The 288,358-nt window shown below is 39.9% G+C and overlaps 3 protein-coding genes across 4 annotated transcripts; 1 reads left to right on the top strand and 2 right to left on the bottom strand.

The window, feature by feature from the left end:
- Positions 1-73,733: 73,733 nt before the first annotated feature.
- Positions 73,734-106,362, bottom strand: MOSPD2 (motile sperm domain containing 2). Its single transcript, XM_058824400.1, has 15 exons — positions 106,314-106,362; positions 106,039-106,105; positions 96,954-97,109; positions 96,117-96,203; positions 94,734-94,888; positions 92,264-92,324; positions 91,043-91,081; positions 89,940-90,064; positions 84,852-85,022; positions 82,576-82,688; positions 79,210-79,306; positions 78,347-78,443; positions 77,556-77,685; positions 76,326-76,428; positions 73,734-75,774 (listed from the first exon to the last, which is right to left on the bottom strand). Exons 1-15 carry the CDS (start codon positions 106,320-106,322, stop codon positions 75,628-75,630), a joined length of 1,557 nt encoding a protein of 518 aa, XP_058680383.1. The 5' UTR covers positions 106,323-106,362; the 3' UTR covers positions 73,734-75,627.
- Positions 106,363-106,620: 258 nt separating this feature from the next.
- FANCB (FA complementation group B) lies at positions 106,621-120,282 on the top strand. 2 transcript variants are annotated; one of them, XM_058800132.1, is made up of 9 exons: positions 106,621-106,819; positions 107,373-108,409; positions 109,387-109,539; positions 110,061-110,153; positions 113,897-114,025; positions 114,886-115,052; positions 117,149-117,603; positions 118,418-118,655; positions 119,784-120,282. In XM_058800132.1, the coding sequence occupies exons 2-9, from the start codon at positions 107,477-107,479 to the stop codon at positions 120,202-120,204; spliced, it is 2,589 nt and encodes an 862-aa protein (XP_058656115.1). In that variant the 5' UTR covers positions 106,621-106,819; positions 107,373-107,476; the 3' UTR covers positions 120,205-120,282. The 2 variants fall into 2 exon arrangements, with proteins under 2 accessions (XP_058656115.1, XP_058656116.1); XM_058800133.1 differs by having other exon boundaries at positions 118,418-118,594; positions 119,784-119,931.
- Positions 120,283-157,107: 36,825 nt separating this feature from the next.
- GLRA2 (glycine receptor alpha 2) lies at positions 157,108-274,699 on the bottom strand. The gene is made up of 9 exons (XM_058825448.1): positions 274,573-274,699; positions 272,287-272,420; positions 251,994-252,061; positions 244,965-245,188; positions 231,350-231,432; positions 230,251-230,388; positions 227,828-228,042; positions 183,980-184,129; positions 157,108-157,386 (listed from the first exon to the last, which is right to left on the bottom strand). Exons 1-9 carry the CDS (start codon positions 274,638-274,640, stop codon positions 157,108-157,110), a joined length of 1,359 nt encoding a protein of 452 aa, XP_058681431.1. The 5' UTR covers positions 274,641-274,699.
- Between the last annotated feature and the right edge of the window lie 13,659 nt (positions 274,700-288,358).

Raw genomic sequence — 288,358 nt, 5'->3', positions numbered from 1 at the left:
AGTGCAAGCCTGACTTCTGTCCTCTTCCACAGATTGGTATTTCCTGAAATTCTGGAGTAGATTTTCTTTATATTACTGAATTTTTCACTATTTAATGCCTGTTGAGTACAGGCCTTGGAAACTCATGCTTTTCTAATTCTATATGCAGTGGAGGTCTGTATTTCTGTACAGCTTGTGTGTACATTAATATTAATCCATGATGCAAAGACATGTGGCTCAGGCTCATTCAGATCCTATCTGTCTTTGTTCTGCAACCCTCTCCTCCTTGCACCTATATTTTCCAGGAAAAAGTAGCCCTGGCAAACAGGGCAGAAGAATGTTAAAATGACTTCTACCAGTTCCTTGACCTGGAAAATCAGAGGACTATGGTCCTATAGGACTTCCTAAAAGATGAATCTAGATGCAATCTCTGGGTACATACCATGGGTTAAACCCTATTGTGCCAATTCTGCACAAACACAGGATAGAAACAGAATCTCTTCCACAACTTTGTCAAAAGTCTTCCATTACTGTATTTTGTAACCTACTAATAGAGAGAAGTATTTATGTCTATAGTCTGCTTTTCTTGCTGCAATTAATTCACACCTTTTCCTTCTATAGTTGGGGGGTTTTTTTGTGTGCTATTGGATTTTTTTTCAGCTCAGAACTTGTAACTTGAGTCCTAGTGCAAAATAATTTTTCTTTCCAAAAGCGCATTGTCTATAAGACAACTGACAGACATCCCTCAGGATGAAAACTGCCACAAGTGGTCTGATCTGTTCCAAGCCTTTTCCTTCAAGTCATTTATTTCAGATAATTCCCTTTTCATCTCTTCTAAAGTAGAGGCAGTCTGCTTTTAAGGGTCAGCCAAAATAATGTTGGGTTTTTCAGCATTTATTGATGTGTAATGCAGCAGACAGTGACTCCACTAGTCTCTGCTGGAGGTGAATGCTCTTGAAATACTTATGCAGATACACATAAGGACCCTAAAAACAAGAGAACAGTGATGCTGCGAAGACATCCTAGGCCAGCCATGGAAAGGAGTGCACTGAATAGATAAAAACAAGTATGAAAAGGGAATTAAACCTCAGCTGAGCAATGAGAGTTTCTTTACTAATAAGAACAAATACTGAGCTAGCTGACAGAGATCTGTTGGGTTTGGGTTTTGCTCTTTTTGCTGTTGCTTGTTTGTTTGAGGTTTTTTCCTGAAATATTTGTGAGCTGAAACTTATTTACTGTATGGAAAGAGATTAGGTGCCTCTTCTATGAGGAAGGTCCCAGCACATAGAGCAATGGTCTAGAATTCCAGTTTCCAGCAAGGAAAGGTGTTCCTGCCCTTTCAGACAAAGCTCTGATGGGACTGAAAACCAAGTGGAGCTGGATCTTACAAAGACATTTCACAACCAGCCTTCATAACTTAACCAAGGGCTGTTTTAGCACCTCGATTGGGAAAACAAATCTAGGGAAGGTTTTTGTCTGGGAGCCGCCACAGGTAGAGATAGACACCAGGGAACAAGCAGGCAAAGACAGGAAGAAGAGGAAGGAGGACACAAATAGCACTAAGCTGGTGGCACTCTGAAAACCAAAATGGAACTTACTGAATAGGAATTGGACAGAAATAAAGAACTCTGAAACTTTGATTTACTATGCAAATACAATTTTGTTCCTTGATTGCAAACCTCCTCCTGACAAGAACAGTCATCCAGCATGATTTTCAGAAAGTACTTGGTTCTGGATTGACGTGATAGGCTGCAGACATAAAGAAGGATGGAATGGGCTTTCTCCTCCTTCTGGTTCCTTTGACATCCTCAGCAGAGGCAGCACCAGGTAGAAAAGGGCAGCTTGTGTTCAGCCTCCAATAGGATATGGAGGGACAAAAAGGTCTTGTAATCTCTGTAGCTGTTCCCACAAGGATGTGAAGGCTGATGCCAGACCCCCAAGGGTCACATTAAGGGGTGCCTTCATGCAGTGTTTGCTTGGTATTGAGGGGCAGAGTCACAGTTTTATTCAGTGAGCTTTGTAATGCAGGCCAGGTGAGTAGGCTGTGACCTCCTGGACACAAAGATTCTGTGATCTTTCTTTTTTGGGGAAGAAAGCCAGGCTCTTTGCTAGTCAAAGCCCAGTGCTCACAGGTGGCATTAACAAGGTAATTTATTGCAAGAAATGACGTTCAGAGCTGTTCATGTAATTCTTTGCAGTTGTTGCTTATTTTGCAAACAACACCCCTCAGTAACATCCAGGGAAGGGGAAACCTTTTGTTGTATGAAAACCAACAAAACCTCTGACTCTGAGTCTGTTTGGCACTGGGTCAAAATCAAACAATATATATATCCCTCACCCTTGAAGCAGTTAATATTCTGCTTTCCTGATGACAAAGCTTGAATCAGCCCCTTTTCAGTCGTCTTAATCCATGTTGCTCCTCCCCTAGAGGAACTGCCAAACTCAGGTTGCTCTTATATTATCCTCCCCCCATCTGGTTACCACTTAGAATTGCAGTGTAATTCTTCTCACAGGGAATATGAAATATGAGGAATAGTGAGCTACTGCCCAGGCCTCCCTGCTGCCACTTCTCAAAGGGCTAACTTACTTTGCAAACAGTGGTGGTGTTACTGAGAATCCAGCTCAAGGACTAACTGAGTGAGAAAAACGTTTCCTTTAATGCTGTGGAATTTCAGAAACATTAAAATCTGTTGCCATATACATGTAAAGTGTACTCTAAACTGAAATGACTTACACATTTCACATAGTAGAAGGGAAAAGACAGTTATGACATGTTTCATATACACACAAAAATGTGGAGATTAAAGTAACCCTAGGGCAGCAATTATGCTCTCTGAAGCATATCTAACTGATAAACTAAAATTCTTATCTGTAGCAAACACTGGTGCCAATCTGGATGTGTTGTTACAATTATATATAATAGTGGTGTCACAGTAATGAAGGGCAGTTAAGTTAGACACATCAGCCAAGTTGCTGGAGTCTATGACTCATTATGTTGTGACTAGAGAACCCTGTGAATATCTTGTATTAATTTTAGTAATTTAGAATTTCTCCACATTAAAAAAAAAAAGAATTTTTTGAGCCCTGATAAAGTCTAATGACCCTTTCAGTAATTTCTGGATTTGCTTAAAAGGCTTATTCAGCTCCTCTGTGTTTCAAAGTCTACATGTGTTCAATTGAATGTGAACTCAAGAGCAAGACCTTCAGAAAAAATTGTGACTTTGATGTGTAAGTGAAACAAAATTCAACTCAGTGAAATTATTCTCATTCACACCTCCTTTAATGTACTCAGAATTAAGTCCTCTGTCCTTAAAAGTTAATGTAAGAAAGTGAAAGAAGTCAGCCTCTGAAAAAAAGTATTATTATTGAAAGAAATAAGGCTGTACTTTAAATTTAACCTTCTCATCAGTAACAGCTTCCTGACTGCATTTCTGGGTGCTCACCTGGATATGTGATGTATGTATAACCAGGCATGATTAGCCCTTAAATGAATGAAACAGCCTAAAATTCACAGTGCTCAATAAGAGCATGTCTCACCTTCTACTCCTGGGGGATTTTTTTGAGTCAGGTTTTACCTTGCTTTTATATACACATCAGAAGACTGTGAAGCACTGATGATTCTGGTTTTGTACCCTCTTGCCCCATGGAACTCCCAGCTCTGGTGACACTTACTGAAACTGGTGCCCAGGTTTGGGACAAGAGTGGTTCCTTCCTCATGCCAATGAAGAACATGTGTCCTTCTAATCTCAAAGGATGAGAAGATAGTCTTAAATTATTTCAGCACCATTTTATACGTCCATTGATATTTGTGACATCCACATGGGAACAAATTTGATAAATAATCTCTAGGAGACTTGGACATTTCTGGAATACCACCTGGAAAATAATGTAAAATAACCCTGGCCATTTGATATAGCACCAGAAACTTATTTGGAGGCAACCGTATCTCATACACAGAATAACAGAGTTACATTGCCTCTAGTATTTGTTTCACAATGCAGCAGAAATTTTATACAGTGTTTCTGAGTAACATAGGTAGAATTTCTCTTCTGATAGAGGAGTTTTAAACTAATTTCTCATATGCCTTAAACACTGGTATTAAAAAAAAAAAAAAAAAAAAAAAAAGGAAACTAGGCTGAAATTATCCTTGGCTAGGGCCAATCAAACTACAGGGAGATTTAAGATCTCTGACCTCTTCTGTTTTCTTCCTTTTTGTGGATGGTTAACGTGAACACATAAATTTTAAATTTTCTTCAGTTGTTTTTTAATGAAACCCATCGCTATCACAGCATGGAGAGGCAGCCATTGTAGTGAGTTTGGTTGATGGTGTATGGAAAAACAGAAGAATTGTCAAATATTTAGAGTGTTGTCTACCAACATTGTTCCAAGGTCTGAGGACAGAACTGAAACAAGATAGACTGAAACAAGATCCTTTTACAGACAGACAGAAACAAGATGCTTTTGGTGCTTGGGCAAAATAAAATGTGACAGAGTAAAGAATTCAGTTGTCAGTAGGGTCCTTTAGTGGGATATGTTCTTGGCCTTTGATTTCAGTTCAGTGAGGGCTTTTTGTTCTGTAGATACAGTGTTCATCAGTCAAAACCTGTATCTTTACAGGAACTCTGAGGTACTACCATAGCAGAAATAAGTATGAATTATAGAGTAGCCTTTGGAAACCTAAAAGAGCAATATGTATCTGAACATACAAAAAGTCTTCTAGAAATGCTTTGTGGGTCCAGGGTCAAGAGACAACCCCAAATCCATTTGAGTCAGTAGGACTCTTTCCAACAACCTTATTAAAGCATTTTAACTCTAACTTAGTGGAGAAATAAAAGTGTACTCTGGTCCTGAGTAAAAGAACTGCTGATTTACAGGAGCAGGAAAAAATTAGTTGCAGATCTCCCTTGCTTAAGCACTTACTGGCAGACTGTCTTGGACAGGGCCATTGCCATGTTATTTTGCAATTAATTACTTATAGTCAGGGTTCATGTCACTGTGGTTTCAGCTCTATTAGAAGACTTTTTTATAGACATCCAATTAGTTGTTATATTTTATCTTAGAAAAAGCAGCTGCATTTGCAAAGGATTTCTGAAGAGATCTTAACAAAATGTACCTGATAGATGTGAAAATAAATCACCAGCTCCTCTTTAAGCAGAAGTCCTTGTGCAGATCAGTATACTAAAAACATGTTTGAACATCCAATATAAGCCACCTGTTTTTAAATTTCATATTGAAAGGGAAGGTTACATTGTTTGTGTATATACATCACACCACACATGAATTATAAATCTATTCAAAGTAGTGTGATTTAGACATATGTGAGGAGTAAAATGTGCTCATGGGTGTGGAAAGAAGAGCATGTAATGAGAGGTCAGGATGATCATCTCACATTTCAGTCATGTAAAACATTCTGAAATTGTCACAAATGAATATTTCTTTTCAGACACTGTGCCATATATACCCCAGAAGAGATCTCAAAACCTAAATGTGGTATGTTTATGTCAGCTCTTGTGCGTATTCCTGTCATCTGTGCTAACACAGCACTTACAAACCTCCCTCCACTCTTGCACAGGACTTAAATAAGTTGTTAGGCACTGCTCAAATACACAACAGACTGGCCTCTTTCCCAAACCATCTGTCTAATGTGTGGCCTATATTCATCCATTTTACTTAGGCTTCTCTATCTAGTTTGGAAAGACTGACACATTAGAAGACAAAGGATGGTAGTCATACATAAAGACCAGAATTCCAGACACTTTCTAGGAAATCAGCAACTCTGTTATTATGGGATGAGCATCAAGCTTTTCCTGAGAAGGTGGGTATGCTGCAACAGGGCTCTTGCCTGCCTGGCCTGCCATTTCTATGGTTTTTTCCAGCTGTACATATCTTATTTATTCAAATGGGGAATGAAATGAATGCAGAGGGGTTTTTTTCCCATTAAATTAAGCTATTCATTTTTATCCAGGTCTAGAGGAAGGAAAGAGAAGGCTGATTTGAAAATCTAGTGCCCTTGAGAAAGGAGATGAATAAGTATGTTACAGGTTTGGACAGATAGGGAGAGGATGGATTTCAGGGGTTGGAAAGGAGACGAGAGATGACAAATGACAGGGGAGTAAAAAACCTTTGCAGCATTTTTTTATGCCAACAAAGAACAAAAGTAGTCTGTGGGGTTTTGCACAGCACAAATCTGTGAGAGATAAGGTCAGCAATAACATTGAGTGGCTCCAGAAGTTAAATATCAATACATTTTCTTCCTCAGTTCTACCATAACTTGAGCACAGTCCCTAGAGAAAAATTTCTTCATTTGACTTGGGAAGAAGTTTTTTGTCCTGAGCATTTGAGTACAGCTTAAATGAAAGGTTTGAAATAATACAAACCATGATCTGAATTTCAAAAAAAGAAGAAACAAACAAAATCTTATTCTTCTTATGCAAAAGAGCAAGCCCTGTGTCTGCCACTGATTTCCCAAGCAGTGGAAATGCACACTGTGAATGCACAGTTCTGCCCTGTGAGGAATCTTATGGGTATCAGGAACTCTTGCACAGGCAAGAAGACTGCACAGCAAATGTAAAGCCCTGAAGTATTTTCTGTAAACCAAGTTTCTGATACAAAGAATCTGTAAAAGCATCCAAAGTAAATTATAGTTGTAGTACTGAAACTGCTGCTCATCTTCCACTTTGAAATGTCAATGGAAAATGAATCTGAATTCAAATCAAGATTTTGTCAAAAAAAATCAAAGAATAAGGATACGTGTTTAATGGCATTTTGCGTTTGGTGATGCAAAGCACAGAGCAAGTTTCCACAGATGGCAATTTTCTAGATAAAAATATCATTATAGCATTTTTGACTCAATATAGGATGTTTTTCTTTAAATGTAGCTTTAGATACTATGTAAGGAAATCAAAAGGCATCTGGTATTCTTATTTCCTTAGGTTAGGACAAAAGAACCTTAAAATTGAAAAGAACAGGTAGAAAATCATATATTTCAGATGAAGTAAAGTTGGCTAGAAGGGAAGAAGTAAGACATGAGGTCAATGATTTCAGTCATAGTTTGAACGTTGAAATGTTATTTTCTGGGACCTTTTGCCAACTTCACAAAACAGCACCTCACTTGCCTGTGTCTTCTCCAAATATGTGAAACTGACAAAAAAAGAGAAACAATAAATCCCTAACACTTAGAGGAGAATGGCTTGATTGAACTAAAGTGTGTCAGGGGAGGCTAAGGAGCACTCTGCCTGTCAGAGAAAAGTTCTGCTTCTGTGTGCCCCCCAAATTGCCTTTTATGGGGGAAAACCTTTATAATTATTTTTCAAATTCCTTTCTTTCCATGCCAAGTCCCCGTTGCCATTTGGGTGGCTGGCAGCTCAGTGCCTCTCATTGTCCACGTGCTCTGTCATGAGGCACTTGTGAGTGAACAGCAGGCCTTTCTGCAGTTACAAAGTGTTGTTTCATCCAGCAATTCATAGCAATTTATACCATAAACACACAACTTTGCTCTGCCCTGTTCCCTCTTCTCTCTCCCAAAAGGTCCCCAGAAAGCTGGTGGGGAATAGAACAAGCTACCAGTTAGGGACAGGAGAGCCAAAGCAAAGGTTTTTTCAGATACCCTGGAAGATGACACATGCTCATGCAAATATTACCTGTACAGACATCACTAGATGAAGATGTATTACAGTAGAGAAAAAAGAAAGATAAATTTCATTTTGCAACCAGCTGTATGATTGCCAGTAGCACTCTCTGTGTCTGAAAAAAATACTGGGACTAGAATCCAGCTGTCCATGTATGTGTTTGAGAAACCCTAGAGAACCCCAGGTGAGCTACTCCTGCCCTTCTAGGGAACAATGGGCCTTCCTAGGTCCTGTGACAAACCTGCCAGCCCATGCAGGTGTGTCACACATCTCACATGGCGCCAGGTCTTGTTTGTCTCTTGACTCCTCTCATGGTCCACATCCAGCAAGGAACACAGCGCCTGATCTAGATATCCAAAGGCACCAAAGGTGTTCCAGGGTATCACAGGAAGGTAGATATGAGTCTAATGGAGACTCACACAAAAAGAATTGATCCTCATATCTCCATTAGTCTCATACATAGAGAGACTAATGTCCCTTTGCCTTGCTCTACCAAGGAACTATTGGATCTGTTCCCTTGTGGGTGCAGTTAGCCATAAGGATCACTAATTTAGCCCATGGTATCTTGTGTTTTGTTCCTAAGCTCAATTCAGAGAAAAACAAAGGACTGTGGGCAGATAAAGTGTCCTGATGGCAGCTCATAGCTGTTTCCAGTCTTCCTTCAGGCTTACCCTTCCTCAGTCCACCACCCTGTATGAACTGACACAGTGGTCTTGCATAATCTGCAGAAACAAAGCAATTCACAGCTCTGCCTCCAGGACTGTGCTCCCCCACTGTCAGCACTGATTTAGCTCAGGTCTGCCTTGGTGCAGATGTGAATTGGATGTGAGGCTTCTTACACTCATCCATATAAGCAGGACTCAGCAACCTGTTGAGGTTGCTGGGAGAGTGTCTTCCTAAATTTATTACACTTCTGTAAGAGCACACTAAGCAGCAGATTTTTTTTAAATGAAATTACACAGGAAGATTATTCCTAATTTACCATAGAAAAGTTAGTGGAGGAGAAGGAAGAGAAATTTGGGAACTGAAAAATTTTAAGATATAGTCTATATATGTCTTGAAGTATCTCATATAAAAAGGATTGTTTGGGAAGAAACTTAGGATTTTGCCTTATTCACAAAAGAATAGTTTTTCCAAAATATTTCAAAGAAGAAATATTAGCAGTGAAGGAAGAAAGTCCCTTGACAAAGCTGCATTTGTTGTTGTGCATTTGTTTTTGTTGTTTTTAGAAATCTCTTTTTATTAAACAGTAATACAGTCTTCTCTACAACAGTCTTACTAGAGAACACTTCAAGCAAATGATCAACCATGAGCATAAGAAATATTTCATGGGACATGGCATGTTTAAAATAGTGGACTACCTCTCTTCTGGCAAATTAGGCAGAGACCAGGAAGATTCCTGTAAAGAGTTGTGTAACTCTTTACAGTAAAATTATTGTACATGTACATTGATGGCTCATGATCAACCTACCCTTCACCAGTTCCCCAGATCCATTCTCTGGAAAGTTGCACTGCAGTTGATCAGCCCCCAGCATGTGCTGGTGCCCGGGGTAGTTTTTGCCATTTGTCTTTGTTGAACTTCAGGAGATTCCTCACTGGCCAGCATTCCAGCCTGTCAAGGCTGAATCTGCTGCAGTGCAAACTCCTCCCAGTTTTGCAACATTTGCAAACTTTTTGAGATGCACTCTGTCCCTTCAGGTCATTAATGAAGTTACTAAACTGTATTTTTCCCAATGTTGACCCCTGAGAGGCACCAATAGTGACTGGGCACTGCTTGGACTTAGTGCTGCTGATCAGAAACCTCTGAGTCTAGTCTCTACTTCATTAATTTCCACCATAAGAATGGTATGGGGAACAGTGTTAAAAGCGTCTAAAATCAAGATAAACATCCACTGTTCTCGTCCATCAAGCTAGTCAGGTTGTCAGAGAAGTCTACCAGCTTGGTCAGGAGGGATTTTGTGTTCACAAAGGCCAGCTAGCTAAAGGCCTTCTGGACCTTCCCCCTTTTGGGAATAGTTTCAGAGTTTACCCACCATTGCAATTGTCACAGAATGAAGCGGTTCTGTATTTAGCAACGCTGCCTGAAAGAAGGGGATCAGTGAAATAAGGGTCAGAAACCCATTTTGCTCTGTAGCATCACAACTACTATGGAGTTTTGGGGGTTCAAGAATAGGCTGTCTACAGACCCCTTGATTCAGCAAAGCCAATCCTCAGTCTCAGGATTTCTGCTGATCAGAATGACCCCTAGATATGTACAAGTCTCTTTTTCCCAGCCTGGCAGTCGAAGAAGGAGTCAGGATTCTTCTGTTCTCATTCTCAAGGTTATTTATTATTTCTTATCTATAACATTCTTTCTCTGTCCTGCTGAGGTTTGTTCAGCAGGTCAGACAGAGGCACACTGACTGCCCTTGGAGGTGGTGTTGTCTTTTATACTAAAAACTATGTGTACATTATTTACCATAACTTCTCAATACCTATCACCTATGTTAGACAGTGAGTTTCTACCTTAAACCAATCCAAAAATGCCACCGTCACAGCAGAAGATGGAGGCCAAGAAGAAGAAGGAGAAAGACTGGACACTCCCAGATTCCTCCATCTTGGGACCCCGAGCCCCCATTCTAAAACCTCCAAAATTCTGCTTTTCATCCTGTGATAAACTAACTGTTATTCTATTTAAGCTCTCTTGACTTGTAATTCTTCATATAAAAATGGTAATTTGCTCCATGGGTTAAAATCAAAGTCACAGGTGCCTTGGGCTCGGTGCCAAGGTCTCTGAGCAGGGGCTCGAGCCATCCAGGACAGCCAGAGAGATGTCCTGAGTTTTGACACCTCAGCACTTGTGACAGCATTAGATGTTTTCTGCTGTAAAACAGTCAAGTGGAACCTGAAAGGTAGCTATAAAACCTTGCAGGAGTGGTACTTCTGAGCTTCTTTGTGCATGATGGGGTATACCAGCAGTTAGAGTGCCTTTAATGTGACAGCTTGTGGAAGCCAAGGCAAGCAGGGAGGTGGTGGTTGGTGCTCCCACAGCCAAGGAGCAACACAAGGAATGCAGCAGTGCTTGCTAGGCAGGCTTCTTGCTATGCACAGGAAGAGTGGACACCAGAGTGCCCTCATGTTTTCTGTAGCTGACTCTGAATAACTTTTAATGATATGGATGCTCAGTTTCCTCATCTGAGGTATGGTGCAGACTGCAGGGAGGCAGACATGCCTTCAGCTGAGCAGGGTGTGATTTTCAATGTTGAAATGGGCAGGAGTAAACAGTGTGAGCTGGGCCTCGTGTGGGTAACACAGGAACAAGGATACACAGCTTCCTGCTGTTGAGTTTGTTTTTAAACAGAGAAAGAGCTCTGATGATTTAATCCATCATGTCAAAAGTCTTCAGAGTCAATACAGAAAGAATAGTAATTTAAATCTGTCACTGACAACTGCCCATTTTCAGCTTTAGCCAACAGTGCAGCTTAGAAAAGAAAAGGAAACTATACTGACATGAAAGGAGATTTCTTCTGTAAATGCAAGTGGTTGTATTTTCCATGCCATAATAATGTTATTAGAGTTTATTCAATAACAGAAAAACAAAATTGACCAGCTTGGAAGAGTTTCTAGGTCTAATTGGCTTGAATTTGCTGACAGAAGAGTCTTTAGTAACCTGCCACTTTCAGTGGGTAAAAGCTGAGCTGTTGACTGAGGTATGTCTGTTCAGCAGTCAGCTCCTGACCACAAGGATTGCAGCCAGAGCTAATAATTAGCTGGATACAGTCAGCAAAAGCCATCAGTGCTGCTGTGTAGGCACCAGCAGGGTCTAACTGCCCAAGTGTGTGCTCAGGACGTGCTCAGTATTTCCCACATCAGCTTCCTGGCCACCACCCCTCCAGGACACTGGAGCTGGCTCAGATGTGATCATCTGCAGCCACAGCAGGGCTGAGAGCACAACCTGGCACAGCATTTGCCAGCCAGCTCAGCAAGGGTTGAGCACTAGCACTCCATAAAAACATTTGAATACAGTGGTAAATGTTTGTGAAGACAGTAAAGACCTTTGTTTCAAAACTTTCTTAGAGATATCAATCAAGAAATATTGCCAGCAGTGCTGGGAGCCACAGAACCTTCCTTCTGCTCTGGGTGCTCTGATGGTCTCTCCAAGACCTCTGTTTCCACATGTGTGAAGGAGGAATGGAATTTACTGCCACAAAGCAGTTTTTGTGTAACTTGATTCCCTTGAGAGCTGTGAGCTCTGGACGTGCCTTGTGAAATCACTGCAGAAATACAGATTTGTTTCTGTAGAATATCTGAATGGTCAAGCAGGAAGGTATTATCTGTTTCTAGTCTGAATGTGAAGAAAAAGAGAGTGTTACCCAACAGCCAATACTGATTTAGCAGCAGGCAGCAGTGTCAAAAATTTGGCAGATGAGTGTAATGAAACCAGTAGTATATTACCCAAATGTATAGAGAACTAGATCATGGTAGAAAATAAATCCCTCACTGGCAATTTGATTCTTCAAGACCACATTTTTGCATATGTACTCTTCTAGTTATATGACCCAAAATTATTTTCCTGCAGAGAAGATTTGTAGGGAGCAGGGCTTACTTTCATGCTTTTTCTACTTCTGCAATTCATTACACAGTTTAAGCAGTTTTTTCTTACTGAGTTTCCTCTGTCCCAAACAACAAAGGCAGACATGCAGGACATGTTCAGGACTGGTAGTACTGGGTGCCAAAGTGAAGTGGTGCAACATTTACAAGGTATACATTTATATTTGGCAAAATATTTCAGACAACTTACATTAGGCATCCTTGTTACCTTACTGTCCTTCAAAGCAAGGAAAAGCTTTTACAGAGTAAGGTATAAACCCTAGATGCAAGCTCAGGAATATTTTATCTCTCTTGCTATTTTTAGATGACTCAGGGATGTCCCTGTCAAGTCAAAATCTTGATTGTGGAATCCTCTTGAGGGGGAAAACACAAACTGAAGACATATTAACCAGACAAATTTCATGTTACAGAAATAGAAACAAAGACATTTCTCAGTATGAGGTTGTGTGAGTTCTCATCACATTCTGGGTTCTCAGTCTTGTCCACATTAGCCTTTTCTATTTTCAGATTGATTGTTTCTGAAAACAGAGCTTTTACAGGGCTTTAAGTTATGTCCTCAGTCTGCAGATGGTATCCTTAATACAGCTCTAAAGGTACTGAGTGTAAGCTGGACTAGACAAGTCTGAAAGAACTGAAAACAGAAAAAGGAGCACAGTTTTATGTAAAGATCTAGAAACATCTTCTGGCCTTCATGGATATGCAGTTCTGTGCTCTTGGAGTAAATTGTTCCAGCTGTGCTGAAATCTGGAACAAGTTTCATACAGTGTTTCACAAATAATTTATGCATCAAACTTACCTTATAATGACAACAGAATTATATAGTTTCAACTTTCATTGTAAAAATATAACAGAATTCTGCAGAGATGCATATGCTACCATGTGAAAATATCCCTAATGCTGTCCTGGAGGTGCAGTGAAGCATGCACATATCCATACTGTGTGCACATAAAGATTATTGGCTATAAGAAGTATTTTAGTTCCTCTAGGACTGACATATGTCTGATTTTTTTTTTTTTTTTTTTTTTTTTTTTTTTAATGCAAGATGTAATACGCTGCTCCAGCAGGATGTGCACTAGAACTTGCAAACCTCCCTAGGTCCTGGCAGGTAATACAGGAGTAACGTGAGCTCACACACACAAGGTGGTGCTGCTGGGCTGGCACAGTGAAGGTCCTGCTGCTCCACTCACAGACCATTCTGTGGCAGAAAATCCCACCCTGGGAAATCCTTCTTTGATTTCCCACTTTCTGAATACTCCACCCTTCACATGTCAGCTGGCCAGGAAATAGTGGTCTTGTTTCACAGAGATAGTGCAAGTCTGGCTTTTGTCTTCAGTTTTTCAGTATTTTTGGCATTATTTTAATCATGTCCTAGACACCTGTTTCGGTGGACTACAAATACCACACAGATCTTTCAACAAAACCTGGGTCAGAATGACATAAGGTAAAATTTCAAAGTGCCTATGTGAATGTTACAAGGTGTAGGATGTATACCAAAGGTCCAAACATCTTTTTCTTAAATAATTGAGATGTAAATTCCTAAGCCATCTAGATACCTTTGCAAATGTTATAAAGTCTCTAATTTAACTTCATGGGATCAAAACAGAAGACACCTTAAACCACTTTATCTCTTGAGGATGGAATTCACACCTGTGTTTTTATTATTCAGTTACATAATACACACTGAGATTTACATAAAATAAAAGACTGAACAAGCACATTTATTTGATACAAAGTATTAATACAAGCAAATATGGAAATGTAGCATCTCACAATGCAAACATTTGTGGAAATCTTTTATATATGGGTATGCTGAATTCTTTAAATAGTATCGTTTCATGCCAAATGAATTACTTGCATAAATTTTCAGATGCTGAGAGGTGAGTTCTGTAGGATTTTGCTGATGTGAGCTGAAATAATTCGGGAGTTTCTTAAGGCTTACAGTAATACAAATAAGATAGCCAAATTGTTTTGTTTGCCATTGAAATTAAATGAAATCTTGAATTAGAATAGCAATGAACATGTGAAGAATGGCTCCTTACCTGAAGGAGAATTCTCTGCAAAATTTGAAGTACAGAGGGAATCTTGAAATATGAATTGTGTGTTCTAAAGTGTAGGTTTTCTGACATGATTTTCTCTAGACTGTCTGTACTGGCTCCATTGCTGAGCAGCCAGTCTGCCCAGAGCACCCTTTAGGTAACCTAAGGATAGCTAATGTTGCGATAATCACAAAGTAATTAAAGTTTTCCTAACCATCAAATGGAGGCAGGTTACTTATTGTTCTTTGACGACACAAAAGTTGCTGTAGTCACAGGATGGTTGCATACACTGGCAAACATAAATTGGCATTGCTTTGCTAGAGAGAAAGCTCTGTGCTGCCTGTCATCAGCTCAACACAACTTGTTTGAACATTTTATCACAAGAGCTCTCTTCTTTAATTAGCACAGTGTGGCAGGGCAGGACATTTGCTGTGATTGTGAAGAGAGCCTCCCCTCTTTCTAAAGGTTTTAGCATGAGTGGTCAATTTGTGATCACCGTAATGGTGGCATAAAAATCTGCAATAATTCTTTGGTGTCGCCAGGATTCTTTAGGTAAACCACTGTTCCTATTCCTAACTCACATTCCTGAGTTAGGATTAGATCAAAATCTGGATCCTAGCAACTGCATCTCAAATTTTGGTTGGCTGCTCACTCAAAATATATTTCCCTCCTTCACTGTTTCTCTCCAAAACCAGATTCTCCCTGTGACAATTGTCACTTTATTGTATAATTAGAAAGACAAAAATTCCTGCTTCTTTATTTAAGCAGCACTCTCTTGCTTTTTGAACTACATTTATATCTTACAGAGATATTCCCTGGTAACTTACTTGCTTCTCTGAATAGTGTCTGCCTTTTAATTTGTTGTGTTTCAACACTGTGTGGGTTTTTGTGTTGAGTGCTAAGTTCCCTGTTGATTCTCACTTTGAAATATTAGCACGTCCTTTTTGTTTTCGAAGCAAAGAAATAGCAACAATTAAATATTTCTCTTTATTTCCCCCAGCCTGTGCATTTTTCCACTGTCATTGGGCTTTTTACTACAACTCCCACTGTAAATTTCCGTTGTAAATCCAAACATGTACTGTAGATGGAGCTTTAAGGTTTTTTCAAGAAGAAATCCATTCACTCAGCCACAGAGATGCCCCAGTGATACAAGGAGGGGGAGACTCACAAAAGAGGAGTGAGGGAGTCGGATGATGCCAGGTATGTTTTTGATTTGGATTTGTACTCTGAATTTTCCTCTAACAGGGTAGCACAGAAAACACAGACTCAAAAAATCTTGTCTTTATCCTCTCTGTAATCCTCAGAAAATAATGAAGGATTGATTGGAGGTCCCCTTAGAGCAGGGAACCAAAGTATATCCCACAGAAAGGTGAGAGAACTTTTCAGCTGGTGTGTTGAAAGGAACAACGCAGCCATCACAAAGCAGAATTATAATGTAATAAGTGAAAAAGATTCCTTCAAGCCACAGTCTATGTGAAAGTGAAAGGTCAATGGCAAATTCTAATTAACATAATATTTTAAATGGGATTAGTCCTAACCATATGTACCAGCAGCAGATGCAGTCTTGCAAAAGGAAAACTGAAATGGGCAAGAGGTTAATTATGTAGGTAGACATCACAGAACCACTTTTAGCAATAGCCAGAAAAAAAAAAACAGCTGTGAAAGAGTAAAATTCCCATATTCATTTAAAAGTAGATTTTTCTTCCAATTTCTCCCTGTTCAGTTGGAAAATCCAGAGAATCAGGAGCTGCTGTGTTCTGGGTGAGTGACAGTGATCCAGGCTACCATAGCTGGTTTTCCTCTGTCTGCATTTCCCTTCCCTCTCTACCCCACACACACCCACCCCACTTACCCTGTAGCTAACACTCTTGCCCTGTGATGTGTAGGAAATAAGTACACCTACAAACCAAGAAAATTTGATTTAATCTAGGAGGTGATTTTATGCTGAGCACTACTGCTGAACTGGTACTCTAGGACAGACAGAGACGCCCAGTGCTAAGGGAGGGCTGTATCTTGCTCATCTTTAAGATGTGACTGAACATACTTTGAAAGCCCAGTCTTGGAGGCACAGAGATGAGGACATTAAGCCCTGAACTGAAATGTCATCCAAAGCAAATGAAAGCTGAGTAAGACTTTGCTCTTCTTGCCTTTTACAAGTGTCTTTGCATACACTAGAAAAACTGGATTCAAGCTCATCCTCACCCTTGGGCAGCTCACATCCATATCTCTTATCCTCAAAGGAGCAGATAGTCTGAGGCTGTTTGGTGGTTAGTGCATCCAGCCTCTCTCCTGTTGTATCACACTGCAGCTCACCTGGGTTAGAGAAAGGCAAAATATGTCTGTACTGTAGTGATGCAGGGTCTGACTGAGGTCCCTGCAGCCAGAGCTCCATGAACTGCCCATGGATTTTTATTAGCCGTCATGCTGCACCAGCCCAGACACCAGAAACCAGTGCTCCAGCAGAGCCTTGTCACAGATCAGAGCACAAGAGATGCTTGTGTTCATGGAGCTGGGCTCTTGCAGCCCATTTCTGCAGCAGAACACCTGGCCTTCTGCAGCAGAACACTTGGCCTTGCCCTCTGCTGTCGCAGACATTTTTTCATTAAAATTCCTTTCCTTAGGATTTTTCGTCCTGAGAAGCTGAGAAGCTTCTGGAACAAAATGTAAACAATGGTTATCTGCTGCTGTGGAATGCAACAGGTGCATCTGTGATTGGCCCATGTTGGATGTTTACAATTAATGGCCATCACAGCCCAGTTAGCTTGGACTCTCTGTCCAAGACAGAGACGTTTATTATTCATTCCATTCTATTCTTAGCTAAGCCAGCCTTCTGAGATGAAACTTTTCCTTCTATTGTTTTTAGTATAGCTTTAATGTAATATATATCATAAAATAATAAATCAAGCCTTCTGAACATGGAGTCAACAGTCTTGCCTCTTCCCTCACCTGAAAACCCCTGTGAACACTGTCACATTCTGCTTTTACAGCAGCATGCCTGGCACCCCTGTCAGATGACCTGACTTTTACTCCCAGCTCACATTGAAGTGATCCAAACCCCTGTAAGGAATGCTGCAGTCAGCTGGAGTATATAAATTTAGCTTCCATCTATCTACATTATTAATAGACATTTTAATAAATTGCTGGAGCCAACTGGAGCAAGACCATCAGGTGAACAGGCTGTCTAAAACAGTATCTCATTCCTACCTGTGCCTTCTGTTGGGGTGCATGTATCTATCTATTTATGTCTGTAACATGCTGGTACCACTAATTAACCCTCCATAAACTATTTATAGGTGTTCCTTTCATATAGAAGTGTCATCTGAAATGCAAACACAGGTTTATCACCCTCCACCACACTCCTGGCATGCAATAGCCCATGCCTTAAAGTTTAGATTGACAGCAGGTCTCTGTCAGCACACCAGGGCATGAACCCCCCCTTTCTTTCAAGATTATTCAAGTCACTCAGAGGGAAGTTTTCAAACCAACTCCATGGGGCTGAGAATCAAAGTGTTAATTTCTGTGTGCAGTAGGAACATTCATTAAATGTGTCAGTGCATAATGAAATTAAGATGTCAGTGAGAGCGCTGTGTTAGGGAAAGAATCTGTATAAGTCAGGCAATGCATTATTCTAAAGGCACTTTCATCTGGAAAACCCCTACTCTTCTCAGGTTTTGTAATATCATTAATGGTACCTACTGCAGCTTTATTTGCAGTTAACACAACTCTTTTAGCTCCTACTCTGCAGAAGCAGAAAAAATGATAAATTAGATGTCTCTCTTACTGTTAAATGTGGTCTCTATTTTATTGTTACCTGTAGAATCTATGATGAAAATATATATTTTCCTCAGTTTCCAAATGAGATGTGAGATCAACTTATTTCTTTCTGTTAGATGTAAACACTGTGTAGTATCTTACCAATTACCCCCTTTAAATCACCCTCATCTTCTGAAATCCTCTTTATTCAGATTACTGCACAAGCATGACAGAAAATACAATAAAGTAATTCTGAAATCCTTCTTTGATCTGCTTTCAAAGCCAGTTTGCTGTAAGTTAGCTCCAAATTGATTTCAGAAGTTAATCATCAAATAGGCAAACAACATCAGTCAATACCACGTATTAGAAAAACTTCCCAATCTGATGGTTAAAAAAGATTAAGAGTTCAGAAACACTCTCATTTCTTTAATATTTGACATTATGAATCACAAATCACAATTAAAAATAAACTATAAATCCTGCTTTTTCACTATAAATAGGAAACTTTATAACAAGAACTTTAGGTCAGGGTTTGCACAATGCTGAGTACACACCAGAAGGCTGCCAGTTCACTCTAAAAATGCTGCTTCTGGTTCTGATTTTTGTTTCTCTTCAGTAGTGCTAACTAGACAAATTCAACTTTTCATCTTCATGACACACACAACCAGACAGCTTTTTAGCATTACCTGGTTAGTTGTCCAAAAGGCAACTATTATCAGATAATTTTGTACCAGCTTTGAGAGGGCTTTTTAGATGTTTGGCTAATGCTTATTTGTATGAGTGGATATTGTGATCCTGTCGTTTTTTAGTATACCAGTAGCATCTGCAGCTGCATCATTATTTGAAAAAAAAAATGCAACTCAAACAATGAAGTCTTACCTTAGCAACAACAGATTGTGTAATGCAACATAATGTAAAGAAAATGAGATGTCAGAGACTCCATCCAGCCACCATTGTACCAATGAACTCAGAACTTTAGGCACTAGTCAAAATTTTGGCATGCATCTGTGAAACTATTTCTCTGGCTCAATTTTAAATAAGGGTTTTCCCTTCTACTTGTGGCCTGTGTTTTGTTATCTGCCTAGCTGATAGACCAAACCTGCTCTCTTTAAAGTATACAGAGTTCCTCCCTCCAAGGGCATGGTCTAACAAAATGACATTTGCATTACCATGATATCATGTGGAATGATGTACTTCAGATGACGCAGTAAGAGGAGAAATAGAAAGGAATTGTATGTGAGTATCACACCCCAAATGCAGACTGGACTCTGTGGTGCTTCACACATGTCTGGTTCTTCATAAGAAAACCAGGACGGAGCTCCATCATGACTCCACATATTTCAAAATGTTTTATGTCAATGCAGTGTGTTCACTGCAAGTTCTTACACGTGATCCAGCACATGGCAGAGCTCAGCACTGCAGTGCCTGGCACTGCCTATCCAGCACCACACAGGGTCCTCAGCCCTGCACTGTGTGCCCAAAGTTGACACAATCAAACACCCCAACCCATGGGTTTATCTGGTGTCTCACAAGAAGGATTTATCTTAGATAGAAGCAAATGGAATAAATGAGAAAACTGGTTGAAACAAGAAAAGTGGCAAGGAGTAATGTAGCTCCCAGGGCTCACAGCCCTACTACAGAGACTTGTGACTTTGCAACCCAAGACAATCTGTACATTATGCAGCCCTGGTCACAAAACACAGCTGAGAGATGGAAATTTTACAGCATTAACCAAAGATGTGGGGATACAGCTGGAGCTCTGCAAGATAACATACAGGATCAGAACCTCACTCTCATCCATAAGTGAGACCAGGGTTTCCTGGCTGCAATTTTACTAATGAATAAAATTATCTAAAGCTTGGCATAGCACAGCTCTAGATCTCACACCTACACTCTTCACCTTTCCAAAGAGAGGGTTGCTGCCAGAATCCAAAATGTGCATGGATAAGGTCCGTGGAAAGCCACCTCCCTTTCCCTGTCTAGTTTGTCAACATAGCTCTAGACCAAGTGAGCAGGCATTCAGAAAAATCCAGTCCAAGGTTGACCCTGCTAATGCTAATCTGCTGCTGTGGAAAAGGTGACCTCTAGTCTGAGTCAGAGAAAAGGACTGTACAGATCCCAGAGCCTGGCTGCTGGAAGCCTCACGTGGAAGATGAGGTTTATAGCCTCTCACTCCTTTACAGATTAAATTAGTAAGACGTGAATATTAAATGTGATTACTGCACACTAAATATTTATCTCTGCTGGGGCTGAGCCCCAGATCTCACCTTTCATAGGTGGGCACTCTGACTGCTCTTACTTAATGTCTTGTTAATAACAGAGAAGAGACAGGACACAGACAATTCCATGCATTAAATATGCAAGCTCTAAATAGGGCTGCTGAATATAAACACTAATTATTTTTGAGGTACCTGGAAATGAAAGTTTAAGTCACCTGAATAAGAGAGTGGGCATTAGTAGAATTTACTATTGCAGTTTGTGTAACGTATTGGTTAAGAACCACTCTTGGGCCACAATGAAGTCATTAAAATATTGGCATGACCTCTAAAATACAGCTTCAACATTTCAAGAGATTAATGCAGTATTTTTATGAGTTCTTTATGTATATGTCACACATTCCTTTCTCATCCTTGTCATTGCTAACATGTTAGCTAAATAAACTCACATTCCAGTAGGAATGTTCATTCTTGTCAATATATTTTTGCAGGCCCAAAAAAGCCCTGGTTTATGCCCAAATAACTTACTCCAGATGAAGGAAAAGCCACAAAACATCTAAAAAGCTAGAGTCATATCTCCAAGAGAAACTGTTTGTTTTATCTACATGCTAATGATTTAGCACAGCCAAACAGTGCTCAGATGGCTTCAGACCTAGAAAACATAAAGGTGCAGAACACAGAAAAACAAATGTTTCTTAGCACACACACATATGGCACATTTGCCAATCTCTAAATTTTATTGCAGTGATTTACAGAACAAGAAGTAACTGTATGTCTTCTTTATAGTTTCCTATCTTTAATATAGATCTCTACTAGAACAGCTTTTCCCAAAAGTAGCTTTCCAGTGGGATGTGCAGAGCTTGGATAATAATTCATCTGCTTTTTACTGCATATGCAGCTTGGTGTCAGAGCTTACAATGGGATTTGATTTGCAAGGTAATGCCTTGCTGATGAGCAGTAACACCTCCCTTGCAGCACAGACAGGTCACAGAGCTGTGGATGACTTGCTGCACAGATTTCTCCAACAACAAAGGTGAAATCCTTCCTCATTCTCAGTCACTCCCACAAACCCATTTTCTATGTCTGATCTTATTTGCTACCCTAGAGAGGGCTGTGCTGATTATTTAGGCTTTAGGAGGGGTCCTTTGACAGGAAATGTGGGTGCTGGCCCTTATCTTGATAGCTGTGACACTGAGGGCTGTCAGTGACCTGTCAATGATAACAACACTGATGGATTTGAGCTTGTTCTCAAACAGTTCCTTGGGTAGACCTGACCTTGCAAAGCAATGCTATGGATCTTCCCTGATTAGCTGATGCCAACCAAAAGGTTCTGGGATAGTTGATATTGGGACATTGATACAATGAGTAAATGTGAAGTTCTGAGCATGAAAAAGATTTCAGATGTAATTTTTGAGTGACATTCACCTTCTGTGGTCTCCATGAGCAGTCAGCTGGGGGTCATGCAGCACTCTTCTGTGTATATCTAAGCAGACTCTTTAGTGTGCTTAGTCAGTCTGAATAATTAGAGACATCAAGCTTTGTCCAGTCTTTGCCAGGTGAACTCAAAATAGCCCTTAAAAGCACATTTCCTTAATTAAAATATTTCCTAGTTAAACACTAAATATTTGCAGGTCTTATCAGACTCCAGTATAAATATTAATGAGGTCTAAATTTTGAACACACAGAATTTCAGAAAGCAGTTGTGACTTTCAAATTGCCCAGTACACTGTCTGGTGCACAATACTGATGTATTCATCTGCAGACACTCCTCCTGGGTTTGCAAAGTTATTTCTGCATCTAATAAACCTTTAGAGGCTTAGACCATATGAGCTCATGTTATATGCATCCTTCATGTTCTTACTCAGCCACACCTTAAGCCCATTACTGCAGTGCCAGGTTAGTGTGCTGTCTCAAGATTACTTTACATGATGTGTTCAAAATAAAGTGAACAAAATCCTGAATCCAAATGTTTCCTAAGAAGATTGACTTAAAATTAAAAAGACCCAAACACAGAAAATCATGGAGTTCTCTGAATTCATTAATTCTCCAAGTTCCTAAAGCATACTATATCTGTCACCTGTTTTCCTACTGTTGCAAAGATGTCTGGAGTATAAAATCTATAACATGGAAAGCACACTATAGGAGAAATTACTTTGGTTGACCCTTCTGCCTGATTTTCTGTTTTGTTTTGTTGTGTTTATTTTTTCCCAAGACTTGTGAAGAGAAGAGAGCAGACTACAGTCACAATCTGGTGGACGTTGTCACCTCATCTGATATTTTTTCCCCTCACTGACAGAAATAAAAGCAGTTAAAACATGCAAACCTAATTTGTGTAACAGTGATGCTGTTTGCAGAAGTGTTTTATTCCAGAGTGCTGTAGGATTCCCACTGGTGCCTCATGGTGTGGTGAAGCTCACGGGTTTGGTCATGAGGCATTTGTGTTCCCATGAAATTCCACAGCACCATTAAGCATCCTGTGCTGCTGAAATTCTGCTTTGCAGTTTTTTCAGGTGCTGGATAAGTCCAACAGAGATTTGCAGGTTCAACAATGTCCATCCTGCACAAATGGAGCTGCAGGGTGACGTTTGGCACACCCTGGAAGACCCCCTGCTCTCCCTTCCAAATCCACCATTCCAGATGTGCCCTCTCTGTGCTGCTTTCTGGGATTGCCTACACACATTGCTGCCCTAACCTTCCACCTCCTGGGAGGGAAGTCATACTGAGCCTCCCTACCCTCCCAGAGAAATGATTAAATAAACTTTTCAAGTGGTCAGTTTGTTTTTATCTTTAGCCTGAAGAAATTAAAAATCATAATTTTTAGTTAAGCTGGCCTAGCAGTGCATTGACTGGGGATTTCTTTGAGATGTCAGATCCCAGCAAGTCACCTACAGTCTCATGTTCAGACATTTTGTCAAAAAAAGGAAGCAAATGGACAGAAGCAAATGGAAATTGTTGAGATGAACATTATAATTAGGTATGGAAATGTCCAGAACTCTGCTTAATTTCACTTTTTAAGTATCCTTCCAATATAAGATTTATATCTTTTTTCAAGAACAAGATTAAACCAGTAGATATGGCAGGTTAAGTAGCTTGAAAAGTCTTTTTTTGTGAGAGCAAGAATGACTTTTCAAGCTACTTAACCTGCCATATCTACAACCACAGTCCTAACCTGTAGATGCTTGACAGTGTTATGTATATTATTTTTATAATTAAACCACCTAAAATGTCTAGCTTAAAAATCTGTGGCTGTAAAATTCTCACCATGTGGTAAAATATAAAGCATAACTGTTTTTTTTTTTTTATTAACTTTCCACTGAATCTAGGCACAGACACTGAGCATCTCTGAACAGGAGGATGTAAGAAGGTATGAATGTTGTCCCCAGACTCAGAGCTGGATCACTGGGAATTACTAGCCTTTATTTCATGCCTGGCTTTCAAAGAGATGCTTTGGTAACATTTGCAATAAAGCATGTTACACACAGATTTGAGGTGCAATAATCCTTGTGTACTTCCCATGCCCAAATGAAACTTGTTGTAGTTTACCTTCCAATGAGAGGTTTTGCCCCCAATTACTTTATGCTTTCCCTGAGATGGGAGGTGTGGGGTGGTTCAAGGCATGTTTAGTAACTTCAGACCTGGAAGCTGGAAAAGATAGAGATTCTTTTCTGTGCACTGATGCATCCCCAGGTAAATGCCTCCCAGCTCCCAGCAGCACCTGATGGCAAAAGGCTTTTGTAAATCAGGAGTGATGGTGACAAATATGTCAGAGTGGGCATCTTGAGAAACTATCTGCTAAGTTATGAAAGCATTTGCCTACATAAAAATTCCCTCAATGCTATCTGGGATGCTCACCCAGGTGTATCTGTGCCTGTGCAGCTTTATTGGAAAGTGATCTTCTTATCTTTTGTATCTAGAATTCTAAGGAGAGATTCACAGGGTTGTTCATGCTGGGAGGGATTTGAAGGCTGGGTAGTCCAACCCTCAGTTCATAATGGTAAAACCTAGATCAGATCTCTGACAGGCTTGTCCTGTCATGTTTTGACAGTGTCTGTGGGGAAGATCAATGCAAACTGTCTGGGTAGTGTCTGGCAGCCCTTGTGGTGCAAAATGCTTCTTCCTGCCCAGTCAGAATTTCTCTTGCTGCTGCCTGTGCTCCCTGCTTCTCATCCCACCACCAAGCAGAGCCTGGCTCAGTCCTGTCTGTAATCTCCCATTAGAGGGTTATAGGCAGCAGCAAGACCTTCCCACACCCCTTCCCTTCTCTTGGGAAGACACAATGAACCCAGATCTCCCAGGTGTCTGATAATCACAGATTTCTACTGCCCTAAAAACAATAACCTCTACTAAAATACCTTGGCTTTACTCATCAGCTGGGCACAGCAACACAGTGTGTCCCCACAGCAGCAGTAATTTCTGCTCAACACCATCTTCCTTTAAGCAAGATCTTACTGCAGTCAATGAATGTTTCTCCAGAGGATGAAAAGTGGGAATAATTCAGCTGTGCAAAAACCAAGTAACAAACAAGATAAAAAGCAGGTATAAAAAAAAAAGAAATATTATCCAGCTGTCATTGGGCATAGTACAGCTCCAGCTGAGGTCTCTATCAGGTCAATGCTTCAGGCTCAGTTCTGCTCATGTGTTTACACCTTATTATATTTCCTCTAGTGAAGCAGAAATGTAATTGAAACATGGCTTGGATTTGCCAGAGTGGGAGGAAGCCTTCCATTCCAGGTACCTCGACAGCCCAGCTGTGAGTGGTTCATCAGTGTTATTTGCTGCTGTGCAGGGAAAAGTGATAAATTAGAGCCCTGGCAACCACAGGGATACCTTTAGCTTTGCTGTTCACACACATAGACACACGCAGACACACACAGACACACGCACACACACAGACACACACACTCTCTCACACACACACAGACACAGACAGAGACACACAGACACAGACACACACACACACACACACACACTCTCTCTCACACGCACACACAGACACAGACAGAGACACACAGACACAGACACACACACACACACACTTGTCAGACCTTCTGGAGACAAAAGGGCAAGGAGCCAAGGCAGTTCAGAATGCAGTAATGACATCTTGGTGCTTAGGCTGGGTTTATGTTTGTACCTGTGGACACAGATTTTGGCTGTTCTGTGCCTTAGCTCTGTGCCTCAGAATCTGAGGCTGCTGGAAAAGGAAAAGGAGGGGTTGGCATGGCTGCCAGTTAAAACAATTCCTTCTCATCTCAGAGAGGCCAGGCAGAGGAAATGTAGTCATGTTCCTTCTCTCCTGATCACCAGGAGTTGCTGCCTTTACTGAAGAGAAAGCTGTGTCCATCAGGGTATGGTTACCATTCTCCATGGGCTGGCAAAGTAGGGCTTTGCCTTCTGACATGTCTGGAAGTAGGAGCCTGCAACATGGATTTGACAGTCAGAACTGAGAAACAGCTTTTTTAACAGTGATAGCAGTGAGAACCCCTTAATGCTAAAAATCAGACAAGTTAACTCAGTGCTCAGAGTTCTTGAGTGTGGAGGGAGAGCCACAAAAATCCACCAGGCTCCTGGATGCCCTTCCATGGTCCATGTCTGGCAGCAGCCATTGCTCCAGCCTGTCCCCAGACCCAGCAGAGCTGCTTCCCTCTGCCCCATGGCCAGGAGGAGCCTGGGGGACCTGCTGCTCACCCAGGGGCTCTGCAGGCTTGGGAGCCCCAAGCCTCCACTGTCCATGGGACACCAGGCTGGGAGCCAGGATGCTTCCTCTTGGGGTTTTAGAAATTTTTTTCACAATTTTTTTCACAATTTTTTTCTCTTGAAGATGTGTCTAGAGAGTCCTAATCTGAAAAAGGAGGCATCATTGAATTTAGGTGCTTTCTTGTTTTGTTTTTTGGGTTTTTTTTTCAGTTTTTAGCTAGCTTTTATTCAGGACTGAATTTCTATCAAGTAATGAATAATAGAGTGAGACAATGTGTTTTGCTGTCATTTTTATGAGTGAATTCCATCCAGCCAGCAACAGAGTATCTGAATGCTAATGCATCCTTAAAATCTTCAAATCTGATTTTCTACCTCTAATCTGTATCACCTCCTTAATCAAACATGTAACATTTTAGTGTCTTATTTTAAACTATAGTATAAAATGAGCAGAGAGCACCAAGACCGTAATTGCATGGGAGAACATCAAACTACCTTTGATAGCAAATATCTCTCATTTCTGCACTCCTGGGTTGTAATGTGCATCTACATTTCATGCCCCAAGGAACTGTGAGGTGAACTGAGTGTACAGTCATCAAATTAATAGAATGTGTTGACATGGCCAGAAGGAGACCTGTGTCCCATCCAAGAGCAACAACACCAGTATCTGTTTTCCAGACTAATATTTCATGCTGAACAAACATGCAGTCCTGGTCAGTGCTGGTGTTGAATTCACTCTTTGGCAGTTCTTGGCTATATCTTTTTGTCACCAGTGACACTTCTCTCTAAATGGATGGGAAAAATAATCCTGGCAGTCATCCTCTGTGTTGGGTTTTCCTCTCTCTTTCAGGCTATAAAGCAATTTAGTGAGGGCTTTTCCAAAGTAATAGTGTAATAGTGATTTTCAAAGAGAGCTGTCTAGAAAAGGGCCAAGTTTTTACAAAGGGACCAAAAAAGATTTTCAAGAGTGCCTATGCTTCAAACTCTCCAAGGTGCCCATGGAAATGCATGGGTATTAGCCATCCAAGGCCCTTTGCACTTGGAAAATGAGATTTTGGTTTCAGTCAACTTTGCAAAGCTTTAAAACATATTCATTTAAAACTATTTTCGTCCATCATCCCAACTCAAATCTCTAATCTCCAAATAAAACCTGTACGCTCCTTGGCACAAGAGATTTGTAAGTTTATTTTTTTCTAAGTTAGAAAAGGGGTAGCTGATATAATCTTTTCTCAGTCACACCTTTTACCAATTCATCCATTCTCTGCTGCAATGTTTCATGACTGCTGGCTTGAATTTCACTCTGTGAAGTCTTGCCTTTGCTGCACTCAAAGACAATTTTTTTGACTTGCAGATATCAAGATTTCAGTCAGTGTATCTATTTGACACTTGACCCATCTCAGCTGGGCTTCCCAGGTGCTATCAGTGTTTTCAGCTATTGCTCCATGATCATCAGATTGGAAGAGAAGCAGGACTAAGAAGTGTACAAATCTCCACAGTCAGGCTGCTTTGAAGAATCACAAGCCTACAACCCACACCTGAGCATTGCCTTTTTGAAATGGGAAAAGTTCACATTCAGAGCTGGATCACTGGGAATGACTTGCCCGTATTTCATGCACAGCTTTCATTCAAAGAGATGCTTTGCTAACATTTGCAATAAAGCATTATTATTTATATGGCCCAAGTGTTTAAAAACACTGCTCAGGGAGGAGGACTCTACTGTGATAAATGCTATACAAAGAAAGATAGGAAAGAGCTTAGATCTAGCCCAAGGACATTGTAACATGGGAGAAGTGATAATATAGAAATGTAGACAGTCTGGAGAATACTAAGATAAAATAAGTCAATATTGGTCAGCATATCAGACAATAATCCTAGCACACTGGTGGTCTAAAATACATCAAGCATTTCTGTGTAGTTCCAGATGCAAGAAAGAATTAAGCAGGGATTTCTGGGAGAATACTATGTGGCTTGGCACAAAGAGAGCATCCCACAGCTGGAAAGTTGAGTAGGTAAAAGAAAAAGTATTGCTAAAAAAAAAAATAATAATAACAATAATAAATGAGTTAGAGAAGCTCAGGTATGGAAACCATCTTTTTAATCCACAGTGAGAGATGACAGAGAAGTGAGGTAGGCCAGAAGGGACCTTTAATTTTGGGTAAAATTTTCTCTGTGTCTGAGAAAAAGCTGCAGAAAATAGGGCATGGTGCCCTCTGCAGAAGCTGTGATTTGGTTCTGAGTCTTGCCCAGGTCCTGCCTAAGCCTGGCAACCTTGACAACGTGCCTTATCTCGTGTCCTGTTCCTTCCCAGCCCTCTGCACCATGGCAAGTCATGCAACAAGGTCAAAATATGGGGTAAAGTTATTTTTGCAACTGCATTTCTGTGTGCACAGACAGAGCAAGGATGGATGTGAGAGCCAGGGGAGCATCCTGCAGGTGTGGGGAGAGGAGAGCAGCATTGCCAGTGGGTGGGCACCAGCAGCCAGGTTCAGGTGTTTTGCAATGGTGCTGAAATGAAGGTGGGAGTAAGAACCTCGGGTGAGACTTGGCTTGCAGAAGTGGGCAGGTAACAGGAGTATCTGCTGTAATGCAATAACTGAGAAAGAAATTTTGGAGGGGGACATAGGAGAAAGGAGACAGAGGTTATATTTAGGCACATTGAGCAAGAGCTAATAATTGAACATCCAAAGGATGAGAGGGACAAACTTGGAGATATTCTTCAGGCATGTGAAGGCAAGACTAAAGCTGAGGTTTGGTGATCAGACTATCAGTAAGCTACAAAACATGATTTATATCCAGGAAAAGTTCTTGAAAAATTAATTATATCTCTTCACTAGAAATCAAATAATTCCATTATTCCCTGGAAGTAAATTATCTTGCTGGAATTAATTTTCTGTATTGACTGTTCTTTCTTCTGAGAATAGAAATACATGTGTTTAAGCAGCTTTTATTTCACTGAAAATGTATTACCTACATCAAAGTGAGGTTCTATACTCATGTCTTGCTGTTACTAATTTCTTTCTCAACAGTTGCTCATCTGATCCTCATCTTTTTATTTTCCTAAATCCAGTGAGCAGAGAGGATCAAACATGCTTGATTGATAGAGTTTTGCTCGCTAGGAGAAAGTCACATTATGCCTTATTAGACTTTGTTTCAAATGAAAAATGTATTTTAGCATCCTTAGCCTCAGCAGGCACACTGCTGTGGCTTGCTTTCCTCTGAGTTAGCAGAACTATAAAATCATAGAAAAGGTCAGGCTAGGAGGAATCTGGGCTATCAGCTGATCCAGCCTTCCATGGGAAGGAAGCCTTGAGGGCATTTATCTATTGCCCTGTCCAAATGCTTCCTGAAAACCTCCAGCGACAGGGTCTCCACCACACACCTGGGGTGGTTGCTCCAGTCAATGATTGTTCACACAGTAAAAAAATTCATTCTCATATTGAGATGGAACCTTCCCCTGGGCAACTTCTGCTGTTGCCCCTTCTCTTCTGTATGTGCTGCCTTGTATATGGAGATCTTCCATCCCCTTTGTGGTCACCTAAGTACCAGAATTCTGTAGCTGTACTTCATAGTACAGAAAAGGAGCAAGGAAAGCAAAGAAAATTAAACCCTTCTTCTTACATTAATCCATTTTGCAAAGGAGCAAGTTGCTTTCCTTGCTAGGAATTTTGCTATGCTTCACCTAGGTATTTTATACTTTACAATTTTTCCAGGGAAAAAAAAAGATTTGTAAAATCACTATATGACTCTTGAAAATATTTTGCTTTACATTCTTAAGTGGATGAATTATGGTTGGTTCCTATTGAGAAAACATTTTACCTGGATTCATGCAGTTGCTTCAGAAGTAGGCAAAGGTATTTTTTTTGAAAGATTACCTTCATATTTTTTAATAGTGTCTTAGTCCAGATTTTTAATTGTTAGTGTCTGTCAGCAGTCAAGTATTCGCAGACATTTAATTATAATCTGAATTTCTTACCTCCTCAAGGGAGTGTAAAGTGAATTCAATCATATTTTTATATGGGCCAGTTGTTCATGACACAGGATGATTTCTGGTCCAGATATTTATTTAGGATTTGTAGTTTTCTGAGGAGGGGAAGGGGAAAATATTAACTGCTGATAGAAGATATCCAGATAAAATTATATTCAGATAAGATGAAATTCTTGATGTTTCATTATTAGCATACAAAGGATGTGTGAAATTGTCATCCTATCCTGCTCCCTCTACCTCTCAAAGCACAAAGATATTTTGCAAGTAAGTATTCAGACAGAGAGATGCCAAAATCCATCATCTTAGCTAGCAGGCAAGGCTGAAGGGTAAGTGCTCTGCAGTTATTTCACCATTTAAGCATTGCAGGGCTGGCAGGCACAGCTGAAGGTGCATGCCAGCTCTCAGGAATCACATTTCCATCCAGCCAGCCCCAGTACAAACCCCAGCAGCACGTTCCCCTTGTGCCTGCTGACCACAGAGCAAAGTGTGGTGAGTAACAGGAGGGCATCTGCTGCCCCTGCTCACCTGGGCTGATTGCATGGAGCAGGGCTGGGGCCAACAGGCTGAGACAGACAAGATCCTCACTCAGATGAATCAAGCCTGCTCTGCAGTCAGCTGTATGTATTTTTCCCAGTTATCTAAAAGATCAGGGATGATTTTCAAACTGGTACAGGTCTGGGAATGGCAAACACATGATGAGGATATGGGCATTTATACAGGTAAGTGGGTGTTTAAGGCATCGCTATGCATTAATCATCAAACACTCAGTGAAATAATTTAGAATACACAAAACCATTACACTGAGGGTATGTGTGGGTGTGCATAAATAAATCATAAAATTACAGAAAGATTAATTTTGGAAGGAACCTCCTGGGGTGAACAAGTCCATCTGCCTGCTTAAAGCGGGGCCAACTTCAAAGTTATGTCAGGCTGCTTAGAGCCTTCTCCAAGTGAGGTATGCAAATCTTCAGGGATGGAGATGACACAACTACACTGCATAAGCTGCTTCAGTTTTAAGCTGTTGTAAACACTTCTTATATCCAGATGGAATTTTCTCTTGTTGCAACCTGTGAGTTTAATATCTTCACCATCCACCATCATCGCCTGTTCAAGAGGTAGAAGACTACAACCATTCCTCTTCCTCAGCCTGCTCTTTTTCTTAAGCTACACAAACCCATTTCCCTCAGCCTCTTCTCACACATCATGTGCTCCTGTTCCCAGCTAGTCTGCCCTGGGACCCTGCCCAGTGTGGTGACACACAGATATTGCCCAGGAAGGCACTGTGGTGAGTGTGATGGTGTTCCTCACTCGGGGTCACCAAATCTTGAATTTGCAGGCAACCCCGACAAGGGAAGAGATGAGAATCTTGACTGCACGTTTCAGAAGGCTGATTTATTATTTTATGATATATATTATATTAAAATAAAATTATATATGAGAATTATACTAAAGAATAGAAGAAAGGACTTCATCAGAAGGCTTGAAAGGAATAGAAAGGAATGGAATGATAAAATCTTGTGACTGACTGCAGCCTTGACACAGGTGGCTGTCATTGGTCATCAAGTAAAAACAGTTTCACGTGCTGGGTAAACAATTCTCCAAATCACATTCCAAAGCAGCAAAACATGGAGAAGCTGAAGCTTCTCAGGAGAAAAGATCCTAACGAAAGGATTTTTCATAAAATATGTCTGTGACATGGTGAGGGCACCTGCAGTACCTGCTGCTGGAGGCTGAAGCCCCACTTGTTGTTTGTGGCCAACAGTGTGGTTGTGCTGACACCTTTTTTTGCCCAGGTATGTGTATGAAGGGAACCTGAGCAGGAGGTGAGGAGCTGTGCTGAGCTGTGAGGCCCTGACCTGGCAGGTGGCACCCGTGGTGTTCACATTCACTCTGCAGCCACAAGAGACTGCACAGCACATCCCATCTCTGAAGGGTGCCCTAATCAGAGTGTGCTGAGCCAGCATCCACAATTTCAGTCTGTCATTTACTCAGCACTACAGGTGGCTGATTTGAGACAGCCTAAATTCCATCTGATGAGACACAACATCCTATTTTAGCTAAAGCTAAATCTGGGGATGTTAATACCAAACAGATTAATTCAGCTTAATTATATTCTGAATTTCTTACCTCCTCAAGGGACTGTAAAGTGAATCCAATTATGTTTCCTACATGGGCCAGTTGTCATGACAGAGGGTGACTTCTGGTCCAGGTATTTATTTAGGATTTGTAGTTTTTTGAGGAGGGGAATTAAAGGAAAAAATAGAAACTGCTGATTGAAGAACACATCAAGAGCTGTACTATTATGAACATATTTCAGGTCTTTTTACAAACCAGAGAGGGATTTTTTTTTTTTGTCCTCTGAATTTAAGAATTAAAACAGACTGATGACAATATTCATCCATTTGCCAGACCTATTCTCAAAATAAACTCCCTTCCCACAAAGTTAACACAGGAATTAACCTGCAGCAAGATCTATGTCTGACCTTTGGTATATAATGAATATAGAAAAGCTTAAAAATTTCCAGACATCTCAACTCTGGCTATTTTTTAAGGTTTGCTGGGCTTCTCTGCAATTCCTGCCGTATGTGCCCCCTTTGAGTGTTCTGAGACTGACAATAACTGCTCTCCATCTGGAGAAGGTGATCTGGTGTGGGTCACTCCAGTCTTTGTATATGGCCCCCAGCTCACAGACACCTCCCATCCATCCTGACTTCAGCTTGGGTCTGCATGTCTGCTGCTGCAGGGCACAGAGGGAGAGTGCCAGGGCGGCTGCCATAGGTAGAGGGGGATGGATCATCTGTCTAAACACAGACATCTAACACAGGCAGCTCCAGGGTATCTGAGGCATCTCTGCTAAGCCAGCAGGTATGGCACAGGGCATTCATGCTCCCTTTGATAATCTGGAGCAGCAGGCAGAGACCTCTCTGGACATGCGGTCTAAGATGTCATGTGGTCTCATACAGCATCTCAAGGGGCATTGGACACCGTGGTGGAGGCAGCTGAATCTCATTCTGTGTCACATAAAACTCACAAACCACAGCATTTGCACAGATGTCAGGTGCTGCTCTGCTTGCATGTCAAGCAGTGTTGGTCTGCTGGAGGGTAGGAAAGATTTGCACAGGGATCTGGACAGGCTGGATCAACAGGCTGGGGCCAGTTGTGTGAGGTTTAATAAAGCCAAATGCCATCTCCTGCACTTCCGTCACAACAACCCCATACAGTGCCACAGGCTGGGTCAGAGTAGCTGGGGACTACCCTGTGGAAAAAGGCCTGTAGGTCAACAGCCACTGAGCCAGTGTGTGCCCAGGTGGCCAAAAAGGCCAGTGACATCCTGGCTTGGAACAGAAATCGTGTGACCAACAGTGTCAGGGCAGTGATTTTTTCTGTGTACTTGGCAGTGACGGGGAGGCCACACCTCAAATCTTGTGCCCAGTTCTGGGTCCTTCAGTACAAGGGAGACATTGAGGTGCTGGAAAATCAGCTTGTCCAGAGAAGGGCAGTGGAGCTGGTGAAGGGTCTGGAGCACAAATCTGATGTGGAGCAGCTGAGAGAGCTGGGGATGTTTAGCCTGGAGATAAGGCAGCTCAGGGGTAACCTTATCAGTCTCTACAACAACATGAAAGGAGGTTGTAGCAAGGTGTAGGGTCTGTCTCTCCTCCCAAGTAACAAGTGACAAGAGAAAAAATGTCCTCAGGTTGTTCAATGGGAGGTTTTGAGTGCATATTAAGAAAAATTTCTTCACCAAAAGGGTAAAAATGTTAAATGTTGTAGTGTAATGTTCAGAGAAATGGCTGAGTCATTGCCCCTGGAGATGTTCAAAAGACATGTAGATGTGGCACTTAGGGACAAGGTGGACTTGGCAGTGCTGGGTTAACTTGGGTTAACTGGATGCAGTCACTGTGCCAGTGGACATTTGTCAGAGATGTGTCTGTGTCTCTGTGCCAGTGGCCGTTTGTCAGAAATGCCAATCAAGCTCTGACTTGTGCAGAGTGAATATCAGTTGAAAGACAGAGAGAAGAAAAACAGTTATTGCCCCTGGTGTGGATTTTCTGTGCCTCCTGATCCTCATAGATAGCTTCAGAACCTGATGCTGCCTGAACACGTCTGCTCCATTGCCAATATTGAATTGACAGTTCTTGACCTTCTTTAATCCTTTAGGTTTAACTTTATTTACAGTTCATTTAAATTTAATGGCTTCAGGCAACCATGGGCAGTCATGCCTTACTCTCTTCAGAGCTTTTGTTATGTGTGAGGACTCTCTGTCTCCCACTGTTACCAGCCTTCCAATCCCAAAGGCTCCTCAGAAGGATCACGAGTTTTGACTTCATCAGAGCCGCTCATCGTAGCCACAGTCTGGAAAAACACAAAGTAGCTCCAACCAATTTAGCTTGCAAAGATCTGTATTTGTTTTTTTAATGGACTCTCAAGCTTGACTACTCATCCTTGTCATTGACTATACATGAATAATACATGTTGCTTGAACTAGGTGAGATGAATTCCCAGCTGCATTCAGTCATCATCTACTTGCTTCATGCCTTGGAATATAAAACATGCCCATCTATTTTCAACTCTTCAAGACCAAGAACAATACAATTATATATGTAGAGACTGGTAATTCATTTGCCCTGGTTGCCTATATTCATAGAAATGGGGGTTGTCACTACTAAATAGAGTATTGTTGGCTGAGAGGGAAGTCAATGCCAAAGCCATCTTGTATCAATAGAACTTGAAATATTGCTATTAGGCCTTCAATTCTAGGGCTGATTCCTAAGCTTTTTGTATTTTTTTTTCATGTATTTGTAGCTTTGTAGACTGCTGATGTCTGGCTGTAGTTCCAGTGGTTTTCCTACAATTTCCCCCTAGATTTTAGAACAATAAGCTAACTTTGTAATACATTCCTGAAATACTGGTTGGTCTTATTGTCAGGAGGAGAACCTACAAGAAGAACATTTTGTTTTCCAACAAGAATCTGAGAAGTCATAACAAGAAGAGGGGCAAAGAAGCCCTTGGAGCAACTCCAAGGGGTCGACATAGGGGTGGGTTACTGGGGCAACTGAATCTCCTATTGGATGTACCTCTAGACGTCCTAAGTAATTAACCTTATAAAATTCTAGAAATCTGGTGCCAACTGTGCCCATCACCACTGGGACACCTGGAAGGTTCCAATAAAGGTCTGCTTTTTAATTTATTATTTTAACACTGTTGCAAGGGTTTTTCTCTTTTGATTTTAGGCAACAGGGCACATAAGGGCTATATGAAAAGCCTACAGCCTGAACCCTTCTGGGATGGCTCATCAGTGTAAGGGTCCATCTCCTCTGGGGTAATACCTTTTGCCACTCCCCAGGGGTGTCTGATTTGGGATATTCTGAGCATTGTATACTCCACCTTGTGTGAATATATGTGCTCCTTTGGGCTACATGGGGCTGGCTATACGGACATATTCAGTCTCTGTGTGTAGACCCACATATTTCCATGTCAGGGAGAGGTTACTGAAGGGAGAACAAGAGTAATACTAGAAGTCAATTCCCTGTGACAAAGAGAAAAGGATGATGTAATGCTTCTGTCCTTTCAGGAATACACTAGAAGGTGTGATGGAAATCCAGGAATCACCTATGCTTTCAGCTCCTCTGCAGGGTTCAGTTTGTCTTTCTTTGTTACAAATCAAAAAGGGTGTTTTCAGAATAAGAAGCTCCTTTCCTTTATAAGTTTTCTGCATTTTCTGTTACTTTTTTAGTTGGTAGTGATAGGTTCTTGTGCATATTTCATTTGCTGGTAGATGGGCTGGAGACAGTAAAAGTATTTTAAAGTCCTCTAATTTATTACAAAGGACGCTCTTACAAGCAGCAACTACAAAAGATATCAGTGAAGCTGCTGTCACAGGACCTCCTCTCAAACCCTGGCATAAACTGGGGTTGGAGACTTTGGTGTGTTAGAGAAAAGGTGCAGCAGCTCCCGGGACCCAGGGGGCCAAAATTACATCAAAAGAAAGGCTACAGTCCTCACAGGATGGGGCTCAAATCTGGCTACAAGTGCTCTCTTTTTACCTGTATTCATGACCTGCAAGTTCCATGCTGGACATATCGGAGGAAAATAAACCATCATAAACTGGGAATTTCAGTGTTGAGGGAGGAATGAACAAGAGGGATGCATGAATTCTCAAGCAAAATGTGAGCAATATTGGGGTGGGATGAAAGGGCACAATGGACACAAACACCTGCATAGCACCCAGCTCTCCCTGGTCTGGAGAGAACTTTCTGCTCAAATAACAGCAAAGGCGAGAAAAACCTGATTGTTTCCTTAAATCAGGAGGACAATTTCACTGTTAACAGTTTCCAGTTCACAGCCCTGCTTTAAGCAGCAGGGGCAGCTCTGAGGGAGCACCCATGGAGCCCATGCTGGGCCGCACTGCCCTGGGAGTGCAGGGACACGGGGGTGACGGCGGAGGCAAGGCCACCTGTGGTGGTGGCAGGTAAAGCTGGAAATGGTCCCTCAGCTGTGATGTACCAGAGGGACTTGGCTTCTTCTGGGGAAATGGGGACATCTGAGGTGTGAGCCCAGCCTGTGGCTGGGGTGATTGGAGCCCATGGAACAGGGCAGCTCCACTGGGTAGGCCCAAGCCAGCAACACCCCATTTTCCAGCCATCCTACCTCACTGACAGGATCCCATCAACAAAGGGCAGTAACTGGGCAGACAGGGTGGCATGCAAGGAGGAAAGGCTTTCCAAGCAGAGCAGAAGAGAATGTTCCAGATGACTGTGCTGCTAGCAGACCTGCAAGCTGAAAGTCTGCCTGCCTTAGCATCACTGCAAGGCAAACACTCCCAGGCTGTCAGTGGGTGAGGAGGTGGAACCTGCAGGAATATTGACCCAATTCCCCTGTGGGCAGTGACTGCCCCATCCATGGCTGTGTCCTACAGACTCTGCAGTGCCTGCCAAGTCAGACAGTGAGCAGTCTGGGGTGGGGGAAGACCTTTCTACTCATCCTTTGCATCAACCTGTTGCCTTCTTTTCAAACAATACTTAATGTGGGAAATCATTAGAGGCAATTTTGTGAACTCTATGAATGATATCACCCACTCCAAGCTTGTGAATATCCTTATTCACTCCAAGCTTGGAGTCCCTTTTCAGTAGCTCAGTGCAAGTGCTCATTATTTTCACAGGCTCTGCCAGTTATCTAACAGCAGGGACCTCTTTCATCTTCAAGGATCTCAATTTGTTGTGAGATCAAAGGTATTTCAGCTTCAAATTAAGAACATTCATTACTAACACTTTCTAAGTAATATAGGTTCAGGAAAACTTTTCCAGTGAAAATAAATTGACTAGTTTATGTATTGAGTTGCCACACAAGAGGTTTCAACCAGTGCTAACAGACTTCTAAAAATTCTGAATCTATTAATCTGATCTAGCTGGGCCCAGTTGATTAATAGAATAATGTTTTTGTTTTGCTGTTGTGCTTGCAGGCCATTTTCTTAATAATGCTGGTGTTATTATATGCTTAGTTCTGGAAGGTTCTGCCTCTACAATAGAATGAATTTCAGCATAAATTAATGTGATTTCTGTAATAACAACTAATAAGATCTGACAAAGCAAAACCAAAATGCACAGATGACAGGAGGAAGTGTGTCTGAAATAAACTTCAGTGCGATGTAGCCATACTCCCTTAGACTTTCAGTGCAGTAAATTTGTGCAGCGTTGCTTTTTCCATGGCTAAATTGCTGTACTGGGCATAGCTGCCACAAAATGAGCTCTCTGGATGCTGCACTGCAGTGTGCAAGATGGATGCATTCAAAAGAAAAAAATTCACTTAGATAAAACTAAATTGAACTTATGCAGACCCCAGTTGAAAAAAATTAGTTATAGAAGAAAATATTTTTAAACATGTTAGAATTTGTCAAAAAGAGATAAGTGGTACAAAGCCCATTTTTCTGAGCCTATGGAAGACCATGTATGCAATCAATAAAAGTTAGTTTTTTGGGTTGAAAGGGGAAGTGTTTGACACTGGTGTGGAATTCCCCAACATGCAACACACAGCCACTGGGGAGGTGATCCCAGGTCCCTCCCCTGACCTCAAAAATCACCCCAAAGTATCACACTTGTCTTAAGCCATTGCCCAAAGATTGCTGATATTTCCTGACATGTGTTATTCACACAAAATGCTCCCTTTTGATGTTAATGCATCATGATGCTAACTCCACAATGTTAACAGGTTGGGTAACTTGCATTCTTAGGAGCTCAGTGAGTTAAGTCCTTACTGGAGTTGTTCCCCATCAAAGGCAGGATCTTGTTCTGGAGAAAATATGATGAACCATGGGGTTTAAAAACTCTCATAATTAAATTTTCCTTAATATCATTATTTAGGTGAGGCCTTGAGGAGAAAAACAAAAAATTCAGAGAAGAGAAATAACCTCCCAGTGTTGACCAGTAGTTTTCTGGGAACTCAGCAATAGAAGACATTTTACTCTAGTGTAATCAATACACCAGCCAGTGTCTATGCCCTCAAGTATGTGCATATACAGTAGTAAATATTAGCATAAAAATCTGCCCATGGACCATATATGATTTCTATCCTTTTTTGAGAGAAGAAATCATAAATTATTAAATGCACTTTTGATTATTGCTAGCACTTACTACACCTATAGGGAGAAAAAAAAAGAAAAAGTCTTTTAGAGTCTTTAAATTTGCAAATGTTGCCCTAACTTCCTCAGTTTTTCTTTCATAGTAGCAGTGTGTGAGTACCCAGCACTGACTGTCACAAGAACACAATATTAAAGAGTCATTTTTCACTTTAAAATAGCAGATAATTATTTTGGCAGTTTGGCAGATAATTAGTTTGGCACCTGGTTATGATGCCAGCAAGACTATTTATAAAGCTGTACAGTGGCAAAGCACTGGTGTCTGGTGCTTTGATGTCTCCTGTCTGGAGAGCCATGTGAAGCAAACTGAGTATTTGCCTGAGTGAATGGGGACAGGAGTTCATTTCACCTGAGTCCTGGCCCAGGCTCTGCCCCAGGATCACTCCTTACCTTGTCCTGACCTTTTACTTTTACAATCTCTCTTCCATTCAACTCCAGTGGGAATTTCCTGTGGGTAGGAACCAACTATAACACATCAATTCAATGTTCGGCAAAATAGACCTTTCAGTCCTGGGGACCCAGAGCTGTTTTTCATGTTGCAGAAGCACAACACCATGTCCCAATGCTGAGGTACATCTCCATGGCTGCAGGAACCTGGCAGGCCTCAGGACCAGGGAGCTGCAGAGGAAAGCCCAGCTCATTGACAGGCACACACTTGGGCTGGTGGATCTGTTTCCTTTTCTCTGTCTGTACAGAAACCAGTAAGCCTCTGTACCCAGGAAGACATTATCATAGCAGATTTTTATCTGCTTATCAGTGCTGGAGGATTCAGGTGCTCCTGTTCCCATAGAGCTTGGTGCTCTCTGATTTGGACACAGCAGAAACGTAGCATGCCTTCCACCATCTCAAAAAACCCATGTACACACAGAAACCTTTAGGCATCCTTTATCCCAGGCATGCCGGGAGCTCAGTACTAGACTTAGCTAAGTAGTCTCCAAAACCATCTGTCAGTGACAGGAATCTAGAGCAGCTGGATGCTCTAGGTAATTGAAGTTATCCAGGGAATCAGTACTCCTTTATGGGTGCATTTTTCTCCTTAAGAACTCAAGGAACCAAATATTGTTAGTGGATACATCAGCATTTTTTATAAACATCCTTTGAGAATAGTCAGCCTAATTTATGACATTTCCACAGTTGCCTTATGAGGAGGCTGTGAATCCATATCTGCATTCATCTTGGAGTAAAGATGCCTTTATCTCCATCCCTCACTAGCCTCAGGAGTAATGCCACTGGAATCAATTGAATTGCAACTGTGTAAAGCCAGCATAAGCAAGCCAAGCACAGAATGCAAAGCAGTATGATTCACCAGCTGGGGGAGCAGGCAGATGTGCCAGGTGTGAAACCAGTAAGGAATCAAGAGCCACGAGTTGATTCCCAAACCAGTTTGGGTGGTGGGAGCAGCTTGCTCTGGAGCAGAGAAAAGGGACCAGAAAGGAGCCCTGTCAAACAGCAGAAAATGGACAAGAAGGGAGCCCTGTCCTACAGCAGAAAATGGACAAGAAGGGAGCCCTGTTCCATGGCAGCTGGGGGGCTCCTGGTGCTCAGTGACCTTGCTGGGAGCAGGCTGGGGGTCTCTGCCTCAGCCCCTGCCATACATACATACAGACATACATACAGCAGGAATGTGTGAGAGGAAGTGAAGCAACCTTCTCTCCATGCTGGGATTCAGGCCTTGGCTATATTTTTTTCAGTTTTATCTGTGTATCCAGAATGAATGATAAGACAAAGCACATTCCAGTCTTTAGGGCATAATTTTTTAAGTATCTGCCAGAGTTTCTTCTGACCTAGAAAGTGAAAAAGAACAAAACAGAACTAACAATCCCCACTGCACAAGATCATCATTTAGTTGAAAGTATCTCTGTTCTCAGGCATTCAGCTGAGAATAATAATATATGAAGTAAGAGAAATAGGGAGAGAACACAGCTTCTCACATCTTTCACTATATGAAACTCTGACATTTTGCATTACATTTTTAATTAGCTGGTTTTCAAATATTTATGTTTAATACCAGATCCGGATTTTGGAACAGCTCATTTTAAAATGAGCCTCAAATTACCTCATAAAATAAATAGTGATGTAATATAAATTCTGCATCTCCCCAAAAATTCTTTGTAATTCTGGGAAAAAGAACCCAAACATGTTCTCTTGAAAAAATGTCAAATTTGTTTGCTTTTGGAAGGCAGAAGCCCTCTCTGCTTATTAAGGGACCTTGTAGAAACACTTAGACCATGCACATGCTCCATGATGGATTATGGCACTGCCCCAGAGCATTATCAGCTCCATGGCATTCTGATAATGGACTGGTACTGTAAGACACTGGCACTTAGGGGCGGATTTTCCTTTACAAAAATGAAGGTGTGATATATAGCTCCAAACCATACCAGGAGGGATATACTAGTTACATTTGAAAGTATGAGAGGAAGAAAGCCCTTCACATTGCACTAATATTTTCTGATATATCTTTAACTTCTATTCTAGGAAGCCTCTGTAAACTTCCAGCTTCCCTGAAGATATAATAAGCATACAGTAGAGCCAAGTCAGGGAAGAAAATATCTTATTGCTCTTAGCTGACATGGTTCATATATTTTACAGCAAAGTAAGGAGTTTGAAAAAAAGTACCATTTCATGACTGAATATGAAAAAAATTCCACTGATTTACGTATGATCTTTTCACAATCTGTACTGTGTGTTTAGCAGGAAACACTGTCTTTGTGGTTGCCTGCACTGAATGGCTGCCTCTCATGGATGAGATGGCTGCCTTTAACTTGTCTGAAATGCTGGGGTGAGGTGGCTTCAGCAGCATCACCTCATCCTGCCACCAGCCTCTTGCCCAGGCCAGCACACCTCCCCTCTGTGCTGCTCCCTTTCTGTAGTGGAGACTTTTCATTTCAGAGTCTTTTATCTCTAGACAGGCTTCAGCAACTCAGGTTTTTCTGGGCTAATTTGCATTAAAAGCTACAACCTAGAATGCCATTATATAGTAAAAAGGGATGTGGGACAGTGCAACTAACTTTGTTGAGCTATGTGTTTTCATAGCAGGCTTTCCCTGGAGAGTTAGCACAGTAAAACTATTGGGGAGACTGATGAGCTGCCCAAAGGGTTGTTTTAATATCTAAGACAAGATGAATAACTGGGAAAGTGTTATCCTGTAATAACCTGTACTGGGCTACATGCTGATCTCATGCTGCTGAGGAATAACCTGAGGAGTAGCAGGGGAACCTAACTCAGATCTGTTTCCTCAAAAAGATACAAGTGCAACAGTGCAAAATTCAAGTCTGGCCGTTTTCCTTCAAGCTGGAGATGATTCTGAAGGCACACCTTCCCTGAGGAAACAAGACATGTCTTTTAGGAAGAGCTAACAAAAGATGCTGGCACTCTGTGTGTGTGCAGCAGCATCCTGGGCAGTAATTGGCACATAGATTCTTTTACCAGAGGAAGGAGAAGGGAATAATTCCATCACTAGTCCTGTTTGGGCACTGTAGGGATAATATGAAAGAACTGTGAATTCGAAGTCCAGTTTAACCCATGCTTATGGTTTCAGACAAATTCCAAATTTGCAGCCAGATGAGGTTTCTGTGTTATTAGATAAAAGATGAGACACAGTGCATCTGGACAGATGGCAGAAGTGTAGGCAGAGAAATGGGCTCCACCATGGATGACAGCACTGTGGTGCTGAAAGCTTTAGGAGTAGACAGCAATGTGCCACGATTCCTGGGCTACAGCTGGCAGTAGATGTAACCTGATGGAAGAGCTTTCCTTCTGCCTGAATCAAGAAGAAATTAAGTACTTTTTTTCTGAAGTCTGGACTCGAGAACAGTGTTGCAACCACAATGGGTTGAGCACAAAGTGTCTTGGGGAGAAGGACAGGGATCTCTTCAAGCCCCGGCTGTGGAAGTTCAGGAGCTGCATGGATGGAGCCACGTGCAGGGAAGCAGTGTGGTCACCATGAGAGGATGGGCAAGGAACTTGGAGAGGACCCCGAGAGCATGGCCCAACAGAGCTGTTCCAGGCACAGGCTGCAGCTGCTGACTCAGACTTGAGGAGCAAGGAAACTGTCCTGGCTTCGTTCAGTCATGCTCAGGGGAAAGGGTAGGATTTTGTAAAATAAGATGCTTCCTCAAGAAATCCCTGACAGCTCCTAACTTCCCAAGAGAATCAGATGGGACACGCAACAAAAGTCAAAAAACCACAGCATCATAGCACTTGGTGCTATTTTAGCAACATTTATAATACTAGCTTTTGTGTTTTCTAGACGTGTCTTTGATGCCACAGCTTCTGAAACTGCTTAAGCACTGTCTGCCATCATAGCAGACCTTCTTACACTGTAGCTTGACAATGAATTTAGGTGTCAGATTTGAGTTTGTATTAACTGACAATGTTCTATGAAAATCAATGGGACTGCTCAGCTTTGCACAACTTGAAAGTGTTGCCCTTTAGTTTCAGTTTTTAAACAGAAGGAACAGTGCTCTGGTATGAAAACATCCCATACATGGGCTTTTTACTTATTTCTTTCTAGTATTGTAGAAATATGTGGTAAGGAAAAATGATTTCTAGAATAACCAAGGTTATTTATGTACTCTAGCATTAAAGATTTGACAGTACTGGGAAATGTTACATTGTTACATTTTTTTTCTATAGTAATCCAAATAGGTGTCTTAAGTCTTAATGAAGAATAAAACCCCATAAATGATGACATGCAAGTCCAATTATGCAATGAAGCCCCTCTGTTTGCCATAATAGAAATATAGAAGTTGTACACTTATCTGTGTGCACAGATCCCTTTTAACAGTGCAAGGAGCTAACCAGGGAAACCACAGGGACCCTTTCTCTTTCTCAGTGAGTTTCTTACTAAAAGTTTTATTTCTAGAACCAAGTTTTTTCCAAACACTGTTAGTATCTTCCTGTGGATGCTGATGCCTTGCCAAGAGAATTTGCTTTGGTGTTGCACCAAGGGGAAATATGGTCCACAAGGAGGAACACTATTTTCACAGTGTGCAGCTCAGCAATACCATACTTGTACATGCCTTACCTACTCTATAAAAAACCTTTTTTTTCAAAAACTTGCAATGTTCCTCACACGTTTTCGCTGTGCCAAGAATCAATGTGTTCTGAAACAGTTCTCTGGTAAGGCAAAAAAGGTGAACAAACCCTGAGTACTACTAATGGACCTAATGGAAAATATTGTGACATTCCGCAAAAACTGCATATATCTTATAGTTCATGGATTTATGTGTGGCAAATTTAGCTGACAAAGAAGTAAGCTAAAACACAAGGAAATTTATTCCTTCAAAGTATAAAAATATATTTTACATGGGTGCACATATGTCATAGCGATTTCTACCCTGCAAATTCAATATTATTTTCCTATATACATTTTAGGATAATGTATTAAAAAGTTGACATCTGTCTACCAAGTTTATACTCTATTTCAAAATAATCTGATATGATGCCACAGAAAAACACCCCATCATACCTGTACTTGTCACAAGATAACCTGGCAGGGTGGCATAAATTATAACCCAGAACTCTTTGAAATACCAGTGAGCTGTTCTTTTTATCCAGATCAGTGGAAGAGTCTAATTAATTTGGCAGGATTTCTGTGTCCTCGATTACAACATCTGCTCTGCTGTGGAATGATCCAACACAACCATCTGTCTTTCACCATGCAAAGCAAGTGGCTGAGGGAAGATTTAATATTTTTCGACAGCAAAGGTTAGAAATGAACACAATATCAAATTTAAAGCCGTGTTCTTCAGCCAGTCAAGGTTAACTACTGGAGTTCTGCATAGACCAGCAGACTGGATTGGGGAGAGGTGGTTTGTGCCAGCACGTCATTAGAGAAGGACGAGCAGCAAAGACACTCCATTGGAGCTCACAGGCTTCATTACTATTTTTGTCTCGACCAGCTAATCAGCATCAATCCCAATATTATGCCCGAGGCATCCTTTCTGAGGCTGTCTCAAGCAGAGTATAATTTTGCAATCCTAAATGTGGTCTTCACTTTGAAATTAGCCAACAGCTCAGTATCAATGAAAACAGCAGGGGGAAAAAACTTCCTTCTCCCCATCATGACAGGCATGCCAGCAAAACCCACGGTGGATATCGAATTATGCAGGCAGACAAGTACTTCTGTCAGCTTAAATATCTTTGTTTTGAGAGACAGCTTTACCTTGACCAGTTTAGGGGGAATCTCCTGCAGCTGCCAGGGCTGCATTACCCAGCAGAGCTGCATGTCCATGAAGAGAAGATGCCTGAGAGGTGAGCCTGTGCCCTTCATAGCTGTGTGCCTCCATCAGGCTTTGCTGAGCTCTCTCACAGACAGCTGTGGGTGGCCAGGTGTGCTATTTAATAGCCCCTGTCAGAATGAGTGTGTATGCTTAGTTTTTCTTTTAGAGGCACAAATCCTGGAGCTATCAAGCATTTCCAGTTGGAAAGTGTTGCTTGAACACTGTCTGGAACATTTTTATTGTAAAATTACTGGTGCAAAATACCTCCCTGACTGATGTGAAAAGTTCTGCAGTCTGTAGGGCTAACCTGGGATGGATCCATTGATTTCACTGGTAGGAAATTCTGACTGCTCAAAGGCAGCAGCATCACAGATGGGTGTTCTGCAATCATTCCTTGACTTGCAGCTCCAGTTTGGCACTGGTTATGTAAAATGCATTAGCTATATGAAACGGCATCTTGTTCTGCCTGTCCACTAAAGGCAAACCGAGGTGTTAGCAGTAGAGCCTATCATTAATAACAGTGTCTTCTTACCACATCAGACTGACAGCTGTGAAGACACTCTGCTGTGATGCCAAAAGAGGTAAATTTGGGTTTGAGATAAAGCAATCCAGCATTGTTCACTGGTGAATCCATACCTACTCTTAAGTACTGATATGGAAGGACAGCCTGTGGCCTGTTTTGTCCCTAGATTCAGTATTGCAACCTGTTCTGCAGGAATATAGAGCCTGTATCTGCCTCTGATTTTTTTTCTGTCACACTCAATTTGCAGCAGTGCAAAGTTTTATCCATGCAGTTCATTGGGCTTTTTCCATGCATCTCATTTTCTTCCCTCTTCTCGTTTCACATTTTTTCATCTGTATTTTGCTCTCTTATGTTGTGAGAGTTCTTTGGTTTTGCTGGGGTTGTTGGAGATTTGTTTATTTATTTGGCTTCTAAGGAGTGCCAGTAGCTTTCCTCAGTGGCTGCATTGGAAGTGCCATGAGCAGATTAAGGCAGCAGCCTGCCATGGAGTGATCACAGAAAGCCACTGGCTTTATTTACTATTCAGTCCCCCAGTTTCATATGTGTTGGCTCCAAAACAGCAGTTCTATCTGCCAATTACTGCTGCCCAGACTGAAGAGGGAGACTATCTGGCCTTTACTGTACCTTCCTCATCACATCAGAGACCTCACACAAAGCCCACTGAATTCAGCTCCTGCAAAATTCACTGGTCTTCAGGGAACATGGCAAGGGCTTCACACCCAGCAGGAGATGCACAGGTCACCCCCACATACTCAGCCTTGATTGTCTCCTCCTCTTCCCAGAATTGGGAGACTGTGCAGGCCTTGCTGCTTGTTAAAGCTCTGAGTTAACATTCTGTGGTAATTTGTTTGGCCTGAAAGGTAGCTACAGTAAATGTGTTAATGGGAACATGCTCCTTTTATTCCCTTCCTCTCAAATGTTTCTGTAAAGCTGTGGTTTGCACAGACTTTAATTAGAGAAGAGGAATTTTGCATGCTCTCCAGCTGAGCTTTCTTGGATTTAATTGTCATTTCAGATTTTATTTTTATTGAATTTGTAGCAAAACAAATTGGTGTAATCCTCCAATCCAAAATAGATATAATCCTCCAATCCAAAAGGGAATGTAGTAATAGAAAGAGGGCTATGATAAAAATAAACCATTTCACTCTGGAAAATATCTCCATCATTCAACAGAAGCTACCTGCTGTCATGAAGACCAAAATTCCTTATTTGAACAGCACTATTTTGATTTCTTGAGTTTCCAAGTTTACTAAAACAGTTTGAATGACACATTTTATCTATTTTTTTGTTTCTTTTTTAGAAAAAACAATAATATTGGTTTCAGTCCAGAGTTCAGCATCATTGCTGACAGCCACAGACTTCAGCAAGAATGGGGCTTAGCTGTTTCCTTCATTCTGAGGAAATGAAAATCCCCGTTCTCCCAGATGATTGTTCCTCTTGAACATCAAGCTGCCTCTGTGCAAGGGTCTCATGTCTGCATTGATGCCCCATCTGGCAAGAATGAATGGGCTCCATTAAGGAACATCCTCTGACAGGTGACATGCCAAAGCCATGACACAGAGATTACCTGTGGCCAATGTCAATTCTTTACACTGCCACTTCAAATACATGTCCTGCTGGGGATGTGGTTGATGCACATCGACACCTGGCATATGGCAGCAAAGCTTCTGCCTCTCCAAGGAAGGAAAGGTGAAAACATTTATGTCAGCAATGGTAGAGGCAATCAAAACTGTTGTGACAATGTGAATTAACTTGTTTTTTGATTGTGGATGACAGACAGATAGGTTTATGCACAGAGGTTAAGATGTTGCTTAACAAAATCTCCCCCTGTGATGTGGTTTAGGAAGAAATTTAGGCATCTGGGCCACAGGCAGGTTTTCAAACCACCCTAAATAACCCCCTTTAACCACTCTGTGCCATGGTGCACACACTCACTCACACACAGAGTCACCATCCATCTGCCTCACAGCCCTGGGTGCTTGATATCCCGAGTTCACATGAAGAGCATCCTCTGTCCCAACAGCCCAAAGCCTGTAGACTGAATGTCTTGGTTTGGAAAGACAGGTGTCTGCTAAGGAAGGCAGGAGCCTCCCCCGAAATGGAAAAATGTAAACCCCCTCCCTCTGAATTGTTATAAATTTGAAATTAAGGGGAGCTCTCAGGCAAAAATATGGGAGCAGGAATAACAGCTCTTTATTAGAGAAGAAAATAAAAGGATAAAATAAACAATGCAGTAAACTAAAATGACACTGACAGAGTCAGTACACAACCTGACACCCTTTGGGTCAGAGTGCTGGTAGCATTCCAGTTGGAATTGTGGCTGCAGTCCTCCTGCAGTGTCAGGTGTGGTTCTGTTGGAGCAGTGATCCTGTAGAAAGGTGTAGTCTTCCTCTGAAGATCCAGTGGAAGAGGCAGCTGCTGTTTTTCTGGGAAATCCAGTGGGGAAGCCGTGCTGGTGTTTCAGAATCTCAGGATTATATCTGGGTAGCAATGCTTGGCTCCTCCCTCTGGGCGGAGCATCTCCCAATGGGATGCCATTAGTCATGCAGTGACATTCAGTAGCCTGTTCTCAGCAGATGTCTCCCTGAAGGGAGGAGTGGTTGTGGAAGAGATAAGGAAAACTGCCCACTTAACAGAAGACAATGGCCACACAGATGGCAAATTGAATAAAATTTGCTTGGGAATCCAGGACACTAAACTTCTGGGCGAGGGATCTGAGCCTGTTTTGGTTAAGGATCACCTTGGTCATAGTATTGCATGCCTCACAAATCCTGCAGTATAATATGAGAGATCATTGCTAATACAGATTTGTTCTTAGGTACAGAAAATCCCCTTTTACCTGCTCTGGATCCTCAGAGTCTGGTGGCCACAGATGGTGACCTGTGCAAGTGTACATTCTCACATTAGGTATGAAGGGCTTTGGTGTCACCAGGGACACGTCAGATCCCCTAACTGATGCTAGGTGTCTGCATCACCTACAGTAAGACTACATCCTGAATCCTAGTTATTATACCACCTGCTGCTGCTGCCAAGTCAGGAGCCAATGACACCTGAATTTGCATTTAGAACACCCAAACACCCAGTGGGGTTTTTTACTGTCCCACAGAACTTCTAAGAGCCAAAAGCCTGTGTTATTAGTACTGGCACTGGCTGGGGCTCAGACAGAGGGAGGAGTCCAGCTCATTTTTGGGGTTGAACAGCTTCTGGCCTGTGAGAAGTCCGGGGATTCTGCACCATTGTTATGCCCAAAGTGGAGATTGGGGATAGAATGAGATAATGGCCAAAAAAAGGGGAAAAAAATCATTGGTGCTGGACCCCAAATGGTCTGCAGGCCTACTACAAGATCTGCTGCCAGCAGTGTAAATGATGTGTTCAGCCTTTAGAAGGGGCTGGGGATAAGGCAGTGACACCGTGACATGTGTCAAAATTAGAGTGTAAGCTACCATGAAATGATGACATAAATTTGTTACCAACCATCAACTGTTTACTGTGTTTGGAAGGAATTATTTCCAGGGATTATTTCCATTTAGATATCTGGCGAAGTCCTACCCCATGTTCAAGTCAGACAACATTTGAGTTTAGATTAGTTTAGCCTTATGGGAAACAGGCCCAGAGAACTTTTTGGTAGATTTTGGAAGGCCTGCAGAGACAAAATGATGTTGGATAATGACAAATACAAGTAACTTTTTGGTTGCCTCCAAGATGGGCTATGGCTAAGACTGGAGCTGGGGTTACATCACTATCCCCATCCTGCTTTCAGGCAGTCCCAGCCTGAAGGACCTTGTGGGCAGGCCATGCCAATGTGATTGATCAGCTTGGGATTTTGAGGATGCCTGTCACTTGTGTCTAATATTAAAGGTAGATTTTATTTGAGACTAGATTAGGCTCTGGGCTAGAGAAAATATAAAGCTAGGTTTGGAGCTGGATTCTCATGGAAAATGGAAGGTTGGTAAAGCTGGGATGAGGTGCGGTGTGGGTGAATTAAATGGTGTTAACAAGAGTCACTGGAGTGTTAAAGAAAGGTCAGAGAAGGCATTTAAGAGCACATGTAGTGATGAAAAGGCTGAGCCACCAGATTTGTCACTGGGTTTTCCAGTTTCCAGTGACAGATGAAAAGAGCTTTGTGTTAGGTTGGTTTAATGAAAGGTCAGCCTTATATCTTTACACCTAAAGCTAGGACTAGAGGGAGATCTTTTAATGGCAAAGACAGAAGACGCAGTGTTATATTTGGACTCTACATTGTCCATTAATGTGTCTGGACTTAATAAAATTTTATTGTATTAAGTTATTTTCTTTTTCCTTTTTTTTTTTTTTTTTTTTTTTTTTTTTTTTTTTTTTAAGAATACAGTTTGTAGCTTGCTCCCAAGGGAAGTGATCAAGTGCAGTGAGATTCTTTCTGGGTGAATGATTCACAGCCATTGCAGGATGCTGTTAGGATTTGAGAGAACAAAAGTAAAGGAGCCAGATTTGCTGCTGGGACCTGGTAAGGCAGATATTGACAGGCAAAAATGGCATCATCTTAGCACTGAAGATAGTCACTGGAGTGTGAAGGATAGGGTTGGTTTAGGCTGAAGACTTGCCAGAAAGGTGGCTATCAGCTGGGGAATTGTGAAATGCGAAGTTAGGCACTAAATGTGGATGATGGTGAAATGAACAAACATCCAGAATCTGCTACAGGCCACTGGGTTAGGATGAGAACCAGGTGCAGTAGAATCAACAGGTGTAGAAATACTTTTGAAACTGTTGGATTCATGATACATAAATTTTTAAAGCTTTAATATTTGAAAAATCGACAGGATTCAGTTTTATTGTTGTTAGGGGTTCCTGGAGCACTCACTGGGCTATATTATATATAGGCTTATTACAAATGAGGTTAAAAGCAAGGTCGTTTGTGTCTGCTGGGTCCCTCACACTGCACAAAGACTATAACCCCAAATAAAACCTACCCTTAAGACTAACCACCTGTTAACCAACCTGCTCAACCTCTCCCACCTCGGTCCTGACTGGAGCTGAAAGACTCATTAGATCTTTATCCAGGGTGTCCAGAGACCTATTGTAAGCCTTACAGTGTCAAGGATTTTGAAAAGATCTCAGAGTAACAAGTCTGCAAGACTGGTCTGTTTTCTTTTTTCTGGTGGAATTCTGAAAGGTTGGTTGGCCAATGAGATCAGCTTTTCTCATTTTTTTTAATAGTGTTCCATAGATACTGAGCCTGGGGCCTTCAATGATTTATGGCTCTGTTTCTCATTTCAGTCCATGGAGGTTATAGCACTGCTTTTTTATGAGAACATTTGAAACTAGTACTGCTATTACCAGGCATGGGAAAAATGTCTTGACTTTTGTGGGATTAAGGTCAGTATTCAGGATAAAAGGAATTGAAGAATAATTTCTTTCATGACTCCTCAAACTCTGGCAGCATAACAAATTGCATGGTGTTGGGCTTGAGGTTGCCAACCAAATAGTAAAATTGCAAGATTTCAGAATGGAGAAATAGAGTGCAGTACAAAGGGGATGAGCCAGATTAAGGTCTGTACCTGAAGGCTGTGATTAAGGACATCCTTTGAGAAAGCATTTCTGATTGTTCAACACTGTTCAGTCCATTAGGGCAGGCCAGGGGGTTAGTTTCCTGTAGCTCATAACAGAAACTTTATTTTAGGGTGAGACAGATTTCAGATTCATGTTTAGAATTGGTTTACACAGAATGCATACATTTTGTTTTGGTTTGGTTGTTGGAATTTTTTTTTTTTTTTTTTTTCTTTTTTTTTTTTTTGGTGAAAAGGATGAACCATGTTTTGGTGATCTGGCATTGACCATAATCTTGGCTTTGCAGTTAGGTTTTGTTAGAACTTGAGATATGCTACTAAGCCTTGGCAGCATCATGTCATGTACTGTCCTGGTGACCTTGGAGGAGGACAAGCTCCTGAACACTAACCTTAACTTGAGTCCAGTGGAACTGCAGCCCTGGGCTGATACAGCAATTCAATTTACTCTCCAGTTTTCTCTTGCCCTTTTAGCTTATTCCCTCCCCTCCTGCAAAGTCTAAAAATAAGGTTAAGCTTCTACCTCAATTTTCCTAATTTTAGTCCTAGTCTCAAAGGTGACTCAGTCAGAAGATCCACTTCTACTGCAGGGCTGCCCATCAGCCATTCTTCCCCTCCAGCTCCAAACTTCATTCTGGCTTTACAGGACTTCCTAAACCAAATACCTCCATGGTACAGTTGATATCAATACTACACCCAACCCTAAACATAAATTCAGTCCTGACCCATGTCTCATATGCAATAAATTCATGTCTGATGCAGTTACCATCGCCTGGCACATTAGGACTTCATATCAAGTCTAGATTATGACATGCACTCATTATTCCCCTTTATTCTCCTTCCCCATCAGTGGTAGCATGGGATAGGCAGTCTAAAACAGATATTGGCCAAACTCTGAATATAGATGAACAGGAGTCCAGTAGACAAGACCTACAACAAAACAAAACACCAAAAAAAATTCATAGATAACCATGGAGCTTTCCACCTTTCTTGTCAATTAATTCAGGAAAGTCCTGGTTCCTGTTTAATCTCCAGTGATTTTTTGGTGCCTAATTGTATTGGAAACAATCTTTTCTTTCTGCCATATAAAAGAAGATTGGATATTGGGCAGACATGGAGTCCAGTCTGTGAAGAACAACTCACCAGTGGCCACCTGGATGCAAATGTGACAGACAGTGTAGGAGTCCCAGCATCCCAGTGAAGGACAGGATGGGAGGAAAAAAGGTGAAGGAGAAACAGAAACCTTGCAAGGCCCACTGGTTCAATAACAGTGGGATGTTTGAGCTCAGTTCAGTGTTTTGCTCATATCCAAAAATGTGAGGTGAAGCTGCTGGGCAATTCCATGGTGCAGTGCTTAAACAAGGTTGGTCACATAATTTTGAAAATATTATTTCTTTCTCTCAAGATGGAAAGGGGAGAAGCTTTTAAAGAGAAGCTACATAAACCTTGTCTTGCTCAGATGTGTTATTCCAGGCAGTGTTAGATGGCTGCAATTGATAACACAGTCTTTGCTGAACATGAATTAATACATATTTTTGGAAGTGCAGAGGACATAAAGAGAAAAAACCACATTAGCTCACGTAAGGAGAAAACAACACATTAACTCATGTCAAACATGAGAGGATTTTGGGTGAGAATTCGTGCAAAACCTACATTAGGTTTCCAAAAAAAGACAGCTTTCCAAAAAGAATACATGAAAACTTTCTGTCCATCCTGTTCTGGTAGTAGTTGAGTCTTGAATGTGTTGGCTTCTTTGTGTTGCACCATCCTGAAAATCCCTACTCCCTTATGCAGGTATAACGAACACTAAAACTTCCATTTCCCCCAATATATAATTTGCATTGTAAAGATCTATCTATAACTAATCCCTTAAGACTGGGGCAGGAGTGGATTTGTGGATCCTGTTGTAAGCATCCTGTTAGGCAATGCTGAAGAAAGCCCTTTGTCTTTCAACAGAAGGGGAACCAGTTCGAGGATGCAAATGAAGAATGTGCTGCTGGTCTTTCCTAGCTAGGTGTAGAAATACTCTTTCCTAGTTGGGTGCTTGTTTCCCAGGTGAATTAGAGGTTCAATCATTGTTCACATTGCCTGATGTCAGCTGGGAAACAGGCCTAGGGCCTGTATATTTAGCAAATATTTCAATTTTCATCTTTTCATCCAATTTTGCTGGACAAATCTAATGTGGAGAATATTCAAGAAAAAGCTATTTAAGTGTTCTCCCTGATATGCAATTTTTGAATGCCCACAGGGAGTCCCTGTGAATTGGAGACCAGGTGCATGAATGGCTGGGGTTCATGGCAGCCTTGGGGTGTTTAAAGAATATGTATGACACGAAGGAGTCCTTTTCTGTGTCTTTCTAATGGAACTCTCACTGCACACTGCAAATATAATACACCAGAGACTCTTCTTAATCCAGTTCACATGCAGGTTTGGTGGATATTTTCTTTCCCTTGAGATGAAGGTGGATATTTTCTTTCCCTTGAGACGCTTTTCATTTTCTCTTCATTTTCTCTTGCTAACTTTATGACTTTGATACAAAGGCTGAGTTTTGTTCTGCAGATCTCAGAGAGCAAACAATGATTCTTGTGAGGAGTCAGAGGAAATGTCTCTGGAGGACAAGACATCCTCCTGTCCCACTGTGGCCTTTGCAGCAGGCTGAGGGGTGCTGAGGGCTGCTGCTGGTCTGGCTGCAGGGATGAGCTGTACTGCACAAAATTCACCTGTGTGTGCCTTCCTCAGGGGTACTGGGAGGCACCAGCAGAGCACCCTGCACACACCAGCACCTCTCTGCTGCCTCAGACTAAAGCACTTGATGAACAAACCATAGTGCCTTTTCCTGCTGTGGTTTTAAGCTGTTGCACCACCTCAGCTCCTGCATGGTGGGGAGCCAAATAATTCATGATACAATTAATGTAAGCCTGACTCTCATGGGAGAAATGCTGTAATTAATTGGGAGTAATGTAACTGTTATGCTACAGAGGAGAAATTAGGAATAATTTGTCACTTAGTGTAAAGAATTATCAGAGGGCAGCTTATTACCATATTAACTACTGTCCTTTAGTTATGAAGTCACAAACTGTCTGCAACATGATTTAGACATTTCCTGCTGTAATGCACCAATCCACTGTCCAGATGCCAAATACTGGTTTGAAATTTTTTATACTAAATTCTTCAAAAGTCCTCAGATGACATTATCATCAAGACTCTGTCAAACATAGTTTTCTCAAGATGAGAAATTATTTTAATGGCATGTTCTCTGACTAGGAGAAATTATCAGAATTCAATTTTATAAAAGGGATGCATTCAGATATTGAGGAAATTACTGTACACAAGCAGGCATTACTCACACCCCACCTTTTCTGGATTTGCTGTTCCATGGATAGTTAGGTGAAGACATGGATATTTCATCACATCCACAGAACCTTTCACTCCCATGTATTACTTTAGCTAGCTTTGAAATGAAGTTTATTGGTATGTGCACTAATGCTGACATGGCTGAGGGTGATGGTAACTGATGAGAAATGGTTCATCTCTGTAGTAAGAGATGAGTAAATGTGAGGTCAACTCACCAACTCTGCAAAATAGATAAGGGGAAGAAATAAAATAAAGAGGAAGGAAAACAAGGACTCACAAGGCACTGTGCCCAGCTGACAGTGAGAGCATCCCTGTGTGCTCCCCTGCTCTCCCCTGGGACATCCCAGCCTGCTTCAGCCACTGGAAAAGCTTCTATTGGTTGATAAGATTTATTTATTGCTCTCCTGGTTATGCTGTTTCTCTCAGTGAAGGCTGTAACAATATTCAAATGTCTTCTGATATAGGAGAATATTAGAGAAGGTAGGAGCCTGTAAATGAATAAAGCCTTGCAGACAAGAGCAGTGGTGCTCATGTTTCATGAGTTCATGGAAACATCAATGTTTCCACTTGATCACCATGGTGTCCTGCTGTGCCCAGTTATTGCAGTGTGTCAATAGAACCTGCCACGGTGAACTCCAGCTGCTGCAAGCCTGGGCATGCTACTGCACTTTTAAAAGGCCTTTGTTGCATATGTTTTCTTTGTATTTTTAAAAGACTATTTCTCATCTCTCCTCACAAAATCCTGTGCAGGTAGAGACCCAGAAGGTCAGCTGGCCTGTAACAAGATGTAATTTCTCATGTCTGTCTTCAGCTCCTTGTGCAAATGATCTACTCTGATTTCAGTGCTTGAAATTGATATCCAGATACACAAGGCACAACTTAGTTGCCAAAACATGAGTCTGAGGGGGTTCCTGCCTGACCCTTAATGCTCACCTATAGTAAATCAGGGCAATCCTGACGTAGGGGAGAAATGACTAGGAGGACTCCATGGATATCAGAAGGCTAATTAATTACTTTATTATACGATATTATTCTATACTGTATTACACTACACCTAAACTGAATCTGCACAAGTACTCAACTCCACTGCACAGAATCTCATGACTGTCAGCTGAGAGTCCCAATACACACATGGAATCAACTGGTCAATGAATCACAACCCTCACACCAGAATCCAATTACCAATTCCCTTCAGGTAAACAATCTTCCACAATGCATTCCACTTGTGAACAACAAGAGGAGCAGCAATTGAGATAAGAATTGTTTTTTCTTTCTCTGAGGTTCAGAGAATGTGAAACCCAGAAAATACCCTGGGCAAGTTGTGCCTTGCATTTCTCTGTGAAGAGAAATGTGGCTACACTCACCTCATGAGGACATGGGTGTCCCACATGTCTTAGGTCATGTGACCCCATTTTATGCCACAAAATCCTGGATATCTTGGCTCATCTCCAAGGGCAGCAGCCATCTCCATGTAGGCAATGGGCTCTTACCAAGGTTTGGTGTCCCTGGGCTGGTGATGCTTCAGCCCTGAGCAGCAGATGCTGTTGGGATCACAGCCCAGCCCCGCTGGGCAGCTTTGCCACTCCTTGGGTGGCCTGTGCTGCCCTGGCTCCACTACTTTGCCTCATGCTGCCTTCCAGATGCTGCTCCCATGCCAGGCAGCTGTGCCACAGCCCCAGCTCCCCAGGCCAGCTGTGCTTCCCCACCAGGGGCACAGGGACTGGGCACTGTATCAGCAGGACATCCTGCAATGCTGCTCCATGGCCTGGGCACTTTGTCATCAGGACATCCTGCAATGCTGCTCCATGGCCTGGGCACTGTATCAGCAGGACATCCTGCAATGCTGCTCCATGGTCTGGGCACTTTGTCATCAGGACATCCTGCAATGCTGCTCCATGGCCTGGGCACTTTGTCATCCCTGCCCCAATTACACAAGAGCACTTCAAACAGATTTCCTGCACACATCTGTGTTGTACCTCGTAGCACAATCAAAACCAAAGCCTCATCACAATGATACATGTTAACAAAAAAACCCAAACAAAACCAATTACCAATAGTGTAGTTAAGAGTTGTGATAGTCTAAGGGTAAATATTTTTAGACCAATTCCATTAAAAGGAATGACAATACAGATACATAGATACTAAAAAATAATCTATTACTTTATTTTTCAGAGTCTTAAATATGTCTTTACCTGTGAAATTCCCTGTGTAAGTTACCTGTCATTCTTCTCAAGCCCAGTAGTTCACTTGGCATGCATTTTCTATTGTCCTTTCCATGACTTGACGCCTGCACCTTGAGGAAAATATCCAAACTTTAAATTTTTATGCCCCTGGTTGTGCTTATCAGATACTATTCCTGCTAGTCATGGAATATGGGTCTACCATTGCATGCTACCAATGATCTGTCTGAACAGGATCAAAGGACTCACAATACTTTTTTAAGTTACTGCAACATCTAATGGATCTCTCAGGAATATTAAGGAGCTGGGAATGGGTGAAACATTTGTGTCTCCATTCTCAAATTAAGCTCATGTAAATATTGTCTGGATTTTTTAAAAGAGATCAGTATATAACAAATTATTTATGCTTAGCATTTAGATGCACAGACCTGTGATTAATGGTGCATAAGGTTTCCAATATTTGACATTAGAGAAGGCATTAAGTGTTTTGTTATTACATATGAGTAATTGGCAAGTTAATTAATCTAGCCCAAAGTGTCACAAAGTTTGTTTGTTGCTCGTTCTCTGTCTCCTTTTCTTTATCCTTAGCACTCAGCAAAGTTACTTGAAGGTGTTTTCACTGAAGTCATTAAGGATTTCCACAAGCATGGTTTTGTGATGACAAGGACCTGTAGTCAAAAAGCACCAACATTACAGTGAGAAGTCATTGTTATTTATCATCTTTGCCATAGACCTGGTGAAAGCAGCTCCTAAAAATTATAGCAGTGTTGCTACAGAAATCAGTGACATATCCCACAGGGAACAGCTTAGGAAAACTCTCCCTTTGATCCTGTTAATATAAATCAACCTGACAATCAATGTCAAGGATGACTGTCGGCCACAAACTGGCAAATAATGGGAAAAAAGGCTTCTTAGGAAAAAAAATTGAGATGGACAATTCAGCTAATGTTGACATTATACCTAAGGACAGTTACTTAAAAATCTAAGGTCAGGCATTTGGATATAAAATATTGGGAAATTCGACTTTTATTTTTAGTGTCAAATCATGTATTTTTCTTTAGGGAATAAACAAATTTTCACACATAGAGTTAAAACTGTGTGACAGCTAAACTGTGGGAAGTAGTGAAGTCTTTGTTTATATTACCCAGGGTTATTTGGTGTTCTTATTGCTAGTTATATAATAAAATAACGAAACGATATTGCTTTGTTTATGTTCAGTTGTCAAGGAGAAGAAACAATACTCTCTGAGTGATCCAACATGCCTCCCAGCCTTTTTGATTAAAAAAGACAATTGCTCAAGATTTGTGGAAGCACCTCACCACCTGTACAAGGAAATATCTCTCTCTAAAAAATTCCATTATGGAACAATTCCCATTAAGATACACATTCTCTGTGTTTCCCAGAGAGGCAGGGTGGCTGCAATGAGCACAGGTTCCACCTTGCTCTGCACCTTCTGCACTGGTTCTGGCCCCAAAGGTTTTGACTTCCAGTCATGATGCTGTTCATGGATCATGAGCCAGGTAACTCCATAGCAGCACAGAGCAGGCTGTTCCTTTGTTATCTCTCAATACTATAAAAATTAATATCCTTGGATGATAATAAAGTGTTCCTGGACTTGCAATACCATCACTGATTTATTGTGACTTTCAGTAGAGATTCATCCAAGTGTAGGACAGCAGATATCTCCAAGCAGCACATCACAAAAGCTAAAAAAATACAAAGAAGAAATTATTACATTTTTTTCACAAGGTAGCTGTAAACAGAGAGTAAATGTTTGAGCTTTGAAATTTGCATTTCTATGACATAATTGGAAATGTAGTGGCTGATGCTTGTACGTGCCTGCTTTTTCAGGTTGTGGGTCTGCCTTTTGGGCTGTCACTGCAGCAGACACTGAACCAATTTGTCTGTGTAAGCCATGAAAGGCAAAGGCAGCCTGGTGTTCAGAGCAGTGTGGGGAGCAGAACTCTGGTCTAGGGACAACCTGCATCTCCTCAAGACTGTTCCTGCCTCTCCCTTTGGTCTGACGCAGGGGGTGTCACTTCTTTATTGCTGAGAGGACAAAGCAGGTCCTGGGGCACACTGGGCAGATCATAAACAGTTAAAAGAGGTGTCACCCCTCTGTGGTCAGAGCTGGTGCAGCCTCACTTGTGTGCTGTGTAGAGTTCTGGGCCCCACAATTTAAGAAGGATGTGAAGGAATTCAAATGGGTTCAAAGCAGGGCAGCAAAGTTGTTTAAGAGTCTGGAAGGAGTGTCCTGTGTGTCGTGGGTGAAGATTTTGGGTTTGTCTGGTTTGGAGAGAAGAATACTGAGGGACAAACTGATTGCTCTCTACAGCTTCCCAAAAAGGGGAAACAGAGAGGGAGGTACTGATCTCTTATTCCTGGGCTCCTGTGACAAGATGCTTGAGACGAGTTGAAAACTGCACCAGGAGAGGTTCAGACTGAATATTAGAAATCATTTATTTACTGGCAGGGTGGTCAAACACTGGGACAGGCTTCCGAGAGAGATGGTTAATGCTCTACACCTGGAAGTGCTTAAGAGGCATTTAGACAATGCCCTTAAAAGCATGCTTGCTACTTTTGGCCCATCCTGAAGAGGTTTTGCAGTTGGACTAGACCATCCTTGTAGGTCCCTTCCAACTGAGCTATTCTATTCTATTCTATTCTATTCTATTCTATTCTATTCTATTCTATTCTATTCTATTCTATTCTATTCTATTCTAGTCTATTCTATTCCCCAAATTATCTGAGTTAAGCACTTGACCAAGCAGTTGGCAGCGCCTTTCACAACAGTTTTCCTCCTTCTTAATGAAAGAGAGCAGTGCTGATGTTACAAGTGTTCAGTATGCTTTTTTTTTGCAGTGCCATCAAGTCAGTAAGCCTAGATTTTACTCAGTGTTTGAAACTGTATTATTGTACACAATACATAAGTACAAAATTTTATATATAATACACAGAACATAATTTTGCAGAGTTCCTACATTTTAAAATTTTGGATTTATTTGCATCTTACATATTTTATTAAATCATAAAAATACTTTGCACAGCTGACATTCTCATTTGTTTTGAGGTTAGAAGGACCTAATGCTGCTTTATCCCCTACCAGAGTCATCCACACCTCCTCCATGCCAGCAGGACACTGAGAGGACAAGACTGACATCCTCATACAAGGTTGGGAGATTCACCTCAATTAGTCACTGAAAATGGAATTAAGATTTAAATTACTTCAGGCTTGTGAATTGAGAAATTACCAATGACTCTAATATGCCTAAGCAGTTTGTAGAGCAGAGTCCAAAGCCCAGTCCTTTTCCTCAAAAAATTAGAGGACTTGCAACAGTGCTTTTACCATCAAGCTGCTGGCAAAACCTTGGGAAATGTTTCTCCTCTTTTTTTGTAACACACAGCTGGGTATAGTTACTCTTGGTATGACCAGGGAACTTTCTTTGGCACCCCAGGAATTTGGGGACCCTCCTTTGTAGATCTTGGTAACTTGAAATAAATCTTCTGACTATATTGACTGACTAGACCTTACCACCTATATGTGTCCTAAAAGAGAGGAGCTCTTATCAAGTTTCAATCAGTTAAAGTTCTGCACTTTTCAGAATGTTTCAACACAATCTACTGGCAAAGGTGACATCCGGGAAAAGTGGGAGTCAGAACGCGGAGATGAAATAGACTCACTGAGGTCTCACAAGAAGTCACAGTAATGGATGCAGAGGTTTCTGATGTGCAGCCCTCTGTTCTGATCTCTTGATGACATTGCCTTCATCTTTCTTGACCCAATGTAATTCTCAAAGTGCCCTGTGAGCTCCTTCTCTTCCAAAATTGAAAACTACCGTGTCCTGCACAAATCAATAAAATTAAGACAGGAACACAGGACAAAGCCTTACTGACACTTGGTCTCTTTTATCACAAGGATGCTGTTATCTTATGCCCAATGAGTTTTCCCTCAGTTTTCCTGTTATTTTAAAAACAGTGTGTAAAACTGTCCTATCTATTTGTTTCAATAGTGCTGCCCCAGCCTACAATCCTGTCTTTGCTAGCAATGTTGATGGCATGGCCTTTTTGGCAGTCCAGACATTATGTCAATGGCAAAGGAAAACCCTGACTTTATTTCCTCATCTTTCTCTAATTATACACATAATGATGCATGCATGAAATACCCAGTTATTTTCAATATTTCCACACATGTTATTTTTAGGGTAGCCAGACTATTCTTTTCTCCCACATTTTGTGGCCAGATGGGTTTATACACATCCATGTAATACCAAAAATTTTTTCTAGAGTTCCATTTCCCTTGCTGGCATCCCTATTTCTCATACTATTCTTCTCTGATTTTCTTTCTGTTATCTGGTACCATGCATCAAAACCAGCACTTTTAAAAGGCTGTGAGATATGTGAGATATCTGAAGTAGGAGTTATATGCATCAAGATATGGAATTTTTCCAGTTTTATTAAAAAAAAAAAAAGAAAAAAAGGAATTGTGTGTTACATGTTTCATATCACTTTGTTCCTATTTTAGCTGTACTTTAGCCATATTTATTCTCTTGCTTTAGCTCTGTGATAGATTCTGATTTCTCTCTGAATAAAGTGTGGACACTGAAGAAAGGCAGTACACCATGAGATTTAGTTGTGTAATTACAAGCTACAGTTAGCCAGGCAATCCAAATGCTGAAAGATCATTGAAACAATGATAAAGAGTATAATTTCAAACAAGCTCAAGTATGCACTATAATCATGCCTTTACATTAAAATCCACATTTTGATAATCTTCTTATCCAAGAGAGATTTACCATGTCTTTTTTATGAATTTGATTCATCTGTCAGCGACAAATATTTCTGAACATGAAATCCAGTACACTTTGCTTTCACTCATTAACATCAAATTCTGCCACATTATGCGTATCACCAAGGGAAGGGCTGTCCTTGTGCCCACTGCATGTGACATTGTTGTCATTTTGCCTCTCTGCTTCCCCTCCACATACACATTCTCACACACCTTTTTATATTTCTTTTCTTCTTTTCCCATCAGCTCTGAGACCAGTGGCTGCTTTTAGCTCTGCCTTTAATGACTCCTTTGAAGTCTGACACTTCTATTATAAGAACCCAATCGGAAGAGGTTTAATGCCCCCAATTTCATTTTCACTATAAAAAAATAGAGTATTAAATGCAGGGAAGCACCAGAGGAAGTCATACTCAGACCCACAAGGGACTGATTTTATTGAGGGTGGCTCTGTGAGGTAAGTTTAGTGCTCCATCTCCCTCCCCATCTGGTGGGGGGATACAGGAGGCAGCTCTGACCTTACCCACTGCCTTCCTGTGGGTGCCCTGGCTGCTCTGCTGTGTTTTGTTAACATTAAACATGTTTTCCAGTTAGACTTGTTCCATCCCAGGAGGCCCAGCAGATCCCTGTGACTCCTTCCCTGTCTCACCCCTCTTCCCACAGCATCCCAGTCTGCAGTGGAGCATCCTTGGAGCACTCAGGCTCTGCACCTGGCTCACCCCTGGAGTCCAACCTGCAGAGGGGTGACTGCACCCCAGAACCCTGTGGAGAGCAGCTCCTCAACTGACAGATTTTCTGTGTTTTGTTTAAATATTTGATGCTCAAAGTTTCCCAGTAAATCCTCGCTTCAGGGGGTGAAATTAACAACTGTAGTTATAACCCTGCAGCTTCCCTATCCAGAGAACACTAATGGGATTGTAAATGGAAAACAAAGGCAATGCAAAAAATATATTGAATGGCCACTGGTTTCACAAAAAATGCTGTAAGACACAGCTTTTATTATTACAGCAAGCAAGAGGAAAACCCTTATTAAAAATTTTTTAAACACCAGTAATTTGCTTCTGAAGCCAACCTCAGAAGAAAAATCAAACTGTCCAGGAAATATTAAAGATTGCCAGGAAGCGGAAAATATCTGACAAGCATGGCAAAGGCTTTTCCCAAAGACAACAAACTTCATGTTCCTGAAGTTCCAAGTGATAAAGAACCCACTAGAACAGTAATGTGAAATAACTTCCAAGTATAAGTGCAAAGGTCTCTGCTGCAATTTTCCTATCACTTGCCAGACTGTGATAGAATCATTATGCTGTTATAAACACTCTTGTTTAAGAAACAGGTTTGAACACCACCTTTAAGGGAAATTGCACAAGGAGTCAGAGGAAATCACAACCTGTATTTGGTTTGTTTTTAGCTGGAGACACTCTTCTCAAAGTACCAATCAGAGACAGAACAGTCATGACCCTGTTTAGGCAAGAGAAGCAAGCTAGATCTGAGCTATAAATTATGGGAGACCCAGGCTGGCTCAGTTGATTATTTTTTATATATGTTTGCAGTTACTGCTTAGACTCTCTTGTGTCTGATTAGGATTGTCAAGTAACCAGAGTGTCCAAATATATTCAGCCATTAGGATGTGCATGACTTTGCAAATAATGATGTCAAGTTGTCAGAGGAGAGATCATAACCTCTAGAACTGTAATATTGCTTTTTCTCAATGTTTTGATTTTCATTTTTCTTCCACACTGTACATTAAATTCATATGAACTTGAATGATATTTCAATTTGGTGAAAACTTAAATTATAAATGAGTCTGTGCAGCTGGAAGAAAATTATCCCATATAAGTGTCATGTTTGAGGTATTGAAATAAGGAAATTTGAACCCACTCTCACATGAGACAAAATTATCAAGATATGTTCAGTAGTGTTTGTAGCACACACTAATGTGAAGCAACTCTGTGTGGCTCAGGCCTTTCCTCACACAGTTGGAATCTCCATCCTGGATCCCAGGTAAATGGTTTTGGGTCATCCTGTGGAAAGAAAACCTTGTGATTGTACTCACCCCTACACACCAGACTGATTCATTGACCTAAGCTCACTTTCTGATCTCCAGGTATCTCCTCTAACTTCTTGCCATCTCAGGAGTTGTCAAACCTTCATCCCTGTGTCCAAAGGCTCTCCCTGGCTGCTGCTGTCATTCCCTCTCCCCACTCTGCCCTCCATTCCACCCCTTGAAGAGAAAATATTTTCACCTCCATTTAATGCATCACCATCTCCCCCCAATGCCTTTGAACCTGCCTCATTGCTAAAGCTGTCCTGCTAAGGGTGTTCTCTCCCAGCAATCAGATTGTCCTTGGTGCCTCTGGAAACAGCAGAAGATGAAGTGAAGGCCTTCAGCTGCAGCCAGAATCACTTGTGGAGTGAGAATTGTGAGTGTCCCAGAGGCCCTGGCATTGTTTGATTCCCTGTCATCCCTGCAACCCTGTCAGACCTAAAATGCTGAAGGGACCTGTTCCCACCAGCCTTGCTGTGGGCTGCCAGGGGGAACAGCCCAGACACGGCACAAACCTGCTCAGGCTGGTGACACTCATTTCTGAGCTGGTCTACAAAGCTCTCCAGCTGCTTGGGGGAGGCTGGTTTGCATTTGACAACGGGAAGAAAAGGTCATGTTTTGTGTCTGGTGCACTCCACATATTTCTGCACCTCCTGAACAGCAGCAAGACACTGTGAGGCTCAGTTACGAGTCTCTTGGAAAGGGATTTAAATGCTTTTCTCACATAATAACAGCAGAACTAGAGTGGTGTCACGACAAAAGCACTTTCAGAGAGACAGCTATTTCCCAATTTTTCTTTTTCCGCTGATAGAAAATGTCAGAAATCACTGACATTTATGCTGCAGAGTCTGTTGAAATGGGCAAAAACAAAGTATTTATGCAAATAGAAGCGCACAGATAAATAGAGACAGACATACAGATGTATGCATGTGTACCTGCATAATAGTGAACAGAATGGGTGCAACAGGCCTGATGTTACTCTTGATTTCTGCAAAACTATGAGCTGATATGAGAGAAGCAAGGTTTGTTCAGGATATGGGGAAGGGGAGACTCCTTAGGTGTCAAATGCAAGAAAGGATAAGCAGGAATTCCTCAGAAGTGCTGAGCATCCCCAGATCCAGCAGCAATAAATGTGCTGAGATAGCTCAGCTCCATGCTGGGCCCAAGGACCTTCATGTACTGCTCTGTCCTGGCACAAGCTCAGCAGGGCTGGTCAGGTCATGCTGTTTAAAGGGAAAATGGGAGCTCCCTCTTGCCTCCTGTCTCCACGGGGAGCACAGGAGACATCTGACATGGGAAAGGCGTGGATCTCCTATGAGTTTGGGCTGAGAATTTCTATCCTTTTCTCCTGTTCTCTCAGTTCCTGTTTTACTGCCCCACTCCTGCCCTGCAGAACTTCAGCTCCTGCCAGCTCTGGAAGCAGCAGGACATGCAGTGAGCACTAAGCTCTCTGTGGCATGGCAGCAAACCTGCAGCAGTGTGAAGAAACTCCCTCCCTTTCTGTGTATGCACTGGGAGTCTCCCCTCCAAGAGGATGCACAGTGTCTGGAGGAACTGCAGTCCCTCTGAAAGGGAACACAGACTCTAATCTGGTTTCCACAGACTGAAGACCAGTGCCTTTACTGGGTGGGCCAGCTTTCCATGCAGTAGAACCTGCAGATACTCACTCCTGATGTTGTAGCCCAGTTTCTCCCAGCCATGCCAGGTCATCCATCCCAGCATTCTGCATTTGTGAGCACCCCTGTCTGAGGCAGTAAACAGAAACAGTTCTTTTCTGCCTCAGAATTCTCAGGCTTGGATCTGAATGAATTTAAGAGGAAGAAGTTCCATTTCTAAAAGTTTGTGGGGAAGAAAAAAAAGTGGTTTATTTTGCCATGTGGAAGTCTACATATTTTCATGAGAGAAGAAACTACCTTACACAGCATTGCAAAAGGCAATATTTCCCCTGGAGATTCATATTGAGCTCACAAAGAGAAAAAAACAAATATTTGTGAGCAAAGCCAGCTTGCTTATCTACTCTCCATCTTCAAGTAGCCTTCAGTCTTCAGCACATTCACTTCCCATCAGAAAATTTAGCACTGGTTCTCTTAGCTGCTAGACTTTTCAAGAGCTTTTCTCTTTGACAGCCAGCGAGGATTGCAAAGGAGCACTCATTTCCTCAGCTTGTCATTTTTGCAAATCTCTCTGAAATGAAATGCCTTCACACAGACTTTGTTGATACAACAGAGAGCAGTATTTAAAACATTCGTGAAACTCATTTGGCACAAATAGTCTCTGGTGGATGTGGCAAGAGTACTACCCAGCTTTGGGTTTAAACATTTCTGCTAAAGCAGCTGAGTAATTTTTGCCAATGACACTGGGTATTCCATCTGTGCAAATCCCATCTGTCTAATTTAGATCAATCCACTTAAAGAACATTACTGGCTGTCGTGCCTTTGAGAGATTTCCTCTGTTTTTCACACAGGTCAGAGCCTGCGGTCAGAGTGCTGAGCAATGGGAGACCCAGCAGCTCTTCATCATAGCAGAGTTTTCAGTCTCACACTGAAGAATAAACAGATCTGCATCCAGCAGCATCATGATTGATATAAATTATGAATAGTGCTTATCCACAGCCAAGAAATCTCTGATTTGTGCTGACAGACCTCTCAACATCAGTACATCACTAGCGTACGTGCAAGTGTAATCCCAGTTGTTTACCAGGCTTGTGGGAAAGGGAGCACTAAAACTGGGGGATTCCACTTCACTCCTTGAAAATTTACTCATCTGAAAAAATATTTTCTCCTTTGTGGCAGTAGAATGACTATTGTATGCAATATCTACATAGAATGTTTCCAGATATGGTATTAATAGAGTTCAGTCCTGTCTCCTCTGGGTTTTTATTAAGACTTAGACCTTTTAATGTTGCTTCTTCCTATACAATCAGATTGGAAAACAAACCTGATAGGAGAGTTCAGATCTATTTCAGCCTGGATTTTGGAAAACTGCTGCTTTTCACTACAGCCCTACTGCAGTGACGCAGCTCTCAGGAACTCCCTTTCTCCAGCTGGCTTTCCCAGGCAGGGTAAAACACTTCCCTGTAACATCAGCCTTGTATTTTTAAGCTGATGCACTTGATCATCTACCAATTATAGTACAATTTACATAAGTATAATGCAGAGTTATTAAGAAAAAAAGACTGCAAGCAACTCCCTGCCTGCTGGGCTCCTGCTGCACACACCTCCTGCCTCCGGAGCCAGGCATGGCAGCAAAGAGGCGCCAGGGCCAGTAGCCCCTGTCATACCTGGGGACCTGCCCTTTCCTTCAGCACCACCAAGTCCCCCTTGACTGAGACACATGGAACACAGGTGCTTATTATTTTCATTTCAGCTGCTAAAAAATTTGCCCTTTGTTGTTATCTTGTTGTATTTCATATTTCTAAAGTCTCGTACCTTCTCAGCGATAATTCTTGGGGGCAGTTCTTCACAGCACAACCATCTTCTTCAGCTTGTTGCTACCTCTCAGTCAGGGCTCCTTCCAGGCTCTCCTTGACTGGCCAAGCCCACCCCCTTTTATCACAGTTATCTTCACTAGCTACAGCTGCAGCCCAATTAAGGACATTGCAGCTACAGCCCATCAAAAACAACCAGGGCTTATCAGGGCAAGGCCTATATACAGATATTCAATATAGAATACAGATATTTTACTAGGACTCCTACTATAGTCCTTTACATTCAGTAACCTAAAATTGCTTTCCAACCCCCAGAATTCTTGGAGTACCTACCACCTTTACACAGGGCCCTCGAGTCTAAATCCTAGCAACATTCTGCCTTTAGCAATCAAATATTTTCTCTAACTCCATAATATTTTGATTCCCTTATCCTCCAGCACTATGTTGCAAACTATATTGGGAATTGTCTATCAGTTTCTCCCACAGCTTCTGGCAGAGCTGCTATGAGTTATCAGATGAAGGAAATCCAATTGCAAATAACAGCACAACATATCCCTAATTTCAAAGAAGACACAGATCCCTACTCCAGAAAAGTATGTCTCCAGATAGACAGTTGGCAACTCATTTTCCTGATGCAAAACTATGCAATTCCTAGAGAAGCCATACACCAATTTAGAAATGTTACTTTAAAAAAAATTAAGTAAAAATATTTAAAATATTTTAATATAGAATACAAAACCTATAAATATAATTTGCTTAAATTTTGGTTATCAATTCATATGAGGTTAAGACTACTTTCTGGTATCAATTTCTTTACTTAAGAAGAGCATCAGTTTCAGGCATCTCTCCAGCAATTGAGACATTTCTGTAGTATATTTTCCCTTACTGTAAAATTGAAAACTGACCATTCATATCATAGCTTGATGTGGATAACATCAGTACAGGCACTACCAGCTTTGCTAGTTACTACTAAATACTACTATTTTCTTTTTAGCTGAGCTAGATAGAAGTGTCATACAATCTGCAGTACTTACAGTTTTTATATTATTTAGTTTTTCTTGCAACTAAAATTGTAGTCCTCTACAGACAGGTTTTGTATCTAGTTATTGCCTGCACTGATACCAGGGAAATACTGAAAAAATGGAAATTTTGTCACTAAATAGTCCCCTATTTCTCCTTTTACTTCTCTTGAGGATAAACTCACTATTCAGCCTAAAAATTGTCCAGTATTACACCTGTTTGAAGGTCATTTTTGCTGGTGAGACAGAGCTGTATTTGAAGAATCATCCCACTTCTAGGTTCAAATTTGTCTGGGAGAAAATACAAGACTGGCCCTTCCCCTGGTAAAGCCAGGCTGTGTTTTGGGGCATTGTAACCCAGGTGTTCTGCCCACTGGCCCAGACAGGTTGGCAAGAAAGATCCTTGCATTGATGCATATGGTTAAAAACACTAATATGTATTTTCCTTTGAGAGACAACAAATTTACCTGCAAGGGCATTCACATGGACACCTGCCCATCATTACACAGAGACTGACTTTGCTGATCAAGACAACATTTTCACTGCATGGATCAAAACAATTTTCAGTTTGGCTACTGAAGCAATTTCCACTTTTTTTTTTTTTTTGTGACTACTTCTTCCTGCAAAGTGTTTGATTTGCTCCACAAGGACAGCACAGCTGCTTTATGCTTGCATGCAGCAAACATGAGGTGTCTCTCTTTCTTGTACACCCCATGGCAAGTTTGAAAGCCTCTGCCTCAGTCCTGCATGAGGCCAGCAAACACAGGGCAGGGACTTGCATATGCAGGGCCAGGCTAGGACACCTGGTGCTGGGTACATTCCCAATGGAAACTTCACACATGCTGGCAAGAGTGCTTGGAAAAGGTCCTGGAGGCTGTAAGGAAAGCAGGAGTCCCCTCTGCACTGTGATATTTCATGTCATGACTGAATTCCAAATTACTCAGAGTTTGATGTAAATCTGTGTATGTCTCCTCTGTATGGCCACTCTTCCAAGAACAGTGTTTTCACTATTTTCAGCCTCTATTGGTATATTATAAGAGAGGAAGAGGTTTTAGGTGAGACAGGTGGAAACAAAAGTTTCAGCAATAACTCCCTGCCCTGTGTTACTGGATTGCAGGTCAAGGCATTTCCTCCAGTCTTATCTCTAACTGGAGTAACTTTTTCATGGTTTTCTTTGGAAATTCAACTTCCTCTCCCCAGAGACTCCAGTTCCTGCTCTGTCCCTCCATGCCTGTCTCTTTCTGTAGCCCAGGAGCCCCTGTGGCCCACACAGGAACTCTCAGAGTGGTCCCAGCTCTCTGCAGGCTCCCCCCTGCCCCAGGGAGCAGCAGTCAAGCAAAACATTAAAGTACGTTTATACAACTTACCACATGAGTTTCTTTGTGATTTGATCATAATGTGATATGCTCTACTTACACTTTTTTTGTGAGATGGCATCTCTGTGAATAAGGAACTTCAGATATTTTTCCAAAGTGAAATGGTTAATGGAAGGTAAATCTCACTGAAAATGGGCAGAGTATAAAATCAACTTGTCTACTGTGTCTTTTCAATGTGCAGCTTAGAGAAGGCAATTCCTTGGCTATTTCACCTTTAAGTCTTCAAGTCTTCCACCAGATGCACTTAGGCAGAGAAGTGAAATGAAGTAGTTTCTTTCTCTGGTGCTTTTACAATTTCTCCTCAATTTGGGATCTTGTTGGAGTAAATGAATGCTCTCTCTGAAGACTCTGAGAAGAGAGTGGCTCTATCAGTTCCCCATATTCCTCATCCATACACCAGTATGGGACAGCCAGCACAGGCATACTGGAGTCTGCTTTCAGTACGGGCTAGGAACATGTGATTTAACACCTACTCTCAACCTCAACACACATCCAGTGTGAGTGTGGGACACATCATGTCAATCACAATGCCTGCTGGAACTGCCCAGCAGTATCTGGGATTATGTATACACCAACATGTATTTGTTCAGGATTGTAGTTAAAATGTGCAACAGATTAGCAGGAATGAGTACTGCTGTTCTGAGGTGTCCCACCTAATCCCAGACTGCACTCAGGATCCATCTTTATATGTCCTCTTTGCTGAAGAAAGTCTGTTAAACCATGAACTCAAGAAGAAAATGCTACTTAATTTAGAATCCACTAAAAAATCTTTTTGTGAACCATCACCATCAGCTGCAAGTTTAAATTCCAAACAAAATCCTAAGAAAAAAAGAAAATATGATAAATGCTACTTGGGTACAGGAAAATGTCCTGCAGGGCATGGAAATTACAGTAATTCAGATGCCAGGAGATCAAGCATCAATCTGTAAGTTTTAGTTGCACCAGATGAATGAAGCATCTGTGGTGTTTGCCCAGACTCACTTTTACATTTAGTAATTTATCACTTGTAGCATTCTAGACAAAAAAATAGTTAAAGATATTCTATTAATGCTTCTTTTTCACACTACTATTGTAATCTATGTTTATTTAAATGGTATTCCTTATTTTTGTTATTTTCCCTGCAGCTCGAAGAACAAGTACTCAAATATAGCTCCAAGCTGTCAAAAATAAAATTGGCAATGACTTTAATAGACACAGGTCAGAGGAAATATGAGAAAGTTGCAATTTTGAAAAATTAAATGCCACAGAGGCTTTGTCAGACTACATCATGGTTGCCCAGAGGATATTTTAATTTAGATTTCATCATAAAAACAAAATGGGATTGTGGTTACAGGGGAACTGATAGCAGAGACTTGGACTTTTGTGGAGGGATTAAAATGTAAGAAAATAGCGCAGAAAGTAGTCTCACCCCTGAGGAGCTGTAGCTGTACCAATCACCAAAGATTAGGAACAGGCCTGCCCTTAACAGGCCACAGCTGTGTCCAATAAGACAACTACAGAGTGCTACAAAAGAGTGGCTTAGCTGGGTGAGGAGAGTTGGGGTTTGTTGGTTGTGCTGTGAAAGAGGGGTCAGTGCTGCAAGGAGATGCCCATGAGAAATTGCTGAGAAGGTATGGGACTTTGTACTAAGATGACAACAGACTTTGGTCTCTTGTCTTGCATTTCTTTGCAAACTTAAGGAAAACACAGTGAATCAGAACCTGTCAAGATTGTTTTTGATCCCTTTCCTGAGGACTAATTAGGGGGGCACTTTCTCTAGAGAGGCCCCTTAAATAGCCTGTTGGGGAAAGACTATATCTTACATAGCATTTTTCCACTTTGTGCTCCTGACTGGGTAACATTGACCTATGGGGTCAATTTTCTCACTGAGCAGCAATGGAAGTTTGTTTGTTTTTATTATTATTGTGGCTCCTCCTCAGTATCCTATAGAAATGTACTGGAACAGTATGAGTAGATGAATGCTGTTATTTATAGCTGGGTCTGTAACAGAAAGTACATATCCAAATATCTGTTCCTTCTGGGAAGTTCCCACAGGCCAAGGTTTTTGCTCCTGTGTTGGGTAAACTTGTGTAGATTCAGAAGGAAATTCTGAGTTTTTGCAAAAATAAAAAAAAAAAAAAAAATCTTTGGATACTTTCAAAGAAATCACTGCTTCTTGCAAACTGAATCACCATCACATGCTGGCCTACCTTATGGAATAATCAGGAAGAATAAAATACATAATGTACCACCATTCTAGCAAGGTATTTTTAAGAGAAAGGAAAGCCTTCAAAAATACTTTATGAAAACCACCAAGTAACAGTAAAATCATGAGTATGTGCTATTGCTGCCTAAAAAAAATTTAAGATAAATAACCAGAAGTTACAGACTCTAGTTTCATATCCAGGCTTTCCAGCATTTCAAACAACTCCAATCCAGTATAGCACAACTAGTATTAAGAGAATTAGAACTGAATAAAAATTACTAACAGATCAAGAGACCCTGAACTGGCATGAGAAAGACTGGAGCAGTCCTTTGGGTGGGCTGCTGCTACTCTCAGGCTATGGTGAAGGCAACAACGGGCAACTGATAAACAGTTGGGCTTTTTCCCCCCTTAAAGGGCTCTGTATAAGGACTCATTATTAACATCAGAAGGAATTGCCTAATGCAATCTAAACCCAACAAGTGCTATCAGCTGCAATCATACAGCAATAAATGAGCACACTGTGCTTCCTTCAGTGTTTAGGAAAACAGAAGTGACTTAGAACATGACAAACAGAAAGGCTGGTGCACCACTCTAGGGAATAAAGAAAGCCAGGAGATGAGATACCTACCAGAAAAAAGGCTGTCCTGCTGCTTCCTTTTTGCTCATGTAGCTTGGGAATTTCAGTGCTTCTGCTCAGAAAGCAGTAATTGCTCAGATCTACCTGGAAGCTGCCTGTATCAGGCCCAGAAGAGGCCAGCTTGTGGAACTTCAGTCAGTTCCTCCACAAAAAAGGAAAACTCACCCCTGCCATGCTCCAGAGAGATGGATTTCCTGTGCTTTATGTTTTGAGTTATGTCTCTGCATTCTACGTATATTGTATTGCTGTGTGCAACCACTATAGAAGTGTCAAAAACAAGAATAGTGATGTTTCAATTGAAAAGTGGCACTGAAACTATTGAGAAAACTGAAAGAGGGAGGTTGTTTCTCATCAGCTGCAGGAGGCACAGAGCCAGAAGCTGCTGATGCTGAAATGTGCCAAGGAAACAGGGATACTGAAAAGCCTAATTGGAATCATCACTTACCATCACATACCTGTGCTAGCACAAACATAATGGAAATGTAGCAACTGCACAACACCAGGCTGGTAATTCCTCTGTGAGCCATCTTCCAGGGAAGACAAGATATGCACTGCAGAAGCTGACTGAAATGTCTTATTTAGCCTCAGAAATGAGGACACAACCTGCTCTTCCTGGCTGATTAGAAGTGATTAGCTCTTCCTAAACCAATACCCACACTGTCTATGTACAACCTGTGGCTCCTCATGTCTGGGCCACAACACCCCAGGGGGCTGTAGCAGACCCAGACTGGTGAATTTTCACAGCCACCTGTGATGGGCTTTGCAGAATGCTGTTATCCTGACTGAATGTTCACTTCCACAACAAAGCCAGAGAACATGAGTGAACTAACACTGAGCTTACCAACAAAACAGCACTTCCATCCTCATGCTGCCAGTGCAACACACAGGAACACCAAAGCACTGCACAGACTTAAAATGCTCTCCCATAAAACCCCATACAGTCAAAAAAACCCATATAAATTAACAGCCTCTGGAAATAGGGATGATCTGAGATTCTGAAGGCAAACAACAGATACAAACTATTCTCTCTCTCTCTCTCAAATTAGCAGGGAATCACTGATGAAATATAAAGGTAATTTAAAATCCCTGCTCCTTCTGCCCCTCATTCCCATGTTGTTATTTTTTTCTTTTACAAAATGTCTGATCTTTTACATAGAAAAGTAGAACAATGAAGCTTACAAGAGGGTAGAAAAATTCCTTGCTAGGAAAAAGAGTATGGGTTCTTTTGGAGCAAAAATTGCTAAGTTTTAGGATTACAATCTTTGTTGTCTCTTAATTGTCTGTAAAAGCCCAAATTAACTGCAAATCTACAATGAGGGAAAGGAAAACTAAATCTTATATCTTGATAGTTCATGTAATCAAATCTATTTTGTGAATTGTCTAAGTTCTAAAATGCCTCAGTTTTATAAACTGAGTTCCCATAGTGTGAAAAAAACCCATGTTTTTTTAGTTTCTTCTCTTGATTTTGGGTATCAAATCATGTGACTGCAACTTCAGGGTGTGTTAAGCACAAAACCTTCCACAGTGAGACCCCTTTCCAAGGACTGTCAAACAAAATCTGAAACTATTAACAATTGAAATCCTTGAAAATACTCTATGATAATAGATAGAATGATGTTCTCAAAGAAGAAAAATACAAATTGACTGTTGTCCATGTGAAGTTATGAACCCCTACAGTAACTTTGTGTGGACTTGCATCCCTTGTGCCATGGTACCACTGACACCATGTGATGGTCAGGCATTCTGTTTGAGAAGCCATTGTCACCTGTTCCACATTTGTCTGACAGGCACCACCACAACTTCTGTTCACAACAGACCATGGGTCAGCACCATATTCACCCCACCCATATGAAGCATCTGCAGACTAACAAGAAAGAAAAAACATCAAGAGATGCAGCTATTTTTAAAAGACTGAACATTCAAGACTATGCATTTCCTCATATTTATTTTTAACTGTATTTTTCTAAAATATATTAAAATAGAAAAGATGTTCATCTGATTCATACAAAGAAAATACCAATAATAAAATAAGTAATAAAATACTGAAAATATATGAAAGCACCAAAACATTAAAATATTCATATTGGCAAAGACTCTAAGAATATATTTCTGGCAATTTTACAGTAAAGTGCTATTCAATCCACCCAAATTAAGGAATTGGCATTTTAATAGCATGGTTATTGTTATCCTAAGGTTACAAATTACTTTGCTACTTTTCTCACTAAGACAACAACCCATTTCATTGTAAGCAAAGCATTTGAGTTGCATGCACATAAAAAAGAACCCAAGTAACGGCTTCATTGTAAGCAGTTAACAATATTAATTGTCAAGTCATTAGAAATACAAAATACTGAGAAACAAAATAGGCAGAAATGAGATTCGTGAAAAATTAAGAAAAAGCAGATGTGGTAAACCATTGTATAAATTAAGGACAGAAGACTGTGCAACAAACACTTATGCAGCCTTGCTTTGTACATGGCATTTTTTTAGTAATCATATTGCTGGCTTTATTAGTTAATCTGTTTGTTATTTTAAACTGCCCTTTTCTATTTTCTAGAAATAATTCTACATCACCAACACACTGTAAGCAAAAAGACAGAAGCAGAGTATGACCTTTATTTTTCCTTAACAATCACTTCTCATCTATTGAAGTCAGCAGACAAAACCAATAAATCTGTTACAAAGCCAATCTGTAGCAAAAATTAATTCAAGTAACATAATTCTATTAAATCTCCTAAGTGTGAAAATTTTAAAAGTATGAAAGATACCATCAGTGTCCTTTTAAGTTTTCATCATTTTAATATACATATTTACAGCAATGAGTACAAAGAATCCTTGTTAGCAAAGTTCTTTCTAGCTTCATGCACCATTTCCACAATAATTTCTGTGAAATGGCAGATATAATACTTCTATGTTGCCTTCAAGTGTATTCAATCTTCCTGATTTGACTCACTTTTTTCATAATTTCATATGTAATTTAACCATATTGCACAGCTCAGAGTAAGTTCTTACACTGACATTTTAATAGCCTTTTTATGAACCAATAATAGGCCATCACAGTAAAGAAGTCAGCTCCCACACTCCTTCTGTAATTTGAACAGAAGTTCTTTCCAAAAAAAAAAAAAAGAGAATAGGAATAGTGTCTTGTCTTGTGCGTATGTTACTTGGTAAGAAATGTTTACAGTAACTTTTCATTTAGAAGAAGCACAAAAATAAGGAATTTAACCAATAAGAGCAATGGGTCTGAATTATCAAAATAATTACTAACAACAAATATCTTCTTTTATGTGTACGTACATACACTGATTATATAAAAAATCCACCTGTACTGCATAATTGCTGTAAATTTTTCTGGATGAACAGATTAACCTTGGAATACACTAAGTTGACTGCTTGCATCTTCTATGTGAGTGATTCAGAATGTAAGAATGAATATGATGAAAAGAAATGAAATACTGTATTTAACGTAGTTGAATAGAAGGAAAAAAAAGCACAACAGTCTTAAATAATGTTGTATTTGGTTTCCTCCTTCCATTCAGTAGTTTTTATTGAATTGTACAGTGAAAATAGGTCCTAACTTTAACATCTTCCTCATGCCCTATTGTAAGAGTCAACTTAGACAATAATTTCAGTAATTTTGTTTGCTGGTCATTCATTTCTTCTATCTTTTTTTTTTTTTTCCCAGTAAACTGTTCCTTGTTCATTGCTGTAGGCTCACAAACCTCATTTTGGCAGTTCCAGAATCCAAGTGCAGCACTGCAATCTTTTTGACTCCAAAGAGCCATGACAGGCAGCAGCACATCCAGGGCACAGCAATTCTTTTTAGCTTCTCTGGGCATAGGCCAGGTAGAAACAGAAGGCAGCAACAGTAACTGATAGCAGTGATAAAACAACTGACAGCTGCTGGAACCAGAGGCAGCGATTCATCTGCTCCTCAAGTCTTTTATTAATCTGCAGTAAATGAGTTAGCTGAAAATAGAACAGTTTCATTAAGTCAGAATTACTGCACTTGAAAGCACTTGGCAATTTTGAGCTATTCTGGCAATAAGGAGAAAAAAAAAAAAAAGAAGAAGAAGAAGAGGAAGAGAAGAAAAGAAAAGCAAAAGAAGCCTTCTCTCAGTGGTCTCTGAGCAATACCTTTTCTATCACTATACACTTCAAGAATCTCTCCCACTAAAGGAGCTTCAAATCTTAAGTTATAGATAAACAATAAGGCCTGCATCAAGCAGGTGACATCTTTACACTCAGAAGCAAAAGATATTACTGATGCTCATTGATATGCCAGATCTGTATATACAAAAGAATAATGAGCAAACTGCATTGAAAGTTTAATGATTATTAAATCATTATCATTAAACAAAATAATTAAATCACTATAACTGATGTAGTTACCTTCAATTGATGAGACATTCAAATAGTATAATTCACAAAATACCAAAAAGGTTCAGTAAAAATTCTTTTAATCTCTACCATATTCTATAATTTTGCTGAATATTCAGCACAAAGGAATATGCTATTACCTGTATATGTAAATCTTCATTAGTTTTTGCTGGAATATTAAATGCATTGTCTTTTAATGTCAGAGAAGAGGGCTTACTACTTTCTATGACGTGACACCTGAGCCTGTAAAAAGGAAACAAGAACACACACCGAAAATCACAAATTTAATGCAACATTGTGTAATTAGGAGTAAACAATCCATCTTAAGAGAATAAAGTCCCTGCACTTTTAAATTTAAGAGACAACAATTATAATTACACTACATTTAGTCTAGGTTTACAAAAAAATAAAGGTCAGGTTTGTATTTGTGAGTAGCTAATGTACACAGCACACTTGTAATCAAATTACCTCTCTCTATTGTTTCAGGGTCTGTTTTTAAAAAACCCAAATAAATTGCACCACTTATGCAAGGAAGCTCAAGGTCACTCACATGATGTAGATTTTAATCAAAAGGGAAGTAAGGGATAAGCCCTTGAAGCAAACACAGAACAAGATTTAGGCATCAAGACTCATAAAATACCTTTTCCACGGTAGTTTTGGCCATGAAGGGGTAAAGACAGCTCCAATAAAACCAGCCCCACAAACCCACAGAAAAACCCCAGGAATAATCTATGGCAAAAAACCAGTCAAATCTGCAGGGAACTTTTCCTAGACATGTTCAGTGATACCACCCAATGTGACTGGATGAGAGAGAAGAGCAACAGGTGCATTTTAAAAAGTCTATGGGGAAATGTATTTTTCCAGCAATTTTTCTAGATTACTTTTTTCACCACCAAATATCAAAATACACATATGAACATGTGATAGGTTTTACAGAAATTTTCTACAAAATTCTAATTTTCCCTAGTAGAAAAGGAACATTTTTAATATTGTCCAGAAAATAGTTTTGCATTTATATGTCTGCTTTCCTTGACTGCTTCCTTTCAGAAAACTCAAACAACACATTCTTATTAAAAAGCCTATTGTTCATATGTATTGTCACATACATTCATATTTTTTCCACTTAACTCTTAATCAGCATGAGAATAGCAAGAAAAAAAGAAGGGCACATCCAGAATACCATTTTATACATGAAACCCACATCTAATCAGTTAGAGCAGAAGTCTCAGCAATGTATTTTGTTCAGTAACCACACAAGTGAATTTGGAGAATCCTTCATTGATTATGATTACACAAGTGCTATAAATCAGCTAAATAATAAAAGCTTAAAAACCCCCAAACCCCTGTTTACCAGAAAACCATGTGCTTACCTATGCTCCATCACTTTGGTCCTAGGGACTTCTTTCCAAAACTGAGTCAGTTCTGGCACACCTGCTCCAGAGGACTGGTCCATTTCTGCTGCCATTATAAGGAAACGATCTTGCAAAGAAGCTGCAAAACCTGCCCTCAAGGAACACAAAAACAAAACAAAAAGCAACAGTGTGCTTAGATAAACAACAATATTGTAAGAAGGATAGAAGTATTTTGCACAAAAGTGCCATATAGTAAGAACTTGCTTATTGCAGGACACCAGACACTGACTTGCTAGAAATAAAAATGAGGAAATCATTTTCTGAAGCCCAATAATTCTAATTACAGTTTTCCCAAAAATATATATGTTCATTTTAACAGAACTAGTTTAATCTTAATAGCTCAAAGACAACCCAAAATTTTGTAAAGAACATATTCTCCAGCAAATTCACCTGTCCTTGCAACAATTTAGGAAACTGATTTACTGTCGATAAACTCCCACTGTAATAATGAACCAGTGAGACAAGTGCCACTCAGACTTTTTGTTTTTTAAGACAAGAAACAAAATGGGTTGCAGACAACAGCTGCTTATGCCTGAGTGGAGAAGTAAATCAATACAGGCAGTTACTCAAATCCTTTCTGACATCCATGTTTTTCTAACAAATGGTACCATTCTCACACAAGAGTCAAGTAGACATGGGCATCAGTCAGTCCCACACACCAGCAATCACACACAACCATCAGTGCCTAGAGCATGTCTAATGCTACTTGCCCAGATTTCTTACAAGCTCTATTTTACAGTTTTACTTACCACCATGAAGAGAAACTATTATATCTAATGAGGTGCCAGGTTCACAGCTGCTGTTACTGGGTTTAACTCTGTATTTTTCTGGTGCAGTTGTTCTCACCTATAAACAAGAATAATGAAGGATACAGTAAGTGCATGCAGAAACCACAATTGCTTCATAACCTCTCTCATTCTGTAATAACTAAATCCCTGAAAGCTTGACTATTAGGATAAATCTCTAAAATACATTATTTTTTAGGCATAATAGGACTCTTGCATATTCCTTTTTCCTCCCTGTCAATTGCATTTATCATTTGTTTTCTTGCATTTCCTATTTTCCTTTGCATACATATTTTAAACCAGCCAAAAACATGTCATAATAAATATGAAAATATGAAAACTTTAAGTTATTTTAATGTGCAGAGAATGCAAAACGTGGGAAAAAAATCCACAAAGATCCAAGTAAACTCCATCATTCTGAAGCAAATATAACTACTAATTCCTTTGATGGTGACATTTGCAGATGGATCTACATAATTTTGGAGTATTACTAACTTGTTTCCAGTATTTTAAAAGAAAAATTCTAAAAAGACGAATTCTCAATGCTCAAGCCTTTCTTTTTCAAAAAGTATTACTCTCACTAAAAAACCAACCATTACTTTAGTTCTTTTTTAGTCAGTGCTCCAAAGATTTGTAATACTAATTACCCCCTTCGAGGTGGTACACTGTAGGCATAAATTCAGCCAGAAGATCTTTGATCTGCCTCAAACATCACTACACAATAAAAAAATTTGTCTGTAAAATGGATTTCATAGTATTCTTCCTCCTTACAGAAAACAAGAAAAAGTTACACATTTAGTAAACCAGACCACACATAAAACACTTACTTTAAAAGCCACTACATTTTTAGTGACGTTTGTGAGAACTATCAAACATTTTTTCTCTCCAGTTTCTTTGGATCCAAAATATAGCTCTTCTGCTGGGCTAATAGGAAATTTAAAAATAGTTAGCTTCTTCAGATTATCTTTACAATAGATCATACAAAAAACTTGACCACACCTCCAGGAAAATAAGATACTTTCTACCCTGCAGCTACAGTCAGCATTAACAGATTTTCATCAAAAAAAGCTATGAAAACAAAAAGCAGAAATTTTGTAGTGAAGCTCAGGGTTGACTCATGACAAGTGGAACTGGCTGCCTCAGCTGATAACTGCCCTTGACTTCTGCCATCTGTAACAGCAGCATCAGCCAACAGATACTGAGAGTCAGCTACTGCATCTTTGGGCAGTGTGGTAAGGGAAAGCATTGCTAACTTTAATTTATGCTCATGTTAAGGAGTATAAGGTGTCACAGACAGGGAGGAATTTCAACCTCAAATATGCATCCTTGTCATGGGTATAGTGCACACATAAGAGAAGGCAGATATCCACACCTGGCAATAATTTCAACCACGACAGCTGAAGCCACTTGCACTTATGAGTCAGTCTTCACATACTTGTGGTACCACATGCATAAATAAAGTTATTGCTTGTTTTTAATATTCTTGTGCAATTAAGAGAGTCATGCATGAGATAATTTAAACCACATCAAACTAACACAACTCAATTTGGATAAGCATTCAAATGAACACCAGTAGGTAAAATGTAGGGCATGCTCATATAATTGTTGAAAGGAAACTTGAGTAGCAAGTGAAGAACTTTACTTTCATTATGAGGAGCACACAAAGAACTGCCATTCTACTCCGTACTACTGAACTGTATATCCTTTTTCAAAACACATGATTTTTTTTTCCCACGTCCTCTTTTTGGAATGCCAATTTCACATTAGTTTGACCTCCTCCCTAAAAGACTTCATTTTATGGTACCAATCCTTCTTCTCCTACTTCACCCAGGGTATGAGCTGAGCAGAAAAGCCCTTGGAGCTGTAGGGCGAGTGTGAACGCCCATGCTGGGAGCGGGTTCTGGGGGTGACTCTGATGTTGGGGTACTGATGTCTTACAGGGCATTAGTCAGTCCACATGACGAGGCTACTTCTTTTGTGGTGGGGATAAGGAAGCGTGCCAAATAAGGTAGAAACCAGAAAAGGGATGGGTTTAAAACCACTTCATAGGGTAATTCCCTCCTCCTCTCAGTATTCTTGCATTTCCAAATTGTCAGCTTAAATAACCAGTGCTAGGGAAGGGTTGTAGCTACAACATAGTTTAGCTGTCTTAGTACTGTACTACTGCAGCTGTGTGTAACAGCGATTGCAAGATGGACCATAAATGAAACAAGATAATAATCAGCCTCAAAATAAGCCACAAACATGATTAAGGGAAGGAATATTCTGCCAGAGCCTGATCTTTCTTGCTCTACCAATTATGGTCATATGGGAAAAAAAAAAAAAAAAAGCTTGGGGACCACAGCTCTATGGCTCTTGTCAGTGAAATCAAGTTCCACAGCATTGAGGGTAGGTGGCATGTAGCTATTAGGAGGGTGGATTGCTTAAACAAACACCCAAGCTTTTTAACTTTCACAGATGCAGGAATTTCCTTAATCTGATGTGTGTGACATAACCAGCTTGTGCTAGAAATTCTTGTACCACAACACACCACGAGTTACTCCTCCACCAGACAGTACAAGGAAGCTGCTGCTTTTTGTCTGCCCAAACAAATTCATTTATTGAGAAGGAAAGTCAGAGGCAGCCTTTCATTGTAAGGTATACAAGGCAAACACAATTGTGGTCTAAATGAGGGAGACAGCTGACTCATAAGCATGACTAAAAATACAAGAAACAAAAGAGCACGAGGACCCAGCTCTGGCCCATGATTTTCTGGTGCCAGAGCTGCAGTGCCTCAGCTGTGTGCTCAGGCCCCAGGCTGCTCCCTGCACAGGGCAAGGCTGGGAGATGAGCAAGGGTGAAAGTCAATCAGGGTGGCAGAGCTTATGGTCTCTGTGGTAGGTGCCTACAACTGGTTATAGATGGCACTGTATATTATTGGTTCAATCACCTTCAGTAAAATGGGCAGAGCAACAGCTGCACTCAGGATTTTACTTTAAAAACAAAACAAACAGCAAGAACAATGGAGACACCAGTATTTTATTTTCCATGACAGCAAGACTACAAGTATTAACACCTCTATACTTGACTAACTTTACTCTTCCATGTGTTGCAGTCCATTTAAGTTACTTCTATTCAATGACAGGTTGAAGTATTTTAAGAGGAAAAAAAGGAAGTTTCTGGGGGTGTTTCTGCTTGTTTGGATTTTTTTTCTTGTCTGCTTATGATTTGTGCTCCTTTCTTTTTTAATTAAAAAGTGGTTGGAATAACACATCTAGCATTTGTGATTGTCACAGAAAATGTTCAACATTCTTTTATAATCACAATTCTGCAGTTTATGCCTTTGTCTTGCCATACAAGAAACTAAGGCTATACAGAGAAGGTTCTTAATTTCAAATTTCAATTTAAACATATAAAATATATTTATGCTAATGAGCATGTCATTATTAAAATTCATTCCAAAACTAATTCATTACAGTACAGCACTTAAAAAGTTAGCTAAGAAATTACCTAAAAATTAGATATTTTCTTCATTCATCTAATAGCAAACTGAAAGTGAAAATAAAAGTTAACATCTAAATCAAATTCTAAACAAGCATCTTAACCTACAAGGCAGTGAAAAGAAAAAGTGATATTGGCTAATTGATTTCTTTATTTTAGTTTAGTGATAAAAATAATTGCAAGATGGATGACAAAATCTTCTGGGTAGATATGTCATTATAGAGCCCTTTCCATACAAAATAAATTGGATCCATTAATCAAGTTTAACTGGTGGAAACTATTACTGTAGACCATTATACCATCAAAAGCCAAAAGAATTCCAGCAAGATTTGAGAGTAAAAACTGTCTTGAAAAAACATTGGTTTTTTGTGAGCCAATGAAATCAAAACATGTCAAACCAGTCCTCTCATTACAGATAAGGACTTAACTTAGTCAGATGGTTTCCCAATATAAACAAAACACTTGTACAATTCTATGGAATATACAACTATTTGTACAAAAGTACACCAATCTTTAGTGACACCAGAAGATTCACTGAAAACTTGTAAAACCAGAAAAACTCTTTGAGCTTTGTAAAAATCCATCTTAAAAAGTTATTTATAATTTGTTTTCTTCTAACAGTCTGAAAAAACTTTATTTTGAAAACCAACTAGTTCAGTACTCAAGTGTCCAAGGCACATTGTAAAAAGAAAATTTAAGAAAATTATTATTACCTGATATGTAATAAAGGTCCTTTAAAAGTGGTTAATGCTTTCTTTGCATTTTTTGGTTTGACCTCTGTTTTGTCAGTTTCCTCTGACTTGGAAATTTGTTCTATAGAATTCATCTGAGTAAAAATGATAGTTACAATGATTAACTAGAAACCTGGATTACACGTTACAGAATCATGCAGGCATTTCAAAGAATATGATGAGGCTTATTTCAACAGTTTACATATTATAGACCAAGCCTTATATATATTCATTCCCTGAAGGTTCTTGAAGTCCACTGAATAAAATTCTTTACTATAGAAATTACATAACACATTAAATGTGTATGAAACAAAAACTCTGCTTTGGTTTTTTTTTTTTTCCCCAGGTATTTTCCTGCTGGTCAAGTCTGGTTTTGAAAACTCCAGACACACTAAGTTATGGCACATCAAAGGTTATAAAGCACTGGTATTCATCCATTGCAAATTAAAATCAAAACAGATTAAAACAATACCATCACTGTACCACTGTAACAGAAAACACAGTGCCAATTCCACACTTCATTGCATTGCAGGGTAGCTAGACATATCTTCATTGCTCTTAGATGAAACTCTGAAGTATTGCAGAACATAAAAGAAATAATGCTGATTGAATTGGTGCCTTCAAAACTGCAGGTACATCTTAGGTTCTGAGGGTTTTCTTCTATAACATTAAGAAAACACATGCAAAACAGGGCAGGTGCTGGGGGGGTACAGAAGACTGAAAGAATTATTGACATCATGATTCCAGATCAGCTGACTGAAGAATTTGCTTAGTCTCCTTTTTTATTCCACTCTTAATACAGAGAAAAGACATGAAGAGAGCTCAGTTCATGCAAGTTTGAAGTATGGGAATGAAAGGAATACAAAACTTTATATGAAATAGTCTGTATAAAAAGATCCCACATGGGAACTTTTTAAATAATTATATAAAGTGTTAGAAAAAGGTTAGTGTGTAAATACACTGCACCAGTTATATGTTAGGCTTTGTTTGACATAAAACTACCAGAAAAAAATATTACTGTAGATTACAAAAGTGGAAGCACCTACAGGTCAGGCACTTACTAACCAAGTTTATCCCTCATGTTTCCCTGTACTGAAAAAGACTGAGTAGCACCTTGGTTACACTGAATAAAAGTAAAAACAATTATATGCTTTATGGTATTTCAAGAGTAAAAAAAGTAAAAAACCTAAAATACCTTAAGTAGAAAGCTAAATCACCCAAGCAAATTAAAAGCCAGCAAACACTGAGGCTTATTAAGCACCAAAGGCAACTCACACACAGAGCAGAAATTCTCCATGTTTCTGTATGTGAGAATCATAGCTTCTAAAATGTGCCCCAAGGAAAACAAGCTACTGAGTCTAACCATGGTTACGTAATGCTTCCTTTTGACCTTAAGGTCAGTGAAATTATCTTTTTTTATTTTTTTTAAAGCTGGCCAAGTTTCAAATAACACCTGGACTACTAAGTGATCTGCACATTTCAAATTATTCTGACAAACCCATAACAGTAAATGAAAATGTATTCTACTCCACTAAACAGAAGTTTTGCAAGTAACATTCCAAAATTAATTATGGTAACAAAGTAGTGAATTTCAATTTTTTTTCTACTATTTTCAAGAGCAATATCCCCAGTTAATATTACTGCATATTCCTAAATATCTCTTCATATGAGCTTGTGCAAAACAATGCCTTTATTTCTGGATAAACAACACTGCAGGAAGATTATGTTGCAAAACCTGATTGATGGAGTAGGAATACAGTTTCTCCTGAGAATAAATGAAAACATGATATGTTGAGATTTTATCAATAATTTAAGAAAACAAAGTAACATCCAATAGTGCATAAATATTTAACAACATTTTTTCATGTACATACTGATTTAAGTACCAGAGAAAACTAGATCTATTTCAAAATGATCACCACTAAATATCCCAAGATTAAAGAGAAACCTACCAGAAAGACAACATTTGAAAACAAAACACAGCAACCTTTTTCTTTTTGCTGTATAATTCACTATACTCCAAGAGACAGACTAAATACTTGCTGCACATTTTATGAATTCTGAAGCATGAAACTTGTCTTAACTGACCAAGAGTCAAGATTGAAACTGCAATTATAATTTTTCAGTTTTCGTGAGATCTTTTGCTAAATTAGAAGACAGAAAAACTGTTAAAAACATAGAACACAAAGACAATTATATGCCTCTTGTCCCACTTTGTAACCATCTAGCTAGTCTTGCCTAAATCTTCACTTAGATACCTTTTTCTGATTAAGGTTTTGTGCTTCATTCAGCTCCCCAGTCTCCTTGGTGTCTGCATCTATCTCTTCTTTACTTTCATGCTCATCTTCACTTGTAATGGGCCCATTTTCACATAAAGGAGTTTGAAAATCATCATCAACCAAAGGAGGATAACTGTACTTGAAAGAATCCTGAAAGATAAGGATTTATAAAAGATGAGTTATTCAAAAGGATTAGAAGTGCCTTCTCAAGGGTTTTTTTAAATGGAAATAGTGTCTTTGTTTCTTGTTTCTCATTACTTTTATGTTTCATTTATCCATTTCCAGTTGCACCCCTGCAGAAAGCTGACACCACAAATTTCTATTTTATCATCAACAGACAAATAAATACAGTCATCCAACAAAGCCAGTAAACTGTAACTTGGATTTATAGTCACAGCAGAACTAGAGAAGCTGGTCTATCAAGGATCAGCACTCAGTCTAATTGCTGAAGTTCTCACCTTAGTTCTCAAAAATGTGGTTTAAAACTTATGACAGCTATTTCTGAAAATATTTCAAAAGTGGTGAAAAACATCAGTAGTTCCTTGCATGTTAGTTTCACAATGGTCACTTTAAAAAAAGGAAATAAAGCCCAAAACCATAAAACAACCCCAAATAATCCCTTAAACTTAACATAATGTGTGTGTAAACCTTTAGCATATTCTGCAATTCAGACCTCTAGTCTTTGGAATGCCAAATCAATTTAAAGACCACATTTAAGACATCTGAGTAATACAGCAGCAGAACACTTAAGTTCTCAATGACTCTACAATAAAGGTACTTTTTCCATTGGAAGATCAGTAAAAAACAATTATTGCTAACTGGAAATTTTCTTAACATTCTCTAAATTGTTTTACTACATTTAATGTTAGAGGCAGTGTTTGAACAGAGATCTCTGTTCCTACTGTATTTTCAAGCAGTTTTAAGCAGCAAGTAAACTGATCTAGTCTGTCAGCTTTTCCAGTGGAGAAAAATGTCATAGCTTTGACTCCTGTGAGGCAGAATGGAGCAATGGCCCTGCTTCACAAATGAAGCCTCCCTCAGCAGGGAGTTACAAAAAAGGTGTTTCAAAAGTATACTTCCTGCTCATCTATAATCAAGGTCTAAATCTCATCTACTCTTCAGGCTGCAGCAACAGTCAAAGACCTCTAGGTGAATGAAACAGATATTCACCAGCACAAACAATATCCTATTAAGGGCCAGAAGGACAAGTTTTAGGTATCAGCTACAGACTAAATCACTATTAAAAGAAGACTCCAGTCCACAAGAAACATTACAGTAGTCTTACAGAATACTGACATCCCACATTTGACAGAAATATCCAGCTTTCCCTTACCCAAACCAACAAAGCCTTGTCATTTTCTCCCAGCATAGGATGAAGGGTATGTAACAAAGTGACCTTAAAGGAGGGAAATTAATTTTGCTTCACACTTTACTTGGCTTTGTTAATCCATGCAGCTTGATAGCTTCAAGAGCTGAGCTGTCCCACTGATGAGATTCTGTTCCAAGTCCCACACTTCCTAGTCACAGTGCCTAACTTTCAGTGGCATGGGTATATCTGCTAACAGGGTGAAAACCTCAGCCAGGTAAACAAGACATTTATTCAATGCCTGATCCATCCATTCTATAAACTTATGGCTCTTTTTTTATAGCAGATCTAGAGAACGCATGCTACAATTTTTGGCAGTTTTTGTAGAGATGTCTTAATCATAGTAGTGATATATCCTAAGATTACATGCACACAGTGGCCATGAAGTCATATGCAAGCTTAGGTATGTCTTAACTTCAGGCCACTGACCTATATAAGCTAATTCCAAGAAAACCTGTGGGCTATCAATTTAGAAACCCAGGTGAAGAGCACAGCAATTGCACACATTGTTCAATATTGGCACCAGTAGAGAAAATCTCAATCAATTCATCCTTGTTAAATCCATTTTCTGACAGAGAAAGACTGGGCAAAACAACAAATCAAAACCCTACTGTGTGTTCATGTCTTGTATCAAAGTGTACACAATATGTACTAGAGTCTTGCAGAAAATATTACTGAAGAGACAAATCTCTCTTCTCAGACAGAAATGTGTATGCCTTAAGAACTGGACTGTTCCCACAGCTGGAAATGGCAGAATGTGTGATACAACAGATAGGAAAGCCAGAAAATACTGAATTAGGGTACATTTATTGAAAATGAAAAATATTACCAAGTGGCTCTTGAGCACCTAACCCTAATTTTCCAGGCTGGCAGCAGCTTGCTCCTAGATCTGCCCTGGGCATTTTGACAAGCTCTACCAAAATAAACCTGCTATAAAGCAAATGACCTCTGTGCACTATGGACAAGAACAACTCAAAGCCACATATCTGATGTGCAGCATGTATGGATTAGCAATATGGTAACAGCCACAGCCAACAGACTGATGAGGACTTCAATGGAACTTAGACCAAATCCATATTCTGAAGTCTTTAAAAACCCAAGTTTCTATTTTCCATAATTAGTTTTAATGCTTTTGGTACTCTGGAGACACCTTTGCCCACTAGTTGTCTAAAATAAAGCATGTAATATTCCTCTTTCACAGTCAATCAAAGGATTTTAAAGCTATGGAAAGTTTCTGATCCATCTTTTGAGTGACCCTGAGACAGACTTGAAATATGCTTAAAGATAACTTAATTGAGACATTGAAGTTGGAGGCTTCCAGAGAAAAAGAACAGTTCACTTAGTTAAGCAAAGTAATCACTGACTCCAGGTTTAACACTATTAATTCTACAGATTTTTTTTTTTTTTGTTACTTGCAGAACTAGTCTAACAGTCTTTGAAATACAAAGAACATAAGTGCAGTGGAATCTAGTTATGTCCCCAAATTAACCAGCCAAATGATCTGCCCCACTGGCAGGACTTGACTCTTCAAGATTGCATCCTGGTAGGGGACACAGCAAAGGATGCAGATATGCTGTGCTCTTCACTGGCATTAGGCTCGTGGAGAATATGAAGATCTGTAACTAAAAGTGTTGAAATCAAATATGACAGAGAGGAAATCAGAAGGAGGCAAAAAAACCCCAAACTGCCTCACAAACAAAACCAAACACTTGAGAGAAAAATGGAAGGAATCAATTTGTGCAAGTCAGATACTGCATTTTAAAAAGCCAGGCTTGACAATACTAATAATGGTGAATTGTACTCCAGCTAGCTGCCTCAACAGAAGCCAAGGTTAATCACATCAAGAAAAGTTAAATTCTGAGAAAGGGCATTAAGTTGTCTGTTGTCTGGTCAGTGAAAAAAATTCCTGCTATAAGATGCAAAGATCCTGCTTTACTGTATACGCTGAAAAAATCTTGGGAAGAAGAGCACAATTTTGGAGTCTCAGTATTTGCTAACAATTCTTCCAAATTCTGACAGTTCTGAGGTTAACAGCTCAAAACACCCACCAAGTGAAACTCAGTAGTGAAACAAAGCATGTGCTGGTTCCAAATACAGGGCTCTTAATATGCAGAGATAAAACTGTTTTGCTGAAATTGTTAAAACCCCTGGAGTTCTTGTCAGACAAGTTTACTACTATTCTACTACTTTATTTCTGCCACTGCAACTTTTTACCCCAGGCAGATGATGTGGATAAGCTGCCTCCGTGGTTCTGAAACTTGTTCATGCTCTCAGATGGGCAATATGGAGCCAGCTTGATCAACAATCACTAATCAGCAATCAGACCTTTCAGGCCCAAGGCAGGATTACAAATAACTGTGTGTTCCATCAGATGCTTCAGGAGGGTATATAGCAAAACCACAAGTTTTTTTCTTTAAAGACATAATGAACTATTAGGTAAGATAGTCTAAAAAGCAGATGGGAGATACTCAGCTTTAATGAGGAAAATAACTTGTCCCTCTATTGCAACTACAGGACAATACCACAGGAGGCAGGCCCAGAACCAGTGCTAAACAACATTTAATTCCTTACTGAAACCACTTCAGACATCATCAGCCCTTCCCTCAATGCCCACTCCTGCTGTGCAGTAATTTCCACTTTTTCCATATGAGGAAGTCCCTATTGTGAGAGTGGGAGCTGGGGCAGCAATTTTCCACGGAGAAAAAGGGTATCTTTTCCTCAAGAGCCACATGCACTTTTTAAAGCCTTCCAATCTCAGTCAAATGAAAATCAAAGTAACATTATTTAATGTTCCCCAAACAAGCTTCTTATGTTCTGGCCACAATAGCACTGCCCTGAATTCATATACAAAGGAACATGGCTTCCCCTACTATTGCTGAAACACAACCCCCTCCTTTTCTCCATATTGTTGCTGCCATAATGCCAAAAGTACTTCAGAAGAGAAAAGGTGGAAAAAGAACCATGAAAAGTAACTCTCCTGCAGTGGGCTTATTCTTCTACCATAAATGGCCTATTAATATTTTAAAGCATAATTTTTCTGCTAATTTATCTTAAAGGTTATGCAACACTGATCTACTAGCCTTGTGAAAAGTGAAAGCTGTTGTGCAAGATGCTTGTGCTTGTCCACTAGAACTGGATTCTGGTTCTGTTAAACTGATACTGCTTGTACCACTTTGGAGCTCTACTGTACTCTTTGAAAAGAAACTTCTACAGCCATGTCTGAAAATGCAGCCCTAGAGACAGCAAAGGAAAAATAGCTCCAATATAACTGTCTTTAATGAATCACAGCTCTGGAGCAGGGCTAGAACAATCAGAGGACAATGAAACCTACTTTCTGCTCATAGAATTTGTTTCATAAACATACACCATCTCTAATTCACCAGGGAGCAAAAAAAAGTACAAGTGACAATGACACTTAGATAATTTTTCTTGAAAGCCTGAAAAACTAAGCGGTTTTCAGTGACTTATAAGGGGATGAATAATTCAGAAAAAATAGTAACAGTAGTTAAGAATATACTTAAGAATGTAGATATCAAATTCTCATGAAGTTCACCTATTTTACATTATTGTGATTTTGAAATTAATCACTGGCAAAACAATTTAAAGAAATCTCTCATCTGTGAAGAACCAACCCTCAATCCCACATATGGAATATAGGTGTCTCAATGTATCACAACAGAAACATGACATTTCATACTTACAGTTCCACCCATGTGAGGTGGCAGATACTCTGCACTGATGTATTCCTGCACATCATTCTTGTTTGTGAACTTTAACATGCTTATTGCATCTGGGCCAAGCCAACCCTTCACGATTTTAAAAGCAGCTTTGAAAAACAAAACACCAAACAAAACAAAAGATATACATGAGTTAACAGGAAAGCAGTTTTGTTATTTTGTTTTTGTAGGTCTTTTTCAGTGTATTGGTAGACTTTATATAACACAAGTGAGTTACATCACTCAAAATATTGCAGAACCTGCTCTTAAAGCAGGTTATTATCAATTATAATTGGAATGAGCAATGCAAGGGGAAAAAGGTATTATTTACACAGAAATGGAAGGAGTATCTTCGATTGAATAACTGCCAACTCTGCTGTTTTAGAATTTGGCCCTTGAAGTACTGAGCAGGTAAAACCAATTGTGTTTCCAAATCTGAGTGAGGGAGGTTGGGAAAGATGGATACACTCTCCCTTGCAGAAATGTTTGGCTCATTTAAAGGATATTTGTTTAAATTAATGAAGCATTTACAAAGACCATTGTTAATTCAGTGACAGTAAAACATGAATATGCAGGAAAATATAAAACCAATATGAAAATATGTATTCATATGGCAACGACAGAGAAATAGTATATTTATCCTGTACATTATAGCTACAACTAATTATTAAAGTATCCAAATCAGAACAAAGGTAACCACATCTGCACCCAGACTCAGGCATCTATCCTAAACTGTGTATTCTAGTTTTGAGCTGGTTATAAGTCACCATCACTGCTAATGACAGGACTGCTGCAAGGATTCTAGTTAGCAGCATTCAAGGAATAGATTATTTATCAAGATCTCCTAGCCTTTGAAAACAACAGGATGAATACAGGCTTCATGTAAAGTATGATCTAAAATACAATGATAGAAAGAAAAATAGAAAGAATGCAACCTTTAAACTGACAGATTTAAAGATGCATGTTTAACAAACTCCATTATTCATCTGTATCTACACAGAGTAGAACAATGTTTCTTATTTATGCTTCTAAATTTTAAAAGTTATCACAATCCAAACATAAAAAACCAACAAAAAAACCCAACTTACCATTCATTATCCATGGCATTTCAAATATTACTATCTTTGCTGAAAAGAAAAAAAAAATCTGAATACCAAGTGCTAGATATTTCTCTATTTAAGAGCAAGTTCAACAATAAAGTTCATGTAAAAAGTAAATATTCACTTTTACAAACCTCCATGTTCACCTCCTTGCAAAAGCAATTTTGTACAAATTAATTGCTATTTAGAAACATTAGCTGTTTGCTTGGAAGAAAGGTGATAAAATCCCAAGTAATACATTGGTTATGTACTCCCTGAGATATTACTTTCTGATATTTTGTTATCACATATAAGGCAAAGACAAGCTCTCAACCTGACCTAGAAAACCAGCTACGGAAAAGAAGAAAGTTTAACAAGTATATTCAGCCCCCCCTTACTTCATAAAGAAACAAATAAGTCTTTATATCTATTTTCTCCAAATATTCTTTATTTAACCATAGAGGTTAGAAAACACTTAAGCGTCCCAATTTTTTTTCCTCTTGACTGTCAAAAACAATGTTGCACTTGCCTTTCAGTTTGATATTTGATTAAAGCTTTGAACTTTAATCAGCAAGCCAAAATTTAATATTCAGAGATTAAGCAGTTGCTGTATGGAAGTTCAACATTCACAGCCATTTTCACCTAAAATTTACAACATATTTATGATGAACTAGCATAAACTATGCAGTGTTTGCCTATGCATCAAAAATCTAGCAGGTAAGTATGCAGAGTTTTCTAAGTATGCACACAAAATGCCTTTTCAGAATAAATAATTTTCAGAATACACCATTTTCATTTTCAGAATAAACCATTGCTCCCCATAAATTTCTAGAGCCATTCATTCTTTGACCACTCAAGGCTCCTAAAGGATACAAACTATCAAAGTCTGTAAAGCTTCTACACAAGTAACAAGCAAAGGAAAACAGGTCAATTCTATTATGAGCTTACAATAGTTCTTACTAAATATAAACATATTAAGAACTATTACTTAGTAATAAACATTATTACTCCACAAAAAGACTGTTGATTTTTGATGAAAGCAAAGTTTATGCACAAAAAGTTGTACTGATTTCAGGACGTGAATATCCCAACACTGTAACATTAACGTTTCATGAAGTTACCCCAGAAAGCACATGAAAAAAACCCTTATTTTCCCCATCTTCTATCATATTATGAAATGCTCTTGTTACACCACTCTACAATGCTTAATACTTATTATACAATACTTACTGAGGAAGTTTGGGTAATAATCTGTAAAACAGTTGACAATAAACCTGACAAAATCCAAGTCCTAAATAAAAAATAACATTAAATTTAAAAAATCACAGCATAAATGCAAAGTAAGCCGAAACATTAAAAAGTACAGGTTAAGTTAAGGCATTTAATAAAAAGCACAAGATAGATATTTTGTTGTCAACTATGATCAAATTTTTTATACACTACAAATATCCTCAAAACACAATGTAAGGCTTTTTCCTCCATTAAACTGCTGCAGGATTGTGGTCATATTTCCCCTTATAATCACAGAAAGAAGTCAATAAACCTCTGACCACTGCAATAATTAAGATATCTAAACTATGCTGAGTATCAACATGCTTAAGATGTGCAGGAAAGATACAGGAAAAAGAAACCTTTAGCACTAGAGAAGCTTGACAGATGGAAGAATACTCAATATACTGAAATTTCCCTTCAGTAATTATCCTACATACCGTTCAATATGCTACTGCACTCAGTATTATATTTTCAAAGGAAAAAAAATAGGTTTCCTTTGAAGAGAAATTTTAGGTTTAGTATTAGTTGGTGGCATGCAGAGAAACTGTGGGCAGAGACAGTGCTCAAAAGAGCTGCTTGTATACCATCCATTTTCAGGATGCTTCCATACAATGAGCACCTGTACAGAAATAGTACAGTCAGTCTCCTTTGCAAAATCCAGCTACAATGGAATTGCATTACACAGAAAAGAAGGGTTCTTATGAAACAGGTATAGAAATAAAGTAAGAGATACCTTGCCACAATAAGGTACTCAGGTGGGCAGCCTACCATGAGTACTCTTCCCAGTCCTTTAAACAGACATGACCACTACTACCACTTTCAGAAATAGTACAGAGCATTTCTGGCTGAGGATCCAAAGCCTCAGCCAGTAACAATGGGGAAGGAGCTCCTAGGGTGATGTAAACACACTACCAAAACATTTTTGGACAGAGTGAAAAAAGCCCCCAAAAAATAACACTGTGTAAAGGGATCACCCACAACCTGAAAGCTTTTTAAGTGGCTTCAGCAACTAGAAACTAACTTGACATCTTTACAGGCAGAAGGTGGCCTCTAATAGAAGCATTTATCTCAACTGTCTATTGCTTGTACCAAATGCAATATCTTTCATTTAACAGAACAAACACAATGATACATTAGAATTATTAGAATCTCCATTAATCAGGATGCTGCTCTCTATTCTGCTGCCTATTCAAAAGCAGCACTATCAGATAGCAGAGGGAGAGATCCATTATTTTGATGAAAGTCTGGAATTAGAAGTGCAAATTTCACAGACTATTCAATAACTGCATCTATTCTAGTTACCTGAACTGGTGCAAGAAGCCATGAGCTATCAGAATTATCTCCTGCATACTAGTGATAAAAGTGATATAGTAGATGTCCATAGCAACAGAACAAACAAATGTGGAAAACCCTGGAAGAGAACTCAGAGATTCAAGTTCTTTTTCTGTTAGGATAGATTCCTCAATTTCTCCACATGGCCACAAAATGCCATTAAAATAATCCTGCTCTGTGATGAACATACTAACTACAATGCAAGACTGTACAATGGGACAGTTACAGACAGCACTTGCTGAGATTTTGTCTCTGGGAGTCTCAAAGAAGTAAGCTGCTTCAGGATATAATCCATAAAGCCCAAATCAAATTAGCCTTTTGCATCAAGGAAATTATTACAATCCTTTACTCCTGCTATGTAAAACTGGGGTTCCAGTATTATCTTTAGGAGCATGAACAGACAGCTCTCCCCGTACAGGTAAGAGCACCAACCTTGCAAAACAGAATCACATCACATTTATTTGTCAAATTACCTCCCCATAAGCTGGTGGCCCTGTACTGCACAGCTGAAAGGCCCCAGTGCAACATGAATAATCTTGCCCATGCCAGATATAGACAACCTTCTGGAGCTGGGTTTGGGATAGGGTTTTTTTGCTTACATTAATTCTTGCTATACCACCTACCACCAGACAAAAAAAGCACAAAGACACAAATTTCAGCCATTCCTGTAATAACAGGACAGCATGGCACTCTGGTAAGAAAAATGTAATTATTGTATAGAAATACATTTTTTGTTTTTTAACCTACAGACAGCCTGTGAGGATTTTAGTTATTAAATTTAATAACTAAATTTACTAATTTTAGTTATTAAATTTAATAAATATGTACTGATAGGCAAGATCTCAACCTTGCAATCTAAATTAGCTCAGCCACTAAACTAAAAGCAAGTTTTCAGCATGTTGCAGCATACAAAATTTAATATGTAACAAAAGATTTTGGAAACTGCTTGTGTCATGGGAAAATGCTCTACCATATCACTTATCTCAATGACTTAAGCTATTTATGTGTCAAGGACTGCACAGTGACTTCCTTTTTTCTTGTAACACAGGTTAAATAATTCCAAAAGCAATCAAGAAAAGACAGTAACAATACTTACTATGTGACTGATTCCAGTTTCAGCCATATCAAATACCACTGTCAAGGGCTTTCCATGATCTCTCTTGGCATAATGTTCTAACCAAAAAGCCACCAGTTTCTTTTTGTCAAGTTGCTGTTTAGGATCTCTTGTATGATGCTTCACTTTGAACCAAACTTGGACAAAAACACACACAAAAGTTGAAGGAAAGATCCAAGCAAACAGAAAACATCATCCAAATAACTACAGAGGATGCACTGAAATGTATTAACACCTCTGAGTTTGTGTTTAATATTTTTCCTGATTTTGTGACCACTGAACAGCCAGAAAAACAACTGCACACCTCTTCACATACCCCACATTTCTCACTTTTTTACTATAATTTTTTAGAAATTGAAAATACAAAGAATTATACTTCAGAAGAAACAATAAAGTAGAAAAACACTTTTTGTGTATTTAAAGACTATTTACATAGATTAGTATTTCATAATTTAAAATTAAACCACATGGTCTTCACACAATATTGTGTATAGCACATATTCTAAGTATGGCTGCAAAATTAATGTTTCCTTTTCTTCTTAGGTTTCCTACAGCACTGCAGTTGATGTGTTTTGAAAAACTACTTATACATGCATTTAGAATTATATAAAAGCAACATGTCTTTCTAAAATAAAATGAAAAATTCCAGGAGGTGAGCAACATTATAGAAATGAAAGCCTAGTATATATTCTTCTAGAATTAAAAAATGAGTCATGCAGAGACTTGATTTTCCATGGAAAAAAAAAACCCAAAAAACCCATAGGCAAAATTCAAAGTAAAAGACTTTATAAATATGTCTGAAACCAAGTTACTGATTATACAATAAGTGAGAAAATAAATATTCAGGGCAGTAATGTGAAGAGTTGCTTTCATTTTTACTACCTTTATTATATCAAAGTTAGACAAGCCTGAAAATAACTTCAGATGTCCTCAAGTCTTCTCCCTGAAACTTGGAAAGCTGTATTAAAAACCAGATTTCTTCTCCATGTTTCACGTAAAGAAACAAATGTTTTTAAATACAGCATGTTAGCTAGACTGTATTTCAAGGTGAAGAGAAACCCCCATTCAAACACAGAACATACATTAAACTGTTATATTCCTGTGTGAGTCAGTGGTCACATCACCAAGCCTGTCAGAGTCAGGGCCATGGTGTGAATCTGAGGCTGCTCTGTGCAGGGTCAGGAGCTGGACTCCATCATCCTGCTGGGTCCCTTCCAAATCAGTGGTTTCTATGATAAATACAAACTTTATAACTCAATTACCTTTTTAAGTAAAAATAGTAGCCAATATATTTTTCAACATGATAAAATGCTGGAAACAAAGCAATAATCAAAGGCTGAAAATAGTCTATTTTGTATAACTTACATAACTTATAGCCCTCTTTATCATATCCATGCAGAAAGAGAGCACCAATTTCAAATAACCATTTTGGAAGGACAGATTCTGATAAGTCTGCAAAACCAAATGAAATATTATTTCAGTAATCAAGTAATCATTAATAATCACATTGTAACTTAACAGAAGTCACTAAAAATGGAAAAGTCTAGCAAAAACCCCAAAAACATCTTTATAAGCCACTTTCCAAGGCCTTTATTAAACTAATGCAAATAGTAAAGATTTCAAATTTTCTCAGTATCTTGTTCTCTTGCTACAGAGTAGAATCTATTTATAAAGTAAGAATAATTGAAAAAAAATCAACAGAAAAAAAAGCTTTAAATGTTTATTTTTTTTCTATCTGAAGCCTCCCCACCATGCTCTATCCTTCAGAGTGTGAAGTCCTGTATATAGAGATCACCTTCAAAATATTTTCACATCACAAAAATGCTATTTTTTAATTTAATGTATCAGACCAGTGCTATTACAATGAACAACACAGCTCTGTTTGTTGTGAGGCTTTTTGTTATTTGCTTTTTTTTTAGAGCTCTATGATGCAAAGAGACAAAGCAAGAGATAGCTGCCTTCCTTCCTTCCCCTTAAACTTTCAATGGGCACATGGAAACCACAACAAAACTGAGACACAGTTGTGGTCAACAGAAAAATAAATACTTTTCCTCCTTTTTTCCTTTTTTGAAAGTTCTTGCTCAGCTCTCCATAGTACTTGCAAACCTTTAAAAGGTTATTAATGAAACTACATATAGAGGTCAGTGGTAGTTCAAGAGAAAAGCAACACACACCTTCAAAACCATTGTATATCAAGCTTACCATTAACTGTGTATTCCTTCCTCCACTGAAAGCTTTCATCAATCATCTTTAACGTATCATCCACAACATCATGACGCCAAATCAAGTAGTTTTCAACCCATTTATCATCTTGCTGAAATCTCTCCACATCTCTAGAATCATATTTATCTGATTTATCTAGGAAATAAATAAGTTAGTGTCTATAGCATTTGCTTCAGAAACATGCAGAGATTTGTTAAGTCTACAAGCATCTACTTGGTACATAAGATTTCTCTTGCAGTTTCAAATTTTAGGAAACAAAACACAGCATGATAAATTAATGAAAACCATTTATCTGCTGCAACGACATTTAGGGACACTACAACATAACCCACTAGAAAAATATTCTCACTAATAACTCTCACTAGAAAAATATTTTCTGTGATCCGTATGCAACAAAAAAAACAAGGTGCATTTGGGACAGGTGTAATTTTTCTAAAGCCAATTTTGTGCAATTACTAGAATCTGTGTACTGATTAATGTATATACTAAACATCAGAAGTACATGCTTGAGTTCTCAAACTTACACGTATCAGCATGTTAGACCATAAAATGTCTGACAACAAACATAAAATTCTTGGTTTTGAGTATGCACTATACATTATTGCATTAAACAGAATTGTTTTCATTTAAAAAAATTACAGTTTACACTTGTAATAAATTGTTACCCTACCCAAGAAAAACTACATGCAATTCCAGAGTAGTATAAAAACCCCCAAGGCTTCAGGCTTCTTGTATCTTCTTGTATCACATCAGCAACATGATAAGAGGCTTACATGCTTTTGGAAGTACTTCAGATAAGACAAGACTTACTGCTGCTCTGAGTTTTTTTATTTTTAAACAGCAAAGTAAAACAAATGCTAAGAGGACCTATTTCTACTGTAGATACACTTAAACAAAAGCCTGGTTTTTAAATCAATGATCCTTTGTCTGAGAAATTGGTAAAAATAGAATTTAAATCAAGAGCCCATAATAGAAACAGGCTTCAAACTGATACACACCTCTGCTAAATAATAAAAAAAGCATAAGCTCTTAAACTATTCACTTAAATTCATGATTACCATGGAAAAAAATTAAGACTGTTAATAAAAGAGATTTAATTTTCACATTCTGGAAAGAACTGTTCCTCTGTCAATAACAAACTGCTTTCAGAGCCATTTACAACTATCTAGAACTGTGATGGAATGGCTCGGCAATGTGTATTTCAGTCAGACAACTCTGAGGAAGAGGTTAAGAAAAAGACACCACTAAATTCTGCTAATATTTGTTGTTTTACTGGCCTACACGCAAAAATATGATCTATTTTACTTGTCTTTCCATTTATACTGTTTCCTGTAATAAATTAGTCAATATAACTGCAAGAGTATATCAATTTAAATGTGTCCATTCACTAAATTGTAGTTGCACTCCCCAATGCATCTCTTCACATCTGACAGCTTCTCACATACAGAATGCTCCCTTCTTCATTAGGCTTCAAATTTCTCCCTCCCTTGATCCCACATTCCACTGCTTTACTTTGTTCCTTAGATAACCCTAGAATTTAATCCCACTTTCCTTAATCTTAGTCCCCTACTTTCTCCTCTGCCCAAAAGCCTCTAATCCACTAAAATCTCTTCAACTATTTAGTTTCCTTTTCTCATCACTTCCATACTTGCACTGGACAGCTGATTTCCTATATTCTGAGCCCAGTGAAGTGATCACTCAGCATCAAACTGAAGTGTTCAACTTCTCTGTGGCTCTAGAGGAACGACAGATGAACTGCAAAAATCCTGGGAGTGAAATTTTGTAGTCTCAACTGCTCATCTGAAATTTGTAATTCCCCCAATGTTTTAGGGAGTTTTGTCTGAAAAAAGCTAGCAGTACTTAGTTTTAAGTTAACTACTTCACTTTGGTTTGATTAATACACACTGGCTTCAAGCTATGACTGACTGCAGTTAATCAGCCAAGTACTTTGCTGAGATCAGTCCCATGTGTATCTTATATAAATAAGGGATTAGGGTGCTTTGTAATTAAAGAGAAAACCCACCATCAGGTAAAAACTGACAGGATAACATTTCACACCACTTTTTGAGGCTCTCTTTGCTTTCAGTATCTGAGAGCACAACTGTTGAAATGAGAGAATTGTGCACCTTGAATCAAACTGTAATTTAAACTCATTGACATACCATTACATGGAACAAAACTCAGAAAACATTTCTCAGCCACTAACAAGTTTTCCCAAACTCTGAACTTAGAGAATGTTTTTAAGAACATGGACTTTCAACTTTGTGAGTATTTTAAGAAAATGAAAGTGAAAGAGAAACAGAGAAAATGTTTAATCCAAGCTTTCAACATCAATGGAAAGCAAGCTGCATTCAGTGACTAGGATAGTTGAAAAAGTATCTTTCCCTCTCTTCTGTAACTAAGTTCTCAGCAAGACACATGTAATCTGAATTTACATATATGCCACAATATACCCTAAAACCAGTGGAAACAACTATTCAAGTTCTAAATCCACAAGCACTTGCAGAATGCCAGTATTTGAATCAGGTTATCTTAAGACTGACAGAACAACAGTACTGAGTACTAAATACTGTATGACTTTTACCTGCTTGATCCAATTCTTGCCACAAAATAAGTAAAATTTAGAATGACAATGTGAATACAAAGCAAAGGTAGTTTATGTCACACACAAAAAGCAGAGTGATATAAAACTGATGGAGCCCTTCCAAGAACCCAGTGATTGAAAATGTGTCAGTTCAGAGGATGAATTCCTCTTCAAATCTGTACATGCCACATAATTCTACAGACATTTGGGAACTTGTTTTCAAAATATACTGTGAAATAAATCAGAATGTTTCTAATTTTAAATCATTCATGGAACACTTGGGTGCAGTTACTGCATTATTAGAAACTTCTGGAGCTGAATGAGAATTAGTTGAAATAAAATAAGACCTTTGGGATTCTCAAAAAAAAAAATTAAATACATCCTGCACAACAACTAAGAGGCCAAAAAAGAAAATATTTGAGGGGCACCCAATATGGTAATTCAGGTAGAACTATAATCTTAAGTAACTTACCTCAGACAATCTCCAAGCCTACCCATTTAGATACCTGTAACCATATGCTGATGCTTTTCTCAAAGGAAAATTAGTTGCTTGCTTCTTCACACTTGCAGGAGTGCCACCAGGACACTGAGACAAAAGTTTAGTCACCCTCAGCTCAGGAAGAGACACCTCTGTAACTGAGTCCATAATGAACAGAATTTTGGGAGGTATTTGGAACACACAGCACTCACCCCAAAGGCAACACAAGGAACAGCACTATCAGATATTTCTGTTCAAAAAGGGCTACTGAAAGCCACCTGTGTAGCAGCAGTGCCAGACTTTTGCGTAATATTTCACAGTCCAGAGGCTTGGAAACCTGGTTGCTCCCTCAGCCCAAGACACTCCAACCTTTCTGTATCATAGAACAGTTCCACAGCCATGGAAGAGGCAAAACTGGGATGCTGCAATACTTTTCCATTGACCCAGGAAAGTGCAGAAACTAAGCAAGACTCAGATCTAAAAAAAGCAAGAAAAAACATAATCTGCAAAATTATAAATTCCACATAAGGGAGTGACAGTAGCAAGGAGATGTAGCCATTATTAACCCTCTTTATTCCTTTAGCTGAAAGCTCTTCAGGAAAATGTTAGTAAGCAAAACTCACCAGGTATTTAACCCTCTTTTGAAAATAGTTGTTTAAAGTCACTGTCATTTTCTCACTGGATATTTGAGGTCAAGAGAAAAGACTGGAAGAAGACAAAAGCTGTTTGAACAGCAACTTCTTATATTACTTGCCTTCCTTTTTTTTTTTTTTTTTGCTTTAGTGAGGCTTCTGTCCTTTCCATGAGCACATTCTGCCCTTCTAAAAGTTGTCTTCTTCAAGCTGAGAAGCTGCCAGTGAAACTCTACCACTTAATTACTACATTCCAACATAAAGAATCTCCCATAACACCAGAGAACAGCTCTGAAAACAACTGCAGAATTACACAAAACTAAATGCACACAGATATCACTGCAATAGTTTCACTAGAAGACTTCATTAAGTTTTCTGAGGCACAAATTGTAAAATCCCTTTCCTTTGTTACTCTTTTTTTCAATGCCATCAAATTTCCATGTCAGGAGCCCCTGGAGCAGGTCCAGTGGAGGGGTGCAAAGAAGATTAAGGGACTGGAGCACCTCTCTAACAAGAACAGGCTGAGAGAGCTGAGCCTCTTCAGCCTTGAGAGGAGATGGCTGAGAGGAGACCTCATCAATGTCTGTCAGCATCTGCAGGGAGGTGGCAGAGGATGGGCCCAGGCTCTTCTCAGTGGTGCCCAGCAACAGGGCAAGAGGCAATGGCAAAGACTGATGCTCAGGAAGTTCCTCCCGAGTTTAAGGGAGAACTTCTTTATGGTGTGGGACTGAGCCCTGCACCAGATTGCCCAGAGAGGGTGTGGAGCCATCCAAGGACTGTCTGCATGCAAACCTGTGCCCTGTGCTCCAGGATGGCCCTGCTGGAACAGGCTGGACCAGACAAGCCACTATGGCTCCTTCCAACTTGACCTGTTCTGTGATTACCAGGAGAACAGTGCTGCGCTGCTGTGTTTTCTTCTAGTGTTTATGCTTTAAGAAAAATAATACAAATTTGAGAATATTCAGCAGGAATATAGAAGAACTACAGGACTCAAAACCAGGCAGCACAGCTGAGTCACACCCTAAATTAATCTAGAGAAGTTCAGAATTAAAAACCTGCATGACCTCCCCCTTCAGAAAAAACTCTTATCTAGAAAAGCAGTGTTAACAGAACAAGCCATACATAAAGCTAAGTAGGAACAGCAACTGCATATCTTTTAATAGAGAGCAAACCCAAAACCTTTATTGTACAAAGCAGAGAAAAAAAGCAACTTAGAAAAGTATATCAAGTGATACATTACACAAAGAGACTCAATTTAACTACTGTCTTAAAGCTATTCCAGCCAAGAATTCTTAGTTTAAAATGGTCACAATCATTTCTCTGACTTTGGCTACAAAGAGGAAACCCATTTTAATTGGCTGTTGATGCCAACATTAAACTAAGTTCTGTAACAATTCAGGTATGTGCCTTCAGCTGCTACATGAGAAAATCAGCAAGACTAGAAACAATTTAAGAAGGTCAGCCATAAAGGGACAGGGACAAAGAACAAACTGAACACTATTTCTATCCAATAAGGAATCATTTCGATAATCTCAAGCACCAATAGACAAATAAAATATCTGCATTCACAAAGTGAAATAAAATTTTAGCAAAGCTGAACACTGTCAGTGACAATAAAGACTGCTTTCAATAAAATGCTCAATCATTAATGTTACAGAGCCTTTTATGAAAGTATGATTCCCATCTATCCTTCCACCAGTCTCAGCCTGAAAGCTAAGAACCAGGGGAAACAGACTTTTCAGAGCATAAAAAGACATGCAGTTATCCAAACCATTACTATAAGAGTCTTCTACAACAGTCTTATCACTGATTTTTAAGAGTGTCCCATATGTCTAAAAATTTATTTGCAATCAGCTCATATGATTAACAAAACACCTTTGCTACTGGCTTAAAGAAGATCATGGTGAAATTTAATCCTTGGCATTGGAAGGATGGGAAATCTCTCTTGCAAAATCTTTTTTGAAAATTAAGATTTGCCTCAAGGAGGAAGGAAAAGGATGTAAGTGGGGAGGGCCAGGAAATAATAGACAATTGGAAACAGTAATATACAAAACAAAATATGAACAAAACTAGTTTACTGAAAAAAATCAAACAAGACTTGATTGTAAATAATTTCCACTGTAACATTAAAATAAAAAGTAATAGCCCAGAAATAAAAGCTAATTTTAGAAATCCTCTAAGGAATGGAAATTCACTATAGAAAAAGACATGCTTGTTTGCTAGAAAACAATGTTAGTGCCAGTCAGTGCTAGAAAAAAAATCTTTTGTTTCCATTGTTCCTTCCACCAGTAAAATCATTTACATCACCAACCCTCACAAAGAATCTAAACAGGCAAAACAAAAATTAGGCCCAAAACCAGAGAAGACAAAGTGCAGTCTGCCTACCACATGAGACAGTGTTTGCCAGTCTATTGGGCTAACAGGGCACTACTGGAGATAAACCTTTTAAATACAAGGCTTCCATTATTGGGACATACATTCCTCACAAGAACTGAAGCTGTTTTCAGAATCCAGCTAGAAAGTTCATTGAAGAGGAAAAAACCACCCCAAGATTTCAGTTAATAATAAATACTGTTTTGCAGATAAGATCCAATAGTGGCCAAGCTTTCCTTCTAGAACACTTCAATGGCCAAATTAGCTGAATAACTTCAGCAAGAAAGTTCTACAAATTTTGGGAAAATAAGCCAGTAAGGTTCTCTGACACTTTCACACTGTATCTGGCCATCAAAAGCATCTTCTGATTTTGTCACATAAATGAAACAACTGTATAATTTAAAAAAAACAGACTGATGGTGCTTCCAGTTGCTGAACTGAACTTTTCCCACCTAACCTTGAAAATTACCAAGACCACAGCATATTATAATATTAATACATGTTGGAATATTAGACTTCTCTGAATCACCTATATATTTTTGCAGGTTCTACTTTAATCTAAAAATTGTATTCTGCCAATAAATAATTTCAATGAAAAAGTAAGATTTCAAGGACCCTCCAGGTTTTAATTTCATAACATAAGTAAACATTACTGTAAGGCCATCACAACATTGTGACCATTACCAAATCTTCCTGCATGAGGGGAGGGCAGGAGGGAAGCTAGTAACTATGAGTTACAGAATATGGAAGAATCACTTCATCTTTGATGATCAGAATTACTGTGTTTCTAGAATAACCAGTTACATTGTTTTCCCCAGAGGGAAAACAAAACAGCAGCAGCTGCAACCTCCAGAAAAAAAAAGCAAACCCAAAAAAAACAAACCCAAAACAAAAAATTGCCTAAAAACTTTTCTCCAACTTTAACAGCTGCAGTTCACCTGTAAACAGAATAAAGTTTGCTCTGTAGAGGCCCACAATTCTATGACCACACTAAACTTCACAGGAAGGATCAGCTTCTCAGTGCAGCCTGACAGTGCCCTTAGTTTTGAAAGCAGACTAAAATTCCTGGGTATGAAGCAATCATTTGCACCTTTACACCCCAAAGTCACACGTTTGAGGGTGTCTGCATACATGCAGCCCCACATCCCTTTGATTAAGAAGCATAGAAAAATGTTTTAGAACACACACAGTAAAGGCTGATAGACCAGTACAAAATCAAAATCCTGTGGTTTTCACTCTTGATTGTGGTCATGAGAACATTAATTTGCTTGTAGCATTCCTAAGTTTGTGGCAAAATCTTAACAACACAAACTCAAAAAAGTCTTAATCCTATTTTGTTGAAAGGGCCAAGAGCCTAAAACCATGACCCAAAAATGGGCTTACTGAGAAATAGTGCTCAAAATTCTGCAAATAGGATTATAGCTTACCTTGCAACAGTATTCAGTTATTTAATGGCTGAATCAACCAGCCCAACAGAGACATCATTACAACCAGAGAAACTTGTGGAATTCCAAGATTTTAAGCAGCAGATCAACTGAAAGAATAATACCCCTTTTCCACAATTACTGTCCCAGAGCAGTCCTAGGCTTTCTGAAATAATTATTTATGAGTGTGACTCTGGGATAATAGAACACAAAGCAAGTTGAATCACCTACCATATGAAAATGTACACTAATTGAAACCATTAAGAGACACAAAAATTTAGACTTTAAGATGAGCCTCCACTCATTCAAGCCTGAGTTTTACAAAGATATCTTTATTCACTTTGAAATATCAAACGGTAAAAGAAGCTCCCTCTACTTCAAGACTTTCTAACAAATTTTGTCATCAGAAATAAAGGTCATCTCCAACCAAGGCCAAAGTAGCCTCTTATATGTAAGTTAGCAGAGCAACCATATGAGACAAAGCTGAACCACCCTCAAGACCTCCAAAGTTTTCCAAAAGCATGTTCCAGCCCACTCCAATGAAGAAGCACATAACCCTTACATAAAAGTGATAGATAGCAAGGTAACCTCAATAGTTCTGATCAGAAACATCAAAGCAAGGCATTTGTTTGCAGAACTAAGGTTCATATTAAAGGAGATGCAGGCAACACAACTAGGAGACTTTTAGTGTATTTGCACTAAAGCTTGCATAGAAGCATGTTTTTAGTAAAAAGTCTCTAGATAGTCACAATGAAACAGCCTGTTTACTACAATTGTTTCCATGCTCTACATTCCTCCAACATAAGCAATGCAAATCAACCTTGAAATAAAAGCAAACCACTCTAGGCTTTCCCCAGTCCTCCCTCTCCCCTGGGCATCCCCAGCATCTCCTGGCCTTCATTTACAAATTCAAATGCACTTGCACTTAAGAACCGAGTTGGACATGCAGCATGACCTTAATTATGGCCTGCATGAAACTCAAGTGCAAGTTCCTCCAGAAAAACAACTCTTCCTTTGACAGACTCGGTGAGGTCAGAATGCCTCCACTTCCCTTCCCTGACACGTTTTATGTCCAGGGAACACCAAGCACAGCAATGTCCCAGTCCCTGCTCTCCAGCCAACCAAACGCCCTGCAAGAGAAAGGGACCAAGAGCTTTGCCCAACACAGTGACCCAGCAGACAGAGCACCGAGAGCCAGCACAGAAACCTGCTGAGCATCACACCCTTCCAAGCATTTAGACACCCTAACTGCACCAGGGCAAGTTCAGGTTGGATATTAGGAAGAAATTCTTAACACAAAGAGCGATTAGATATTCGCATGGGCTGCCCAGGGAGGTGGCAGAGTTACCGTCCCTGGAGGTGTTTAAGGACAGACTGGATGTGGCACTCAGGGCCGTGGGCTGGCTGACAGGTGCTCAGTCACAGGCTGGCCTCGAACACCCCGGAGGCCTTTTCGGACCCAGTGGATTCTGTGAACAGACACAGACGTTCCCAGACCTGGGAAAGCAGGACACCCGGAGCCCCGAGAGGAAAGTGACAGCGGACAGCCCCAGAGCCCGCACCCCCCGCTCACCTGGCAGGTACTCCGCCTCGAAACGCCGCCGGGTCTCGCTTATCAGCGCCCCCTTATCCTGCCGCTGCTGAAAGGAAACATGGAACAGGAGGGCCGTGAAAGGAAGGGCAAGGCCGGGGCCCCAGACAGCCCCAGACCCTCGCCTGTACGGCAGGGCCCGGCCACTCGCCCTGCCAGACTACCAACCCCAGCGGCTGCGGGCGGCAGCTAGGGAGAGAGCAGCCGTCAGGCGGGCAGGGAGGCAGCAGTGAGGGGGCAGGGGCGCAGGGACTCACCTCAGCCATGATCCAGCGGGTCCGCCCGCGCCGCCCGCACTGAGGCGGCTCCGGCAACGCGAGGAGCGGCGGGAAAAGGGGATGGAGCGGCTCCCGGGGGGCGGGGCCTGCCGGGCACGGCTCCCGCTGAGGCCCCGCCCCTAGCCATGGCTCCGCCCCCGCCCGCGCTCCCGTCATGCTCCCCGCGGCGGGAGCTTCGGAGCGGCCCCGCCGGCTGGGAACCGCGGCGCGGCTCCGCTGGGAACGGCACGGCCTCAAGGGGCCCGCTCAGAGCGGCCCCGCCGGCCGGGAACCGCGGCCCCGGTGGGAGCAGCACGGCTCCGCTGGGAACGGCACGGCCTCAAGGGGCCCCGTTCAGAGTGGCTCCGCTGGCCGGGAATTGCGGCACGGCCCCGCCGGCGCGGAGCCGCGGTCGCTGCCCCTGTCTGTACCCGTTCTCTGTGCGGGAGTGAGCGGTATTGGGGCCTGAGCGGTCGCTGCGGGTCCTGCAGGTTGAGTGGAGCTCGGTGAGACGGCTGCGGTTCCCTCGGGGTCCCCGGGGCCTTCTCGGGGCGAGGAGGGAGAGAGGGAGGGAGGCTGCTTGGCCGCAAAATGTCTGGATGGTTCTTCAGAGAACTTTCTCCTTCGAGGCCTTATAATTTTACCAAAAACTAAATTATAGCTATTAACAAGCACTACGCCTGAGAGAAGGTTCTTTAAGTTCAGAACTCAAAGCATAGTGGCTTTCCAGCCTGCTCAGTATATTTGTGGCTTCTTCAATACAATCACATGAATTGTGAGTGTGTGGCTTGGTTCTGTCCATTTATATTACACAGTGCAGCTGTTGATTACCACAGAATTCATACTTGGGTAAAGAAACATTTCTGAAATATTTTGGTTAGTTAAATCTCTCAGTACAAAATTATTTAACTTCATTATTAATCTGTGAGATTAAAGCACATATTGGCCTCATTCTCAAATTTTTCTGTATTATTTGTTTGCAACTCGTCGTTATTTTTGAGGCTCAGTTCAGCTTGTCCCAAAACAATTTAATTTTCTTTTCTTATTTGCTTTTTGTAGGTGGAAAATGTCCAGAAAGTTAAAATTTCCACACAGAAATAAGCCTGACGGAAATAGGGACATATGATTTTCTTGTAGAGGGACATACATCAAGATAAATCAAGATGCTGCTGGATGAGCAAGATCAATTCTTGTCCTACAACGGTGAAGTCCTTGTATTTCAGTTGTCAAAACCAAAGCATGCAGAGGAAGCAGATGATAAAACAATGAATTTAAGTGTCAGAAGGATGGTGTTCAACAGAGACACTAAGCTGTTTGTTCAGAAGTCTTCTGGAGCATTCAGCGTGGGAGCCAGTCACTCAAAAATTGAAATGATTTGCTGTAGCTGCACAACAGATTCCAGAACAGGGATTATTCTTCCCTGCATTTTGCTGAAGAAGAAAAAACGGAACAGTATCAAATACTTTTTATTGTTGCTTCACAGTTCTAACCAATTTGAGCCATCCTTTTATTTTAAATTGGACTATGAGCTGAAAGAAGACATCGGGTTGTTTGCTGGCCCATCACTGCTGTGGAGACATGACAACAAGCTGTTCTACATCTCTTCCAACACCTGTGTGGTTCAAAGTGCCCCCGTTCATGTTTCTTGTGTGGTGTGGACAGGTGAAATTGTGGGTGAAGGCACTGTTGTCTTAGGGATAAGAGCTGCTTGCCTGCCAGAGACTGAGGACCCAGATGGGTTTTCTGTTTCAGACAGAGCCATCTGGGGCAGTGAGTTCTTTGGGTATGCCATTCAATCTCAGAAGTTTCTGAGTGGCACGTGCTTCATGCCTCATGCCTACAGCACAGTGGTGTCTTCTGTCCACGTCTGCAGGAGTGAGAGACTGAGGAAACAGCTCAGAATATCACTTGTTGCCATAACCCACAAGAACCAGCTCGTTTGGTTCCAAAATGGTGTCCCTAAAGGTGTTTGTGACCTTCCTTATGAAAAGCCATGTTCAGTAACACCAGCTCTAACCAGCAGCAGAGATTTGCTGTTTGCTGTGTCTTTTGCCTCTGGAAATAGCTGTGTTGTACAGAGGAGAGACAGCTTACAGGTACTGTTGGCTTTAAACAGCTCCATTTTACTGCAGTCTTTTTTGTATATATTGTCTTATTGAAAGTCCTGCTACTAAAAGCCTGCATGTTCAAGTTCTTTAGATTTCTTGTTTGTTTATTAATTTTGCTGCTGGTAAAATAACCTGTCTAAAGTATGACATTGTTTTGCTTCCATTGCTTGCTTATATATCTGATAACGAAGCTTGTATTTTCTCATTTAGTAATACATTTATGAATCTGACCAAAGCTTCTGTTGCTAATGGAAAACTGCAGTAATGTGAAAACTTGAAGTTGTTAGGCAGTTATGAGTGTGCCTGGATGGTATGTGTTAGAAGTAACCTCATATCATTCCAAAATATAAACTACTTATTGGAACAGCAAAGCTTTTTGAGCCTTAATTCCTAATAACAAAATGTTGTTTCTAGAAAATGTTGTTTTATGAAAATGACAGGAAAAGGCTATTGTTTCTTAAGATGAGGAGAGACAAAGTTTCTGCTATTGTTTTGTAGTAGTCTGACAGCAAGACTTTTATAACTCAGGAAATAAAAATTTGTACCATTTATTTGCTGGCACTATTATAAAAATTTCTCTTTCACTTTCAAACATAGTCTGTTGTGAAACAAAGATATTTCTCAATATCAAAGGTACAATGCCTTTAACTGATCTTCAGGTATTACTGCTTCTAAGTAAATGTTACAACATTCAGCTGTTCAGCTGTTTGAATACACTGAAAAGTTGTCATCTTCTCTGCAGCCTGTAATCTGGAAAGTGATCTTTAAAGAGAAATGGCTAATTTTTCCCAGTTACATAGGCTGTAAATGATGGGGTGAGAGTGAGTGCTTGAAACTTCTAAATATTATTGTATTTCACACAACTGAATAGGCTCTATCTCAATGGAAAGCAAGCTTCACCAAAATGAGATCTCAAATACAAGATTTATTCTAATAAATGTGTTTTAAAACCTCTTCTACTGTAGGTGGCTTCCAAATGGCAAAAAGTGAAGTGTGTTCTGGTGGATGATTTTATTGGCTCTGGAAGTGAGCAGCTGTTACTGCTTTTTAAGGATGACTCCAATACTGACGTGTTAAGTACATTCAAAATAACAGATCTTGGGGAGGTCAACTATGCAGTAAGTTGAGCTTGCCTTTTCTCAGCTACTCAGTCTGTGCTTACTAAATTAAAAAAATCTCAACAAATCATTAAAGTATTGATGCAAAGTGAAATTGGATGTGTGCTGTGAAATGCCCTGAAGTTTGAATACAATATTCCCTGCTGTAATCTTAAATTATCTGAAGATGTTATTTTGTTTCTCTGATTGTATCAACATTCTGTTGGGAAATTAATGCAGCTGAAAATGCTTTACATACTTAATAGTTTTGCCAAAATGGTTACCTTTTGGCTAAGAACCCTTAATTTAATTAAAGCCATAGTGCTTGTTAATTATCTTCTCATAATTGGGTCCTTCCATTATGTACTATCAAATTCTAATTGCTTTCAGAAAATAGGATTTTGCTTTTAAAAGACATAGTGTGATTCTCCTGGCTTGCTGTATTTTCTCCCAGATTTTTATAATGCTGTGTAATGGCCTGTACCTTACTTTCAGTTTTTTAATTCTTTCAGGATTTTGATGTTGTTTTTTCCCTCTTTCAGAGTGGTATCACTTATAAACATGATGTTCCTGCTGCAGAAGGATTGCAAGAGAATGGTTTGCTTACTGTCCGAGCCCTTGAAACAAGATTACAGGTTTGTACTCAACAGTGCTGCCTCCATGTTTTCTGTAAATTACTGTTCTGTATCATTGCATTATCTAGAGGGTGAGGCTAATGATACTGTTATTATTGAAGAAGTGGTTCAGGGAAAAGGTCAACATTGTTAAGTATTTATTCTTGAATCAGTACTAATCTGTGTTTCTGGTCTCTCAGTTGTTATGAGTGCATTTAGGTAATTGTAGTGGTCGAACTTAATTTTAATGAAAAGTTTGAGATAGTGCTGAAGCTGTCTTATCAGAGCTCCTCATGTTTAAATACCAGCTTTAAAAAATTGGAAGGTTTACTTCTTTTGCTCCCCATTACATACAGAACTTTCAGGTCCCATAGTGTCACGTTCCCAGTGAGTGCATTTGCACAATTGGTGACAGTGGTTATTTCACCACCTCTGATGTTCATGGTCCTGTTACTAGGGTTTTATAAGGATAGTTTTGAGATGTACTATAGATAAGGCTAAAATGTATCCTTCTTTTAACTAGAATCATTTATAAAACAAACTGGGGGAAACTTGGGAGTTTCTCACCCAACATACTCATCAGTGTGAGTGCTTCTGCGGTGTGTATATTAGCCTCTGCCAAATGGGTAATAATTGACAAATAGGAAGATAATTTAAGAACAAAAAAGCTTTAGGGGAGAACATGAATCTCATACTGAGTCAAGGGTGTGAGGCTATTGTTAATTTGCTATGTGTACTTTAAAGACTAGATACAAGGTAATTATTCCTGTCACTTGAGAATTAGTGAAAACTAAGTAGGGTATTGTGGCAGTTTTATTTCCAGCCTTTAAAAATAAAGCAAATGAATTGGCAATAGTTTACCAGTCAATAAATAAATAAAAGGAGGACATATTAGGAAAAGACTGAAAAAGAAAAGACTTTTCTAGTTGTAATGACAAACAAGATATCTAAAGTGCATCATCCAAAAAATGGAAGCTATTTGGAGATCAGTAGACAAAACGGTTTTTTTACTCCTGGAAGACCAAGAAAAATAGAAGCTGGATTAATTTTGAACACCTCTTGAGGTCCCTTCCAATCCTGCTTTTTTACAGCTTTCCTGTTAGAGGCCTATTGGCTTTAACAGAAGTGCAGGGGTCCTTCCAAATGCATCTTTTTCTGTTTCTGCATTTTTTTTCTTTTTTGGCAGTCATATTTTAAAACTGACTTCAGTGCTGCATTCTTGCCCTACTCATTCATTACATTACTTTCCTCTTCTACAAAGCAGAAAGTAGTTTCTGTTTCTTATTGGCTGCTCCTTCCATGAATCTAATGACCTTGTCCACCCTGCCATTGACAGCTGTATATTCTATGTTCCATAACTTTGTTCTTTCAATACTCCAACTGGCTTCCAACTGTACAGCTCTGTGAATCTGTGTCAGGATGAAATGAATTATCTAGTTTGCACTTGCTACTGGTTCTGCTGGAAACAAGCCACTGGTTGGATATTTTATCTATTGTGTGCTGATATAGTTCTTACAGACACAGAATCCTTCCCAAGACCTAACATTTCTGTGCTTTTAGATCTTTTTAATCTCTAATTTTCAAAGCCATATGCTAGCACAAGCATTGTAAGCAGTTGGAAATTTACTGTGTTTTATTGCTGTAAATTTTAGAAGTTGTCAAGCTTATGAATTTGGAAATAGGTGCAGATATTTCTTTTTAACCTCACTGTTGCTAACTTGTTGAAATCCCTATTGTTGTGTATTATATTTGCTGAACAGTGAAGTACTCTTGCTGGTTTTTATTATCTGACATATAATTGAATTTCAAGGATGCTTGTTTTGAAGCAATACTGCATGGGTTCTGCTTAGCTTGGGAATTTTCAAAGGTTATTTAGTCTTGAAGTGGTGCCTCTTGATATTTATCATCAAAATTCAGGTGTTCTAGAAATTTGCAATCAAATCAAGTTTTCACAGTCTCCATGGAATGTTGTGTTTTAGAGCAAGATAAAATAGCAGATGCAGCCCTTTTGCATCCTTGTTGCTTAACCCTTGTTTTACATCTGCACAGCTGTTTTCTTAACCATGTGAGACTTTGGCAGGAATGGCATATAGTCCACTGGATAAGTAAGTTGTATTTAAGTTATACCTAGTAATATATATAACTGCATTTTGCAGGCAGTGAAGTTGAAAAATAGATCAGCTTGAGCAATTTTGAATTGTTCTATGTTTATTTTGTATACACTATTTTGGGCCTGAATCCAGCCTTTTCTCCTTTGAATTTTTTTTTACTTGTATTTTGGTATCTTCTGGAGAAGACATTCTTTGGCAGAGTACTGCAGTTCCATTACAACAGCTGAGGTTACAGGGTTTCCCATTGTTTTAGTTGATTGTTTTGGCAGAAATAAAGAAGGGTCTTTATGTCCACTGGTCTGTTCTTCCCCCCATTACTTGACAGTTTTGTAAGGACTATTAATTCTGGATTTACTCACAGCTCTATTGTCTTTGGCTCTGGACTGCCTTGTTTTTATGTTCTGGTTTATTTTCTCTTCTAAGGTGATCTACTTTTATTTTCTTGGTTTAACAGCACAAAACTTGTAACTCCTGCTGGTGCTTGTAGTGCAGTACATCTTGGCATGCAGCAGGAAGGATGTGCCTGTCACTTGTGACAGAGGGGGACACAACTCAGTCTTGGGTTTGCTATGTGGGGGAATTCAGGTCTTTTTCTTGTGCTCTAGGACGAAAAAGGGCTTGCAAAAGCCAGATTGGTTGGCAAGGATACAACAGTGAAGGTTTGGCCATTTTGACTGCTTCCACATCTATGCTTCTCCATTTGCTTTCTGGTTCTCAATTGTTTATTCAGGAATTGGCTCCAATGAAAGTGAATGATGGCTTAGTGTTCTGATGACCTAAATTAGGGAAGTATTGTAGACTCATCTTCATTTTCATCTCTTGAGTCAAGTCTGGCCCTGGATTATTGCTTGGAATCTGGTGCTTAGATGCACAGTTGGATAGGTGATAATTTTTTTGCAAAACTTTTCATGAGTGCTGTTGGTCTAAATGCCCTTTGCCAGTGCAGCTTGAGCAGAGGACATCACTTAAAAGATCTGCTTTTTTTATTTGGGCTTATAATGGATTTATGTGTGTTATGTGCTTGGGGGAGTGTTTCTGAGGGGATGAGTAAAGAGGGAAGTTTGGTTTTGCATTCCAGAGTTCAGTTCTCTCCTTGACAGCATTGGACTTCTCAGGATGTTACTTTGCAGATAATAGCTTTTGAGGAGCTTTCTTAAAACCTGAGAAGCTGGCATGATGTTCTTTCTTTATTGCTTGGTTTGTGGGTTTTTTTGGTTGGTTTGCCCTGGTTGGTTTTTTTGGGGGATTTTTTCATTGTGTTTTATTTAACAAAGACATAGCCAACATGTGTGTCTGCTTGTCAACTCTTCAGTATATTTACTTGACCAATAATCAACATAAATCTTGAGAAGAAGATGAAACTGCTCTCCATGAAAAAGTGAAGCAGGATTAATAATGAAAGATATCACTCAGAAATATATCTATGGAAATATATCTGAATATGTAATTTGATTAAGTTTACCTTAATATTTAGGTTTAATATTGAAAGACCAAGATTCTGAGATTCATATTTTAACAACAGAGTAGCATGACTTGAACATTTTTTAGAAATGCTATTTGTGATTCTTGCATAAAAATGGAAAGCTGAAAAGATATTTTGATAGCTTTAATATCTTTTCTTATATGCAGTAGTCTAATGATTATCTATTACAGGCTGGTTGGACTTCTGTTCGAGAGCTGCAGCAGCATTTAGGACTCCAAAAGAGGGTCATTCTTGAGTCTTGCAGAGCATTAATAGATCTTGTTGAAGAAAGACCCCATATTCTACCAAACTCAAAAGAGGTAAAATGCGGGAAATGGGCCAGATCACTTCTGAATTCTGCCAAGCCATTTGTAGAGGGTGCTACTATCAACCACTTGTCCCTTTTGCCTGTAGGGGTTACCACTATCAAAACTCATTAATCTGCTATTTAAGTCTGGTTCATTTTCTTAACTTGCCAATATATGTAGTTAGGAGTAAATTTAGTTGTTTCTACTTGAAATTGATGTGCACAATATCTCCTGACAACTGAGTGGTATGGAGGAGTAACCTCTTACAAAGTTAGTGACAAACACGAGGGGAGCGTACAGTTCTAATTGCCACAGTTGCCTAGATATTGAATATCTGTCTGAAATCTCACATGTTACAAAAAGGGAGTTGTCATAGAACTGTGTGAGCAAAATTGATTTTATAATGGGGGCAGAGTGAACTGTGGGCTGAGAAGGTGATGGAGGTTGGGAAAATCTTATTTTAATATGTTGCTCAAAAGAAACCTCATTTAATTGAAATGGAGTTGATCTCTTTCAGTTACTGTTGTGGCATCTTTCAGGTTTTCTGGGTTTGCAGAGTATTGTGCAATTAAATGCAATCATATAAATTCTAGCACCTTATATCTTTGGACAATTAATTGTATGACAGGTCAAGATTTTGACATATGATGTTTGCAAGGAGAGAATAAGTTGTATTTTACATGATGATATAATGTGTTTTAAGAAAATTCAATTATATTTATTGTAGAGAATAAACTAGTTTATATATTTCTTTCATTGTATGTATCTTAAAAACTGTTCCAGCAGTCACTTGTGGTAAAACACAAAGTAATGCAGTATAAAAATACCAAAATCTCTGCTTAATTTATCTAAAACTCACATTTTTCTGTAAGGAAGGCCTTGTCTCTCTCTGGGATGATGAAGAAAATCCTCCTGATTCTCTCAGTAAAGAGACACCATTGGCATCTGAAGTTCCAGAGCACTTCACAGAGGAATTGTGGCAGCGTGTTGTGGGTGACAGCCTGGTAGTTGGAGTAAAACTAACTGAATCATTTTATTTGTGAGTATATACACTTATCCCATCATTTCATTGGTAGTTTTATAGAAAATGAATATGTAGGTTAAGCTTTGCAGTAAATTTGAACTTTCTCATGTTGAACATGTTCATATAAAGTGTTTCAAATATGTCTTTGTCAGTATTTTTGCTACTGGTTGCTTGCTCTCTAGCACTATGCAGAAAAATACATTATACAGCCAGAAATCAGTTGTGTGAGTATAATTGCAACTTTACTGGAGACTTTTTACGAAAGAGTCTTCTTTGACAAAAATTATGGCTCTTTGTAGTCCATGTTGACATAGCAATGCTGACATCAGTATGTGCTGTAAATAAAGGTCTGTCTTAGCTTAACTTGGTTCCTGATGCTTTACTGTTAGCTACTTGCCATTCCTAATTGATTTGCTTCAAGAAGCACAAAAGAAAATATATTAAATTCTCTTACCAACTAATTAGTACTTAGCTTTTGAATTGAACTCTTCTAGTCAAGTACCTAATCAAAATGCTTGCACAGCTTGTATTTTGTGTAATTTATGTGGAACAATCAGCCATACAATACTTAAACCTTCAAAATAATTTGGTTGGGTTTTTTTATCATCTTTGAAATTATTTGTTTATTCTATTTATTTTAATTACTCTAGTTGTAAATACCACTTATGTCATTTTATCTTACAGAGAGGGAACTAAATTGAAACAGTGTGAAAAAAAAGGATTACGTAAAATATAAAATTACAACATGAATTGTGTAATGTAAACTTTGGTGGAGTCAGAACTTCTCTTTCGACCCATGTTCCCACAGGCAGTGTAGCTGAGGCTGTGTTAGGCTGAGCTCAAAGGCTGCTGATGCCACTGGAAATCATTCAGGTGGCTGTGAGGGAGCTGACCTGTTGGGCCCTCTGGCCATTCTGCTGGAGCTGTGGCTGGATTCTTCCTCAGCTGTCAGGTTGCTGTAACTTTACAAGAAAGTTAACCTCATCCTCTTGACAGCCTCTCTTAAGAGCCACTGAGGCAAAAGATTGTTTTTTGCCTTTTTAGAGTTTGTTCTTTTAGCTTCGATGATGATGCCTTTGCTTTTTTTTTTTTTTTTTTTTTAAGTGAAATGCTTTATTCCTTTATAACTTCAGAAATCTTCAGCAGATTTTAAAAACCAGCAGCAGTCTAGCCCTCTCCCACATTTTTAGAGTTGACAAAAGATCTGTGGAGAAGCCACTTGTCCAAGATTAACCTGACAGGCCAGCAGCAGAACCTGGGTCTTCTGAGCTCCAGTTCAGTACTGTGCACAACAACCTGTGTTTGTGGGGAAAAGGACTTGCTTTATCTTCAGCCCCAACACTGTAATTCTTTATTGACTATTTTTGTGATTCCTACTAATGCAAGATTGCAGCGATATCACAGGTTGATTTATGAGGTGGTGATACTTCTCTGTAAAGAAAATTAGACATTTATAAGATTTTCAAATGTCACTGACATCTTGAGATTGAATTGATTGACAGAATAATATATTCATTGAGAGAGGATCTGGAACAGTAATATTAGGATTTCATTGAAAGAGCCCTGTGTTGAATAAATAAAGTACTTCATACATTTCAGGAAATTGCTGCATGTTCAAGGTAATAGTATCTTAAACCTTTTATTTTACTCTACATTCAATTTTGTTTGAATATCTATAAAAATGTAGAGTGTCAGAAGAGCTTCTAGTCCTCAAAAGGGCAGAATTGATATTTTTTGCAGTTTTTTCTTAAAAAGAAAGTCAAATCTTTAAAAAAAAAATCCATAAATGTCAGAGTATCTTTATAGGTTATGTAGACTTTTCAGCTTTTTCTGACTGAATTAAACATTCAAATTCTTTTGGTTGAAATGGGGTGTCTGACTTCTAGAAGCTCTTCAAAAACTCAGTCCACATTTTGAAAAATCTTTATACTTGGTTGATATGAAACAGTCATGTGAAGGACTTGGCCTCTTTGCAAAGTCTATGACTTAACCTGGAATGGTATTGGAATTTATGTCTTAAATGTCTATATTAAGTCTACAGAGTTGTGGTTATTTGTCAGAAGGCAAAAATGTGAACTGGGAGTGCAGTCATATTGTATGGATTTTCACAGGTCACTGAGTGATGTCAGCTTATCTCTAGTGATGGATCAAGACTTCTCTTCGATTTCTCCAATTATCAAGTGTCAAAGTAAAATCATTAAGCTGAACAAAGCCTTCTCAGCATTGGCAGTCTCCCCAGGTCAAATTGAACCTCCTCCAAAAAAGATGAAATTGGACTTGCATAGCAAGAATGATCTGAGAAAAGAATTTCCCAAGAGATCTTCAAGGATTCAGCTGGATGGAGCAAAGACAGTCACTGCTGTCACCAGCCTTTCACCACTACTGGCATTTCATCGTGTGTGCTGTGTGGTTCTTCTGCATGCCAGGAAGCAAAACCATCAGAATGATGATTTACAGCAGAGCAAAAAGATTACTGTACTCTGTGGGAAAATTTTGTTAAGTCTGGAAGATATTTCAGATGGCAGATATTCAATAAAGATGCTAAGGGATAATAGTTACTGTACAGGTAAATGGATTTACATACTTTGGATTTATAAATATATATATTTAATGCTTCTGCTTACTCTAGGTGGTGCCCAGCTAAATTTCTTTCTCAACACAAGCTGTACAGACTTTTTGGGACTTAAAGCTGGGTGAACTAGGGGATGGAACATTTTTCAAATTGGAAAAAATGTTTAGTGAGTTGCTGTAAGGTTTTGCTAGCATTGGTGATGAAGGGTATCTGGAAAGGATAATTTTGAAGATAAGTTTGAGTACAGAATGCTGAAGCCTATGTTTTTTCTATAAATAAGATACTGTAATTAGATACAGAAGTTTTTTTCTGACATACTACTACCTCTTAAAATACCAAAGTAATTGAAGCTCTTCCTCATCTACACATCTATTAGGGTAATTTATTTTCATTTCTTTCAATATTCCTGATTGAATTGATTTTGAGCTGGGCTTTTGCTCAGGTAATGAAATATCTTTTTTATTGTTTGCAATGAATTTTAATTTTTCTTCCTTTAATGCTGTGTCACTGCTAAAGCCAACATGTCATCTTACTATCACAGGCTATTAATAGTCTTCTTTTGGCAAGGTGATATTTATCTTAAGAGCTTTCATTATACTGGTGGTGCTCCATTAATCAGCTGTTTTGCTTGACAGAAGTAGGGATAAGAATTTAGGTGAGAAGAAAACTGCCAAAGAATGCCTGAAGTCAGGTGCAAATCCTTCACAAAAAAACTGGGAATATGAGCCAAAAATCAAGTTCATTTAATGCATGCAGCATGACCAAAATATTTAGTTCAAATACCTTTTTCTACTGTATTTTCTTGCAGGTTCCATGGAAGATATACTTGCTGTCCTTGCAGTGTCTGTCAGATTCTCCTTTCAGATTGTGTCTTGTGACTGCACACTGACTCCAGTCAGTTCATGGTTACTGGGAGAAATGGAGTGCACACCCTTTAAGGAATGCCAGGACAACATATTCTGTCATAAAGCAGGAAATATCCATGGTACAATTTTTAATTGGGCCCTGAAAAATCCATTTGAAGGAGTTCTAACAATATTTTGCAGGTAAAATCACTTGAAGAGCATAGCTTATATTCATCTTCCAGACACCCTTTTTTATCTTTGTGCTGTTTCTTACTGGTACCATAAACAGCAGCCAGGATCATAACCAGTAGGCTGCCAATATGTTGATATGGTAACAGTCACCAATAACAGACCTGTTTTCAGATCAGAACTATGGCAGAACCTGAACTGACTTGTTTCATTTTGTCTAGTCTGGACCATTGAATTACAAATAAGTCTAGTCTCCATTAATACCTGCTTGGTACTATTCCTTCTCTTCATTTGGCTGCATCATAATTTTATATTTTTTTTTCTTACATTATTCGTACGATAATGTGTGATTTTTAATTTTTTTCCTCAAAACGTGTTAATTTTAAAAGAACCTTAAATATTAAATACTTACATATTAATATTAAAACAAAAAACAACCAAACCACAAAGCCCAAGTTAAATTAAATTTAAATTTATTGCTAGGTCATTTTTTAGTTTAGCATTGCAATACAAATGTAGTCTCATTTTGAACATGTTTCTGCTATAGTTATTTCCTATCTACCTTGATTATGAAAAGGAAATAATCTGAAGAGTCTGACTGGTGTCCTTTTTTATGCAGATTCTTGGACAAATATTTCCTAAGCCAGGTCAGACAAGTTAGTAATGCTGCCACAATTCATGACTTAGCTGGTTAAGGCTTATAACATAAAAAGTACTTCTGGGATATTTGTCAGTACTTCTGACAAATGTTGCTGTTTTGAAGAGTTGAAGCTCTAAAATAAAAAAGAAAAGGTGTAACTGGTAAGAGTGTATTTTGTAATGGGGTTCAGTCTTTTCCTCAAATTAGGAGTTGATTTCCTCTATGAAATGTTTAAGCAATCAGTAAAATTTTAACTCTTAAGACTTTTATTCCTATTGAAAGGTGATTTTACTTGCTATTCACTTTGACTATTCACTATTCACTTTTGATCTCATTTTGTTAATTGTTACTGAGCCCCATGTTTATGGGCTGTGATTGCATTTTCTGTATCTTTGATTCCTGTGTTTGGATTGATCTTTTACCTGGCTAGGATGTTTCTGTGATAGGTAGAAACTACAGAGTATCCTTTTTTTTGACACCATCATAATTTTGTTTTACAGAAATCTGACTGTCTTGTTCCAGTGCCTTCACAGCCTCACTAGAGTTCTCCCTCCAAGCTGCAGTGTAAAATTCCTGAGATCTGGAAGCAAAGCAGTACTTGCTGAACAGTTAGCACTGGCTCTGGAAAAGGAAATACTCACCTTGAAGAATTCTCTTTTCTTAAAAGAAACTAAAGCTGGAAACAGTTGGACGTGGGGGAATGAGTTTGGCAAGAAAATCAATAATGCTCCTCTGGCTTCTTTACTGGACACTGAGGAAGGAGTCCAGCAATTCAGAAAGAAGCTTCAGAAGGAGAGGGAAGAGAGTGTGCAAAGTATGAACCAAACACTGAATGGTGCCCTGTACCAGAAAACTGCTTTGAAAATAGCAGAAGCTCAGCTCAGTTCAGATATGATTGTGTGGAGACTGGCCAAGTCCTAGAAACTATTGACTAAATTTATTTTGAAAAAAAATTTATTAAAGTTATACCATTAAATAATATTTATATTTTCATGGGTACTTATACTGCTGTGTATTCTATAGCATTTCTGTGTTGTTTCTACAGATAAATACTGGTATTTTAATTGATGACTATTGGAAGAATTTAATATTGAGTCGTTATTTTGTTATAGATATTGAAAATATATTTTTAAGGTATTTTCTAATAATTCCTACTCCAAAATCATAATTCTTGGACTATAAAATAACTATTTTAGAAAGAAAAGAATGTGTGTGTTCTCTTTGAAATAGTTCTGTTGAACCTTGAAACATGACTGTTTATACATGTCAAATGTAAGCCCTTTTTAGAAATCTTAAAGCAGGTATAGAAAGGATTTAGGTTATACAACCAAATGTAATTCATAGTTTGAGTATGGAGTTTATGGACAAATTCAAAGAAGAGATTTTATCTTCATAGGTCAAACCTTTTAAATAACTTCTAGTGAGACCACTTGAGGAACAGAACTCTGTACCTTTGAGCCTTCTGTTCTGGAGTCCAGCCTCAGATTTATGGAGTATTTATTGGAGGTGGAGAACCAGATCAGACCTCTTAACCAAATTTCAAGAACTCATGAAGATTCATTACATGATAAAGCTGCTTCAGCTTTGAGAGGTCCATTCCCACACGCTTCAGTGGTAGGGCTAGTCTCACTGGTAAATCCTGGCCTTCCTTGGATGTTAACCCAGCTTCAGAGTCAGGAGATTGGCTTGCTCAACCCCAGAGTCAGATGATTGTCTGCTGATGCTAGCTGCTCAGTGGTTTTGGCTTATCTCAAGTACTTCAAATAATATTGGGCAACTTTGTTATTATTCCTCCTTTTGCTGGCTTGAGAAATATCCTGCTTATGCTTCTAGGAAGAGAATGGCCTGTAGTGCTTACTGAGATAGTAATTTCTAATCAAATTTTTCCCACTAGCTTCTTGAGGGGCAGAGAGATTAGAAAATCCCAAATCACAGTAATTTGCTTCCTTTTATCTCTGCTTTATGTAAGTAAAACATTCTTATTTCTTGTCACCATTTTTCTGAAGTTGTCAGTTTTGCTTTTCATTTTCTCTGCAAACAGAGTTAATAGTTGATATCTCCAGCATGATCTCTCTCTGACAATAAAAGTCTGGTAGGAAAAGTGGAAGATATTTATTAACTCAAAGGTATACTGATGTTTCAGAATAATTCTTTTTGTCTCATCAGAAAGTTCAGCTTCTGTATGCATGTCCTCTAGAAGCATTAAGTGGTGATGTTTTTCAGTCCAAGGCATCTTCTCATTCTGGCAACAGGAGTAAACTGGTGCACCTTAAATGCAAACATTGCCTAGAAAAACAGTAAATGAGAGAGCTGTACTTTGTAACCTTAACCCACTTTAGTGATATAGCTTCCTTTTTGAGACACTCAAAGTATTAAATTACTCCTTTTTAGCTACAGAAAAAGGAAAACTTCCAACAATGTATTAAGAAATTGTCATGGGTATTTGGATCTCAGTATTTACTGGATGACAAAGTTGAGGGTTTTTTACAATTCTTTCTTTGTTAAGCCACAGTCAGGCAATAGTCAAAGCTTAAGAACCCATTGTTGTTAGGCCTTGGCAGTCAGTTGTCACTGAAATTTCCAGAAGTTCCTGATTAAAAACACTTAAATGAAGCAAAAAATCTCAAGGGGCAATCCTGTACCTTGCAGCTAAGGGCAGGACCTTGCTAAGCCATGTGAGCAGAAACCTTCAGAGCAACAAAGCTCCTGTTCAGCCCAGGGCAATTGAAGGAGATTTTGCAAAGCAGAGTAAACAGTCCAGCAGTTGATTTTTGTCAGCACATAGCAGCCTGCTCTCATAACTAACTATTGTTGGTCTGTCTGTCTTTAAAGAGAAACTTCCATTTGTGTTCACATCTCTTTGTTGAATGAGGAAAAGCTGCTAAACACAAATGTTGGCTGTTTCTAATTCCATGGAGTTGTTACTTTAAAGAGCCAAACAGTGAAATCACAGCAGTGTAGAAGTGAAATTATTAGAGTAGAAGAGTAACAACATGTTCTTACTAAAGAGACTTTCCTGAGGCACGAATGCTTATTTTGTAAATCATCAGATGAGGTCATTAAACACTTTCCTAACAGCTCTAGGATTCCTGGGAGCAGTTCTTCAACTGTCTAGTAATGCATAATAGCATGGTACAACTTTCAGTGGTAGTGATGCAGTGTACTGCATATGTGCCTTACTTTTATGTGCCAAAATCTAAAGGTCTCCTGGAAACACTTGAAAGGTTTCTGCTGATATGTGTGGGTTTTGGCCAGGGATAAGGCAAAAATGGAGCAGACATTAACAAAGATTCAGGCTCTCTAGAATCTTATCTTCAAGTGGCAGCAGCAGACATTTTGTTTAGAGGTATTTGCTTTCCTAAACTTACCTTTCAGAGGTAAAAGCAACTAAAGGTGTTAACCTACTTATTTGATCTCTCGTGATGATTAATGTCTGTACATGCTGGTGTTCAAATGAGAAGTCTAAATTGCATGGACTAGAAAAATGGTTAAGTTGGCTAAGCATGTTTCTGTCATGAGCTGTTGGAGTCCCATTTTCTGGGCCTCCAAGAAAGTCTTGGAAGTGAGATCTTGCATGAAGTGGGTTTTGCAAGTATTTTTCTGAACAAGTCATTTGAGAAATTAAATCAGTGGCAGCAGCAGTCCTAGTTATGGAAGAATTAGTATTGCCAAGAAATAACTGATAAAATAGTTGGATGTTTGATTCTGTAAATAAATTCCCCTTTCCATGATAGTAGATCAAGTTTTGAAACATACACATCCCAAGGAACAGAAGGCTTTTTGCTACTAAAGCTGCTACTACTAGCAGATAACTATTCCCACCACATTCACTGTCTAACGCTGATGACTCCTCTGTAGGATAGTCACGAGTGTTACACTGGGAGGTCAGTCCCCACCCTGGGACCTCTGGCTCCTAGGCAGGTTACAAAGTCCTTTGAAGAGCTCTTTGCTTCATCAGGTGTGGATGTGTAATCCTGGAGGGTTTTTGTTTGCACGTAGCAACCACTACCTGTTTGTGCATGATCCAAGTTAATGCAGGCCATGGTTGATACTCATGTGTGCAGTGGCTTTGTACACAGCCAGCAGGCTCCTGGAGTTCTGAATTTATCTGTACTGGTGGATTTAACAAAACAACTGGTCTCCAGAGTTTACCAGTCCTGGGAGACTTTCACAGGCTGCTTCTCAGCATGTAATAATCTCCTCAGCCTGCTGCTTGCTGGTAAACATTCCTCCCTCCTGAGCTGGAGAACCCTGTCACATAAGCTCACACAAAGGGACCTTTGATAAACAGTAAAATTGTGCCCAGAATCAACTTGTCTTGACCCCAGTAGGCCTAATTTCTGGAAACCAGCAGATGTCAGTGGTGTCTGACAGGTATCTGTAGGAATGGTCCCAATCTTCTGGCCATGGCAGTGTTCTGTGTGCAGATATTTAATTAGCAATGACTCTCTTATCACATGTTTCAAAAGACAGATATGCAAAAAGGAAGTCTGATGTAGGAAGTATGAACTGTCATGCCTGGATGCACTCTTACAATGTTAGCACATTTAAAGTCAATATGATTTAAGACCCTAAGAGGAATTGTGTGTCAAATATCTCTGTTTTTTCTGGCCAAGTTGGTGTAATAAATAGATTCACTTACAGTAATTTTTCTTTGTCATTCTAAGGCTTCTTGGGAAAAAGAAACCTGTCTGCTCTAGAGAGGTTTCTGTTGGACAGTAATATTTCCTTTTTAACTTTGTGTGTGTATGTATTCCAAATCAGCCACAGGCTGCCCACTTCTTCATAGTAGTAGAAGTTAGGCCTTCTCTCTCAGCTGCTAATTTTTGTTTTCCCACATCTTTTCACAATTTGGGAACTGTGACAGTCATATGACTGCTTTCTTCTGAATCATACTGACTCTGCTGACAAAATAATAATGGTAGCATGTTTATCCCTGAGCGAGTTATTCATTACAGGCCATTAACAAAGATGATAGGCTCAGCAAAAGGAGTATTCAAACAGTGGTAGTTTCTTCTCCTCCCTTCTCTACTGCCCTGGGAGAAAGGAAGTTTTAAACAGTGGAAAGAAAAATCAATGCCAGGATTTAAAATCCCAAATAGTTGTAAATTTGAGTATTTACTTATTGCCAAGTCTCCTTTTTTTTGATGTTTGGTTGTGGTTTTTTTCAGTATTTTCTTTTCTGCACTCTAGGCATGCCATTGAGTAAGAACAAGGTGAATACCAGCATGTAGCAGGAGTTTCTAGCCAAGAAAATCCTCCCAGGGAAAAAGCAAAAGAGGAGGATGTTTTATGATACTGTTTAGTCATGGTAATTACTGCTTTAAGGAGGTGATACTACTTAGGTCTTTCCTGTGATCTCATACTTGTGGTATGTGACAAACTTATCCCATTAATATATTGAGAAATTCATAATTCATAGGTGCAAGACGGCAGCTGTATGTTTGTAAAGCACTTGGTTAGAGCCAAGGCTGCCGGGTTTGTATCAGTCCGGTTCCTGCCTCGAGTCCTGCATTCACAGAACCCTGGTGCTTAACTCTGGTATTTAGGTCAGAGGCACAGGTTGGTGAAGCAGTCTCAGGGTAAGTAATCCTCCTCCTTATTGTCTAAACGGGGAGGCGGTGCCTCATGAGCCGCTGTGATCCTTCCCTGGCAGAGAGGGAGAAAGGGAAAGCTTTGAAGTGAGTCCTTCAAAACAGCGTGCGCTGCCTCTGTACCTGCCCCTTCCCTCCCCCCAGAGCCCCAGTTACAGCTTCCAAGTGAACATGTCTTCTTTTGTAATCCTGCCTTTGAAATGTTCTCAAGCATGAGGGGAAATGCAGAAGCTGCCAAAAGCTTCCAAAATGTATGGTTGGTGGGAATCTGCTGTTTCTGTGAAGTCTGTACTATTCCCTCTGCTGACTGTATTTTCATGCTTCTCTCTTCCCCTTGCCTCAGTGATCAAATAATGAAAACCAAAACCACAGTCACTTTTAAAATGCATAAAAAAACCAAAGCAAAAAATTGCTTTGCCATGCTTTGTCCTGTAGGAAACAGATATATGTTCTTTCCCAAACTGCTGAATCACAGAATCTACACATAAAAGTCATGAACAAACTAGATGAAATTTTCAAGTGCTGCAGGTAATTATGCAACACAGAAAAAAGCATTTCCTCTCCACAGCCCTGACCTGAGCTTTCTACCTGCTCTTCATGGCTGCTTATGCTGATGAGCTGCACAGAGTTTTTTGTTCATTTTATAAGATCTGTGAAGTTAAAGCTCTTTCACGCTTCTACTTTACTTGTTGGTAATAAATTTTAATGCTGCCTACAACGTTTTAAGGTTTTGCTTTAATTTTGCCTTTTCTCAGCCTCACTTAGGCAAATTCAGCACTTGTTGGGAAGGTTAGTATACTACTAGAATTTTTAAACACTGTTTAGATATGAGTTTTTAACATACAAGCTTCCAGGAAGGAGTGAATTTCTGGGGGGTTTATCAGAATCCCCTTTCTTTCTTTTAAAGTAGTATGAAACCTTCTAATTATTAAATCATCCAGATGTGTCTGAATGCAGATAGTATACCAGCTGTTTTAATAATCCCAAATCAGCTGCATAAGATAGTTACATCAGAGAAAGCACAGAAAATTGTTTAATTGGAGTTACATATATTTTTCAACACAAATGTAAGGAGAAATAATACAAGACAGTCAGGCTGGTTCAACAATCTTCCCTGTTTAACAGCTTCTGTTTGTGGGTCAGTATAAGGTAGAATAGTTCAGGAGAGCAGCTGCTGGATTTGAAGATCCCATGACCTTCCTTAGAATATGCAGTGTCCATGAGAAATTATTCTCATTTGTGATCACATTCATTAGGTTGTGAATTCTTCCCCAAGCTGTAGAGTCAGTGTAGCTGTCATGTTGTACATAGGAGTGGCCTTTTCAACAACTGTCCCATCCAAAGGCTGTTTGTGGGTTAGTGACAGGAGGGTAAATACAATCACCACCCTGTGGAGAGCAGCAGTTGTGATCTCAACAGGAGCAGAGCTGAAATTACACATTCCTGTGGCGAATAATGGCTGATCACCTAATGCTCATGACTTCACTGGGATTGATTTCCCCAATGATATCCCTGTTTTCAAAGTACATGATTTCTATTTAGTTACTCAGAAAGGGTGTTTGTGTTGTAAAAGTTGTACTAAAACACTCAAGAATTTTATAATTTCAGTTTACTCCATAATTTACCAGCCATTGGACAGAGGAGTGCTTGTGTAAATGCAGAAATGAAAAAAAAATGTTCCTAAGGTACTACCTTTATATATCTTTATCTCACTTACTTTTGCAGTGTGCACTATTCCAATGCAAAGTACTTCCATAGTACACATCACCCTGCCAATAAATGTCATAATTTTTAAGCTACAGATCAGTTTTTAGTAATTTTCTGGAAAGAATATATCAGTGTTCATTTCAAAGCAGCTCAATTTTTAAACATGTGCTCTGAATATTTATAGACCATATATATAGATGACCCAGTGTATAAAATTCATCATCCTTTAGTACAGGGGTATTTTCCTTCAGAAAGAAATAGCTAAATTTAAAACTTCTCCCTATATTTTGTAGGACAGGGATAATGAAGTAGACTTGGCAGAAATAATCAAATAGGTTGAATAAATGATCCCTGCTGGTTGCATTTTCCTCAATGAAGAATATATTATCTTGTGAAGTTATAACTAAGTAATCAAGTAAAATAATATTAAGTGTTTAATCTTAAAAAAAATAGGAAAATACTTAGGTAAAGAATAAATCCCTACTCTACTTTCCCACCAGAGAGGTAGGAATTTGTGCAAACTGGTGTATTTTCTCCATAAATTGTCATGTTATAATCTAAAAGAGGATAAAGAAAAGAGGAACCCTGTCATGTTGAAATTGATTTTTTCTACAATAAGTATTCTTTCTTACTGGCTGTTGAAAACACTTGGAGTGAATTTAATTCTTCAACAATCCACATTAACCTTCAATAAATTAGTAGCATGTCTAAACCAGTAACACATTAACAGTAGGAATGATCCAGGATTTGAATGATTTATCTGACTGTGGATAGCCTGAGGTTGTAGTAATGATTCCCTTAACACCATCTGAAATGCTTTTTTCTTTTCTTGAAGTTATTAAGAATTTGTTGCATATCAACCACTCATACACATGTTGAGCCTACCCAGTGATACAGCTCAGTCATGGAGAATTCCCTTCTCACACTGCTGTGTGCCATTCTTGAGCCATCACCTTGCCCAGTACTAGCTCTCATGCCCTCCTAACATGGATTTTTCATCCCACTCCATGAACCCCCATGCCAGCATTGCAGCTGTACACTTAAAACAAATTAGAATATTCTCTTCTGAATATCACGGAATCTTTGATTTTCAGCATTTTGTTTTCATTTGGCTGGGAGGTGTTGGTTCATCTGTGTGCAAACCCTAACTACCCTTTCCCTCTGCATGTCAGTTTTTAAACTTGGAATCCAGTGCAATGCCTCCTGCCTCCACTGCCTCCCCTCCCCTCATCCTGAACTCATTTTTATACCTCTTACACTTTCTAGCTTAGACCTCATCCAAGACAGTGGGGAGGCTTCCTGAGAACTTCCAAGGTCTGCACATCCCTGTCATGATCCAGAACCTGCTTTTTTTGTCTTAGCAGGGGAGTTAGTGGGTTTCACAGATCTAGATTCACAAATATTCTACTCCTCTGCCCACCCTTTTATCAGCCATTACTGTAACTTTCTGGTAGGTACAACTTGGATGCCTTTCTGAAGTTGTAAAGGCAGAGAGCTAATACATTCTAAACAAAGCAATAAATTCAGGCTTGCATTTATTCTGCAGTTAGTCACTGTTTATTTCAGTCTCCATTCCTACTTATTTTATATTTACACTGGCAATAGATGTGATACTTCAATTTTATTTGAAATTGTTTGCAGTAAAGCTGGCCAATAATGTGCCCATATTCAACTAGGTAGCACTGTACAGCTTGTTGTAGTCATTGATAATGATATTTCAGGCTGCATATCTTCATGGCAAACTGCACATTTTGAGGATTGACTGAACAAATACTAAAACACCTGTGCTTTGAATGCCAAAGGTGTGCTAGAATTTAAAATCAGATTTCAGTTGTGAACTGTGAGAATCCATTAAAGTTAGATTTCATTTCAGAGCAATGAAACACCATTTCTTCTTCAGGTTGTAGCAGAAATACTGTATGGGGTCTTTTTCCAGTCTACGTTCAAGATCTTCTAACATCATAACAAAGAAATAAAGACACACTTAGGAGTTCATGTTTACAACTTCTATCACAAAGGTTTAGACACAAAGAGTAGCTTGAAAGCTACACAGTGCTTGCAGATATTCAAATAAACATCTCCAGAAGGAGTTACCAAATTATTTCAAGTATTCAAACCAAAACATGAGGAGTTCTTTTTCCATTACCCTTCCACTCAAAAATCACCATCATCCTTGTGGGAGGTGCTATCAAGAGAAAAAGTGAGACTGGAATAATGAATGTAGTTAAGCTACATAAGCTATCTTAAGAGTCTGAAAGGTGAAGGACAGAAACTTTAGGCCACCAGAAAGCTAGCTGTAGGGTACCTTGAGGTGATTTTGATGATTTGTGAGACTGCAATTCAGGAATCAGCTTCATTGCTTTGTGGCATTCTTTATATACTTTATCTGTGGTCTTGGGCAGATTGTAATGTTAGAACAGAATCTCTTATTTAGCTTAAGAAGTTTTACAAGACAGCTGATCCTGATCAAATGCTTCAAAGGCATCTGTTGGTTCTAAACAATGTTGTTACTTCAGATTACTTACAAAAAAAATCAGTAATTTCTTATACATTTGAACAGGGTTTACTTTTCATTTATCGCTGTAGAATTCGTATTTTTATTGCAGGTGATGTGTATTGATTTACCTCACCTTTGTGAAGGAATCCCTTCCCACTCTATTCTGAGTCAGAGCAAATCTTACCTCAGTAAACTGTGCTGAGCCTCTCATTTCCAACACCCTGCCATTACAAAAGTGTTTGCAAAATTGTGTTATATGGAAGGCAGAAAAGAGTTGAATTTGTATTGTCTTAAAAACAAGATTGTATCACTAAAGAAAGAATAATGATCTTCATTTGATACCTGAATGTCAGGACACAGGACATCCCTCTGGCTGTCCTGAGCAGCCAAGACCCCTGCCAGGGGGCTCAGAGACCCTGGCACAGAGCCCAAAACACCTGTGATTTTGATTATGACCCGTGGAACAAGATACCAACCTTAGATGAAGATCTGCAGGCCACGACAGTTAAGTAGAATAAGAGTGAATTTATCATGGGGTGAAAAAGTAGATTTTGGTTTTTTTTTTAGAATGGAGGTTCAGGGGGCAAGATGGAGGGAACTGGGCATGTCCAGCCTTTCTCCTTCTTCTTCTCAGCCTCCATCTTCTGCTGTGATGTTGGCACTTTTAGACTGGTTTAGAGTAGAGGCTCACTTTCTAACATAGGTGATAGGTACTGGAAAGTAATTGTAAACACTGTATATGTAGTTTTTAGTATAAAGACATAACACCCCCCGGGGGCAGGCAGAGCGACTGGACTGTCCTGCTGGATGGACCTCGTCAGGACAGGAGAAAGAATTTTATAGATAAGGAACAATAAACAACCTTGAGACTGAGAAATGAAGAGCCCTGACTCCTTGTTCAAGTGCCAGGCTGGGAAAAGAGACCCTGACACCTGAAAAATGAAATATTATTTCCAAAAGCAGAAGTGATTTCAATATATTACTTGAAATTGGCAAAAATTCAAATACTTCAAATACTAATTCAAATATCTTTCAAATACTCTTGGAGGGGAAAAAATTGTATTTAAACATTCCTTTGCCATTTACTTACTTTTAGCCTGCAGCATGTCTGCTGATTAATAATCATTGGTGCACTACGATGCCAATCAGTGGAAGCACATCTGTCTGCAGCTGGCCTCTGGGAATATGTAAAATAGGAGGTGATGCTGTGAAGTTGTTTGTGCCTATGCACAGTGGATGTCTCTCTTAAAGCTGCACAGAGAAGTTTTAGGACACCTTTTCAGAGAATCCTCTGCTCTCTGGGAGTGTCCCCGTGAGTCTGCCCTGCTGTCCCTGGGGATGCTCAGTGTCCCCAGCCCCGGAGGGGAGGTGGCTCTGGCTGCAGCTGCAGTCACAGCCAAAGGCAATGCCCCAGGGGCTGAGGTGGCAGAAATAGCGCTCCTGCATGTAAAAATAGCTCCACACACTGCTGAGTGACAGAGGCAGGCTACTACACTGCTGGTTTATTTATAGCTGGGGAAGTGCCTCGAGCTTCGTAACGCAGTATCAGGCCTGTGCTGTGAGTTGTTTTGATTGTTTTACCCCTGAACACAATCTGATTTATAAAAATCCTTGTTTTTCTGCATCAGTCTCAGTTTCTTGCCTACAGTGATAGCTACCAAAAAAAGTTTGCCAAATTTAGGAGCAGATCCCAGTTTGGGAGTACCTTTACTTTTACAGAGTAAAAACTGTGCATTGATTCATCTGCTTGCACACAGAGGACCAGGACACCTCCATCTTTCCAGCTCCTGCCAGGCTGGGGATGACCCAGAGACTTTGTGATTCAGATTTGAAGCAAAAAAAATATTTATGAGATGGGTGGTTAGATGTAGTTAGATGTAGCTTTGCAAAGCTGAAAAATAAACATCTCCATTTCCAGTTTGAACAGGGAGTGTCACTGACTGACTTTCTGCTCCCAGCAGAGGTTGATGGATCTGTTTCTGAAGCACTCAGCAGCCAGTGGGTGCAGGCAGGTTCAGACTGAAGAGCACACGTGTCAGGAAAGCAATATTTGCGACATCATGATTGGAGATTGGTGATGTTCATGTGCTGATTAGGAGGCAGCAGGAATTGTTTGTGGTGAGTAGGTTAATGCATTAGTCTCATGCAGATGTCTCACCTTTAGATGGACCTACTGTTTCAATTCTTGCTTTTTGCCAGACAAAGAGTCCTGCAAGGGACATAAAGCAGTGTGTAGCAAATAATCATAATTCTGCAACTTCACTAACTCAACAATTGGTGTTCATGGACCTGACTGCATATGTTGGAAAAGGGGTGATGATGATGGAGGCAAGGGAAATAAATGGCTCAATAAAAGACTTATTGCACTTTTTTTGAGAAACAGCCTCCTCCTTTGATATAAAACAGGTTTCTTTATAACATGTGCATTAGCAGTAGCATTTCTGCTGGAAACTGAGGGGCTGTTCTCTTAAAGCATATTGTTCAGGTCAATAAATATACAGTGACTTACATCCAGCAGTACACTTTTTTGCAAATATTAGGAAAAGGGGCATCTCAACAATCATAATATCTACAGATGACTGTATAGGGAAATACTGATGGGAACTATGTACTTCTAAGTCTTTGCTAGTACTTTGCTGCTCAGTACAAAATTCCCGGGTTTCTATATTAGAGATGAGGTAGGGTGGATTTCTGTGTAGAAAAGATGTTTAATTCCCTCATAGTATTTTATTTGCCCAATTTTTTCCTCTACAGTTTCACAATAATTCAAAGTTTGATTGTTTTTTCCTAGTAAGAACTGCCAGACCCGAAGTTAAAACAGAAAAAACTTCTCATCCCTCTTTCCTTCTGTCTAGAAGAAATTCTAGAAGCCAAGTGAAGGAGGCAGTTTGTGATTAGTTTTTCTTCTTTTCAAAGAGCAGACAAAGCATGCTTTTTGTTTCTAAAAATTTTTTTCTTCCTTGATTTTGTCCTTCAAATGACAAACAAAACTTGATCTCTTTCTTTTTAGTCCTTTGCTGGAACCAGGGAGCACCTCATTACACACAGAATCCATACTTTCACAGACCATGAGGGCTCAGCAGCACTCACATTTCTGTCTGGATGCAGCAATGGTTTGTACAACAGAAGGGAGGGAGGGAGGGAGGGAGAGAGGGAGAGAGGGAGAGAGGGAGAGAGGGAGGAAGGGAGGAAGTGTCAGAAGGAAGTGTCGGAAGGAAGGAAGTGTCGGAAGGAAGTGTCGGAAGGAAGTGTCGGAAGGAAGGAAGGAAGTGTCGGAAGGAAGTGTCGGAAGGAAGTGTCGGAAGGAAGGAAGGAAGGAAGGAAGGAAGGAAGGAAGGAAGGAAGGAAGGAAGTGTCAGAAGGAAGTGTCGGAAGGAAGTGTCGGAAGGAAGGAAGGAAGGAAGGAAGGAAGGAAGGAAGGAAGGAAGGAAGGAAGGAAGGAAGGAAGGAAGGAAGGAAGGAAGGAAGGAAGGAAGGAAGGAAGGAAGGAAGTGTCGGAAGGAAGGAAGGAAGGAAGGAAGGAAGGAAGGAAGGAAGGAAGGAAGGAAGGAAGGAAGGAAGGAAGGAAGGAAGGAAGGAAGTGTCGGAAGGAAGTAAGGAAGTGTCGGAAGGAAGTGTCGGAAGGAAGTGTCGGAAGGAAGTGTCGGAAGGAAGGAAGGAAGTGTCGGAAGGAAGTGTCGGAAGGAAGTGTCGGAAGGAAGTGTCGCAAGTGTCGGAAGGAAGGAAGTGTCGGAAGGAAGGAAGTGTCGGAAGGAAGGAAGTGTCAGAAGGAAGCGTCGGAAGGAAGTGTCGGAAGGAAGGAAGGAAGTGTCGGAAGGAAGTGTCGGAAGGAAGTGTCGGAAGGAAGGAAGGAAGGAAGGAAGGAAGGAAGTGTCGGAAGGAAGGAAGGAAGGAAGGAAGGAAGGAAGGAAGGAAGGAAGGAAGGAAGGAAGGAAGGAAGGAAGGAAGGAAGGAAGTGTCGGAAGGAAGTGTCGGAAGGAAGTGTCGGAAGGAAGTGTCGGAAGGAAGGAAGGAAGGAAGGAAGGAAGGAAGGAAGTGTCGGAAGGAAGTGTCGGAAGGAAGTGTCGGAAGGAAGTGTCGGAAGGAAGGAAGGAAGGAAGGAAGGAAGGAAGGAAGGAAGGAAGGAAGGAAGTGTCGGAAGGAAGTGTCGGAAGGAAGGAAGGAAGTGTCGGAAGGAAGGAAGGAAGGAAGGAAGGAAGGAAGGAAGGAAGGAAGGAAGGAAGTGTCGGAAGGAAGGAAGGAAGGAAGGAAGGAAGGAAGGAAGGAAGGAAGGAAGGAAGGAAGGAAGTGTCGGAAGGAAGTGTCGGAAGGAAGTGTCGGAAGGAAGTGTCGGAAGGAAGGAAGGAAGGAAGGAAGGAAGGAAGGAAGGAAGGAAGGAAGGAAGTGTCGGAAGGAAGGAAGGAAGGAAGGAAGGAAGGAAGGAAGGAAGGAAGGAAGGAAGGAAGGAAGTGTCGGAAGGAAGTGTCGGAAGGAAGGAAGGAAGGAAGGAAGTGTCGGAAGGAAGTGTCGGAAGTGTCGGATGGAAGTGTCGGAAGGAAGTGTCGGAAGGAAGTGTCGGAAGGAAGGAAGGAAGGAAGTGTCGGAAGGAAGTGTCGGAAGGAAGTGTCGGAAGGAAGTGTCGGAAGGAAGTGTCGGAAGGAAGGAAGGAAGGAAGGAAGGAAGGAAGGAAGGAAGGAAGGAAGGAAGTCGAAGTCCAACCTGTACAGGAGCAGCATCACAGGCTGGTGTGGCCTCTGCAGCTGTGTCTGTTTGGGGCCATCCAGGTGCACCCAGGGGATGGTTCAGCATGGGAGCCCAATGGTTTTTTGCTTTTCCACAGTTTGTGTGAGCCTAAGGGTGACATGAGCAATGTACCTGGATCCTACCTGCCCAGTGGGATGATGTCTGGTACATAGCCATAAGACTAATAGCCACTATTCTCACAATAGAAAGCTTATGCTAAGATTAGCCTTAATAACTCTACTTATCAACAAGCACCATCTTTAAGTATTTTAATGACATATGTATATTTATTGTAGAATTTTTATAAACCTATATCTAGCACTCACCTGAATTCTTATTTCTGTCACTGATCTGCTGCTTACATTTCATTACCCTGTATAAAATGCAATATCCCATTTCATTTACCATCCAAAATTGAACTCTTCCAACACATCCAAACGCCACCCAGTGATTACGGCAGGAATTGCACCTGATGGTTTACACTGCTGTATTGCATGCAACAAACTGGCTGCTGGAATAATTTTTGAAGATAGATAATTTATCTTTGTGCTTAGAGAACTCTGTTATAAAATCAACACTTACTGGGACTAAATCAATTTCTTAGCTTCTCATTAGAACACCATACAGTTATGAAACATCCTTTAATGTTCTTGGGATTCATTTTCCCAAGAGAAAGAGAATGCTTCTCAGTCCATTTTAACTATAGTTTTTATAGGTAGCATTTCCCAAGATTCCTCTTGATGTGTTGCAATAGACAGAATGGAGAACCAGCTGGATAACATGGGACATTTGTTTTACCTCCTACATTGGTGACATTTTACCATTTCTGAAAATCCATGCAGAATTCTGTTATGGAAGAGCACGGCATTTTTGTTTGTGTATTCCTTAACTATATTTGTATTTTGCAAAGGTGTCCTTTCTCCAGAGTTGTGTCATTCTGTTTGGAGATGTGATGTGAAGACAGAATCCATTTTGTTGAGAGAAAATGCTTTGTTTTGCCTGTTATGATTTCCTACCAGGAGTTCCTTCGCAAGCTACTGCCCTCTCAAACCTGCACATTTCAACCAAATTTTCCCCTATTGGAAACTAGGGGAAAACCAACTAGGGCCATTTCCTCGAGGGATCAGCCCTGTGGGCTGCCCTGCATTCCTGGGGAGTGGTGTTTGTGCAGTGCTGGTGGGAGCTGCTGCAGGGAGCCACACCTGCCATGGGGACAGGGATGTATGGGTGCCTTGTGTGACTCAGCCCAAAAGAGGAGGGACAGAGCAGCCCAGGGCTTGGAGCCACCAGAGCTCTGCATGGGCACTGGCACAGTGCTCCCTGCAGGCTGGGGAGTCAGGCTGTGGCCCCTGGAGAGCAGGAAGGCACCAGGGGCTGGGCTGGGCCCAGGGAAAGGCGCTGTGGGGAGCAGGGACAGCGGCAGCGCTCTGCACGGGCACTGTGCAGCACTGCCAGCACGGGGCCACAGCACTCCTCTTCAGACAGTGCAGCACGGGGCACCCCCTTCCACCAAGCCTTGTGCAAAGAGTGGAACCAGTGGTGCAATTCTTCCTCCCTTGCACAGCTTTCTGTGATGCTTTACTATTCTTCCTCCCTTGCACAATTTGACTGTGATGCTACTATCACAACCAGATAGCTTGCCCTGGAATAAAAATTGAATTAATGTGCAGAGTGACTGTTATGATGCCAACAAATTCAGTTCTTTTCCGGGTGTAAAACACCATCCCTGATCCTCTCTTGGTGTGAGAAATGCTTTTGAGAGCTGTATCTGATGGCATTTGACTCTTTGCTTAGTCTCTCTCAATGCACCATTGTTCCTGATGCAATTTCCTGTTGCTCTGGACTCATTTCTCTTGCACTGACCCACAGGAAGATGTTAAGAAAGGAATTATTCATCCACCTTTGCATATATTGGAGCTCTGAATGGTAAAGTTTGTAAACAAACCCAATAACTTCTCAAGATAAACTAGTACCCAGAATGCAGTAGATGCTTTCCAGCAACAAAAGGTGCAAACTCGTCAAATAAACAACACAAACTTTAAAAGAAACATAGATGATTCCTTCAGACTAATTTTTATATTTATATCATTAATCACATAGAAAAGAGAGAAAAATATGTATTGTTCATTCTGGTCAAACTCCTCTGTGCAACTTATCTGATGTTTATGAAGTTAAAAGAAGAGAGCATTTGGCCTTTCATCATGATAGTGTGCATGTGCCAAGAGCAGAAACAAAGGATTTATCAAAGATGACCAGTACTCTGTACATGTGATTATCAGCAATTTTTTTTTTTTTAGTGGAGATGTCTCTGTAGAAGACTAAAAGGCAATTGTGATTAAAGCTTCTGAAATGCTGGTTTACTTTAAATGATGCATTAAAAAGAGAAAAAAATAATTTTTACAGGAATCAGTGGTCACTTACAAGAGAGCTGATCTCACCCAACAGACTGTGAAGCTGATAATTAACCAGAAACAGTCAGGTTCATCATTCTGTAATGAGCTGCCTGCAAAACCATCTGATGAAGAAAGGCTGTCAAACAGAATCTCTTGGCATTGCACATCCACCTGCAGGGCTTACTACAGATGGCATGACAGTGTCTGACCATCTGATCCAGTCAAGAGAGGCCAAAGAAAAGTGATGTGTGCTCCAAACAATATTCTCTAATTCTTCACATGCTGCAGCAACAAATGATAGAATTTCTATATCCTCAACTGAATTTCAGGGTAGGGAGGGAAACACAGTCTCAGTCCAGTGTTAGAAGCAAAACACAGCGTAAAACACCAAAATTACATATGCATTATTTAACACCATTACTGGAGAGGATGCAGTGGTGGAGAAAAAGCTGCTATAAAAGGATGAAGTGGAATCCCAGAGCATTTGTAATATCTACCTTCCCTGTGGCACAGACTGGCATACATACAACTACCCACTATTTGTTGCAATTTGCTCAATTCAAAGCTATTTTCACCCTTTTTAAAAGGCCTACCCAGTATTCTTTACTGTAAATGATAGTTTCTGAAGGCTGGAGCTCCATTCATGCAATAATACAGATCTGAGTTGTACAATGACAATTTCCAGTTTGTAAGGCTGTGCTGCAGGGCTGAAGGCACCACAGATGTTAAAGCTTTAGGGGTACTATGCAGTGCAAAAAAGTCAATTGGACAGAAATACAGGGTGATAAAGAAACAAATCTTTCCTTTCTTCAAACCAACCTAAACCAAAGCATGTTCTGGCTATCATTCATCCCTCTCTCTCAAGGTGAACAGTTTCACTAGCACTCAGCCCAAGTGTGTCACAGACATCTTTTGTGGAAACTCCTTTCTTTAGGATTTTTCCTTCTTCTGGGAAGCTGAGACCCCAGAAAGAGAATGTAAACAATGGTTATCTGCTGCTGTGGAATGGAACAGGTGCACCTGTGATTGGCCCATGTTCCATGTTTACAATTAAGGGCCAATAAAAGACGAAGCTCTCTCTGGGACAGAGGAGAGAGAGCTCCCTTGGTATTCATTCCTATTCTATTCTTAGCATAGCAGGTTCTGAACTTTTCTCTCTATTCTTTTTAGTATAGTCTTAATGTAACACATATCATAAAATAATGAATCCAGCCTTCTGATCATGGATCAAGATTCTCATCTATCTCTTCACCCCTGAAAGACCCATGCAAGCCCGGTAACATAAGTGAGTCACAGAGAGCTGAGCCCAGGCAGGCATCCGCACAAATACACAAATGACCAGAAACATGAAGATTGGCAGAAACAGAAAATGACCAAGCACCAGAAGAACTGGCAGAACAAAGGGTTAAATGCATAGATACTCCCCTCAATAAACACACTTTCCAGCTGTAAAATGGAAGCAAGGGTGGTTGTGCCGAGCCCAGAAGACCTGCACTGAAAGACCCCAAGCCAGCTGACTCCCAGCAGACCCTGCATTCTAACAACAGGAGAGTGGCATCAACATGGCAGCAGACCCTATACAATATTGCATATGTGCTTTTTCCACTAGCCCACAAGGAAAATTTTCCAAACAAGAAAAAAGACTCAATGAGCAGCAACCTGGCCTAAAAAGATTAAAGACCTGAAATTAACAATGCTCATACTAGAGACTGCCCCATAAGAGATGATAGTTCCTAACAGATGTGAGATCTGTCCAAATGAGATTTTGTGTGGCCCTCAAGAAGGACTCCAGGGACAAATAGAGGACTTGGCAGCCTGTGTTCTTTGTCCTTAGTGTCACACACAGGTGTCCAAGACATCTTGTTGCTTGTACCTATGTGGAATGAGGGAATGTGTGAATAAAGTTTTTAAGGGAATGGCTGTGAACAGGTAACATCAACTTTCTCACAGATGTTTGTAATTAGATATCACCTCCCCCTCCATCATATCCTACACCAAGTTTTGTACCACTGGTTTCCATCCAAGTGTAAACATCTGCCCAGGTTTAATAAACCTGCTGCCTCCCAGGCAGGCTGGATACAGGTGAGCTGTGCTCATGGTGCTTTGTCCAGTTGTAGGCACCATGAGCCAGCAGCCCATGTCTGGCTCTGTGTGCGCTGAGCTTGGGTTTGCTAAGCTTGGTCCAGGTGTCTCACCAAGCTGGAATGGTGTATCTGCTTCCCAAGGCAGTCTTAGAAACAATGCAGTCATGTTCAGACCTAATAAACATGGCTCTTCATGAGATGCCTCTGATGGAGCTTGTGCATCACCAGTGCCAAGGGATGGGTATTTGGGATGAGATCAAATCCCCTACTTTCATTTCCTGACCAGTAAAGGATACTGGCATGCAAAAGGCAGGAACAGTGCCTGATGTTCCTGTTCCACACCTGTGGAATTTCCTAGAGAGGGCTGTCAGCAACATGTTGATGTGCTGAATCCCACAATGGTCTATGATTATTGATTAACTCCTTACAGACCCACTTGATGCAGTTTGTAAGGGCAAACAAAGAGGAGACTGACATTTTTGTTGTTGTTGATATTGTTGGTAGGTTCATTGCAAGGTAATTGAGACTAATCTTGCAATGACTAGAAAAAAATATTTCCCATTTCCCCAGAGCCAGCACACACAGGACATATGACTGCTGTGGTGACACCATCTGCCTTGAATATAATTTAATTTGTAGAATTTCATATGTGCAGCAGTAAACAGCACTGACTATGTCATTTGACTGAATTCACAAACCTTCAGTCTAAATGTATTTTATAATTTTTTTTTTTACCTTTGAGATAGTTTAATTATGAAGGTTAGGAGCAGCTCTACAGGCAGGGTTAAAATGAATTTTGTACTCAAAACCTCTCATTTTCTTTGTATGTGCCCTTCCCAAATGACATCAATTGTATTTTCTAAGGCTTTACAAATTAAACATAGTTATTAGAAATTAAAATTAATTCATATTAGTACGCCAGAGCACGCAAAAACCAATGTACAAATTTTTTGTGCCTGTGCCCTTTATTTCCCTAGCAAAAGCATGCAGTGTTATCTCTTGCTTTGTCCATGGCAGCAGCATTACTAAAGCACTCCATCTCCCCATTCCCCTAGCAGAACTCAAACCAGCTGTGTTTACCCACAAAACATGGAGCCTGCAAGCCACACAAACCCTGCCATGTCAGCTGGTCTCTGAAACAGAATCACAGAACGGATCAGGTTGGAAGGGACTGCAGCGGCTCCTCCCTGCTCCAGCAGGGTCATCCCGGAGCACAGGGCAGAGGATTGCATCCTGAAAGTTCTTGAATGTTTCACTGAGGGAGATTCCATACCAGCTCCAGGTAACCTGTTCCAGTGAACATTAAAAAGTTCTTGCTCATGTTCTGGTGGAACTTCCTGTGTGTTGGTTTCTGCCCTTTGCCTATTGTCCTGTTGCTCAACAACACCTAAGTCCTCTCTCCGACATCTCTTGCAGGGTCTGAACAGGCTCAGCTGTCCTTGAAAGAGAGATGCTCCAGTCCTTTAACTACCTCTGTTGCCCTCCACTGAATCCACTGCAGAGCTCAGTGTCTCTCCTGAGGAGCCCAGAACTGGACACAGCAGGAGCCTAGAAATGGACACAGCACTCCAGGTGATTCTCACCAGGGCTGAGCAGAGGGGCAGGGTCAGCTCCTATGACTGCTGCAAAAGCTCTTCCTGATGCACCTCAGGATTCCATTGCCTTTCTTGTCCACAGGGACACACTGCTGGCTCATGGACAGCTCATTGTCCACCAAGACTCCCAGGCCCTTCCCTGCAGAGCTGCTTTTCCAGCCTGCTGAGCTGCTGCCTGAGGTTGTTCCTCCTTGGATGTAGAGCCCTGCACTTGCCCTTGCTGAGCTTCACTGGACCAAAGCCCTGCTGGAGGTGTTAGAAAGCATTCTGAGTGCTGACCACACAGCACAGAGGTGCAGCTCACATATAGGGAAGACTTATATTCATTTCCATATGGATGCCCTTTGGAAAGAGCAGTGATCATTTGCAGCTGCTCTTCTGCATAAGCAACAATCCCGTGGACACCCAAGATCAATGGTCACTGTAGTTTGCTAAAAGAGGGGACATTTCCCCAAACATTTGCCTCTGCACTCAGCAGAGGTGAGACACACAGCCCTAAGTGGGGGCCATTTCCAGGAGCACCTCTGATGCCATTCTTGGGTCATGTCTACAGAAAGCTTCTGTAAGGGCTTGTATTTATGAGCAGTCTTGAGTATGCAACAAAAAGAAAAGGCTGGTGAGTAGGAGAGGGGCCAGAACAAATTAGCCCCCCTATGGGTACAACCACCAGGCTGACCCCACAACCAAATCTGCCAGGCCAGACCAGGCTCCCACAGGGAAGCCACCCCAGGTCACCCTGGGGCCTTCCATTGCTCTCCAGGAGGCTAAGCAATTTATTCTGTGACACAAGGAATAAGAAATGGCCTCTTCTGAAAAAAAAAAACCCTTTTTTTATTATTTTTTGTGTAAAATCATTTTTAGTTGCAGAAGTAATGTCAAAACCAAATGTTGAGCCATTTCTGAAAATCACAAGATAATGCATCTCCTCTGGAGAAGAGGAAAAAGGAAAAGGCAAGTGAGACTAGAAATATGGGATGTGTACAAGAGAATTTGAGAGGTAGTACAGCTTAACAGAAAGCTGTTTGTCAGGAGTGATGCTATAGATCCCTACACTGTCATGAGCTGCACCAGGAAACCAGGCAGCTGTCCATCCAGGTAGTCTTGTTCTTCCTTTCTTTAACAATGACTTGAAATGCACATTCTGGTTATTTATTTTTAATGTTTTCCCCTCAAGGTGTCACTGCAGGGTAGACTTAAGGCTATTTACAGGCACCAGCTGAGCATTCTCATTTCTGAAATTGCTTCCCTTTCTTTGAAATAAAACATTAACTATAAACACATATAAACACATTGGGTAAATAATGCACGGTTGGAAGGTAATGAAACATCTCCATGTAATGCGCATGTCCCTTGTGTTACTCTTCAATTTTCTTTGAGTTTTCTCCATCTTGGTCTAGCTCATCTGAGAAGAGGAAGACTTGAAAATGTGTAAGGCATTGGATTTAAGCCTATTTAAAAGCTGCTCTCTTGCTGGTTCCAGAGAAAAGCTGATTTGGGATACCACATGTCCTTGTTCATGCAGTAGGGCTGCTGCCTGCACTAGTGAGCCATTGACAGCCCTCTCCAGGAACCCTTTAATTTTCTGTCAAAGTCCTAAATCCAAGAGGCTATCAGCACTACCTCTTTACCTGGCATTGAAGGTGGTCAAAGGCTTAGGGAGAACAACAGAGGCTCACTTAGAGTGATTGCCTCTTTGCTGAACAGGCATTGACATGGACTCTTTTTTCATTATTTCATCTTCAAGTGGTGCCATTGGTAGGACCCTTCAGTAGTCTGTGAAAGGAAAAATCAGTTATTCTACTGGTGAGGAGAAAGCCTTATACTTGTAGACCTTCCCTGCTTTACAGTAATTTCAGTTTCTTTGTCTGTCCCTTGTGATAGCTCAGTCTGGGGGCAAGATACCTGCCAGCTGCACAGCAAGCAATTGTTACAAGTATGTGTTCTACCTGAAATCTGCCTAACTCTTCATCAGGGAGATGAAGGGATTAATTTTTTTTTCCCATGAGATCTTAGTTTTCATATATCTTTTACAGTATTTTAAACATGGACTTTATCACCACATTTGATTGCAGTTAGCCAGGGAGCTCAAAAGCTGTGATCCTTAAGCATAGTTTTCTTAGGACACCAAGCTATTGCATAAAAAAGATCCAGTGGATGAACTAGGGAAGTTCCTTCTAGTATGACTTAGATACTATAAAATCACTTATCTACTTGCTCATATACAGGTTTCAGAGGTGTGTGAGAAGATGTAAGTATCTTATATATATAGGAACTAGTAAATTTATTAACTTATTAAAGCATCCTCTATAAAGGAGCTAGTACTCTATTGGCATGGAAGTGAATGGGAATCTCTGGTATTAGGCTTGGTACCTGCTCAGGCCCTGGTTATTCCATGTTCTATGTGTAATGCATCCAGCTGCTGGCGTCAAGTGTCTTCATCACAGGTGGTGCTTGCCAAAATATTCGCCTCATCTTGAGCAGAGGCAGCAATAGAAGCAATAAGCCATGGGAACTGGCCCACCTTGGCCTCCATGGCTTCATGCATGTCAACATCAAATGTGTCTTGGTGGGGGAAGGTAGTTCCCATTGCACTCCTGTCTTATAGATATTTTGACTCCAGGTTTTCTTGGATTTTTTCCCTGTCCCACCTGCTTAGCCAAGCACACAATGAGTGGGAACAAAAAGAATTTTGTTTCTTACCTTTCCTCTTCCCCTGACTGCATTTTGTCTCTCACTGTTCATCTCTTTCTTGTGACACTTCCCTGCTGTTGACAGTAATAAGATATTAACATTGCTACTTTTGCTGTCAGAATGTCAGAGCTACCTCTCAAAAAAGTGATTTGATCAACAATGGGTATTATGGGGGGAATCTGAATTAAAGCATTCCGGGCTGATGCACAGAGGGATATGAAATGAGGGGTTATTGTGCTGAACATCTCACTTGTGATGCAGTTGTGATGTTTTAAGCCAGCTGCTGTGATCTAATTACATTCACTAACTACATTAAGAGTGTTTTAAGAGTGGTAATTCAATCACTCTGAAGTCAGAAAATATCAGCATTTAGGTTATCTCCGCAATCCTGAATGCATGTTATACAAATGTCCAATTACTTTCTTTTAAATATATTTTAAAAATAACCTTGTAAACTGAAATCTAAATACAAGAGTAGGACTTGGAGGCTGCTCCAGGATGTGCTGAAGTCTTCCCTGTGGCTGCTAGCTCATAGGGTGTACATGCTAGTAAGGATTTCTCCACATCACCCAGTTCACACGCCTGACAGCTTTTGGATGCCTCCAGCCACCTCTTTTCCCACCCTCTGGTTCTGTTGTCTCAAATACCATTGCTCTTGTTTCAGCAGGACAGGGGTGTACTGAGCCCAACAGCCTCTTCACAGAAACTGCTCCTACCTGCAGATTCCTGTTCAGTGGGCACTCATCAGGATTTCTCTCTCTCTCCTGTCTTTATACATACAGGAACTCTCTGTGGCAGGTGGACTTCACAGTCATCATTTAACACTGGGCTTTTGTGAAATTTGGTTGCTACTCTGCACACCAAGGGATTTCCATTCTTCATTTCCACGAAGAATGGAAATCCCTTGGTGTGCAGAGCCTGGGACCTGGACTGGCCCACAGTGACGAGTCTGGAAGGGCTGCCACCACCAGATCAAGAAGGCTCTTCAGCGCTCATGAAGGTGAAATGTTGAGGTTCAGAGAACACAGCCACCACCTTGTACTCTAGGATGTATAACAGCTCTATCCAATTTTACTTGCCCTGCTTAATGCTGTATGCCAATTCATGACATATTGATTCGACTTATAGAAGTAATCTTTTTTTCCAGTTCATTTAAATGATAGTTTAGACTGTACATGCTTGAAGGAGATGTCCATAAATTATGTCAGCTTTCAGTAAGTCTACATTAAAAATGCAAAGTAAATCAAAAGTGCTAACTAATTTTGTTTAATTATTGATTTAAGCTTACTCTGCTTTGGAAAATGTAATTAAAAAAGTTGAATTTGGCCAGAACTACAGAGGGTTATATGGATTCAAGTGGTAATGGAAAGAATTCAGTCTCCTAGATCAATTATGAAAATGTGTCCTTTGACAGTGGCTCCAAAGAAGTCATCCAACAACATTTCAGAGTGCCTGTTTGTCCTTTTAGCCATTCTCCAAAGGACAGAAAGCATCAAGGGGTTTCTGGGTTCTCTCCAACATGGTACCTCACTGAAATACCAACGAGGGCGATGCTTTTTGAATTAAAGGGAGGTCAGTTATGTATTGACCTGAAATGAATGCATGAATTCCCTATACATAAATGATACCTCCCTGACTGCCTATTTATTACCCTCAGAAGCTGTTTCACTTTTCCTCTATACCCAAATATTAACTTCTACAGCAGAATAGGGGAGCCTTCTCAGGAGGGAAAGATACTGGATGCATCTCTACCATCCTCAAACCTTTGAAGTACAGAAGGAAAGAGTCCCAGGCCCTGACATGAGAGAAGGCCCTAAATAAGGATTGCCATTTAAACTGGGATTATTCAAATGGATCCTGCATGTTGCCCAAGAAGGAGACAACCCCCTGAGGCTTTATACACCTGGGAATCAGTCAGAGAATTGTGCTAATAATGCACTGAAACCCATGATCTGGTAACTCCAAGCTGTCAGAGTCATCTGAGAACCTGGCTGCCTGGAGAACAGCACCGAGAGGTTATTGTTGCTATATCTGCATTGCTGTTGTTATTGTGATTAAGCTTGTATCAGTATTGAATTGCTTGATCTTGCCACTATTATTGAATTAGCTAGGTCAATCCCGCTTGGAGAGATGTTTTTACCAGGTTGCTCCCATCCATAATGTTTCCTATGACATCATCTTGCCAGACCAGCAGGTTAAAAAGTTTTAAACTAAAATTTTATATAAAATATAACCTTTTCAGACTACTGAAATATGAATTCAGATTTCTTTAATGACTGCCATAGTACTACTGAAGGTTAAATTTATAAGTCCTAAGATTTCAGTACTTATAAAATAAAAATTCTTTGCTGATACATTCTTGAAGGATAATATTAAGTTTGTAGGAGGATTAAAAGATTATTTGAGAGATTGTGAAACAATTCTGGATAACCCCAAATTTGTGGTTTTGAATGATGGCAGCCTCAGTGTAGAAACCACAGTAGGAAGATTTCCTTCCATTACAAATTTTCAGCTTGCTTTCTGTCAGGAAAACAGGGGGCTCTGAAGGGACTCTCTTTCCCAAATAATTTAGGTTTGCTCACAGCCCTTTTCCAATAGGAGCTGTTTGTTTTCCACTTGTTTGCACTGCTGAGCAATTAATGGCCTGAGAAGCAAGTTGGGACCATCGAGGAACTCAGCTGCACTTGCTCTTCTCTGTCTGCTCAGCTCACCAGACCTTTGCCAGTCCCAGCAATCTTTTTGGCGGGGCAGTGAGAATATCAGGAATCTTTGTAAAAGGATTTGAAGGTCAGCCAGGAGAATTCGACTGGGAGCAAAAGTTGTGGAGGTCATTTTCTGCTGCAGGAATGCTTGTAACCTTTCAGGATCAACTGGGAAAATCGATCATGAGAAAATACCTGTGCTCCTTGCAACTTCAGGGAGCTGAGATGTGGTTGAGTTTTTTTCAAGGCTGTGCATTTGAGAGTGTTTTCATCAGTAAACTTTTGTCTCATGTACTACCTAGAGGAAGGAGATTTCTGTGAGAAGCTGAAGTTGAGGCATCCCTGCCAGGAGTTTTCCACGAACAAAAAGCAAACGCGTTCTCGCCCTGCCTGGTCGGCAGCCGGGCAAGAAGTCCCCGCTCACCAGGCAGCTGGGGTTGTCTCCCTTCGAGCTCTCAGCCAAGAGAAAACAGCTTGCAGCCCATGTGGCGCTTCAGTGTGAGCAGTAAACATCACATTAAGGTTTGTAGGAGCCCAATAACCTGTCACTACGGGTTTGGCAGCGCTGCCTGAACTGCCCCGGCCATGCGAGCTGTGTGTGCCAGGCAGCTGGGAGCACTTAGGGACAGCTGGCCCTGCCCTGGGCTAAACAGGCTCAGGGAGGGGGGACAGGGCAGAGAGCCTGTGGCCAGGCTGCCTGTGCACCCACCTTGTGAAGGAAAGCCTAAACTGAATAAGGGGTGGCCCCCCTGGGCTCAGCTCTACCCTGGCCCGGAGAAGGCTGGAGCAAAAGGGGAATGTTGGTGCTGTCTGACACGTGAGCATGGGCCAGGGTAGTGATGAGGAACAGGAGGAGACCTGTCAGGTCCTACCTAGCCACGGGCTGGCAACCACTTCCCAAAGCACAGTGGAGATTAAAAGCCACTCCTGGCACTCCAGAGACTCAGTCTCTGTAAAGCTGCCCTGGGGCTGTGCATGCTTTTATCCTTTTTTTCCATTTTATTTATTAGTGCTATTCTTTTCTTAAAATAGAGGCTCAATTTCTTGCTCGGGACTGGAAAGCTGTACAGCTCTGCCATAGCCAGGACAAGAATATCTGGCAGGGAAGGGCTGGCTGAGGAATCCTGGCTGTGTTGTTTTCCAGAGGGGTGCTGTGGAAACCTCAATCACTTCAAAAGCTTGATGGGTCTGTCAGGAGGTTTCCTTTTTCCTCAGGGGAGGCTCATCCTCTCTGCTGTGCCAAGCTCCATGGCCTGCCCTATGCTGACACCAGTATGTCCCACTGGAAAAAGCAGTGGAAACATGCAACAAGCACAGGGAAAATGCAAAAAGCACAGGGAAAATGCAAAAACTGGCAACAGGGAGAATTGTGATAGAGCACCCCATGGCTCCTGCTAGAGGACAATGGGACTGGTGTGACAAATATACGTATTCACCGTTCCAAGAAAGGGACAAAACTGAGAACTACACTCCACTTGTGAGAGAGTTTATCTTTAGACTATTGATAGCTTTCTGAAAGCCTCTGCTGAAAATTATTCAGAAACAATGGGGATGTGTTTTCTGGGAAGATTTTTGGTGTCCTTTTTTAATCTTCTGCTATAAGGTACATAGGAAGTGTTAACCTGGTGGAATGACCTTCTGAACTTGCCTTTTTGCTAGGATGCTGCTCTTAGAAAAATGTCTGACAGGCATCTTTTCCAGTTTTTCCTGTTAAGACAACTTTTACAGTCCTCTTCTTACTTCAGAGATATAAAATACAACTCACCATGTCCCCAGGGGTTTTGGCCTCTGGTGAAAAGGCCAGGAATCTGAAACTCAGAAACTCAGAAAAATACTCCTTGTGAGAAGAAGGAAAAAGATGGAGCTGCAAGTAAGTGATCAGGAAAAGCTCCAGGTAAAAGTAGTTTGATCATATTTTCAAGACTGAGATTTCCAAAAGCACTTAGTGATTTTGAGTGCCTCACTTCTTCGGTGTTCCAGCAGAGAAGTCTTTGGAGGCCGCAGACTCTGAAAGTTATGTCTCCATTAACATATTTCAAGTGGTGCATGAAGAAAAATCACAAGGCCAAGATATTCTTTAGTGCCTTTAAATGGTCAGACAAAGCATATTGTCATGCTCAGACATAGCTCTTCAAGGATTTTGAACATTAAATAATGGTATATCTGAAATCTTACACTGCACTTCAGTTGTGTCATGAAAGATAGAACTCATATTTGATATTAATGGAGCAGGTGAAACATGAAATTATTTTTCTTTAATCTTTAATGAAATTTCTGGTTTTAGCATTTTGGTTGTCTGTTCAATGACACAGAAGAGCTAATAATATCACTGTTTTTGAAGAATTCATTCACTATAGGCAGCCTGATTTTCTGAATCTGTTGGAAGCTCTTTAGGTGCTCCAATGATGCATGAAAAGCATAATAATAAAAAAATCCTTTGTCCTTGAAGCCCAGTGATCATAATTTGAAACATATAATTTAAAAAGAAAAAAAAGTCCTTCCAGTAAGCCACTCCTCTGGAACAGAGATGCAGTAGTTTAGAAAATAACAATTCTACAGGAATGAGCAGAAACAATGGGGTTTCAGGAACTCTTTAATCAAGTTTGCCCTATAGCTTGTATAAACCCCTGTATATTCAAGACCAAAAAGCTGAATGATGCTTTCTGTAGCAAACTGTTTCTTTGCTGAATGACTTTGTTGTTTTAAATTTAATAATTGCTTTTGTAAACGCCCATGAGATAGGAAAAGTTAGTAAAGATGATGCAAGTTTTTGTAGGGAGAAACTGATTTTTTTCTTATGAGGATATATAAATGAGAAAATGCTCTGACAAAAAGTTTGCTTTGAGATAGAGAAGAACTAAGAGGAGGTTCCAGGGGATACACAGACATTATTCCATCTTCAGCCAGTCACTTTGAGGCCAAAGTAGATCTTGCAGTCTCTTAAGGTCATTCACACCTTGATTTTTCATTACCTCGGCCTAGAACTTTAATTTTTCTTTTGAGGAGCCAGTGCTGACCTTCTTGAAACAGAGAAATATTAGAGTAGTGTCCAAAGGATGCAGTTATTCTTCCAAAAATCGAAGATGCTCTCCAGTACCATTAATGCCAGCTGGTAATGGAGATAATACAGACCTTGGCCATTCTCCCAGCTGACTGCCCTAATAATAGAAAAGCCCCTCTGAGTGAGTAGCTGAAACTGGGGATCTGCCAGGCCATTTTCATTAAAAACAGCAATTGGTGACAATATCCTTGGAGAGGTGGAGATCTGTTTGTCTTACTCATATCACCACTGAAATGAGCAAGAGGATCCTTTCTCTCTGTTTTCAGTTCTCCTTTTGCTTTTGGGACTGTCTTGAAACCTCTGAAGTTTTTTGAGGTGTCTCAAAACCTGCTCCCCTTTGCTTTCCAGTTACATGTGGGGGTTTTTGCACACACAGAGCTGCATCTGCTCTTGCCCTTTCATCAGCTCATAGGGAGCCTCCCACCCCTGGGAGGCTGAGCTGGGGAGCAGCTCTCTGGCTGGTTTGGAGTTGGCAGGTGGGTTTCTTTCTCCATCTTTCTAATTTTACAGAGGACCTGGCTCACTCCTTCTGTCCAGCCTGAAGGGAGAACAGCAAGTGGAAAGGGAGGGCAGCTAGAACACCCCAGGAATGGCCAGAGCTGAGATGTGCATAAGACAGCTGCAAAAGGCACCAGAGTGCAACCATGCCATCACCCAACCACAGCCTGAAAACTGAAGTGTGAACAGTGTGAACATTAGGGCTTGGGCAACCTTGAAAAGACCATTTGATCAAGCCATGGTGAGGAGAATAAAGTACTTGTTAAGTAGCCTCTTCCTGGCTGCTCCAAGGGTGAACATTGCTGGTGGTGCATTCTGTGTGTCCCCTGACCTGTCTGTTGCTGCAAGGCAGCCCCTCTGTGTCCTGAGGGATGTCTGGAATGTTGGAATTGCTTCCCCAGTGCCATAGAGATCCTCCCCAGCTGCAAAAGAGGCTTCTGGTGTCCTTCTGCATTGTTGTGGCTCTTGTGCCAGCACCATGCAGAGGGAGAGGTTAAAGGGCCTCCCTTTTTAGTACGTTTCCCTTGTGATGTATTAAGATCAGTTAGAATTTTAAGTTGCAGGAAAAATGCCCATCAGTAGTAACCACAATCACATTTGCTGCAGAAGTCTGCAGATGTGACCCTGAAACTTTATCAGAGAGCCCTGGGCAGAGTGCCTGCTTGGCAAAACCCACTGCAGGTACATCCCAGTGCTGCCATTTGCAGGATGTCTGAGCTGTGCCTCAGCTGGTTCAGATGACATATATATTATATATTTAATCCATGGCAGCATATTAGCAGATCAGACTTAGATAATCAGGCTAAAGATAACTTTTGGACCTTTTCCACATCTAGGTCAGAGAAAAAGAAGGTGGATATTTATCTGTGCTACCACACTAGCTAGCAATGTGTAGCAGATGAAATTTCCAGGGACATCAGTCAAAGAAATACTGCAATAAGACTGAGAGAAGCAAAGTGAATGGAAAGTGTGTGTGTGTATTGCACAAATGCAATACAAGCTTTACAATTTGCAGAAGCTATCTATTTCCAGGGAAATTCTCTGTGCTATTATAGCAGAAAATAAGCAAATTTCCTTTGTGATGAAATATCCTCCTTTGTTTCCTTGGTGCCATAAAGCAAGTCCTGCCCACTGATATTATTGCAGAAAACTACAGGCAGAATAACTGTGCAGGTGTTCAAGGAAATCTTGCTGCATGTCTGGAACAGACCTCATGTTTTCATCCTTGGTGATGCCTGGAATAAGTCAACCAATGCATAGGAATTAGTTCCTTTAAAAATAGATTAGATCACATTTAGGATGCTTAATGTGAAATGTTACTGTGGGTATTAATGGAGCACTTCTTTTCTGCAAATTAAAAACTGAGCTAGTGTTAATAAATCAAAGGAAACATTAAAATGCTCTTTAGCCTCTGCCAGTGTCCTTTTGAAAAGGCTTTTGAAAGACTATTATGCACCCAGATTCAGATGAGAGGGAAATTTCACTGAAATTCTAAATGTTCTTTAGCAAATTCTTCAGTTTGGACCTCACTTGCTGCACTTGCAACACCAGAAGGGTCAGTGATGGAACCTCTCATTATGGTAATTCAAGAAAACAAAGTCACTGGGCTCCAAGGTGAGGAGTAAATGTGCCACAACAGCAGACAGCCAAGATGTAGGCTGAGACCCTGCCCATATTGAAGCTTTCACCATCAACCTGTAACAACTTGATTTACATCTGAGGTCAGTATCAAAGTTTCTCTTGGTTTTGACTTGAGCTAGTACAAGGAAAAATTGCCAAGCAAAAGATACTTTCTTAGCTTTGCTTCTTGCATGGATTATTGGAAAATTGTGATATTCTTTCAAGCAGAAAACATGCTTTCAAAGCCTTATTCCATGTAATGCAATACACGTGGAAGGGGAACCCAATTTTCCTGCAGCAGGCAGCTCTTTCAGCTCTTGTTTTTTAAGCTAATGACTCAGTGCCAGCCCTGCTCTTCACCCCTCCTCTGAAGAGCATCTTTGGCAGACCTCTGTTGGAGCTTCAATGATTATGTCCCTCATCTCCCCTGAGGATAGAGTTCATTAGCTTATTACAGGAAAAATGTGCTCACTCTCCTCTTCTAAAGGTTAATTAGCTCATCACAGGCATTTGTCCATGCTGCTCTCCTTGGTCTCCCCCTAATGCAGCCATACATGTGTTCCCTTTGAACTCCAAGCAATGGCTAAAAGGAAATTTTAACCATGCATTGGCAGCTTCTTCATTGCCAGGCTCTCCTGCCTTTTCATGGCATCTCTGCCTGACCATGCAGAGGGAGCAGGAGGTAGTGTCAGGTAGTGTCTCCAGTGTGAATTAAGTCATTGGTGCTCTCATTTTCTCACTGGAAAACCCTGCTAAAGGCTCTGGTTCCACAGTGTTTCCTACAGTGACATAGCTCTTTTCTCTTTTGGTATCAAAGGGAGAACAGGGAAGGTATTCTCTGGAAGCCAGGTGATAAAAATGTGATTTCCAAGCATGTCCAGCCACAGCCCCGACCCTGGGATGTCAAGGGTAGCACTCTTCAATCACCTCAGGGAAAATGGATTTATGCCAAAGCAAAGGTAAGGTGGAAATCTGTGAGTCCCTCAACTGCTCTGTCCAGAGCATTTTCATTGAGCACCGCTGTGGAATATCCTTCCTGTGTGCACTCTCAGGGACCTTGCTGGTTTTCCTGTGGAAAAAGGAGGGATGCATCCAGCTGCCATCTTCCTGGCATGGCACACACTGCCCACCATCTCCACAACAGGAACTCACTCTGCTGGGCATCAGATTAAAGCCTTGTGATAATCTGAAGGAGCTGGTTTTGAATCATTGGTACAGCTGTTCAGAGGACTAGAGAGGATATTCTATAATTTTTACAAGTAAAATCCCATTTTAACACAATCTAAATGTGATCAGGATCCCTGGTATTCACTACTTTTTTCCTTATATTGCCTCACAGCATTTCTCCATAGCATAGATGATTATTTAGCATGTTCATTTCAGTGGCAACTTAAAGAACTGAGTGTATGTATTTCACAGAGTCAATTTTCCTAATTATTATCTGAGATGCTTATTTTGACTCAGTTTTCGATTCCTCCTGAGAGGAAGAGAGCTAATCCACTCTGAATATTTTCCCTCTCAAATTATTTCTAGTGCTTAGTGTTGGAAACCAATCCTTTAAAAGAAACTGATCTAGAAGCTATTGAAGAAATTTTTTCCTTCTGCTTTCAGTTAGCACTGCATTGGATTTGGAAGTAATTGCATAGATGAGCTTGTCTGGAACTGGTGAAGCTTCTCTCGTTCTGAAGCTAAGCCCTAAATTTGATGATAATTCACAATTGCCTTGCAAAATTAGGAAAGGTGGCAAGTGACAAAATATCTTCAATTGACAAAAATATCTGCTTTTTATCTTCCTGTTAAGCTAAAGAAGATTGATTTTTTTAATGTAAAATCTGTGAGGGGCATTTGGGGAGAAAACCTGTTCCTGCTTAGAGTATTTTCACAGGCACAAGTTTGTCTAGGCAGACTTGAGTTTGGTTTTTAGTTTTCCAAAACATTTTAAGACACTAAATTCTATGCCAAAAATCATTAGAATAAATTACTTTCAAATTCTGGCAGAAGATAATTTTCCACAGATACTACATTATACATAATGAAAAGGAATATATTAAATAAAATTATTTTCACACTACTTTCTGTAATACAAAGCTGATATTTTTATAAAAAAATTTGTTTCTTTGTTCATTGCTGTGTTGTAATTTTAAATGAATAAGAAAGATGTATGTATACTTTTTGTAACCACACATTAAATGTATTTATTCTTGTATTTAGTAATATATTTTTAAATACAGAAATGCCACTATTGGACTAAGATCTTTTAAATAAATTAATAAAATATGACTTCCAGGTGCAGATGCAGAACCTGTTGCTGTGGCAAGGACACCACTTCACCCCAATGAAAGCCCTTCCCAGGAAATGCCCATGTCTGTAATCTCAAAGGATAGCTCAGATTCTCCCACAATATTTTCAGTAACAGAAGGCTGTAAGTTTGGGCTGGAGTCTCATGTTTGGGCAGCAGCTCCAGTGCCACCCATGTCAGGCAGCTTTGTATAAAGATGAAGAGCTGCAGCAGTTCAGCCTGCAGTAGACAAACATTGTTTTTCCATCAGCTCTTTCCTATTGCTTTCAACATCTCATGCTGGGAAAAAATGGAATCAAAGCAAGAAAGTCTCAATGTCTGTGGATGAGGTTCACTCTTACTCATCACCTCTGTAGCACATGAAAACATCTGACCCCAGAGTCATTGCATATCCCAGAGTTGTCCTCCAGCAGTTGGGAATTGCTGATATCTCATACTGGTTAATCCAGAAGCCTCTATTGCTACACCAGATTTGATTCAGTACAAGTGATGTCTCTGCTACCTAAAAGAATATGAAAAGAACCAGGAAAGAGTAACAAAGAGAGATCTCTCATTTCATACTGCACTACTTTTTTTTTCACTTTTCTCTTAATGTAGTAATATTTTTTAAAGATCTCTTTTATCAGTTAGGCTTTATCACACACCTGACAGCGTCCATCTTGTGAGAGATGGATAAACATTTCCCCTTGACTACTGTATAACTCAGGTCCAGCCTGTAACAACAGGACCTGATGTTATGACCAAACCTGATGTTGCATTTTTTTAAAGAATGCTTAAAGTTTTTTAAGCTTTCTTGGTAAAGTAGAAGTCATCATAATTGTCTTATAACTAAATGCAAGTTGTTTAAATGCTCTAGGGCTTAATTTTATTTTACCAGCTAGAATTGTAGCATGCAAGCTTTCTAATGTGTGTGGAATCTCTTCAGAATTAATTCTGGGTCTCTTTATTTCCATCCTGATGTGTCTCCTGTTTCACAAAGGCTATTTGTCTCAGAGTTATTTTCTAAGCCTTTTTTTTCCTCTTGCAATGATATCTTAGAATAAAACTGCTTCACTATTTAATTCTTCTGCTTCACTGAGTGCAAGGTGATCATTTTTGATCACCTTTTTTTCTCTGTTAACCCTACTGAGAATTTGTTTAGGAAAGTTGTGTCCTGCTATCCTTGTCAATTGATGTGTTATCTGCAGGCAGTTTCTCAGGCAGTTTCTGCTGCCAGCCATGCTCTTTGAGAGAAGGTTCTTTAATGGATGGCCAGTATCAAACCATCTCTGTGTCAGAGAGCTCACAGCCAATGTGGCAACTTTTCTGTATCATGTGGCCATTCCTATTTGTCAAGGCTTGCTGGCCTTGTCCATTTGTACACATAGTTTCCAAAATTTAGTTAGATAATTTCAATATCCACGAGTAATTGAATAATTTTCATGTATCCCTAAATTCTGTCTTCAAAAGAGAGAGACAGACCTATTCAGATTTTGTGCACAGATTATTCTCGTGGCTGGACCAAAGTTTATACAGAAGGCAACAGCAGAGCAATCTTCCCATGGATACTGTCAGCAAACCTCGGTTCTGATCAGCAAGATATTTTAGTGAGCTATTTGATAAATGCTAATCGCCAAGAATTGCAAAGAGAGCAGTTGAATTTGTGATGTGGATGCTGGAGGCACATGAGCTTCACCACAGGAAAGGCCATAAAGACTCATCCATCAGCTGAGAGCAGGTTTGCATTCCTATTGCTGTGGCCTGCAGCCATTTGGGGCAGCTGTGAGCAGCAGGCTCTGACATTCATGAGAATCTCTGCAACACATCTGGGCACTCAGCATTAATCCTGATTAATGCTAGCATTACACCTTCATTTCAAAAACTGGTTTTGGAACAAGGGGTTAGTAAAAGTCAGGTCTGAATGTTTACATACCAGTGAAGGCTCCTAACTCCCCATACAGACATGGTTTACACCTGGGTTCTTCACCCTGCCCCAGTTCATGGTGCTAGGATTGTGCTGGGGTTTTCCTCCAGTACATTATCTGTATTCAAATACTGTTCCACTTTAAAAATGAATAAAAGCAAATCTGATACCATAAAAATTGCATATATTATGATATTTGAATTTGCATCAAAAGCTTATTTTTTAGAGCAGAATAGTTTGGACAGTTGTTTTGAGTTCTCACACTGTCAGTCACATCTGGATCCATTGTCACAACAAGGTGGAGGTGATGTTGCCAGTTCCATCAGAGGTGTAAGCAGCAGAAGAGTCTACAAAGCTGAGGAGGGTATGGGAAGATAAAATGCATGACTGGCTTTTTGTCACCCATTTATTGTTCAGGAATCAGAGTGTGGTGAACTCCAGATTCCCTCCTCAGTTCTGGGGTGGAACAAAGGCTGGTAGCTACAGGCAGCCATGTGGAGAGGGATGGGAACACAGACACATGAACACACAGATACAGGCTCAGACAGGCTGTGGACCTGTATTCTCTCAGCAGAAGCTGGTCCAGGAGCAAAAGCAGAGTGAGAGGTGCTGAAGGTTCAGATGTCTCAGCTTCACATCTCATTAGGGGAGAGAGAATGCCTGTACTGGGCAGCTACAGTGTGTGTATTTGGGCCTCACAAGGGAAGGGCAGAAAACTGACTTCAGTTTTTAATTTGCTTTTAAATTATTGGTCATTCCCATGTCTACAAGAGGCACCTGGCACAGGCCATCTCAGCATGTCCTCCAGCTCACCAAAGTGGTGGAGCTGTAAGAAAGCCAGATGAAAGTTCAGGACAGCCCCAAGCCAGGCACAGCGCGTATGAAGCTGGGCTGGATTTCTTGCTCTGCAGGGCTGCTGTGGGAGGGGAGCAGCATCCCTCCTCCCCCAGGCCTGACTCAGCACATCCAAACGTTCTACAAATGCTCCCATCATATCCCAGACACACTTCTGACAGTCCTTGACATACTCCCAGGGGCTGCAGTAGTCCCTTTGCTGCAGGATAGACAGAAGCATTTGGTGTGCTAAGTCATGTCAGCAGTAGGCTGCTTTCCACCCTCTTTCTGCTGACAGAGCAGTGGAAGAGCTGGGCTGTGGCACGAAAAGCCCTGCTGCTGCTGCTGCTGCTGCTGCAAATGAAGAAGAGAGTGAAGAAATGTTAGTACCACATTTAGCTTTATTGAAATTGAACAAATACCTTTTTTTAATAAACCTTTTTACAGCAAGTGTAAAATTTTAATGTTTTACTCATCTTATGTTACAGGTTGTCTTCTTCCATGTAAGCAAAAATACCACCTTTTTTTTCCTCTTTTTAAAATTTTTTTTTAAATTTTCTACTTTCAAACATGTAGCAAGGATTTGAATAATGTAGATCCGGCACCAAAAAGTAACAGGTTCTGAAAATCACAGTACAGTTTTAAAATTCTTAGGTTAATTAATGATATTTAAAATGATAGCCACTTTGAGTAAAGATATAAATTAGAGGTCTGTAAACAAGTTGTGTTTACCTATAGAGCTATTGACTGCAGCTACAATGAGAGCGATAATAGAAACTCAATGCTAAACTGAGCTACACCTTTGAGGAAACAAGTTCTTACTAAGTAGTGTGGTACAGGGTAGCACAATAGGTAAAATACAGTTTGGCACCTCAAGTTGCATGTAAAATCAGCAGAAATAAAATGAAGTAAGTGCACTGTCTCCCAACAGAAATAAACCAGGCAGTTTCACTGGTTTTGGAGTGTCAACTATCAAATAAATCACATGACACACAAGTTCAACCCCAAAATTACAATTCTAGTAAAGCAAGATAATATTAAAATGCACACCCACAAGGATAGTAAAGTATAAATATTTTTTTCCTTTTTTTTCCCTCTCCCTTATCAGTAGAAATAATTTACAACCCACAAAAGGACTCCTTGGTGAAACCACTACCTACAGATATGATCATGGAATGTAGCTCAGTAGACTTGTTTCAAATAGAAAGGCAACATTATCCTGAAAAATTTTGGTCCTCTTATAACTCACTGTACTGTAGCCACCACAGTCTCTTGATAGATGTTTTAGGAGAATTGTTTGTTTTCTGATTCTCTTTTGTTCTGAAAGGTAATATCTTGGTGATAAAGCTGAGTATAATTTGGCCCCAATTTTAGATGTCTTGTTGATGCTGAATCTGGAAGAACACACTAGGAGTACATAGGGGGAACCTCCTGCCTGGTCTCACGGCATATTTTGTCATGGAATCACTTTTCCTTCTACACTTCTTTTCCTCTTTGCTAATTTTTTCTCCAGTGTTCTGGGGGAGTGAGGAAGAAACCTTTAGTCCATATGACAGAATGACATTTTGCTGTTTATTTACATGTGGATCACTTTGGCTAAGAAGTCCTGGCAAACCAGAGCTGCCTATTTCTTGTGAATGTCCTCATGCCGTATAATTTTGTATGTAATCCAGTAAAAGATGTTGAAAATGAGGAAGGCGAGTGGGAACGCAGCACGGGATATTGTATCAATCCTTTTTGCACGGTCAACAAACTTCTTTTTGATGGAATCTGAATCCTTTGGTGGTGCTGGAGTTGGGTTGGGTGGTGTAGTCTTGACTGCTGTGCCATCTTTGACCTGGAGGCAGTGGCCCATGCCATAGCCACTGAAATTGAATCGGCTGTCACGAGCAACTTCATCTTCCTGCAGGATAAGAGGACAAATAAGACACACAATCACCTGTCTATTGAGCATACCATGCTGTTGAGTAGTTGAGGTGCACCCCTCCAAAGCACCTCAGCAAATTACCTGGTTACACAATGATACAAAGTCTGGGTTTTAAAGACAAACAAGAAGTTAAAACCCACATTAAAAATATGTGGAAATCAGGTGACTTCTGATGTTTGTGAATCCGAGCTTTAATTTTTCTAACTATGTCTAAAACAAGTGCCCTGAGTAGTCAGCTGTATCCCAGCCCTGTAGGGAAGAGATTTGACTCCACAGTTTTATATTGCTCTCCTTGAACTTTCTGTGGGGAGGACACAGGGTCATGTTGGTAGCAGGGTGAATTGAGTGACCCAGAGATCCAGGGGCCCAAGCTCATGTCAGTGGGTTTCCACTGCTCAGCCTCTCAGCAGCCTCACAGCTCCATCTCAGACCTATGAAACAAGGGCAGATCATGGTCCCTGGGCACTTGGATTTAGTGCTTGCTGGGAGCCAGGTGCTGGAGCACAAGCTAATGTAGCATCACCCTGCAGAAATCCATTCTCTCTTGTCTGAGTGGGTGATATTTGTTTTTGGAGAGGTGAGTAACTACCACTGAACTTTATCACTATAATAACTGTGTGATGAAAGGCTTGTGACTGTGCTGGTAAATTCTCCCTGATGTTTCTCCTGTCTGATAGAACAATAATACACAAGTTTACAGTAGCTGGCAGCTCTCCATGAAGGATTCAAAACCAACAGACAAAGCAGCTCTATTCTTTTTCATTCCAGCAGGGATGAATTGTAAGTTCAGGAGCTTGTTCTAGTTAAAGACCTGTTATTTGACTGACAGATGCTTCACTGTTGACTGAAAATAACCATTTCTTGGGTTGATAAGGAGCCCAATCCCTCATGGAGGTATTTAATAACCTCATATCTCTTAGCAAACCAGAGCCTTCTGAACTTAACAGAAAATCAAAAACTGCAAGAAAAAAAGGCATCACAGCAGCAAGATATTGAATAATGAGTATATTGGCTGAACTTGAGGGTGGGAAGGGAGGATAATTTGCACCTATTCAGGATGTAAATCACTGCTCCTTCACAGAGGAACCTCTTTCAATAACAGCATTTTTCTCTCTCCTCAGCTCCAGGACTGGAATTGAATATAACACCCAACTTGCTGTCCTTACCTTGGAGCTGACACGCAAAGGGGAATAAACAGTAGTGTGATTCAAGGCTACCAAATGAGAAATAGTCCCTCTGACTGCTCATGGCATTGAATGCTTATGGAAGGAGGATAGGCAGTAAACAGTGCTCTGGAGACCCTGTCACTCCAGCATGAAGGTCTATTCCACAGTGTATCCATAAGCAGGTGGAAAATTGCATCATTGCAAGGCTGTTTGAGCACTTATCCAGGGCTTACAACCTTTCCATTTCAAAAGTTCACCATCATTAAGAAAAAGGATGGTCCTCTCCTTTTTCAATTTTATGTATTTGCAGTTTGCAGTACCTCTGTGAAAACACTGCTTGTCCTAGTGATTATAAGCATGTAAAATGTTTTTAAAGATGAACCCACTGAGACCTAAGTTCTGGATAGCCCTATTAGGCAAGGCTTCTCTGGCATGACTTAATGACTTAATAACACTGCCAAGTCCCCCAGTAATACAGGGAGATGCCTTCCTCTCAGTGTTTTTCATTTTACTGAGTTTGAAGGATGAAATGCATGCCCAGGACATGAGAGGTGATTAAAAAGGGTAACAGATTTTCAGCAGCTGTGTTGCCATATGTAGTTCATTCATTTTTAAAAAATTTAATTTCTGTTGCTCCTGTGAGATCTGTGGGAAGAATAAAAAGTACTGAGCTCAACATCAGCTTGGAGAGTCCTGACTTCCACTGTGCCCTGGTGGATCACAGCTTTGTCACATGGGGCTGAGCAATTCATCTTCAATGTCACAGCCTTCATTTTGAGCTTATGCTGTAGCAACCTGAGTGGGAGACCATCTGACATTAGGGACAGGGATGTTTAAATCAAATTATTTTAGTTATTCAGCACCCAGCCCTCTCCATAAGGATCCTCTTATGTCCCAATGGGTTTTAGAGCCCTGCTTTTCCAACCCAGACAGTTGTAGGTGCCATTTCTTTCTCACACAAGCCAGAGGGAAGCATGTTCAGTACCCACGTTGGTTTTTTATTTAGGACTGCAGCAGATGGGATTTACCCGGGGTACAAGAGGTAAAGCATTCACCTGGGGTATGAGGGTATGAGTGAAAACCTCAGAGGTCAGTTTCCCTCTCTGCTTGAACATATTTTAATGATTTTAATCTCCTTCTCCCTAATAGATCTCTGGATGGGTTTGTTACTGTTTTCCCAACATTGAGCTATTTGATGGCTAAAAAAAAAAAAGAGGTGTTTATGTAGGGTTTTTTTAACCTTTATCAGAAAAAAACCTTTTTCAAAGACTAAATAAATGGATTAGGAGACCAACATTGTCTTGCTATACCCACTTGTTACTGTGCCTGATATTATGCACTTACACAAACACAGCACTTGAGATACCACCCAGGCTGTGGCTGTTGGGATTTTTAAGTGCCACCAGAAGCAAGGAAAGCCAGAGCCCTTACAGCCCCACCTCCAGCCCTGGAGATGCCACAGCTCCATAACCACCATGGGATTTTTAACAGGAAAATCCCTCGGGAGCCAAAGGAGCTTTGCAGCCTGGCCTGTGCCTGCACTCTGAGCACTGCCAGGACTCACAGGCAGGACCTGACCCCATCAGAGTCTCCCACCTGAGCAAACATCACCTGAAGGACCTCAGGGGGTGAGAACTCTGCCCTTTCCCATGAAAGTGGCCAACAGTGTTGAAAGTTAACCATGAAATCCTGGAGATATGAGGACCCACATGTCTGTGATAAGGGGATACTTTTGCCAGGAGACTGCAGAAGTGGGCTGGTGTCCTTTTGGGCCTCTGAGCCCCTAAACTGGTTCCACCCACAATGAAGGAGAGGGCACAGAAAGGTTTTCTCCTCGCTGCTGAGGGGACCTGGGGAATCAGCCCAGGTGCTGGAAATTCATTGTCGACCCTGCTTGTGGGTTAGCTCACCCTGGGGTGGATCACACCAAAAATCTTTCATCCCAGAGAAATCTGCCCCACTGGGGACTGCTGCCACACCCTGCCATCATGAGCCATGTGGGGATACCTGGCCTCAGCAACAATAAAACCCACAGTGTGATTTACTTCAGCATTATGGATGTAGTTAAAAAAATCTGTCTCTAAACCACCATAATCCTATGACAAAACTACAGCTTGACATTTCAGATAATATTCCAACATCCTGTTACATATAAAGGACTTGGGGGAATATTCACAGAGAAAGAAAAACAAATTTATACACTATACACAAAAGGATAAAGAACCTTTTTAAAATTATAATTCAAAATGGGAGAAGAAGAACTGACCTTAAGTGCTTTCCCTTAAGTAGTGGACATGTCTTCCTTTGACCTAGAGGTGAACTGCTGCACAGCTTACCTTGGGTACCCCCTGCTGGGGCTCCAAAATCACTCTTCATTCTCAAGGTCCCACTGAGTTCATACCCTCTGACATATCTACCATGGACACCCATCCACTGACAGTCTTCAACCTGCTCTCTAGCTTAGTCACTGCTAAAGTAGTCCAAGTGACTTCTCAAACATCTCTGTCATTTTTTTTTTTATCAGACTACACTTGAAACACATTAATTTTAAATGGTACAGAATCTCACTTGCATAAATCCCAGATATCTATGTGTTTAAAAATTTTAAAACCAAAATCAAAGAGCAGCTGGAAGGTGCTGGACATCAACTGGAGTGGCAGAATCCACTGCCATTGAAGTTACTAACTTTATCTTTCTAAAAGGATGTGAAGTTAGGTGTTACATAAAACAAAGTCACAACTCCATCTGTCCTTGATTAAGGCACAGGGGAAAGGGTCACAAACTAGGATGAGAAACATAGAATAAATTAATAGCAAGAGGAAAGTGTTCTTTTGATAGTTTTCTTTCAGATGTTCGGACTCTGAATATTTTAGAAGAATTATCAATTGAAAGCTGATTATATTTCCTGAGATTTGGACAAATACTTTCTATAGATGCTTTTTCGACAACATAAATTTATGACTATTGTCTTAAGATGTCATAACGAACAGGCTTAGATATTGGCTTTAAACAATTTTCATTAAACAAGAATTACATATTTTTCTCATTTTTAATTACCCTTTATGAATTTAGTGATTTTTTGTGCTTTACAAATTGATGGCATTAAATCCTCTTGATTTAGTTTTACAGTAAGCAACATATAAATGGGGGTAATACTTCTGAAATGTTTTTCTTTTTTCATTTTTGTAAAGCTTTTATTTCTACTCCATCAGGGCTATAATGTATTTCATACTACCACTTTCACACCAAAGCAATCAGAAATAGGAAAAACACTTTAGAAAATCTAGCCCATTCAATGCCTTCCATGCTCAGCTTTCTGTACAATGCATTTTGAAGTGCTTTGTCTCCACCACTTTAAAATGCTTATTGTCAGCATTGACTAAGTTTTAACAATGAGGAAAATGAGAGAGAGGCTGGCTTCAAACAGTGTATTTAATTTTCTCTCTGATGTGACTTATTCTTTTAATTTTGCCACTCTTTTTCCAACATATGGTGGAAAAACTATTTAAAATACTATCTGGTTTAATTAAATTTCAAGGACATGGATTATTAATTTTAGGTATAGGATAGAGAACACCAGAGAAATTTTCCTTTTGGTATTCATAAGCACAAAGTTGGAAGCCCAGAATCAATTCAGACTTGAATGCAAAATGGAATCATTAGGGAGTGGACACCAAAATATCTTTGGAGATTTCATTCTTAAATCATCTTTATGACTTTGAGACACCTCCCATCTCTCATAGTTTACATAATTCATGGTGTGGGTTTGCAGGCAGTCATGCTTACATGGTTTCAGTTCTCTGGAGTCAGTGAGCACGTGGACGAAGACAGTTCAGCTGAGAAGCACATTTGGACTTTCAAATCCCCTTTGGTTCCTCACAGAAACCTCTTACAAAATTCAATTCAATTTAATTCAGTTGTGAGGAGATGAGAAGGAAGGTCCTTTCACAGATTAACTGTTTAAAAGGCAGTAATGGAGTTTAGGAGTAAGTGATCGATTTCATAACTGGGGGATGCACTGGAGGGGATCTCTAAGAATCTGTGTGAGAAGCACTCAGAAGGAACTGAGTTATAAATAAGCTGGGACAAAGGTTCCCAAGGGGAGGTACACAGGTGAAACAGGATATTCAAAGCAGACAAAGTTAAGCCAGGATTTCCAGAATGATTCTAAAAGATGAGCGACTAAGTAACAAAATAGCAGTAAATGAAATACAGAGTTGATAAGGGCAAGGTAATGCATTGCAGAAGATAACCATAATTACACATAGATGGTAGTGGCCTCAAAATGTTGTTGCTTTTTCTTTTCCTTGTTTGTGAGTTTGGGAAATTACTCTGACATTAGTCTTCTGCTAAACAGCAGTCAGGAAATGGGCAAACAAACAGAAAATGCCATTCTGCCATTTTATCTACTCACAGAGCATTCAGGTTTTGGACGTTAGAGGTATTTCTGGCCACTAAATCCTACCCAAGACATAGCAGAAGTAGATAAAATGCAAAGAGAAGCTGCAAGGATGGCAAAGGCCTTTTATTTTGCATAAGGAAGAAGAAAAGAGATGAGATCTCCTCATCTTAGAAAAGCTATGTTTGGAAATGATACCACAGGATGCTAACAAGCTTCTCTGATTTCTTACAGACTGAAAAGCTCTGGATGTCACCTATGCCAGATGTCATTCCCACTCCTTCTTAATCCAGACTTCAGAGGAGCAGAAGGTGATGTAAAATTGTCACCTTCTCACTTCAATCCTGCCCAAACTATAGACCAAATACTTTCCAGAATTTGGTTTAAATATATTTTTTTCTAAATATTCACCAAGATGTTTAATCAAAACTCTAAACAGTCTCTGACTAATCCTACTGCAAGATGACATTCCATCAGGACCCATCATCCTGCATGTGACAGTGGTGTTCACCCTGTTCCTGCCTCTCTTAGCAGTGATTTTTCTGCTCACTGAGGTTTGCTTTGCTCTCATTTGAACCCTTGTGCCTTATGGAGTCTAAGTAAAACAGACCTTGTATTATAAATAGGCATTTTAATTAATGGATGTGAAATTGGTCATTGTTGTCTTTGGTGAGGGTTTCCAATGCACAAATTTAGGCTTGTTTTGGAAACCTGTGTTTAGTAGTATGTTCTGTCTCCAATAAACAGCAAAAAAGTCTCTGAAGCATGAGTGATTTACTTACACAGTCTGTAAGAACAGCAAGTGAACTGTTGTTAATGCAATAATGAAATGGTAGTTAATGCAGCTTCGCCCTTTTCAAGTAGGAATTGAACATTATCCAACTGAAAGAGTAACATAATTTAAATATGTTGTGAGCAAAAATATTTTCCTGCCCTGAAATATCTATAAGTAGAATAAAAAATTTTCAAAAATTACTTTAATATTAAAGATTATACAGTTGGTAAGGATGAGTGATTTGCTAGAAAAAAAAAAAAACCAGAAAGCTTTAAAGCTTTTTCTTCAGTAAAGAATGGCTTCTGTCTGTAAATTTTGTAAACACAATTAATGAAAATGTCTTATTCAAATTCAAGTTTTATATCTAATATAATGAATATTTTCATTTTAGGGGAGGGAGAACCAGATGAACTACTGTTTTGCAAAGCACCATAAATGTTATGATAGAGTCATTCCTCCTAAAACACCAGTAGATTGATTCCTGACACAGTCTTGGTTGCTTGTTTCCTTTTATTTTAAATGAAAATTGTGCCTTAAAATATTCAGATACAGTTATATGTGAGTCGTACAGGTATAATTTGACTGGATATTAAATTCTCTCAGGACAGTAAAGTCTGGAGACCTGACTGCTCTTGGATAAGTTCTGCCAGTCTCTCTCCAAAGAAAGAAGAGGCTGGCCACTTTATCAGTGGGAATGGCACATTATTCTGTTTTACATCAGACAAATACATGTTGGTGACCTAGATTTGAAGGATAATCTGCTCTGACCATAAATCTGTTGGATAAAGGGCAACTGACTTCTGCTCATTCTGCCTGCATGCAAGGCTGAGTAAAATGCAAAGCTGGTGTTTAAATATGTGACTATTTCAGCTAGAACATGAAATAGCTGTTAATGGGCACATCAATATAAAGCAAGACTACATCAGCTAAAATTTTATAAGATCAAAAACCTGAAACACCAATGGAACTGTACCTAAAATTCACTTAGTCCATTTTCTCTTGCTTTCTGCAAGATGTCTACATCAGGAGAGATGAGCGGACTCTTACCTTCCTCCTTTCAGCAGTGTTCAAGCCTGAGCCTCAGACTCCAGTTCCCTCCCTCCCTGAAACCTGCTGCAGGGTCAATATCACAGGACAAGGGCACAGGGTGTCCCCAGGTGGGTGACAGGCATGGGGGAACTGCCACAGCAACATGTGGGACACCCCTGCCCAAATACCCCAGTCACAAATATCTGAGCTACCCTCTACACAGGACTTTTCCCATCAGGTTCTCTGGTCCTTTTCTCAAAGCAGATTTAAATACATTGGGGAGGATTATTTTTATCACACCTTTGTGAAATTTATCAGTGTTCTCTTCTTTAACTGTATTTATTCTAGGAGACTTTGCTAGACCGCTCCTGTGCCCTGGCCATGCCATCTCAGAGTACCTCATTAGTCTGTCAGTCATAATTAAAAAATAAATAAATGTGCACACAGGGCCCATAAACAGCACTCATGATTGGATTCCTGCAGGTTACCCTCTAGAACAATACATTGCTGGGATGTTTCATGGCTCAGGTTTTGATTGTCTCATCCTTGGGGTGATGCGCAGCCCACCTGCAGCACTGTCCCTGCCTGGGCCAGGGTGGGGATGAAGTGCTGGGGCCTGAGCCATCCCCATCCCTTGCTGAGGTCTCCTGCTCGGTGCCAGGAAGGGGCACAGGAAGAGGACAGGCAAAGAGAAGGAAGAGGAAAGGGTTTTTTTCCTTTCTGGTAGCACACTCTCACCTTCAAGCCATTTTCTTCAACAAACACCCAGAATGAACCCCAGCAAATGCAGGCAGAGTTTAGCAGGGCTTTCTCAGACATTCATGCATTTAATTCATGCAAATACTGAACAAAATGAATTAAATATTGCAAATTGCATTAATAATTTAAATTCTGTAGCTAAAAATAGTCAAGAATATTTGAATAATCTTAAAGTGTTCACATGTAAATTTTATAAATTTAGTCGGGGGAGGCTGTGGAGGGTATTTTGTTTCTTTCACTGTTTTTGGTTTTGGGTGTTTTTTGTTCCTGAAGTTGGATAAGCCTTTCTTTTCCAGTTATCAGTTCTTAATACCAGGCTTCCAATAAATAATGTTTTGGGGTTGGTTTCATTTCCTTATCTTCTATTACACAAGTTACCCTTTCTGGCTTTCCATATCATTTATTTCTTGTTTTTAGTCAAGATCTCCATCTGGATTTCTCTAGCTATTCTTGTACAAGCCAAAAGCATCATTGGCTTTAAAAAAAAAAATTGCCAGATATCTGCGCTTCAAACTTGCTTCCAAAATAAATTGTTGCATCTTAGAAAGATCTTGACTGTTTGAATGTATTAGATATTTACTACACTTATAGACTTCTGTATTTTTATTTTTTATTTGCTTCTGTGAGGGTTACTCTATAAAATTCTGGTGTTATTTATTCTCAGGAAAATAAACATTCATCACTAGGTAAAAATCAATGACACTCAATGCCACAGCAACTTGACAGTGCAATCTCTACATGGAATTGTTGAGGTGTTTTTTTCTCATCTGATAAGTAATAAGTCCACAAATTCTAGAAGGTCATTGGAAGTATGCATAAAATGGAAATTAAATAATATTTCATTTTAAATGGGTTTGATAGTTTTTCTTTTACTGTGCATTACACACACAGACACACACACAGTCTGCATGCACCCATCCATGGAGATAGATGAACCTGCATATAGGCGTGGGCAACTATTTAATCTAGTCCTCTAATATATTTCCTGAAGGCATTAGCTAGTGGCAAGTTCACCTAGTGAGAAAATTTTTATTCTATTTTAAGATTAAGGGCCACTCTCCTGAGAATTTATTAATTATTAATTTTTAATAACTTCTCAAAATGCTAACTTTACACTAGCTTTTCCCCTGCAGTAGTTCTGAGGAGCAAGAATACAGATCACACAGGCAATGGCCATTAAACCTTCCCAATCCTCTCTGCCCATAATAGGCTCTTTGGTGGGATGCTGACATTTTTCCAGGAGGACCATCTGGCCAGGCCAGTAACTAAGCAACAGATCTCCTGGTGATGGCCTTTTATTACTTGGCAAAAGTGATACAAGGATAACCTGAAACAAGAGATTTAACGGTGTAAGAGAGAAGCCAGTACTGAGGTACAAACACATGAAATGTGGAAGCATGGCTGTAGCACTGGAAAAGGTATTCTTGGGAGAAGATCTCAGATGCTTGTCTGAACTCAAGTTTTGTTCAAGAATATCAAGGAAAACAGGAAAATAAATGCCTGGTTAATTTACCTAAAAGACAGCTCACAAGGATAACACAAAAGTAAAGGTTTGCTATGATAGCAGCCTTCCTGAGACATGTATGTTGTATGTTACATCTATCATGTCCTGGAGTAATTCTAAAACAGTGTTTGCAGTGCCAGAGCTCTGGAGAAGCCTGTCATGAGGTGCATGGAAGAGGTCAGGACTCACTGTGACTGCCTACACCCTCCTGACCTCGAGGTTCCACTGCTGAGAAGGGATGGCACCAGTGCCAGGATGATATTCGGGAAACATTCCAATAAGCCGAGGAACAAAGCAAAGCAGGAGCACCCTGAGAGACAGGGAGCTCTGGCAGCTCAGATTTCCACTTCACTGAACATCCAAGAGCTCCATAAGTACCAGGCAGGAGAAGACAAGAGGTGTTTGGTGACAACCTACGTTCTGTACAGTAGGATATCACACACACTGAACAGTCAGAATGAGTGGGCATTAAACTGATTTGTTGTCCTCTGAGCTGGAAACATGGATGGGGTCTTTGAATGGGGTCTAATGTGAAACACAGGCAATTTAATATCTACTCTTGGTCCTTTGCTTTCCTGTCTCCTTATTTCTGCAACTGTCTCTTCCCTTTTAAACTCCTTTTTAACTTTTTTTTTTCTCTGACACATTTTGCCTCCCAGATCTGATTTTGCCTACCTCCTCTTTGATGCTTTTATCCTCACTGTTTTCCTTTTATGTGGCCCATACCTTCTGCTCGCAAAATTCAGTTCCTTCCTTAGGTCCTATCTGCTGTGGCCCCTTCTGCTCCTAGCAGCTAAATTATCTTCCTCCAAAGAAAAGGCAAGCCATAAAAGTAGAACTCCACCTTGTCAAGACCATCTCTAAACTGAGAGGTGTTACTCTATGTTTTAAGAATAGACAGGAATTAGATTTTGTTTTCTTTTGTTGATGTTGGGTTTGTTTGTTTTGTTGATGTTGTTGTTTGTTTGTTTTGTTTTGATGTTGGGTTTGTTTGTTTGTTTTTTTGCTTGCTTGTTTTTAATTAAAATAATCTGCTTTTGGAAATCCACAGAGTTGATAAGTGCTCAAAGAGTTTACCGTACCATAAAGCATTTTGAAATGTGATGCTTCTCATTTGATCTACTGCTCATGACACACAGCCTGTCCCACTGCTGGCAGGGAAAGCTGAGGATCACCAATTGCATGGGTCCATGCAGCAATCTGTGACTGTGTTCTGACCAACCAGAATATGCAACAGGAACCTTTGGGAGGCTTTGGAAAATGATCACAAGTGCTGCAAAACCAGCAAATGGAATTTTGTTTTTATTCTAAGTTTAAAGCTCAGTAAAAAGGGTTGTTGTTTGTGCATAGCACATGTTCTAGTCTACTGAAAACTGAGTAATGTGGTAGTATATGCAAATAGTAAGAGATTAAAGACTTGGCATGCTCTGGAATACTCCAATGACATGTCCAATCACAGCAGTACCATCTGCTTTTCCTTATATGTGCTAAATTTATAACACTCTGCTAATTTCTGTAAAAGTTTACTCACCAGTTTCAGGAAATTACACTTAACAGAATGCAATATTTGGGTTTTGTGACTTATTGTTAGTAAACAGTTTGTAAAAGCCTCTTCAGTTACTCATCTTTTAGACAAAGGACTTTGGAAATCAATAACATTGATTATGATTCTTAACCCTGAAGGAATGGCAGTAATTTGCAATTCAAATGTTAATTCCCTAAGTTTTTGCTCCCACTCAAATTTTGACAGACCCAAAGGCAATTAGACTTTCACCTTGGACTTGGAAACCAGTAAAATGCAAGTCTGGTATTGTACAGCTAAATTAAAATTAATTCCTTCTGTTTGGAGTGGAATTTTTAGCAGGTTGCTTAACTGTAACTTCTCTTCAGGCAGTGATCAGTTTAACCCAGTATTGACTGCACAGTATTGGCAATATCCCCCTCATAATTGCTCACTGACACTCTGAGACATAGGAAAATAGAAAACCAGGCAAGGAAAGGCTCCCTTCAATGGCCATCTGGGGTTTCCACGAGTGTTTTTCCATGTTGGCTTCACAGCTGGATGTTTTACCGTTGATACTGGAGTTCATTTAGGGTGTCTCTGCATGGTGCTGTGCTGAATGATTCCTTCCCAACTAAGGCTGAGTTGTCCCTTCTTTGTGTCTGAAGGGAGCAGGTATTTCAAAGTGTGAGACCAGTGAACCATCACCTAAGGGGACAGTGGTCTAGAGGATATTTTAAACGTGCTTGACACATTTAAATAGATCGTTTCAGCTTGCCAGTTTTGGAATAGATCCTAAAATACAAGTCACTATAAAGAATAAAGCAATTTGTTTTGGGTGATTAAGAGAATATGGCTCATATATCCAAGGTGTGACAATTCCAATCACATCTTGATTTCAATTTACAGGAAAGAAATAAACTAGGCTTCATTATTGCTCATACTGTTGATGCTATATATTTGACATGATAATCTACAGTATTAGTCAGTAAATTGACTCACTGGACAGCCCTTGATCATATGCTCCATTTTCTGCTCAGCAGGGCTCTCTCTAACAGCTATATATAACCAGGGAGGGGAGGGAAAGAGAGGGTTCTCTCTTAGATCATTATAAAATGACGCCGCGTTCGGTTTCCCTGTTGCTTCAAAGGTTACAAGTGATGTGATCTTTTCACCATCACAGATAATACATGGCTGTTGTTTGTCTGACTTGGCAGCTCCTCACACAGAAATCCAATACTTTCCTCTTGTCACATATTCATTTCAGAAATGTGCTCTCTTGCAGGCCTGAAATGAAATGGCCTCTGTATTCCTGTCTGCCAGGTTTCAAATCTTGCCTTATGTGGTCCCTCCTCATCATACCATGGTTGTCATATTAGCAACCCACAAGAGTACTTGCAGCAAATGTAAAATCTCCTGGTTGTAATTAAAATTCTGCATGCTTTCTATTAAATAACCTAAATCACTGTGCATCATAATCCATAGCTCTGCTCTTCTGCCACTGTTTTAAAATGTCTGATTACTGAGCTAATTGCTCAGGCAGGTTGTTTTTAGATTGTATAATGCATTTATAGGTTATATATCTCTGTCAAAATAAGTATTGGATTAATCTTGGCTCCTCATCTACATGTTGAGAAATTGCTTCCTCAGTCCAGACAGAAGTTAAAGTCTGGGGCAGCCTCTAAAAGGGGCTAAAGGGTGAAGGGCAGCTGAGAAAGAATGAGATCCCACAAACAAAAAAGCAGGCATCTCAGTAGAAGATTGGCATGAGTTACAAAATACAAACCTGTGTAGCTATATTTCAGCAGCATATCTGCAGCTGTAATCTGTGTTGCTGCAGAAGAAAGGGGAAGCAAACACTGTTAGGACAGAAAGAGCCTATTACTATTTCTGTCCAGAGTGGTAAATTGTTCAGAGACTTTTTTACTCACCTTTGCTCCAGAAGTACTTGCAAGTCAAAGAGAATTACAGGATGTAAATTGTAAATACTCAACTATGGGTCAGCACATCTACAAAAAGATATCATTCAACTCACACTCTCCCTTAGGAGCAATCCCTGACAAATCTCTTTTAAACTCACTTCTGATATACTGGGCACATTACAGAATAATGTTTAACAGCACTGATTAATATTTTCAGCAACTGTAAATTGTCCAGTGCATTGCCTGGTGCTGGTTCTGCTAGCTGGCTCTCAAGGGCTCTTCTGGTCCTGTTCCCTGCCATCCTACAATTCTGTGCTTGTAGTCTGAAAAATAGAATAGAAATCAATCACTGTCCAGGCCAAACAGCTTCCTCTAAATTGTAAAGCTTTAAAAATGCAAAGAGGCTAAAGTCTAAGCCTCTTTGCTTCGAAGGCTTGAAAGCTGCCAGCAGAAAAGATCCCCAGATTCATATGGTACCAATTCCTAAGACATCTTCACTCTGAAATTGAAGGCAAGGAGGGAAGACTTATGGTAAAATAAAGGTCAAAATTTACATCCCACCATGTCATACTGATTACCCTTTGGGCACCCTTGTACCACACCTGGGGTGTGGTGCTTTTGGCTAAATGCCTTTCTATCTCCCCTCAGGTGAATGAGACCTCACCATGGGAGAATGAGGTTCATGTTTCATAGCTAAAGGAGGCAAATGTTGGACAGACTCACAAGAGCCAGGTGTGGCAGCAAGGAACATACAGCAGTGACAGGAAAAGGGTGAGCTGCTGAGAACACTGGCTGGGATGCCACATGCAATAAAAACATCACTAAGCTTCACATGGGCTTCAAAAATATTCATGAAATAGCAGCTGTTGGATTCAAATACAGCATCTGGTGAAAAAGATCTGTTGTCATGATATGTCTGATATTCAACCCCAGCTACACAAATACTCACAAGAGAACTCACCAAAGAGGAAAGCACTAACAGTACAGAGAAGTGTGACAAAAGCAGCAGTCTCCATGCATCAAGAAGTAAAATTCAAATACATTATTTTTACAACAAAATAAGCCACAAGGGAAAGTGAACAAAGATCAAAGAGCAAATAAGAGACAGGCAACATAAACAGGCATCCCCAGTATCTAGAAGTCAAAGAACAGCAGCATACAGCACCAGAGCATCTTAAAAGAGCTGTCATGTCTTTGGGGAAAAACATCCTTTGTGCAAACTTGAAAAAAAGCAGTATTTACATTTAGGAAGCAAGACAACATTTTCTGTGCCTGAAAAAAGCTACTCTCTCTCGACTTTTTTGTTATTTTTTCTTCACACTCCTGTCTGGTCCCTAAGAAAAAAGTACATTTTGTGTCTCCATTGCATGAACATCTAGTACAGGTAACAGTAAGGGCAGCATAATAAAAGACCAACCCATTAGAAAAAATATAAAACTGACTCCACTAGAGTTCATGACAGACAAATCTAGGACATTTTCAAGATAAGGAACAAAATGTCAGTTCTCAAAGACATTTTAAAAGAGAACTGCAACAGCTAGATAATCAATTGCTTTTAAATAAAGTCTAAAGCCAAAGTGAAAGTTTGGAACAGCAGCAATGACTTAGTGTTTAAGGATTTCCTTTTAAAATGTTTTTAATTATGAGAGCAAATAATCTTGTTTTCTCCATTGTTTCTTCTTCTTTGCATGGGCTAAGGACCACCAGTCACCCCCCAGCCACCATCTGAGAAACCTGAAAGAAATTGTCTTGTTCTAAATCCCTAAATGTGCTCACTTTGTTCCTGCTGCTGTTTGTGTAATTGTGCAAACAGAAATACATCAGATAAGGAAAGAAAACTAGCACAACTGCCTCCCCTCCTTTGTCTTTCAACCCTGCCCTCCTTGCAGGCACAGTCACTGAACTCAGGGTTGTTTTGCTCGTGACAAATACCCACCAAACACTGTGGATATGCACTACAGTTTGCAAAACCATTAGTCATCCTGTTTGCTTTCATCTAACACAGAGCTTTGGTCATTTCTATCTTTGGATTCACCTCACACCAGATCTTCCTCCGTTTCCAATACCCTTTTCCCTCCAGCCTGCACTCCCATTGGCTCCAGCGGCCATACAGACTCCTAGTCCCACAAGTGATGCAGACCTCATATGAACAACTCATAGCAAGTTTTAAAAAAGTATTTTAATAATTCATGAATGATCATATTGAACTGACTGCTCTATCCATAAATAGCAAAGGCTGCTCATCACAAAAATACCACCTCTGGTTTGGAGAGTTCTTGAGCTGCAAAGTCTTGGAGCCCAGGAGGATGCATCAAGGACAGATGCCCTGGCCCAACACAGGACAACCTTCTTGGAGTTTGTGATCTCCAGATGGAGCTTCCCACAGCACAGAGATGTGGCCAGCTGCTGAACAACTGCCTCATGAATTTCAAAGCTACACTGGTTATTTAACTTGAAAGTCCGGATAATGACACAAATAAATGTTCCAACCAAATCCTTTCATTTTATGACTATAATGCTGCATGTTAAGATTGAAAAGGTGACAATCTGTTTTTCCTAAGATGTAAACCTGAAAATAAGAATCTAAATTCAATGTTATGCCTTTCCATAGGCATTGCTAAAACAAGTGTTTATAAGCATTAAAAAAAATAATCTATAATAAAGATATATCTTATTTCTGATAGGAATCCAGTTTTATGGGGTCCATGATAAGAAATTAGACTATTGCTAGCTAGAAGTTAGAGATGAAAACAAATGCTGCATGAAAAACACAGTGAGTAGGTTGAAAAACCATAAAACATCTTTGCAAATGAGGACGAGCATCTAAGCTCATGCTTGGTAGGAAACAGATGAGAAGTAATTAAAAAAGAAGCTATATGGAGCAATAATTTTGAAAGTAGCAGATAAATTTTAAAAACCCTAATCCTCTTTAATTTTGCTTGAGAATTCATAGCTAGAAATATTGGTGAGGCTACCTGGAGTGAGAAGCATGACACCCAAATGTAAGATGCTCAAAAGGAGAACCAGAATTAATAAATTCAGGAGAACTGAAGCCTGGGCATGGCAGGGTATGCCAATATATGGGAAAACTGACAATTTTTTGCTCATGACAAATACCCACCAATATATGGGAAAACTGTAGACAGGCACAAAACAAATCCAGAGACCTCAGTGGGAAATACAATGTAAAGCTAATGGAGGGAGAATAGTATCTAAAATAAGTTATGCCACTTCTGCATTTTGGCCTTGGACACACGCACACATACACGTGTTTGTTCCAAAATAAATGCCTTGGAGGTATTTTTTTGTACCTCAGGAGGGACCTGTCTGATGGAAGATCAGCTGTCATTATGGTCAAACAAGGAAACTGCAGTGAAATAGGTGCATAATTTGCCTCTATTCCTCCAGAAAGGATGGGGCCAGAACCTGCAAATCTTGAAAGAAAGGCCACTGTCTTCTGCAAGAGCCACTGGAAGGTTATAAGTGAAACACATAAAGTCTATTAGCAGGGCAGGAAAGCCACTGAACAAGAGCACATAGTGATTTTTCAGAAGATTTGATTATCCACTCATTGGTGTATACCCCACCCATTCTGGACACACAATGAAACACTTGCACCAGACAAATACCCCTTAATTCATCTAACTAGGTTTGTAATGGAGAAAAAAAGAGCATTAGCACCTTGAAGGACTTACAGACAGAGGTTACCAAGGGCTGTAAAAGAGCATCCTGTGATGCACAAGTTCTCTCTATCTCACCAGCCTGTAGTGGCATCATGCTCTATTAGACTTGCTAGAATTTCTCTTCCTGTGAGGATCAGCACACAAAAAAAGCCTAGAAGATGAAAATTCTGCTGATGGTGCAAGTGAGTGGACTTGGTGCCTGATCCCACTGAGGAAGTCAAAAAGAAAGATGGCATAAGTTAACAGACAACCGGTAGATAAATTTCATAAACTTTGTGCTAGAGTGTGTCAAGGCTGCTACTTGCAGATGCCTGTAAGACTTTACATCCTGAAGAGGAAATGCACAACTTTCTTTACTGGAATGGTGTGCAAGGTCTCACACGTGTGCAACTCAGATAATCTCTAATGAACAGAGTTTGTGATTTCAATTCTAAAGTAGCTATTATTTTGACAGATGAAGATTACAGAGAACCTGAAAGCAAGTTTACCACCAGCAGGCTTGGGAAGGCTTAACAGAAAAGGGAATGAGTCACAAGCAGAGCACTTCCACATGACTAGCAGAAAGGGTTATATCACAACACACATGGAGAACCATTTAAAGAGAATGTAGTGAAGCATGAAAGCAAAGGTGTCGTGCCTCCTAAGAATCTTGTCATGTTACTGCAGAGAAAATAAAACCTTGGTGAAAAACTTGCACTTATGCAGGTGGATTATTTGTATGTACAAATGCACACACAGTATCTGTATGAAAAATTACATATAAAAGTTAGAAATTAAATTACTTTAAGAGTTATGCCCTTGCTCAGAGAGAACTTGCAGGATCAGTGCAGAAATTCACAGGTAGGATTCTGGACTTCTGGCACCTCATGTGCATTGGAAAACACAGCAGCATTTTCTGACCTTTCCAATCTGTTTCTCCAGGAGCTAAAAACACTCTGACATGCTCAGTATGCCAGATACATTCATGCAGCCAATGGAAAATGGAGCTTTTCAATAATAAGTCCTTCTTGACATTGATCATTCTGTAGTGAAGATGTTGAGTATTGGAAGAGACAGTGGACAGCTCTGAGATAACACTGGGAATTCACAGAGAGTGGAAGTGAGTAAACTTTTAGTGACTTATGTTTTGTCTTGGCATGGAATTTTCAGGTGCTCCCCACTCAAAATGAATCTTTGTGAGGGCTCTGGCAAGATTCAGTAACAAGTGCTCAGAATTTATACTGTTTCAAGGTGTTAATTCCTTCCAGTTCAACTACCCCTAGCCCCCTCCTCATGTTGTAGGAAAGAAAATCTCCTTCCTCACCTATCCTATCCATCTACTCCCAGTAACACGCAGTGCAAGATTAGTGCTATCCCCCACCAAAAAAAGATACCCAAACAAAAATGAACCCATGAAAACCACCAACAAAAAACCAAACAAATAAACAAACAAACAAATTAAAATATCGGGCCACAAGAGAAATACCCGAGTACAAGTTATCATATTGCAGTATATAGCATCTTTCTCCAGCAGTGGATCAAGAGGAATAAACACATCTGATCATTAAATCAAGCCACATGTGTCAGAATCAGGCTCTGAGTGATCAGTTTGCCATAAGAAAAGCTGTCAACTTGAACAGGAATGACTATAAACAAGGCTGTTTCCCCCAGGAAAAAAAAAAATAAAGGTGGAGAAATAAATGGTTTCAAAATCACTTTTTTAAAAGTACTGTAAAAACTGGATTTTACTGGAACCCATGAAGTTTTTCAGACTTGAGAGAGAATGAACTTTCAGCAGCCTGGTTAATACAATTTGTTTTTGAACAATGCCATTTGGACAACATCATTACAGAATGCTTCACAATTAATTACATTCAAATAGCAGCTTCTATCCCCTGTGGAGAAGGGGATTAATTGGGTCAGATGTAAATATGCATTTCATGGATCCTACTGAACACTTGCCCATCTCACCAGTTTCCATGTAATTTGATACAACTGGTGTAGTATGCTCTGGAGATCCACAGGGTGAGCAGGGCTGCTGGTGAGGGTGGGAATACATGGGTACAGAGTGCTGGCATTCTCAGCCTGCATTGTGCTTGGCTCTTACTGCTCAACCCCTTCACTCTCTTGTAGAAATACTAATTTATATTTACCAACACTGAAATATTTTTTTTGCTATTGAAAATGAGACTTGGGACAGAACTCAGAACTGATATGAGGCATCACGACAGACCCCTGGCAATGATGGATCAGAAACTGCTCCCATCCTGGTGCCTTCACTTCCTCCATTGGAATGAGGACCTGGCCATCACAGCAGTGAGAAACCCTGACAACAAGGCCTTACTGGGTGCTGACTCTGGGCATGGACAGAGTCAAGCTACCTACAATGAAAGAACAGAGTTTGGGGTAGAAGTTGTCTCCTGTGCTGCCTAAGCCTATATCTTTGGATTGTGATGGCTTTTCACTCCCTGTCTGGAGTGATATGAGGTGGGCCAGAACACATCCAATGAAAGAATCACCATTTTCTAAAATAATCTGGAAAACAAAAATCTGGTGCCTGTGGCAGATGGTTCTTGAAAAGCCACTTGCTGCTTTAAAGCTTCAAAAATAAGAACATTTCCTGTCTCTTTCTAACTTCCTTTGCCCTATTTTCAGTTTGCACTCTCCCCTAGGTATAATAAGAAATAAGACATTTGCACCCAGCTGGAGAGTACCTTTCATGAGCTGGAAAACTGCAGAGTTCATTTTTGGTGTGTCTCCTGCTGTTCAGGAGTTACTAACAGGACAAAGTTGAGTGAAGTGCAAACTTCAGTCTCTAAGGCTTGTCAGTTCAGAGCTGATCCTCTCAGCCACTGCGTGCTGGGCAGGTACAAGAGAGGACTCAGAGTTTCTAAAGCAAAGTTCCACTACTGAGCAAGCAAGAAAAAACTTTATCCAGTATTCCTGACTTTCCCAGCCCTACCTGTCCCCTGTGGTACAGCACACAGTCACTTCATCACCCCAGACTGGAAGTACTGTAATATTGCTGTCCTGCAGCTTATGTCCTGTTCCTATCCTATTTAACCATAAGGAATAATTTTTTTAAGTATTTGCAAGCTGGGCAATGTGAGTTATTATACTGCATCATGTCCTGTTTGCTGTTTTGGTGCCATGCATGGTCCCTACAGCTCCAATATCTGTCCCCTGCCCCACAGAGTACCACTTGTTGTACCTCTGATCAGTTCAGTGGGTATAAAAATTCATCATTCTGCAGCCTTACCTTCTGCCCACCAGTTATCCACTTCTCTGGTTTCCACCCTTTCTAGATTAGCCATGATTTTCTTGTTCTCATTTTCTGTGTGTTTCTTTTCTTGTTTGTTTGTTTTGCTTTGTTTTTGTTTGCTGTGGCTTCTTTGTGGTTTGGTGCTGTTTGTTTGGGGGTTTTCCCCCCAGAAATTCTATTTTTTTTCTCCTGATTTTGTTCTCCTCATTTTTCTTCTACTCTGGTACCTGGAATCCATTACTCCAGCTTGTGAACTAGCACTCTACCCACTTCAATTATTGTTTAGATGTTTGTGACTTTCTCAGGAACTGGTACGACATGTTCCATAAATTGGTCTGCCTGTTATTACAGAATGTTTCATGTTTTTTTATCTGGTTTTCAGAATTCTCTCCCTTGAAATGCAAGAGAAATAGAATTCTGAAATGCAATCCATTTTCTCTTCTGTTTCTTGGTTTGGGGCAAAAAATCCACCCCACCATAGTCCATCATCTTTTTGTGTCTGATGCAATAAAATACACAAAACACAGTAATTTGTTTAGAATTTTTAACCTTCCTTTCTCCAGTACAGGAGGGAAAACTTCCATTTCACTTTCATTTACCCTTGTAAACAGGACACTATGAAACCAAATTTTTCTCTTCCACTGTTTCTTTGTCTGTGTTTGCTTTTCACCGAAAAATCTACATTTCCAGTAAACTTAGACTCTCCATCTGGTCTAACTGCTCTTATTAGAATTTTTTGATCCATTGCTTGGATACCACCCCCATGGCTGAATTGTTTTTTTTTTTTACAGGTTTGCTCTTTCTTTGGGAACTCATGTCTCTAGATTTGTGCCTAGAGCTAGACTAAGGATTTATATCAAGATAATTTTCAAATTTGAGATGACGGGGGTTTTTAAATGTTTAAAGTACGTGAGGTATGTCCATTTTATAAACAATACAGATACTTCCACTGATATTAAATAGGGCCACTCTTAGCTTATTCATGCTCAATATAAAAAGACAGAAAAGGACATTCAGACGAGCCACAAAGTGACATGGCAACATGATGCAGCAAATTGTGTCTATTGTTTAACTACAGCTAAATATTCTCTGTAGTTGTATGTGGGACTATAACTTCAAGCTAAATGATAATTTTTTTGTGCTTATCCTCTACTGGATTTTCATCTGCACAGTTACATTAAAGCACTAGTGCAATTGCCCTGGAGAAATAAAAGTAACCACAGTATCTTGAGGGTGTTTATCTACAGCAGAAGCTACATGAGCTTTATCCATTAAGTAAGCAAGATGTGAGAGAGAGAGAGAGAAAGAGCCATTCAGACTCAGATTCCTATTTTTCACAATGAAACTCGTGTGTTTGAGCTTGTTCAGCGAGTACCAAAAATAGCTCAGCAAAAGGGCTTTCCTTGAGCACTTCCATTATTCACATGATGCGGCACCTTACATAACGCGCGCGCACACATCCTCCCGCCCAACGCGCTGCGCACGGTGACAGCAGGAGAACATTCCCACCAGGGACAGCCGTGCCAAGTGCTTTAAAGGCAAAGCCAGGCTGAAGGCACTGACTTTTTTTCTAGGGGCAAGTGTAGAAAACTATAGAAAATTATTTGGGGATCTGACAGAGGGATTTCAGTATGATTAAAATGATAGAGATGGTCTGTAGAAGCTGGTGTTGCTCAATGCATATCTCTTGTACTGTTGAAAGGTAGAAATACTGTACTATCTCAGTGACTTTGTTTGGGCACTTGTGGTACTTGCTTCACCACTGGCAGCTCCATCCAAGGCCAACAATGCTCTGAAGAATTCAACCAGGTTCTTCCAGCTTTGCTTAGAGAGTTATCCTTTGCTTCTGTAATCACACTTAGTCCCAGCTCTTTCATTTCAAAACACCATTTGTGACCCCTTTGCTAATCTGCATGCATATGAGCCCCCTTGGTTGCAGCATTGTTATTTGTATTGCTCTGTGCTCCCTGCGCATGGGATTAAACCTGTCACATCTTCCTGCTGCACAGTTCTTCATTCAAGCTAGAACATATTGCTTTTAACACTAATCGTCCCAAACTTAACCCCTAGTCTTGGTCACACTGGTGACCATCACAAATGTAATTTAGGAAGTTATCTTTGAGATGATAATGTGAATACTCTTGTACTGTGACTCATTTTGACTACTGATCATATAACATAATAATTATTGTTTTCAAAAAGAAATGATTGAACCTGAGTAAAGAGTTCTGCTTCCCTGGAAATCCATCATTTTGAAAACTAAGAAATAATGTTTAATTATTAAAAATTGTATTTTAAAAATAAGTTGTTTTTTTTTTCAAGTGATCTGGCACCATAAAAATTTAGATTTTAATATTATGCAACTTTACTACATCCCCAGTACCATTAGACTCCTGGCTTCTACAGCCTGTACTCTCTCTATTGTACCATGATATAGAAGAAATAGGCAATTATTTCTCTCAGCAATCAAGTATTGAATACAAGTTTATTTCCACTTCTGGATGTATTTAACTTGAGCAGAAAGACTACATGAACCTTTAGGACAAACTTTGAATGCTTTCTTCAAGAGAAACTGTATGGGGAACACAAAGTGAAGCACTGATAACCTGAGGATAATGGGATTCTGTGTGTTTGGAAGATGCCAACAAGTCCTGATAAAGCTGTCTTTTCAAATGGTTCACCTGTAATACAATTTCTGGACAATTGTATTACAACAATACAACCCAGACTTTTCCTAGAAAAACATTAACAATCTGATGCTTGATTTAGGAGATTTGATGGTCTCTTAAGATGTCTGCTCAGACTAACTGGTCTGAGGGTTGCAGCACTAAGAAGAGCAAGTCCCAGCGCAGGCAATGACAAAAGCAGTGCCAGACATACAGGCTAACAAAACTGAGAGCAGGTGTTTTCTTGTCCTGTAGATGAAGTTGCAAATCTCGGAATCAAGGCTAGGTGTGCTTCAGCACCTTTTTTCCTCTCCCTAGATTAGCACTGAGTGATGCAGTGTAGATACTCAACCACACTCTTACACTGTCTGCTCTTGACTACGATTTTCACATTCAACACAAGCTTTGGTTCAGTGAGCAATACCTCAACAAATCAAGTTCCCTGCCTGTGAGGCTCCTTGTGGCACCACAGGCTCTGCTCCTATGTTCTCTTCTGTGCACAAACATCCTTCTCTTGAGCAGAAAACTGCAACCATGGCAGCATTGCTCCAGAAACCTCTGCCTTGCTACATCTCCTCTGTTGACCTCTCAAGTGTGCATCAGTTATGTGATGGGAGTTCTCCAGGGGAAAACAATACCAGAGCAGCTCCAGCTCTTAGGGCTCTGCAGCAAAGGCACTGCAGCGACACGGCCCCTCTGAGAACGTCCCTGGCTGTCTGTGTAATGCACAACATTCTAAAGGAGAAGAGAGGTTTCTGCAAGCTTCCCTAAAGGAGGGGATACCCACAACTTACACAAACTTTAGCTGGACTACCAGCACTTTGTAATTGGTGAGATATGCAGCACTGAGTACTTACTTGGACTTCTTTTGTAGCTGTATGCATCAGCTTTTCATGGCAGCATACTAATACTGGTCATATCTCCTAGAGAACCCCTGATTTTTTCTTCTTTTTATATTCAGTTTTTGTATATATGTAAATATTATTAGAAAGTACAATAGAAAGTATCCAGAAAGTAAGTCTCTCTTCTGCTGCTTGATGTTGTAGCTCTGAAAGCAAATTATTTATTGCATTGTAAACCCTCCATCTTAATTTTGCTGCGTAATATGAACTGTGAGTTTTGCTTTGATTTTGGAAGATACTAAGTCCCTTTACAGTGTACAAAATTCGCTGAATTCATCTGCATTTTATAATAACATGACTTCACAGAGCTTGATCATAGTTGGAAGCCCTTTACAGCTCAAGAGTATCTCAGACAATGTTTTTGTTCTGGGAAATCGAGTCCTGAAAGACTAAAACCCCAGTCCCATTTTATTTAAATGAACACATTTCATTCCTCAGCCACTAGTAGCAAGCAGTGAGCTGCACAGTAAGCTTGTTTCTTTCTCCATCATTGATTTTATTGCCTCCACAACTCACCCCTGATCTGGATGCATCAGCTATCATATTGCTTTTGATCTGCTATGTTACATGGTGTAAAAGATTTTAACTTCATGGCTCTTCTCCAAGCAAATAAAAAGAAACCAAGGAAATACTTTTTTCATTCATAGCTATTCATACTCCACTAAGCAGAGCTTGGGACATCATGATGAGGAAGGCTGCAGGTTGACAGTTCAGGAGTAAATACCACAGCAAGAAAAATGCATTTTATTATACGTACCACATTCTGTTGGAACACGCTCATCTGAAAGATGACACAATGTGGGATTTACTGTCTCAAGGCATTTCCTATGGCCCTCTCCCCCCACCCCATTCACTCTATCTTTACACAGGACCAAGCTGCTGAATATGCATGCACTTTCCTCAAGAGGTTTGGAATAGGGGTGGCATAGCCCAGCCACAGTGAAAAGCAAGCATAAGGGTGGGCCATAAGAATGTACAACATGAAACCGCTGTTCATGCTGGGGACAGCACTGTGTATTTTGTGGGGGCATTTAGCAAAGAGAATGCAAGAGACTACTAGAGATGCCAATCAAAATGGTCCATTTTGCTGATTTATGGCATCATCGCACATACTAAATCTCTCTTGTTTTCTCTTTCTCACTACAGCTTTACCCTCAAACTTGAATTGCCGATCTGATTCACTGTCCCGTAAGCTGATGACTCTTTGCTCCGCAAGCCATTCATGCGCCGCACGGACTCAACGCTCTCATTCCCAACAGCCACAGTCTGTGCCTGTCCCCAGAGTGTCAGCATAGATAGCAGCAGCAAGAATGGGAATACCACAGCAGCAGCATGACGACACACACACACACAACAGGCAAAGAGAAGAATGGCTTGGTTAGAGAAGACCATCATGCAAAACAACGAGAATCACTTTCAAGGCAAAATAAACTGAGAAAATCGTGAGAGACAAAATCAAGTACAGAGGTGCAGAAAATACCTCCTAAAGAGGTCTTAGTAACATTCCCTATTTTGAAATTTGTGCAACCAGATTCATAGGAAAAAAGCAAGCCTATGTAAATGGATAGGTCTCGCTTACTCAGCTGCATATTTCCTTGTATTTAATTATGCTGTTACCTATTTTGCAAAGAATCTGTGCACCACGAGGCTTAGGATAAACACAAGTCTTCTGCTGATTTGGTTTTAAATAACTTTCTTTTCACAGTCACCAAAATAATAGCTTTCGAAGCAGATGAATGACTACTACTGAAATCTCATAAAGTTGAGTAATGTCATTGGATATTGTTACTTACCAAGGACGGCTACTTGTTCACAAAAACAGATCTTGCATCCAAAAATGAAATTACAGATGCCATACAGAAGCTTCTGCTGCTGCCATGCTGGGATTGAAAACAAAGGCTTCCAGTGGCAGTGCGTGTGGCCTGTAGACAGGCAAGCAGCTCTGCTCTCTCCTGTAATCTAATCTTCACTGGAATCTCAATTCATCTGACAATAATATTAAACTAGAGAACAGCTTTCTTCCCAGAGTATCCATCAAATATTACATTAGCTACAGAACATTTATTGGACAGACCTGTCAAAACACAAATGCCCTCTGCCATTGTTGTCATCCCTCTTGTAAAGGAAACCATTATTTGTGGCTTGAAGCACTCGTGCAGCTCAAGCAAATATTTACTTCACCTAACAAATATATATGTAGAGTTTACAGTTCCAGATTCTCTAGACATGGGAATGATCATGACTCGAATAAAATTCAATTTAATGTCTACTCTTGTCTTCCCATTTAATGGGGAAAAAACTCAACAAAACAACCCAGGACAGATGGACAGTCTTCCCAAAATTATTTCTAGACTGACATCTAGGTTACAATCTCCTCTTCTACATGTCAGTCACTGGCATAAAATTCTGTGATAATGACACTCACAAAGAGAAAATTTGAAGTTTGCATCAGAGGCAAACTGTGAAATGACAGAAGCCCAAGAGGAAATTCTCCTAATCCTTCTCCTTTTTTAAAATGCCCATGTTTCCTGGTTTCAGCTGGGAAAGACACCAGCTGCTAGTGGTGTAAAAGTGAGGGCAGAACTGCAAATCATTGCAATGGGCTATCCTAGGGAATCTCCCATTTTAGCATAGTTAGGGCAGCACTAGAAAAGACAGATCTCAGGCATGTTCTGGTGACAGCACACCTGGATAATATCATTCCTCTATTATGTCATTGCATCCAACAGATGGTGCCATGTAGTAGCACAGTATTTGTAGAGGTCCAGCTGCCTCAGCAGTTGCATGAAGGGAAGAAAATTCTTGGAATTGATGACCAATTACTCACATTTGTCAATAACTTAATATACTGCAAATAAACTCAGCAGCCAATTACGAACTCTTTATCGAGGAGTAAATCACTCAAAAGGAAAGTTTAGAAAAAGGCTCTCCTGCAAGGGCAAGAAGTGAGGTAGGAAATCAGCTGCAGATGAGCAGGGCAGTCAGGGCACATTCAGCTCCCCCAGGTAAAGAGCAGCTGTACCTTGTTTTGTCTTCTTTGCCTTCTCCGAAGCCTCAGGAATTCTTTGTGCTGCCGTGAAACAAAGTTGACTGCTGCATATTCCAGCAAAGCAGCAAAGACAAAGAGAAGACACACAGCCATCCAAATGTCGATGGCTTTAACATAGGAGACCTAGAAAGAAATAGGACACAGCATGTTATATCTCAAACTACTTCCTAAGCTGAAGATATAGATGAGAAAAAAATAAACACATTTTTGCACAGCATGAGTTCCACGAGGTGGGTTTTTCTTGTTCTGTGTTTTGATTTGTTAACTCATTCGCTGATAAAAAAATACATAATTGAACTATTAATGAAAATGAGTGTCCACAAAGAATGCACAAATGAGCTATCGCCTTTAGAGAAAAATCAGGGCTACTTTAAGAAAATACAAGTGTTCTTAGAGTCACAATCAAAGTTTGGAAAATAGAATACAAACACAAGATATGACAAAAAACCTACTGAAAAACAATTGTAGAAAGTTTATAGGTTTCATCTTTTTAAATTTTTATACCATAATGCTTAATTAGCTATATTTGGTATCCACAACCTCAAAGTGAACTCAGGGTATTCTATTGGGCTGATACAACTTTACCAATTAAATATTCCATCCTAGTTGCTTGATACCTTTACCCAACATCTCTATAAGAAAAATAAATCTTCATAGATATTATCTACTAAAAATACCCAAACAGCTGCCTCTGTTCTAGTAAAAATCTATTCTGACTTGAATTGACTGGTCCACAGTAAAATCAGATATATGACAGCACTGCAATGTCACAAGATGTTTATCATATTACCCACATTGGGCCAAACAGTAGCCAATTAATGAGCTACACACTATGCATATCAAAGGTACATTCTCCATAGGTGTTTGGTCTCTGCCTTTCCTTGTCATCTTGCGGTTTTTAAGCAGAGATCTTATAATTAGGTAACAGCAGGTTGTCTCTTTTGTTTATCAGGTATTACCTCCTGAGTGGAATTACAATGATCTGACTTAATGTCTACAATGCACATGTGAGCTAGATGCATAAATTACTTTGACATAAATAAATCAAGGAATGAAGAAAAATGGGCATATCTAGGATGCAAGGTATTTGAACTGTTTTACATGTCTTCTCTACAATGAGATTAACAACACCCAAATAGAGTTTCTTCTTCTTCATGTCTGTAAGGAGGAGCTTAGAACACCTCTGTAGGCAGAGGCACCCAGGGCTTTACATAGTTGTCTAAATAACAGCATCACAAATTGACACATTAGGTACCTAACATCCATTTGCTAATTCAGCAGAGCACAAAGCTTCAGTATCACACATTAACCAGTGCCCTGGAGATGCCTCAGATACTCAAGGTCACCTCAGTTTGACAGAGACCCATGGCACCCCCATAGAGATGAATCAAGATGAGCAAAATGGACTGTACCTAAACCCGAAATATTATAAACATTTAGATAATAACCTGCAGGCAAAACATTTCATTGCAGCCAAAACTTATAGTGGTCTGAAAAGGCAGCAGAAAAGGATGTTGTGTTCCTGACACTCATGTTAAGGAGACCAAATCTCCACCTTGGAAAACTCCACTTCTGTCCTTTTGCATTCAAAATGACCTCACTCTTTTGGCTGGGCAACCATTCTGTGATGGAAGGAATCACACCTCTAGGTGTAAATTGTACCTCTAGGTGCAAATAGGTTTTGCTCCTATTTGCCATCTGCTTGAATAGCATCATTTTTCAAAAAGTCCATAAAAGAGCTTTTGTTAATGTCAAATGGAGTATACTCTGCTATGTGCTTCAGCAAGCAGTATGAGCAGAGGAACTGCCATTTAAAGCACAACAGAAAGAATACAGAGCTTCATCCTGCAGATCCTGAACATTGAGAATGACATTTTAGAGGAGCCAAGCACTGTTATTCAGCCTGCATCAGAGGAACATGCCTTTCAGCAGCAATAGTGCAGCTCCACGTGGCGCTGCCCACCATGCAGCTCACACAGGCTGAGGTGACACCATGAATCTGTGCTTTTCAATTAGATACACAGCAGGTATGTAGCTCACTCCCTCACATATCAAAAATTGTACAAGTTACGTCTTTACTGAGCAGCTGTGAAAACCAGAGAAAACTCGACAGTGTCCCAGACGCTCTGTGCCACAGGCTGAGGCACAGCAGGAATCAAGTCACTGTAATTTGTGTAAAATGCAGCTGAGATTTGGTTGTTTGCTGCTTTCCTTGAAGGGGCAGTTTGTTTCCTTTACAAACGCCCTTAGGAGATGTATTAAACATGAATAAACAGCTGGACTGTGCTGTCAGAAACAGCACAATACAGGGATCTGAAGTCAGAAGAATCAGCATTTCTGACTGTGCAAATCCTGTCCTGGTGGGCCTAAAGCAGGGAAGGCAAAATCATAAAGGAAGCCCTGAGTTAGTAGTCCTGCCACTTATACTGTGCTACCATAAATGTGTATCCCCATAGCTGCTGAGCCAGCTGGATTATTTTAACTGCAGGCCGCTGGGCTGGAATCAGAGAATCACGATATCCTTGGCAGATACGTAGCTTGTTCAATTGTTTGGCCAGGGCCACACCATGGCACAGCTTTAAATAAGAAAACAGAAAGCAATTGCTTCCAGCACCATATTAAAAATAAATAAACAGTAAAATCCTGCAATGAGTAAAAGCTGGCACCTTTGTTTTCAAATCAATTTATGTAGTTTACCTATGAACCTCCAGTATATACAGAATTGTGCTGCTCAAAGCCTAAAATCCTATGGAATTTTCTGACATGCTCATAGAACCTGGAGTCTGCAAAACTGAGTAAATCACGAAAGCCTAGACACATCCATTGCTCAGGCAGGTTCTTCCATCAAACTCAAAACCAACATTATCAGCTAGGGGATTTTCCCCCAGATCATAGTAAACCATTAGAACTCCTATGCTTGTTCAACTTAAAGGCTTATAGCATTGGCTTTGATAAGGACTCATCAGACAGTACTCTCTCTCCAGCTTCCTTAACTACCATGTCCATGCTCCATGCTCACTGCTGGGTACAGGTAGGACAGTGCAGACTACCTTAAAAAGCACTATGTACATGTGGGGATTTTTTTCAACTAATGCTAAGAAACAAGCAATTTTAGGACAAAATTCTTTTAAGTGGAACACAGATGTTTGACTATAGTCAAATAAACTGTACCCTAAAAATGCCAGTCTCCTTTTTGACCAAGAATGGAGTTTTGGAAGGCTATTTCAGGTATACATGTGTATTTGATATACGCTAACTTTGGCTAGATAAAACCTATAACTTATCTCTGTTAGCCAGTACCTTGATGTAAAACTAATCAGAGCAGAGCAGAATAACAGAAATTACCCCACATGAGCCTTATGTAATAGAGACCGTTACCTAAGCACTTGCTACCTTTCCCATAATTTCACTTGCAGCACAGAATCCAGCACCAATACAAATTCCAAGTTGACATTATTAAGTTAGCATGCATAAAATAAAAAAATAAGTGGGGTTGTTTCAAAGGCAGACCTTGTAAAACTTCCACTGAAAAGCCTGTAATATTGACATTACACTGGCTGCATTTACTATAAAATACTTTTAGAAGTGGATATTTAGAAACTCTGCCTTGTTCAGTGTTATCATGTTCAGAAAGCCCAATAAGATTTTCTTGTCCTTTACTTTCTTTAAATAGCTGCTCCATTTTTTACTGCATGTTGCCAAGCTTCCTCCCTAATGCTGTTTGGGAGGAGGGGATTTAATGGCTCCCACCAATAAAACCATAAATTGTATCAATTATTCAGATGCTTTGTAAATGTTTTAGGGCCAGCTAATGAGGGAACTTTTTCCGAATTAGAGCTGTCTGCATCAAGAGCCAAGTATGGCAAGGCTAAGTACAGTAAATGTGACAAAGCTGCTTCTTTCCCTTCCTAATTTTCCTTATTTGTTATTTGGCCATGCCCACTGGATAAAAAAAGACCAGCTTGTTCCTCATATACTGCTGTAGCATCACTGGCCCCAGTGAAGTTCCTGGAAATGAAAATACAAGGAGAATCACTCTGTTGGTGAAGGACTTGAGGGGATTAAACCTTCGCTTCTCAAACTGTTTTTATTTTGTCACCGTGACTCTCCCAGAGCTCTCATGTGTCACCAGCAGAATGAAGAATGCCTTTGTGGAGAGGATCCAGGGGAAAACATGGCCATGGGTCCTGCAGCTCAGCAGCTGTCATTTGTTGACATTTTTGAATCAACCCAAATGTGAGCTCTGTTTTTGCTGCAATGCCAGTCTCATGAGAATCCAGACAACTGCTTTAACTCTCTGATTCTGTCAAACGAGTGTAAAATGGAAATAAAGACACATCCATCCACTCCCAGGGTTCTGCACTGTGAAAATACCTTCCACATGCAGTGAAAGGTACTCAGTTTCTGTTAAAAAATATATATTCACTTCTTTTTGTAGGTAGAATCTTATGAAAAAAAGCTTTTACTTGTGATATGAAGCAACAAACCTCTGTTTTTACACAATGCCATATTTTGGGTTTTTTTAGAATCAAATTTTTAAAGTTTTTTTAAAGAATAAAAGGTTTTTTAAAGAATAAAAAGGTTTTTTAAAGAATAAAATTTTCAGCTACCGTGAAATCTTACAATTTGAAATTAACTTCTCCCATGCCTTAAAATAAACTCTTGGAGAAAAAGGTTCCAAAGAATTTTGCAGACTGGAAAGGTGGAAATAGAACAAAGTATCATTTTAAATCAAAACTGAAACAAAAGTTACTTTTTAAATGAAAAGTGGGCAATTTTCAAAACAAAACAAGAAATGTTTAGTTTAAACGGGGTGAAAAAAACACTACTGCCCTCCTTCTGTTATTCAGATTCCATATGAAAGTGTCCACCTTGTTCAGCAGGGATTCACAAGTTGTTCGAGCCACCCAAAATTGCCTTCTTTTTTTAAGTGAATAAACTATTCATCCAAACATTTTTGCTCTATTTCTATTGCTGGTTCTGCCAAGTCATGAGATGCTACACCTCCCACTCACTGCTGATGCAGAAATAAATGCTGACTGCATCCAAGCCAGGAAATGTATGGGAAATATTTATGGTTTGCTTTTCCTTCAAAGATAAAGGGAAATTTTCTTCAAGTCTCTGAAGATGATCAGCAAGTTAAGGAATTTACAAAGATGCTCAGAGAGCCCCCTGGGCAGGGGCCAGAAGAGGTGATCAAACAAGCACATAACAAAATTCACTAGTAGGCCTACTGGCTATTTTTGTTGTGCTAACCAGGCCAAGATGCCAAAAATACAGGCCTGGTTTGTGAGTGGTCACAGCTACCTCTGTGCCAGCTTTATCCAATTCCCACTGGAGAGAGAAAACAAGATGCTCCCCAACTTCAGAGTGGGGCTGGAGCCCGCGATACTGCAGAAATTAAAAAAAAAAAAAAAAACAAAAAACAAACAAACAAAAAAAAAAAACGCAGTAAACCTGTCTTCCAGGTCAAGCCACTTTAGAAAAACAATAAAATATTTCTTTTTATAGCATGGGCAGAGTCTATTGACACATTTTGATCTTCCTTCCCAAATGGTGTATTTCCACCTTTGAAAAATGCAATACCATGAACACAAAATCAGTTTGCAGATCGGTGAAGCCAATATTGCTTGGGCTTTTTTCCCAAGGCCATATGAAGTATTGGCATACTCATCATGTGTCCTTTTGTGCAATCATATGGTGTAGTTGCCTTGTCTTTCCTATTTGTGAGAATTCATTCTTTCTGTAGAGTAAATTTAAGACAGGATGCAGCATTTCCACTTCATCCTGTTTGAGCAGAGAGCTTGGACCAGATGAGCCATTGTGGTCCCTTCCAATCTTACCCATTTTGTGATTCTGTTATTCAAAGGCCCTCAGTTTCTCTAAAAATAGTATGACTACTTTTCAGACAAAGAAAAAGAAGTCTGAGTGACAGGTTAAGGCACTTTTTCTAACGGAGCAGGTAACAGCTGAGAAAACGAAGGCTTGTGATTTGGGCAGAAAATGGTGCTGGTGCTCAGCCTGGGAGCAAACTGTGAGATTTTCTTGTGGATTGATGATGCAGGGACAGGCTGACCTCTGTCAGTGAGCACCAAGTAACACTAAATGAAATCATAACCAGGGTCAAAACCCTGCTTTTACAAATTGATAGTCAACTGCTGGCTGTAACACCTCTAAGATGACAATAGTGTCTGGATATGTCTCATATCTCAGGAGTTCAAGCCCAGCTCAGACCACTGCAGAAATAGTTAACAAAGTATAGAACTGAAATGCTAAATTATTTGGAAACTGAAGGTTCTGGTGGCCCCACCCAAGAACTATGTTTAGTTCATGCCTTGTAAACCATGGTAGAGTGGAACTAAGATTGAGCAGAGCCCTAGCCCCCAGTGGGAACAGATTGAAACTACAGAAAAACAAGAGGGGAAAAGAGAAATTTTCTCTGCTCATTATTTTTTATGACTTTGGCATGTACCAGGGCACTGCTGACTTTTCTCATTGCCCTGATCCTGAAAAATGCTGGGGAGGAACAGGCTGGGGACAGGTCTCACCGCAGCTCAGACACATCTTTAACACTATGTGTAAATAGCAATTTGTGCCTCTTGCAACTCTTCAGCCTGGTTGTGTCTCTCCGCCCTCTTGGTGAAAAGATTATGGCTGAGCTGGCCAACGTGCACATGCTCTGCAGGAGTGTTGGGGACCAAGAGGCCCTGACATCACCCAATGCCATGGGCAGAGGCAGCACCATTTGGTCAGACTTCAGAGAAGGCAGCAACACCCACAGAAAGTGCCTGAGCTGTCGCAGGAATAAACCTGCAACACCAAACATCAGCTTCTCATCACCTGTATTCTGCACAGCTTTGCTCTTTTCCTTGGTCTCACTTTGCATGTTTAGTCCTCTTCTGTCTTCAAGAAATTGGTCTTGAATAAGCTCTTACAACCATTTGATTAAGTATTGTTTTTTCGCTTGAAAACCAACCAGACTTCCAACAAAGCTTTCTACAGTCAAAGGGAGAAGAAATATTCCTGCCCCACAAAAACCTCACAAAAAATCCACAAAAACCTTAAGATTCTGTGCTCACACAGCCCCCACAGGTTACCACAGCCCTACCATCTTAGCACATCTCAGCGCCCTTCATTTGGCTTGTAAACACAGCAAGCTGATATTGGCAGAAATAAAATAAATAATACCGATACTTGTAACGTTTCTTGTGTATGAACCAAAGTAAGTAATCAACAGATTGGTGCAGCCATGGTGATCAGTTTACAAAGGTGACAAATAAGGATTGATGTCTCTGCTACAAGGAAGCATCTTCTTATTGCTAAGTAATTGACAGACATTCATCACACAGAAACACCCCCACACATGAGCTCAGCTCAGTGCAAATTGAGAATTATATGTGGCTGCATTAAGATACTGGTAAAAACATATCCTGTCAGCCCTTGCAGATAGATGACAATGTCAGTCTTGGGTTTTGTTTACAACAAGAAGATTTTGCTCTTCTTTCCCAGTGAAATCAACAGATAATATTTCTTTAATGTCATTAAATGCTCACTTGAATATTTGGACTCTAAGTGGTAAATTTTTCACTGATTGAGAGCTTGGATAAAAACAACCACTAAGGAGAAAAAAACTGAGAAAGATTGCATGTTTGCTAACAAGAACCACTGGCCTGATCTTTGAACAATGTCATTAAATTCATAAAGAGAGTCAAATGCTGATATTGACCAAAGAAGCATTTATATTTAAGATGCACTTGAAATCAGGATTCAGCATGGTATGTATCTGAGCACAGCAGAGTGCCTACTTCTGTAAGGTCAGCTTTCCTGCTGTGATTATGCTTTTCTGACTTTTTTTTTTTTCTTAACTCAGCTTTAGAAAACTCTTTTTGTTTGTAGATCCAAAAGTTCTTGCCTCAGGTGAAAAGTAATCTTCATTCAGCTCAGCCACAGCTGTGCAGGTTCAGTTATTACCTCTGCCATTCAGTTAGGAAGAATCTCACCAAATTGCATTATTCACTGACCTTTGAAGAGTTAACTGACTCAGTGCATGACTGTTATCAAATAAGAAGTCAGGATTTCATTTTTGTAGCAATAGGAACAAATCTCTTCCCTCCAAGTAAAGCAGGTAAGGACCACAGAAGTGGAGTATGGCAGGGAAGCTACTGTGATCAATGCTAAGAACATGTGCAGCTATACATACAGGCTCGGTGTTATTTCTTCATTGGATAGCATAAAAATTGTGTTAAATCTCACCTGACTTCAGAACATTCTACAACATCTTCTCTGGGCTGTATTTCCTGTTGTAGTCACTACTAAGTGAACCACTGAAAGTGATTCAATGCACTGAACCAAGCAACAAAACCCTAAAATTATAAAAGGAAGCATTGGGCAATATAGCTTTTTTTCTTCCACTTTTGGTCTCTGCTGTTTGTGAAAAGAGAGTTAATTTTCTAATTGTTCTATAAGGTCATATTCCTAAATTCTGGATTTCCTAGGACTTGCAGCAATGTAATCTGGTGGGAAAGAGCATTTGTTTATTTTTATGACTGCCAGGCCAGTCTCTCTAGATTAGAGATGGGTAAATCAGAGTAAACCTTTGGTCAGTGAAAATTGCCTTATCAAAAATAAATACAAGATTAGACTAAAAAAAAAAACCCTGAAAATGGGTGAGTCATTACATTACTCAGTTACTCCACATGCTTCTTTTTTGACTATTACTTGATCAGTTACTTACTATTACTGAACCACTTATCATTCTTATCTAGCATATCTTCTGGCTCTGGATTCGGAATTGCTTCTTTCAGCTGACTCAACTCAAAAGGGAAAAATGCTCTATATTTGGATAATTTAAGCAATTTGTAACTAATGGTATCATAAATAGATCTGTATATACAGTCTATGAGAATTCTTTTGTCTTTTTATATTTCTTCTCTTTCTATATTTGAAAAAATGTTTTAAAATTAAAAATATAAACATCTGTAAAAACAGATCTTGAAGCTGAACTGGTGTCAAAGAAAACAGGCTCTGGCAGGATAACATGGTCCAATTCCAATTGTAAGCGTGACTGAGTCACATTTCATGTACAGTAAAGCACTTAAGGAAATGCAGAATTGAAAGAGGATGTATAATGGGAATAATAGAATATGGCAAAGGTGAGAATGTACGCTGAAAGAAATTGGATGGTCTGAATATTAATAAACACAAAGAAAGAAAATGGGATAAAGAGGGCAGGTTAGAGGAAAGGAAATGGAATTCAGATAAAGGGGAATGAGCAGCAGCATTTAGCAAGATTCATGCAAAGAGTTCTTTTTTTAATTTAACTGAATCAGTTTCCATATCCTAGAGGGATCGGCGCTGCTGTGTTAATGTAAATTTACCTATCACACACCCAAATTATCTGTAGCCTGTGGGCTCAGGACCTGGGATCAACACTGCCTGTGGTGAACACAGGTTGCACACCCAGACCCCTGTCTTTCACCACACTTGGGACGGTGGAGGAAGCTGAGTGATCCATACTTTCCCATGGGCTCCTCCAAACAAGCACCTGCCTGACCCACTCTTGGGTCCCACTAATCAGCCAAAGAGCAGCCACCTGCACCACCCCTTCTGGAGAAAACTCTGGGCCTGAGGGCTCCTGGAGCACCAGGCTTTGTGGTGCACAGACCTGCACAGTTTGAAACTACTGGCCTGTGCCTTCTTCCCTGTTTTCCCTATTCATATTCTCTGAAATGTAGTGATCCGTTTATCCTCTTCTCTGTAGTACTTCTTAATCAAGATCTCTCTGTCCTTTCCAGTCAGAGATGTTTGAGCAATTGATATTGTTAAATAAATTATGCTTTCAATCCCTTTGTGGAAGACCAGCCCTTGGGAAGAACCTGCAGAGGAGCTCATTATTGCAGGCTCCCTTTTGTGTTCGTGTGGAACCAGCAGGAACACCTGCAAGGACTCACAAGGCTACTTAAGCACAGAAGAGACAGAGTCGCCTTTCATGCTCATTTTCTGATGCAGATTTGGTTATGATAATAACTTGATGGGCTGCTGCACAATTGTCTCCTCAGTAATTCAAAAGACAAAAACAAAACTCTACTGATTTAGAGTAAAAATTGGTTTCCCAGTTCCTGAACCTTTCCTGCCAGCAGAGTCTTGTACCAAGGTTTTGTTTGCAGTTATCATGTTTTTCACACAATTTCATTTTCACCTGACTATAAATCCAAGAACTTTCTGACTCATACTGTAATGCTAAACTGTCTCCAGCACTCTGATACCAAGAGCTTTGCTCAAAACAGTGTCATCACACGTTTCACTCAGGCTGAGTGAAATAATTTTGAGTCACAATAGTTAGGAACTCAGTACAAATATATAATCAAAGCAATAAGTAAGAACACCATCGCTTCTCACTGATAGATGTTTGTGCAGAAGCCTTTTAGCCATACACTTTCATGTATGGAGCACATCTACATTCCCTTCTCAACTTAACTTTGAGCCAAAGTACTGGACTTTCACAACAGGAAAACTCTTTTCTGAAGTTTATTTGATTGCTTAGCCCGATGGCCAATGTTTACTCCTCCAAGCTGCTCTTTTTTCCTCATCCCCTTTCTAAAGCCATGGTGGCCACACTGGTTCTGCAGTCAGCAGCTGCAGTCAAAGTAGCCAGAGACTCTCCAAGGAGCCCCACAGCACTGAGCACCAGCAGCACCCACAGCACTCAGTGCCAGGGACAGAAGCACTCTGGAGCACCCATGGAGGGCTCTCTGAGAGCACAGACACCTCTCACACAGGCTGCTGGATGGCCCTTGGGGTTCAGAGCACTGCAGCACAAGGAAAGGGAATGGTTTTCATGCCAGTCTGATACCACTGCTCAAGGCTTCTTGAACTCTGTTGCTCCGTGGCAAGCAAAATCTTGCTGTCAGAATGACTTCATGATGCTGACAGATGAATGTTCACCTTGTGAAAAGGCTGGAGACAACCAGGAGGGAGCTAACAATCCTGGAGGGAGCAGCTGAGAATATCACCACTGCTCAGTGAAGATTCACAGTGAAGATTGTACATCTGTGCAAGAAGGACCAGATAACTTCTGGTTTTCTTATACCTATTTGCAAATATAAAGGGTCTGGCATATCATGGGTTGGGTTACATTCTTGCTACAAGAATGGCATTAAAACTAATGGTATAGTCCCTTTACTTCTCTTTGTGTGTGTTTCTGTGTGTGCATTCCCAGTTTGTGTCATATACTGTGTCTCTAAAACAGTAAATAGATGAGGTTGAACAACCTACGAGGAGGAGAGATTTCTGCATCCTTGGGGAAGTGCTAATCCTACTCAAACAGAGAAGGCTCAAAAGCCTTAGTGATATGGGATCTGGAGAAACTGCACTGAGAAACTCTCAGAGATGATGACCAAAATAATTTCCTGAAAGCCCAGAGGGGACCAAACTGAGTTTTCTGACACTTAAATCATTGGGATGGCTGTAACTGAGGACAGGGTAGGTGCGAGGAGAGCTGTGCATGAACTTTTGCACTCCTGCTTACTCTTATCTAGTTGCTCTAACTTTTGTTCATTTAAAAAAAAAAAAAAATTCTTGTTTTATTCATGTTCTGATGAAACATGGGTAATTTTTAATTTTCAGCTAAAACTTTTAATCCCTTGTGGCACCTTATTATGAGAAGAAGGTAAAGGGACATCCACTTCAAATCTCTGGCTTGGGATTGTCCCTCTTGCAAAGTCACAGACCTGGTGTCCCAGAGCTGTTTTCTGCTGTCCCTCTAATTTTGGGGACACCTGGCACAGTCACTGCAGGAGCCCAAGCTCCCCCGGCTGGGCACAGCACGTGTCAGAGGTGGGAGAGGAAGGAAAAATGGAACAGTTTTTCTTACTCTCAGGCAATTCTGGTGCTCAGCTGACTCGTGTAACTTAAAAGAAGCTGCAAACCCGAGTCAGCCTACGCAAGAGAAGAAAACAGCCTACATATAAATAACAACCTATATAGCTTTCCCCCTGTCAGTTCCATAAGTAGCTGGGGAAGAACAAAGCTTTGAAGTGAGTCATGTTACCCCCCACCCCACCCTCAGTCTCTCTCTCTTTCTCTTAAAGGAAGCTCAGAAAACACATTGGTCAGAATTTTAAGTCATGAAGATCAGGGCCAAACTATGACTCTTTCAGGAGATTTTAATAAACCGCCTAAGCCAGGAATTCTTTTTGCTTAATTGGACATGAACATGTGTCTTTCCTGAATCATTCTGTGGGCATTTGCCTTACTGGTAAGTCTAGGGTAATAGTAGCTCACCACCAGGTTTCTTCTGAGCACTAAATATTCTTACAACATTGTAAGAATGCAATGTTCCTGCTACTAACTTAGATGTAGGAATTCACACCTACATCACTTATATCCACGTGGTCATTACAACTTCCATTTCCATTATGACTCAGCACATATTACACAGATTTGACTCCTTTTAGATCAAAAGAGGAGTCTGCTGGTCCTGTACAGAAGCCTGGATGGTATTGCCATGCTACCCAGTATTCACATTCAGTATAAATAAACAAGTCTTTTGAAAAATCTTACCACTTAATAACTCTAACCCCACTATCAACTTTCTGAGGAGAGTCACACATGGCTAGAAATGCGAAGAGACACACTTCATATTATATTTAAGAGCTCTCTTTCAGTTTGATAAGTTATTAATAGATATCAGAAATTTCATTTACACTTACTCCATCATGTTAGAGCTATGGGGAAGTACTTGCCTGGCTGGTGAACCCTGTTACGTGTTTCTCACATGAAATGACATTTAATCAGTTGCAATTATGGTGGAGATAGAAAATTTAACAAACAAAAGAAAATTAGAGAACTGCTTTGCATGGAACATCACAAGTTAGCAGAGAGTAGATTGCATCTAATGAGACTCAAAGATTAAGGAGTATTTCAAATTACAAGTATTTCAAAAAAGGAGTATTTCTCTGCCTCTTTCCTCTGAAAGATCTTAATGATGAGTCTTAAAGAAGATAATCTGCCTACTTCTCAATGAGTATGTGCAATGTAGGGAAATAGTCTGAGCTCCATTTTACAAATAGGGAAATTAAGGTGTATGTATGGTAAGTACATTGCACAGTTTTTCAGGAGGAGCCAGTGGCAGAGCTCTGAATGAAATCTTAATCCATGTTTTAGAGTTCTGATCATCCTTCCCAAATTCACAGTGCTGACTGTTCCACAGAGCTGCCTAAACCCAGAAGAATTTTCCTGAGAAGACTCTGCATCATCAAAATTCTACAAAGGGCATTTTGCAAAAAAATGCATATCTGTGTCACTGTCAGACACAACAGGAGAAGAATGAGAGATAGGCAGGGAAAAATGTGCAATCATAGTGCCCACTCCTTCTTGGCTGTTGCTGTCAGCTTGGTTTTGGACATAATTAAAAGCAGTGAAAAGAAATGAAAACAGATTTAGGTGTTTTCAGAGCAGGCCATACTTATGGGTAAGGTGAGGACAGGACAAGGGAGATGGTTCAGCATATGCAGCTGCAAGAGAAGTTTTTGCCTAAGTTGTCAATACAATGTTTATGTTGTAAACATATTTGTCAATTTTGCAGCACTTACTCTGCCTAAAGCATACCTTGAACCTAAAGTTATTTCAGGAGCCATGACTTTGATCGATTGCATATCAGGAAGCTTAAGTGCAGAAAACTCCCACACAAAAACACTTTAAAGTACAGAAATTAAAATTTAAAGGCTGCTTTTTTGACATGCTTTGTGTGCCAGAGCAGCCCAGCCCCAGACTGAGCTGTGAGGGCAGCAAGGAGGAAGGGCACCACAGCCACTCAGTCCTACTCACACAGGTCATGTCCCAGGTACAAATTACCTTAAGTGGTGTTAAGGTGGGAGGAGAGCAAAGGAACAGAGCTGAGAGAGATTCCTGTTTCTAACAAACCCACATCTGTTTAACATCCCCAGCTGCCAACTAACTGCAGAAGAGCTTAGAAAAAGCCACAAGCAGGGCCTGGTTCTCCAACAAATATGCTCACCACATTCCTTTTCATGCACATCCCATCAAAATCCATCAGTGCCATTCAGTCAATATTAATGTGCTTTTTCCAGAGGAAGGGGTGCACAAAGCATCCTCAAGCAAAAGCTTCCTATCCTTAGTGAATACTGTCAGAGCTGCCCTGCACGTTTGGCAGCAGCCATTGCTGCACAGAATGGTCTCCACAGAGGATCTGCTGAGCTCTTGGGGAGCTCTCTGCATTCTTATCTGAAGGCTGTTATTTTTTGAGTACTCCTCAATATATCATTAGAAAGGCAGAAAGTCAATATTCCTCTTGGCACCAGTGTTGCCATGAAGCAGGTGTGTTGGCACTGATTTTCCATTGCTACAATAAAACCTCACAATCTCTTTCCTGAGGAAAATAACCCACTTTTACAGGGCAGGTGAATTCTCATGACTGCATTAAGTCCTATGGCCTGTAAAGTAATTCGCTGTATCATAGTATGTTCCTTGTTTCACCTCGACTCAAGCAATGTTCCCCTCTTGGCCTTGGCAATCCAGTTCTCACAAGTATTTACTCTTTTCTTTTTCACCCAGTAGCTGTACAAAGGCATAAAAATTAACTGGAGGGAAGTGTTTGTTTCATCTTTCCTCTCCATCCAGTCCCTTTGATCACAGATACAGAAAAGATCTAAGTGCTTAAGTCAAAACACTTTGCCCTTGTTCAGCTGCTGCTTAACCCAAGTTCAGCAGGTCCTTCACTGTTTAACTTCCACATTTTCTGGGCAGCTGAGTTCTGCTCATGCCCAGAATCCCCCCCTTCTATGTGCAGGGAGGTATCTAGCTCCAACCTGGGTCAAACATGATTTGGGAGCTACAATAGGAACATCTAAGGACTGTGCACAGGAGTTTATTCAGAGTCCCCCAAGCACACTCTGACAGCCTTGGGCCCTTTAAAGAAATGCCACAGTAACTGCAGGAATAGCAAAACAAAATCATGCCAGTCTTTCTCTTGGAAGATCTGTGGCACTGGCACTCATCAAGGAAGAGGAAAATGCACCTTAAATGCCTTTCCAAGACTAATAGGATATTGGTGCAGCTCTTCTACCTCCCACAATATGAACAGCAGGCCGTGAGCAAGGATGGGAAGAGAAGGGATTTTAAAGCTCAAATGGGAACTGTTCTGCACAGAAAAGAAAGCAAAATTTCTGACTTTTGTTTCAATGAAGAGGAGAAAAAGAGCTATGCCTTAGTTGCCTGTTGTATATTGTCACTCACTGGCTAGAATGGAGAAACACTTTATTTGGCTGGGAAGTTATTTGCTCTCTGTTCAAGCTGCTGTCTGGGGAAAGGTCCTCAGCCATGGGAGTGATGAGGGAGGATTCAGCTCACCATCTGCATAGACAGGGAGCTCCAGGGAAGACTTCAACCCATCCTCTTTAGGTGTTGATTTGCCAGAGGGATGAATTGGCTCTCTGGAAGTCTCCATTTCTGCCCACTGAAGAGGGAATTATGATAAAGGATACCTGCTGGCCAAATTGATTTGAAAAACCAGGTCATGCACTGAAAGGGGGGAGGAAGGGGAACATAGAAATATAGGGGAGAAGAATCCAATTAATTTAACTTGGGGTTCGATTCAGAAACCACAAAGCCATAGGGGTCCCTGTTTCACTCTGTCCCCCTTCCTGCTGTGAACACTGTTTTAATTGGAAGAGAAGCTCCTGTTTTTTCTACTGGTTTTTCTATTTATCTCCAAGGCTTAACAGAGACAAACTTATTATTAAAACACATTTTGGAAAAGCCTTTCAACACTGCCATTTATTTTAAATATTATTGTTTAATAACTGATTTTCCTCTGGTAATTATGCTATCTTTAGGCTTTGGAGTTTTTTAATCAGTGTTTTCCTGTGGCTTGGGTGTGATTCCTGCAGAAGCCTTGTAATAACCAAATAACTAGGACAGTCTAATCTAATAATTTGTGCATGCATATGATGTTCAGGGGGATTATTAAAGTTATTTTCTCACTAAAATGTTATCAGCTTAGAAAGCCGAGCTGTTCCAGGCCGATGGCTTTTTTATTGCAAAAATGTTTAATACTGTCATATGCACCAGACTGCAGTTGCACATGTTAATGTCATTTATTCCATTGATTTTGCCTTTTGAAAGGAACCTTGCTGGTCCCTATTTTTGCTTAAAAATATCCTAACAACCAAACTCATTTTGCTCAAATGGCGAATGTTTTCTGAAACCGCAACTGGAGTATTTGTTTAGACTAAAAGGGTTGGATAGGCTTTATTTGACAAGACTTGTTATTAGCTTAGGACATGAAGCCTTGAGAATTTCTTCTGCTATAATAACATTTTATTTCAGGCCCCCAGCACAACTAATTTAAATGGTTCCAAGGGTAGAACATAATCAATTTTGCAACCAAGATGGAAGTCGGTTCCTTAGTAGTAATTTACCTGCAGAATAAAAACGGTGATAACAAAACAAACAAGAAAAAAAAAAAGAAAAAAGAAAAAAAAATAAATGTCATGAATGCATTTATCATTACTCAGACTTTTTTGTTCTGATGGAGTAGTCTAAATTTCAAAGCCACCTCCCACACATATGCTTATATATAATATTTAGAAATACAATACATCCTTAGATGTTACATTCATTGTCATACAGTTTGTTCCTAGATAAGGAGTATTTTGCTACAGAAATCAAGACTACATCAGTATTTTTCTGCACTGATGATTCATCCTAGACACCGAAAGGAAGAGCTGGTATATGATAAAAGAGGAGCACAAGCAAAGGGAAAGAGATAAAGATATGGGCAGACAAATGTCAAATACTATTCAGTTGCTTGGGCCATGATATGCACAATATGTCATGACTCTGCAGTTATACATGCCTCCTATTTTGCATTTGAATGATAATCCTTTTTGGTGTAATTGTAGCAAATATAGTCATGCTGCAATTAACAATGTATCCATTATTCTTTCACTGAATTATTTTAAGATTTTTTTTTAAGTTTCAGAACCCACACTAGGAAGGCTTTGTTTAATCAGCTAGAGAGACCACAGCAAACTGTGACAAGCCTTTCTTAGATTCTCTAAGGAGGCAAAGGCTTAACCTGCTGTTCATATATCGTTGTTACTTGGCTTTGATGACTGCAGAAATAATGATTACTGCAGAAAAGTTCAAATGAAGCATTGCTTCCTAACATTCAGCTGCAGCTGAAATGTTGGCCCATTCTTTTGAGAGTGTTTATTTAACAAAGCCTCTTCTTAAGCAAGGTCACCTTAAGCAAATGTGGAAGGCAAAATGAAGAGATCTTTGGTCCCTGGGGGCTCTGGGGATGGGGGGATTGGTTGTCCTGACCAGTCTCCAGCCCAGTTTGGGCTGTGTCATACACAGGTCATGGTCACCAGGTCTCCTGCATGGACCTTTGATCAGTGACCTGTGTTACAGTGGCCTCCAGCTGTCCTTGATCCATTGGCTACACAGATTCATGTATTAGTATGCTCAAAACAACAACATTGAAACCATCAGATTCTATGGCTGGTTGGTTTTAGTGGGGTTTAAGATGCACTGCATTAAAATCAGAATGAAATTCAAGAAAAGAAAAAAAATAATTCAGGATGATATGATTTTGATCCCCTAATATGAAACATATGAGGGATAGTGATGAACATTTATACCACTTATAACCTTTACAGAAACATTTATTTTATGTATACATATATATAATGTGAAATCATTGCTTTTTCTGGACAGTTCAACTGTATCACAAAAGGGGATTGTCAGCAATTTGTTAAGAGTATGAGTTGAGCATCATCTTTCTAAAAGTAGTCATTGGTCACAAATCTGGGGTAGAATATAAGAAGTTCCAAAACAGGGCTATTTTCAAAACTTATTTGTATTTTCCAGTGACCTTACAGTCACAGATATTTCTTCTGCCAGGTAGAAGATTTTGTTTCTTTTCTTCTTCACTGGGCTCCAGCACAGCAGAAATTTTTCCCTTAACTCCTGTGAGTCTGACAGAAATCACCTGTGTGAAAAGATGTCTTAACTGCAATTTGTAAGAATCTGGTGTAGCTTCTTTACCTGATCTTACATTTTCTGGCTCACTGAAGTTGCCTTTCGGTCAATGCCAATGTCATTTCTAGACTCATCTTCACTTACAAGTAATGGCAGAACCTCCTCTCTCAATTTCTATCCTTAAGCAACGGCACAATGTCCATGATTTTGGTTTTGTACAAGACTAGAGATGACTTCTTTGAGAAATGCAACATAATATACACATCACTTCTTTTGTCCTGCTCAGACAAGTGAAACAAGATAATGCTACATCTGAGGAGCCTGGTGCTATGGTAACCTGCCTCATGAAGCATCCCCAGGAAGCCCCTGATCTGCAGCAGATGGGAATCAGCTGAAGTCTCCAGCAACACACAGTCTCCACATAAACACTCATTGAAACCTTGAGTCAGTGCCCAGCTGCACTGCAGGACTTCAGCTTCACAGCTCACACACTCCAAAATGAAACATGGCTGGGCTTGGACAGAGGAGGAATGCTCAGCACCCGACACAACAGATTCTAACAAAGCCAGCAAGGTGACTTCTGACAAGTGGAAGTAACTTCAGTTTTCCCTACATTATTATTTTATATGTTTTCAATGAGTAATTTTTAATTCACAGTTGCATATGAATATGAAATTTCAAACCATCATATTTTCCATGTAAAACATGAAATTTCCCTGCCAAAAGGAGATATGAAGAGCTTGAATCCCTTTTAATCTATATTTGGCCAATACAAGAACATGCTAAAACTCCTAAGCATATTTTGTGTCTTAGCAGCACCACAGATGAAGAAATGCTGTTTAACCTTCCCCAACCCCCAGCTGGCTCCTTCCCTTTCAAATGCTGCATTTATGGATAATGATGTCTGAGCTAGAAGAAAGTCTTGCTGCATTTCATACTCCTTGCACTGAGACACAGAGGGATGGGGACATGGAAACCACAGGAACTGACCATGTGTGACAGGACAATTCGGCCACTCCCAAGCTGCCTGAGCACAGTAAAATTCCTGAGCCATCCTCAAAGGGCTTCTGCTCTCTACCAAAATGAAGTCAATGCTTAGCAGACTGAGGAACTATCCTGTGTTGTCAGGGTGTAAAGAGTAGTCAGGCAGCAGGAACACACACTGACTCCACCATGTGCATACAAATCAATCAGGAGGGCAAACAGGATTCACCCGTCACACAATTCACCCTTTTTTCCATCACTCAGAGCAAATGACCAGGTGCCACGATCCTGTAAACTCTTCTTCCCTGGAGGTACAGCAGGCCCAGGAAGTGTGTTAAACTGCTTGGAAAATCCTCTTCTAGCCCAAGACTACTTGGCATGGTGAGCACATGCACTTACAAAATGTCACCGTTTCACACCAGCCAGCTCCAAGAACCTGCATTCTCCCCGGGGCCCTGCAATTTTAAAACACTTGAAAGGTATTTCTGTTGTGTTTATCCTCTCCATTTTCACATCAAGGGAGCCTGTCAGCAATTTGCTGTGGGGATGGGTGCTGTACAGAAACACTAGAAAATCACCTGCCATCTTTGTCAGCTGAGTGCACAACAGCTCCTTGGGCCAAGCACAGCTCCACTGTTCGGGCTCTCAGGAAAAGACAGAATTGTAACTTGGGCACCTAAAGGTGTGTGTCTACAGGGTGGCTGTAGGTGGCTGTAGGGTCTCTATAGGGTGTCTATAGGGTGGCTGTAGGCGCCTATAGGGTCCCTATAGGGTGACCGTAGGTGGCTGTAGGTGTCTATAGGGTATCTTCAGGTGGCTGTAGGTGGCTATAGGGTGTCTGTAGGGTGTTTGAGGTGACTGTAGGTGTCTATAGGGTGTCTGTAGGGTGTCTGCAGATGGCTGTAGGTGTCTATAGGGTGTTTGCAGGTGGCTGCAGGTGGCTGTAGGGTGTCTCTAGGGTGTCTGAGGTGGCTGTAGGTGTCTATAGGGTGTCTAAAGGGTGTCTGAGGTGGCTGTAGGGTGTATATAGGGTGTCTGTAGGTGGCTGCAGGAGGTTGTAGGTGTCTATAGGGTGTCTACAGGATGGCTTTAGGTGGCTGTAGGTGTTTATAGGGTCTCTATAGGATGACTGCATGAGGCTCTAGGTGTCTATTGGGTGGCTATAGGGTCTCTATAGGGTGTCTGCAGGTGGCTGTAGGTGGCTATAGAGTGTCTCTAGGGTGTCTGAGGTGGCTGTAGGTGGATATAGAGTGTCTATAGGGTGTCTGAGGTGGCTGTAGGGTGTCTATAAGGTGTCTGCAGGTGGCTGTAGGTGCTGACTGCACCACCTCAACATTCAGCATTTCCCTTTCAGGCAACAGCCAACTAGGCAGGCAAACCATACAGCAATTTTGTCTCCTGGGAATGTGCAGACTGGCTTCTATAAACCATAGGTCTGACCCAGAATTTTTCTAAGGGCCCGACCCAGAATTTTTCTAAGGGCCCGTTCATTGTAGCTGGAAGTGTTTCAGAAATAAAGCCAGGTTTTTTTAGGGAGATAGTGATGTAAGACTAGAAAATTCCTGCCCTTTTGTTCCTCTGTGGAGGAGGACAACTTGAACCTCAGTGATACCATCTATTTTGTTGTCTTGTGGAAAAGTACAGCAGAAAGCTCCAGGTTTAAACTTGCTCTGTTCCCATCTTTGAATCACTCAGATTTTGAAAGGATTCTTTCCAAGAAACAAGCTTCATGTTACTATAAGGAAAATGTTAAGAAAGTGCCCATGAAGTGGTGCTCAAAAAGAGTTTTATGAATCTATAATAGTCATGCTAAAGAACCTTAGAAATACCAAAGTTTGTGGGCAAAATAAAAGCATTTTTTGGTTTCTTTAACAAAAGGGTAATCACTTTAAGATTCACAGCAGGCCTTCTATTCCTTTAGTTTTTTACATGAACACATGCTGAATTAAAAGATCAATGATGGTGCTATTGGCACATAATTTGCAAACACTTTGTAAGATGTTTCTTGCATTTTTTGTAAGTATTTTTGCATGACCCATGTACTCAATGTGGGTGAGTTGTGGGAAGAGAAGGAGTATGACAACTCTATAATCTTCACACAAAAATAAGAGTAATAGGCCAAAACTAGTTATTCATAACTTGAGAAGGGCAAGAAGAACTTATTTACTCTTTACAAGACTGATTCATTGTTTCTTGTTTCCTGAAAAATGTCTTGCTGAAATTCTTCCTTCAATCATGATATTTTGACTGTGTTCTGATCCTGAATTTAAAAAAAGAAGTTAAAATCTGCACATGCTAACAGGGTGTAATTTTACTGGATATCATGTTTACTTGCTGCCTTTCTCTGCCCTGACTTTTTTATCCCTTACAGATAACCAGCCCCTGGAAGGTGTCTATGCAAGTATCCCAAAATTCCAGAAGACCAACACTGGTCACAGTTATGTTTTGTCAACTTCAGATAAACATTAAAATAACTAGCAAGTTTCCAGTTCTCTCTCATTAACTCTGCCCTGACAGAAGACAGACTGTCAGCTCCATCATTTGGAGAACATCCATGTGTGCCGTGCACACTTGCCAAAAATGGAACCTGGTTAATCACAATTTAATGATGTGACTAACCTGACTCAACAGAGTAGCCAGTAATTTTCAATATTAACTGAGAAGAACTCTCTCTCTGTCACCTATTTAACCATAATTAGCTGACATGATGTTTAGTTCCTCAGAAGAGTCAGTCAAGCAGAGCATTGCATTAGCTAGTTTGATTTTTGGCTCCAGAAAGGAAAACTGATGTCTAATCAAGAAAACACATACCAAGTGTTTATTTAATTTCTCTTGTGCATGTTATAAGGTTTCAAACTGACACATTCATTTGAGACCACACTAATCAGCACACTATTGCCTATGTGAAAACGTGCAACATGTTTGAATGTCAATGAAGGCAAAGAAAGACCTTGTAGATACTGCAACTTTGAGAGTACCAGTTTCTGGAGTAAAGACAACCGTAACAAGGTGCCTTTATTTCTTAAACATTGTCAACAACAATGAACAGGGACCTTCAAAAAATTCTGGCTCAGACCTGTGGTATACAGAAGCCAGTTTGCACATTCCCAGCAGATAAGATTGTTGTACAGGTTGCTTGTGCAGTTTAACACTGCCTAAAACTGAAAAATTAAAAGCTGCATGCTGAGGTGGTGCAGCCAGCACCTACAGCCACCCTATAGACACACACCTTTAGGTGCCCAAGTTACAATTCTGTCTTTTTTTGAGAGCAAGAACCATGGAGCTGTGCTTGGCCTGAGGGGTTGTTATGCACTGAGCTGACAAAGATGGCAGGTGATTTTCTAGTGTTTCTGTACAGCACCCATCCCCACAGCAAATTGCTGACAGGCTCCCTTGATGTGAAAATGGAGAGGATAAACACAACAGAAATACCTTTCAAGTGTTTTAAAATTGCAGGGCCCCGGGGAGAATGCAGGTTCTTGGAGCTGGCTGGTGTGAAATGGTGACATTTTGTAAGTGCATGTGCTCACCATGCCAAGTAGTCTTGGGCTAGAAGAGGATTTTCCAAGCAGTTTAACACACTTCCTGGGCCTGCTGCACCTCCAGGGGTTTTGGGTATCTCCCATTGCTTTTATCTCCATATTACTGTCTCTCTGCAGGACTGCATGTATTGGTGCCTGCAGTATGAAAACACAGAAAGAGTAAATGTGGAAGCTCTGTGTTTGCAGTGTGTAAGCTCTGTTGAGTATGGACATCCTCATAATCCATCTGCTTCTGGACCTGAGCCATGCCCTAAAATCTCAATGAATGGAGTAGGTACCCTGAATCTTAAAGCACTTGTCCAAAGGAATGCTGGAAATCCTTATCTGTGTCTGTACCTGTACCTACTCTGTTTCCAGAGTACCTCATGCTGAAGAGATGCCCTTAATTAGGGGCAGGAGCTAAACAACAGGATCTAAACCCTTGAGCCTGAATAATAATCACCAGGAAAATAAATTAATTTTGATGGGGATGTGCTGTAAGTACTCCTCAGTTCCCAGATTAGATACTGCTAGACTCAGAGCCCTTCCTTAGAAAGCATCTGTTTCCTACTGGCTATCCTGTTCTCGAGCACCTCTACTGAGCCTTTATTCTCTCCCAATCAACTAATTAATTTCCACAGTGGAAAGCAAATTGAATAAGCCTGGGATCCCTCTTGCCTCCTCCTCTGATCACTGCACATGTAACCATCGCTCTCTGCTCCCTGTTTTTCTCCATTCCCCACAGCCAGGTCCCTTCCCCAGGATCTCCAGCCCATTTGCCAGTTCCCTGCTCTGCATACCCTCTGCTCAGGAGATGAAGAGTCCATCAGAAAAGCTCTTGGCTTTCCAAGGAGCAATGTGGAGTGATGAGGGATGCCTCCAAATGGCATTTACCTGCTGTCTCCTTCCAGCCCCTGCAGCTGAGACTACACATTTGCCTTTCTCATTTGGCTTCCCTCTATAATAGCCTGCAGCAGATGTTTGATATTTCACTCAGCACTAACTAGAGATGCATATTGTTTTAATTTCCATTAGTGAATCCCTGACACTTTCAAAGTCTTTTTCTCATGTATTTTATAACTCCACTGATACTGAACACAATTAAATGATCCATCTCACAGTGGCTGTTCAAAATGGGTACTGAAATGTGGATTTCGTCTTTCTGAAAAAAAAGTAATTAGATTTTAAAAAGTAATTAAAGTGACCATGAAGCCTACACAAGGGTTGCCTTGACTGCACAGTTTTATAATACTAAAACTGCAGAAGATAATGGTGGCAGATCTTTGGTCAGAGCCACTCCAGGATATTTTTCCAGGACCATCCAGAAGTATTCCCATCAATATTGGGGAAGGACTTAATTTTTAGCAGCTGAGAGTTTAAATCTACTGCAATTCAGCAGAATGCAAACAGATAACAGCAGAGGAGTTGCTGCAGCCATGATGGGCTACAGATTTAAAAAGAAGTGGGTTTAAGGAGATGAGTTCTCTCTTATTAGAACAAAGTTCCTAAGAAGAGATTGGGCTTGGAATGAGAGACTCTTTATAAGCATCATGCTGACAGGAAGCATCACCATCCAACAAAGCAGCACATGTACAATAAAGGTGCCTGTTGAGCCCTTCTCCCTTTCCCTGAGGGGATTCTCTGCTCTTACCTCTGTCAAGCTGTGAGTCTGCCCTCGAAAGGCTCTGCTCCCTGCCTCAGAGGCTGCCCCACCAACTCAGCTCTCAGCTGATCTGTGCCCATGGAGGAGGCAGGGGGGTGTCCCCAGGGCATGCAGGAACCAGATGGAAAGGTGCACTGAGGTGCAGGTGCCTGTGTCTTTCCCCAGTCTTGTTTCCTTGAACCCTTTGATGGAAACGAGCCAATATTCCCACATCCTCCCCTGCTTTAGCTCAGTTGAGGCTGCTGGAAAGGGGTGGCCACAGAGGGAACACAGGCAGGAACAGGGGTGATCCAGAGACATTTCTGAGGTGAAACTGAAGCCTGTCAGGAAGGGACAGGCACCTTCAGTGAGGCAAAAGAGACCTTTAGGTGCACCTTTCCTCTGACTCTTCCTCTGATTCCCATCTCGGAGCAAAGTTCTGTGGCTGGAGAGTGGATGGCATGGTAAAGACAAAACAAAGAGGGCTTCAAAAGGCTCCTTAAGACTGGCCACTGCACTTGGCAGATTGATATGAATGCTTACACATCTGAGCTAGGATAAGCTGCTTTCTACTTTCAACTGGAAATACCTGACCTGTTCCAAAGGCAAGGAAAATGGAAAGGAAAATTATTCTCTCTGCCTCTTCTTGCCTGCCCTCACACTGGAAATTGTATTTTGTCCTCCTTCAAAGTGTTTAAGTTGCACAGCACATTGGTTTAAGTCAAAATTGAGTTTATCCTGATCAGGCATGCAAAAAAATAGTTTTCCTCCATTTTATAAAAACAGCAAAAAGTAAATATGCCAGAACAATAACAGCTATTTCCTTGATACAGTAAGTGGGTTAAATCTCATGAGTGATATCCTTTTCTCATAAAAGCATCAGTTCAATTTATCCAGTATCCCAATATTTGCTTGAATTTCTAGCCCAAAGAAATATTATATGTTCAGAAAACAATTTTCTCACCAAGAGCTGTGTATATGCCCTCTATAAGGAAATGGTTATAGAAGGCTTTAAAGAAAGTTTCTTGCAATTGAAGAGTAAAACCAATCTCAATTATTTGAGTTTCTGAATACTGCTCCTCCAACAGACTTTCAGGACAGTATCTGCCATGGCCCAGTGTTCCCTCAGGTATTTGCAGGACTGTCCCTCCCTTTGCCCACCCTTCTGAACACTTTCCCTACACTCACATGCAATGCTAGAACTCCTTCTTCCAGAAAGTAGAACTTGGCTGAGTTGGGGATATAAAATAGGAACTTCAGGGTAAGAATTCATTTTGGTTCTCAAAGTCATGAAAGATCATTAAAAGCATTATTTGTAGTCAGGAAAGAATACTCAGGTGTTCTTACAGGGCTTTTCTATACCTAAATTGTGAATATAGAGAAAAATAAGCAGCAGACATTCTGTTGGATTTTGCAATTTTCTTTGAGAAGGGGCAAACAGCAACTCACTTTTCCTTTTCATTTTCTTCTAAGGTTTGCACAGTTATTAAAAATTCACGTGTGCAGTTGTCCTAATGATTTTGTAGAGGTACAAATCTGTCTGACTAACAAAAAGAGGTGAGAGATACTGTTCATAATTCTTATATAAAATCCTGTCTACTCAAGGCTTTTTCTGCCTTAGTCCTTTCAATTTGCTTCTATCAGTGTCAGCCATGGGAACTCAGCAGTTAATGTGGCTTATTTTCACACCTTTATAAAAGTCACAATCAAAAGCAGTAGGACCTCTGCCCTGAGGGCAGGGAGGGGGACTGGCACATTGCAAAGTAGTTGTTCTTTTTCTTTAAAAGGTGAAGTCATCAATTATTCTTGTCCCTTTGCACAAGCCTTCATTTGTCCAAGAAGTTTTAATTACTATAATCTAAACCTCACTTTCCTGTGTCATCCTAGCTAACCTGCAGTAGATAAGTTGCCTTCTAAAGGATTTAATGTGAGTGGGCAGGACTGACTTCTTATACAGGCTAAAAATATTTGCTCTCTTAATGCCATGGTAGGCTCTGTCCATAAGAGGATTAATTAAACCATGCCTGTGAATATACAGATATGGTCACCAACTGCAGAGCACATTTGCACACACCCACAGTGAAATGAATTAATGTCTCCAGAGGAGTGTGTCACTTTATCTACCAGCAAACTTCTCTATCCAGGCCCTGTTTGGCTCCCTCTGAAGCAGGGACAAGGGACCTCAGCCTGGTGTTGGGTCCTTTCAAGCAAGACTGAGTCCTAGCACACAGGGGACAGCAGGGAGTGCTCCAAACCTCTTCTCCTGCCTCCACATCGAGCCAGAGCATGGCAAGAGATGCCTGCCAGGGAGTCCCCAAACTCCCTCAGGAGCCTGCATCCCGCTGGCAGGGTTCACCCACACTTCACCAGGGAAAGAGTATGGCAGATGAGTTTGTAAATCAAAACTGGGGATGCCACCCGGTGTTCTCTGCAGGACAGGGTGCTTGGTAAACCTAGGGTGTCCTAAGGTGCTAATAGTAACAAAATCTTTTTTTTTCAGTGAACGTGCTATAGCAGGTTGGTCAGAGCAGAGGGCAGCTCCCCTGCTCTATGTCAGCTTGTGATTGTGTTATTCACTTGAAATGGTTTGGAGCTCACAAGTAACGTTCTGTGGTGCAGAGCCTAGAACAGATGTGTTAACCCAGCCAGTAACTAAGCATCATGCTGTGGCATTCACATTCTCTGAAAAAATCCCTTCACCCAGGATTTTTCTCCTGGGAAGCTGAGAAGCCTCAGAGAAAAAGAAAACAGTTCTTATCTCATTTGTTGCTCCTGTGTTGTGCTCAGATGTGGAATGTGTTTGGAGATTGTTTACCCACAGGTGGTTGTTTCCTTGGATTCTGGTGTGAGTTGTTTTGACTCTTTGGCCAATCAGGGCCAAGCTGTGTTGAGACTCTGGAAAGAGTCACGAGTTTTCATTATTATTATCTTTTGGCATTTAGCAGTATCCTTTCCGTACCCTTTAGTATAGTATAGTGTTCTTTAATATAATATAGTATAATAAAGTAATAAATTAGCCTTCTGAGAACATGGAGTCAGATTCATCATTCCTGCCTTCTTTGGGGCATTCCCGCCTTCTCTGGGGCATTCCCACCAAGTACAATGCCATGCAGCTCACTCTTGCTGCTTACTCTCCCCCCACTCCCTGCTGCCGTGTGGAGGAGAATCAGAGGAGGTAAAACTCATGAATTGAGATAAGAAGAGTTTAATAAGGGAAATAAAGTAAAATAACACTACTGCTGCTATAATTAATAATAATAATAATAATAATAATAATAATAATAGTAGTAGTAGTAACAGTGGAGGACAGGGGGAAAAGAGAGGGAAAAAAAAACAGGAAAGAAAAGGGATGCACAGTACAGCCGCTCATGCCCCACTGACTGACACCCAACCAGTCCCTTTTAAATGACATCTGTCTGTAGTCCTTGTGCAATTGCTTGTCCCCTGTAGTTTCTAAAACTGGGATTCACTGATTTCTAGAACCTATTTCCTGAAGTGTGAGCTTGGAAGTACTTGGAGTAAAACCAGATTCAGAGATCTCTATTTCCTGGTTTTCTGCTTTGTTCTGCTAGCTGCTCTTGGATCATAAAACAGCATCCTGTCCCAATGAAAATTTTCTGAACTGGACAAATCAGGTTTTTCAAATAAAGAAAAATAAGATTGTTCTGAAAAAAAACCCGCAACCAGTAAGATCAAAATCCATATTTACCACCAGCCAGGCCTGGTGCTTGGCTCCCTGACAGAGTCCACAGCATCATTTGGACCTCTGTGCACTGCTGGGAGTGAAGAGTGGTTGATATCAGCACCTTCGTTTTGCTCCTCCAATAGCCATGGATGCTGGGCAGTCTCCAGGTCAGTGAAGCTGAGACAAATGCCAAAGACACATTGCACGTTCCACGAAGGACACGGAGGAGCCAGTCTCCAGAAGGACGTGCTCCAGTGCTCTCCTGTGCTGGTGTACCTCACCCTGAGAGTGCTTGTGGGGGTGCTTCCTACACACATCTCCTGATGTTGTGTTGGCCAACCCAACATGGAAACACCAGCAAGGGAAGCCCTCTCCCCACAGTCCCAGCTCTGTACCTGGGGGCAGCTGGGAGCCTGCAAAGCCAGCCTTTCTCACAGGATCCTGGCAACTCTGGATGGAGTGTGTTCATGTGGAGAGGAAGAGAGATAGGAGGGGGAAAGATGTGGTGCTGTTTGAAAACACTTGTATAAATATGTTCACTTCAGGTTCATTTTTACAAGTGGCATGTACAGTACAACAACAGACTGCTTTGTACTTTTTTTTTTTCCATTGCAGCTATGGTTTTCTATGGAACCACCAATTTGCAGATTTTCACCCAAGTTCCTAGAATCAGAAATGACAGTTAAAAGCAAAAAGGATGCAGGATAATTACTTCCCTTCATTTCTATTCTAACACTGAAGTCCCAGTTGCAGTGCTGTTGTCTGCTATTATTGCTGGGCATTGGTAGCAATGGTGAAACAGTTAAAGGCTTTTTGTGATGTAGCAGTAAGCAGAATTGTTGAACATGCACAATAGCCTTGATAAAATTCTCAGAGGAGGGGAATGCTTTCTGCAGTTGGCAATGTGCTTGTTTGTTAGATAAAATGTAATTTCACTTCTGGTTTCATCTCTTTACAGAATTCTTGCATTTCAATCCATTTTTGGAGAGTCTGAATTACAAAATATTCTGCCTTCATCACCAAATTAATGTATAAACAATGACACCTGAAAATTTAAATATTTGCACATGAAAAGTGAGGTGTAATGTGACCACTGTTAGTTTTAGAGCTAAACTCTTGCACTGGAGATTAGCTAGTAGAATAAAACAAAATCAAACATTTTCACAAGAGCAGCATATTGGGAACTAGCTGGGGTTTCACAGATCTGTTTTCCTTAATCAGCAAAACTTCCTTCTGTTTTGGGATCCTAGATTTAGAAGTGACCAAGAGACAACACAGGGAGATGTAAATCACAAAAATGGTTATGTCAACAGTGTTGAGATATTAACAGCAGATTCTGTCTAATGGACCGCTGGAAATAGCAAGAGCACACACAACATAGACATGTCAGCTTTCAAATTTGGAACAAATCAAAAATCATTCAATAAAGAAGGACTGCTACATGTTTTCTGTGATATGGTTTAGCTCTTTGTTCTCCTGGTTTATTTGTAAGCCCCTAAATTTTGCATTTAAAGAAGACACTTATCTGCAGAATGTTGATTTAATTAAAGAAAAAAAAATCTTCCACTAGAAAATAAATATACTTAAGTAAGTTTTCCAGTTGGTAAGTTAGTCAGAGGTTTTGTGTCATTGTAAAGGAACTGAAGATTTAGCCTCCCTCTGAAAAGCAGATCTCAGTTTTATGGTGTGTGCTTGCTCCATGCATATGAAAAATCCACGTATCCACACAAAATACTGCAGAATTTAACCAGCAAAGCTCAGCTTTTCATTTTCTGACAGGTTGTAGGATCTCCCCATGCAGCCTGTTGGCACACTAGAGCAAAGGACTCAATTAAATACTTCATATTAGATTCTGAGACACACTTGTAACCTTGCTCACGTACTGACCTCTACATGCATTTACACAGAAAATAGCAAATAAAACATGACCCCAGTGAGCAAGAAGCTCTAAAATTATATATTGGACACAAGCATTGATCACAGAGGGAAAGATACCGCCTAAGTCAGAGACTTGCATTTCCCTCTCCCTCCTTCAAACGTGCATAATCACAGTGACATCCAGCATGTGAATGAGTGCAACCCAGAGCTCTCACAGAACATCTCATAAATGCTCAATGCAGGGCAGATCTATGCATAAATGTAAAAATTGCACTGGTATATAACTCTAAATGACGTAAGAAAACCAATATTGGCTCCAGTCAGTATGAAATGTGAGCATTTTATAAGCAGGATGATTTTATAAGTTTAGTTGATGACAATCCCTTCTCAAAATGCTTAAATCATTTTTATCCAGAAATGCGTGCACTGAAGAAACCACTGATATCAGCCTCTGATTTCCTCCTAGAATGCCAGTTTATGTTGAGAATTGATTTTTTAATCCACTGTGAAGTCACATGCTTGAATTATTTTTACTTTGTATGTATTCAATTTTCTTTTCTAATTTACAGCTCCAGGAGTCAAACTGAGTCTTTGTGATAGTGCAGTTGCAGCTCTCTGCCTACAAAACTGGGACTGGAGACAGAATTATGCCCTGTGGGCAGCCTCACTCCTCTGAGCAGGGTCTTACAGTCACCTCCTGTAACCTAGTTGTCTTTAAGATTAACAAACATGTAACAGGCTGAAATGAAACAAGAATTTGGATACCACTTCATCTGCAATTAATTTCTTCTAATCCCTTTTGGCATGGCACGTGAATAAGAGTGAGAAGAAAAAAAACTGATTTATTTTCCTAAATACAACAGGTTTGAGCTTAATCACACACAAACAATAGATGTAGGTAATAAAACTCTTGTATAGCTACTTGTTTAAGATATATAGTTTTGAACATTTGTGATATTTCTGCATTATGATGTGCTTTTTAGTACATTTCATATTGCATGTTTGGGATGGGATTTACCTCACACTGCTTCAGACATCTGACTTTCAGAGTGGTCAGCCTGGAACTGCTGGTTTGACACTTGAAACAAGAGGTCACCTAACCTGTCTCACACACCTATGTGAGTGTCAGAAGAATTTGGCAGGGGAGGTGCCTCCTTCTCTCAGCTGGCTAGAAAGACAGTCCAAAACCACTTTCAGACACCTCAGTTTTGACAGCTGGATCTCACTTCAGGGTTACAAGTCAGTTGTTTACTTTCTGTTTAATATTATTGCTAAAAAAACAGATGTATATAGTAAAATAGCCATCACTAGGAAAAAAAGAAAAAATTTCTCTGGCTTTCTCTGAACAACTTGAGAAATGCAAATGCAAACAGAACCCAATTTCTTTCCATTATGGGCTATTTTACTCTTTGTTCAGTCTGATTTTACAAATCACAGCTGAAAAATAGCTCTCTATTGATAATTCCATAGAGCTACACATTAATGTTTTCAGTGCATGTTTAGAATCATGAAATTGTTAAGGTTGGAAAAGACCTTTAAGATCATCAGGTCAAACTTTCAGTGCAGCACCACACCACATTCACTATTTAAAACATGTTCTCAAGTGCCACATCCACAGGTTTTTTGAACACTTCCAGGGTTGGTGACTCAACCCCTTCCTGTTCCACAGCTCTTCAACCCTTTCTGTGAAAAGAATCTTTCCTAATATCTGATCTAAACCTCCCTTGGTGCTCCTTGTGCTCATTTCCTCTTGTCCTGTTGCTTGTCACCTGGGAAAAGAGGCTGACCCACCTGGCTGCAGCCTCCTTCCAGGCAGTGAAGAGAATATTATACATATATATTGTAGAGAGCAGTAATGCCCCACCTCAACCCCCTTTTCTCCAGATTAAACACCCCCAGCTCCCTCGGCTGCTCCACATCAGACCTGAGGTCCAGACCCGCCCCCAGCTCTTTCTCTAGACTTGCTGCAGCACCTCAATGTCTTTCTTGTAGCAAGGGGCCCAAAGCCGAGCACAAGATTGGATCTGTGGCTTCAACATCACCAGTGATGTTAGTAGTACATCACTAGTTGATTTTAAACTATTAAAGGTCTTGTTATATTTCTTCCTCTCTTCACCCTGCCCCATCTATTAAAAGGTTTTTTCTTTTTCCTTTTTTACCTTGCATGGATGAACAAGTGACTTGTTAAATTGGTACAGTTCCCCTAACCCAAAAGGAGTTCTACATTTTGAATTTTTTACTATTTTTAAAATTGTCTTATTCACTTCAATGGGTATTAGAAATTATTGCCTATCCACTTTATTCATGAAGAGCTTTTTCTCTCTCAGACTAATGCTGTCACTGGAACTCTTCTGTCTTATAATTAAAGAAACTCATACATTTACATGTTCCATACAAATCCACATTGTTCCCATTTGATGATACACAGACTTCTTAAAAATTCTGACTTCACCTCCTCCATACACCCAAATCATCACTTGTTTGTCTGGCTGGAACCTCTGGGAGGCTCTCAGGCAATCACACTTTTCCCAGCTGCCCAAGACTCTACTGCTATTTAAGAGGCTAAAATGAATATAAACTACCAATTTTTACATCAAAAAACTTAAAATTTTATTTATATTTTTTAAAAATTACATAAAAAAATATAAACTACCAAAATGAATATAAACCACCAATTTTTCCAACCCTGTCTTATACTCCTAAGTTACCACTCATTTTAATGAAACTTTTCCATTTTTATTTCAAGAGGTACAGAAAGGAACTGGAAAGTTGTGGGGAAATGATGAATATGACTGAGACTATAAACACCACAGAGGAGGAGGAGCAGGAAGAAGGAAGCTATATCAAGAGTTTCCACAGCAGTATAGTTGTGGTTACTATATTTTAAAAGATTATATTGGCACAGTGAGAAAGATACAAGATTGAAGGCTGACAAAGACATTGAATGAGTGAGAGACAAAATAAACTCAATTTGTAGTTTACAAACAACAAAAAATGTTCAAAAGTCACTTGGTTTCATCATAGGGTTTCCTGAATGAGAAGACAGCGGGTCTGGACAGCATTTGTAGACCAAAGAAGAATTGCACAGCAAGGAACTCTGGCTGGAGGACAAAGCCAGAGAATCCTGTCTTAAAAAACACTTCCCTTTAAGAGTGTGCCCAGGTAGTTATTGAAATAAAATTCCAAACTCTATTTTCAAAAGAAGACTGCACACTTTCAAGACAAGCTTAAGCCAAATACAGAATATCTGTAAAACATAACTGTAGCAGAAATTGGATGCAAAAACATAGTGTTATCCTGGAAAGTCATATTTGCCCTTCTGGAGCTGGAAAATTGTTTCTACAAGTCACTAAGCCACATCAGAATTCAAACAGGCCAAACTCTGCCCCAGTAACTTGAAGCTTCATATGTTGGCCACAAAGAGCATGGCTGGAGCTCAATGTGAGGCAGTTTGATTTTATTCCTTTCTTTTCAGTGTTTGTGTGCCTGAGCTTGATCTTGTGTGGTAATTTTTTAATTAGAGCAGTTTTTCTCTGAACCTTTAGTATTATTCATGCTAGAAAACACCTACCAGTATCTCAGAAATGCTAGATCTGAGTAGTATGCAATTTTCCCCTTCCCTCAAGATTTTTGACATTTCAGAAATGTATTCTAAATTAGAATTAAAAGAAAATGTAAAAAAGTCACAAACCAGAAATTTGGGGTTTTTAAATAATCTCAATTGAATAATTTCTATAATTTCCATTTTCATGTCAAAACTTTCAGATATTTTTAGACTGGTTAAATTTTGATTTCCAGGTATCAAGGCATTTCAATAATAATAATAAAAAAGGTGTTTTGGAGAAATCAGACAGTGGTGGCTGGAAGTCAACAGAAATTATTTGGGGGATTTTTCCAACAAATGAAAATGTTATACTAAAGTATCTTTTTCATAGCTTCAACAAAGGGACATGTTTTACAAAAAGCAGTTCCTCAGAGAAAATGCCTGACCCCACATAAAGTGTTTGTCACTGCTGGAGCACAGATCTAATACAATGTGTACTACACAAAGAGGAGGAAGGAAGAACTATTTATTTGATTTTAGCTGTAAACTGCAGAATTTGTTTTTAGCTGGAGATAGCATATCTGGAAATTCACTTTCATTCTCTCTTCAGGGTGATTTTCACTTGCCTTTTGTTTAGAAGAGCATCTCAGAAGAGTATAAATTGAAGGGAAAAAAAAATCACAATGAGAACAACAGCCAGCAATGCCAAGGACGTATTTTAAAAGTCTGTTTCACAGATGGCAGACAGAGGAGCTGGGTAAGATGATTTTGAACTCTGCTGTGGACAACAGCTGCAATAGAAAACACCTTGCTTTAACTAAGAGGGAAGTACATCTGGAGGAAGTCAGTCTAATCACAGAAATCATGAATGAAGCTGGGCAGATGAGCTGCCATGAAGTGAAGTTCCCATATTGAGGCAATGCACAGCCTTTAATTAGATATGCCTTTCAATTTGGGAAAAGCCTTTACTGAAACCTCATTAATGTAAGAAGCTAATCCACTCTTATAACTGCACTCACCAAGAGAATTTTACCTTTGAACAACTCACCCTGACATCATTTGCCAGGCTACAGGTCTTCCCTGGAAGGATGTGTAGAACACACACATTTTTGTGAAACATCTGTCTGCTGTTCCAGTCAATGAAGGCTGTCCCAGTCTGTTCCAGCTGTGCAGCTGACACTTAACACTTCTAGCATGAGCAATGCAGTGTTTATCCTGATACTAACAGGGCACTGGAAAATTGTTAGGAAAGAAAATTCTCATTTACCAAAAATCCCCAAGCATACCCAGTTAGAATCAACACTACACCATTACTAAAACATGAGAAATGAAGCAGCTTCAGAGGGAATAATTAAGCAATTAAGAGAATAATTATATGTTTTTCTTCCCCCTCACTAGATGGGGTAGATAAAAAAAAGATCCAAAAAAAAGAGAGACCATATAGCTTCCTAGAGTGGTATTTTATCACTTTTGAGATAAATAAAAACAATGTTGGGTTTGGGGTTTTTTCATATCCAGGCATAGATATATGCATAAACGACTTGATCTGTGCTATTTTCACAACATAACCCTGCCATCCTTGACTTTGGGAGCCCTGGCAAAAATAAGGGCAGCAGTAAAGCCTGAGCATCTGAAGTCACATCATTCCCAGTGACAGGATTTTGTTTTCATTCTGGGCAGACTCTGTTTGTGCTAGAATGTTCAGGAGACAGCAAAATGCAGCCAACAAACTCGTAAAATAGATCGTGTCAGACAACTACAGCTTTCTTTAAAAAGCAAGTGAGTATCTTTATCGTTTGAATTAGAAAAAGAAACAGAACAGAGTGCCTTTGTCTTACTCTAAAGAGCTTTTATTATAATCCTGACATTTCGGCTGTTTCACTTTCTTAATTTTTCATATATTCTTTGTCAGTTCTATGGAAAATCAAAGTGGTTTTAAGTCGTTTTTTAATGAGCAGAGCACACTCAAGCATAGAGTCGTGTGGTCCAGGAGGGTGGTATTCTCATTGCAGTCTGTCACCAGTCTATGTGGTTCCCTCAGAAATTAAGTGGTGATTTCAAGTTGATCATCCCTTAAGAAATGGATGGACATCAATGCCTCATGACCACAGATAAATTTAAACGGTAGAACTGTTAACAAAATTTTAGTACAAATCAATCAATAAAGTATTTCAATTGCTATTACACACACAAAGAAAAGTGCCCTTCTGCAGGAAAGGGACAGAAAATGCAATAATCAATGAAGTAATTAAAGACAATTTTTAGTTTCTCAACTTTATAAAAGAAAGTGTTTCTCCAATAAGTGACAAATATTGATATATTCTCCTTATAAGTGTCATTATCAATAACTAGTTGAAACATAATGGTACTATCTTTTCTGTGAATCATTGAACTGAGCAACATTTGTTATGTGCTCTCCCTTTTTCTTAGCTTACATTTTCTGCTGTGACTTAGTCATTATGTTCCTCTCTAGACATACTGAAAGCTCTGGCTCTGCTCTCCAGAGCCTTAACCTTTGGTAGAATGAGGGAAGACAGCACACCATGTCTGTTTCTCACGGGCAGGGCAGCCTAACACCAGATAGAAACTACTGAGGATCAAAGCCCTTTATTCTCATGCTCCCTTCTCTCTGAGACAAGATATCTCAATTAACTCCAAGTTTCTAGGAAGAGGAAATAAGAAGAAAAAGTCAATATTTCATCACGGTTTAAAACTTTAAGACAAGGGTTTGTGAATAAGGGCACATTCTAGAATGCACGGCCATGCCTTAAAAACCAAAATTATATAATTTTCTTGGCAATACCTGGTTTAGAATTGTTTAATTTCCAAAGCTGATCTTAATTCAGCAAAGACTATTGTGCTGCACTATTGGTGAATTAAAGTTGTAGTTTTGTCATAACATAGATATTTTATGTAAAAACAAGACACACTGAGTCGTTTATTTCCTGCTCCTGCAGAAGTTTGTTTGATGCATCCATAAAAAAGTAAATTGTCTTCCTCTGTTTTCCTTGCAGGGAAGAGGGAGAGGAGAAGATGGAGTTAATACTTTTAAGTATCAATATCAAGAAGCAACTATTTTTTCCCTTGAAAACGTTTCCCAAAAGGAAAAGAAAGACCTGTCATTCAAGTAACAGAATTCAAATGGTTCCATTGTCACTCAAAGCCAACTTTTGGGAGTAAGACGTCAATGGCCCAGCTGCTTCAGCAGCCACGTGCAGCGAGCACTGATATTCAGACTGGAAGGCAGCAGCCTTGAGGTAAACTGCAAATGAAAATGGTTTTCACAGACTCCAGGGGGTCCCATCAACATTATTGCAAATGAAATATTAACAGAATATATTCATAAGTAATAGTCTAAGATGATCTAATAGAGTCAAGTCTTGCAATTACTTGAAATGCATGAGCCACAACAGAGTAGGTCACTGCTTCAGAGAGGGTTTGCAGTGCTTATGTCTGTGAAAGAGCAGCAGAAGGCACTACTCAGAGAGACACTAAAAGCCACCAGAAAGTCCTGAAGGGTGTGACAATGAGGCTGAAGGCTCCAGTATCGTGCCAGGGTTATGAAACAATCAGCAGACTGGTGTGCACAGTAACTTCAACCCTTCTTTGATGCTCAAAATAGGCTCTGCTGAATGCCAACCCTCCCAGATGAATGCATTATAAAACCTGCTGAGGAAGTGCCAGGAGTACTCAAACTACATCCCAGAGGTATTCAGACACATCTTATTGCATATTTTTAGCTGTCACGCATGACAACAACTACTGCTTTTGTTGTACAGTAAATACCACTGTCTTCACTACACAGAAAAGTAAACTTTGAAGTTTAGATGAGTACAGTGGAAAAGGTGACTGATTTACTCATTCATTTTTCACTTCCATAGAGTAGAATCTGCTATAGATCCTAATGTATTGGTATTAATCAGACAACATAGCAGTCATATCTCATCAGTCAGCTTTGCAGAGAATGAAGGACAGAGGGAAATTCCAGAACCCACACGTAACCACTTTAAGACCCAAAGACTGTTCATGGTACCACATATCTGCAGCCAAGCTGAACAGAATGATGTGATAATTTCTAGCATCAGATTTAGGTGCTGTGTTTTAACTTTTATATCATTCTTCCTGCTGCTTTTCTCACAAGTAGAATGGATTCTGCCGGGTTTTGTCTTCTCACCTATGCAGAATACTGAAGACTTTGGTTTTATAGAACTAGAAACAGTGGTGGAATGGAAGAAAAAGAATTCTTCCTATTATGAATGCATGATCACAGCATATATAACTGTGGCAAAGATCATCCAACATAATTTTAATTGAGATTTCTGCTCCCAGTGTAGTTGTAACTGCACAGATTAGCTCTGTAAGTATCTACCTAGGTCTCAAAGGGGCAAAATTTTCAAGAAAACAAGGCATCTTTAACAAGACCAGCTGCTGTACCTGGAAGTAGCAGAGAAGTTTCTGGGCACCACAGATTCTTTTAAGTGGGGCCAAGGATGTATTTTCAAGCTGGCACTAGCATGGCCACAGTGCTGTGAATATTTTAAGAGGCTGGAAAGTTCTCCCTGGTACTCCATGTATCATCTGATGCATGCACCACATCTCCCACTGCCATTCTAACAACCTCCTGCCCTCAAGCACACACACATTAATATCCTGCCTCAAAACCACTATTGAGAATGCATACTTAAAGGGATATGAAGTGAGAATAAAGAAATGACATATGAAAATCTGTAGAACAGAACGAGAAAACACCTTTCCTGAACTATAAGTTATGATTAGGTACTTATAAACTACTCATAAGGAATAATTTTTTTCTAGCATTTTATAGGACTTCTACTTACACACAGATGTCTATATTTAGTTCCAATCGGCTTGTACCCATTTAATTGTCTCAATAAGTCACAGTATGCAAACAAATGTCCACTTACTTAAAAGCTTTTTTTTACTTTCAGAACTTTTTTGTTGAAAATTAGGTTCAGTGAACATTACTTCCTTCATCATGCAGAGTAGAACAGATTTCTATATCCAGATTCAAATACTGTGTGGAATACACCAATGGATATTGAAATATTGTCTCAATACAAAAAGTAGTTGTACTTATCTTTGTTAACCCCCACTCCTCCCCAAAAAAAGACTTAAAGTGGGTTTTGAGATCTCTTAATGTTAGTAAAAGAAGGAATATATGTTGTATGTCAAAACTACAATGGGAACAGAAAAGAAAGCTACATAAGAATGCTGGAAATTAATAAAATGACTGCCTCTTAAAACATTTCCATGCAGGCACATGATTGAAGAGTAGCTCCTCATGGCTACCTGACAATGCAGCCTGACTGCCCAAGAGTTTGGAAAGGATACCTTCTTTCACTCTTTTAGAAAACTGACAACCAATAAAATACTCAAGGATTCTAAACAAATTTTTTTAAACTGGAAGTTTGTTTACAGTAACACTATCAGGATACATAAATATGTGATGTAGACCAGACACATTAAAGTACCAAGGTTTAGGACCATTAGGTCTCCAGCAGGAATTTGTAAACAGCTTATTACTATAGGGTTGTCTTAATCACTTAAGCAGTGTGTAAAACGCACAGACACCCACATAATCCAAGTGCCAATTAACAAATCTCATGATTGCCAAATTACTTCCATATTTCCTCTTCAGATCCGGAGACTAGACTAAAAGCAATTTGTCAAAAGATTGCTTCCCTTCCAAGTTACTTCATTATTGCTTTTTTACCATAATGCTGCCCCAGAATGTATCATCTCTGAGCTTTGCTAATGAAACAGTAAGTGATCACCTTTAGTGCCCTACTTCCTATGGAAGCAAATGTACACAGAACAAAATCATCACTGATAATAGCATCTATTCCTTTGTCCTTATTGGTATTGCTCCTCTTTTTTTTTTCCATCTTATAATGGTATCATTTTAACCTTAATTAAAAAAAAACCCCAAACAATCAAAAGTGCCGTGTTCTTGTATCTTCTTTACTTGATAGCTTCTGACATTCAAAAAAAGAAAGACTGGCCTGCCAGAAGTCAAAGAATCTGTAAAAGTCTCCAAATATCTGGGGGATAGTGGATGACACATAAAAACAGTCATTTGCTGCCAAAGGGGATAGACTTCTTTGGCTTTGGTTTTGCAATTCTCTGCACCTATGCTTTTATTGCATTTGGTAATATATGGAGTGATTTAAAGCAAAATGAAGTGAATGAAAGGACTCCCAGAAGTTTTGGTGAGCTTTGAATGAGCCTTTTTTCTGCACAGATTGTTCCCTGGGGACAGAAAATGCATTCATTAAGCACTGTGCATTAAAGCTACACAATATGAATGCTATGCAACTGTGTAAAATACAGTTGCCATCACTTGACTTAAAATATCCTGAAATGTTTTGCTTTATGGCATTAAAAGTAACTCATTTTCTCGGACTGTTGTTGCTAAGGTTTGGTTTATGTAAGTGTTTTAAGAAGAAAGCAGTCTGAAAAATACACAACTGGCACAGCAGAGAACTCATTATTCTTTCAAATGCCTCTTTTGAAAATCTTTTCAAACTTTTTATTCTGTTGATTCAACAGGAGACCCATTTACAAGTAAAAAGAATAGCAAGAAAATGGTGCTTCAAAGCTCTGAAGAAAAGAACTGTTTTGTAACACTTCTTAACAATTCTGCACTACTGGCCCTTGAATTCCCCCACTTTACTCCCCCAGCTTGTACACATCTGGGACTGTAAGTAAAGACAGATGTCCTGGTGTCCCTTGTGGTGCCCAGACAACCCTCAGTCCCTATTTTGATGGATACCTGGTGCCCTCTGGGTCCATGGGACTGGTGCTTCCAGAGGATGAGCACGTGCTGGGCCCTGCCTGGATGTACAGTCGCTCACATCAGGTTCACAACTGGAGCTCCTCTGCAGAGGTAAAGCCCAGCCCAGGTGCAAGGGATGGCCCTGCCCCATGCCCAGGGCTCACACAGGGAGCTCAGGGTAACCTGGACATTCCCTGTGGCTGTGTGGTCACAGTGATTGCCCAGCTGGCACCCAGGATTTCTGCTCAGCTGGCTGATCGGCACGAGCCGCTGGTGCAGCTGGGCGCACAAACATTACCCAGATGGAGCTCCTAAGTAGAAAGGGATGATGTGACCAGGGAATTCAGACATGAGAATATCAGATGTGGGTAGTACTTATACATATGGACATGTGGGAAGAGGAACTGATCATAGAAATCCTGCTATTTTGGATCACCATGCCTGGACATCCCAGTGATGGATTAGGCAAACTGGAAGGAGGGAATTCCATCCCAGCTTTCTGGATGAGTTCTTTACCAGCCCCTAACACAGGGCAATTCAGGTAACATAATAATAACAAAAATAATAATAATAACAGATGCTGGATGCCTCACAAGTTCTCTGTAACGTACACAAAATAATTTCATCACTTTAAAAGAGATTGGCTCCATGGTGAATATTTCTTGGAATTTCACCTCATATTCTTAGACAGCATTACAAAATACTCCAAATATAGTAATTCCACAGAAATACTAAAAAAAATTCCAAAGTAATGTATTTCATTTAGAAGAGTGCATTCTAGATAATTCTCTCATATGCAGCAAATATAAGCTTCAGATTGAATTAATTTCATTCTTTCATTTCCTTTCATTTTCCTTTCCTTTCTATTCAGCAATCTCAATCTTATGTTTAATTTTCAACAGCTGAGTGCCTAATGTCTGTGTGGCCATGACCTACTATTATGAAATCAGTATATGGAAATGAATGTTAATTATTAATATGCAAAAGAGTGATTTTAAGCAAACAGAATATTGTTGTGCTATCTTACACCAGGGTTGAGAACAATACGTAGGTAATTGCTTCTAAACAGTAACACTTTAGTCATTTAGATAGTGACTTGGAAACAGACAAAAACCCTAAGGAATCTTATCACAATTTTTATTTGTCTTTCTTAGGTGAACAAATTATTGCTTTTAAAGCTGGCAAGTTGTGATACCTCGTTGTTTTCTGTGGCAAAGCTCTATTAAAATAGAGAAGAATGGAAAAAAACTCTTGGCATGAAACTGGGTAAATTAAAGTTAAATTGCATAAATCTTTATTAATAAGAACAGGACACAAAGAAGGATGAGGAAGTTATATTGTATTCAATCCTAGGCTGCTTTCACAAAGCCAAGTTGCATCTGTGTTTTTCAGTATTCTTGCAAAAATAACCCTCCTGAAATATGTTATTCTGTTAGACAATCATGCTAGGAACAACTTTTAAATGGATGTTTCATTGGCAGGCAAACTTTCTGTGTTTTGGCAATATGTAGTCAGGGCTTAGGAAACCATTATTTTTAAACAGGAATTTTGAAGCTTCAGATCTGACACTGATTTGATTCAATTCTTTTCATATTTTTATTTCTAAGTGCATTTCAGCTGGATAGATTTTATTAATAAATACAATTTTCATATTAAGTTACAGATGGGGTTTTAAAATAGCTAAATGCCTGTAATAGCAATAGAAAGAAAATCTTGTTTCTATGTCTAAGGAATCAGGTAGTGGTGATTCAGGACCTGAATGGTGCCCATGTTTCTCCAGGCACCTGAATCATCCAAGGTGGGAGTCAGCTGGCTGGAATGCTGTCATTTACTTAGATTCACATTTTTAAGTTAAGTGACACACCTTCAAAAGCCCCCACAAGCATTAACTAACATATAGAAATCAAAGCTATAAAATAGAGCTCAGCTGAATTACACAGAAAAAATGCAACAGCCTGACTGAAATGAGTTGTACTGGGCTTTCTGGTGAAATACTTTTCTTAGTGCTTGTTTTCTGGCAAAGGAACACAGCAGAATAGGAGAAGATGGAGTATGAGCAGAGCACCACCATTCTCTGACAGCTGATGAGATAAATGTATTTAATCCTGAGGCTGGAGAAGAACCTCTCCAATAATCAACATATCATGGTCAACATATTTTGCATCTTCCCATTGTTCCACTCAGCAAATACATTTCTATTCAAACACAACAGAATGCAAAAGGGAAAACATTTCAGTTGGATCAAAGGCCTTTGAAAGTATTTGGGGCACACCAGCACTGCAGAGCTTTTGTCAGGGGGTTTGTTTGCCCAGTAGGAAATGTGGGTGGGAATCTCCACTACAGTGATTCCATTATCTATACTTCTCAAGCCAGGCAATTTATAAGAAACCTAGAATATTTCACATGGATTCATGCTGTGCCATCTAAACGCAGTCTTCAGCTATTCTAAACTTATTATTTAAAGAGCCAGTATGCTCTTGCCAAGATTATCTTTTCTGAAATTTTTTACATAATGTTCACTGGTAATATGGACTGAATTGTCTGAAGAAATGTTTAATGAATTTTCAGTTTGAAATTCTGAGTTAATATATGAGAGGCTTTCAGTTTGTATGGAAAATTATGCATCTCTCCAAGTGAATAAGGGAAGCTGAACTAAATATACTCACCAGATTTTTAAGTGATACTTTCTCATTACTAACAGAGGAGTAAGACAATCCGTGCATCTTTTGCAGTTTCCCTATATTTTTTGAAGTTTCCCTCCACTTGCACAACTTTCCTATTTGGAATGAGACCAAATGTAACACTGAGGGTGAAGCATCACAATATACAGCCTGCTTTCTTGGAATGGACCATGATCTACACAAACACTCAAAATTTGTGCTTTTCATTGATAGTCTGATCCCAGTCCCTTTGATGCTGGACTGCTGGAAAAGGAGTCTTCAGGGAGTGTATCTCATAACTCCTTAGACTATTGCAAACTTTCCTACCTCTGAAATCCCTTCGAGAAAATTGTATAAAACCTTGCACATTGAATTTGGCTGGGAACGCTGTTATCAGAAGTATTTGGGCTGTGCCTATGCTAAAAAGAGCTGTCAGCCTGACTAAACAGAGAATCCAGTCTTTAATCTGTAAATTCATCTACAGCATCTGGCCAGGATTAAAAAGACCACAAAATTTGAATGAGAGGATATTTTTGTGCATAGATAGGATGAAGGTCTTCAGCTGACACTTGAATGAGTGGAATATGGACAAATTCTGCTGTGAAACAACGACAGCAGCAATTCTCCACTAAAAAGGTTCACCAAAGAAATCTTTTAGTTGCATATATGTTACAAACATGTATTTTATATATACATTTCTGGAGGATATATTTATATATTCATTGGACTAAGTGCCAAATCTAGAAACATCAAGATACATAAGAGTCTAACAGTCCAATGTTTTTAAAGTCCCCAGTCTGAAACAAATCCAGTAAGATACATAAATACCTCAGAAAATCTGGTTTCTAAACATTCCTAAGTGTCAAAACTAGTAGAAACTCATTAAAAATTCACACTGCTGCACCATTCAGCCATCCACCAAAACAGCAGAAATATTCCTTAATTCAAATGCAAGAAGGGTATTGCAAATTTAACACCTCACTGTTACCACTTTCTCATGTACCCTTATCAGATCCATATTTACACAGATCTTTGTGAAATTTAAAGGAGTAGCACAAACATTTCTTATTAAGAGCAAATTCATGGTACAAAATTATTTTCTTACTTTTGGGAGAGAAGCTCTTGATCCTGAGCTTTGCGTGGTCATTGTCAAAACTGTAGTGATGCCCAGTGCAACTCTGGCTGGAGCAGCATCCATGTTGATCCAGAAAGAAACCCAGGATAAAATGACAATCAGCAGGCTAGGAATGTACATCTGGATTAAATAGTATCCCATCTGACGCTCCAAATGAAACTTGACTTCAATGCATGTAAACTTTCCTAGAACATGAAATTACTTTCATAAATGCTTTTTGCACATTTTTATCTCGTTTTCTGAACATAAGTTAGATGTGTGACCTTTTTCCTAACCTAATACTGTTGGCAGATCCTGATACACAAACACTGGTCAGCCACTTGTTGCATACCAGCTTGGGGGAAGTGTGGGAGCACTGAAGTATACTGTGCCCAGTTCTCCATATTAACTGAGAAAATTAATATTAGCACAATTGTTTCACCTCCAGAAAATATCACATAATATTTCTCTTCTCAAAATTCATTTAGCTTTTATTTTAGTCAAATATAATATTAAGTATTAAAATGGGACAGCATTTTGGTCTTTTAGAGGCATGAGATTAAGCAATCGTGTTTGAACAGACAAATTGTAAACTACTGCTCTAACAGTCCTGGGGTAGATCACACTCCTCATTCTGCCAATGTCACTTGCCTCTGTCTGTGGATAATGTCTCACAGCAGAATCAACTCAAAGTCTACTTTGAATTTTGCTAAAAATCTTACTCCAGGAAGCCTAAACCAATCCCTTGCTGGAGGCGAGAGATTCTTCAAACAAGTGATAGCTGCTGCACAGCAGCCCTGGGGGACAGAGGTTTTGGGGTGCCTGACAGGGGAAGCAGTTGTGCAGCAGGAGATGCAGAGCCCTGAGCTGCAGCAGCTCATCAGCCACTAATGCAATCACTGTGCTGCTCTCAGAATTACTCTGGGCTAGGTACTCACTCCAGGCAGGCTGCAGGAGAGCCTCTCATTCCTAAAGTGTCATGCTAATGGTTTCAAGCCCTTTTGTGTTGGTTGGAAAATGAACACAGATGCTTTTTTCCTCCTTCACCCTTTCAGGGGAAATTAGACTGTTTGCTCCTTTCTATGCTGTCCCTATATTTTTCTGGTGGTCTACAATGCTGAATGGGGGGGGTGCAAGAGTCAGCACAAAGAGGAGTGCAGAGGTTGTTTGACAAAGAAAGGAGTGGAAGCTGAATAATATCCTCTGACAGCCCAGAAGTTCTGAAATGAGTGAGTGGCTGAAAAGGCAGACGCTCAGACCTGGGCAGAGGCTGTTCCTGGCCAGGGGACTGGGAAGGGCAGTGGTGGCCGCCTGTGGCAGCAGTGGCACAAGTGCACCATCTGTCACAGGCTCTCCAGACTTTGTGGCACAGCCTGCACAGTGAGTTTAGGAGAAGGCTGAGTAATAAGTTTAATTCACATTTTAATTTCACACTAAACCTGAAGGAGCAAACTACAGAGAAGAAAGTGGAGGGGGTGCCAATCACAAAGTTCTCCTTCCTTGGTACTTTGGGCTCCAAAATGAGAGCCTGCATTTATAAAAATTAAACCAAACAATTTTCATAAGAAATAAATGTGATATTATTTTTGGCAGAGGCAGAACACCTCATATTGTATTATTTCATAGACTAAAACAAATGCATTTGATGCAACCAGATCAGCTCTTATGTTGAAATGATGAAAAAGCTATTTTAGATGAGAGGGATTATATTTAATCCCAGAAAGCACCCAGAAAACAGTTCTATAAATGCTGTCCCCATTAAATAAACTCCAAGCAGCTAAATCAAAATTTTAACAGTTTCCTCTTCTCTGTAAAACTAAAGCTAAAAACCACAGCATTATAGACTCCTAAACAGCAAATGAAAGAACAAAACTTAAGAGTATTAAACAAACACCTAATTTCCCAACATTCCATGTCTGTACACTATTCAGATCAGCAATGAAAATATTGTCTTTTCACATGCTACATCTCATAACTTAGACTACACATAAAGGCTGGTGAAAATTTAATATTTTTCCTCATTGGAAATATGATATGCTGGAGAAAGAAACTAAGTTCAGAAAAATCAGCACTTTAAAAGTGATTAAACAATATTTAATAAAAGAGTAAGTTTTTTTAAAAAGTTTCATTTTAAGAATATCAAAACAATTAGATTTTTTATCAGTTTTTTAATATTTTAAATACTTCAATGATTTTTAAGGACATTAGAATACTTAAAAGAAATTAAACTGAACTTTGAAATTAAATCTTTCAAAATAATAACAGACAAAATTTCTTTCTATTCTGATTTAAAAAGAAGTGTGACTGAATCGAATTTTAATCTATTTTTTTTCATTTTACCCATATTTTTCCATTACAAAATGACAAGAGATACCTTTGTAACAACTGATAGAAAAAAATAGAATAATGCTCACCAGTGTTGTAATGCTTTGTGCAATAACCAAGTTCTTTATCTTCTTTTAAAATAAACTGTGGCAAAGTTAAACCCTCTGCAACTTGCACAGGTCCATCACTTAGCCACTCAAATATCAGATCATTCATGGTGTAGCCAACTGCAATAAAGGAATCAGTCTATTAGATGGCAACTGACCAGAAAAGAGCAAATGTTCTTATGTCTGAGAAGCATGTCTTTTATTGCAACATGTGTTGTCTCAGTTACATTTTCAAACTGTTCAATTAACAGCACAACTCCTCTTAGTTGTTGGTTGCTATAACTACACCATTACTCTATTAAAAGCAAGAAGTAAACACTATTATATTCTGAAGTGCTGCCCTGGTTTGCCACTAAAAACTCACTTTGCTGGCCCAAACCAGTCTAAGATTCTGTGGGCACAAAGGCAGGTGGCAGCCCACAGTTCATAGCCATACAGCTAAATCCTTTCTCCACTAAATAAATTAAAAAAAAAAAAAAAATTCAGGATAGGCTGGTACCTACTGAACACTGGGAAGGATCACTGGATTGCCAAAGCTGAGCCACTGCTGGGTTTGTGTGATTGTTACCTGGGCAGGTGGAGGCGGTGCTGAGGTGTGTGCTGCACAGCATGGAGGGTGTGTGCTGTTCCCCAGCCCCTGCCTTGCCTGGGTGTAGCACACCAGCTTAGGAATCACTAATAGGAACTCTGCTTCTTGGGTATTTCATTTCCATTTCCCAAAAGTGAGCCTGACTCGGTCAGACATAGCAAATCCCTGGCTGTGTAATAATCGTTCTCACTTTCCTGAGGTTTAGTAATTTCTCTCACACAGGGTGCAGAACACAGGGAGAATTGCTGCATTTACCCCTGGAAGTGATGCACCTCTGATGGGTAAGGTGATGTGACCCAGGAGGGAGAAGGATAAGGGAGCAGGAACAGCACAGAAACAGGCAACCCTCACATTATGGTGGTAAACATAATTCCCTTACGAAACAGGAATACTGAGTCTCACCACACAAATGTGGTGATGTAAATACAATCTAATCACTGAATGTTAGGGTAAAAACTTGTTATTTGATAGATAAGGCAACTGAGCACTCACAGCTCTCGAGCTGCATTGTACATGTCTGTACATCCATAGGAAAATTCTTCAAGTCCATGGGACAGGACAAGGTTAAAGTGAGCCTAAAATTAGAAAGGAAAAAATATGTTAGACATGTACAGATTTCATCTAAAGCCCCATACTTAGAGTTGAAAGGATCAAGACCAAATCTTAACACCTCAGAGGCTGGGCTCATCACCCCTCGAGCTGCGGGGACAAAATGTGTGAGCAAAGCAGGCACTCACAGCACTCACAGCAAAGCACACACTCAGCCCTGGCTGAGCAGGGCAGAGACAGAGAAGACGACATCAGCTTAGTAAAATATGCTCTCCACTAAAGCACCAGTGAATGTTTTGTGTACAATACCGAACCAAATAATCCAAAAGCTGAAACGCCTGGTAATGGGACACATGGTTTTAAGTTTTATCTTGGAAAAGCAAAAAAAAAAACCAGAGGACACAACAACCATGGGGTTTTTTAACAGAGTGCTGTTGTTCTGTTGGAATGAGTCCCATTTCCAAGTCCTCATTCTTACTGCTCAGCCACTAAAAGAAGGAAAAAACCATTATTCAGTTAAAAAAAATCACATTGCATTAAAGGAGTACAGATAGAAGAAAGTAAGCCTAAAGGAACATAATCATACAAAATATATTTCTGTTTTAATTTTTCAGTTGTTGTTGTTCCACATAAAGCATAACTTTACTTAAATGGGAATACTGTTAATGCTTCTTTCTTTCTTCCTTTTTTTTAGTTGATTTAACCTTTTAACATTTGATTGAAATCTATTTCAAGATCATCTTTCTTTTTTTTGTGTGAGAAGGAACCATTTTTTAGCTAATGAAGATATTGAGATGGCCTAATCACAAACAACTAGCTTTGACAAACAGTATAAATATTATGATTCTGTTTTAAATATTTTTAAAGTACATTTTTATTTCTGATTACATTCAGCTCAAAAAAACCCCACTCTGAAACAAAGAATGCAAGGAAAAAAAAACCCTCTATGCCCATTTATTATGAAGGGCAGTAACAAGTCTGATTTGAAGAGCCACTGAAACATTGACACATTCCAATGACAATAATTTTTTAGTTATGTCAGTGAACTCACAGGTCACCTGTTTAGAAGTATAACCTTGAAATGAACTTGTCCCACAAACATATGTGATCTCTACAGAGAAATACTTGACTATATTCTCTCTCCAAAAATGATTTTGTGGTTCTTACCACATACAACTGATTCAAGGTCTTTCAGTCTATTTCTCCACCATGTGAAGTTTTGGAGTCCACCTAGCTGGGACTTCTAGCCATAAAATCACTGTGACAAAAAGATGATATTTAGGTGACCGAAATCAAAATTGTCTCACCCAGATCTAAGACCACATTCCACATCACTGCTGTTGCCTATGTGTGGGTTACCTACAAAAAGTTACACAATTTTCATCTTGACACAGTCTTGACACAGCAAACAAGATGACAGTATCAGAAAATTAGAGATCACATTTATGTGGCAGAGAGATGAAGAAAAGTCCCCAGTCTCAACATCTCCATAGGAAATAAACTCACATTTAACCTTTGGGATCAAATAGCAGAAGTATTAAAAAAAATAAATTTTTCATTTAGAGAAAAAAGTTTATCTAGTAGGTGTGTAAGTGTCATTGAAAATCTGTCCTTTCTTGATTTAAATATTTTAAGTCCTTGCAAATGTTAACTAGTCTCATTTTCACTAGGTAATTTCCTGCATTAAAGATTGAGCTAATTAAGTTGCTAATCCCCAGCATTAACAAAACAGTGCCTGGGTCTCTTTCCTGAAACATTGCTATGTCAAACTCCCTTATTTGCAGTCATCTTCTAAATATGGCTTAGATGTTTTAAGCTCTTTTCAAACATGCCTTTATGCAAATGCAGCCTTTGTAAATATGTTATTTATTTGCATCCATTGAAGTAGGCATGGGCTATTCACTCACCCCTTGGATTTTAATGACTGTCAGGTGTGGACTGCACACTGACTTGCTTTCCTTTCTTCTTCAGCCCTTTCTACTGCCCAGTAATTCAAGTAATTTGGGGGTTTGATCACATGCATGGTCAGGAAGGTCCCTCATTATTTTAATATCAAATTTATGAGAAAGCAAATAGACACAGATGCAGCTTCGCTTTCAAAATTCATAAGGAAAAAATAATCTATCTCCATTGATATAAGGCAGATATATCAATGTTTTTTTCCTGGAGGTGAGATGACAAAATTATGTAGGCTCATTTTGTAGGTCCACACAAAGTCTAATGTCCTTCTTTCTCTTCCTAATCATTGTTGTCTTTCACAAAGACTTAATTATTCTCTTCTTACCCTGAAAAATGAAAAATAATTTCTATTCACTGTGTTGATGGGAGTAGCTCAAGACATCATGTTTATATTAGTTATAGTTTTACCTCTGCCTGTTGGTCACCTCAGCACAGTAGCCATTCAGAATTACCATCTTTGCCTCTGGTCCCTTTTAGCAGCAGTAATGCAAGTGTTGACACCAGTGGTTAGAGCCTTGCATCATCCACAGATCCACCGGTTTTCAACAAGATTACTACACACTAAATGTTCAGCAGCTGGAATTTGAAATAGACCCACTGAAGTCTATGGTGGTGGGTCAATTTATACCAGTTGACTCCTTTTCATTAAAACTATGAGCCTGCAAATGTTTCCAAACCCTGGTGCCATGTCACTACTTATATATATCTACATTAATAAGGACATGGGGTCATAAATGAAAAGTGTTAGGTAGATATAGCTACCCACATTGCTGATAATAACAGTGTCATTGACAGAAAATATTTCAGCAAAATGAATGTCTCACACTTGGCAAATTTAAGAAGGGCCCCTGGAGTTTTGAAGCAAAGAGCAAATTTAATGGGGAATTACACTGATGAATACTTTAATCGTTAATAAAACAGAACAAACTGCTACAGAACAATTATTTTATTTTCCAGGCATCCCGCCACCAAGGCATTTGAGATGCATAAACAACAGATTGGTGGTGGAGAGCCATAAAACACTGATGGGAAGTGCTTTATGAACCATCTGTAAAACTGAAGAGAGAAGTTGACCAGGGACTTGATTTTGCCTTCCATTACCTGAGCACCCTCACCCCACGGCAGCCAGGCCCGGGTGGCACAGCTGGCTCACCGAAAGCTCTGGGGCTGAGCACATTTTATTTTCCAGCTGAGCAGAGAGGGCTCATGAGGGAGCAGGAGGGAGTCACGTCTCCAGTGCCTCAGCACACCAGGCAACGTGCCAGGGACAGCAAGCTGCCTCAGAGAAGAGGAAAAGCTGCTCTCTTCTGTCCCTCCCTGCTCCCTCACTCAACCCACAGCCAAGGAAGAATCAAACCCTGGAATAATGCAAATAAGAGTATGAACAGAACAGAATACAGAATCAGAGCCAGAAAACAAAGAATGAACAATTGGCTGCCACTGTGACAAAAATAATAAATAAATAAATAAATAAATAAATAAATAAATATATTATGTCACTGAGCAGTACTGTAACACAAACAGGGCTATAATCCAAGTACTCCAGGGCAGCATTCTCTGTATTATGTTTTGGACCCCCTTCCTGACACCTTGAATGCCTTCAATGTGGAGCAGGCACTGCTGGGATTTCTTCACTCAGCATTTCATTCAAACTCCCCTCTTTCATCCCCTGGTTTCAACACAAAGTGTTGAGATATCACTAAGACTTGGATTTTGGGCCTGCCCCTCTTCCCAGCCCCGCTCAAAATCTTTAAATTTCTGGCGACCTCAGGAACCCACTTACAGCATCACTCAGAGGTCTGCATTCCCCAAATTCTGCAGGCAGGAAGACAAGCTCCTCTAGGCTGTGGCCACTGTCACAGAAGTCAAAGTAAGGCATTTCATGGGAAAATAAATAGTCTGACTGCTTAATCAGAAACCCTCATGCTGGTTGTCTTTCACACCTGAGCATGTTTTGCAGTGTCAGTGCTTTCCCCTGGTGAGAGCTGGCATGGCCCCAGATGTGCCAGCAGCAGAACCGGGCATGGGCACCCCTGCTGCCCGGAATGCAGCCACTGCACCAAAATCCCCTCCGAGGGAAAGGCCCTGGAGAAGGGCACACACCTGCAGCCAGGGGACTCAGAGGCGTTTATGTGCAGGGCAGCCAAGTCCTGGGCTCAGCACTGGGGCTGAGATACTGTGTTTCCTGCCTTTATCCTGCTCTTTCCCCAGCCCAGAGACATTTTCCCCATATCGTCCTATGCCTGCCCATCTACCCCACATCTCTCTCAGGGACACCAACATGACACAGAGCCCAGTCATTTTCCTTTCCTCCTGGTCTATCCTCACACCCTTCCCTCTCCTTCTCCTGTTTACCAATTCCTGTCAAATGCCACTGTCACCTGTGTTCAGGGCATTGAGTTGTGACACCAGTCTGCCTTTGACAACTAACTCCCAAAGCAGCACCATCAGTAGACGAGACCATAAGGATCTTGAATTAAAAAATAAATAAATTTTTTAAAAAATCAATAGAAATAAAACATTTGTAAATAGATCATTGTGAAGATGATTTCCAATCTCCTTCTTTCACTGGAGGGTTTTGAATGCTGGGGCTCCCAGCCATCACACCACTTCTCTGGTAATCTCGCAATGCAACAAAAACATCTCAGAGTACTTTAGAGACAGACTGCTTGTGAATGGTCTGCAACACAAATCTGAAGTAATGAACTGCTGACTAGCATTTTGTTGAACACTTAGGGAATTGTGTTTACACATTACATAATCCAGGATTTTTAAAAAATAAATTTAGGAGATTATATAATTTTAGCTGAGATTTAATGTATTGCCTTGTCTGCAGCAACCACTGAACTGTATTCTAGCCCACTCCTTTACAAGCAGCTATCACTCCTTAGCCTGATGTCTTGCAAGACACCCAAAACTTCCCTTGATCTCAGTGACATCTCATCCCAGAGGAGGACTCTGGTTGCACAGGAGAAGTGCCCTGGGGATCATAATATGTGGTACATCATGACAGAGGAGTATTCTTTTCATTAGTTATTCTGCAAGAAAGGTTGGTTGTGAGTGGGCTACAGAACAGCAGCCTCGTCACAGAGTTTTTTGTAATGATAAATAACTGGGATCAGTCCTGTTATGTATAGAAATACTGTTGGGAATTTATAAAGTCCTGTAGATAAGGGTATAAATCCCTTCTGTCTGCAAAAAAACCCCAAGATTATCTCCTCACTAGCATGAAAAGCAATAAATGCCTCATCATGAGTAGGCATCATGTTAAAAATAACATTTTGTTTCTATTCTTATCCCTTCATTCTTTCACACTACGCCCATCTGCACCTCAGCTGCTGGGACAAGAGATTTCACAATCTAGGATTTTATGCTGCAAATAACAGAACATAAATAGCACATGCATGATCACTGGTAGCATTGGCTATGTGCCATTTTTATCACAAAACTAATACCTATGCAAACCCCTCAGTGCTGGATTTAGTGAGACAAGTGGGATTTCTTTTTTTCCAGCATTGTTAAATCTAAAGATGCTATTGTAAATTTTAAATTGCAAGGTTCTGGTATTTTTCTTAAAGGTCCAAGCTGACAATAAAGTTGAAGATATTTTAGTGGTACTTTTTTTCTTTGAAAGATTAAACTCCTGATCCTTCTAGCTGCTGAAATAACATTAAAATATTACCTAAGCACAAGCAGATAAAGTTCCCTATTAAACTGGCAGGGGAGATGAAGTTGCACAGCAACCATGACAGCATTGAATGACATAGGAGCAAATGCCATTTAGGCTAGTGACACTGAAACAGGGAGGAGAATCTAAAATCTCTTTATATTCCTCCCAGCCCCCTCTCTTGGGTGCCTGAAAGAAGGGCACACACACTGATCACTTATCAGAAGGCAGAAAAAAAATTCCCAGTGGCATTCTTCTTTTAAATGTCTTTTCATTTTGTAGTCCATGTCATTATTTTTTCAGGGACCTGACTCATCATTTTGAATGCCAATTCTGGTAATTTTCACAGTCTACAGGCTTTGTCCTGTTAAATGGAACAGTTGAACTGACTGGTTTTTCCCTTATTTTTGAGGAGTCCTGGAATTCCTCTCTAATAATTGTCATGTTCTGCAGCTTCATTTCTGTCAGGTGGGAATGGGCTGAAGTCGAGCTTAGAGGAGACATGGAATGCTCTCTGCTATGGCAAATTGTGAGTTACAGGCTGGAGTTTCAGTACTGCTGTGTCTGAGCATGTCCTCAGTCCCTCCAGTGCTTTGCCTTGCTTCATGTATTGCTTAACAACACAGGAGCTGGCACAGAGCAGGGTGCTGGAGCTCTCATTTCAGGCATCCCACTTCTCATTGTAATGCAATCACTGTCTGCAGATACACAATGCCAGCACATGAGCTGCCAGCAAATGATTTTCCAATTATTGCTCAAACAAATCTATGAAATGAAATTCAAGTATGATTGTATGTAACAGGTAAATTCTGTAAGCACCTGCTTCCTTTACATGAGGAACAGTATTTCACCTTTTCTTTTTTTCTCTGTCAGTTTCTATCTTAGTTTTCCTGCAGTGTGTGTTTGGTATGGTGTTGCTTTCCTCCTGGCATGGTGACATCTCTGTTCTAATCCATATATTTCAATCCAACTGGCAAAAGACCTTTATCCGTGGGACCATGTTCTAGGAAAACGTTCTTTTGTACCTTTTAGGAAGGGTTCCTTCACCTGCATAATTTCACACCTAGCCTTTAGCTGGTTAAATGAAGTGATTGATCACCAGCAGTCAAGGGCAGGCATTGCCAATAGCCATAAGGAGGGTGGTACACAGAGACCTATTGGCTGTGCAACCATCCCGCTGGCACAGGTATCCAGAAGGAGCCACCTGCCAGTATTTTTGATCCTGCCAGCCAAGATCAACTTCACATGTTCAAATTGGTCTCCAGCAGCATTTCTCACTTTTTTACTCAGAACAAAGTCTCCCCTTTTAATTGAGACACAGGAATACAGGGCTGTAGAAGTGACATTTTGTGCCATCAAGTCTGATCATCTGCTACCACCCAGAGTCACATCCTCTCAACCCTTTCAAAAATGATCAAAGTTCATTTGAATCTACTCTGTGTGTCCCTATTTCTGTTGGAATATTGTTGCAGGAATTCAAGGTGTATATGGCTGTAAACTTTGTAACTTCCTCTCTGAGCTTACTTATGGCCAGTTCAGAGCCATTTGTTCTCCTGGCAGCATCGTCCTCTGGTCTAAGCAGCTCCCCTCTCGTGTTTGTATTTACCTCCTCTGCTCTCCTGCCTCACCTGGGGATGTGCCTTAGAGGAAGAAGTGAGGCAGTACATGCTCAGATATAATGCCCATATCCCTACTTTGTTTAAAATGCCTTATGAAATGAAAAGCAACTAATTTTGTGTCATTAAAATGTAAATTATTCTTTTCTTAAGCAGTATAATCAATGGGGTTTTCACAATAGCCATGTTAGTTGCATAACAAAGTACCTACATTAGGTTTTATTATTTATTTAGTAGATTTTATTATTTGCTATGCAAAGCAAGTACTTTAGATACAACAGGAAAGTAAGGGTATTGGAAACCTGGGGCTAGATCCTTAGACTGAATTTGTAGATTGGGAGGGAATGAGAAAGGAGGGAATGGGTGATGAATTAAAGACAGTATTTGGAAACAACCCTGAAGGATGAGAAGAATCTGAGTTCATTTATTTAAAAGGCCCCAAAAGGAAGGGGCTGGAGTGGAGCTAGAAGGAGAAGCAGGAGTAAGGGCAAAAAGGACAGGCAGGGTGAAAAACAGAGAGCTACTGATGATCCAAGGACAATGGGTTCAGCTGTAATGAGAATGGCTGCTTGTCCCACCAAAGGCTGCAGTTTTTTAGCTTCTGAAACCATTGTTATTATTGTCATGCTTATGGGAAGACAAATTTGTCCAATTCACTGGATTCACATAGCGTACAGCCACAATTTGAGACGTATCTGTGTCCCAGTAACATTGTGCAGCATAATAAAGTTTAATGATTGTAGCTCTATAAGGCCTCAGCCCACAGAACATATCAATTGTCAAACACCAAAATGTTTTAGATGTTCTCTGTTTCAGTTAGCATTTCCATTGACTATTCTTCAGTGTTTTGATCTGGTTTAAATGTCGAAAATTTACTTTGACATATGTATATGAAGAAATGTTATGCTTTTGTAAAGTCAGGGCAGTTAAAATGGGGCAGTATACCATCTTGCCAGTGCAAGAATGAAATAATTCCCAGTGAAAATGTCCCTGTGATTATTGAAATTCACTTCCAAGGGAAAATCACCACCTTGTCAATACCAGTGTTATTCTGATAGGACCTGAGGTAATGGATATGTTTGTGTGAGGTGGCAGTTTAATAAGCAAACAGACATGTCAATCATGATAAACGTCTCCATGATCCCACCTCTGCCAATCTGTCACATGGAAAGACAATGCTGCTAGTCAAGTCCAAATCCTCTTAAATCCCAACACTAGATTGTAAAATAAAATTGAAGTCATCAAATTAAAGCACAGAATGCACACAGGACTGTAGAACGTAACATTTTCTACCACTGTGCTCGGCCACACTGTGTTGGGACATGGATGATCGGAACTGCAACATAGTTTAGCTGATAAAGTCTGTACCCCAAAATTATTTTAGAAAACCTACACCTGACTTTACTACAACATGACAATGTATTCTATAGTAGCCATGCAAAAAATCCCAGGCTGCATCTTATTTAAAAGCAATATATTTCAGCAGGATAGTGAACTTTTTGCCATGAGCAGTCTCTTGCAGGGGGATCAGCAGTGCTACCTATGAATTTCCTTAACCTGTTTTCTTTCCCAGACGGCAAAGAACACAAGTACAGAGGAGACTACAAAACACAGAAGTTTCTCTCAGAAAAACTGGGTTATAAAAGTGTCACGGATTACTTCTGAGGGTTTACATGATGGACATGGCAGTCATAACTCCTGATCTTAACACCTAGGCCTGTATTGGGTCATGGGGGTGTGTAGGGGGATACAGTATGGGTAAATGAAGGTAGTATAGAATGTAATCTTACCCCTAAAGAGTTGCAGCTGGGTTAATTAGTAAAGATTAGGAGCAGGCCTGATGCTAACAGGCCACAGCTGTAGCCAATAAGGAGAGTGTTATAAAAGGGTGGAATGGTGGCCAAGGGGAACTGGAGTCAGTTGCTGCTGTGAGGACAAGGAAGAGTCAGTGCCTGGAGGAGATGCCTACAGGAAACATCAAGGAGGTACAAAGCTCTAGCACTATGGAACACTTACAATGTAATGGCAATAGAACTTTTAAACTATATGACAACAGGGGTGCAGGAGGGAGTTGGCTCAGTGCTCTGTCCCTCAGTGCTTGGCCACACCAGGAAGAGCTGATTTTGGAAACTCCTGAGCAAGGCAGCTGGCATGGGAGGCAGCATTGCAAATATTTGTACTGCTTCACAGAGACTTCTCTTGGCTTGCATAAGCAGGTGAGGGCTTTGGGAGATGCCAGCTCCCACTGGTGGGATGTTCCTACTGCCCTGTCAGCTACTTGTTGTGGGATGGAGGGCTGGTAACCATTCCCAGAGCAGGTACACAAACAGAGCAATCCAACAGCTCAAGCGTTCTCTGTTTGCAGTGCCCCCCAGCACAGAAGTGCTTTCAAACAGGCCCTCAGCCACAGCAACATTTGCAATTAAAACTAGGTCGATAGTTGAAACCGCAAGGATCTAATGGTCTACATAACTAACAGTTCTGGCACTGGGAAGAAAAAGAAAGACAGAAAAAGAGGTATTTTGAAAGACTTGAGGAAAATTTTCCTAGGTAATTAATTGCTCTTTGAACAGGAATAGCAAAAATAGGGAAAGAAATGTAATTTGTGAATTTGCACAGATCTCCTGTGCACAGATTTCAAGTGTTTCTCTTGTTAAAAGAATCATGCAACACATTCTAAAATCTCCTCCTTTTAAAAAGTATGTAGTAATCTGCTTTGAGACTATGTCTGGCTAAATATACTGGCAATATTCAGAGCAAAGCTCAGCTGAGAGTGTTTTCTGGAGCAGCAAGTTAAAAAAAAATAAATTTACAATGTTTTTATCTTCCTGAGCACTATATTCTAGATTCAATGCTGTGGATCAATATTACAGTTGAATTATATCTCCTTCTGGATCAATCTCATATGGCTGAGATGCACTGAAAATATTAAAAAGAGAAGGAGGCAATTATTGCAGAAAAAAAAGGCACAAACTTTAAATAAAACCACTTTCCATCATTTTGCTAAAATAAGCTTTTAGGCAGATGTTAGTATTCTGAGCTGGCTGGCAGCCTGAAATGGGTTTGTGGGAATCAGGTAGCACAAATGGGTGGCTCAGAGAGAACATAAAGCCTTCTGTGAGTGTATTTAGCATTTTCCAGATGTCCTCAGGGAGCAGAGAAGACACGATCCTTGTCCCTGGAACATAAAGTCCATGCAGTGGGGTGTGCAATGCAAAATGCAGGTGTCACACAGAATGTGAGTGCCTGGAACAGGACTCTTGGTACCATCACACCGTGCTGCAACACTTTCCAAGGGAAGAACCCTCTCCAAAATCCAATCCATGCAGAAATAAGTCAAGGATTGGAAGCAGATGAGTCACAAGTGTCTAGGGGGTGAAACTGTGTAGGTTATGATTTGAACTCTTACTGCTTTTTCAGCACTCAACATAAACACAAACTAATTTATTCAACACTGCTATTACAAACATTTCTTGTTGACTGCTCTCTACAGAGTGCTTTAAAATAACAGATAGCTATTTAACAGTTTTTCAATTGTTGTATATGAGTGGAACTGAGATTGATCTTGACTAAAGTGAAGTTCTTTGCTGAATATAACTTTGCTGTAATTGCAGACTTCTCAAAATGCGTGTACCTCAGAGAGCTGTTGCTACATCTCCAGAGGCAATAGCATCTATTTGCAGTATTAAGCAGTTCTGGGTTCTCTCCCCTAGGCTCTCATTTTCCCTGCAGCACCCAAAGGTGCAGAGCAGTTACCCAGCTGTAGAGCCTGAGGCTGTACACGGCATGCTATCTGAGATCAAAAAAGGTGCCAAGGTAATCATCTGACCATGCAGCAAACATATAAAAATGGGGTTGGCTTCCTAAAGTTATGATTCAGAGGTGGGTACATCAAGCATCAACAAATTTATATTTTCTGTAACAACTCCCAGGAAATTAAATATAGTTGTAGGAATCTGCAAGTATGAGCAATTATGACTATTATAAGGCAAACTCTGGTGGAAATCTACATTATGCCTCTTCTGTGCTGTGTTAGGCTTGTTTCTTTGACCAGCTACACAAGAGGAGAATGCAGACCCTCATGCTTACCACAGGGTGAGACAATTCCTGTAGCTGAGCACTGCACAGGAGGTGATATATGGCCCAGACCCTCCCTCACCTTTTCATGATTTTTCTGAGCACCCATACCCTACACCAAATGTCTCATTTTAGTAAAGTATGGACCCTGAACTGTTGTCTTGGGTGACTTTCCAAGTTCTGTTCAGAAAGGGCAGGTTTGGCCTCTGAGAGCATTTAACAGCACAAGGCAGTTCAGCCTCCTGCCTGGTGCATTTCATGGTTTTGATGCAGTACATTGGGAAGAGGGATGCCACTGCCACATAATACACACACACCTTGCTTCTTGCCCATTGATTACCAGGAGCACATCTAAACACACTTTATGCAAAGAACAGTTTGTATTTATGCAAGATTAATTTGATCTTGATCTCATTAAATTTGAAAATATGACAAAACAGCCTACCTGCTACATCCCAGAGGCATTTGTGAAGTGCTTTAAACATTCAAAGCACACTAAATGCTAAATGTTAAATATCACAATGACAGGCAAAGTGCTATTGGTGCAGCAGTGAACATTCCCAATGTACTGAAACCAAACACTAAAATATTCTTGATTGTTTCTGCATAGCACAACTACAAGCAGCTGACATGGAATACAAGTCTCTAGCCCAGTATTTAGAGAGTAAAGACAAGTATTTCTAACTGCTCCTGATTTCAAGTTTGCATACTCCAGAAAGCGTTGAAAAACTCTTTGCCACGTTGGATGTGCTGGGTTACTCTGTTACTGTTGTGTGATACAAGTGAGAAGTGATGAGCTTTGCTCGGTGCTCCCTTGGAATTCTGCTTACTCTGCTTCAAATTAATTTGCATTTCGGTGTAGGAATTTTACAAATGTGATATGGCAGCTCAAAATATCACTTTTGCTGCATGAGCAAATGTCAGGAAAACTATCCATCTGCATGCAGAGCAGCACCCAACTGCACTGTTTCCTCCAATAAGATGGTGTCTGATGTCATTCAAACAAACAGATGCATTCATTTCCTTCTCAGGGTGAAACAGGAAATATTTGTAAGTGACAGCATATTTATCACTCTGCTAGTGCTGGTACCATCCTTGTATCCTATTATTTTTCACAAACCCTTCAGGTAGAGCAATTTGAAACCCTGCTCAGTAACCCTGCTTCATCTGTCCAAATATTACTGGGCTCTTACCAAGGAATTTCCACAAGAGTTATGTAAGTGGATGAAGTTCCATGCTAATATTTATTTATTTAACATCCTAAAGAGCACAGCTATCCCAAGCCTAGATCAATAGTAATTCCTTACTGAAAACACAGTCAAAACCACAATAGAAATAACTGCCTTCTAAACTAATCTGCTTTACAGATGAGCAAATTCACTAGACAATCTGTTAAACGAATACTGTCATGTTTACTTTCTATAATACAAGAAAGGAAAAAATCAAGAAGCATCCCAGGAAGAAAAAACTCTAGTAATTGCTTCCTTTTAAACAATCTTAAGAGCAATAATAGAGTATTTTGCATCTTTGGCTACCTCTATTAAGCAATTAATGTCTCACAGTAAGCTGAATGTCAAATGAATACTGCAGGTTGTTTGCTGCTATTTATGCCTGTGGAATGCAATTTTGTTTTTCTGCTTATGTCCTGTTTCATCAGGTCATATCAAATCACATTTTGTCAGTGTTTATTAATTCAGCCAAAGCAAGTCACATGACACACACTTCAGTGCCCCTAGTACCAAAACCAAATGCTTTCCATAGTTCCAGGTGGGTTTTGTTATGTGACTAGATACATCCAATTAACCAGTGACTTGCATGTCAAATTTATTGCATTGCAAGCATGTTTTTGCTTCAAGTGTTGAGTAGTCATTTAAATTAATACTCCCCTTTACTTTTAAATTGCAACCCACAGACTACTGAAGAGATGATTTCCTCTTTGCAAGAGGAGTGAGTTGAGCTAATGCTAATGGGAATTACTGAGGCATGCCATTAAAGTTCTCGACAGCCTCAAGTTTTCAACAAGACCAAGAAGTACCGCTGTGCCACTTAGAGACTATTTTGCAAAAAGTAAAATGTTAGCAAAGAAACATAGGCAAATTTTCCTTCCACCCTGGTATTAGTAAATCTCATTTTAGCTGTACACATGGAACAACAAAAAATTAAACATCTACATTGCATCCAGAAAACAGAGAGGGAAAGAAAGGGATGAAGAGAAAAAAAATAAAATTAACTGGTTTACCTGATACTGTATAACACCTTTCCAGTTTTAGAAATCCTCAGCAACTTGTTGTCTGTTGTGACATCATGGAAATTTGCTCCCTTCTCATTGGCAAAGAATAAATCTGGCTTCCAAATAGAATCCAACATAGAGGGATCCAAATCCAGGGAATCATCGGGATATTCACTGTAAGCCAGGCGTGAGTCATTCCACTGCTGCCTCAAAAAAATGTTCACTCTGTAGTCCTACAGAAATGCCATGTAAACAGGTTACTAAGCCACCAAAACTGGAAGTCCACTTTAGCTTGCTCTAAGTTGTTAGATACACTGCAGTACCAGCATTACAGCAAACATTTGTGTTATCCTTTGAACATCAGAGTTGTCATTTGAAAATAAAGTTGTCAAAGTGCTGCATTGAACCAGACAAACACAACTGAGACATTTTCCAAATCAAAATTCCTTCAGTGATGAGAAAAATATTAACTGCAATCTCCTCAATTAAATGTAATCCTATTTCAAATGTTGTGGATTACCTAAGAGGTATTTGTAAATTCAAAAAGCATTACAGCTAAATATATACAATGTCATCAAAGAGGCTACAAAATTACCAATTTAAATAAATTTTTTCTAATATGTAAGTCATTTATGTCTAATGTACTCATGAATAATTTTTAATTCCTGTGAAGCCAAAATTGTATAGAAGAAATTAAATCACCACTTCTTATTTGCTACTAGTTTCCTGTTCCTATTTATTGCATGATTCTGTGTATGTTCCTTCATTTACACGTCCCTGTCTGGATCCTGTTAAAATTGGCTCGATTGTATTCTTCTGCTTGGTGGTCTGCTAATCACAACGGGGAGAGGCAGCAATTACTTAGAGGTTCATTTAGAACCAACATTAACATTGTGTCAAGAACCGGTTATTAAAGGGGAGTGCAAAAAGAGATTTCAGTTCCTAAACTCTGTGAAGGGAGTAGAAAGAAACAAATGTTTACTCTCCTAATCCCAGGTTTCCAAAGTCAGCAAATAAGATCTTCATCTCTCTGAAATTGTAATTTTTAATTTGTGAAGACTCTCTTAGAAATACTGTCTACTCTTCCTCTAAAAGAAAAATATTTAATAATATTTGTATTGATTATATTATCTGAGGGAATGCTTTATCAAATAATTGTGCTGATACTACAAAGCATTAACATTGAGGATTTTCAACTGCACATTAAAATGGCAACACTGTGCTTTTGACTTGGAAAATGTATGAGCTGGCTGAGCTTTAGTCAGGTACCTGAACTGCATAGAAAAGGAGTTATCACCCTTGAAACGTAGATAAATATTCTCCCTGTGATCAGAGCTGTAGAAAGCAGCTTGCCCAATATTCAGACTCTGAATGAGCCCCTCCATTCAGTTTTCACCCCCTTTGCTCCATGGGGTGGTAGCAAGGTGTGCTGCTGCCCTGACAGAACATTTCTGACATCCAAACTGATGCAGATTTTGAACCCAATGGGAAGATGCGTTACAATCTCAGTAGGTAAATAACTTTTCTTTTTTTTGTTTTCATTTTCATTTTGATCTTGGGTAGATGTGATTCCAAACAGGAATGTTGACTAATCAAAGCAGGACAGACCTGAGAGAGGTCTCAAGAATAGCATTTTTTAAAGATACTTACAAAAGCCTGTATCTGTTTTTGACAAGTCATTGTACTTTTTATGATGTTCTTGTCTCAGACATTTAAATATCAAATAGCTACTTGCAGTTCTGAGCTTATAAAATGTCATCACATCTTGTGAGGAAACACCATCCATAATCATACTATCCCTTATTTCTCGGTCTTAGAAACTGAGAGTTTCTTATGTTTATAATGTGTCTTTAAACTTATATTTATCTTTAAGTGTATATAAGTCTTAGAGTTTATATGGGACAGCTTTAGCAATAAATCCAGGAATGCACTGATTTGAATTCTGCAGAAAAGAAGGCAGAAGCAACTACTGATAGAATAAAATTGCTACAACTAGTTGTGAGACTGGCTTTAATTCTTCACTGTGATATGATATATAATGAAGTCTTTGGAAAACAGAGGGATTTTTTTTCCCCATGACATAGAAATTATAAATCAGTCAGATCAGTAAATTATATAAAAGTATCTAAAAAATTGCTTTGATGAACTTCAGTGCTTGGTGATTTAGATAATAAAAAACAGTCTGGAAAATCTTTATTCATAGAAGAGATTGCATAGAATAATATATATTATACCAAAATCATAAATAGTGACAATAAGATTACCCTATATTTTTCAACATGTCCCTTCAAAAATTTATCAGTCATCACACCAGTAAACTTAGAAATGCTTTTTCTCTGCAAGCTTTATTGTTAGAAGCAAAACAGAACTGAAACCTTTGTTTACATTTGATAGGCTTTGCATATATATGTGTAGATACTTTAATGAGAAATAAAAATGTTAATATAACATGCACATCACAAGAGCAGCATTGCTTTTTCCTCCTATGCTTGCTGTATGAGCAGTAGAGAGGGATGTGTGTTTACACAGCCAGACCTAATCATGTGCAGAATTTTGAATTTATTTTTCCTGAGCTACCACTGCAAGTATGTTTTGAAGGAAAGTTCTCTTGAGAATAGTAGAACAACATGGAGTTGAGGCACACTACAGTGTGTATTTGGTGAGGTCCTGAGGGTAGGAGTGGGTGTGCTGTAGTAAAGCACTCCTATCCTACACAACCACAAACACACCTACTCTGCAAATTCCTTCTGACAGCACCACCACTCTGAACAAGGAGTGTGGACCTGAAGATTCAACGTCAGATGCGCTGCCAGTGTCAGCAATAGCTCAAGGCAACTCAGATAAACAGTGTTCCTCTGTTCTCAAGCCATAAGCTCGCAGCAGTACAAACACACTGGAAGAATATTAATCTGATTAGATTTAGTAGCTCTATCTGAAGATTTAGGGACTTGATCCACAGATATACTTAGTCTGCTTATAGGAACGTAGATAAATATAATTTTTCAGCAAATCTAAATCCAGATTCACAGAGCAAAGCCCTGGATCCCAGGCACTGCTGTGGCGGGAAGAGTGCAGGGGAGACCCTGCCCTGCCCAGTGTTACTTTCTGTCTCTGAAACCAGCATTTGTGTTAGGTCTGAGCTTTCCCCCCAGCTTCCCCTCCAACAGCAGCGATTGCCCAGGAGTTGAGCTGGGAGTCTGAAACAAACAGCAGACTTTGCTGGCCTTCCATGAATAGCAGGGGTTTGCCAAAAAGACTACTCTTTCTCTAAATACTAAAGATTTCACTGAAAAGCAGTGGTTCGATGACCTATTCCAAGTCCATGCAACAGAAAAAGCACTTGGCTACCCATGGGTATAAGCATGCAGTGTGTCCCCAATAGTTCAATGGCAGCCTTTTATTTAGTTAAAAGTATACATGTGAATTTATCAGGATCTAATAAGCTTATTTGTAATTACAGGGTTTTCTCCCCCTAAATGGGAGATAGTATCATACAGCCAGCCGCAGCAATGCTTTTAAAATTAAGAAATGGCAATTTTTTCTCCTAACAGAAGTACTCAAAATACAACTGGAGTTTGGATCATTTACCCTAACAGAGAACCTGCTGCACAGTGTCATTGATTATAGGGCACAGCAACAATAAGAATATCCTCACAGTTATTAATTTCTGTAATTTACAATTAGCTTGTCAATGTACAAACCACTCTTAACTTCTCCTACAGCTGATAGCTGAAAAAATCCTGGTCATTAGGAACACTGAACATCTGAATTCTTTGGGATGCTGCCCAGGCTGATGTAGATTACTCATCTGTGATACTCAACGGCAGTCATGCTGTACAGTGAATTTTCTGCTGAATACTGCATGTGTAAATACTTCCAAAAATAGATACAGAATTTACTCTCATAACTGCTATATTCAGTGAAGTTTTTCAGAAAAAACTTTTCCTCCTTCTTTGCAAGTTAGGGCTTAAATTAAAGACAAATCAAAGAAAAATTTCAACTATATAATCTTGACTCTGGCCTTTTTTTACCCTTTTCATTTTGGTATAATATATATAATTCAATAAGGAAGAAAAACATTTCTTTTGCAGGAAAAATAATCTATTGGGATACTGTCCCATAAGTGCATCATAGAGCAGAAAGACAGTTACATCTGCATTTTGTTTCTTTAGATCTTTGGGAATAAAACTTGCAAAGAGTGTATGGAATTCATCCATCTGAATCAGCATAAAATCACAGGTTTATTTCTTAATGTAAGGTTTTCATTTTTAGAAGAGTGTGCTGCATGTTAGAGTTGTGCTGGCCTTTCACATAGGGAGGAATTTTATCCTGTACCGTGTGTCTTAATCAGAGGACAGAAACTACTCCTGATGTTACTGAAATTAGTAGGTCTGGGACTGTAATGTCCCATTTGCCATGTTAAGTTCTCCTCCTGAAAGCTTCCCTGAGCGAGTTTTCATCTTCCAAGTTCCCAAAGAACTGCTGTAGATGGTCCAAGTTATATTCTGATAATGTCCCTTCAGTGTATGCATGTGGTTTCACTAAGCATTCCTCTCCTCTGAGACAGGAGTGTCTCTATTGAATTTGCAATCCAGGCTTTTAAATGAATCATTTAGTTTTATGTCAAAACCATCAAGAACATTTTATAGGGAAAAATGATTCCTAGGAGTCAAACAAACTTGTTATTTATCACAAGGGATGCCAACAATTTTACCACACAATTATATCTGTTTCAGAAAGGCAAAATAGTTGGAACAGCAATTGATGTCTGCCTCTCAGAGCAGACTCCTAAAACTAGTCACAATAGTCATTAAAGAAGAGACAACATTAAGAAAATCAATATCAAATAAGTGAACAGCATCTTAGAGAATCTTTCCACACTTTCAGCAGATAGAATGAACAAAGCAAAATAAGAAAGCCAATAGTCTTTGTTTTCATCTACTTGAATGTTTGGCTGTTTTCAGCAAAATGTGTTAATGAACATTGGAAAGGTACACATTAACATATTTGATAGAAGGTAAAATGCAATGAGGGGATTTAATCAAAGCAATGAAGGAGTCTAATTAATGCAATCAGCATTGGGTCGTGCAAATATTTTCATTGAATGCCATCTTGTAAAGCTAGTGACGTGCAGGGCTTTTACCACTTAATGCTATGCTGGTGTCTCTGCACACTAGGATCAACAGACATGACTGGGTAAAAATGCTACACTCACAGCGATCTTCTCAGAATCCTTAAAACACAGGAAAACAATTACTGTTTTCCAAAAATAATGAAAATTAAGTCTGTTGATTATTATGTTACACCCTGATATGTTTATTTCCCTATCATTTTTAAATTTATTTTAGTTTTCTTTTAAGGTGTTTTTTTTAAATATTACAGATACATAGTCTAAAGCATTAACTTATCTGATTTATAGCTGTGTATGATACAGCTTGTCATTTATAGCAAAGTCTTTCCCACACTGTTAAAGAAAGCAACCCAGCCTAGCAATAACTTGCCTTTTATCTCTAGAAAACATTAAATAACAGGGTGGGTTTTTAAATAAAATTGTTTAGGAGCAGAAGATTTGTGTTCCCACATTCTTTAATCATCACTTACTAAAATGATGGTATGAGTTACAATTGAATCTAAATTAATATTAAACAAAATACATAAGTAAGGCTAAAGACCTTCTCTTCCTTCATAATACAAGGCCTGCAAGGTAGTATCTATTCCATCTTACACAAAAGCTGCTCTTTTGGTTTACTTCAAGTGGGCAGCAAGTTCATTACTAATTACCAAGTTCTCAGTCGTGCAAGAAGCCAACCACCTTTATTGCCTCTGGCTTCAGCAATTCCAGAAAAACCTGGATGCTGTGTAGGAATCTCTGGAAAACAGAGCTGTGAAACTACACTGCAATTTCTTCAAAAGTACCATAGATATGAGCACCTAATAATTATTATGGGTTTATGACATTATTATGATAAATTTGTCAAAAATATCTCCGTGGATTAACCCACATAGTCAGGAGTACATAGGCTTGAATAAAAACCAAATCTTTTATATTCACTTTTGAAAAAGATTAAAGAAACTCAGCATCTTTTTAAATGGAATCAGAAAACTTTTGGCTTTTTTTTTTCTTAGCAAATAATGAAAAAAATAATAGACTGACACTTCTAGACTAAAATATTTTTTTAAAAAGTTAGATGAAAATTTTAATTTTAATTTTTTCTTAGCTTGATTTAGTTTATTCTATATTTTGCAATTTTTTAAATGAAAATCTGACTTTTATTTTGTTCTTTGCATTAGTCAAAATACAAATTTCAGACAGATGGAATCCCATCATTTCCTAGTACTAATTTAACCTCAAAATACTTAAGTCTTATACCCACGTGTTCTAGTCATTTGACTCAAGTTTTACACTTCCTTCTGTGACTGAAGTGGCTGCATTCACAGAGATCTGTCTCAGTTAAACGAGACCGTTTTCTGCAGCAGCAGGTGATTCAGCATGTGGTGTAAAGCACAACCAAATATGGTGCACTTGGCAGGGAAACCCACAGCTGAGCTCCAGCCCTTCCTCTGCCTCTTCAGAGCTAATGAAACCTGAGGAAGCAGGTTTGCACACACCTGTGCTTGCTGCCATCACAGGCACTACAGGCTGGTGCAGTCCCTCTGTAGGTGTGTTTAGACTTGATAGGGGAGTTTATTTTTTATATATATAGTTATTTTATATTTATTTTATGTTATTTTATTTAATGCAATTTTTACTCAGGTTTTTTGTAGGTTTTTAGTAGCTTCATAACTTAGTAAATGTCCCCGCATCCTGAGCATCTCTATTCTACATCACATCCCACTTCTTCACAAGATGGCTTCAATGATCAGTCCCACTCACCATTGTAGTTTCTGCTATTGAACCAAAGCTGTTGATAAATATGTTGCAGGTAACATTTACAGGAGGACCTGCAAGTTGAACAATAAATAGAAAAATTGACAGGTTTTGTTCATGACATATATTAAGTATTGTTGTTCTCTTGCCAATGACATCATAGCACTTACCATTGTGGTTTCTGTGACTGATCCAAAACTGTTGATAAAAATATTGCAAGTAACGTTTACTGGAGGACCTGTGGAATGCAATAAAAATGTTGCAATACACATTGAAACAAAAGTACAGATCCCTCAGCCTCCGTACAATCTGGTACAGATGTGGCTGAAAACAAGCAGAAAGTGAGTTTTCCCAAACTGTTCATGTAAATTTTGATCAAAAGAGAAGCATTATCAACAGTAATTTATTTAACCTAGTTTCATTGGAAGTTGTTATATAAACACACAGAGCTACATCCTTGCATTTAGAGATTGACAGAAGACTTGAACGAGGGCTTTTTCTTACCCACAGTACCAGTGCAGAATACACTTTAGCACTGCAACCACTCCTCTCTCCCTTCTCCCTTCATCCAGAACTTAAAATTTTATCTCTCCACATTTACTCCACTCTGTAGGCAAATGTTTGCCACTGAAATTCCCTGCAAGGGAAATTTTCACATTGACTCCAGTCCACAAGCAGCTCTTCCTGCACCTGATCTGGAAGTGTCTGCCTTGCCTTTACCAAATATTTTAGCAATATCTGTTCTGGCTTGAACAGATAGCTTTCATTAAACAGCTATTTGCATTCTCTTCCCTCCCACCACCTTTGCTGTTATTCAGCAGTCACTGACGTGTGGCAGAATGAATAGAGATTTAATATTTAATTAGTTGCCTATTAGCCTTCTTGATTTTTTAGGTGAGACGAAATAAACAGGGCTTCTCAACAGAATCAAAAAGGATTCATGCTAAAGGCCTGAATTTCAGTGACACAGAAGCTGGTACAAGCATTGAGTATCAAGTACTTTCTTTCTTTTGCCATTACTATTTTTAATCACATCATGTTCCTTATAAATGAAAAAATGTCAGTGCAGAGAATATAAATATCCCCATTTGGTTTATAATTCAATTTATAATGAAATTTATTTACAAAAGATGGAAACATTATTACTTTCTTTTTTGTAAAATGGAATAAACTAATGAGTCTACTGTCAATTTCCTGAGTGCTAGGCTACTCATCTTAAAGGAAACAATCATGTTGGTTTTGGGAATAAAAACCACAACAGTAACATGTTTTGAGGCTGTTAAATTCCAATGAGGTGTGTTGTTCAAACTCAGGGTTTTTTACAAGAATTGTTTTTAAAATACTTCCTTTTTATTTTGCAAATGTGTCTCCATTTCCAGTACCAAGCCAAAACCAAGCCAAATAGTCTGCTGTTTTCCTTCCATATTATCATTTTTGTTCCTTTGAATTGGTGGTTTTTCTACTAGCTAGGCACCTTGAACAAAGTGTTTCTCTACATCCAGACATACTGAGCCACTGTATCACTGAAGCTGGAAGGAACCTCTGGAGATCACCCAGTCCCCATAGTCCATCTTGCCCCAGAGCAGGAGCAGCTAGAGAAGGACTGTGCCACATCAGACTGAATATATCCAGAGATGGACACTTCACAGATTCTCTAGGCAGCCTGTGCTAGTGTGCAGTCACCCTCACAGTAAAATGCTGCTCTTATGATTAAATGGAATTTCATGTGTCTCAACTTGTGTCCACTGCCTCTCCTCCTGTAACTAGGCACCACTGAGAAGAATCTGGCTACCTTTTCTTTACTTACACCTCATCAGTTATTCAAGCACACGGTTGAGATTCCCCTGAACCATTTTTCCCCAGGCTGAGTGGCCTCAGGAACCTCAGCCTCCCCTTGTATGACAGCCTCCCCTTGTATCCTCCAGTCTCTTAACTACCTTTGTAACATTTTACTGGACCATCGCAAAAATTCCATGTCTCTCTCATACTGGGGAGCCCAGAGCTGGGCTCAGCACTCCAGGTGTGTCTCACAAGTTCTGAGCAGAGCAAAGGATCCCTTCCCTCAACCTGCTGGCCATGCTGTACCTAATGCAGCCCAAGAGTCCATTGGCTACCTTTGCTGCAGGGGCACATTGCGGGCTCATGTTCCACCAGGTGTTCATGTTCCGGGTGTCCACCAGGAGCCCCATGGCCTTTTTTGCAATCTGCATTCCTGCTGGGCACCTCCCAGATTGTTCCTTCCAAGCTGCAGGACTGCATTCCCTTTCCTGAACACAGTGAGGTCCTGTTGGCCCATTTCTGCAGCTTTTCCTTGTCTCTCTGAATATCAGGAAACTCTCTAGGGCATCAACCATTCCTCCCAGTCTTCTTCTCCTGCAAATTAGTTGAGGGTGCACCATGTCCTATCATCCAGGTAATTAATGAAGACGTTAATGAGTACTGACCCAGTCCCTGTGCCAGTAGTACAACAGTAGTGACTGGCCACCAGCTGGACTTTGTGCTGCTCATCACAATCCTTTGAGCATTGCAATTCAGTCAGTTTTCCATGCCCATTTAGCTGGTCTGTTCCAATAGTCTGTTCCACGTTGTGAGAGACGCTAACAAAAGTCTTGCTAAAGTTGAGATATACACTGTCCTGCCCTGATTCATTAAGCCTTTCAAGTTGTCATAGAAAGCTATTAGCACTCCAAGGAATGAGTTCCCATTCAGAAATCCACATTGACTACAACCAGTCATTTCCCTGTCCTTCATGTCTGGAAATGGCTTCAAGAGGATTTGCTCCAGGCTTTGATGTAAGGCTGTAACTCCTTACAGGAGCTGTATGCTCCTGCTTGACTTTCTTAGAGATAGGAGTGACATTTTTTTCCCCATATGATTAGGAACCTTCACCAATTGCCATGACCTTTTAAAGATAATTAAGAAGGCAACAACCCAGCTTCCACAGCTATGCTAAGCACTTGTGGATGTTTCCTATGTGGTCCTCATGGACTTGTCTGTGTCCAGTTTGCCTAAGTGCTCTGTAGCCTAGTTCTTCATCACTAGGTTTTTATTGATTTGGACTTTTTTAAAGGTCTCAGGGGCATGGGATTCCTAAAGACCATTTTTGATGTTAAAACTGTGGAGAAGGAGGTTCACAGCTGCTGTCTTGCAAAGGCCATCATATTTTGAGCATCACAATTCCAGCTCCTGAGTGCCAGCAGAACACATGCTTCACTGTGGCAGGAAAACATGGCTTATGTATGCTAGGAAATATGCTGCCACATCACAGACTGCAGTCCAGATGTGCAGGAGAAGGTACATGTCAGAGCACTGTATTTTACTATAAAGCAAATACCTCCCTTCGTTTCTGCACTTAATTATAATTAAGTGTTTAACTTGCCTTCTGCTGGTAGAAGTGGAACACTGTAAGAACTATAAGAACTCAGTAAACTCAGTAGAAAAACAGAGATATCAGGTTTTTTTCCTTACCTGCGGAACCTGAATATAAATAAGTCTATGGACCTGATTAGGTGCATCCCAGTCTTGAGGGAATTGACGGATGTAATTTTCAAATTACTCTCCATGATATTTGAAAAGCTATAGCAATCAGGTGAAGCTCTTGGTGATGGCAAAAGGCAAGAATTGCACCCATTTTTAAAATGGGAGAAAAGGAGACCCTGTCACCCTGACCTCTGTGCTTGTGAAGATCACAGAACAGATCCTCCTATGAGTGTGCTAAGGCACGTGGAGGACTGGGAGGTGATTTGGGACAGCCAGCACAGCTCCAACAAGGACACATCTTGCCCGACCAACCCAGTGGCCTTCTATAGTAGAGGGAGTATATCAGTGGTCAAGGGAAGGCTGCTGATGTCATTTATGTGGACTTCTGCAAGGCCTTTGACACAGTCACCCACAACTCCCTGCTCTGGGAATTGGAAATGTGTGTAAAATTTGTTCAGTCTGGAGAAGTGCCAGGGACACTCTATTGTGACTTCTCAATACTTAAAGCAGCCCTGTAAGAAAGATGGGAACAATCTTTTTTAGTGGGGGCATTCTGTGGTAGGACATTGGGTAACGGTAAACTAAAACATACTTCATCTTATAAGATTTTCCTAATCTAATAGTTCAATTAAAATGAAAGCAGCAAACTTCCATGATGCATAGCCAAGCTTTCAGGACACAATCTAAAAATCTTCAAAGGCAAAGGAAATAATTAATTTGACTTTACTGCCTAAATCTAAAAATAGTTGACATTACCTACAAAAAATTAATCAAAGTATACTTTATAACTAAATCCATTTCTCCCCCTAGTTTTCCTTTTGTCACTTCCAATGCAACAAGGTAACAGTCCAGGTGCCTTTCAGGCACATTCAAGATAATCTAAGTATTCTTTGAGTCATAAGAAAAATGTTTTTCAAAAGGACTCAGGCAAAAAAACACCAAACCAAGCCCAAACCAGGCAGCTAATGCTCAAATAAACCAGAAAGTGCATGTCTGGTATTCTGATAAAGAGCTCAGATATTGCTTCTGCTCCCTGCAGCTCCCTTTCCTCTGCTTGCCCAGAGGGGCTGGGGCTGCAGTCAGCAGGGCTCTCTGATACCCTGCCTTCCTGACTGACATGAGAATGTGTCACACTCCTCCTGTGACTTTGGGGCACTTAACACTTACAGAAAGTCCCTGGCACTCATCTCCTCACCTTACCCACAAGAAACCAGAATACACGGAATATTTCCCTGAATGTGCTGTGGCATGTTGCCTCAAAATCCTGTACCCAAGGTGTTTGTGATCTTATTGCCATCTGGCTAGAGAATGAATCTTGTCCTTTTCAGCTGCCAGAGGAGGTGAATCCATCCCAGTGTGTGTAACAGTCCCCATATGGAGTGATGAGTGCTGAGAGGAATACATTCGAGCCTTATCCAGCTCCTAACTCCAGCCTCTGCTAAATATTCTTCAGTATTGATTGCCCACAGTCACAAATCTTGCTCCATTTGGTACATTCTTGAGAAGATTTACTCATACTCTTTCACTGGAGATGATCCTAACTGCAGCTAATCATATCTACATCCTCAAGTTCATCCCAACTCTTGTCTTTTTTTGGTGTAGAGTTTCCAGGTCACACCTGGCAGACTTTCCCTTCACAATAATTCCAAACATACAGCTGAATTGTCCTTAGTGGGAAGGGAATATTATAATCACACGAGAGATTTAAAATGATACCTGTGCACTTGCCAATTTTCTTTGTTAAGTGTATTTATTAAGGGATTTTGTAAGGCAAACTAAAATACAGTACACAGAGAGAACTGTGAGCAAAGCAGAGACATGTGGAAGCAAAAATAAAAGATAATGAGGCAGAACCACCTTATGGAATGACAGTGGAAATATTGGCAAGATATTTACAGATCTGTGAAGAATCTTGTATCTTTTTTTATATGTAATATTTTTTGGTCTACCCTCTCAATTCAACTATGTGACAAAGCAGAGGTTTTTTCTCACTATCTCAAATTATTTATTTTGTATATACAGAGGAGAAAGCTGAGCCAAATCTCCCTTCTCCCCTTACCACAGAGAGCAGAATAATCAAGAATATTTGAAAAGACTAAAATCAATCCCACCTGAGTTTGAAGGCAAAGCAGGAATCCAGGAACAGAACCTGGGCTAAGTGGGGAGGCAGTGATCCCACCAGGGATGGAGAATCCCATTTTCTGTAGGATTTCAGGGATTTCAGGTCAGAGCTCAAACAAGGGAGGTGATCAAAAGGTGGGTGGTGGCAGGACAGACCCACATGCTGACCTGAGCAGCAGTAACACACATCCTGGGACAGCAGGGGAGGATAGAGGAACTTGTTAGAGATGGTTTTTAAATGCGAGTTCTGGATACGGCTGGGGTTTTAGAAATCATTCATCCCCAACCAAACTTAACGGCCTCCAACATCCATCAGAGTCCTCATGAGACCTGAAACTGAGCTGACTCCTCTGGAGCCTCTGCTTCTGCAGCTGCAGTGCTACAGGTGCCTGAGTTACCACTTCAGGAGTTGCCAGGGTGCCTCTCCATGGCCCTGCAGGCACATCCCTGCAGATCAGACAAGGATAAACTGCTGCTGGGACACCTCAGCTGGCCATGGCCATTAGACAGGGACAAGCTGTTCATCATCCTAGCTCCTTCCCTGCTCAGAGTGTAGCACACAGGAGAACGCCGGGAGAAGAGTTATCAAAGGCAGCTCAGCCAGTCCTGTGCCCAGTGACCATGGGTTGGGGCAGGGGGACAAATGTGGCTTTGATGCACTGAAAAAGTTCCTCTGAGACACAGGGATCCTTGCAGTTACCCCAGGAGAAGTGCAGCTGCACACTTGTTTCCAAGAGCCCATATAATGTGTAGTCCAAACCGTGATGAGAAAATTCGCACAATTTAATGAGTTTGCTTAAGGTTATGGTAAGAAATCAGGAGGCAGACCACAGGTAGCTTTTTTTGCAAGCACCTAGGTAAGATTTTCTCCTTCCCTATTATTTTGCCTTTGGGCAAAACCAATCTTTTCCTCTATTTAAACATCATCCTCTCATTAGAGTCTTAACAGCTCAGTCACAGGAGGCAAAATTAATGGCACCAGGACAACATAGTTACCCTAAGGCTGACAAATCAAGGTGACATTTTTGTGCTGGGTAGTGATGCCTTTCTTCTATGAGGTTGTCTTTCTATGGGTTTTCTGTCAAGTTCATCACCCTGACTGCCTAAGTATAATCATGCCCAGTAAACACAGAATTCCTTCTTCCTTAGAAGTGTTCAACACAATCCAATGTGGATTATTAAATTTATATCACTTATTATTAATTCATTATAATAATACCTACTAAATAAACAAACAAAAAACCCTCAAAATCAAATAAAAACCCAGAAAAACAACAACAAAAAACCTACCAAACAACCAAAAGTCAAACAAAGAAAAAACAAACAAACAAACATAAACCCAAACATAACTAACAACAACAAACAAAAAAAGTAACTAGTCAAACCAAACACAAAAATCCGTAAGGCCAGAAGTCTCAAACAATGCAGTAATTGTATGCCATTTTGCACTGATTCAATTTGCTGGTAAACTCAAATAAAGACAAAATTATTGTTCTGCTTCATCAAGCTAAAACCAACATCCTCTGAAAGTTCATCTGTCATATATAATAACTTAGCTTGCTGAGAATGCCATTTGCCCTGGTAGGAATATGGCAATGATTTTGGGTGCTTACTGTTGCATTCAAGACTCAGAATCCTATTTTGTGTAATCAATATATATTTATGAGCAACAGTATGAGGTTAAGAGTCACAAAAGCACTTACAGAATCAGAGAAAAACCTGGAGAGATCTTTAGGTGTCTAAAATCTTTTTAGGACTCTCATTCCCATCGATATCACTCAGTTCAAGAATTACCAAGTGTCTGAGAAATGCATGTGAGCAATACCATTTATAAAAATGGTATCTTTCAGACTGGGGGAGACACCACATGCTCTACCCATAGCAGGTGAGCTATACAGGCAATGCTGGATGGAATCAGCAGGAAAGCATGACAGCAGAAAGAACAATTTTCCCTAGGTCCAGCTGCTTGTTTCCAGACGTGCATGTGCAAATATATATGAAAAAACAAACAAAAAGAGAACTCTACTCTTACATCGAGATTTTAGCTGCTTCCCTTCACTTACTTGAGAAAACATCTTGGCAACAATGTGGCCCTATGAGATGACCTGGATGTAAAAAGGGCATATGATATTGCAGAATTGAAAACTCTTCCTCAGCAAAATACCACTGAGGCCTCCCAAGACAAATACTCCAGTGATTGTCAGGTACAGGTGATCACAGGAAGAGTCACAGAAAGAAAATTTTCTGGAGTAAGTACTGCTAAAGCCATCTCTATATACATGTACATTGACACAGCTTGAGCTCAAACAGTGAATAGTCAATTCCTGAAGTAGTATGTGAGTTTTCAGCTGTGGGACTATTGCTGAATGTAACTGGAGTCATGCTGGTAAAATCCTATCAATATTTCAAGGAAGGAGAATCCCTGTTAAGATGCACTTTTTTTGTGCCTTAAAGCTCTTGTGAAAATTGTTGGATTGGCATGCTTCACATTCAGGGAATGCTTTTGTCCACAGACCCAGCTCTGGCAGAGGAAGGCAAGTCTCACTCTACAAAGCCTCTTCAGTTCTGCATTTGGCACTACAGGATATTCCATATGATGTGTTCATTCTTCCCTGACTCTTTCTGCTGAGGCTGATAACAGAAACATACATTACTGTCAGCTCTGGGTTACAGTGGGATATATCCACACGGGTTATCTAATAGACGCTGAACAAGAGCAATTTTCGGGCGCTGTTTCATTTCGCTTCACAAACCAGAAGTTCAGACAAGAAAAACCTGTTAAACAGTTGACATGCTCCTGATTTACCCAGCTAACCTGAGCTGGTCTACGGAGAATATACAGCCCCAGCAGCCACAATGGATTGTATAAATGTGCTGCAGCTGGCTTTCACATAGGGAGTTTGAGGGATGGCACCAATGTGGTCATGACAGGCTGGAAATCACTGGAGGCCATTAACCCAAGACATTATAGCTCCTGCTGAGCTCTGTATCACCCCAGTGTTGTGCAGCACATCTCTGAGCAAATCACTTGAAAACTCACTCAGATATTTCTACACAACCTTCAACAACACTTGTGACTGGGTGAAGCCATTCCCAGAGCTAAAATGTTCCATATGCAAATGAAACTGTTGAAATAAGTCTAAAAAACAGTGAATCAGAAATCTGACATCTAGAAACTTCCCAATGGAACTACAAGATTAGAGTGAAAAGTTATTTAGAATTTACATCAACATTGAGAATATTCAAATTCATCCTTTAATCTTTCATAAGTCCATCAAATTATTTTTCTTTGAGCTTTTCATCAGTCTTTCAAATTTCCAAGTCATGACAAGGACCTCTTTGCAAGGCATTTCTTTCCAAAGTTTTCTTTCTTCCAATGCAATAGAGCAATGGACACTATTTGGGCAAAAGGAATTGTTTGCTTTTCTTCTGACATGAAAAGATCTGGATCTCTACTTCTCTTCCTATCATGAAACAATGCTCACTGAAGTGGCTCTCAGCAGAGATGCTCCTCACACCTGATGCTGAGAAACTGCTCAGTTGCTCTGCATTAATGAAAACAGAGCTCTTCCCTGCTGATTGGCACGTGAACTGCATAATGTGTGCAGAGGCCTGGGACACTCCTGAATGTGGTTAAACAAAAGATGGTTATTATATCTACAGTCATGAAATCATGAAATCTGCACTCCAGCATAGGGTCAGACAAACTCCTTCTGGGTAATCTTATTAATAATGTTTTATGAAGCCAGGGTAGCCAGCTCATCTGAGACTGCATGGTCTCAAGACCATGAGATAGATATGTTCACTGAAAAGAGATAGATAGATAGATAGATAGATAGATAGATAGATAGATAGATAGATAGATAGATAGATAGATAGATAGATAGATAGAGATATGTTCACAAGATATAGATCTGTTCAGTGAAAAGAGAAGGTAGGAGGGAAGATCTACTACTTAATGAAAGAAAGAAAAAAAGAAACGTATTAATAATAATATTAAAATGTTGCTGCTAACCTAGGTTTCTATTTGAAGTCAGAATGAACTGATTACTCTTTCTTGGCACACATTTCAAAATATTTATTTTTTTTTAAATGTTACTTTGTTCATTTCTCTATAAATATCCTTACTTTGTTCCTTCTCTGTGATTCTGATCTTGTGTTGCAGAAATTAATGGAAGCTCAGCTATAAGTGTCAACAGCTATAGTCTCAAACAGAGGTTTAGACAATTCCTATCCCTGTGGCAACAGAAAGGAGTCAGAACCCATTTTAAATCCTTTCTTGTTTCTCTGAGCCTCAGACCTTCATTTTATTTAACAATTCTATCAGCTTTTCTCCATAATCTTCCTTGTTTTACTGTCTGAAGGCATATGCAGGACTTGAATTATAAAAGCAGTTTGGGTGACTAATATTAGAGAGCAGACATTGATTTATGGCTGATATGGAATTATACACCAAATTATACATGGGACACGGTGAACAATGGGATTTAAACAAATAGGATGGCTCAGTGATGGGGACAAATGACAACAGAAATGGTCAGGAGCTGCTGTAGATGTCAATCAGCAACAGGCCAGAGACACAGATGCAAACACCCACCAGATCTTGAACTAAAAAAATAAAATTTTCCTTTTATTTTTAAGTATTTTATAATTTTTACCTCCTTACAATTCAACTCATTTTCACACAATGTATGCAAAAGATATTGAAATTAATTCTTTCATACTGACTCTCATCTTCAATGCTCCCATCAGCTGATCTGTTGCTTTTTTAACTCAGCCTCCCACCCCTCTCCTTCACGCATCTCCTTTCCTTTGGTGAATATCCTGTCTTGAATCCCACATCCTAAATACAAAAAAGAATTTGTTTTTTTACTGCAAAACATCTTAAGGTGCTTCTTGAGTGTCTCTCACAAGCATTTTTTTCTATCATCTGTTCTTTGTATATATGAAATGACTGCAAGAATGACTAGAAGAATGGGAGGGGAATGAGAACTCTTTGCCAGCCTAAAAAATAAGCATCTCCTAAACTGACTGACTTACTTTTTTATGAATACCAAATCTGCTCTTTGATGCAGGATGTTCACTGCATTTCTGTGAGGAGCACCACACAGCTTTCACATAGGCTCAGAGCTCTTCTGACATAAACCGCCTTGTACGGTCAGGGCATATGATCTTCTTCTGGCTTCTACCACCAACAGTCATACTGAGCAGAGGTCTTCTACAAAGTCATCCAAATGAGAATGTGTCCACCCTGAGGAACCTATTCATCTAAATTGAATCTATCCCTAATTATATTTAACTTTGATAAGTCAAATTTTTATTTTATATTTTTAAAAAAAGGAGTTAAGGTCTGGTTTTAACAGATTGTGTGTGTGCTTTGCCTCACACAAAACACACCTCTGAAGTGTGACAAAAACCAAAACTCTCAGGGGTATGAAGCCAAAGAGTGGAAAATTATCTGCAAAGACCTGAAAAATTCTCCCAAATGCTTATTTTTGGATGTTTCCTATAACCTGACTGACCAAAGGCTTTAACACCTCAGACTGCTCCAACTGATGGGATATCACTGGAAAGGAAAATTGCTGCAGTCTGAAACCTATATGGAGTAAATACATCCTCCATTTTAGTTTAACATGAGGGGCAATTTGCCTGTTGCCTGTGATTAAGAACATGCACATGTGTTTACGCACAGGCAACAGGCAAATTCACAACTGGAAAAAAGGAATTTTTACATATGCTCCTGCTTTGGCACCATGCATGCAATTTGCATCTCTTCAACAGCTGATTTAAATTGCTGTGTGAGTGTTTACAGCAGCCTTCTGAGCAAGCTGTTCTATTGTTTTATTTATTACTTAGGACTAATACTTTATCATAGTAAACAGTGCAAGAAGAAATAGCAATTCTGATAGCATGGTTTCATAGCCTGAGACACAGACATAAACCAGCACACATTGAGAGTGTAGCCATTAGAGGCAGCCTAACACAAAGGGTATTGATCTGGTAAATTTTAATCCTAGGTTTTCCCTGACTAATTATGTCAGTTTAAGGAAAGCATTTAGCCTTTTCTCAGATATATTTCCCCAAGGACAAAAGCAAGGGAGATAACCCATTGTTGTGTTCCTGGGGTGGAGGAGCAACGAGTTTGTTCATGCAGCATGAATCAATTGAGTTTTGGTTACCATTCCTTAGTGGAGAACGCCCACAATTCAGCCAGTCACATCTGTGCCCAGTGGCTTCTCTGCAGCCCTGGGTTTTTGAGACACAGAAATACACAGGGAGAGGTTATTAGCTTTGGGAGAAGAGCATCATTCTGCCACTGTGCTTCCCTGGACAGTCCAGTGTTCATAACAGCCAAAAAATCTCAGAAGGAGTTGCAGTAGCTGGGGCAGAACACCCAGGCCCTTGAGGAGGAACCATGTGGTCCCTGGGGCAGAACATGATGCTTCAGCACAGCAGGGTTCTACTTGCAGAGAGCAAGAAATCTGCAACGGGCTCCTTGTGTGCCCTCCTGAAACTGGTTCTCAGGGGGCTTGAGGTACCTCCCTTCAGGATCCACTCCTCTGACCACGGGACCAGATCTGCCTATACAACCTTACACTGAAAAATCAGACCAAAATTCCCGTTTTTCCTCCTAAAATACAATCAGTTTTGTGGCCAATAACAAATCATTCAGAGACTTCATGGAGAAAGGATCTCTTCTAAGAGCTTCTATGCCTGTCTCAGATTGAAAGGATGTTGACTTGCATCTCAGATTATGAGGCTGTGGATTTTTAGGAAAATGGGGTGGGACATCTCTCACTCGCTTTTATTCAGAGGAGGTGGGGTTCATCCTAAAGTGCATCTGTGGTTACTGCTGAAAATACTTCTATCTTAATGGTAGGGGCAATCATCAGGAAATGTGAGAGAAGTGCTGTTTCTCAAACCCTGTCCTTACAACATTTTCTGTGACAGTCACATCAGTTGCCCCTAAAGTGTACTGGCTACAAAAGGCACTTCTGTGCATCCCATCAAAGTGGTCAAGAGCAAAGGCTCTCCTTTCTCAGACAAGCAGCTACATTGAAAGGTTGAAAAGTCACATTCCCCTTGCAATTTTTTTTCCTAGCTTACTCAAGTTTGAATTCTTTGCTTCAAAATAGACCTCTTAGAATCATTTATACTCCTTTGGGTCAGATGGAGAATTCTTTAGGTGAGGAAAAACTGGGCCACAAAGCCTTCTCTGTATTATAGAGGATGTCAGGCCACCCAGAAGACACCATTTGTTTGGGGGTGGCAGCGTGGCATGTTAAGTGATTACAGATCCACACTGAGAGGAATCTTTTTCCTGTGGAATACAAGGCAGGCTCTGAGATGTCTGGTCCACACAGGGAGATGGAGGTGGAGCAGTGCCTCGTCAGAGAGTCTAAATTTGGATTAGGAGAGAGGTGAGTGCTCTGTGAAGCAGACTGGGACACTTCTGTGCACACTTGAGAGCAAAACTGAGACAATCTGAGAAACTTGAAGTAAAACAGTAATGCACTGCCAAGAGTTACAAAGCAGGTGGATCAGAGATTTCTGGAGAGGGGGCATGGGGTTTGTTTGTGGGCTCATATTCCACCTAAGTCCTATTTTAAATGCTCTTTTCTTTTATTGACTCATGAAATACTGAATACCCCAGATGAAAACATGCATCAGGGGTAATCATAACATCTTCATTCCCTGGCAATACATGAGAATTGCTGGTAGCTGGCACAGTTCAAATAAGCCACTAGACTGCTCTTATTTAACCCTCACAAGTAAATGAATACTTGGTGAATTATACTTCTCTCTCATGTATGTATGGCTCAGATCTTGCAGTTTCCAGTATCAGAGTCTTTATATATCTATAAATTTAGAATTTTAACCACGGACTTGGTGTTTGTGACATTGACAGGCTACTATTTATGCCATACATGGTGCACACTTCATCTTAGTGATCTGCCAGACCCTGTAGCTCCCTACCTGCATCATCTGTGGGGCTCCTCTCTGCAGACTTAAAATCACACATTTCTGTGAAAGACTGTGAAATGCTGATTTAGAAGCTGAATTTTCATACATACATTTTTGGACGATTTAATCAGAGATTTACATGTATCCATAGTCAAGAACACCCCCCCCCCCGCCCCAATACACACAGAGAGGGGGGCAGTAATGAAGAAAAATAGAAGAATAAAGTATTGAATCTGTCTAATAACACTGCATATTTATGGTTTATGAATTCATTTTTCTAGTAACTGTGTAAAAATAGATTTGTAGATTATAAATGTATACTCCTAAAGTTAATTTAATGTACACATTCTAAATACAAACGGCATGCTTTCTAAAACAGCCAGAACACAACAAGATTCTTAATGAGTGACCAAAAGGGCCTTGGCTTCAACTGCATAAAAAATTTAAGTGTGAACATGACACTGGATGTGATAAAAACATTACACTTATATTAGAATATGATCAAAACAATAGCATCTACTCCTTTGATATGAAAGGTCTTTGGCTCTGCTTTGACATTTCTTTTTCAGAAATCCCCTTTGCAGTGTATGCAGCAGCAGAATAATATTCCAAGGCAAGAGCCAAATCTATTGATATCTCTCAATTAAATAATTGGTTCTGAATAAAGGCAACACACCAATACAATACAGATGACCATGGCCAAACATTTATATATAAGAGAATATCTGGACTGATCCTCAGCTTGGACGCCAGGCAGCATTGGTTCGCTTGTGCTTTACCCTGCTGCGTGCTCACAGCCTTTCTGGCTTGCCCTGGAAGCAGCTGGCTGTGGGTAGCTCAGAAAGAGATCCAGGGGATGAGCAGAAAGCCAAGCAGTGCAGCTAATCAGGGTGCCTTGAGCTTGCTGTCTGGCCCCATTTGTCTAGTAGCCTAGACATAACCTAACTAGCCATGCAGCTCATCCAGCCTATTCATGTTCTGAGGAAAAACCTGAAATTAAAGAGAGAGAGAAGTGCAAGGTCCATAGTCCTTTTCTTCTCCCTAGCCATTTTAAAAGAAACACAATTAAAATGCTCCTTCTGCCTGAAAATGTGCATACATAGGGCAGAGACTGAGCACCATTTCCTTAGCTTCATTTTTGCAGTTGAAGAAAAACAAAACAAAATCAAATAAACCCCATGTCCTGTGGGTAAGTATCCTTGTGCAGCATCTTGCTGTGCAATGAGGTGTATGTATATGGCTTTAGCTGAAAACATTGCAAAGTTTCAGATGTGTTTCAAGACAGAAAATAAAACAGAAGCTTTCCTCCCTAATAATATATCCTAGGACATCTCAAGCAACTGTATTAGGGAGTGCAATGGTCTGGCCAGACCTGAAAAGTGCCCCGTTGGTCACCCTGCTCCTATAGAGAATGCTCATCCCATGCCCTAAGACTTGAGTGCACCAATAAAGTGCCCTTTCTTATGGCACACTGCTCTGCCTGAACAAGATTTGAGTCTCCATTGGACTTGGCCCTCTGAGCCTTTGAACTTGGCCCTTTGTGAAGAATAGCCCAGTACAGGATATTCACCACATCTGACTTCAGTAATTATTACCAACTGAAGCAGAGTGAGGAGGCTGTTAACCACTGGAGAGCAAACTGCTACAGTCCCATAGCTTAACTTTTGTACGTTTTTCAACTTTTGTATGTCTAGATAAGGGTGAACTTTTGCAGACAGATCCTCTTATCATGTGCATGAAAACTGCTTTTTTTTATTAAGCTTGACGCCACTAATTTCACCCTTAAATGTCATTCAATGTTTTCCATTCGTGTTTTTTTAAACATTTCATTACTGGTCAATACAGGGGCCAAATAAGTAAGCAATGGGTTTAAACATATGGGAAAACCTGATCCTTGCTGCCAAGGAGTTAAAGTATTAAAGTGCATAAGCCATTTCCTGTAACAGTTGTCAGGCTAATTGTCAGTAAATTACTTAGTCCATGTGTTTATTATTCAGATATAAACCCACAGACTCAGCATGAAAATGGCATTACACTGCTGTAATCACAGACTAATCTTTTACAACTATGGCCCTACACCCCCAAACTCCATCACTAACAAAACAGCAGCTTTTGAGCAAGTTAATTCACACTGTATTGCACCATGCAGTTTTGAGGGTAACACTAACAGGCACTATTGCTGCACACCTTCATGTAATTCCATAAAAATCAGAATCATCTTTAGTAAATAGCGATTCAATCAGAAAGACTGAATTTACAACATGGAATGAAATTCAATGCAAAGAAAATCACTATCATCTTCATTGTAAATGTTTTCTATACCTGAAGATAACACACTTCTGCAGTTCTTGGTGACCAACTCCCTGCCCTGTACCCAGGGCATGACAGCCAGCCTGTCACTTAAAGTATTTGGCATAACAGACATAGCAGTGCCCATAGATAATGGAGTTTTTTTCTGATAATTTCTAGATTGCATTTAGATTTTTAGTGGTGGTAGATGATAAAGTGTTAAAAAGTTTCAATAATTTAGTAACCTTTGAAGATCAACACCAGCTCGGAAATGTTAAATTCAAGTTGGCTCTGCATTAGCCCCACATTTCATGTTGTAATTCAGTTTTAGATTGATCCCTTGTATCCTGGCATTACATGCAGTGCTCTTGAGCCTGAGCTGAACATACACTAAGCTAAGATACCACTTCACCATCCCTTGTTTCTAGCAATGAGAAAGCACATTCTTGGCTAGTTTCATAACAGAGGTGCTCTACACTGCTATTTCCTGTCTTTTTTTAACTTTGAAAGCAAAGTGAGCATTGGAGAAAGTAAAAGACATTGCTTCTCTTGTGTTTTACCATAAAAAATTAGAAAATTAATATTAATAAAGTAAAAATGCACTGTCCAAGCCTCACCTTTTATTGTATTTCAGAAACCATGCTCAATTGATGCTATATTTGAAGAAGAAACTGCAAATCAGCTCACAGGACCATGAGCATACATTTGCTGTCAATAGAAAGACTCTCAGGGACTTCAGTTAGTACTAGATTGCAGTCTTCATATTTACATTTAAAAGTATTCCTCTCTGTGTCCTTACAAAAATTATTAGCCTGTTCCAATTCAAAGAAAGATAAGTGGAAGATGAAAAAGTGCGCATTAAATATCTGACAGAGAGTGATTAAAGAAGGGCAGTATTGAGAGCTGTCACTCTGCAACTTCCTTCTGGCTTTTCATCAGGGAGATATCCCCTCTTAGTGTCTGGACATTTTGTATCCAAACACTTGAAATCAAAAAGAAAAAAGAAATATGCTTTTCTGCGTTCGAATGATTATATAAGACAGAACAATACAAAAGAGAAAGTATATTTCATTATACAGTACTGCTGGGAAAAAAACAAGCACAAAACCAAAAAAAAAAAAAAAAAACCAGCCACAAAAAATCACAACCAAAGAACCCCTGTTGTTGATGTCTAAATGTTTATATATTCACCTGTTGCTCTCCCACTATCTTCCTGAATTTTTTAATTTGCAAGAACAAGATAGGAAGAAGTAGTCACTAATGAAGAAATCCTTTATCTGGATAAAACACCTTGTTCCAGTAAGTAGCATTTTCCTCTCTCTTTAGAGTGCACAGCCTTTATTTCAAAAATTAATCTAATAGCTGCTGTTTTCCAGTAATTCAAACTAGTCATAAAAGTATATTTAATTATTGTATAATCAGTGGCATAAGATAAATGTGTTCTACTCAGTTGCATTTCCATGAAATCAGAGTTTTCTGACGCTTTAAAATCCCTGTAGTGGACTCAGAAAAAGCCGTGTAACTGGTCTAAAGCAGAAAAAGCTAGACAAATGCATGAGTAGAATCACAGAACCACAGATTGAACTGAGTTGGATCATCAGGATCATCAAGCCCAACTCCTGGCCCTGCACAGGGGCCAAGGGAATCCCACCATGTGCTTGAGAACATTGTCCAATGCTTCTTGAACTCTCTCAGGCTTGATGCTGTGACCACTTCTCAGGGAAGCCTGTTTCAGCACACAGCCACCCTTTGGATGAAAAATCTTTTTCTAATATTGAACCTCAACCTCCCGTGACACAGCTTCAGGCCATTCCCTTGCTCCTGTCACTGCTCACCAGGGACAGCAGATCAGTGCCTGCCCCTCCACCTCCCCTTGTGAGGATGCTGAGCACCACAGTGAGGTTCCCCTCAGCCTCCTCCTCTGCAGGCTGAACAGACCAAGTGCCCTCAGCCACTCCTCACACAGCTGCCCCTCAAGACCCTATGAGGAGAGGCTGAATATGGCACGACTATCTTGATTCAAAATGTCTTTTCTGAAACATAGTAAACAAATATTATCCTCAGACTAAAATCAAAACCAGACAGAAGGTCTTTAGTTTAAACCATTGCTCCAGTAGCCTCTTTTACGATAAAAAGTTCTTTCCTTAAAATATGAAAAATGTTATGAATCATGTACGTGTTCAGCATTTCATACATTCTTCCATTTATATGATTTAGAATATCAGTATTGTGCAATAGGCCTTACCCCAAAATTATCTTAAACATATATATAAATGTTAAAAACCAGAACGATTTATTATGGACAGAGTAAAGACTCAGTAAAAAAATAATCTTTATCATTTTAACTCAAGCAAAATAAATTTATTTTGACTCCTTTGCAGCTGTTCTTATTCTTTAAAAGGAAGAAGTATGTAATATAGAAAAATTAGTATTTTCCATTTCTTTGAACCATTGCTGAGACTTGGGCAATGAAAACATGGATATTGACTAATAAACAGGGTTATTAGCTGGCAAGGTTTTGACTGGTGATATGAAGTTCAAAACTGCATGACTTAACCCCCTAGTTCTAAACTCTGAGGTCCAAAATACCATTCAAATGAACATAGCAAAGAACAAGGAGAACTTTCAGGCCCCTCACCGGAATACTGAGAGCTCTGGGAGAGCTCCCAGACACAAAATTATGAGCAAGAATTGAAGATCTATTTACCAGCTCAAACTACCACAACGTACCATCCTGCTCTGGAGCATGACTTAAATAAATAAATCAAAAACCAAAATATGGCAGATGCTTTCCCAGTAAGGTCTCATATGTGTCAACAGGCAGCAACTTCACTTTGGGAATGCAAACAAAATACAAGGACTCAGAGGGGAGAAGTGTCTGTCAAACAGCTCAGCGTGCACCACACAATACCTGCCCCACACACCTCAGTGTCAGGGGAGCAAAGCCACGAGCCTGCCTCCTGTGCTGTCCTGAAATGGTCGTAGACTCATACTGGGGAGCAAGAGAGCTGTCTATAAGCCATGTATGCACATAGGGCTGTTGCTGTTACTGGTTTTTGTCTGAGATACAAGAGGTGATTTTTTAGTGCACACCCCACCCCGCTCCCCTGCTCTTTCCTCTTTAAAGAGCAGGAAAATGTTCTTAAGGATTGTTATTGCGCTCAATTCAGGCAACTTCTGCCTTCATTTACGTTCTCTAAAATTTCACTGATACTCATGCAAACGCACAAAATTAATGTGAGAGACTAATGCAATATTGCTTACTATAAGCTGATGTGGACACCAGTTCAGGAACTCAATAAACGCTTTGAAAAATACTCTGAAATTAAGACTTTAGACTTCACTGACTCTGTTTTCTTAATTTGTCAGCTTTCAAACCTTTGGATCTGAAATCCATACTGGTTTGCTCCCTGCTCAGGCATAGGAAGCAGTCAAAAAAAGGCACTTTGTTCTAAATCTTGTAATTTGCACATGTGGAACAGAAAGAAGAGACCAATCTTTGATCTAAATTTAATTAAACACTTTTCTCATTGACATGTGAGCTTCTTCTCTCCTTACAGTTCATTCACTGGCTAAGAAATTATTATTTTTTCCAGTCATTATCAACTTTCACAGTACTGCTAAAAAGGCTTAATACAGGAAAAAATGCATTTCAGTGGCCAGAGCTAATAGATATGAGTTGCAAATGTACATTGCCATGAGATTTGTTAAGGGAGAAAGCATTCTATCAGTTTTCAAAGTAAAACCGTACTTTGAGCTTTAAATTGGCCTAGAGGAGATGATTTTGGTGGACTCTCCCAAAATGCTAAACATTGGCAATGAAAACTTCTCTCCCAACTCCTTTCATAGAAAGCCACAAGATGTTCTGTGCTCTATTCTATAGGGATTTACAGGACTACAGCAAGGAAAACTTGCTTTGAGTAATAATGTTAGCAAAAGAAGCTTCCAGTACACAGCCTTCTTTGTGCTGGGATGGTGGTGGCGATGTTCCACAATTCAGCCCAAATTTTGGAAGAAATGGGGACTGTTATAAAAGTACTAAACAAAATACAGTTTCTATATTTTATAGGGATCCTGAGCCATTGGTTTTTATCATTCATTCAGCATTTGCAGGATAAAATCTTCTGTGTATATTCCTTGAGTCCCCCCTACCTTGGGGAAGAAGATTTTACTTTCTTCAAGCTGAAAGAAAACAGATTTTTTTTTCTTCAGACACTGCTATAAGGAAGACAATATCTCAGCATGAAAGTTTTAATGATATTGTCTTTGTGGCTTAAAAATTTCAGGAACAAGTCATCTCATTTGGTTTTAGTCTGAAGCCCATAATCCTATTCACTATGTTAAATTAGTAAAGTCTTCAGGAGCATTTTCTGACAGCTGAACATTATTGTCATATCAAAAGAGGTTTTCAAGCTCTGGACCCTTATTACCTACACTGCTCTGTCTCCTAATCCACTCCATGGATCAGCTGTTTTCCATGGCACTATAACACTGGAAAAGTGAAGTTATTGAAAACATACTCTAAACCCAGAGGTTAAAACCCTCTCAAAACCTATAATTTATCCCAAACTTTATCAATTAATTAATTAGAAGTCTTAGAAAACTTACCTTTAAAATTTGGTCTGATTCTAGCATCATACCCCGATGTCCTTCCCATCAATTTGTCCAAAAAATCTGAAGGAGACAGGGTCTGTGAGGGGGATTTTCCAGATCTTGAATCATGTTCTTTACAGAAAGTCGTCCTAAATAAATTATTAGCCACCATTAGCTAATATTTAGCTTGTATTGTATTCAAGTCATGGAGAAATTACATAACTAAATAAATTTGTCTCAACTCAGTGAAGGTAGAAATTAATGTTTTTACAGAGCAACATACTCTACCTTTCATCTGAAAACTTTATTCTAGAAATAAAGAGAAGTTTCAGGTATCATGCGTGAACAAAATTTTCCATTCAGAAAAAGGCTTTTAAAAAAATTCATTACAGTTTTAAGACTTTAGGAAGATTCAATTTACTATTCACCTTAATGTGTAGATACATCTTAGAATAATTTTGATATCCTATTTTATATCATTGTTTTAATTGCATGGATGCTGTTAAAATGTTATGTTAACACTGGTTTAAGGTGGTCTTAAACTTTCAAACAAGAGCCAACAACATTTAATCAGCACCACTGAAAAATACTGGATTTCTTAATGTTGGGAAAGATACAGATGGGAAAAAAAATTAATTCTGTTTTACAGATTATGCCCAAAAAGTACTTAAATCATGCTAATGAGTGTCCAGATTCCTTCCCAGCACGGTAAGAAGGGTTCTGGAGTCAGTCACAACTGATCTTAGGGGGGTTTCACCCCCACTCCATGAGCACTGAATAATAAAATTTAGTATCACCAGGTGGTATTCACATGCAAGTTCATTGAACACACCTGTTTCAAGGATTTAAGGGAAAACTTCTGGTATGATATCATGTGTGTGAAATGCTGTGTACACAGCACATTGCATATTGCAAACATACATTGCAGAGAAAGACAGTTTGGGAGTTCCCCACGGTTGTTCCCCAGGGAAAAAGAAACTAGAATGAAAACGATCATATTTGGTGTGTAGAGGCACAGATTTAATAATAAAACGTTATCTTAAATCTTAAATAACCAATTTCATTGTGTCTGTTTCCACTTTATCTTTGAGCTAAATTAAAAGCAATTCTGACTCTGACTTCTTAAACACTCTCTGTTTAAATATTTGCCCAAAGGGAACCTCTCAGTTTCAGGAGTGTTTCATGGGGTATTTTCATGCATCTACATGCAAGTATAAAAATATCAGATAAATATCTGGTCATCTGAAAGGAGAAGAAAATATCAAATCCTCTCTTGCTACACAAGAGAAACAATTCACCTGAATCATTAAAAGGCGAGGTGATAGTAAATTCTCGTGGTGTGATTCCACACATTTTTTTCATGTTCCATTTATAGGAAGCGGTTGCTTCCTTTTGCTTTTGTCAATGACAGGGTACCATTGCAAATATTTTTTAATATTTAATACACAGAAGATGATCTATCCAACTTAAATAATGAAATAATTCAGTTAAGAAAATAAAAATTGGAAAATTAAGACAATACACTTATTCATCTACAAATTACTTCTGTTTTCATTCAGAGCCCACTAGTTAGGAGTCGTGTTGTGAAGCCAGGCTCACAAATATAAACAGTTTCACTCTGTCTCTATATGTATCCCTCATTACTCTTAGAACAACACTTTTACGTGTAGATTCATCTGTATGTGCAGATGCACAGCAGCATACAGTCCAATAATAAATCTCATCCAAAATTCTGGTTAATAAGACTGACCTCTTTGCTTAGCACCACCAAAAAAGTCAATAGCTGAAGAAAAAGCTCATGAAATGTTAAAAACAATCAGAAACATTGGGACTTTAAGTGAACACAATACTAGTCTGATCTAGGGTTTTCCCAAAATCAGAGAGGGCTAGTTCTCTAATTTCGAATAACTACATCCCTGACAAAACCAGTACAATCATTTCCAAAAATTGAAGAGGAGGGAACCAAAGAAACTTCCTAAACAACCTTTGCCAGGAGCAGAGATTTGCATTTAGGAAGAAAAGCCAAAGAAAATGTTCTTAGCTGTACTGATACACAGTTAAAAAAACCCCACATCTTTGCATCAGAAAATGGAAAATAGATCACCCAAACTTGAGATTATTATTTTTTGTGTTTGTTACCAAGCAACGAGTCTCTGAGTGTAAAAAGGGATAGTCTATATAGAATGAACACAAAACACTCTCAAATACAGCAAACAAACTAGGTTATTGTGACGTAGTATCTTTATAGTTATGATTCTCACGACCTTTTGACAAATATTATTACAGAGTGGTATCACCTACCTGAAGTGGTTTGTCTCTAAGAAAAATGCAAACAAGGTCGTCAAAATTTTCACTAGCTGCCGGTTCATTCCTCCTGCTTTCTGTGATGATTTGGAAATATCCCAGAAACGATTCCAGAGAGATGCAGGGAAAAAGTAAGCTGCTGCTGCCTAGATTTCCAAATTCAGCAAAAATTTAATTTTCTTGACAATCAGGAAGAGAAGGTCTGGATCTCTACAAAGTGGGGGTAAAAGAGAAGTGCCAGTCCTTGGAATCATGGTCAGGTCAAGCCTAGGCTCATCTCCAGCAGTCAGCACAAAAGAGATAAGGCATCAGACACAGTCGTTCCCCCGACTTGCTTTTGGTGATGGAAGGGAAAAAAAAACAAGCAAAAAAGAAGAAAAGAAATAGAAAGAAAGGGGGGGGGGGGGGGAAGGAAAAGAGAGGAGGAGAAAACCCAACTATGCGAGGAGCATCAGGCAAAAGGGAACAGCGCTGAGAGCAGTTCTGTTGCCGATATGTTTTATTCCCCTTTCGCTGAAAATTAGTATTTATGAACGGTGGTGGGGCTACCGGGTCGCTGTGCTTTCCCGTCTTTGGGTAGGGAAGCGTCGGCGTTGCCGGGGAGGGCGGCGGGGTGTGCGGGAGGGGGCTGCGGGCACGGCGGAGCGGGCGGGAGCCGCGGGCAGCGCTGGAATGGGGCGGCAGCGCCGGATTCAGCGCTCGGACAGCTCCGCGCCCGCGCTGCGCATGCGGGGGCCGCGGGGGGAGCGCGGGGCGTGCGCGGGGCGCGGGGCCGGGGCTGCCGCGGGGGCGGGCGGGACCCGCGGGCCGGGGGTCGGGCTGAGAGCGGCGTGGGGCGCTCCTGTGGCAGCGGGGCTGCGGTGTGTGCGGTGTGTGCGGTGTGTGCGGTGTGTGCGGTGTGTGTGTGGGGCGGGGGTGTCAGCGCGGTGCGTTTGTCACGCGTGGGGCTGCGGTGTGTGCGGTGTGTGTGGGGTGTCAGTGCGGTGCGTTGGTCGCGCGTGGGGCTGCGGTGTGTGGGGTGTATGGGGCAGAGGTGTCGGCGGAGTGCATTTGTCACGCGTGGCGCTGCGGTGTGTGGGCTGTTGGTGTCGGACTGGTGCGTTTGTCACGCGTGGCGCTGCGATGTGTCGAGTGAGGGTGTCAGCGCGGTGCGTTTGTCACGCGTGGGGCTGCGGAGCGGCGCGGTGCCATGCGCGCTCCCGCCGCGGGGAGGCGCTGTCGCGGCGCGGGCAGGCCCTGAGGGCGCTCCCGCCGCCTCCCGCTGCCCGGGGAGCTGCCGTGGGTGCGGCCCTGCCCTCCGCCCTGCCCTCCGCCCTGCCCTCCGCCCTGCCCTCCGCCCTGCCCGGGCACCCACCCCGCAAAGAGGGGCTGGGCCGGGCCCCATCACCCTGCGGGAATATCGACAGTGCGGGCCTCGACATGAAGGGCCCCGGCTCTCCTCGGTGGTGCCAACCGCTAGGAGGAGAGGCACCAGGAAGAAGCTGATGCACGAGTTCCACCTGAACATGCCGAACTTGACTTTCAGCAGTGTGGAAATCAATTCCTGCTAAGAAGTTGGGATTTTTACCCATCCCGCACTCCCCAAATAAAAGGAACTATTGTTCTTTCTTCAGTTTTAGGTTCATCTATATTTTTTAAGTCCAGCTGTATTCTCCTACCACAGATCCAGTGCATTGCATCTGAACACTGCTTCACTTCCACAAGAGTATTTGCACAAGCACATATTTTTCATATCTCCTAGTGAAAAATCTACAGCTTCAGGACAACTACTGTTACCATGTGTCTAGTCATCTTAAAAAAAAAAAAGTGTTTCTGAAAAAGGATTGTTCTGTTCACACATTAGCAAGAGATCAAAGTAAAATACTGTTCATTAAATGAAACTCAGCTGTTGCATTTTGTTTGTTTATTTTAGTTTAATAGGATAGGATATCTGAAAAAGAAATAGGAATTCAATAGAATATATAAAATTTTAAAATATAGAAGACCATTTAATGGTTGTGGTTGCAAGGGATCTTAGACATCATCTAGTTCCAAGCCCTCTGCCATGGGCATGGACACTTTTTCCCTAGACCAGGTTGCTCAAAGCTCCACCCAGCCTAACCTCAAACACATCCAGGAGTGGGGTGTCCACAACCTCTCTGGGCAACATTTTGCAGTACCTCACCACTCTCACAGTAAAGAATTTCTTCCTAATATCTAATCTAAACCTGCGCTCTTCCAGTTTAAGACCTATCACTACATGTTCCTGCAAAATGTCCCTCTCCAGCTCTCTTGTAAGCTCCCTTTAGTGTCTGGGAAGGTGCTGTAAGATTTCCCTGGAGCCTTCTCCAGGATGTACGAACCCAACTCTCTCATAGGACAGGTGCTCCATCCCTCTGATGATCTTTATGGCTCCCTCTGGACTTGCCCCAACAGGTCAATGTCCTTCTCGTTCAGGCTGACCCCCTGAACCTGGACACAGCACTCCAGGAGGGTCTCACAAAGCAGAGGGGGAGAATCACCTCCCTCAATCTGCTGGTCATGCTGCTTTTGGTGCAGAACAAGAGGTGTGAGGATTTCTGGACAAGCATACATTGCCAGCTCATGTCCAGCTTCCTGTCTGCCAACACCACCAAGTCCTTTCCCTGAGAGCTGCTCTCAAGACATCCTCTGCTCAGACAGTATTTCTGCTTGGGGTTGCCTCAATGCAGGACCTTGATCTTGATCTTGTTGGACTTCACAAGGTTCATGTGGCCCTCAAGCCTTTCAAGAACCTTCTGGATAGTATCCCTTCCCTCTAGCCTGTCCACCACATCACACAGCTAAGCATCATCTTTAGGCTAGTAGAGGAAGCACTCCATCCCACCATCCATGTTGCTGTCAAAGATGTTAAAATCAACCTTATTAGTGATCCTTAGGCACAAACACTAGATAATGCAACATTTTATGCAGAAATTATTGAAATAACTGAAAGGGCAGACTAAAGTTGCAAATGTAAACTAAATTCCTTATTTCCTTAGGTGCTGAGTCTGTGTCAGTGACATAAATTAAGGTCCTGTAGAAGGAAGGGCACTGTCTTTGCTTTTATTAAAACTATCAAAGTTTATCATTAGACACTGAGCATTGATGCTGAATCACTGTGCTGTAACATCACCTAACCCCTTCAAAAGACAGGTCTTCCCACTGTCATATTAAAGAGGAGAGGTTAAGTTATGTCTCTTACTGCAGGCTCTCATTCTGAGAAATAAAGCTCACAAAGCTGCATCTGGAAATAATGGAATTCTGTTGAGTCAACAAAGAGGTGCATTTCAAAGTTCATGCCTGTTCCCATCTAGATAGGAACCCAATAATAGTGCTGTGTATTTTTACCTTAAGTTGAGATAAATGGGAAAATTGGAAAGCATGATTTCTATCAGCTGCAGGAAAAATCTCTGTCTCTTTAACCTACACTGCCACCTGCTTAAAAGTGTGGGGAATCTCAGAACTGCTTGCAGAGTTCCTAATGCAGAAGTCACTGAATACAGCAGATGTCTTTCCAATGAGTCTGTTAATATGGATTCTGTGACATGACATGCTTTTAAAGACCTATAAATGTTCATTACCCTTCTTGGTAACTGCAAGTAACTGAACATTTCCTTAAGTTTTCTAACTGCAGAAAACCTACTTAAAATTCTGCTTTCCAGGATTTAGCTGCTACTGGCCATTTTCTGCACTTCATGGCTTATTTGAAATGCTAAATAACTATATCTCTAAGCTAAATAAAAATTGCAGGAAGTTCTTCAAAGCATACTTCCCTTAATTGACATAGGCTTTTTAAAAACATGGTGAGAGATGTCATGATGAAAATTTAAAGTATCTGCTCTACCACTCCTTACACCTCTAAATGTCTAGTCTTCAATGAGATATTACTCAGCATGGTGGTTACTTGGAAGTGCCAAGCAAAACTTAATTATTAAGGGTTGAAAATAGTGTATTACTGATGCTTATTTAACTAACAACAACAGTCCTTCAAATAGTTGTCTGCTTGAAATTCTGGGGGTTCAAAGCAAATGTTTTCTCTAATCAAAGAGTTCCAGGTCCAGCTCCCATGTACACTGTGGGTAACGGAGATCAGCTTTCAGTCCATCACCACTTTTTCATGAATTAGCACATGTATGAATACTTTCAGCTATTCTTGCAACACAGTTTCTCCTCATCCTCCTCTCAGAAAAATGAAAAAGTTGTTTATATTTGTTCCGAGTAATGTAAGTCTCTGAGCTGTCATTCATTCACAATGAAAATGTGTTCATTAAATGTGCACCCGACGGCAAGGGAGGATTCAGAGCTCTGCAAGCAGGGGAACCATTTGGGAGCTCATTGCCTGCATGTGCATGGCACTGTGTGGTGTTCCCCTCCTGTGCCAGAGCCAGAGCTGTGAGGGGTAGTGCCACTGATGTGCAGCACGTTCTGGATGAACTCTGTGTGTCCAATCGCACAGATGGGATTCTTTTCAATGTCACTCATTTGCTATCTCCCACAACACATTTCTGACAGCAGAAGTGTTGCAAATGAATAGGAGTCAAAGACTCCCACCTGGGATTGGAGGGGAGGCTTGTAAAATGGCACAGGGATGTGCACAAAGACAAGATGGAAATGTTTTCGGGTGAAAAGGCTAAATAACACATCCCTGTGGTTCTCCAGGCATATACAGAAGCTTAATAATTGTGCCAAACATGGCATATTATTTCAAGTATGAGCTAATTCAGTCCAATTTCTCTATTCCACCTGAGTTTCTTAAGCACTAACTTACTGGGCAGAAAATAGGACAGAATTACCCTGTTTCCATGTAAATTGTTTTATAAGTTAGTTGATGGAACATGATTTATGTTTGTTTGCACTGTTTACGCATTTCTGAAAACCTAAGAAATGGAAGAAATAAGGTCATACCTCTTTCTCAAGTAATGATAAATAAGGGATCCAGATGCATGCTTCTGAGAGAACAAGATCCATCACTTCAAATATGCAATTAGTGTCTATAAGAAGAGAAAATTCAATATAACTTTGAAAATGGTACGTCAAATTATCATAATTGTTGGATGCTGGTTAACAATGACAAGTGTATTTCAATATAGTGCCAAATATAAATGAATTGAGAGCACAGTCTATGTAAAATGTCCAATTATAGTGAAGGCAAAAAAAGCCAAAATAAAAACCTGAAAGTAATCTAATGTGACTGCATGTTGAGCTAAGGGTAGGAAACCAACTGGCCTGGATTTTGAACCATACATAACTGTGTATGAGCCATAACAGACTGTGTAAAGGATCAAACAATATAATTAAATCCAGTTTCTTTTTAATTTTGAAAACTCTGTTAATAAGAAGTCTCTTTCAGTGAATGATAGTTATAGCCTTAGTTGTCAGGAAAAGGCAATAGCTAGATTTTCAGCTGTCCAATAAGAAAACAAATGTTTTATTTAAAATATTTTTATACCTGACATTAATTTTTTATATATGCAAAATATTTTGACCACATCCTTTGTCCTTTTTTTTTATTACTTGCCTTAGTATCCTTAGTATCTCTAAATTAAAATAAAACCTCCCATGTAGAAATTCCTTGTTGTTCTATATTATTCAGTTTTCCCTTTTAAAGAGTAACAAAAAGAGCTGGAAAGAGAGCATAACAAATTTACTTTTCATAGAATTAGGTATTAGGTATTTTAAATATACTACTTTCATTGAGTTTACACCCTCTATCTGAATTTTGTTTTCTGAAATCTTTACTATATATTATATATTACATAAGTATTCATTTCTAATATATGCATGTATTTCTCTGTACTATAACATCAATTCCTGGTGTAAATTTTTACACTGCAAATGTAAGAAATAAAGAATGAACTACATATAATTTGAAAATTTGTTTCCTTCATTAAAGTTCTGGTAATTTTTCAGTGTAAAATTATGTAGGGAACTACATGAGTTTCACCAGCTGGCTCAAGTAGATCCAGCTACTGAGTTTTAGGTTCTTGATTTGCATGATTTGTAACACTTTACTCCTCATGTGGTACAAATGGTGCCATTACAGAATAGGGGAGCATTTCATACAAATAAAGTAAAAAGATCTGGCATTTGGAAATTGATAACATTGGAAATAAGGGGAAAATATTAATAAAATGTTACTTATGTTTCAATCTGACTGTAGGAGAAGGCAGGAAGGTTAAAATGAGCAACTCATTCAGTCCTTGACCTTCAGCCCCAGTATGTGATTCATATTGGAAGGGGCTGTCAGATACAGGAAAAAAAACAGTCAGAAACAGCACAAAATTTTCTTATTTCCCCTTTCATATTTCATCCTGGCAACTTAGATATGAATTGAATAATTCTAGCACTTTGTGTCATTTATGACTTAAATTCCTTAAGACAACATGTACCATATATTGTATTTCAAGAAAGTATCCAAAGAGGACCCTTTCACCCAAGGCAATCTAATAATGAGAAAATCTGTCTTAAACATTTAGCTGGTGTCTTATTTGTTTAAATTTTCTCTTGTGAAACCAGAACCTCCTTACTTGGAAATACTGACTGGCTTAGAGGAAGGGATTACAGTAGCCAGAAGTGATTGCAGACCCATTCCAGCAGAGCATTTCCCCCTCTCTGCCCTGTGATGCTTGAGTTCATGATAGCCAGGAGGCAAAGAAAGCGGCATGAATTGACAAGGTAATGTCCATTACCCATTTTCATGTAGGGTCCAGGAACAGGGAAAACAGAAAATAACCTTGTTTACTTCTGCACACTTAGACCCAAAATAGAGTTAAATGAGTTGTGAGATAAGTTCTCGTTCCTCTGAGTGAGTCTGGGCTTTGGATCACCACCCTTAGATCATCATTGCTGCAGAAAAACAGATTAAGACTCTTGTTTTGATCTCACTTGAATGGAAACATCAGTTACAATTTCTGCAAAACACATCACATGCAAATTGAGCTCACTGAGTGGGGCCACTGAAAAGGAAAATCAGTGATTTGAACTATGATTACATTTACTGTATATGAACCTGTATACAACAACTTTATTGTAAATATATGCTATTACCCACCTCCTTTGTTTACTTTCTCTGAAGTAACTACGGCTATGACAGACATTATTTTCACAGAAAATCAACATACCATTTATTTCTTACAATTTAGTAGCAGAAATTAAATGTCTGACCAGCATTCATTCATCTTTAGTATTTCAGTTTTTTAAGTTCTGACAGAAACAGCGGCAAGAAGAAACTATACAAGAGTTTTATCTATTGTATGTCTGATAGGTTGACTAACAAAGAGCTCTGTTATGTTGAGATGATTTATCTGGTGAACACTTCCTTCCTATATGTGTGTATAAATACATGAAAATTCCATCACAATTCTCGATTTCATTTGCAGTAATTATTATGTGCCAGCTGTTATATGTTAACCTGATGGCTAAAATATCTTACTTCTATTGTAGATTAGATACTTCAGCAGACAGCAGAATTGTATAGTAACAATGACTAATGCTGTGCATAGTAATCAGTTTAATCATGTCTTCCTTTAATGCCTGTAAGCTAAATTTGCTTCTGTTCTCATGGTATTATTTTGTAAATTTTGGTCTTTGATATTTAATCAAGAATTCATTCTTCCTGGCTTGCAACAAAACAATTTTTTACCCCATTTAATGCTTATCAAGCTTACTGAAAATAACATTTTAAAATAGATTTTACAATATGGTATCTGATGTAGCCATAAGAATGCTATGATCTTGAGTGCTATAATCATGCATGCAGACCGAAGAAAAGCTGTAAAGCTTAATTTAGTTATAAATGGATTACAGGAGTTACTTAAAATTGATCTTTTTATTTTATATACCCGCTGAAGAGCACAATGAAAATAATCATGACACAAAACATAGATGTTTTATATAATTATGTGTGTTCTGCTTGTGCTGATTCTACCTCATCAGGATTAGCTACTCTGTAGCAACCCCAAAATGTAAACACGTACTCATATCAGTACTGTTAATGCATGTAAAAATCTGACGTACTAGAAAGGAGAAAATACTTCATCCCAGGGGATATTGGGACCCTTACCTGTGGCATAAGAACTACTATAGCATGGAGTATGCTATAAGGGATCAGCATCACAAAACAAATACTGATGTGTCCTCTGAAAACTTCTATTTTGTGATTTTTCCATGACACAGAAGTGTCTGACTTCTATTTTTCTCCCTAGTGTTTACTAGAGAGGAGTATCAAGAGCAAATGTGTGAATGTGTGGGTGCATAAATTCTTTGCCTGCATACTTTCTGTGGCTCTGCTTACGAGGAGGGGAAGTGTAATTTCTACCTCAGCTGACAATCTCTTTGGGTTCTTTCGTGCTGCATGGAGAGGGAGGGACCTCGGGTTCTGCATTCCAGTGACTCACTCTGGCAGCTGGCAGAATTTGGGTATTCCTGTGATTAGGAGCCTGTTGAACTTTAAAAGCAGAGAAAAGACCTAGCAATGAATTGAGTGCAGCCTCCCAGCCTGCATGTTTTTGGTATGCATGTTCATAGTGAGTTTTCTCTATGAATAGAGATATCTGCAAGGTATCGTCTCAGTCATTAGCAGTATTAGAGCTGTGATTGTTCCTAACTTTAGAACACGTGTTTGATTATGCCAGTAAAGCATGCTGTGGAGGGGTCAGCTTCTTGGGACCTAGAGGAATTAAAATTCTCCTGAGGTATGTCCCAGTCCCCTGTAAGGCTGTCTGAGATCCAAGGAAGAATAGTGTTGCAGAAAGGGGTGATTTATTTGTAAATGTATCGAACAACATTAGCATGCTATGTCATTTTATATAAAATACTTTCTCGGATTCTTTCTAGCATATACTGAATAATAGATAGCACTAGAAAAAACTGCATAAACCATTATTTAAAACATGGTGAAGAAAATGGTTTTATTCAAGAAGTGGCATACACTCATATAGTTAAAGGTTATAACATAATGCATTGTTCATTATGGGGTAAAATGAAGATTGCCCATACGTTTCCGGAAAGTCTTAGCAATGCAGGTCAGTATTCTCTCACCTTGCTTTTTATATGCAAATTTTGTTATTGCAATGGTTTAAATTATTTTCTCATATCTAGTGGTATTCAGTGACAAAACCAGTACTAAGTAACAAAGAGCTACAATAAAGAAGATTTTTTTACAAAACATATATATTATCTACACCCTCTTCTCTTTGGAAAGTAATTAAAAAGCAAGTTTCTATTAAACATTTTACCAATATTAATCCTACTGGATTCCTGCCCTGGCAGGAATTTGACTAATGCTTATTAACCCACTGCATTGAACAGTGGCCTATAGAACTGTCGTAATAAGATTTTATGAAGAGTTACCAATTTAAAATTCCATTCCTTCCCAGTGCATGTACATAATTACTATCGACACCCGTGTGAGTTACGGATTCATTACACAGTATGCACTGAGAGGAGAGAAAGGCTCCTACAGAGAACGTGGATCTCTTCATATTTATCTCACAATTGTTTACACTCTAGGGAATAAGTAAAGGTCATTCTCCCAGGCTTTTCTCCTTTCCTGCCAAAATATGAGCCAAATTAAAGTCAATTGGAGTTTCATCGGAGCTTTCAGACATCGTAAGAATTCAGCTTGTTAAGCAGGTTTATTTCAAAGATGTTATAAACAACCTCTCTCCCACCCCCCAAAACCCCCAACCTTAAACAAACAAACAAAAAAAACAAGTCTGCTTTGTAAAGCAATAAAATCTTCAATAAAATCTGCTTATGCCAAGGCTTCAGTCATCTCACAGTTATAGTTAGGTACACACTGGCTCTTCCAAAATCATCTGGGTGATGGAGTACCTTAACAATAGTTCTTAGAAACTCCTATTCATAAAGGAATATTTATTTTTCAAAATTGGAATGATCAGGTTTTTCTGCTTCAATAATTATTACCATATAACAGAAGACAAAAAGAAAATAAAAATAACAAACCCAAAGCCTTTGTAACAACATAATCTGAAAATACTAAAGTTGTCTTGCAGCTGGTGATCTCTATGTTTAAAAAAGACAAGAACAACACAGCTGCTTTGAAAGAAAGATATTAACCACCTACTGGTTAAATTTATGTTGTTGTGGAACTAATCCTGTTAGCAAGCTAAAGGTTGACACCAATACAGAAAGACAGCCTTCATATTGATTTGAGCAAATACAGATCCAGGAGTATTCATCACCCAAAGCATAGCTACAGAGCCTTGGTGATACACTTAGACTGTTTCCATGATCCAGTTAGAGACCCTGGACTTCCAGCACCCTCAGTCTTTGTCCTTTCTCTTAAATATGAGGTCTTCCAAGTCAAAACATGCAATCTTCTGTCTGAGGTTGGCTCAGTCACATGAACTCCACAGTACTTTAAAACCATGGGAAAATACCTTTAGAATAATACCAACCAAATTATGCTTTTGTTAATGACACTGAGAAGGAAGCACCATTAAAAAAATTACTGAGCCTGGGTGTTTGTTTGTTTGTTTGTTTGTTTTAAGAGAAAGCCTCCCCATCATATGAATAAAAGATCCAATACAGTGTAGAATGTCATCCGAATTAGAGCTGGAAAAACAGGATTCAGAAAAAGTTTGAAGCCTGTGAAGCTTTACTGAAACTCAGAAAACAAAAATTTATCATCCAGGACAAATTAGCAACACTGTTACATCCTCTAATCTCTCTCTTCTGGTGCAAGCCAAGGCAGTTCTTGTGCCTGGCTGCCAGATCTGATATTTCATCAATTCCTCAGCACTTCTAACTCTGACCTCTTGGATGCCAACCAAAATTGTTTTAGGAGAGGGATCAAGAAAAAGAGTATTTATACTATAAATGCAGGGGAAATGCCACAATCACAGCAAACATGTAGCTATTCCATGGCATCTCCTAGAAGAGATCTTGGAGCAGAAGACAATGAATGTCTTAATTTCCCCAGTATTTAAGGTGAGAATTGAAGTTCACTTGCATGTGAAACTTTTGATCATCTGAAGGCAAACTTGTAAAAGACCTTTAGATAAGTGAGCATCAGTTTGCCTTAGCTGTCCTTCCTAAGCCATTGCACAGTGAATTTCAGCTGTGCTCATGAATCCTCATGCACTCCAAGACACAGAAAGCTCAACACAAGGAGCATGTTCCTGCTGTTTCAGAGCTGTGGAACTGGAAATTCACAGTGTACATTGAGAAACAATTGGTGTCTTCAAATTAACCAAAAAGCTCATGTGTTTCAGTTTACTCTTGACTCCTTCATCTTCTAAAAAATATTTGCTAGGATGCTGAGGTCTTCCTTTTGGCAATATGATTATTTGGAACCTCAGTTTGGCCATATCCTCTGGTATCAGTTGCTGGGATAACACAAAGTAACTGGAACATGCCACGAACTTAAGATAAATGGTAATCAGTGTATTATTAATTAATGATCTTCCCTCTTGTGCTTAACTCAGGAGGATAATAAAATGTGCTTCAGGCCAAACTGAAGTGTGATATGCTGTACCAAGTGTGGTTAGTAAGCGGGTAGAGTCACTTGCAGACTTTTAAAATTTTAGATGAATTTATAGAGTGGACCTAACTGATTCCTTTAGAGTATTAATGATGAAGTGTATTCAACCTGTTTTGAGTATTTGAATGTTTATTGTGTATCACTGATATCACTGTAAATAAGCAGTGCAGAGACTTGAAAAGATTTATTTGGTGTATACTCTGACCACATCCTTCTGTTACATTGCTGACTAACTTTGTCTGGAAAAGGAGACTACCCTTAATTAATGATGAAAGATTTACACAATTAAATTCACTAACATATTCCTTATCTAGCTGATGAATCAGTATTGCCTTTTTTCCCCCTTCTTTTTTCCCTGAACCACTGATAAGAATAAATTTCATATTCACTTCGTTTTGGGGTTTTTTATCTAAATTCTCTTCTCTGACCTGCACCACTGATTTTTACACATCTTCACACATAACTCATATTTTTATCAGGAGGCATTTTGTATATTTAAGACATGAGTTACTTCCTAATGCAATCAAAACAAGTGTCTTTTCTGATTTCAATTAGAACTCGTGTTCATTAGGAAAAGCTGAAAAAATATGTGAAGAAAGGAAAAGGAGAATTCAGGTCTTTGATGAATTTTTTGTATAATTGCTTTTGAAGCAAATTTTTGGAAATATCTATGAATAAGACTACTAGTCTTTTCCATTTAGCAAATATCAACTTTTTTGTTCTATATTATCTTTAGAGCAGTATTTTTTAATTTAATTTCCTTTCTTGTGATGAAATATTACTCATGATGTCTTGACCCTTCACAACAAATTCACATAGAAGTGTAGTCCTTCCACATTATTTATTTATTTTCATTTTTTTTAATACAAGTCCTCAAAGTAACTTCCCATTTATTCGTAAGCTAGACACTGCTTCAGTCCCATAAAAAGCTCTGTTCCCTCAATAATCTTCACAGGAAAGATCATCTAATTCATATGTAACTGTGAACCTCATCAAGGGCTTCCTGCTTCATTGCAAAATTTAGGACATTGCTGAAATGCTGTGTCACTTCATGATCTAAACAAATGACAAATATCTGTAATAAGAAATGCCCCTTTCCCAGTACAGAGCTATAAGATTGCTCCCTGTGGAAACAAATCTAAACTTAGTCTACAATATAAATAAAAAGAAGCTGGTGTTCAAGCTAGAAGGGAGCAATCCTATATGCATAAACAAGGGAGTATAATTTATGTGTATGGATCTGGGAAAAGATCTGTAAGTATTACCCAGATTATGTCATTACCAAATCTGATGAACACAGATCACAGAGCAGTGTTTCTGGTTCGTCAGTCCAATACTTTTTCAACACAAATCTTGTTTCAGGAAAGCAGCCTGGGAACACTGAAAAATCCAAATCTCCCATGTCCAGTATGACCTCTCAGTGACATTTGCAGTACTTTGAAATAGAGGAGGGTCTTATAATCACTAATAGTACTTTATCAAGACCTGTACGATCCATCAAAAAATTTTTTTGTTTGGCTTCTCATCATACCTGTAGAACAATGAGGTTAACCTCATGTCCTGTTTTCCTAATGAAAAACAACTAGTTTTCATTAAATTGTGGTAGGAAATGTAGATGCAGAAAGAAAAAGTTACCATAATCATCTTATAAGAGACAGATAAATTATTAGCTATAGATAATGTTTAATGGAAGATGTTAATAAAACATTGAGTGGAAACTCAACAAACAAATGGAATTTCTAATCTAATGTTTAAGAACATATATCCATTTAATTTGAACAGTACTTTAAATAGTAGCATGATACTCATGTATCAAAGTTTCAATTTCTCAAATCATGAACTTTTTTTAAAAATAGAAGAACAGATATCTTGATTTTTTATTTTTATTTTCTGCTGTGCCATGCACTCTACAAGATGTATGCACATATTTATTCAGTTTATGACTTTGCCACAGGTTCTTTTTCAAAGCACTGACTTTGACACCCAATGCTGTTCTTGGTCAGTAAGAGCAATCAAGCAGTGAAACCACGAGGCAGAAAATGACTGGCTTGCTGAGATGTTTCAGACCATTCCCTGCCTGCAGACCAGTTGATTATCCCTCTGAAGTCCTCCTTGCGTCTGTGGAAGTTTCACCTTCTTCTTCCTGGGCCCTGCCTATTCTATCCTGCCTCCCCAGTTGCAGTTCTCAGTTCTTTTCCCAGTAACAGCCCCTGGGGCACTCTGCCCTTGTGTATATGTCAGGGTCAGGTATCATATAATCTTCCTTTTATCTGGATT

The sequence above is a fragment of the Ammospiza caudacuta genome, chromosome 2, assembly GCF_027887145.1.
Source record: "Ammospiza caudacuta isolate bAmmCau1 chromosome 2, bAmmCau1.pri, whole genome shotgun sequence".
Classification (NCBI taxonomy): Eukaryota; Metazoa; Chordata; class Aves; order Passeriformes; family Passerellidae; genus Ammospiza; species Ammospiza caudacuta.
This window is presented reverse-complemented; position numbering and strand designations above follow the sequence as displayed.

What these genes read in the sequence shown, in the direction of transcription:
- MOSPD2 (XM_058824400.1), bottom strand. An exon ending in CGAGGCGGAGTACCTGCCAG is followed by an intron (nt 97,110 to 106,038) that starts GTGAGCGGGGGG and finishes TTTATTTCCTAG; the next exon opens with ATAAATCAGATAAATATGAT. An exon ending in AAACTGGAATCAGTCACATA is followed by an intron (nt 92,325 to 94,733) that starts GTAAGTATTGTT and finishes TTTTTTATTTAG; the next exon opens with GACTTGGATTTTGTCAGGTT.
- FANCB (XM_058800132.1), top strand. Translation starts at nt 107,477, where the DNA reads ATGCTGCTGGATGAGCAAGATCAATTCTTGTCCTACAACGGTGAAGTC. An exon ending in TTGGGGAGGTCAACTATGCA is followed by an intron (nt 109,540 to 110,060) that starts GTAAGTTGAGCT and finishes TCCCTCTTTCAG; the next exon opens with AGTGGTATCACTTATAAACA. An exon ending in GGATAATAGTTACTGTACAG is followed by an intron (nt 117,604 to 118,417) that starts GTAAATGGATTT and finishes ATTTTCTTGCAG; the next exon opens with GTTCCATGGAAGATATACTT.
- GLRA2 (XM_058825448.1), bottom strand. Translation starts at nt 274,640, where the DNA reads ATGAACCGGCAGCTAGTGAAAATTTTGACGACCTTGTTTGCATTTTTC. An exon ending in AAGGTGTTATACAGTATCAG is followed by an intron (nt 231,433 to 244,964) that starts GTAAACCAGTTA and finishes TTCTAATTTTAG; the next exon opens with GCTCACTTTAACCTTGTCCT. An exon ending in TACAATGCAGCTCGAGAGCT is followed by an intron (nt 230,389 to 231,349) that starts GTGAGTGCTCAG and finishes CCTTTATTGCAG; the next exon opens with TTGGCTACACCATGAATGAT.